At 38.1% G+C, this 288358-nt stretch overlaps 3 protein-coding genes across 48 annotated transcripts in view; all 3 read left to right on the top strand.

Annotated features, from left to right (window-relative positions):
- The window catches only part of SENP7 (SUMO specific peptidase 7), a 42997-nt gene extending 6953 nt beyond the window's left edge, over positions 1 to 36044 (top strand). For 4 of the 10 annotated variants that reach the window (XM_063148149.1, XM_063148153.1, XM_063148152.1 and 1 more), the window contains 20 exons: positions 7458 to 7655; positions 9242 to 9439; positions 12631 to 12746; positions 13508 to 13677; positions 14615 to 14966; positions 15522 to 15673; positions 16585 to 16725; positions 17854 to 17887; positions 18693 to 18860; positions 21082 to 21344; positions 22358 to 22491; positions 23180 to 23296; positions 24756 to 24875; positions 27405 to 27497; positions 28311 to 28498; positions 28921 to 28973; positions 29293 to 29330; positions 29553 to 29621; positions 31634 to 31784; positions 33880 to 36044. In XM_063148149.1, coding sequence (XP_063004219.1) covers positions 7458 to 7655; positions 9242 to 9439; positions 12631 to 12746; positions 13508 to 13677; positions 14615 to 14966; positions 15522 to 15673; positions 16585 to 16725; positions 17854 to 17887; positions 18693 to 18860; positions 21082 to 21344; positions 22358 to 22491; positions 23180 to 23296; positions 24756 to 24875; positions 27405 to 27497; positions 28311 to 28498; positions 28921 to 28973; positions 29293 to 29330; positions 29553 to 29621; positions 31634 to 31784; positions 33880 to 34017 — 2893 coding nt within the window. In that variant the 3' untranslated portion in view covers positions 34018 to 36044. The remainder of the gene's footprint in view (positions 1 to 7457; positions 7656 to 9241; positions 9440 to 12630; positions 12747 to 13507; positions 13678 to 14614; positions 14967 to 15521; positions 15674 to 16584; positions 16726 to 17853; positions 17888 to 18692; positions 18861 to 21081; positions 21345 to 22357; positions 22492 to 23179; positions 23297 to 24755; positions 24876 to 27404; positions 27498 to 28310; positions 28499 to 28920; positions 28974 to 29292; positions 29331 to 29552; positions 29622 to 31633; positions 31785 to 33879) is intronic. The other 6 variants (XM_063148157.1, XM_063148159.1, XM_063148158.1 and 3 more) reach the window with 3 other exon arrangements.
- A 4931-nt stretch (positions 36045 to 40975) lies between these two features.
- Positions 40976 to 94860, top strand: IMPG2 (interphotoreceptor matrix proteoglycan 2). The gene is made up of 20 exons (XM_063179617.1): positions 40976 to 41006; positions 42359 to 42604; positions 53950 to 54116; positions 63273 to 63304; positions 63403 to 63426; positions 72363 to 72409; positions 72867 to 72958; positions 75774 to 75935; positions 76973 to 77031; positions 78326 to 78343; positions 80393 to 80637; positions 81305 to 81387; positions 85041 to 85353; positions 85822 to 87479; positions 88330 to 88549; positions 89763 to 89973; positions 91632 to 91820; positions 92007 to 92205; positions 93112 to 93191; positions 94065 to 94860. The coding sequence occupies exons 1-20, from the start codon at positions 40976 to 40978 to the stop codon at positions 94075 to 94077; spliced, it is 4089 nt and encodes a 1362-aa protein (XP_063035687.1). The 3' UTR covers positions 94078 to 94860.
- Positions 94861 to 150629: 55769 nt separating this feature from the next.
- Positions 150630 to 288142, top strand: ABI3BP (ABI family member 3 binding protein). 37 transcript variants are annotated; one of them, XM_063148141.1, is made up of 58 exons: positions 150630 to 150813; positions 171047 to 171226; positions 180131 to 180199; positions 182234 to 182366; positions 191399 to 191580; positions 194485 to 194546; positions 199394 to 199445; positions 199821 to 199883; positions 200909 to 201004; positions 201328 to 201405; positions 206440 to 206520; positions 207829 to 207903; positions 210455 to 210520; positions 211015 to 211089; positions 212261 to 212329; positions 213775 to 213849; positions 215218 to 215277; positions 215648 to 215713; positions 217290 to 217364; positions 219370 to 219435; positions 219954 to 220028; positions 223909 to 223974; positions 225463 to 225522; positions 225893 to 225958; positions 226893 to 226967; positions 228044 to 228118; positions 229064 to 229138; positions 229975 to 230049; positions 230587 to 230661; positions 230839 to 230904; positions 232142 to 232222; positions 235451 to 235516; positions 238151 to 238198; positions 238674 to 238748; positions 240300 to 240347; positions 240828 to 240902; positions 243096 to 243170; positions 244008 to 244082; positions 245342 to 245416; positions 246041 to 246115; positions 247754 to 247828; positions 248459 to 248533; positions 249016 to 249090; positions 250778 to 250852; positions 251332 to 251406; positions 252511 to 252576; positions 252899 to 252973; positions 258275 to 258370; positions 262419 to 262529; positions 265271 to 265354; positions 266786 to 266854; positions 267508 to 267720; positions 269171 to 269282; positions 278222 to 278301; positions 279716 to 279745; positions 280726 to 280887; positions 284598 to 284711; positions 286795 to 288142. In XM_063148141.1, exons 1-58 carry the CDS (start codon positions 150738 to 150740, stop codon positions 286908 to 286910), a joined length of 4803 nt encoding a protein of 1600 aa, XP_063004211.1. In that variant the 5' UTR covers positions 150630 to 150737; the 3' UTR covers positions 286911 to 288142. The 37 variants fall into 37 exon arrangements, with proteins under 37 accessions (XP_063004211.1, XP_063004175.1, XP_063004176.1 ...); XM_063148105.1 differs by having other exon boundaries at positions 229972 to 230049; XM_063148106.1 differs by having other exon boundaries at positions 191396 to 191580.
- Positions 288143 to 288358: the final 216 nt, after the last annotated feature.

Here is a 288358-nt window from a genome sequence, read left to right as displayed (position 1 = left end):
GCAGGAGCTGGGAAACATAATGACTTTGTGGCAAAATGAGTATGTTTGTCCTAATGAAACAGTTGTTATTCCCCAAACCACTTAATTCTAAATAAATGAATAAGCATTCTCTGCTCTGTTTTCTGACTGCAACTAAACTTGCCCATAAGTGGTTTCTTATCAGGAGAGGCTGTTAAAAACAAAGTGCACAGGTAATGAAAATGCAGGTGATTTTGGCACTGCTGAGTTCTGTAGGTTTGTGGTTTATGAATGATAATTTTTTAGCCTGGTCTGTATATTCAGAATGCTTCAAAGTCTTGCAGGGAAGAGCAGAAATTGTAAAAGATGCTGAGTTTATTTTTCATACCTCCTCAGAGGCATAGCTGTCAGTTTACATGCACTTACCTCAAAAAGCTTCTGTCAGTAACTTTTAACTGAGGGAGCGGCTCACAGGGTCAACCTGACAGAATTTAATTGCAGTTTCCTGAATTTTATTTATGTTTTGTCATGGTTGATTTGTGATATCAAGATATCAATCTCTGAAAATCTCTCAGTAAACTTTGAACTGATCTTTAAACATTGAGAAGTTTGGTTTCTTTAAAGCTATCTTTAGATCTGTTGTGTATTAATTTTCTGTTTATTTCAATATGCAAGAGACTTTCAAATAGCATTTATAGGCGTTCCATAATTTTTACACAAATAGTTAACAGCTTAATATTGAGAAATTATTTAGACTACAAAGAGACAGCAAGTATTTTGATATTAAACTTGTACATTTTTCAGTTCTTTGAAAAAAGATGTGTTTCTAGAGACTAGCTGGAGCCTCTCTGTAAAGTAAATTTACTCTCCTGTCTGCAATGAAGCTTGTATTAAGTGTTCCACTTAGGTACTCAGTTTCTCAGTAAGTCAGAATCAACATGGGAACTTCATTGTGTAATAATTGGAAAGATCACTCAGGTTCTAAAGAGGTGGTGTTTGTTGAGCAAGAGTCTGAGAACTGACAAAACTGTAAAGAGGAAGGAGTGAATTAGTGTGCTGCAAGTCTTTCTGATGCAATAGTTTTTATTCCCAGTGAGGAACTTTTCATTTGCATTAAAAGTAGAAAATAAATCTTTATTACAAACTCCTATTAGCTCCTGGTATTTTAAAAGCAGTCTACTTTATTGATAGGATCTAATATCAGGTGTTTAGGGAGATATGTTGCTTCAGGACTGTTACTGCCACCAAATTTTAGTCATAAAGGACAAAGTAGATATATTAGCACAAACCTACAACTTCACATGGGGCTTTTTTAACTTCTGGATTACAAAATTTGGTAGTCAATTGCTTCTGTCGGCTGTGCTGTGGTGTGAGATCATGGGGGTCTGTGGCAGCAACTGCAGCTGCTCTCACTTGTACAGCTCTGCTCCTGGGCTTGTGAAAGGGGAGTGTCAGGGGCTTTGTCTGGGATCCCAGAGAGGGCTCCTGGGTGGGTTAGTTCCCTAGTTGGGAGGGAGGTGGAAGTTAAGATGTGTGCAGTTCCTTCCGGTCAAATTAAATTTGGCATTTCGTTACATGTTCAGTGAAACACGTGTTACTGCTGAATCAGGTACTGACCCCATAGCAGTCAGGTTTTTGTGGCAATCATTTACATTTACCCTTGCCCTGCAAGAGCATTTGGTTAGTAATAACCTCCTAGTTCAGCAAAGCAAGGAGGTTCATAGGGATGTTTGTGGGTCACTGACTTCTCATCAGTTGGTGAAAGGACAGGACCTTGAAGCTGAAGGAGGACAATCAAAAGGTTTCCTCACAGCAGGGTGTTGTCAGTGAATGCATCAGTCAGAGATTCCTGTTAATGATAGTGTGTCATGTTATTCCTTTGGGCTCAGAAAGGGAGCTCCTGGGCTGTGCATGTGCTGCAGAAGCTCAGATAACTGAATACACATCAGCTCTATCAGTGGCTTTATTCTGTAGACACAGGACAGACCCTCAGCTTGTCTGAGAGCTGAGGGAACAACCCAACAAAACAGTACGTGACATCCCACTGCCAAAATATTTATTTCCCAGAACCTGGGTTTGCTAGTAAAAGAATATAGCCATGAATACAGTGCTGTAGACAATTAATAGTAATTTAGTCCCAAATGAGCCAGTAGTCTCCTTGTCTCATTTTGATCACTTTCTAATACAAATTTGAATGAACTGGAGACAGCAGTTCCAGCACTGGTGTGTGTACACAATATGAACATTGGGTAGGGAGCTATATCAAGCAGCTGTGATTATTGTGTGAAATAAGGTCAAACATTTTTCCCCAAAGAGGTACAAACAATAAGTTTTGTTCCTGTGGTTTATAAGGTAGGATTTTTTTTTTATTGCCTGTGAAAAGCAAAATGAGACTTGTCAGGAGCAGCTAACAGCATTTTTCATAATATATTTTTTGTTTATTCCATCATTACATGCATAGCTATGTTTTCATTACCTTTGCTTTTGTATTTTTTTCAGTTTTTGGGAGGTAGATGGGAGACTATGGTAGGTACTTGTTTTGGAAACTAAAATAATTGTCTTTGGTTTTCCTTCACCAAGATGCCTCCAGTGTTACTGTTATGCAGATTACTTGCTGGGTCTGCTTGTGGGACTTGCTTTTAATGTATGCTTTGCTTTTTTTCTGTTTGACACTTACTTTAATCTTTTGAAATGTCTTTTGCTTGAGTTGTTCGCTGTATTCTGTGGACAGTTTAACAAATAATTTAGGGAGCTGTGTCCCAACCACTGTTTACAGATCTACGGGCTGGCTTAGGTTTAGACTTTCCCTGAATCTATTGTACTCCCAGTCTTGGTGACATGATTTCAAGAAACACTGCCAGAGGCCATACACCTTTTAGAAAGGGAAGCCATTGAAAGCTCTTATGCTCCTTTTCTGCTCTGAAGGTTTGGTCATAACTGGTTCAAAACCTTCAGTCAAAACCTGGTGCCACATACGAAATGATGCCTTGGCCTGGTGCTGACAAGTGTATACCATTGACATCCTTGTTTGTTGAAGGTTTCTCTCCTTGCATGGATTTCTAGTGCAAAGCTTGCTTCATGGTATGTGTATGTGCTTGAAATTATAAGATCATTTTTGCTAAAGTACTTGCCTAAAATCTATAAACCCCATTTCAATCAAGAGAATGGGGAACATTACAAATTCAGCTCCAAGTAACAATCAGTAAACCAAATTATATAGGAACCTGGAGCCTGCTAAGGTCTAGCCTGATGTGTGAGCAAGGGATATCAGACCTGAATTTTCAATGTGGCCAACAAACTATAGGTAGTGAAATTCTGATTCTGGCTCCTTTGCCTCCTGCTGTGGAGTTTTTGTGTCATTATGTTGTTTAAACACTCAATGTTGGATTATTTTCTGGTATCTCTACAAGTCTTGATCGTACATGGTCACAGTGTCTTTATTTTAATTATGGTTTCCTACTGGACTAATTAACTTGCTGTTTGAGCCTAAATTTAGTAAAATTTCATTTTGATATCATGTGTTTGAGAAATAAAAAGAAAAAAAAATTCTGTGAGGTAGAACAATGAAAACTGAAATAATTGAGATCTGGGAAATTGATAGCCTTGGTTTGTTTTTAGACAGGAGAGCTGAAGTGTTCCGTAGAGAATAGCACATTTATGTTGTCTCATGATCCCCTGCATAATTGTTTTAAAACGTGTTTTTTAAGAAGAAGAAATTTTCTGGTTCACATCTTCATATTGCTATGGCTTACTTCTATGACTGTTCTCTATTTGGAGGAAAAACATAATTTAGTTACTTTAAGGTCTTTAATTTTTGAGTCCTTTTGGAGGAGAAAGGGAAATAGCGTAGTTTTTCATTGCATCATCTGTTCTGGCATCCCAAGAGCTGAAGTGACTTCAGTTCTTTAGTCTTCAGTAACTGGCTCTATAAAGTAGTTTGGCTGTTTCTTGTCTTTAGGGGGAAGAATTTGAAAGCACAAGAGTGAATGTCTAGTCTCAGAAGACAACTTGTACAAATTTTCTTCATGAATTCTACCTTGAAACTTTCCTTAACTGCTTCAGTTTCTGTGACTTTTCTTAACAGCCTAATAAGTTCTTGTGTAGCTGAATTTTTTAACTGATTATGTTTGTTAAATATATATATATATTTTTTTTTTTCTCTAATTCCTTAGGTACTGCTTATTTGTTTCTTATTTCTAGTATGCATTACAGTGGACAAACAATAAATTATGTAGAAGTCTAATTGCTATAACCTCTTCTGGGGTATTAAACTGTGGTTCATGTATGAGCTCAACATTGGAGAAGTCCAGAAGAAAGCCAGAAGTTCTGATTTAGTGGGGATTTCTATAGGAAAATAAGTCTCTTGCTTCCTGTGCTGAATGAAGAGGCCTTGCCAGATTGGGATGTGCTCACTAAGCTGTTACAGTTGAACTCCACCATTTAAGACATTAATGTTACTAAACTGACCCCAGGACCTGTGTTCACTTTTTAAGCTTTTCAGTGATTAAAGCATATCTGGAAATGAAACTCCAGTCTCTGGATCCTTAGAGTGTTGAACAAGCCTGTCTGACATCTACAGTATTTGAGGCACGTTCTTGGAACTCTTTTTTGCATTAGGATTCACAGACTGTATGCAGAACTAGATGAAAGAAAAGAAAGGGGAAAGCCTTTTCCAGATTGCATAGAACATTCTGGAGCACTACTGTGCTTTAGGTTGGTATTCAAGTGAGACTGTCTTTGCACATGTGATTTTTTTATGGCCTTCTCAGAGCCAATGGCTCACTTGATAACCCCAGGATTGTTTTTCCAACAGCTAATTAGGACCAATCTGTTGCATAACACTTTGTCCTGTGTCCATGTTCTTGGCATCAGAGTGCCTTAAGTGGGTTTTGGGGTTCTTTTTTGTTGGTGCCTTTTCTTTTCTTTGTTTTTTTAGATAAAGCCTTAGCTCTTTTCCATCAGTTTTTCTTTGGCAAACTTCTATCAGAAGTTCAGAGATAAAAGGAAACTGCCTTCACTTGAGCTTAAGTTCTTTAAGGAACCATTTAGTTTTATTGTGCATTGTCTAGATAGTGGTCTCCAAAGTGTGGTCTGTACAAGACAATTCACTGGGATAAAGGAAGGAAACATTTTTGTACAATTACTAAATGTTTATGTCATCTTGTGTTCCTTTTTGCATTTCTATTTCTGTGTTTCACAATGACAGAATTGAGGTTGGAAAAGACCTTTAAGATCAACCTGTCATGAGTGCCTCTCTGCAGATTTTAATTAAATAAACTTTGTAGAAGGCATGTGCTCAAAATACTTACTGCTGGTCGGGATGTGTGGCCAAAACATTTTGGAGACTGCTGGTTTGGGAAAGGTGTAGCAGAGCTCTGGGAAAAAGCAGCTCATGGCATACACATTATGGCATTCAGGGGTGCAGAGATCTCATCAGGCTGACCACAGCTTCTGGGCAGGTTGTCCAAGCTGTGGGTAGGAACATTTGTCCTTTCAGGTTCAGTGGGGGGTTGTGTGCCTTGTGAATATGGTAAGTAACTAGGGAGAGGAAATCTCAATGTCAAGATTGAAAGAGTAAAATAAAACATAGAACATCTGCCTTCATTTCATTGTATTTTACTAGCATGGCAGTTCCAGACCTTATTTTAGGTGCAAGCATGTCTGTCCTTCAGCAACAAAAGTTTCCATGCCACACCTGTATTTGCCACTGGCTGTAACCAGGCTGCTGAGCTGAAGGCAGCATGTCAGTGGGACCATTACAGCTGCTTGCAGATGTAAACACACTGGGGAATAGCAGCCCTTTGCTTAAGAAATGTTACTGTAGCATGTGTGTAACAGCTATGTGAGTAGTAAGGTTTTTTCCCTAGCTATTAAAAAGAGACTTACTCTACAGTGAGAACATTTATTTTTTGTTACGCAAGACATGCAGTAGGAAAAAAACCCCAATTCTTGTTTCAGTAATCTTTAAAACCCAAAAAATTAGCCTGAACTTCAGTGTCTTCATAGGACCAGCTCTTGGAAAACAAGTCTAGTTCTCAGAGGTTTGAAAATAAAGTAAATCCTGATGAATCATCTATGATCTATAATGCTTATCAGCTTATAAATTCAATAAGCTGGAGTTCAAGTCCTGTCATTAGGTTGCCACCACCTTATGCAGCTCTACAGGCTGGGGAAAGGGGCTGCAAAGATGCTTGGTGGAAAAGGCCTTAGTGGGGCTGGTCAGGAGCCAGAATTTGCCCAGGTGGTCAAGAAGTGGCACCTGGCCTGTGTCAGCAGGACCAGGGCAGTGATTGAAGGCCACACCTTGAGTGCTGTGTCCGATTCTGGGCCCCTCACTAAATGAAAGATGTTGACTTGTTGGAGCAAGTCCACAGAAGGGCAGTGGAGCTGGTGAAGGATCTGGAACATAATTCCTATGAGGAGCAGCTGAGGGAACTGGGCTTGTTCAGTCTGAAGAAAAGAAGGCTGAAGGAAGACCTTCTCACTCTCTAGAACTTCATGAAAAGAGGTTGTGGCAAGGTGGGTGTTGGTTTCTTCTCCAGGACAACCAGTGACAGGACAAAGGGACACGTACTCAAGTTGTGCCAGGGAGGTTCAGGTTGGATATCAGGAAAAATTTATTCACTGAAGGAGTAGTTAAGAACAGGAATAGCCTGCCCAGGGAGGTGATGGAGTCAGTCACCATCCCTAAAAGTGTTTAAAACCAAGTAGACATGGCACTTTGCAGTATGATTTAGTGGGCATGGTGGTATGCAGTTGAAGACTTGTTATCTTGGAGATCTTTTCCAATCCTTATGAGTCTGTAAGAAAACTGTTCAAGTTACTGGCCATAATGCAGATTAATTCTTTATGTGAAGACTTCAGTACCCATCTAGCAGAACTACCAAAGTATACATACTTTTTTAACTTCAGTAGGACATTTTTACTGTCTTTATAATTCATAATTCTAAGTAATTTGTTTAGTGAAATTGAATAGAAATAGTTGGAGCTTCAGAACTGGGAGATTTGTAATTACTTTTTTTTCCCTAGCAAGATCATAATTAATCTGCCATATGGGAACAAATAATATTCATGGCTTTAAAATAAGATGACACAAAATGAGTGTGTATTTTCATATCCTGCAAATGGTCAAGCATACACTTTCAGAATGGCTTGTAAGGCCCTAGTGACACCACTTCCAACATTTTGTGATAACAAGATGTACCAAAATTTCCATTTCAGTGTTTCTGCACTGAAAGTTTACCTCTTCAGGATGACATATGGTTATGTTAGTCATTCATGCTAGAAGGAGAAACCTTGCAAGGCTGCCCTGATCAAAAGATGAGTTTGTGGTTGCTCTTGTCCAAAGAGAACTGCTTTGTAAATTGCCAGGGAAGTGACCTTAATTCTCTAAGGTATGATGCAGAAACAGCAAACTCATAGAATATCTTTGTTGAATTCATTGTGATTTTAAAAATTCTCAGCACCCTATTATTAATGTATTGTTATATGTATGGCAGGCAACCCAAAGTTATGTTGACGAATGTCCTGAGGATGAAAATAGGAAGAAAATACATACAGGCGCAACCTAAAACTGGTGTTAATTTTTCTGATGCTGGCAAGCTGCAGTCAGATCAAGCACCCTCATCATCTGCTGCCAGCGTAAAGATATGGCAGATTTTAAACCCTACTCTCCAAAGTCTTTTTCTGTCTAAAAGGTATGTTGTCTTTGCCTTATGTCACTAAACAAAATAATTTACCTTGCAGTTATTTCTTGATGAGAAATTGTTCTTTATTGTGCCACAGTTTCCTTCTTCATGAACTGTATTTTGTCTCACTTCACTGAATTCACTTGTACCTGGTTCCTTTTGATAATCATTGAGAGAGATGGTGCCAGGCATACTTTAGTGTTTTTTCTGATCAAATGGCTTCTAGAGGGTCCTGTACTGTCAAGACCAATTAATTATGGTTTAGCCATTGGACTCTCAAAATGTTTGGCCTTTTCTTTTATTCTCATGAAAAGAATACACTTGAATTTAACTGCAGTGCTTTTCTAAGAGGAGATACCAAGGTGTATTTTCACTGTTACTGCTTTAGACTACTCACGAAAATAGGAAAATTGGCATAAATGATCACAAGAAAAGCATATCAAGTCTAGTATCTTCTTTGCAGCCCTGCAAGCAATGGTCAATTGTAGATGTTCAGGGAAAAGCATGGTTAGAGTGAATGCTTTATTCTCTGGATTTTCTGTTGAGCTTCTGATAACAGTTTAGGGGCTTCCTTTATTGGAGGTTACATCCAGTCTACATGTTCTTCAGTATTAGGATTTTCATCTTTAAGTTGTATCTCTTAATTGTTTTTCTCCTGTGGGTCTCTGCAATTGTGTCTGGAAGGTAGCCTCCTGATGAAAAGCAAATTTATATCTTGCAAGAGGAGATCTGAGTGCTCTCCAGACATCACAGCATCTGTGCTGGAGTGTGCTCTGTGGATAAGCACAGACAACAGGAGAATTATGCAGTCAATACTCAAAAGGCAGTGTTGTTCAAAACACATTCAAAAGGGCCATAACTTTACAACCTAATCCAAAATAAATTGCAATGGAAGTGGTAGCATTTAAATCCCAGTCTGAGAAAGGAAGTGGATATGGGCTATACAACAAGCTGGCTGCTATGACATTGTTTGAAGTTGAGCTGCTCTTACACATTGTGTGCATGTTCAAGTAGGAATTGCATCTTTATATTTCTGCTTGGCTTGTTTTTGATGCTTGTCTGTTTTAACACCTGCAGGTATTTTTCTGGGTCTTGCAATACTGTAGAGTGCTACCTCATATTTGAGGAGTGGAATAAAATCTAATGCTACCTTTTGTGTGCATGCTAGTTTTCTAGCTGTTCACTAGGTGCTTTAGAAAATATGTTCTGTTTTACTGGAGGCTTCTTGTTCACAGGAAAATCAAGATGGTTTGTTCCAGAGTCATGACAAATATGTACAGATACTGCATGAAAGCTGTTTAGAGAGAAATATTTACCAGTTTTTAAACTGCAGGATATGTTAGAGGCAATGCAGTGTGCATAGTATCTGGCTAAGGTAAAATTATAAAATTACATGGCTAGTTTTCTTACCTTTTGTGTTTACCTGTTTTCCTTGTACTTTAATAGGATTTTGGTTTGTTTTTTGTTTTTGCCTCTAAGGGACTAAAAATATTGATGTTTAATTATCAAGCTTGTAGGATACATGAATTTAACAAGAAGCTTGTTTCTCTAGATTGCAGTGCAGTACTTATGGTTTACTGTTATATGTATGGCAGGCAACCCAAAGTTATCTTGACGAACGTCCTGAGTACGAAAATTGGAAGAAAGTACATAGACAGCCACGTAATAATTGATGCAAATTTACCTGCTGCAGACAAATTGCAATCGGGTCAACTCCCCTCATCAGCTGTTGCCAGCCTACAGACATGTCAAATATTAAGTTCTCCTCATGAAAGTTCTTTTCTTTCTGAAAGGTATGTTACTGCTGATTTTGCCAGTCTTCCTGAAATGACGTAACTTCCCAATGGAAAAGAATTTCCCTGAAACAGCTTTTGTTCTACTCTTTTCTTGAATCAGGAGATCAGTTTCCTGAGTACAAATTAACATGCTTCTCCAATGAGACATTTTAACATTGCATTTGTTCTGGTTTGCTGGACCTGGTATTAAAAGGCTACTTTTCTTTCTTAGAAGCAATTTCTGTTTGCAGTGATTGCACTGCTTTGATGTGGGAAGAAACACAAGTAATTCGAACACATCTAAGTTGGTTTTGTGTCCAGAACCAAAATCTCACTTTCTTGTTGGTGTTGCTGTGTTCTAGCATGATTTCAAATAACTTTTTTTGCAAAATATCTCTAAATTCTGCTCTGTAATTATTAATTTCTTACCACATTAACCCACTGGTGGTGTCAATATTCCTAACAGGGTGGCATTGGTTAAAGGCTATGTGTGTCCTCCTACCACTTAACATCTACTCTTCATCTTTTCCTATATTTAGGTTGACTGAGCATCACAGTAATGTTTGACAAATAAAACTAGCAGAAATCAGGTGTTAGAATTAGATAACACCTATTTTGGTCTAAGGTGGCTGTAGCATTCAAAGCAAGCTGCCTCTGTTTGTCTTTTATGGGTAAAACAGCAAATTTTCCACAGGGAAAAATAGCAGAAAATTCTGAGGAAGACAGTAGACGGATGAAGAAAATAATGATGTGAGGTTTTTTTTTGAAGGCAGGAGTAATTAAAAGTTCCCAGGTTGAAACTGGGATAAGTCAGTCATATTCATCATTCTGATACATCAACATCTTAGGGAACTGAAATTAGTAGCAATTTTTTTTTCCTACAGAATTGCCCATTGCTGCTTACATTAACCTGACAAAACTGCAATTTAAATAAGATTTAGAGAGAACAGTTTATTAGGCTGTCTCATTTTATAGTATCATATTTTTTACTAATAATTATCTGTGACTTAAGGCTGGCTGAAGTGTGGGGTGTTCATTTGGATTGTTGTGCATTTTGGGTTTTGGGTTTTTTTTTTGTTTTGTTTTATTGCAAAATAAGACTAATTTTTAGTATCTGATTTTTTAACTTTGTAAAGTTTGATGATGGGAGGTAGTGGAATTATAGAGAAAAACATGAACTCTTGTATTTAATGCTCTAAATCTGAGGGTACGTCTTGTGTATTTTTTCTGGCTCATATCTAGAGCACAATATTCTATATTAAGCACAATAATGGTTTGAGCTAGTAATTTTTTTAGTAGTTAGGATGACTTTTCACTCTTCCCCAGTGAATAGCACTTTAGTGCAATTTGTAATAGATACAATATGGGAAATGGAGAATTGAGGAGTTATTTCAACAAAGTTATGGCTTGATCCTGGTCACCTGTCTGTAAGTAAAGTCAGTGCATTGCATACACTTGGCACTGTTTCCTTTGGGGTCTCTTCTTTGGAGGAGAATAATAAAAGCTCCCCTCTTGTAAATGTTATGCATATATATGCACATGATCATACATAGAGTCTTTTGTACCATCAGAGTAGCCATAATGCATGCTGAAAATTGTGCTAGTTTTGTACTATGGAAATTTCAGATCAAATTAAAGAATTGTGTGTCATTAGAACAGGATGGTAATAAATTAACTGATCTCTACCAGCTAGAACTTACTGCCAGCTCCCTCTTTCCATTCTTGCTCTTCATATTACAGAATTGGTGGATTTTTGTTGCTTTACTGCAACCCAGTGTGAAATGCACTTATTTAAGTGAGCACTGACCTGTCAGTATAACTAATGAATTAGAGGTAGGTTTTAAATATAAAGAAAGAGGGTTTTAAACTGTTTACAGTATTTGTTTCTCCTGGTTGATAAGGACACTTTACAATATATATTGCCATAGCTTCATAGGTGTTGCATATTAAAGGAGTTAAGGGGGTGCATTTTAAACTGAGTTATCAGCAAAGCTGGCATTGAAAATAAAATGTGCAGAATTTATACATAAAGCAAATATGTTTAGGAAAATCTATTAGCTGAAATAGCCCTATTCAGGTGCTTTCTGCTGTTAAAATCCCTGAATTGTGATGTTGGTGTAAAACAAATGCTGAAAACTACTTGATGGATTTGTGTGGTCTTTTAAGACAGTCAACTCTACACAGCTGTTATGCATACAAATATTTTAGTTGAGAGAGAAGTGTGGGTTCCAAAATCAGGTTTTCTATAGTGGCCTGCCTAGTTTATGTAAGACTGTCTTGTTCAATATACAGGATGAACAATAGCACTTACTGGAAACTACTTCTGTATCTCGTCCAATTAATGATTCTTTATGAATGTAAAGATAATCAGTAATTTTTTCACAGTGCTTATCACTGCAGTATTTGAGCACTCCAGAAATCTTTGTCTGTACAGAGTTCCCAAAGAGCACTGATACTCCAATTTACAGATAGATCACTAAAGAGTAGTCACCTGTTCAAAGTGTTTGACAGTTTTGGTTGCCTGGTTAAAGATGTCAAGAGTCTTTTTTGCCATGGTGGGTGATGATTTTTAGGAGTTGAAGCTTGGCTGTCAGTGATATCAGGCATTGTGATGATCACTTAGCTGTTTGAAAATCTGAGACCACAACCTTGAGTTGAACGCATTATAAAAGGATAAACACAAAATCCATTTGGATTAAGTAGTGTAATTCTTTTCTGTTTCTTTCTTTCGATGTCCCATCCCTCTCCACCACCTTTTAAGTTACTGTTTCAGGCCCTTTTGAGCAGGCATTTCTGTTTCAAATAATTCCATATTTCAGGATCTTACTCAATGGATTTTATCACCAGCTCTGAATCTAAGTTAAAAATATACTACACTCACTGTATTTGTTACAAAGGCAATGTTCGTCAACTGACTGTTCTCTTTTTTTCTTGTGTTCTTGTTGCAATCATTCCTTAAAGCAAAATAATGTTTCAGTGTCTGATCTCAAGTGTGTCAGATTCTAATACTGTGCCTTTTAGAAGCATCTGTTTCATTTATCTGTGTATTGCCACAACTGGACTGAATTAATTTGTGTTTCCTTTGGCAAGGTCCACGTGTTTATGGGAAAGACAGAAGTTTGAAGTCTGATCAACTCTTGTTTCTGTTGGGGTTTTTATTCAGTATTATTTCAAAATTAAAGATAAGTCATAGTTAATATTATTTACAGGTCTGAGCGTTGCCTGAGAAAGACAGATGATGAAGTGTGTAAATTGACCAAGGCTTCCAAGGAACCACAAAAAGTAAATGCTGTCACTTTAAGAAGACGAGAGCTGCAGAAGAAAGGTTTGTAGTTAGCAGTCATCTGGTAGTTAAGTATGAATTTTGGAGATTGTTGGGATATTTTCCTTTTTTAAACTAGTATTGTGAGGAGAGTACAGAAATAAATTGAGGTGTTGCATGCAGTGTATGTATTTCCTCAGAATACTTTTATTTTTTTTACAGATACAGTAAAAATATATCAAACGCCTGGTTTTAAATAGGAAGAAACCTAGGGTGAATCAAATCTGTGGAAGAAAAGTTAGACTGAGTGCAGCCTCACTGCACTGTTATAATCTTGATTTTCCAAAAAAGTCTTATAATAAAGAATGTAATCCATTAAGAATGCTCAAATAGTTTGTGAACCCTGCTAAAATATTCATGCTAGATGATATTTATTTTCACTGCTGAACAATTGTAACCTCTATGCACATCCTCCAGGGATAATGTGCAGTTTTTTTTTATGCTGGCTACTAATATTTGCAGATTAGAACAGGAAATTGAGAATATTGCATTTGGCAAAAGATAAAGAAAGACTGTGGAGTATAAAGTGCTAAATCTTGTTTGGAAAGGATCTATGAATTTGGTTATACCCTTGACTAATTATGCAAAATGGTAATAATTTTGGGGAATATATTTTGGCAGCCATATACAATTAAAAAAGGAAAGAACTTAGTGTGTAGAACTTATTACACCTACTTCCATGCATTTTATATAAGACATAAACAATATGAAGAAATGTAAAGGTTTTTAAGGATAATATATTAAATTACTTTTTTTTGACACAGAAAACAAGCACTGTGGTGAACTGGAGAAGAGGAGCAGACACATGAACAGCACCACTCTTAGTCAGAAGGAATCAGGCTCTTTTGATTCTGAGAAAAGGAAAAGAAGATATAGCGGCCATATTTCTGATGATTGTAATGCACACATTCCTCAAAAGTCACTTGCATTCTCTGTAAGTTGCACTTAATTTTAGCACACATTCACACATACTAACATAGCACTAGTAGCAACATCCCAAATAAAAGGATTATGCCAATAAATAGGATTTATCATACAGGCATATTAGCAGGTATTACCTGTTGAGGTAAATTAGTTCAGTGATGCATCACAAGGAGTGAATCATTGTTCTTCTGTCCACATCATCACATTCTGCTTATTGTAGCAGAAAGGTCGAGAAAGATGAATGACAATGTTTCTTTCAGGCAGGAGCATAGATTCAAACAATTCTGAAAATAAGGCATCCAGCTTCTTAAGTGAAGATTCTTTCACAGATGATCTAGAATTTGACACTAATTAGGGGCATCAACAGCAAAACTGCCAAATACACCTAAGGTTGTTGAAATCTTGCAGATGTCATCTTTTTGCGTCCTCCTTAGTCTATTGTACTTTTCCCTGAAGTTTTGTTCCTACCCATCCTTAGGATTTGAAAAAACCCCAACAAATAAGACTGAGGGAATCAGTCAAGTACAAAGTGGATTTATATTCAAGCATTTGAATATAAACACTAAAGACATCTCTGTAGCCTTCTGATTTAAACCCTACAGAGACAGGCTGTTTTCAAACCTGTAAAACCCAGTTGACCAAGTCACACTTTTGGAAAGTAAGGAAAGCACAGATTATTGGCCTCTCCATGTCTGACACTGACAGAGCTGCTAAAAATCAGAAATAGTTCCTTGTTCAGTTTGAATAGGGGTCACTGTAGCCTTTTAAAAGATTGTAATAATACTCTTTGTAATACGAGAAGTTATCCTGAATCGAGCATTCAATGTCACTGTATTAAGCTATAATTATTTTTTCTAGCACATAGCTAATATCAGTGATCACTGATCTGAACCCTCTAGAAATGTCAAGTAATAAACTTACATCCTGTCTCTGATTCCTGTTTCTAGGAAAAGAGAAGTTTGAGTTCAGCTCAGTCTCCTGACTGCAGAATACCCTGTGAGGATGGACAAGACCACAGATCTAATCCTATTCTGGTGCCAGACTGTCCAGCAGAGAGAGACTCTAAAGACACTTCCACCCACAACCACTTAAGGCCTGCTCACAGCCACACAGAGGACTCTGCCTCAGAGTCTCCTTCCAGAAATGTGTCAAAGAAACAGCTTTCTGCCAGCAGTGGGGATGTGCCTTCCCCACAAGTTAATACCATCAGGAAATTAAAGCTGGACAAAGCAGAGTACCTGAGCAAGCTGCGGAACAGAATCTGCAGGGGTAATCAGCACCTTGTTTCCATTGACCCAAGTATGTACTGTGTCTGTGCTGGTGACAATTCCTGGTGGTACACATAGCTACTAAAACTTGAGCATAACTGGCTAGTCGAGACAGAGGGAACAAAAGACTGAAGACTGCCATCCTGTTTTTAATGCATTGGGCAGGTTAGAGAACAGTGCCTAATGTCAGAACCTTGTGTCTGAGAAACAGGATGGACAGCAAGATTGTTGAATTCCAATCCTCTTTTTCCAGCTGATTTTGTGACTATGGAAGAACCCAGCTTTTACTTTTTAATGATGCTAAAACTGAGAAAAATTACTCTCTTCTTGGAAGCAGCTGTGCTGTGTCCGTTTCATTTAATAGCCAAATAATTTTGAGGACCTGGTATAAAAGGGGTTTTTAAATATACAGAGCACTACTTGTTGCATACAATTCCATGCATGCAGATCTTGACTGGTTTGAGCAGTGTACTTTGATATCATGTACTGCAAGTCAGAACTCTTTACTTGTCTGAAATCCACAAAGAATGAAATATTCAGAAGTCTGTACTTTGTAGCATACGTATACTTCTTTTTTCCATTTTAGTTATCCTTTCCAGTGACGATGAAGATGGACCTTCTGAACCACAATGCACAGAGCTGATGAAGGATAATATCACTGAAAATAAAGAAACACAGTCTGACTTCTGTTTCTCAGCTAAGCAATTAGAAGACAAGACAAAAAATCACACAGAGCAGGTGGTCCAGTTTTTGGCTGATGTATTGTTATGCCAATTTATTTCTGTAATGTTTGTTATAGAAAATGATTGTTTATTATTGTCCCAGCCACAAGCAGAAGCTGCAGAAATTTATTTCACAGATAGAATACTGGACAGTCTTCAGAGAATTTCTCTGGTTCTGAAATTTCTCTGGTTCTCTTGGGTGTTTTTGCTATGCACAATGTATTTCCTATTATGACAATAAGCATTTAGAAATATTTAATTTCAGAAAACAGGAAGATCAAATAGTAACCTGAGGTAGAAACAGACATAAGGATACATCTGTGGAAGAATTTGTTTCCACACACTGTTGTTCTTTGATAATAGTTTTTTTTGTCATCCAATCCCTCTGTAATTCAGGCCTTACAGAAGTTTAGGATCTTTGTTGACAGCAGGCAGAGATAAAGTGAAGTTCCCCTTCCTCTTGGGCTAGCTGTAGAACTTGAATCTAAAAGTAGCCATAAATGTTGTTTGCCCTGTTTTGGACTTGATTATCCTTTGGCTGCTTGCTCTGACCTGGATATGGGTTCTCTGTAATCCTGAAACAAGTCAGAAGAGCCATTGCTGCCTCTTCTCACAGGTGAATCAATTCAATCATAAGCACTGAATTAGATCCTGAAGGTCTGCTGTGAAACAGAGCTGTTGCTCTGTTGTTTGAGTTTTTACTATTTGGAACCAAATGATAGATTGTGTCTTGGTAATGGAGGTGAAACAAGGTACTGTTGGGACCCTTAAGGAAATTGTCAGTAATGAATGTAATAACACTTGGAGCTTTTTAAAATTATTTTTTTATGTGGAAGCTGGCTTTGGGAGTCAATTCTTACAATCATGAATAAAGGTATTCCTGAAGTTACAAGAGGGGCATATCTAACAAATACAATTTTTTTCCAGTTTTTAACGGAGTCAGTTGAAGATAAATATCCTCTCAGCCTACCTTCTAGAAGCACACCTAAAAAGCAGACAAATCTGGATGTTGAATTTGATAGACTACACATTGGGAAATTTAAGTGTCTGTCAACAGGTCCTGCTAGGGTAAGTTGTTCTATTATTTTGTGAATACTTAAAAATTAAAATTCTAGTTGAACAAAGTACCACACTGGTACTTAGCGTGGAAACACAGAATTTTTGTTACTGTTGCATTAAATTCCTTTGGCTCAGCATTGGAGTGTGTGGCCTTGTGCATTTGGATTGCTGTCAGTAGAAAAGCTAACTGTGATTTGCTGTGGCCACAGTTTTCATGTGTAAAGGTTCTGTATAAATGCTGTACTGGAACACAAGTCATACTGAGGAAGTTTTTAATGAATTCTAGCAGAAAACAAGGGCCATATTAATGGCCAATTAATGTCACTTTAAATAAAGACCAATTACTTTACTCAAAAATAGTAGTTGTGTTATAATAAAGTAATTCATAATGATCAGAGTTCAGATATATACTATGCTCTTGCCTTTTAAACAGAAAATTGCTTGCTTTGTGGCTTCAGAGAGCATAACAGCAATACTAAGAGCTTTAGTGTGTAGCCAATATTCTGCTCACAGGGTGTGGAAACATAAGTGAAGGTGTTCTTTAAATGGAACACCAGCTCCAGGAGTTTCAATAGGTCTTTGAACAGGTTCATTCTGTATATTGCCACTGAAAAAGATGTTTGAACGTACATATCTTTTGCCTTCAGTAAAACATTTTGAAAGTAGAATCTTTAAAGGCCTTTAATTCAAAGATTAACATAAGGAAATACCAGCATAAAGTTGAACCACTCCTCTCACATCCTTACTGCAAGCAGTGCATCTGACAGCTTCTCACAGATTGCTTTACCTCCTTCTGTCCCAAGTGATCTTTTCTTTTTAAGGAGCCTATAGACAATTCTGCCACTTTGTGCTTATTTCTCAGTGCCTTGCATCTCTGAAAGTTACTTGCTGCCATTTATGTTCTTCAATGCCTTTAAGAATGTTTTTTAGGTGACAAAGGCAATGTGAAGTCTCAAACTTCACAAAGCATATTTGACTTCAGCTTAGTGGTGTTTTACAAACTGAATGATTCTATTATATTTTTTTCAGTTTATTTCACTGTAAGGAAAGATGTGCAGATGTTTAAAAATCCATTTATTGTTTTAATCAATTTGTAAAATGCAAACTAATTTATATTTTTTAAAAATCTTATTTCAGTTTACAACAAAAAATATTGTGATCCCGTTTCAGGGTAAGAGAATTTTCTTTAGCCTTTTCTTAATTGTATCTTTTATAGTATTGCATTAAAACATGAAGTATGTATTTCTGTTATCAATAATTTATAATCTTTCACAGAGATATTAGATAGTTTTTAATTTTTTATGCTTTTCAGTAAATAAAAGTTTAGGTGTCCATAGTGTAAGCATTAACAACTTAGCAGCTTCTTGTACTTTTAAGGTGAATTTGTACTTTTAATGGCAGGCCTCCCATATTGCTGCATATTTTAGGTGTTGAACTATAGTAGATATGACTTTGCATATTTTTGAGGTGAAACATTGAACTTTTCAAATTAGCATTTTAGATCTTTAGGTTTACAAAAATTTATGATTAGACTAAAGCTAAGAGGAATATAATGCTAGATGTGCATTCTGTTGATTTTCCAAGATGATGTGTTGTAGGAAAAGGTTTATAAGCAGTTTTAAGTGGACTTGAATTAAAGCAAATAGGAATTAATGATTTGCAGTGTTCTTTTTTTCCATAGTTGTAGGTATTAACTGTGGTTATTTTGACCAAAAAACCTCAACTTTTTCCAGGAAGAATCCTGCATGCAGGTGTTTAGATTTTTGTATTACAGTTTGATAGCTTTGTTTTACACAGCTTGATGTAGCTGACTTAAATATTGAATCCTCAGTATATTATGTAATGCAAGGAATAAAATCTATAAATATTGTGTTAATACACTCCAGTCACACCTCTCGGCATGTGATTACTGTGACATGTATTACTCTATCTATGGCTGTTAAGAGCATGGTTTTTTTGAATTGTGTTTTCTACAGTGTCTCTTAAGAACATTCAGCTTACAGTGGACACACTGGATCTGAGAAGATTTGGCTGGTGGAAAATTGGTGGTGGCTGTTCTTCAACAATTATCTTTCTTTGGTTGTCTGTGGATTATGTAGAAAAGATTGAAACCCAGATGGGAAAGTTAGTTACCAGCCAGCCATGTGAGTAATTGCTTTCCTTAAGTGCAATGAAAAGGTCATATCAGTAAAACAGCTGTGTTTTTTGAAGGCAGATGAAAGCCTATAGTGTTTTAAAGATCACACAATCAGAAAATACACTGAGTTGCAAGGATCACTGAGTCCAGCTCCTGGCCCTGCACAGCACCATTCCCAACAATCACACCATGTGCCTGACAGCATTGTCAAAATGCTCCTTGAACTCTGTCAGGCTGGTGCTCAGACCACTTCCTAGGGGAGGCTGTTCCAGTGCCCAGCCACCCTCTGGGTGAAGAGCCTTTGGCTAATATTCAATCTAACCCTCCCCTGACACAACTTCAGGCCATTCCTGTGGGTCCTGTCCCTGGTCACCGCAGAGAAGAGCTCAGTGCCTGCCCCTCCTCTTCCCCCCTTGAGGAAGTTGTAACTGCAATGAGGTCTCTCCTCAGTTTCCCTTTCTGAACAAGCCAAGTGATCTCAGCTGCTTCTTGTACAACTTCCCCTCAAGACCCTTTACCATCTTTGTGGCCCTCCTCTGGATGCTTTCTAATATAATGTAATTTTATATTCTAATGTAATTCTAATGTAATTTTTATATTGTGATGCCCAAAATTGCACACATGTACTCAAGGTGAGGCTGTACCAGTGTAGATAAGTTGGTTACTTCTGCACTTCTAAAATGCTTCCCTGTACTTTTATTTAGAAGAAAAAAACCTAATCTTATATGATTCAAACTTACTGTTGCTTAATAAAAAGACATCAAAGCAATTTAATTGTAGTCTCTGTCAGAAGGCCTTCTGAAACTAGACTTGAGTACAAAGCATCTCTCCCTTTAAAATATATGGATGTGTTAAATATCCTTACTCTTGAATGTTGTCTGTGCTATACAAAAGGCTTGGCAAGTAAAGATTGGCTTGACCTTTGACAAGACTGCAGTGAGCCATTGATTATTATTGAAGAAAATTTCCACAAAAGGCAAAATGGGCTGTTTAATCTTTGGGTATTATGGACTCCTTGTATTTGGTATTCCAGCATGAGGCTCTGTAAAAAAATAGAGTATAACTGTGGCTCACACATTCAGAGTGGCACAATCCTACAAGGTTTTTTTCATAGGTGCAATGATTTTGCTTACATAAAAGATGATGTCAGCATTGTCTGTGTGACATTTAATAATCGCCTCCTGTATGAAAAATTATGAGCAATGGCAGCTTTACTCAAGTAGTTTGGAGCAAAATACTGAATAAAATTTTAGGAGAGCGCTCCCTTTAGTTCATGCAAGTTTATTGAAGCTACTGGTAGCTTCTGTAGACACAGTTCCCAGTGAAACGAGTGGAATGTGAGTATGAAGATGCAAGATATCTTTTAATATTAGGTTTATTTGCATTGGTTACATTCTTGTTGGAGAAACCATCAGGAATTTTTATTAAATTTGTTTGATTGTTTTATACCTTTTTATTTTGCATAGTAATGTGAATGCTTTGAGGTGTTTTCAGAGACTTGTTGAAAAAATCAGTAGTGGTTTTGTGGATTGTGGAAATGGTTACTATGGTTCTGCTCTGCTGCAAATATATTTGGAAAATGTATTGTGGTGGGTCTGACAGCCTGAGAGGGGTCAGAGTGGTTTCTCAGCCAGGAGAGTTAGAAAGGACTTGAAGAAGACAGGATAGGCTGTGCTGGTCTATGTTCATGGTATGGCCAGTCAAGTGCACTGACCAGCCATTTAAATGTGTTAATGCCCTTAAACCTCTCTTTGGCCATACTGCTTCTTCCCTGAATTACCTGAATGTCTCTCTTTGCTGCCTTTAGGTCTTTCCCTAAACAATCCTTTGGGATTCCTGTGCAATCCCAAAATACTCTTCTCCTGCATCCCATCATGTGTGCTGTTCACCTCAGCAGTAGCCCCCTTTCAGTCCAAAAAGTGCTCTGGCATTGACATAATGTGATGGGGTATGGGTCTGGACCCTTGGGCTGAGACTCTCCTGGGACAGCCCTGATTGTGTGTCTCTTGCTCAGTCTGTAATTTGAGTTCCTGCCTGTCATTTTGCTGTGCTCCTCTGGGCTGTGAAAGTGGGACTTCTGTGGGTTGATGGCTCCTGTGATGAACCTGGCAGGGCTTGTTTGGGCTTCCCCTCTTGCCATTGTCTCTCTTAGTTCCTTTGTGGGTGTTCAGACAAGTTTCTATCATTTAATCTAATAGTTAATATTATCCATTTTCTCCCGTTTCCAGCCAAATCCAATGAATTTGTATTTTTGGAAATGTCTCAACCACTCACAGAATGGGAAGAAGAGAGGCTGACTGAACTGATTACAGGTGTCAGCAAGAGGAACAGAGCACCAGATCTTGCTGAGTTTTTGTCTTTGAAAGAAGCATTACTCTTGTTTAAGGATCTTTCTCCTGAAGAAAGCTCTTTTGTGAGTTGCAATAAGGATCTACTAAAGCAATACATGCCAAAAGAGAATACCTCAGATGCTCATGAGCCTATAATTCAGGTGAGTGGATAGCTGTTGCTTTGTTCATCACCACTGCTTGGCATTCACACATTTGAGTAAATTTTAGGTCAGCCTTCTTCCATAATTCATATCAAAAATCCCAGTCAGGATTACTCCAAAATTTGCAGTCAGCTAGATTGTGTCCACAGAGGGATAGTCTGTAGACCTCATCAGTCAGTGGCAAGTACCAGTGCTTTAGATCTATTCATGATTGTGTAAATTTAGAACCACAGGGGTGTTCTGCCCTTGTGGTGTCTCTAGGGCAGCAAGCAGGAAGTTAATCAAATAATGTGTAATGGAACCATTTTTTTTGGTTGAGCTGGAAGTGCAGCAGAACAGGATCTGTGTAGGTGGCCCTCCAGACCTTTAGATGTACTTGTGGGGTCTCCACAGCTTGAAAATGTTGAATTATTCCTCAGACTGCTGGGGAGATGAGTCTGTACAATTAATGGGTTATCTTGGTTTAATCTCTTGAGTAAATATCTAAACCCAGCCCCATGGCATTGTCACACAGAAATTACATATCTTTGTTGGCACCAGTAAAGAGCCAAGAGACAGCAGATTAATCTTCAAGGTCCATGAAATTGGGGACTTTAAAAGGAAGCCAGCCAGCTCAAATATGTATTGTTTTTAGGCAAATTGTTCAAGGACAAGATTTTCAAATCTTCCAAGCATATACAGCTCCTGGTAAGGCAGTCTGACACTTGTCTCATTCTTTTATTTTTCTTCTCCAAAATAATTTCTGGTTCACTTAGCTAAATAATGCTTGAATAGTTTTAGAGAGATTATTATGAACTAAGATCTGTCATTATTTTTAAAAATATTGGTAACTTTTTAGTTGTCTAAACAGTGGCATGTTTGCCCAAATACCAGTTTATACTTTGTATGTCCAGCAAGAATCCTCTTCAGTGATGCAGGGTACTCCTGTGGTTTTTATGCTTAGGTTTTGTGTCTTGTGTTTTATGTCTCAGGCTGTATAATGCTTTTTACAATTGTTTGTGTTTTTCTGGAAGGAATCAAAGCTAAAAGTCATCAGGCCCAGTTATGCTCTTGCAAATAAGCAGAATAGTGGCTGCTATTGTATCTCTTTGTCCTCTGCACTGAATGAAGAATGGAAAGAAGTAAGAGAAATGGGAGCAGTTAAGAAGTAAGTGTATTTCATGTAAATGAGAAAGGGAAAATATAAGAAATTGAATAAATTAATTACTGGAATAAAACCCCTCACTTAGCTGCCATTCTCTAGTTGATTTGAAAGTGTTGTATGAAAGTCAATCTTCAAACCTAAAATATCAGCAAATATTAGTGTTACAAGACAATATGGATGTGTTATAGGATGAAATTTGAGCAAATCTGCTCTATGACTTCAAGGTCATATCATGAGTGCATCAACAGGGAGGGTGGGGATCTCATGGGTTCTGTCAGTATCCATTTAAGTCTCTCTTAGCAAAACTACTAATTTAAGCCAGCTTTTTATAAAATCTAAACAAAGTGTTCCTTTACTGTTCTGTCACACTCAATCTTTTTATAACCGTTTGTCCTCTGGTATTTCTTCACATTTTGTATAGCCATTTTTCAGATACTTTGATCAAAAATAGAGAAACAGGATGAAGGCAGAAAATAGTCTGCTTTCAAAAGTTTTTACCAAAGTTTCAGGGTGCTTCGGGGTGATACTTGTTTTGTAACACCTAAATATTGGAGGAGGAAATGGTAAAGTTTTGAGAACTACTGCTTTTCCCAGGTTTTCTAGAAAATATTCTGCATATAAGGCAGCCATATTCATAACAATGTCATGTAAAACAGTTTGTCACTGTTATATGATATGATTTATTTTCTAGTTTAATTGTTTATCCACCCCCACCTGCAAAAGGAGGACTGGGAGTCACAAGAGAAGACTTAGAGTGTTTAGAATATGGAGAGTTTCTCAATGATGTCATCATTGATTTTTATCTTAAGTAAGTAATCTCAGCCCTTCTTGTATCCTTCACACTCTCTGTGGTCTGATGTGGACTTGAATGTTACTGGAAATGTTTGTCACTAAATAAAGCAATTTCAGAAGTAACAATGTGATGAATTGGATGTTGGACGTTTTTTAAAAGCTTTTTTTTTTTCTGAGCAGTTTCATTTGTTTTAATTTCATTGTTTTTATCCCTCTCAAGGGCTGTGATAAAATCCAGACAGAATAACAGGAGGAAAAAAACTTCTTGGTGCCCTTAACAGAAGAGAAAGTCCCATGTAGGCAGTTGAAAAAAGTAGGGGGTCTGTAGTAGTATTTTATTTATTAAGTTTGCGTGAAATGGAGCATCCCCTGCTATGCTGTGCAAATTCAGGTATTCTGATGCTGATCTGCAGAAAGGAACACAGCTTGAGGAGGTTGTGCTTGGCTTAGCTACTCCAAGCCAGCCTGCTAAAGTTGCTTGTAAAAGCAATTTTTCAAGAACTGGCTTTGTGTCCACCAGTCCCTAAAGCTGTGGTTTATTTTCACTCTGCTGACTTAGACCTAAGAAGAATTCTGGTTCTTTTGAAGCTTGTCAGCAGGAATTGCATTTTACTTGGCATCCAGATGGGTGTAAGAACTGTGAGTAATAGGAAGACTTGTCTAGAGGATAGGAAAAGGAAGTGTGTGACAGTGTTTCAATGGGGTTTTACAGCAAAGCCCTTCCTATTTTGCTCTAAACTAGAACTAAATAATGCATCATGGTCTTCTGAATAGTTGTAGCTTCTCAACAGAAATGGAAGATTTAAATAAAAGGATTTAATGCAATTGTTGTAGAAATCCCTCTGCTTTTATAATTTGTTAAGACTTCCCAGGTTCTGTTTTTATTCCTTTGCAAGCAATGTCATGTATGACTGTGTTGCCCAATTCATCAAGTGAAGCTAGAGGTATCTTGTGTAGGATAACTGCAGTTATGAGGGCTTTGGCCTCCTGGAGTGACAGAATAAACACTGAAGCTGATGTTTATAATAAAATTATCAGCAATGAAGTAATAGTTACTTAGCTTTCACATGCATAACCTACAAAAGTGAAATGGACAATTTAACTGACCTGTTCCATGCTTTTAGAATATGCACAAGTATAGCATTCCGTAGGTTTATACTTGGTTAGGTTTTCAAGTCTCTTTCAATTGTAAGAGCTTGTTACCTAACTTCCAAAATAAAGTCAGAAGTTTGAATACTGGAGAAAAATTCAGGGACAAAAAATAACTGCATTCTTAGTAGATGCTTGGCTGTTACATACTCTGATGATGTGAATAGTTAAAATAGAAAAGTTTGATGTGATTACTGGCTGTGAAGGCAACTGATTCTAAGCATAACCTGAGTGTGACAAGTCATTAGAATAACTGCCCTTTTTTTTTAGCAGTAACAGTGCTTTCTAGAAAAATAATTTAATAATTTTGGTTTCTTCTTTGGTAGGTATCTGTTATTGGAGAAGGCACCAAAACCTGTTGCTGACCGTACGCACATTTTTAGCAGTTTCTTCTACAAGTGCCTGACCAGGACAGAAAAAAACTCTGAGGGGGATGTCAAAGTTTCGTAAGTTCATTTTAGATGCCATTATGACCAGAAGCAATCTATCTGTTGGTGCCACTTTGAAGTTCTGGAGATCATCTAGTAATCAGCACATAAAATAGGTTTTGGTGTTTTCCAGGACATTAGTGATTAAATATTGTAACTCACAATTTAAGCATTCTGGTGTTTTTCCTTAAAATCAATGTGTTTCATACTGCATATGAATGAAAATGTTATCACCTTTCTCCAACTTTTTCTGAATATTTACTTCAGGCAATTATTTACTTGATATTTTTATCATAAATGCACAGTTTTGCAAGACATGCATAATTTAAAGAAATTATGTTACTAATATTTTTTTATATTTACCACGTATTTCATCTTACATATTGGTAGAAAATTATTGACCAAAGTTTTAGTAAGAAAATTTTACTGCACACCAAGCTTACACATTTGTTTTTTAACACATGAGCTCACTGGATTGGAGAGTTTCCCAAAAAGATATCATTAGCAGGTCAGGAACCCTGTATCACATTGTGTTTCATGCTAGCTCTCTAAAGGGTAGAAGAATTCTTAACTAACTTCCAGTTTCTTCTCAACACTGATGTTTGAGAGCAAAGCCACCAACATTCATTCTGTTTTCACAGGGCCACAGAATCTATGAGATTAGAAAAGACCTCTGAGATCATAGAGTCCAACAATTATTACCCAGCACTACCAAGTCCACCACTAAACCATGATCCCAAATGCCTCATCTACACATCTTCTAATACCCCCTGGCCTGGTGACTTCCATGGCCAGCCTCTTCCAGTCCTTAGAAAATGTTTTCGTGAAGAATTTTTCCTAACAGCCATTCTAAACCTTCCCTGGCACAACTTGAGCCTGTTGGCTCTTGTCCTGTTGCTTGTTACCTGGGAGTAGAGAATGACACCCACCTCATTAAACCATCCAGTTTGTTAGAGAGATCAATAAGCATCATCATTCAGTTTATTGAAGGCTTTTTTGTTTCTCTCTGAAGTGATTATTTTTTTTCTTCTGGTATCCATGAAGTCCCCAGATTTTTCATTCTTCTGGCAAACAAGGCCAGCTGCACAGAGAGGTGTGTGTGCCATCTTGTTTAGGGGACTGTCACTGCTGGGTGAAAGCTGTGTTGATGGAAAGAAAAGTGAGACTTCTGTAATATTCTCAAAGATATCTTGAAAATTCATGTAACTGTGTTTGAGAGAACATCTTCCATGATTTTACTGTCTTCTGACTTTGAATTTTCTGAGGTGAGGACAAAATTATCCATGATAAGAATGCTGTTATGCCTTGATCTGATTCCTTTTACAAGACTGGACTGTCCATAATCTACTGGAGTAACAGGAATGGCACTCTTAGTTTATCATATTTCAAGGACTGTGGCTTTTCTGGATTAGGAGATACCTTTGGAAATGCTAGTTTTGTGTTTGGGCTTAAATGCTCACCTGGTGACTGCAGATGGTTTGGGATGTTAGTTTGTTTCAGTGGTTTTTTTTTTTTTTTTTTGATAAATGGCTGGTCAAAATCCTGGCTCTTTACTGTTGTAAATTAAATTAATCCCAACTGATGTAGCTACTTAAAGACCCTTTGCCTCACTTTGGTCACACAGCTCAGGCACTGGATTGAGAAAGTTACTTTTATAGGTGCTTTCCCAGGTTATAAATAGGCCTTCCCTTTGAAGTTCCCAGTGCTTCTAGAGTCATGTAGCAGAGGAAGTTTGCAGCAAGTCTTCACTTAATGCTGGCCCATGCAGAGTCCTACACCAGCCTGGTTTTCCACTCCTTACTCATTTTCTCCAGTTCCTACTACTCTGAAGTTGTGTTTCTTAATCAAAAATGAGGATGGAATCACAATGATAATAGGGATGTGTGCTGAGTAGAGTGAATTTTACTTTCATATTGGAGCAAAGTTCTGTGAAATGTTGGTTTCTATTTCAACTTGTGCAAACTAGGCTGAAAATCCACACTTAAATATCTTCTCTGTTTTTCTTTTTCTCCTCATATTTGTCCTCATGCTTTGTCTGTAGAGCTGGAAATGAAGTGTGGCAGCATTTAAACCTCAGGATTGGAGGGCAGGTGTTTCACCTCTATGTTTGCTGCAGGTGTGCTGCATGACCCTGAGCAAGGCATTTAGCTTTTTCCCTTCAAAAAGAGGTTGTTCAGATAGGCTTTCAAAAGTGGTATTGTGGAGCTTAATTCATGGACATTTTAAATTATAGATCTGTATTTACACTGACTGGAGTTTAGATGTGGTTTTTGCATTTAGCGCATTAAACAATAATTGCAATAAATCCATTTGAATTTATGAATGATTGTGGGTGTTTTTTTCAAGAAGAGCTTAAAATGGTTCAGAAATGACTCATTAGTCACTTGGGCTCAATGGTGTGCTGATTAATTTTTAACCTGTCTAGAAAATTTCTAGAGTAAATGAAAACCCATTGAGGGACTGGGGAGGTGTAGGAGTGCTAATCCCTATGCTTTGCTTTAAGTGAAAGGAACAAAACCAAACTAGAATTGTCATTTGTTTTTTCAGAGCAGCACAGAGAAGACACAGAAGAGTAAGAACATGGACTCGCCATATAAATATCTTCAATAAAGATTATATCTTTGTGCCTGTGAATGAGGAGTAAGTCTATGTTTTCAACACATTTTCTGCTATTTAAAGACTTCAGTTGTGGTGGTAAAATTTTATGGCTGATCATTACCCATGATAGATTATATTTTGAAGAAATAATACAAGTGGAAGGAGTAATTTTTGAAAACTGTTCAAAAGATAAAATGTTTATTCAGCTGTCAATTTTGTACCTTTAGTATTTGTTTTACTGAAAATTACTGTAAGGTATTTTTCAAAATAATTTGTGTGTCATTACGATGATTCCTGTGAACTTCAGTAATATTTCTATAAAGAAATCACAGCAACTCATAGTGTCAATAGATACAAGTAGAACTTCCATAATCTGTGCCTTGGCCTGGTTAAATAACTGACTTGTACATGGAAACTCCTCTAAAATTTAATCATCATTGAAAGGTGCATAATGGAAAACAGCTGTGGAAGGGTGCCACATCTTCAGCTATATTCAAAACTGGGATCACCATCACTGATTATTAGTGTTTTTTTATTTTGGATTTTAATTGAAGTGTGGAATGGGTGCTCAAATTGATAAATTGCTGTGGTGAGCTTCTTGGGGTTTTTAAAGGAATTGATACTTATTTTTGCTGTTATGCCACAGTGCAAAGTAAAAAATGAGGGAGAGGATTAGTATGATGATCTTTTCATGAGATGCCATTAAATGAACATGGCAATGATGGTTGTGTCACAGATGTGTCACAGAACAGTTGTCCATGAGCTCTCAATATTATTAAAGCTTTTCATAACCTTTTCAGAACCAAATATTCAGAATTCTGACATCTTTTCCTTGCTTTCCTCACTGCTGGGCAGGTCTCATTGGTACATGGCAGTTATCTGTTTTCCTTGGTTGGAAGAAGCTGTGTATGAGGAGTGTCCCCAGCAGAATTCATTATCCCACCGACCTCCCCTGGAGCTAGAGAGTGAGAGCACCAGAGCTGGCTCAGTGCTCTGCAGGGAGGAGGAAGAGGGGGATGGTAACAGAAGTTTATTCTCTAAAGGTATGTAATCTAGGAGAAAGTTATGTCAAGCCATGAACCGTACTAGGTGGCTTAGTCCCTGGAGGTGGGAAATTGTGTGAAAGATGATTTCTAAAATTTCCAGATCAATGTAGTATGTTTTTATGTACCCATGTGTAGTAAGGACTGCAAGTTTTCTGCAACTCTGGAAAATACTGGAAGAGACATAGAAAATAAGGGATGATTGGAAATTTTGGTTTCAGTAACAATTTTATCAGGAGGGAAGACCTTTGGTAACTGCTATTTCAGGTTTCAGAAGGGAATGTTAAAAATTGGTTTATAAATTGGTTAGTTACTTTCATATTTGAATGTATTTGAATACTAATAATCATGAACTTGAAAACAAAAATTCTTTGCTTAGGCATTACTTTCTTAATTTTTTTTTATTTGTTCTTTTGTACTAGGGTGCAATGAAATTGCTGCTTCTGCTTCAGTTCTACATTCAGCTATTTCTAAAGTAAGTGCCTTTTTGTATTGACAGAGAAAACATATAACTGAATTTCTGAAGGCTGTGAGACGTGACCAAGGGATTTTGTATCATCTTTTTTGCAGTAGTTATTTATGTTTGCATAGCCTGCAGCATGTGCAAGGCATTTTGAATTAGCATTGTGCTTACCTATTTGATCTGCTTTGATTTCACCTGTTTTTAAAGTTGATTTATCAGTTTCTCCTTTTCTGAAATGACACCTTCTCTAACTTTAAATTTATGAAGATCTTATAGTTTATAACTGATGTTGGTTTTTTAAGATTTATTTTTATTTTTTCTTTTGTCTCAGATCTCCCTAAGTAATTCCAAAAAGCAGATTTGTAAAAGGTATGTTTCTATTTTCTTTCTGATATTATAACATTAAATTATGGAATTCTGTTGTAATTCAGGTATTGTTATAAAACCACAGCTGTAGGTACTTCTCAATTTTTACCACATTGGTTAAAATATTGATATTTTTGGGTAGACTATATGCAAACAAAATACTTCTTTCAGTGGTGTTGGTGATGAAAGACTGCAATGACTTGTTTTTGTTTTTGTTGTGTACAGGCCTTGTATACTCATCTTGGATTCCCTGAAAGCGTGTTCTTTGCAGAAAACTGTTCAGGTTTTGAGAGAGTAAGTAACTACACTTTCTATCTTCTAGTAATAGATGCTGCTGGTCATATTTCTATCTACAAAGTACTTTTGTCTAGAAAGGTGTATAATTCTAATGCTAAATGAAAATCCATGAAGAGTCATGACTAAGGAAACACTAAGTATAGTACAGAGGCTTCCTGAAAAGCTTTTCTATGTTTTGCAACCCTAATATGATGCAAAAACTGTAAAGTGGAGAGTGGAGAAAAAAAGAGAGGTTTTTGCTGGTGTTGTTTTTTGTGGGGGGAGGATTTATCCCATCTAGTCTAGCAACTGAAGGTGTTTTTAAGGGTAGAAAAACACTTAAAATGAATACTTTGAAATCTGAACAACAATGTTCTAGGGGACTGATGTTAATTTTTTGATGATGCTTACAGAATTAGTGTTAAATATATTTCTATGTACAAAAATGCAGAAACTAGACTGAAGCTCTCTAAAAGCTTGATGTGTCAGTAGAGTTATAGTGAGATAGTATTTGTTTTGAAAAGTTTAAAAATATATTCAATTTTGTACATGATAAGTATGGTAAGTATTGGAAGAATGTAATAAAAACTTTCAGTACTTTTACACACTCCTGATGACTTTAATGTCTATCATCAACTTAAAAAAATTGTTAAATACCTGAAGATAAATGCAATTGTTCTTTCTGTTCTCTGTGTTATTCCTTTCAATGAAAGGTGCAAAAATCTGTAAACTAAATAGCACCACCTTCTTGTAAAAGTAATTTTTTCAAAATGCTGTATAAAGTTTAGATGAGATTTTGAAATTTTTGTGAAACCATCTTTTCCCTAAATAGAGAGACATCCCTGCCATGTGTCTTGGGAGGAAGAATTAAATAGCAACTTCTATTTATTTATTTATTGATAAAATCTCTGTGGAATGTATTATTTTAGTGCACGTTGGGCTACTCCTGAGGCTGAAATTCCAGAGTGTGGTTTCTTGGAGTTTAGAGAGATGTCACAAAAAGTCAGAAAATAAGTGGAGACCTATGGAGTGAGATAAGGGGAGATTGGGAAGCAACCTCTTATTCCTTCAATTTCCAGTTACACACTGGAAGCAGAAGTTTAAGGAAATTGATGCAGGGATTCTATGACATTTTCTTTTCTCTGAATTGATTTTTGTTGTGTTTTGGGCAGTTTTCAGGCTCAAACAAATGAATTGGAAAGTCTACAGTTATAGGTTCTTGCAGTTTCTAGGAAGTGTGCTTCACTGAAATGTCTTCATCTTTGAATTGTTGAATATTTGGTGCCTTTTCACAGTTGCCATTTTCTCCAAAAGCTGTTTAAGTGTTCTGTATGTATTTTTATTCTCATGACTGCAAGGACTTGGAGCTTTTAGAAATCGAACACAAGGTCTGACTTAATGCATATATTTATTCTTTTAAGTCAGACCTTATTTTTGCTTTTCAGAAGCCCCTAGACTTCAGAAGTCTAGCTAAAGCCAGGAGAAAAGTATAGGTAACTATTGCCTTTGAAAACCAGACCCTTAAGTTTTCCATCCCATCTCTAAAATCAGCAGCCAACCCTGAATGTGGAGTCAGTGAGTTGCTATGGAAGCATGAGAACAATAGAAAAGCCTGATAACAAATCCTAATCACTGTAGAAAAGCTTTCCTAAGGTTTTAATCAAGTCTTTAAATACCTTGTGCGCTGTTAGCTTGCAAGGATTATATTGGTGCAATTATTACTGAAGTTTTTTGTAAAGTGAGGTTTAAGGGGGTTTTAATTAGAAAATTATTCCTTTAGTTAAGGTATAAAAATGTCCAGGTATCCTAATTGCTTATAGAAACTCTGCACAAATAGCTGATTTTAAATTCTATCATGTATATTTGTTTTGTATATTGCTCATTATGTTTTGTATATTGTCTATTATGTAGAAATGCCTCTGAATGCAATAGAATATTGGATATTTGGAACAATGTTGAGTAGTGTCCCAAAAGGTATTGAACTTGGGAGTTATTTCTCAAGTATTTCCACTGTTTACTTTCCTCTGTAGGTACCTTGAAGTGGAATGGGAAGTGAAACGAAAAACCCATCGGGAATTCAGTAAATCAACAATGATTGACCTATGTCCCAGAGTGCCTAAACAAGATAACAGCAGTGATTGTGGGGTCTATTTGCTGCAGTATGTGGAAAGCTTCTTTCAGGTACAAATGCAAACTACCTTCCCCTTTCCCCCAAATTATCTTAAACCACAAAAACCCATTTTCTGATCAAAATAGCCAGACACAAAAAAGCTGTCAAGTGTCAAAAGTGTAAAAACCATTTGAGAAAAAGGAGATGAAGCCCATTCTTAAGTAATAGCAGGGTCTTTCTGTCTGGTGTCTCATATGTGTCTATCCTCAAATGTTCCTGACCTTGTCGTTTAGTGCTGCTTTTATATTGACACATATGTCAGTATGATGTCAATATGTCACATATTGACTACTTGTGTGTGTTTGAAGCTTATTGGTGTATGCACTGCTGCCCTACAGATGTTACAGAAGTATCTTTGCATCTCTTCTTGCAGTATCTAAAACTTTGTCAGCTTGTGCATTGGTCTTTGAGTGGATCTGCAGGCAGCAATTTCTGTAGAGAGAGGGGAAATTGTTTAAAAGGAATGTGTAGAGCTAAGGGAGTCTCTTTTTCTTTTCCAACAAATACATTTAAATATCTGCAGATCCTGGGATCCAGGCACTATCTTTTAGGGTGTCCCCAAGTCTTCCTCACCCTGATCAGCGCACTGCCCTTTACCCTGTCCTTTTCATGGCTCTGCTTGTTTGATGCATGTGGTTGCATTCTCTGAGATTCTTGTGCATGCAGAGCCTTGTGTGAGGCCTTGGGCAGTGGACTGGCTTTTCTGCTGTAGGAGAACAGATCAGATTGCCATTCCACAGCACCTGTACACAGGTACACCCACTGGGGGAGGGTGGGGAGATTGGAGCTCTGTGTGCAGTTTCAGGCTGTGGTCTTGTCCAGGTCATGGGGATGATGTTGGATGCATCATGTGGGATGTACATCCACAGCAGGAGTGCTATGGATGGATATGGGCTCTTTGGAAAGCACAGGCACAGAGCACAAGGAGGCAGAGTTGTACTTCATGTGGGCAGCTAGAATGCATGGATCTATGCCTAGGGCTGGATGAGGAGCCATCTGAGAGGTTCTGAGAGCAGAGCACCATGGGTGACATAGCAGTGGCCATCTGCTGTCAGCCACCTGATCAAGTACAAGTGCATGAGGCCTCTTTGGATAGGTAAAAGCAGCCTCATATTCACAGACCCTGGACCTTTGTGGTGACTTTAACCTGACAGCTTCCTGGAGAGTCCCTGACCTGAGTGACAGGGGACCCAATGAGGAGAGGTGCTCTGCTGGAAGCCAGGAATGTCTGGTTGGATACAAAACTCCAGAAGTTCCTTCAATGCCCAACCATTCTGTGGTTCTCTAATAGATGGGTTGAGCTCTTGTGTAGGGGGAAAATGGAATTACTTACTTACCAAGGCTTTTGAACTGCCCATTCTGTAACAAGGGGGTCTTGTTCTTCTTGAAGAAGCAAGGTTTGAGACAAGGTTTTTGTAAGTTGACCTAAAGACTCATAGACTGCAAATCATGATGTGTTCTTAAGTTTACTGTTTCAATTTATAATATATTACTTTATTGAAAGGAAGGAGAAGGTAAAATATAAGCATGGCAAAAGACTGAAGAGGGAAAGAAGAAAAGAAATTGATTTTGGCAAATCAGATGTGATATTGTAGTCTTAACTACAAAATCTGCTAGCACCTTTCATCTATTTCATTTTGCCATCCTCTTTTGTTCCAAATTCTCCCCTTCTCATGTCCTGCTAAAACTGTTATCAGTATTCTTGCTTTTTGTTGTCCTGTCAGAAGACCTGCTTACAACAGAAAAACCACGTGCTTGAGACAGCAAAATCTCAGGATTCTGGACCACATGAGATTGATTCTTTGCTATAGTTTGCTATAGTTGCTATATATTTGTCAAAATATGTGAAATCTGCCTTTAATATGAGTTCATACTGATGTATCTTTAAGAGAAGTGATGAAAACCTGTTTGGTGTTTACCTTTTAGCAAGGGCACATATATGTGTGATTATGATGAATGAACTGCAATTTGATTTTAAGGGCTGGCAGTCTTGTATCGAAATTTGTTTGTGCCTCCTCAATCTCAGCAGAGTGGAAGGGTTTGAAATCCTTTCTGAAGCTGGTGTTAGGAAATCCATTCTATAAATATTCCCTTTTCTCTTACCAGAATCCCATAGTTAATTTTGAACAACCACTGCATCTGGAGAATTGGTTCCCTCGTCAGCTGATCAGAAACAAGAGAGAAGAAATTCGGGACCTGATCTTGCAACTGCACTTTCAACAGCAGAGTGGCAGCAGCAGCTAATAAATCTAATAAGGCAGTCCTGGCAAAGGATACTGCTGTATAAAGTAACTGGAACTCTGCTTAGTTTGGTCTTTTCCTGTCTTGCAGAGAAGGAAAAAAAAAGCCACAAGGAGTACTTTTTGCTCAGCATGTATTTATTTAAAGGTTTTTTTTTCACTGGTGTTTTGTGGTCTTAAGATGCTGGAAGGGGGAAAGGAGAAGGTTGTAGATAAGAATGTAAATATGTAAGTTAAAGCTAGTGCATATGAATTGCTAGTTGGTTCTTGGAATATGAAAGCTGCTTACAGGTATGCCTCAAGGATGTAAAAATACTTGTGTCTTTTGGAGCCTGTTCTTTATAATTTGATATAAACGGGGATGGTCATGTAGGAGTCAGGCCTGAAGACAGGATCTGGATCTTGTATTATGTCTCTTGATTTGCAGCTGATACAGATAGAATGAATACTATGTATTTTTTTGCTTTAAGGATTTAATGTTGACTCTCTTTAGAGATGTATTTTTTGTTTTGTTTCTGATTATATACTGAAGTAATCTGCATGTGTCAGAAAATTCTGCCAAGATTTGAGGCTCATGAGTTTTGATGATTTTTAAAAAAAAATTATTTCCCCCCTTCCTAGCATTTTCATAAGTGTGTTTCCACAAGGGGAAGACATTTGTTTGCGAGTGACTGTTGAAATACTTCAAAGTTGGGAGTGTATTTTCTTTTAAGTTTTTTTTTTTTCTTTTCAGATTTTAGAAGCAAACTTGCTCTCAAAGTACATACCAATACAGTATGTGTAGGTAGTAGATTTTTAATGCTGTTCATCTGATTTTGGGGAATAATTCCTACAAATCATAAGGCATCACCTGCATTAGCAAGGCAAGCAGGCTGTGGCCTAACAACCTCAAAAGTCTGAGGCATTTTACTGAAAAATAAGGTCATTAAGATATGGGATTTAGATATAAGACAAACAGGATTTTTATCTTGCTTAGGAGAATTGAGTAATGATGACTGAATATTGAGTGTTTGAACTCAGACTTGATTTGATAAACTAAGACAAGTTCATCATTGTCTTAATTTGTATTTATGTAGCTTTTCCTTGAACAGTGATCACATTTTGCTGTGTGCACTTTTTCTGTACTCACTGCGTGTTAGAAGGTGACTGTTCTAAAAGGATGCTTTCTCCTGTTCCCCACTGTAACTTTACTGAAGTGACATCTTACCCTTCAGAAGGGCTGTGTATCAGATAACCAACAAAACCACTTGTGTCACAAAATAGTCTACAAAACCAGAGCTCTTAAAGCTGGAAACATAACAGAAAGTTAAAATAAATATTGAGGGCAACCCAATGCAAGCATTTTTGTCATTGCAGAATTCTCAGGGCCCCTTCCCTCAAGACAACTCTGAAACCTGGCTTCTGGAAAATCCAGTTATTATTTCAGGTTCTGTACAGTCATCCAACACCCCTCCACTCCCCCTTATTGTTTCTCAAACCAGGAAGCATTCTTTCTGTGGGGGAGAGAATTTTAAAACAATTTGTTGAGCACAGTTACCTTCTGTATAGCTGTGAGCAGCCTTGTGCAATGACTGTATGTTTTTTGTCTTTGTTTCTAGTTTAATTCTGTAGTTTGGCACTACCCCTTCTTTCCCTGCCTCCCAACATCTTTCCCTCCCATCCCAGAGTTGTGTCTTTCAGCACCTAAATCACAACACCAGCATTACTTATGAGAATAATCCATGTATTTATTGTAAAACAAAAGATACAATGCAGAAGTGTGTTCCCTTTCTCTACACCTTTCTTAATTGAATAATGTTTTCAGTGCTCCCTTATGAAAAACAAATTGGGGTTTTCCTTATGGTAAAGTTAGATTTCATCACCAAGCAATTGGTTCTTTTTTAGATTGACTGGTTTATAGATATGTAAAAGCAAAATAATATATGCAATTTTCTAAATTCATTTTATAACACAAAAGGATTGCCTTTTTAGATTTCTTACATATGTGCTATGAGAATGCCAATGCATTTGATATTAAAATTATCTCCAGAAGTTGCTGACTGTGGTTGTCACCATTCTTTTCCCAGCTGCTACAATTAACTCACAAGTTCAGAGTATCACACGCCACCTGACTGCTTTTAAGGTACATATGCAGTATGTGTGTCTTGGGTTCCTTGTTGCTGAAATGGCTCCCGAGGTATTACAGAGTTGTTTTTCCCAGCCCTGCGCTTGAAGAAGTCGTTGGGATTCCTCAGCTCTGGTTTTCAAGGTTGTTTATTTTCTCTTATCTAATACATTCTCTTTTGGACCTGCAGAGGTTTGTCCAGAAGGTCAGGTTGAGGCACTCTGACCGCCCTCAGGGCAGTGTTCTCTTTTTATACTAAAACCTACATGTACTTTATTTACAATAATTTTCCAATACCTATCACCTGTGTTAGACAGTCTGTCTCTAAACCAATCCAGAAGTGCCACCATCACAGCAGAAGGTGGAGGACAAGAAGAAGAAGAAGGACAGGACATGCCCAGATTCCTCCATTTTGCCTCTTGAACCCCCGTTTTAAATCCCCAAAATTCTACATTTTCACCCTCTGATATATCCACTATCATTCAGTTCAAACCTTGTAACTCTTTGCACAAAGCTGGTAATTGTTTCCATAGGTTAAAATCAAAGGCACAGATGTCTTTGACTCCATACCAAGGTCTCTGAGCCCTCTGCCAGGGTCTTGAGTCCTCCAGAGCAATCAGAGGAATGTCCTGGGTTCTGACATGTGTGTTTTAAACCCAAAGGTCTCACCCAGTGATTTATGGGGCCATCAGCTACCACCCACCCCATTTCCAGCCATTTGCATTTACCAGCTATGTGGTAAATGCTAGGAAGTGTCTCTAGTGGAAGAAGCTGCATTCCAGGTACCTTCATGCTTCCTTTTTACTTGCTGGAACTCCCCAAAGTTAACTTTTTAACCAGACTGACTCAGACCTTTTTGCACATCTCTTGTATTTCTATTTCCTATATAAAGCCCTATATATTTTTTTATATAAAAAATATATATTATTTTAACTGAAATTGTGGAGTGACAAGGTATTTCAAAGCAAACCAGTCTCTGTAAGGCTCTTTACCCAAAGCTGTGTGATTTTTGTTTTAAGGCAATCAGTTGTAGCGAAATGCACTCATTTTCTTTAAAAGAAACTGCTGCATTCTGTCTGTGGGACCAGAAAATTGCTTCCATGAAGACATCTCAGTCATGGAGATCTGTTTAAGGTACTGCACAACTCAAGAAATAAGGTAGAAGTGAAGTAACTTGTAGGAAGTAAATCTGCCAGGAAAAATATAAAAATAGACACTTAGTTTTCATTAAGACCTGGAGAAGCCAATCTGCAAGTAGGTATTTTGGGGTTTTTGTTCATTTTTTAACTATGAGGGGACTGTTGGGTTTTAGCAATTGAACTGCAGGCATGGAATAATTGCAGTTCATCTGGGCTTTTGTGGTACTCACCTCCTGGAACTTGATCCTGACCTGGGCTTTCAGTGCTCTGGAAGTACTACACCTTAGAAAATAATAAAAACTTGAGAGCCGCAGTAGCAACACTTTCCTCTTGGTTAGGACAGAGAAGCAGAATGCTGCTTCTGGCACCCATCCCCACCCCACAAAAAAAGAAACTGAAACAAGCAAAAAGAAGACAACTGTTTTCCAGATGGAAAAGCAGGAGTTGCAGCATGAGACTTGAAAAATCTCAGAATTTAAAATGTGTTGAATAAAACCAAGACTAACAGTAATAATTCTGCCCAACCAAACTCAAGTTGGAAATTGAAGTTCAAAGAGAAGCACAGACACTGGGATCATCTGTGACTGTTGAACAAGGTAAGAGATTTCTGGTCAGCAGTTGAGAAAAGGAGGAATGCTGGGAATAGGTTTACATTACATGGACACCATTGATAAGTATGAGATTAATTTGGTTGATCTCACTTCCTAATTCTTTATGGTTCTGTGTGATGGAAGAGGTGGCAGTACAACAGGCTATGGTGGGCTGAATTTCATCAGCTGGAAGTTTAACCAGCCTCAGAATTTGTTTATTCCTGTGAGGAGTTTGCCAGACCACAAGCAAAAAGTGATGATGGTGAATGCTTGGCCACAGCAACCACAGAAACTGCACAAGTGAACAGGTTTTGTCTAACCTAATTGTCTCTGCTAAACTGACTGGGAATTTTGTTGGGGAGTCCTGTCAAACGCCATAAAGCCATCTTTTTTGTACACTCAGGGAGACAATTTAGATTCTGGATAGTAAACCTCATGAGTTTGGAGATAGTGGGTATAGGCCATGGTGTGGCTCTTTATTAGAGGCATTTTCATTAAAGTAATCCTTTATTTGACATTATTTTTTAGTTACAGGTAGATTCAGCTTTTTTAATAAATTGCATTTGAAAAACAGGGACTTTATTTAGAATGGTATGTGTGCTGTAGCAGTATTTCAGTGAGCATTGCTCTGTAGAGAACTGTAATTCAGCTAATCCCATTTGCTATATGAAAATACATGTTTCTTCTCAGAAATGCAAACTGTCAGAAAACTGTCTTTATTTTTGGAGGTACTGGGATGACTTGGTGTGTTGTGTCAGTAGAATTACACGTTCCTTTTTTTCTCATTGAGCAAGAGTGCTTTGCTTGAATACTTTTGAAGAGATGCAACTTGGATGCTGAAAACGAAGAATTTTATATTTTCTGGTACAAAGTGTTACTGTAAAGGCTTTTGTCAAACCAAGGAAGGAGTTAATTTTCCACAATTATTTTGGAAATCTAATACAAGAGTTGTTTTGCTTATTTTAAGAAACTTTAAAAGATTATGCTTTTATATATACCTTTTACTATAATAAATATATGAGATTTTCAGCTGTTGCAAGTCTACATTTCAGGGCTGAAATCACTTGAATATAAAATCAATAGCAAACTAATATTAATAAAACTGAATTTACACTTTTAAAATATTTTATTTCACAGACACTGACATAACCATACCATAGAAAACAAATTTTGACAGAAATTATTTTTATACTCTTCACATTCTGAGTATCTTTGAGTACTTTGGTGATGAAAGAAACAACAATACTGTAAATCTAAAAAACTCTCCAAGAAAACTTTTAACTGGGATTCATATTTTTACTGAGGTATGTGTATTCTGTAAAGGGATTAGTTGTCAAGTGTTCTGGAGGTAAGATAGCTTTTACCTTTGTAAGTGTGTGTAACATTTCTAACCTTGATCCAATTGCATTTGTGCAGGGTAATGCGAGCCAAAGCATTCATGACATTGAAAGCATGAGTTTCTGTAGAGGATTAAGAAATAAAGCTGCTCTGTGGTGGATCCAGGGTCACAGTAAAGATACCCAAGCTGGCCTCAGAAGTTGCTGTCTCTACCCAGACATGCTGAATAGGACTGTGGAACAGTGTCTGGGCACCAGTGCAGTGTTGTCTCTGTGCTGTTCCATGTATAGCTCCAGCATAGTGCTGCCAGCATCATGATGAGCTTGGTAGAGCCAGACTAGGTCCTCAGTGATGGTTTGATGGATCCAAAATGTCTGATTCTAAGAAAACTGGGGGTGTTCAAGCAGCTCAGTGGTTAAACTTTAAGTGTAATTTAATAATTTTGGGGTGGAGAGGGGAGAACCAAAGTATGTTGTTTTGAAAAATATCAGCTAGAGTCTGTTAGGTGTCAGAGACAGAGCATAAAAACAAAGGTAATTTTATTTGACTCCTGTGAGTGTTATATGTGTAATACTGCTGATAATTCCTGATATGTGAATTGCTGGCAGTTCAGTAGAGCAGCTAGAAGAGAGAAGTGAGCATTGTACTGCCTAAGGAGCTCTGTGTAAAAGCTTTGCAGGCAGACACCTGGGAATCCAGCTTTGAAATACTTATACAAAACCACTACCAAAAATAGTCACTATAGCCAAACCTGGAGTTTGTTCAGAGTGATCTGAACACAGTAACCAGGAACTCCTGAGTAACACCATGCAGAAGACAGCCCTGAAGGAGATTTCCTGGGGGTCTGAATGCAGTCTGCCATTGCAGGGCAGCTTCCATACGCGTTTCTACAGTGAGCTGACCCTGGATGGGAACTGAGAGTGCTGCTGCTTTCCTGTGCTCTGTCCTTTCTGTAGTTTCCTTTGCTGATCAGCTATCTGTAATCACTTCTTGCTGCTGCTCATGTCAGGTAATACCTGAACAGAAATGAAAGAGTCATGACTTTCCCTGGCTTTATGTTTGGAGGAAGCCCTGCGTTTGGGGTGCAGGGGATAGTGGTGGAACAGCACAAGACTTTCTCCTTTAGCACAGACTCGACAGCAGCCCTGTAACCAGAGGAAACAGTCCCATAGAGAGGTAGCCTCAGTGTTTACATATACAATGGTTCTTAACCAGTCATGTATTTATATATGTGTCTATATTTGTACAAGCAGAAGACAAAACACATGAGACTTCCTACTGGAGATTAGTGTGCTCCCCATGATGTTTTGTGGCCAGCAGGATTTTTAAAAAGAGCAGAAATGGAAAGGCCAATGAAAAAGCGTGGTTAATTAAATGTGAAAGGTGCTGTCCTTGTTTGGACTGTCTGTTAATGGTATGACAAGCCCTGGTAAAGAGCTTAGCTGGCCAGATTAAAATTAAAAATTGTGTCAGTCCATCTGCTAGCTCCAAGGAGTCTACTTCAATCACCTTTTCTTGTTTCTTCACTAAAGCAGAAAAGTGTCTTTGAAAAGAGCAGAGCCAGGATGTATTGGTTGACTTTTTTTACCTAATGCTTTCTCCAAAGATAACGATATGTGACATCAAGACGTTTTCAAGAAGTGCAATGCTCTTGGTTGGGTCAAGGCTACGGTAAAGACAACAGCTCTTTTGCTAAAAGGAATTGGGATTATTTTGCTTTTATTTTTTTTTTTAATTACACAAATAAGTATGTTTGGCTTCGTGTGGAAAATCTTTCTTTGCCTTCCGGGAATGATTAACACAGATTTTCAAACAGTTGCAGGTAATGCAGACATCTTTCTTATGTTCTTGTTTACAAAATTAGTTATGGCAGTGGATAGAATTAGAAATACTTGTCTGATTTAATTGTAACAAAGTGGGCTAATACAGAGAAATGTTTGGTCAAATCTGTGCTGTGATAGCAGTGTAAATATGGAATACTTAGACTGATTTCCAGGTGGTATAACTGCACATTTGTCTTGCCTTGAGTGTAGAATTAGCTATAGGAGGCAACTTTTTTCAACTTTGAGATGTTAAATGCTGGTAATTTTTTCACTTTTCCTTTATTAATTTTGTGTTAAATCTTAAAAAGTAAGGTTTAATTTTCTACATATGGGCACTGAACACATGTCAGTTTGAGTAAAGATTGGCGGTTTGCCTTAGAGACCTTTTTTGATGTTCTTTCTGCCTCTGCTCTACCATCTGGTGATCTTCTGCAACAGAGGGGATTATTAATACACCATCAAAATAACCATGCCTTTCATCTTTCAGTCATAAAAGTCAAAGGTCTACTGACTATGAAGCTGCAGAATAAACCCATAATCTATTGTATGACAAATGCCATAGAGTTATTACTATTCTTTCTCTAATAAATGATTGGTTGTGATTGTTTTTCAGGCATGTTTTCCAGGAAAAAAATTAAAGAACTTGAGTTAAATAATTTCATATCAATTGACTTTAAAGGATGGAAAATTAGACTGTCAGACTAAATCTCAATATACATGTTCTTACCTCAGCTGTTTCCTCATGTTTCCTCTGGAATGATGTGGAACATCTAATATAAAAGGGAATTAAAAACAAAACACACATGCACACAAAAAAATCCCCCCAAAAACCAAAAAAAAACCACCACCAAAAAAATTCCAACATGAAGTTGATGAGGCCTTTTATTCCTCTTTTTCGCCCCCTTCTGTAGTAGAGTGGAGACCTGTCTCTACTGATGAAGTTCAAGTGTCAATTCAAGCAGCTTTCTTTTTGCAAGGTGTAAAAATCTGTTATGGAAAGAAAGTAGGGAGTAGGATTATTTCTCAATTGTTTCTTTTAATTCTGAAAAGCCCTGAGAGCTTCCAAATACATGTTTGTTCACAAATATAGTTCCATTGCCTTAAGCCTAATGTCAGATGGAAAGTTAAACACAAGGCATTAGAATTCAAAGGGCTAGAGACTTATGCTATTTTACCATTTGATGGGATATTGTAAAGAGCTTAAGGTTGTTTATAACATCACAGTCAGGGACAGGTTCTGTTAACAGAAAAAAGCACAGCAATCTCCTTCAGAGACACAGAAGTGGCATGAAGATAGGGATGGTTGCATCATTATCTCATCTGAGAAATTTGTGTGGTTTTAATTTCACAGCTGCAGGAGGAGGACAGGCTAAAGATGTTTCACCAGCCCCTCAGCTCAGTGACTGGCAGTTGGCAAACCCCTCTCTGCCTCCTGGCTTGGAAAAGCCTCATGGCATCATGGATGCTGAGCAGTTCCACAGGCACGTGCAGCTACGGAGGAAGCGATCCATTCTCTTTCCCAGCGGAGTTAAGATCTGCCCTGATGAATCTGTTGAGCAGGCTATTGCCAACCATCTCAAGTATTTCAGGCTCAGAGGTAAGTACATCTCATGGGTAATTGATAAAGAACATTCGCTTATTAAACAATATCTCAAACTTTTAAACATAATACATACCAGGCCATAAGAAATACATTATTACTGGCGAAACTTACTTTTCTGTGATAATCTTGCTTATGAGAGCTGTTCTGGGCTAAAACCCCACCACTATCTGTCTACACTCAAATATCATAAAAACTCTTGCTCCCTGAAACTGCATTGTTTACTAAAATAATCCTTTCTCAGAACAGTTTAAATGCTAAGAAAAATAAGTGCTACATACAGAGTAGCCAAAATGACAGAGTTTGTTTGGTTTATTTAGTGTTCTTAAAGTGCCAGCAGAAGTCTTTGAGGGGCTAATCTGAAAAGTTGTCTTAGACACTGGCACTTCAGCCATGTGACTTTTGGCTATGGCTGGTTGTACAGAGTGTGCAATCTCTGTGTGTCAGGCTGTACTATAATGGACAAGCAACCTTTCTTTTAAGATATGGAAGTTGGTGTGGCACAGCTTTCTCTGCAGAGCTTGCCATATTCCCGCAAATATCTTCTTTCACTTGATGAAATATTACAGTAACATGATGTGTTTCGAACCCTTCTGTGTGACTGCATTGGAACGGGCCATCACTGTCATGCAGCACTTTCTGCTCTTTGTGTCATAGCATACAAACAATTTGTAGTTATCTTAATGTGTCTGTACAAAACTGGCAAAATGACAAAGCTGCTGTCAGAGTAAAAGGAAGGGTGTTCAGAGAGTCACGTTTGATGAGATTTAATTGCCTATAGAGAAACTCTCAGTGGTGAGAGTTTATTTACTTAGACAAGTGAAGAACACTGACAACCACGAGTTGCTTAGTGAGCGCATAAAAATAAGCATAAGTAATGTATTTGGAGAACAAGGTGGAATTATACGGGGTTTTACAGCCTCATTCTAATACAAATTGTGCCCAGCTTGCAAGGGATGTTGACACTGATGATGCTGATGATTTGACAGGCTTTGCCAGTTTCTTATTTCCGCCCCGGAGGACTCAACCATTCTTTGTTTGTTCCAAGTGATCCATACATACCATGAGCTTTAACTGCAGTCATTCTCAGTTATCTGTGGTAGGGGTACATTAGGGCAATACCAACTAAGCAAAGGTGTGAGTGATAATAAAGAAGAAAGAAATCTGTAAGTTAGGTTGCAAAAGTATATTTAGGTCTTAATAATCCTAGGCTGAACCAAAAATCCACCTAGTCCATCTGTTTCCTTACTGGATTTAACAGCTTTCACAATCCACAAGGTTTTCTTGAGCAGAGAGGCTGTGATTACCATTAGTGCTTTTAAGTTAAAATTTTTGAAAAAGATCTCTGAAAATGATAGAGGTGACTAATTAGCAGCCAGTCACACAAGGTCTGGTTCAAGCAACTTGTCATTTTCATTCTGTCAGCAGCAGCTGCTGCTCCAGGAGTGTTGGGTGGTGTCTAATGATGTCCTGAGAAGGCACCTGAGGTCATGAGAGTTCTTGTGCTGTGTATTGGGTTTGTGTGGAAAAACTTTGGTAGCAGGGGGCTACAAGGGTGGCTTCTCTGAGAAGCTGCCAGAAACTTCTCCTATACCAACAGAACCAAAGACAACCGGCTCTGCTGGTCAAGGCCAATCCCATCAGCAAAAGTGGTTTCACCTCTGGGGTAAAGTATTTGAGAAGGAAAAAGTTGCCCAGCAGCAATTGCAGTTGAAAGAGAAGAGTGAAGATAAGAGAGAAACAGCTTTGCAGACACCAAAGTGAGTGGAGGAGGAGGAGGAGGAGGTGCTGCAGGTGCCAGAGCAGGGGCTCCCCTGCAGCCTGTGGTGCAGATCATGGTGGTCAATGGAACTGCAGAGATCCACCTGCAGCCCATGCAGGACCCCATGCCAGGGCAGGGGGATGCCCATAGGAGGCTGGGACCCCATGGGAAGCCCACACTGGAGCAGGCATTTGGCAGGAGCTGTGGCTCCACAGAGAGAGGAGCTCACACCGAGAGAGGAGCAGGTTTGCTGGCAGGACCTGTGACCCCATGGGAATCTGTTCCTGAAGGACTTGCTCCCCATGGGAGGAACCCACGCTGGAGCAGCCTGTGAAGAACTGCAGCCCATGGAAAAGACTGATATTGGAGAAGTTAGGAAAGAACTGTTTCCCATGGGAGAGGCCTCACACCGGAGCAGAGAGAGTGTGAGGAGTCCTCGCCCTGAGGGAGAAGTAGTGGCAGAGACTGCAGTGATGAACTGACCACAGTCTCACTCCCCCATTCCCCTGCACCACTGTAGGTGAGGAGTTAGAGAAAATCAGGAGTGAAGTTAAGCCTGAGAAGAAGGGAGGAGTGAGGGGAAGGTGTTTCATGATTTGATTTCATTTCTCCATGTCCTGCTCAGATTTGATTGGTAACAAATTCAAGGAATATCCCCAAGTTGAGCCTGTCTTGACAGAATGTGGTGAGTGATCTCTCACTGTCCTTATCTCAACCCATGAGCCTTTTGTTACATTTTCTGTCCTTTGTCCAGCTGAAGAGTGGAGTGATGAAGCAGGTTTGATGATGTCTGAATTCAGTGTTACTGAATTATGTGCAAAGTTTTTAGTAGCCATCCAGATAGCCACAGTCCACTGTCAACAAAATAATTCTAGGAAAAAGTATAGTCACTGTTTAACACTCAGAGACTAGCTACTCTGGGTCACTAGGAAATCAACTGACCCCAGAAGGAAAGAAATATAAACATACAGAGAATGTGCTGATTTTTCAATCTCAGTGTGTATTGCTAGAATTTTTTTTTATTCTGTATATGTTGAAGTAAGAAAAGACTTCAATATCAATACTTTCTCTGGAAAGGATGGTTCTAATCCAGTCTATTCTTCCCTTGGTTTTGCTGTACTGCCAGCAGTACCATGCCACTACATTGGAAGGAAAGGCAGATTGAATTGTGATGTAAGAGCTTGAAAATAAGAAAAGGTTTGCATGTGCTGATTATCCAGATTGTCTGTTCTATCTGTGTCTACCTTAGAAGGAAACAGGTGGGAATATAATTATCTGTCTGTAGCTCCTATAGCTTTACTTACTTTTGCTAGCTGGAAAAAGCCTTTCTAAGTATCAGAGACTGATAGATCAACATTCCTGTCATGAGCTTTAAGGAAGTGCTTCTGTCCTATTGCTGTAGGCTTAACAATGTACAGCTTTTTTGCCCTTTTTTTTTTTTCTGGCTGCAACATCTGGACTTTTTGAGCCTTAAAAAGCTACAAGATGAAGAATATGATAAATACATAATAAACCATTAAAAAATATCAAAGTGCAACAAAATACAGGGATCCGGAGAAAAAGCCAGTATTTTCTAAACCAGCAGTATTGCACTTCAATGTATGAAAGTCTAATTAATGATATGATTATTGGTGGTCATTTTATTACTGTGGTATTCACAAGCAGCAGCTTGGAATGGGGTGGGTTGTATTTATTTTTCTACACTTGCAGTCTACAAGACAAATTTCTATAGTGCTGCTTTATTTCTACAGTCAGAACAGAGTTTTGCAGTAGCAGATGATACTATTTTCACTCTTTTGAGACGAATCCTGGATTATGATTGTCTCTGTACTGCCCTGTCTGTGTATCTCGTGTAGCTATGTAAGGAGGTTGCTGCCATTGGCTCTTTGTATTTCATTTTTTGGAATATGGGAGTGGAAATCAGTCATAAATTTTTTACAGACTGGGTACTGTAGGGTCTTAGAGTGTTTTTGAGTGGTGTCCTTTTAAATGGTGTAACGATGTGGCTGCTGATGGAAGAGTCATGTAAATGTAATGGTGGTTGTTTCATTGCTAGACTGTTGGGACAAACACAAAGTGTGTCCAATGGCAGCTGGAGATTCTGCAAAAAAAATATTGTGGAAATCTAACAGTGTGATTTCAGACAGTGAATGGGCTGTACATGTTAGTGTCTGGTATGATGTTCCTTATTGCTGACAGGGAAATGGTAGCCTGAGCAATAGATAAATAAAATTTATTATGGAAAAAACGGGAACACCCACTCAGACCAAGTCTTTTGTGACCAGTTACCTTACATGCACAATTCAGTGAATTTGTCCATTTTCTGTTGGGTAAGTTGCTGGTAGAGGATTGTAGTAGTTGAAGTAGCATGTAAAACAGAAACAATATAAGGATTACAAGATGGGTAAGCAGGACAAGCCATGCTATCCCATGCCTCTTAATTGGGCTGCTGGATTTTATCACCACGGCTCAGGGTAATATGCTTCTTTGCCACCTCTGAGATGTAATTACTCTGGTGGCTACCTTCCTAAATTCTCTTTACAATTTTACCCTACTGTGAACTTCTGTCTTAAACTGTCAGTGTATGTTGTGAGTACTTTTTATTTTTTTTTTTATTTTCTTTGTGGGCACTGACCTTTTCACATGAGTAGATCAGATAGTCTCTCTGCCAGAGCTGTTCTTGTCATCCAGAGCTTCAGATAAGCCAAATATCTAAGGATAACTTTTAAAGACTATTTCCGTTTAAAGGAAATAGATGATATTGCAGTGAGCTGTAGCTGATGAGACACATGGACATTTTTGAACTTTGGAAAGAATTCTTGTTTCTAGGGAATTAAATTCTATGCATGAATGTGATCCCTAGATTGGGCATAGCACTATGCCTGCTCAGTTCCCCCTTTCTTTGGTCCCTTAAAATCTGTATGCTGAAGTATTAGAAATAATGGTGTTATTTTCTGCACATTAACATAATCAAGAGTAAACTTTCAAATGAACATAGTTAAGAGTAAAGTTTCAATTTGATACTGAAGTCATAATGTTACAAGTTATTCAGATCTTCCTAATGATGATGAAAGCAAAGAGCCAAAAGTCATGAAAAGTACCTGGCAAAAAAACAGGTACTGGTTTAAATAAAGAATCTGTCTGAGTGACCCTTTTTTTTTTTCCTGTTTCTCCTGCATCCCTGGCACATATTACATACTCAGTACCTCATACTCAGCAATGAGTTTCTGAAGTTTATTTGTAAAAGGTCCATCTCCTCTACATTTGAATTTTTAGATACCGGCACATGCTTCTAAGAAGCTTGCCTTTTCCCATCAAGGACACTCCTTAGTTTTTACTGAATTATTGTTGGTGAGAATAATTTGTGTGCTACAGTTTAGTATATGAGTGTTCAAATCTAAAATCTTTGATGTGAATTAACTAATTTGCATTCAAATCTTTTCTCAATTTAAACGTCCCTTGTTTGTTTTGTATATTGTTTAAGGGTTGCAGGCCTTGTGTACCAGGCCATACACAGCAGCATTCCAGCAATAGATGAGTGATTTCTCTGCATGTGTGTATTAATTTGTTTAACAAATACTAACAAAGCCTTTGCAGCAATGACCTCTTAGGAGGTGTCTGTCCCTGTGACTGCATTCTTCATCAAACCCGTCTGCAATTAAATTCAGATCAGCAATTAAATTCTGTTCAGTTGTGCAGAAATTGTTAGAGAGGATGGGGAGTTGGTCTCACGTTGCCTCAAAATAGAATATTTAGCCTGATTCAGTGCTCCTAGCTACCACAGACGATTCAACTCTTAAGAAGCACTAATGAGATTTAATTGGGATTAAGCTCCAGCACTGCCCACTTACACAAATGGCCAGAAAGCCACCCTACCCCCTACAGGGTGCTCAGTGCTGTCATGTGGTGCCCCCTCTGTTAACCTCAGAAATCCCTGAGCACAGACTGAGTGTAATAGGCTAATTCTCTCTCCTTGAGAGATAAATGCATCCCCAGTGGTGCAGCCTGAGCCACAAGGATGCAGTATCCTACCCAGGTGCATGAGGGGTAGCCAGACTGGAGAATTTCAGAGCAAGAGAAAGGTCATCTAATCACATCATAGATCTTAGCTGGAGGTTTTGAAAACAGTGACCATGCCTCTAGGAAAGGAAGCTTCAAATAAACTGTTTTTCACTCATTTCTGTAGATTAGTAGGACTGAGAAGAGCTTGTGTCTGCCTATGAGGAATTTTTTGGTTTGAAACACAATTATCTTAAGGTTTTCAGGATATTTGCTATTAGTTTTGAGTATTACTTGAGCACAGATACTGCATTTGAAGTAGATAAGCTCCCAGGGGCTGGGCTTTTCTGCTTTTGAAGCAGATATGCTGATAGACAGTTCCATTGGAATTGTCTTATGACATGTCTGGCTTTCTAAAGCATCCTTTGAAACCCAGCATGGCCTTTAAAGGTTAAGACATTGCTTACTTCAAGGGCCTGTGACACTTGGCTCAGTAGAACCTTGAACAAGGGCATGGACCAAAATTGTCCATCTTTTAATTTTTTTCCTAGCCCTTCTTTCACATTGAGGATGATTATCTCAGTGATGAGTTAAGTGACTTCTAACTTGTGAGGTTTTTTAGGATTATGTACATGAAAAATGTAGTATATGCATGCAAGATATAATTTGGAGACAAACTGCAACCAAGCTGTGTGATTTGCATTCTTGGTTTGAATTCTGGTTTATTGTGTCAGTCAGTTACATGACTTCAGCACAACTGTTCCTTTTCCTGTAGTCAGCTGGACCTGCTCACAGCCCTTGTAGCAGGGAGCTTCTCTTCTCATAAGCCTTCATTCTTTTTTTAACATTTGAATTCTTTGGAGGAAAATTGCGAGGTAGCTGAGAGGTCAACTGACTTAAAAATACAAGTTATTTATTACTGCAGCCATGGAATGAAGGAAACAATTTTCCAGGGCAGCTTACCTTCCCACTTCACGTGTAGCTTCAAGACTCTTAGCTCACTGCCTTAAAAGATTGATCTCGATGTTATGATGCTTTTAATCAGTATTGTTTGCTGGGGATTAGAGGCCTCACCACAAATCCTGTCTCCTCCAGGGCCTGGTGTGGCTAATGCTGTCCCACATATCTGTGCCCCTGTAGCAGCCCAGTGAAAGTCTGGAGTGAGATCCAGGCATGAAGAGCAGCTCTTCGCACATGGCCCGAGGGCTGAGCTGCCCTTCAGGCCGCAGTGGCAGGGCTGCTGGGTTGTTGGAATTCAGGACATCCCTCTGGCTGTCTGGAGTGACAAGACCCCTGCCAGGGGGCTCAGAGACCCTGGCACAGAGCCCAAGAGCCCTGTGCCTTTGATCTTGACCCATGGAGCAAATTACCAACCTTATATGAGGATCTGCAAGCCACGACAGTTTAAGTAAAATGATAGTGAATTTACCACGAGGTGAAAAATAGATTTTTAGAGTGTTTTGAATGGGGGTTCAGGGAGCAAGATGGAGGAATCTGGGCATGTCCAGCCTTTCTCCTTCTTCTTCTTGGCCTCCATCTTCTGCTGTGATGGTGGCACTTTTGGATTGGTTTAGAGTAGAAGCTCACTGTCTAACATAGGTGATAGGTATTGGGAAGTAATTGTAAATAGTGTACATGTAGTTGGTTTTAGTATAAAAAGATAACACGACCCTGGGGGCAGGCAGAGTGCCTCTGGCTGTCCTGCTGAGCAGGCCTTGACAGGCCAAGAGAAAGAATTTTATAGATAAGAAACAATAAACAACCGAGACTGAGAAATTAAGAGCTCTGACTCCTTCTTCGATCGCTGGGCTGGGAAAAGAGAATGTATCTGGGAGTCACTCTGACCAGCTAGAGACCCTGAGACTGGGTCTGCTCAGCAGTTCTTCCTCATGCTGGCAGGAATGCCTGCTTTGTTGTTTTTTGAGAATTTTGTAGCTAGTCTTTGAAAACTAAATCCTGGAAAGATCACAATGCAAAACCTGCCCGGCAGTTTCAATTGTAACTCTGAATAATTGGGCTCATGGCAATTTATTATAACCTCTCATGCAGCAATTTTTTCCCCCATTCTTTATCTCCTTTAAAATCTTTATATTTAAAACCGAGAGTAGCATTTCTAGTTGAAAAACTCTGTGGTCAACTTTTTGGTCCCTCTGCCTCTCATTTTGTTATATTTTCTGTTTAGGTGAGAAGGAGTTGCTATTTTAAATCTAAGTCAAAAGTTGTTTCATTTATTCTCAGCATATCTAGGTAATGTATTTGACACAGACACTGGCAAGTTTCTGGAAGGGCAGAAAGGAAAGACAATTAATTATTTTAAATAGTAAGTTATAGTTATTACCTGAAGCTTCCAGTCAAGTCCTGTTTTACTTTGGTTTTGTGCCTCCAACTTTTGTCTACAGTCTCAGAATGCTTATAATCTAGTTAATGAAAAGCACATTTTTTCTTTATGGGAGTTCTCCAGAATTTGAGAAACTTCGAAAAACTTCTCTCACCTACAGATAGCTGAAAACCCATCCCAGGGTGGGCTCCACCTTCAAATTAGAAGAAGGTCAATCACACTTTTTAGCCAACTTAAATGCACTGAGAGGGTGGTGTCTTTTCATCTTTTCAGCTCCTTGGGTGGCCATGTCAAGTCAAGATGAGAATTGGCTCCCTTTTTGATATTCCTGAAGGAGAGGTGGAAGATAGCATTGTGCTTGTCTCTTTCTTTACATGAGTGTGATTTGAACCACACTGAATAAATTCTGTTGTTCTCTCTTTGTGTGTGAAATTGCAACTCTCTTCTAACTGTAAAACAATGAAGATATTTATGAGAAAGAGAGAGAACAGTTTTGTTTCAGTCTTTCTTAGCCAGTCCATTAATTTACTCTTGAGCACCCTATAGGTAAGGACATCTGAGGATGGTTCTTGTGTTGAGCCCTGGATTGGTTATCCTGCAAAGCAATCCCCTGCTTTACAAACTGGCCAGCTGGAATAAACCAGACAGGGATAAGATGGACTGTGTGTCCAAGGTGGTGCAGGGGGACTGTGTTGGCAAGCAGCTCACCCAGGCTGAGGGTGGGTTTCCTGGACACAGCTGACAGAAGTGTTCAAATAGCAGTTGTGGTAGATGTTTGATTGGAGGTTTTAATCCCTGCCTGTGTGTCAGAGCTAACACACTCTGACTGTGTGGATGGAAGAGAACACAGAAGGAATTTGCACTGTGTTGTCCAACTTGTTGCTCACCTCCGTGGAAGCAGCTAGATAGGAGGGGCTAGAGAGGACAAAATGTGACTCCTTATCCCCATCTCATTTCCTCCTTTTGCAGAATACATGCCTGTGTTGACAGCTTAGGTCTAATTAATGGGCTTGGAGCCCACAGATGGCACAAAGCCTTTGCTGCTGGAATTCAGTGGGGTGTCTAATTCCAAATGAAAGGACACTCAGAAAATCCTTAATCTATTGGGAGCCGATTGGAACAACTGTTTGTATGGGAGCAGCTTGTAGTCAGGCAAGACACTGTCTCATCACATTTATTTTAAACTTGTTTAAGAGCATTAAGGAAAATTATCTTCAATTACTTGCAACTGAAAAGCCAGTCCTTTGCCTGTTGGTATTTGAAAACTCTAGGATTAGACAGTGTCCCTGCAATGTATTTACAAGCTGTTGCTGTGGCTTCAGTGGTTGCTGAGAGTGTGCTGAGGATTTACCCCAGCCACAGGGAATAATCTCATTGCAGGATTTTTGCTCCACAGTGTGGCACCTGGAGTGAAAGGTATGTAGGATACAAGTGCCACCAAAAGAAACCTGAGCATGTGATATTCCTTAGTGTAGGCTCCTGGATTTGAAATTAGACTTTAGTCTTTTCCTGGATGCCTAGCTCTTACAAGTGGGATGGTACAGAGAATATTACAGATGTTATTCTGCTTCAGGAAGCTTATTAGTACTCCAGCAGGAGCCAGAAATCCCAGAGCAGGATTATGGCTGCATTGCCTGAGGTTTGTGCAGAGGCCAGATGGAAATGTGGTCTCTGCCTCAAAGTGTGTGCAAGTGAAACTCGAGGGGGGAATGTGAGATGGTGCATGGATGTTTGTCAGTTTGGCTATTTGTTTCTGATTAATAGAGATGCATACACTGATTGGAAACATGGACAATACTTAATACTTATCTGTAAAACGCACTTATTTGTAAACTGCCTAGACGCTGAAGGGGTGCTAGAACAGTAATATACTACTGACAGTTAATAATGCAGAGTTTGGGGACTTTATTGTTCTCTGCTCATGCATACCATGTGAGCTACAATGCTAATCTTCATGTCATAAACCTGGGAGCATGGCATGGAAATGAGAAATGTCTTTGTATCTGTAGAGTTCCACAACAGAAAATGGTCTCATCTGCTCTGATAAACTAAAATTCAGGGTGAAGAAAAGGACTTTTTCGGCATGGTTCTATCCAGTGTGCCAGACTCAGCTCAGCTTTAAGGGTGGTGCTGCATAGGAAACAGTTCCTTTAGGTTGTTATTTGTAAAGCCTTTGCATTTAAGAAAAATGTCCATCTCTTGGTTGAATAAAAATGTTTCCATATGTGATCTATGTGTTAAGTTTACATATGCACATTTAAACAACTTTGGTATTTGGAAAACAAAGCATAGAGAAGAAATAACAGCAAGGTACTGGGTTTAGCAGCCCAGAGCTAACTTTAAAACTGATTGAAGAAAATGGCATTCTAAACATAGATTCAGTCTCTGGTAAGGGCTTGATTGTGATATCAGGACTTTCCCAGAATGCAAAGCATTTCTCTGCTGAACTGTATGTGTGAGTAATGAAATCAGATTAAGGCCAAAAAGCAGGTTTGTCTGCTACTCCACCAATATGGCATTTGGTATGAATTATTTTGATTTTGAGCCTTTTAACGTTGTTCTTTTCCAGGACACAAGGAAAATCCTATAAGTCTTTCTCTCTTTGAGTTATCCTGGGTCACAGAATTGTCCTTGCTTGAGCATCATGAGACCAGCTGCTCTGACTGGCAAAAAGAGCCTGTGCAAGGTTGGGAGGTTAAAGTAGGCAGTGTAGTGTGTGATATCAGACCTTAATTCTCAGGCTGACTGCTCAGAGCTGTCCAGATCTTTCTCAGTGAACATGTACTGTACAGTTAGGGCTTGACTTATTTAGTAGCATATTCTTTTGTCATCATCCTGCCTTGTTTTTTGAATTATGAATGCAGTTGTAATTTCTGAAATGTATTTTAATTTCTGTGTAAAGGTGAATCTGAAGGAATTGTTACTGACTGAGCTTACTAGACTTTGATCAGTGGCACCCTCTTTCTTACAACTTAAGATCTATCTCTACTTCCTATGAGGACATTTGCCATAGTATTTTGATTTTCTAGATTTTCTACAAATTCAGTTCATTGATCAAATGGCAGTTTCATTCAGTGGAAATAATGTTGTTCAGGGAGAGAGGTAATATGAGTGTGGAAGATCCACCACATCTTCATTTCTGTCGCTTCAGTCCTTTCCCCAGTCCCGTGCAGATGTCAGGTTGCTGTTTTCTATGTGTTAGTGTACTGTTGTACTAACACCAGACCTTTCTTGTGCCTGTAGTGTGCCAGGAAACAGTCTGGGAGGTCTTCAAGACGTTCTGGGACAGACTGCCGGAGCGGGAAGAATATAACACGTGGATGAGCCTGTGTGAGGAGGGCATGATGAGCATCTTTGAGATGGGCACCAACTTCAGCCAGTCTGAGGAGCACCGGAGCCTGATCATGAAGGTGGGTGCAGCAGCTGCCAGGCACACTAGTCTGTGATAAGAGAGACCCAATGCTGTCACCTCTTTGCTCCACAAAATGTCACAATTCTCCCTGTTCTCATGGGCAAGGGGACCATGTCCCACTGCAATGTGCACCTTTGGCATTTGGCAGTAATGGACAGAGCCCTCAAACAGGCAGGAGTGGGTATTTCAGTTCTGGGATCTGTAGCTCTGAGATCAGTTCCAAAACAAAGTTGTAGGTGATCCAATGCAGAGAAAAGCAGCAATGATGAAGAGATGTCATTAATAGAGGTGTTCCTGACAAGTAGAAGGTGTTCAGACCCACAATGTGGGCCAGGCTGAGGTGCCTTTTCCCCTGGGGTGTGTAGCAGCCTCCCTGCTCTGAGCTGCACCTTGAGGTGTCTTCAGCACAAATTGCACTTGAGAGCAGGAAATTCCAAGCTGTAGTTCTACCAAGCCCTATGGCACAGCTGCCTGTTGGATGTTCTACAGGTCTGTGATGTCTGTGCACTGCTGCCTGACTGAAATGTGTGTAGTTATAAAAAATGTAAAACCTGTGGTGTCCTATGAAGTTAATTGTGGCAATTTGCAGGCAGTCCCAACATGGGAAGAGACGAGAATCTTGACTCCATCTTTCAGAAGGCTGATTTATTATTTTATGATATATATTATATTAAAAGATAATGATATACTAAAACTATACTAAAATAATAGAAGAAAGGATTTCATCAAAAGGCTAGCAAGGAATAGAAAGGAATGATAATAAAATCTTGTGCTTGATCAGAGAGTCTGAGACAGCTGGGCTGTGATTGGCCATTAATTAAAAACAACCACATGAGACCAATCAAAGATGCACCTGTTGCATTCCACAGCAGCAGATAATAATTGTTTACATTTTGTTCCTGAGGCCTCTCGGCTTCTCAGGAGAAAAATCCTGGCAATGAGATTTTTCAGAAAATATCATGGCTACAGGTAATAAATAACATTAGGTAATTTGCAATGGGAAGCTGCAGGTTAAAATCAGTGTACAACAAGGGTAAAATGAGTCAATAAAAATGCACACTATCTCAGTATGTTTTCTGTTGATTCAAGTTTATTTTAGCTTAAAGAAAATAAAAGAAATATTAAGTCAAATTAAAAAAAGCCTCTCTCAAATGAAATACAAAGATGTAATTTCAGGAGTTTGTGAATTTTAAAATAGAGTGCTTAACTTTGTATTCATCTAAGGTACAGTAGATATCTTAATTTCTCTGGATAAAAGGCTTCTTAAAATGTATTTGCCACACTTAAAACCCTTTGCCATATATGTTTAAGATTACTTTTGCAAGCTAATGAATAGTTTTATGAAACTTGTAAGTCTTAAATGTGTAACCCCATAGAAACAGTAAGTTCTGTCAATGTGGATGCGCTGAATTTTTTTTTTCTTTCCTGCTTTTTTATTGGATTTCTATGCTAGGAATGTTCACTAAGGAAGGTGAATATGGAAACTGTTGTGGATAATGGAGAGAAGGTTTATTTTCCTGAGCCTGCATGTTAGTCTTAGCAGATGCTAGCCAAAGTTTGCTTCTGTGAAGTCTGGTGGTGTTGTTGCCCTTAGAAGTCTTTGCAAAAAGATAGAGAGAAATAAAATGAATGTGATTTTTTAATGCACACAGTGCATGTGACTGTTTTGTGTTCACAGTAAGATGATCTATAGTGGGAGTTTAAAAGAAATCAAAATTACTCTTGGAAAGAAGATGATGCATCTAATTTCCCACTGCTGCTCTCCCCTTTTGGATATGGCTCTGCAGCATTTAAGTGGAGTCAGATAAAGTTCTCTGGGTTTGATCTTTTCAGAAAGTTTATATTTATTTAGGTTTCCTTTCTCCTGTAGGTGGATATATTGCCTTCAGCAATACCATGTTCTGGAAAATATTCTGTTCATTCTTCTACTTTCTTTCAGCACAGGTGATAAAGGCTGATGGCTTTTGGGCTGATTTGATAGCAGACTAGTCTGTGATAAGAGGGACCAAATGCTGTCACCTCTTTGCTCCACAAAATGTCACAAATCAGTCAGGTGACTTTTTTGGAATAAGAACCTGAACTCAATTTGACTTTGAACCAAAGGCTGAAGTCAAGAGCACCCTATGCCCCAATCAGTCACTGTCAAAAGATCCAATGGTACTTTTAAATGCATGGGTCAGAGAGTGGATTTAATTTCTAGCTCTAGTACTGACTCACCTTTCTCACAGATGCTTGTGCACAAAATTCTTGTCAGTGTGTGAAACCTTTTTAAAGCAGCTGTGAGCGTGTTAAGTCCAAACAGATGCAGTGGATACATCTCTGCTTTTAAGAACATCCTCCTTCCTGCTAGCTGCTAACCCAGTCCAATGTGGTGGTAAGAGCTGGGGCACAGCCTGTGGGACCAGACACACTTTCTGAAACCCTGTGTCCAACCCCCTTGTTCTTTCCACTCTCACCTGCTAAGAAGACCAAGCTGTATGGTCAAGCCTTTCCATTACTAGTGGGATGTTGTTACCCCTCACATTGCAGACTGTTAATTCATTTGGTCATGATCTGCTATTTTTCCCCCCATTCCTTAGGTTTGATCTCTAAAGCACAGAGCCCTTGTCACCAAGGGGCTGCTGGCATTCACTGCACAGGACTCTCTTGTGGGCAGGTTTGGATGGGCCACACTCTTGCTTAAAAGGAAGATTCTCTTCTGCAGTGGTTTTTTTTTTGTTCGACTATTACACTCCTCATTAAATGCCACTTGTTTCTAATCTTCCTCTGCTCTCCAATGTCTGCAAATCATCTGTGGTTAATTTCAAGAGTTTAGTTGAGAGCCTGCAGCTGATGAAATTCTGCTTTTCTGATGGGAAGGATGAAAGTTTGACAAGAAAGTTTAACAGATATGTATGCTTGGCAGAAAGATTTTTGAATGTAGAACCTGAGAATGAATAGAGAGCAAAGGATAAACCCACGTCAAACAAGAAGATGTTTTTGCCAAGCAGAAAGATTCCACAGGCAAACAAGCCCGCCAATGTTGCAAGTAGAAAAAAGGTCTCAGAATTCTCCACTGCAAGAAAACTGAAACACAACTTCTAGCTTAAACGGTAATGTACTAACTTTAGTGACTGGAGAATAGTAACATGAATATGGTTATTATAGTAGTTATGAGAGGCTATAGGTAAAAGTTAAAGTATAGATTGGCCCTTCTGTATAAAGATGCTCAGCAAAGAAAAGTATATAATGCATTGTAACCAACATCAAAGGGTCTCCAGGCCTGCCTGCAGCTGGAGCTGACAGCTGTGGGCACAGGCTCTGTCACTCATGACCCTGGACTGCTGTAATGTCTTGGATACAATAAACTGCATTTTGGAGAGCAGCCTGGAGTCCTGCATCCCTCATTCTGGCTCTTAAACTTTTCTTTTTGTATACATTGGCTGTTATTTTCACAGCATTACTCTGCTGCCTCTTTTGTATAGGCATATTGGCAAATTCTGGCAATATTATTTCAAAGTCTATTTCTTATTACTTTTTGGCAGATTGCAACATGAAATTCAAGTTTTAGAAATGCAGCATGTGCTGAATTTTTCCCCCTTTCTCTCAAAAGAAGTTCAGGGTATCTGAAAATTTGACAAATTAAATCTGTGGGGTTTGCATTTAATAATCAATAATTCAGAAAAAATTATTGCTTTCGTGATGCTTTTGTTGTAGTGTGGAAGGCCTGTTACCAGCAGTGTAATTAAATGCCATCTTATTAGCCTTCCTCCCTGGTTTTCTTTCTTATCCTTTCCTCTAATCCCCAGTAATCATTGTCACACTCCCACAGATGCTGAAATGTCTGCTCCATCCTAACTTAGTTCATATTGAGAAAAATTCTCTTTCTCTTCCTTTTAACATACTTTCTTGCTGGATATCAGTTGAAGCTTAGACCAGCTTGTCTCAGCTTTCATAATTTTTTTTTGTCTTGGAGACGTGAGGTTTGCCTTTGTGGGTTTCCCTGTAATATCTGTATATACATGGATGCTCTGTATGTGCTTATACAGAATATATTCTGAGTTTCTTTAAGCAGATCACCTGCCAGGTTATCAGAATGAGCAGGTGGACATATTCATGGCAAGCATAAAATAATATTTTAAATATCTTTTTTTCTCCCTTGAATTTTCATTTTAATTTGTGTGATCATGTTAACTGACAGTACCTTGCATGGAAAGAATACTATCCCAATTAATTTCATTGGATATTAAGTAGATTTACAAATTGTGAGATTGTTAACCCATCTTTTTTTTTCAATTCCTGACTGAAATGCAAATGGAGGAGGCAATTCAAATCCATAAGGTGGGGGTTTTCCAGTATAAATCTTCATGTAAACATTCCTATCTATAAATTAACTTGGCTTGTGTTCCTTACTGTGTAGCTGTATTCAGTTCATAGAATGTAACATCCATCCCATTCTACACTTTGAGACATATATGTTTGGAATTCCAGTACTGCCAAATTTGCCCTGACTCTGCCCTGTGATTGTGGCCATGTTCCCACTTGTGCTAGACAATTTTTGGAAAATCCAAGTGAGGAGAAATGCAAGCAAAAGTAAATATTGGTTTCCCAAGAACCATGGATGGCTTGCTATGAGATTGAGACACTGCTGCCAAAGCAGCACAACCTGTGCTGCTCATAGGAGAATTTACAGCTGGCATACAGGACTCCTTCCCAAATCCATAGCAAAAAGCAGCTTAAAGCCTGATCCTGCAGGGCTTTCAGTGTAAAGTTTTGTGTGCAATCTGCATTTCCAACGTGGGCATGCAAATCACATCATAATTTCAATTTCCTCAGATTTCAATCAAATTTCAGAAAATTAAGTTTTGAGGAGCTGCTGTTCCTTACAGGTCTGATAACAACCTACAATGAAAAGAGATGTTGAGAAAAGCTGTTATGAGAAATGAAGCCTTAAAGGAACGCATGCAATTCAATCTGTTGAGCAGATTCTCAATCATACCTGCTGAGGGCTCCTGTACAAGCCCACACCTTTAACAAAGTGTATCTGACAGTGTTGGGCAGATGGGATAACAGGAACTAGGTTATGAATCCTTCCCAAAGGAAGCAGGTCTGTGAGATTTTTTTGGTTGCTGGTGAGAGGGAAATATGTGCTCTGCCCACTCTGGTGGGTCTGAGAGCCAAGAGTTAAGCTGAGATTTAACGTGGAAAGGAGTTTGTAGCATGGCTTTCCCTGAGAATTTGCTAACCTACCAAAAGAGCAATTTGAAAAGTTCCTGGGACAAGACACAAACCCTTCAAGGTGTTGACTCAGCAGTACTTTTGTGTCGTATTGACTTTCCACGAGCAGCTCTAGCTTCTTCACTGTGTTTGTACCATAAAATGCTCAGCGACAGATTAGGGTGAGAAGGGAGAAGGCAACCCTGCCTGAGGATGCCTGAATGGGTGGCATAACAAAACACCTCGTTAGCATGTTGAAATGGGTACTTAGCAATGTAAAATGAGTGATTTTTGCCTCATTTTCTGAATTCTGAGAGCAGTATTCGAAGGTGGGATGGAGCATCCCAAAGATATTAATTATTTATAACCCCTTACTCCCTGTGCTGCTGTTTGAATACTTCACAGAGGCAGATTATTTTGTATTCCTCAGGTTCCTGTGGAAGATCTCTTCTGCTGTCTCTCCTCTTCCCCTGTTGTGTGGCCTTCCTTGCTAACCATTGTTTTCTCAGTTTAATTAAATGTTCTAACCACTCTTTCCAGATCTTTACATTGTTTTCTTTGCATAGAGCACCTCCTTTAGCTTCTTCTAAATCTGGAAAAAAGCAGATCATATCTGCTCTTTCACATCCTCCATCCCCTTCTATGAATGCAAAACAAAATTTCAGTTGCCCTCCTTTCAGCCAGTCTCGGATTTCCTTCACCCCTTTTCTTATCCATGCCCTTACTGTTCTCTTATTGACTTTCATTCTTGGCATTTCAAGTTTTAGCCTCCTCTAGTTTAAAAAGAAAACCCTTTGCCATATATATATAGCATTCATTTTAAGTTGCACATAGTTTAAACAATATCTGTTCCCCTAAGCTGTTCCTGCTATTTCTTCTTTAACTCACTGTAGGCAGTATTTGTACCTAACCTGTCAGGGATGTTCCTCAAAGCACTGCTCCCTATTCTGACCTTTCTCTATAGCTTCAGTTCTGGCCATTGTCCTCCATTTGCTTGAATCATCATCCCCAGTGCTGTGGCCTTGCCTTTGTGACAGCGTGGTGGGGAATCAGGACAGGCAGATAGAGAATCATTTCTTGGCATCACTTTTCTGTTGTAAATGAGATGTGTTGGTAGGTTAAATCAAATATGCTTTGTACAGTACTACACAGATGGAATGAACTAATATGGGATTATTCCAGATCTCCTTGACATTTCCTTTGCCTTTTTCTCCTGCCTGGGACTACCCTCAGGATATTTTGTCTTCTGTGCATAATGATGGTCTCAAAATCAGGCAAGAATGTCCTATATAATTGCTTTCCTGCAAGATCATGACTTGATAGGAGGTCATCTGGTTGGTACATGTGATTTGCTGCAGTGCTGTAGCCTGTATTTGATGTATTTGTATTAATTCATGGTAACTTTCCATTATGTAAAATAACTGTTGAGGAAGGTGAGCACCAGAGCTTCCAGCATCAGGAGAATTGGTATAATAATGTCAGGAAGGTCTCACTTCAAGAGAACTCACTTTGTACAAAGCATCTGCTAGAGAAAGCTTCAGTGAATAAAAGCTTCCCTTAAGCTTTGTTGTGGCTGCTGCTGTTGTGGTGAACTATTCATAGATCACTTCAAGCGTTGAAAGGGTGAAGACATTAAATAATCTTTGCAGTCTGCGTGCAGTAGGTAAATTTCTAACTCCATCTTGATGAAGGAACCGAGTCAGAGAGGTGAGATGTTTTGGCAAATGCTATTCTGTCCTAAATGATTAAACAGGCCAGTATTAGAACTCTAGAGCTCTTGGCTTCTAATTAGGGGGAAAAGGTGATGTTTACCATGGAGTTCAAATGTGTCATCACTTGCCCCCACCCCAGGCTGGAAAGCAAATTGAATGATGAAGAGAGTCACACTACAGACTATTGCAATAGAGGGTGCTAGTTTACTATGAAATTATATGAGAATTAAGTCATTTGATGCCTTATTAAAAATATGGATGTGGAGACTGTGTTGTGTTTCTTATTCTATAATTTGGCCATTAAAATAATAATTTGACATTTCAGGTTTAGTTCTTATAAGTTCTCTTTATAATTTGTTGAATAGGTGACTTGGAAATAATAAGACATTGGTTAAGTCCAGGGACCCAGACTCAGGGAACTTGGGAGCCACCAGCTCCTCAGGCTGCCCTGCAACAGAGTTTTGGCCCAGGCACCCCTCACTGGGGTGTCCCTGTTCCTGTCTCTAGGAAGTCAGGACTGCTCTGAGCTCTGCTCTCAGGGGCCTTTGAGGAGCAGTGAGTAAAGCTGCTGGGTACAGACTAGCTCTAGGCATTGAAAAGATGTGTGAGGCCTCTAATACCTGGGGTTGGCTTTAATAGCACCTACAAATCATCCTGACTGGCCGAGTGTGGAAGAAATCTCCTTTTCTAGTGAAAAAACATTTTTTACAGAGCTACTACTTAGAGATAACTTTCATAAACCTTGCAGAGAGGGAATCTATCTCTATCTTCCTTGTAGATGCAAGTGCACTAGGAGTGAATATATAGGCAGCATAATTAATATATAGATCAGCATAATGAGCCCTTAATTAAAATACCAAAAGTCCAACACAGCTGTGGTGGCCCCAAGTTAGTTTCCATTGTTGACTACCTGTTTTCTTTGTCACTTAAAACTAGTCTTGCTGTGTCTTAGTTTTTCACACTAAAGAATCACCAAATGCTTCATTAAATGGAGTTATATAATAAATGTTGACCAAAGAACATGCTGAAAGGCAAGCTGGCTGAAATTGGTATTTTGGTAAGCCCTGCTGGGGCTGATATCCAGGCTGTCTGCTGTTCTAGCTGTGATCACAATGCCCTCGTGTTCTAGAAAGAAAAGAAGGCTACTCACTGACATGGCTCCAAATCAATAACAGCTGAATTCCTTCACTTTCCTGGAAGCACAGGAAAACACAGGTGAAGAGAGTGAGCAGGCTAACCTGCTCAAAAATACTCTTTTGCCTTTTCAACCTTCCTTCACAAGAAGAACCATCAGGATAGCATAGAGTGACAGTCCTGAGGTCACTGAATACATATGGGTGTTTTTCAGAGAAGTTTGCAAAGTGAAAATAGTATGTTTAAAGCTAATTTTAATTCAATTTTAAAGGAGATAGTTGGGTTGATTCAACTCCTGTTGTTTTTACTGAAAAATATACCTGCATTGATTATACAAAGAAAGCCAGCACAATAAGCAGTCCACCAAACAATCCCTTTTTTACTCCCTAAAGCAGAGAAGCAGGAATTTTGTGGATGGACATTAATTTTCTGTAAGTATTTGATATTCTCTTTACATTGGTACAACAGCAGGATCCAGCATTATATCCCAGGACCTCCTCCACTACTTGTGGTGTTCCTCACATGGAACCTCACATCTCTGTCTTGCCTGTAGAACTAATGGCACTAATACCTTGAGAATTTTGATGAAAAAAATATGAGCTTCTTAGTAGCCCTTCTTAGTTTTTTCATACCAATACATGAAAAAACATCATCCTTGCCACTTGTGTAGCCATAAACAAAAGTCATCAGATTAATCCTGCTGTGGTACTTTAAGCTGTAGCTTTACTTTGAAAAGATGTTTTTAAATCTATAGATAATTAGCAGAACACTGAATTTCTGAAGACTGCTTGCTTAAAAGCTTCTTATTGTTGGCATCCTCTAATGTGGGACAACGTTGTACCTGCAGAGCACTGTAGGAAATGTAGAGCACCTCTGACAAACCTAATGCTCTTTGCACTTTCTGATGTTGAGTTTCAGTTGTATTTTGGAAATGTCAGACATATTTCCTTTTCAGCAGGGACTTTGTTAGTAAATTTTGAACTTAGAAAATGACAGTACAGAGAACAGAATTATTTCAGCATGCAGAAGGACATAAAGTGGTATAAACTGCATTTCAATTTATTTCACTTTATATTACTCAAATATATTTAGGATTTCTTTTTGTTTTCCAGAAACTGGCCTATACAAAAGAAGCAATGGGCAGGTGAGTATCTGTGTTCTCCTTGCGTTTTATTGTCTCTGGAGATAGCAACAGGGCTGAGCTGTGACATTTTGTAATCTTTTCTCTCTTTTTCTTGTCAGTTCCTGTGCTGATTGGTCGTGTGGGTGAGTAATTTTCCCTTTCTAAAGGCTGGTGGTAGTTCCTTTCTCTGGTTCTTGCTGCTGCTGGCATTGATTGGTGTACTGAAGATGGACAGCATTCACCTTTGTGCAAAATACGTATAGAAAAGTGTGGTGGAGCAATCTGGTGGTTCTTGCATGTGAACCTCTGTCCTGGCATGGTTGGCATGGCTCAAAATATCTCAGCCAATCTGAGGCTTGTACTTCTGCTTAAGTGTGTCATCACCTCTGGCTGTCAGGCACAGACCCAGGCTATTTACCTGAAGAGGTTTAGTGGGGGAAATCTATTCTGGGAAGGAGGTGTGTCCATAGTCACTTGTGTTAGTGTTCTGGTTCTCTTGAAAATCTTTCCCAAAGGCTTTCAGGTAGTCCTGGTCATCATTACAGAAACAAAAACAAAATGGAATATTTTGAAATGCTATTTTGAAAGACTTTCAAGAGATGTATTCCATAAACAGGTGCAAGGGAACTGGCTGTTTGGGCTCCTTACACTTTTAACAAGGCAATAAAACTGAAAACTGATTTGTGCCACCTTCGTAGCAAAGCAAACCTGAACTTGACCTGTTATGTCATGTCTCTTATTGAACTGAAAACAAGTTCAAATTATTATTGCTCCATTGCTACTCAGAACTTAATCTGAGCTGTTATTTTTAGGGTAATTCAAACCCAGACTATCTGGTGCTGAACTCCTCTGAAAAACTGGCAGGTTCAATTCTCTGCTTAACAGGACACATAAAGCTATGCTAAATATGAGTAATTAAAATACCATGAGTAATTAAATAATTTATACCATGAGTAATTAAATCATTTATCAATTAATGAGTAATTAAAATAATTTAACAGACTTCTTAGAGAAGCCTCCAACTTCTCAAACTGGGTATCCTCATTGTGATTTCATAACCACAGCATAAGTTAAAATTAATAATGTGAGATGATAATGGAAAATCTGATTCCTAAAATGTGATTCCTTTCTGTCCTGTGGAGCTGAGTGCTCCTTTGTCAAGAGCACTCCCTGAAGCCTCCAGGTCAGCAGGGTAGTGTCCACCTGTTCTGAAGAAGTTTGAGTTTGAAAACCTACTTCATCCCTCTATGTGATCATTCAGGAAATCTAGTAAATGTAGAGATATATGAGAGGAATTGGAGTCAATGCATTTAGAGTCTGGGCTAAGCAAAGGAACAGTGCAAAAAGAACAGCTTTTGATTGAAAGGTGGATCAGAGTGATAAATGTTGTACTTGTCCAAAAGCCATCCTATGAAGTGTTCCATGGCAACATTAATGGGGTTCCCGTAGACAAATGGCAAACTTTGCCAAACTCAGTTCACCGTGGGGCTGTGCTGCATCTGTCTCAAAAATACACTGCTTTTATTTCAGTATGTATTGCTTCAGATTGTTTATAGCTTCAAGGTGGGATCTTTGTTATTGCCAGTTCAAATTTTGAGTTTAATGTATCTTTTCCTCTATAATTTGTTGATGTCTTGTGCTTGGAAATTGTAGTGTTTTATAGCATAAAACGGTGATAGAGGACCAAAGCAGTGACAGAAACAGGTAGACTTGCCCTGGGTAATGGAACATCAGGAGAAATTAGTAGAAATAATTTTTTACATTATAAAATCCAAACTTACTCTAAGACCATTCTGGACATCTTAGAGCATTTATGGTTTAAGATGTGAAGTTTGTAAGCCAGAGTCCTGTACAAAACAAAGCCATGATTTTCTGTCATGGGTAGAAGATATCTAACTCCAGATGTCTTGTCCCATCTCAATACTGCCAACAGCCAATGTTATTCCCTGAAAAATTACCCACACCTCCCAGTAAAGATCAGAATAAATGTTCTTCTAAAAATGTTCTGTAAGAAATTAGCATAAATACCCAACCCAGGACCACCATCAGCCTCTAATATGCAGGACGGTAAATCCAGTGTCAAGTCCTTCTTGCAGAAAGGAAAAGTGAGTGCAGTTCTACCCTCTCCTGGGCACCGCTGTTCTCACCTGCTGACCCAATTGCACAGAGAAAGGCTGGTCTAGTGCAGGGCAATGCTAGGATCTGAGCACTGTCACTCAGCTGTGCCTCTTGTGTCAGAATGGATGACTGTTCTGGTCTTGTCTTGTGAGAAGGCAGATCTGTCCTCAGTATCTAGCTGAGAGGTTCAGGTGAGATTCCCATACTGCCAGGGAAGAGCAGGCTTCTCCAGATGGTGCCTTGAAATTTGGATCTAGCTGAAGTCTCTGTGTCCTGTGGTGAGATCCAGTGTCTCTGATGACTGTGCAGATGCAGCCATTTCACTTTGAAGGCCTGGCACTGGATATATGTCTCTGTGTATTTTCCCACTGATAAGAATAAGAGAAATTTTGCCGTAGGTTCTAGAGCATAGCCTTCACACAAGAAACTATCCCATAAGCTCTTTTCTGTGAAACATTTTTTTTCTTTGAAACTCTTCATTAATTTGGGGTTAATCTGGAATGGAAGACAGGCCCTTGAAATCTGTTAGTCATTTTAACTATACTACCTCTCTAAATCAAATCAAAACTTTGCTGAAAGCTGTAAACAGCTGTAGAATCGAAGCTATGACTTGAGTAGTTTGACACAACTCATATAATCCTACATAGATCTCAATATAGTGTCTCTTTCTAGCTGGAAAAAGCTGACTTCATCTAGCTAAATGCTGGGATAGTTTTAAAGCAGCCTGTGGAAGGGTACCTTGTGCTCTGGTGGTTTAATTCCTGGAATAACTCCCAATCCGGCATTACTGACGGTGGCGTAACAGCGGGACGGAGGTTTGTTCCCGTAAGGTTTAGAGCATGTGTTCACAGAGGTTAAATGCCCAGCTAGCCTGGCCTTTCAGGAACTGAGGGATTAAACTAAGTACCACCAAGGAGAAAGCCTCAAAAGGAAAAGCAATATTTGGGACACAATCCACATGTGTACATAGCAGCACAGTGGACATTGTAGAGTTTTTGCCCCAGTTGGAAATGTCAGAGCACTACATCAGCTAAAGACTTTTGCTGATGCTTTATTCAGTGGGCCACTGGCATTTCACACAATGAAGTTCTGTCTCTTAATATTGGAGTCTGTCTCTTGACAATAGGGCAGTTCTTTTGTCTGATTCCTGGGGGATCAAAAGCCAGATATTGAGAATCAGCTGCAAGCAAAGACCTAGCATAAAATTGTTGCTGCAGAAAACAAGAGCTTTTATGTCATAGCCTTGCTCGAGTGCTGTATGCACAACAGCATACTGAGGAAAAGATAAAGAGCCTAGGATAGTTGAAAAGGAGGGATATAACAAACTACTTTTTCACTTCTTCAGGAGCATTTTTAAATGTAATACGAAAATGAAATATGTAGAAGTATCTGTCCTTTCTGATGGTACTGGCTGATTTTAACCTCACTGAAATTAGTTGCAGTAAATCTTGTCCAGACCTCCTGTGTTCTGTTCATGTTCTCTGCCTTGGCAAATCTGGAATCCCTATTTCATCGGTGGTGGTAGCAATGGATGATGATGTATCAATTTGGCTTTTGTACTATTTATCTAAATGAGTAAGAGTTTGTCTTCTGTGCTGGGATAATTTCATCAGTTCAGCAGTTCTGCCTGCAGTGACATAAAAACCTACCTGAGTTTCTCTACTGTTTGCATGTGGACTTGGCAGTGATATTCCTCATTCAGATGTTTTTTATCATCTGCACAGCTTTCCCACATGTGAAGAGTTCCACACTGTTCCTTTTCAGTTGTATATTTTCTTTTGTGCTCCCTGCTGTCTGGTAGCAAGTACGAAAGGTTTGTCCTATTTTAATTAGAACCAAAAGAAATGAAAAATCAAGAACGACCTAAATGAAAATTAAGATAAATGCATGTAAATTTTAAAGGAAGAGAATCTGAATACAGGGGTTTGTCTTGCATACTGAAATTGCAAAAAAACCCCAACTTAAACTGTGTGCTAGTTAGTTCAAGGCTGTGTGATTGAAATATTTAAAAATGAGAAAATCAGACAATAAGTTTTTCTCTCCTTTGTGCAATATGAGAATTGAAGTAATATTGTTCAAGAAAAAGAAATGCTTGACATAGCTAGTTAGACTTTAGAACATTCAAACTGACCAACAATCTTATAAATAATGGATGAACCGGTGGATGTCCAGAACATGTAGTGCAAATCTGAAGATGTTATTTTATTCAACCACAGAGTTGGGTTTGTCGTAAACCTTGAAGAGAAATGTAGAGATAAATCTAACTAATACCTTCATAGAACTTCACGGGGAGCTGTGAAATGGTATCACTGATGGCCCATTTGACAGGTCCAGAGTGTTGTTTCTCCTTAATAACACAGTATGGCTGCACATAAAGAACCAGTTCAGGCCGATGAGTCAGTGGAACTCTGTCTATGCTTTCGTGGACTGGAACTTGTCATGTATTCTCCTGACATGACTGATGTCACACAGAAGTACGTACTGTGGGCCTTGACAAAAAGAGTAATGTAGGCTGTATTTGTGAGCTGTGACTGCTGCATTAATATGTATAGGCTGTCCATAAGCACTGTTTGCTTCAGATCAGCTTCCTAGGCCTTCATGGATCTTGTCTTACACCTGCCCAGATCCTGGTGTCTAACAGAGCTGTGTGATCTGAAACTGCTTGTTTCTGCAAGGAAACACAAGTGCAGTGTTGTTTGTTCTGGTGCTTAGACATCTGCTTGTCCATATTCCTTCCTGCCTCTCCATACATATGTGTATGTTTTTATATTTTGCTTACTGCTCAGCCAAGATGATCCAGGGAATCATTCATGCAGGTAGGACAATGGAAATTGCATTTCATGTGTCTGTGTCTCAAAGTCACTATAAACTCCTGTTGGAATACAGTCCCTCTACCTGGAGTGCCTTGCTTGTGCAGGTAGAATTAAAAATCAAGTGTGGGTCTTGGATTAATCCTGGGGCAAAACCATAGAAAACCCCATGTATTTTAAGTGGTGCACTTGAGCAGGAATTTGAATCTGTGCTTACCTTGAAAAATGATGTGTTCAGACAATCCAGTATATGCATTGCCATGCGCATTTTGAGTGACTGCATTAGAGGTGCCCAGTACAATTGATGCATTTTTAGGTGATCAATAAAGTAGCCATTTGAAAAATGTTAAGGGGAAGTAGAAGGCAAAAATAAAGCAAACCTCATTGTTCTGGTAATATAATGAAAAACCAATGTTGTGAGTAAAGTGAGCTGGGTTAGAGCATAGGGTGATTAAAACTATATTTTCATCCCCTTGAAAAAATGTGGTAGCTGATCATTTGACCAAATTTGGGGCTTGACTGGTTTGGTTAGGTTTATTAGAGTTTTTAGTAGTTGATGTTTAGGTGCTTGGGTTTTTATTTTCAGCCAGCTGTGCAGTGGAATTCTGTCAGAAAATTTGGTAGCTGCTGAGGGCTTGTATTTAAAAGCTCTCAGTGCCAGTAAGAATAAATTACCTGGCCTTGACAGGGAGTATGGTCTGTTGTTGTTTAAGGTCTGTTGTTTGCTACACAACTTTAACTGTCCCCTTGACACTGGCCTTACTCTCACCTCACCTTCCAGTGCTATCCTGGCTGCCCCAAGGCCTGGCTTGGGCTGTGGTTTTCACCATGTGGCTAAACCAGTGCCCAAGGTGATGCTTGTGACAAGCACTCTGTTGGAGAGCTGCCATTTGTTGGGTCAGTGATAGAGAAAGTCCTCCTGGACTTTTGAAACTTGGAGAACTTCTTTGATGTGTCCATGACCAGTAATGTGACCTAGAAGTAGAAATTGAGAAAGATATTAGGCCTTTCCATTTGTAAACTGCTCCTCCCTCCACTCCTGAAAGTGTGATTAATGCCACAGCATTTTATTTGGCGTTTCTTGTCTGCTTTGAGGATTTTTCCTTTAAAAACTCAAGCAGCTTAGTTCAGGGGGCTCCTGTCTGGGTGGGGCTGGGCTGCCCTGGGGTGGTTCCAGACAGCTTTGATGGGCCCGGCTGAGGCCTGCACTGGGGGCAGTGGCAGCTCAGGGAAAGCCCGTGTGAGAAAGGGCAAAAACATGGCACAGGGAGGGGAAGAGGGAGAAAAATGAATGAGAAACAAATGGTGTGGGGAATGACAAGGCCAAAGGCACCCACACCATGGCAAATCATGTATTCCCTGCAGCTGAGGGAGGACTCAGACTGGAACAAGCAGACCTTTCCTGAAGGAAATGCTGCCCCTGCAGATGTGCACTGGGTAGAAGAGTCCAGAGTGAAGTTGAACCTGGGAAAGGGTGAAGAAGAAGCAGTGTTTTAATGTTAGTCTACTTTTCACTACTCAAATATGCAATAAATTAGTTTTCCCTAAGTTGAGTCTGATTTTTCCCATGGAAGTAATTGGTGAGTGATCTTCTTCGCTTTATTTCAACCAAGAAGCTTTTCATCTTATTTTCTCCCCTGTCTTATGGAGATGGAGGGAGTGAGAGGGTGGCTGGATGGGTGTTTGACCCTTGGCCAAGGCTAACCCACCCTAGAATTGGGTGCTCAGTTGGTCAAATAGTGATTTTGGTCCTTTTGAGATGCCCTGAGCTGCAGCACAAGTGTGCAGAAGGCTGGCAGGGACAATGTGGGATGTGTGGGTGACCTGTGCCTTGTGGGGCATAGTGGAGGTCAGGAGTGCCTCAAGGCCCCTCAAAGGATACTGGGCACCAACCTGTGGCCACCTGGATCAATCCCCACGAGTCTCAGGTTGGGATCAGGGCTTCCCACAGCAAATCATGTATCTTGTTGTCCTCTTCTTTAGAAAAGGGTATGGATACAAGACTCATCTAATGGCTAGATTTAAACAGAACATTAAAAAATCCCCTAGCAGAGTTTTTACTATTCATCACTTTCCTTTTGATGAGTTTCTATTCTGACCCTAGTTATACTGAACAGTTTGTAAGAAATAAAATCGCAAACTGGCTCGCCTCTCCTGAAAAGTAAAGTCATTCTTGCTTCTGAACATTAAACATGATGCACTAAAATGCTCTGATGCTGTAATTTGGTGACATTCTGTTATAAATGTAATATCCTTTCTATTGAAACTGGTAAAAGAGGTATCTTGAAGTTAGGTGAACTTAATTGGAAAATGTTTAATCAGACCAATTGATAATTAAGCAATAGTTTTTATTGCAGTTCTAAGATGACAAATGAGTAAAGAAACTAAATCCCTCCAAAACATAACCAGCATTCTCAAGAAAATATGCTTAATAGAGGCTATCTTGTCTAAATTACACTTTTTAGTAAAATTTTTCAGTTTTGGAAATGATTCGAAGATTTACTGAGTTTGCCAAAGAATTGGCAAAGTCAAAAGCAGTCTTGCACTGTGCTGGCTGAAAACAGGTACCAGAGTCTATGAGATGGAAGCAGGCACAGCTACACTTCAAAGCTTACATGGAGTTCATTCATTTTATATGTGCAAAAAATTACATGAAGGTACTCTTGAAATTCTTGAATAAGTATTCTTATTCTTTCACGTGGAAGTTTTTATTTTTTGTTCATATTTTAGAATTGTTGTGGAGATCTCATCCTGTCAGTGTAACATTCCCTGAACTATGTTTTGGTATAGTTAATTTTTTTGTGGAGGATTGACTGTGCCTTCTGGGAAAGGATGGGTAAAAAGATTCTTGATTCAAATAGAAAGTTCATCAGGTTTGCCTTCAGGTCTGTTTATTGGCACACAAGTCTTATGTGTCTGTGAGGGGACACAGAGAAAGTGTTTCAGACATTAATTCAGTGAATCTATGGTCTCTGATCATGTGCTGGTGCTCTGGTATCTGTAGAATGTAACTGTGAGTCTGGTTGTCTGGCTGGTGCTGGAAGCCTTTTTTTGAGTAATGCAAAGACTGACTATACAGCCTGAAGGGGAGCAAGATAGCAACTTTGAGTGGAGTTTTGCTGGAGGATAGGATGGACCTATCCTGCAAGACCAGTGGTAGAGTATGTGAATCACAAAACAAACCTGGCAAGGCCAGGAAGCATGGCTGACACTGCTTATATTGCTGCATATACTTGCTGCAATGGGTGTTTCATGGCACAAGCATGATCACCAGTAAAAAAGGAGATCCTTTAGAAGTGAGAGAAATATCTCAATACAATGAACTCCAGTAATGTTTATGTCCAGTTTCACCCCAGCAGTTAAACCTCCAGTCTTACCACTTGTTCTGTATATATTAACAATATGGAAAATTCCAAAAATAGTTTTCCCTTCATTCAGGAAAGACTTGTTTCTGTCAGAGCATGTCCCCCACTCTTGGTAACTTGACAGTTTGCTCCAGGCTTACAGAATTGGCTCCAGGCAGCTTGGGTTTACTGTAAGAGTTGTCAAAGCTGTTCATTTTTCTTCAGGCTGACAGTCTTCATGTGATTGCTCCTCTTTTCACATTTGGCCCAGAGTCGCTTTATATGTGTGTGTGAATCCCATAACTGGGTTTGGAAACTGATGGGTTTTGAAGATTTCCAAATAAGCAGAGTAAAATTAATTATGGAAAGAACTCATCTTCTTGCAGCAATTTCAGTGCAGTTATGGTGTTTTAGTGCACTGTGGAAGTATTTTAAAAACTGAGTGGTTTATAGGGTATTACCAGTTATCTTCACAGTTTATCTCTTTGCATTTGCTTTCTTTACAGAGCTAGAAAGCAAAATGCATTTTTGTATGGGACTCCAGGTCATTTGGGATATAAGAGGCTTAACAACCTAGAGATGCACATGATGTGTTGCATGATGCAAGTGACCCAAAATCAAAGTTGCAAAATATAACTGAAATACCATTAAGCCTAATTTTTATGAAGTTATGAGCAAAATGGTACCATGAAAAATTTCTTCTGCACGTGTGCTTCCTGGTGTAGTATCAGAATCACAGAAATATCAAAAACTACAACATTTTTCTTACCACATCCAGCTTCAATTTCTGATTTGTTTTTTTTCTAGTGGGACTCCTACTCCACCTTCGGATGCTGATGTAACCACACTGAGAGGTCAGTTTTTATCTAACTGCTGTTAAGGCTGATTCTGAATTACCAGAAAATTGAGGAATTCATGTGTTTGGATTTCAGAAAGAGCTCTGAATTTTTACACCTGTCTCATGCCATTTGTCATCTGGAGATCATGTTATGTGCTGACATTTTGTTATTTCATGAATCATGAAAATCCTACTCAAGAAATTAGTTCTGTGCCAGTTTTACTGCACCTAAGTTCATGTTCCCAAAAATACATATGCTTAGCAGAATGTCAGCATCTTATAGTGATTAGTATATTTGATACTTTTCCTCAGGCTTTCCACGTGTCTCCTATGTTTTTGCTGTCATGATGATGGGAATAGGAATCAAATTTGACTATTGGTTTATGCTTGCTGAACTGCTTCTGTGGGTGTATAGAAAAAGAAAAACAACAAACAAACCCAAACAAAATAACAGTGCTCTCTTTCAAACTCAGATGCAGCTGCCAATGTTCCTCCCCCTCATGAGGTCTCGGTTGAGAGTCCTGCAGGTGACACCATCCATGAGCATGACAATGTGGACACCACTGTGAGTGAGGCTTTTTTCATTTGGTTCAACATTCTGCTGCCTTCCCTACATGATATTGTCTATGGTCATTTACTTTTTAATAGCAATTAAAGGTGTTGTTAATATGGTAATGTTGTTAATGATGTCAACACAAACTAGGATTTCACAGTGATGCCTTTTTCTTGGTCCTAAAATTAAAGAGCCAGACACAGTTAAGGGATAAAGGGTTTGGTGCAGCAATTGCCAAGGTGGAACACATTCAAATGCACACTCATACACAATCTTACAGACCTTGAAAATTAGTATATCTAACAAGGATGTTTGAATGAGAAGCTTGAATGAATAGTGTGACATCCCCCTATCCCCACGTGTTCTCCTCTACATGGGCCTAATCCTGGTCTACAGGATGTGTTCTAGAGGGGGCCTTGGTTTCTCAAGGTAGTGTAAGGCTTTCTGGCCTCCAGCTGTGAAGCCTTGAGGGTGTTTGGTCTCCTGGCCCAACAGAATACCAGGACTATGCTAAGGTATCAGACTTAAGGAATTATAAGTATGCATGCTAAGGGTACTGAAAACACATAAGAGGTACATTTTTAAAAAGGCAAAAAATCATCACAGCATCAAAAAAATCAGGGTGTGAATTTCTAAAGTTTTGAGACATTTTCCTGGGCAGATATTTTTTTCCATTTGGAGAGGCTTTGAAATACCTCTTTCCCCACAGTGGGAGATAATATATCAGTTGAACAATCAGGCTTGAAGACTCTGATACTCTGCTCTTTTTCCTCTGTTGATGTAGGTGAACTTGTATTTAACATCTTACAAGCTACTCTTTCTGTGATATTTAACCAAAGCTCACAACACAGGGAAGTCTAGACCCCATATTTAAAACATCTCTCTAGAAGCTGACCACTACATAGGTCCCAGGGCAGTATTTGCTTCTAGGAAACAGGTCCTCCAGATGAAATTTTAATTCCACACTCTAGAATCCAATTGCAGTATTCATGGGCCAATGTGACTGAAGAAAATTTTGTAAACCACTGTTATCAATCACGTGGCTTTTTTTTTTTTTTTCCTTATCAAAATGAAGCTCTCAATGGATCACAGAGGAGCTCACAAAGTTTCGTATGCTGATTTATTGTACTGGGATTAACTAGGCCATATTGTTCAAAAACCTAGTGTGGCCCTGAAACAAAGCTGAACCAAACTGTGCATTCTCCTCGAGCTTTCAGTTCTGACTGGAGCTCTGATGTTGGAATAAATACCAAATATGGAACAGACAGCTTCTGACTCAAGTGCAGGGTCTGGCCTCATGTTATGTACCAAGAACACTTGTGGTTTGGTCCCAAGAACAGCATTATTCTTCTTTTGAAACAGAACTGCCTGGAATATTTCTACTGGAGCAGAGAATAGGACCACTCAGTAAATGGGAAAGGAACCATATTTAGATTGCTGCTGCTGCTACAGCATTTTTACTTTGTACAGCTACATCCCACCTCATTGTTCTTAGTAGCCAAAATGCATTGTTGATTACAAGGCCAAGAGTGAGCAAAGATCACCTTCTGCACTTTGTATGCTGACTGTACCAGGTTTTGGGGAGCTGATAAATTATTTAAACTACATTGTGTTGCAAATAGCCAAATCATAGCACTATATATATGGCTGCTAAATGTGGAGCTCTCAAATGCTAACTAACTTTAAGCAATGTACCAGTCCTTATGGTCTTTGGACAGAGTTATCCAGTGAGAAAGGAATGTGAGGGGCCAGAAAGAGAATTTAACTAAAAAATTTAAGAGGGTTCCTAAACAATGTAGAAGTTGCTCACTGATGGCAGATAAACTTTCTGGAGAAAGTTTTTTTTCCATTTCCTACCTGATGCATAACTTAAGACTGTAGCTTCATTGAAAAGATCTGTTTTTCTGGCTCTCTATTTTTACTTTTTAATAAGAAAAAACAAAAAAATAGGTATGTAAATAGCCAAAGACAAAACCTCTAGCAAAAGACATTTGGCTAAAGTTAACAAGCCAGCCTTCTCTTCCCTCCCAGACAAATCTATATTAAAAAAAAAAAAAAAAAAAAAAAAATTCTGGTATCTTTTAGTATACCACAAGGAATAGTATGCTATTTTAAAAATACTAGGGAATTAGGCAGAAAGCATGCTCAGTCATTCAAATTGGATTAAAACTTGGCATTCACTGCCAAGATAGCTCCATGCATCCCTGATGCACTGCACAGCCACTGCTCTGGGGCTTTTTGAAATAAATACAAAAATGAGCAGACATTTTTGTAGAAAGAGCAGTTGAAGCCCACTGCTTTAGCTCAGCAGAGCTCCCATTCCCAGTGCCCCCTGTGTATCTGGGGGGATCCTTCACCTCCTGAGGCTGAGCAACAGAGTGTTATTCCAAATGTAGAACTTGGCAAAGGCAGCTTGTCTTCCAGCTGGAAGAGTGAGTAGGAGCCTTGTGATAAATGAGTAAATTTTGGGTAAATCAGCCTACACTGGCTGGGCTCAAGTGAGATGTTGGAGTAGCCATGGTTGCACTTTAAATTGCTTTGTGAACATCGCACACATCTGTATTTCACTTTGTACCTGAAGTCAATGAGATGGATTTACACTGAAGGTGTCCAAATGGAAAACGGAATTATCTTCAATATGAGAATTCTCAGAAAGTTTTCTTGCTTAGTAGACTTCCTCATTAGTGCTGTCTCTGTCCCTGAGGCTTCAGGAGCACTCCATGTTGGTGCCAGGCAAACAAATGTGCTGATGGCTCCAGCAGTGCACATGCTGTGCTCTGGACTGCAGCATTCACCTGCCACTAAGTGTGTCTTCCTTCCCTTCCAGATCAATAACGAGATAAAGAAGCAGGATGAGAAGATAGTCAGACCTGTAACTGAGCAGATGATTGAGTTCAACATTTTGATTGTTGGTGAACAGTACAGTGAGGAGCTGAAGGACCCATCTGCTGATGAGTATCAACTGCTGTCTGAACGATTCATTTCTCAGGTGATTCCCTTCCCTAACTTCATTTTTCCTTTTGCTGGCTCTGCAAAGCAAGAGCAGAAAAAAGCATCTGTCAGGGCTGCTGATTTTTGTCTACCTATGGTTTCCAATATTTGTTTTTTATTTTGTCTATGACGGTTGTAATTATATTGCCATCATATTTTGGAAGCTGGGTGTGTGTCTGCCTTTTCTCTTTGGAGAGGCATCTAAGTTGTCATATGGCTGCTTATCATGAGGCTTATATTATCTCTAGCCCCATTTAGTTTGGGTTGGTTCTTTGAATCCTTTTTAGTAGGGCTAACCCTGTGCCAGATCCTGTGCCAAATGGGAAAGAAATGTACTCTTCACTGCAGCCAAAAAGCATCACCATGACTTTCACAAGTTGCTAGCATAGGCTAGACATCTTAGTTATCCTAGTTGTGAGTCCCAGTAGCAATGCCATGGTATGTGTGTGTGTAAAAAATGTTGGATGGGACAGAGTCCACCTGGCACATGGATATCCCACTCCTTTGATCCCTTGCCTGGTTTTCTCTGAGTTTGAATAAAGAAGCTCTCAGGAAAAAAAGTCAGCAGCACAGTGATTGTTTAAGTCTCACCAGAGAGAGTTTAAAAATAGGGAGATGGGAACAAGAATTTACAGAGTAAAAAATAACCCTCAACTGGCAAGGATCTTTGGAAGCTAAAAAACTTTCTAAACCAGCATGAACTTTCAGTATTCTCTGTCTTGGTTTTGTCTCCTGTAGCACAGTTGATTATCTTGGCAGTCTTTCCATTTCTCCCCTTGGAATGTTTCTATGCGGTTCTTGGGGAACGCTGGATGTTGTTCTTCATACTTTTTATTTCCCCATTTTCTAATAATGAAACAATGTCACCAAAACTACTCTTCCATAAAGAAAGGAATATTTAGCTGTTTTTCACCTATTAGATATAACAGCTCAGATACATTTTTGGACAATGCTAGAAACACTTCCTAATTTTTCACCACATGAGCAAAAGTGAACAGAATCTGTGTTAATTTTTTTGTTTTTCTGTCAAAATAGATTAAAAGCGTATTTGAAGGACTACCTGGATACAAAAGCGTCCATGTCCTGGATTACAGGTAAAAAGATCCTGATGCATATATGGTGATTGAACATGATCATGTAGGGTGGTGCAATGAGCTGACACGATGCTTAGCAGGATGTCAGGTGTGTGTGGAAGCTCCTGGGATGTATTAACTGACTGCTCTCATATTTGGTACCTGTATATATGCAACTGAAATAGAAATACAGAACTCATTTTTTTTTTCCTTCTGGCATTCTTCACATGAAATGTTTGCTGTGATTTTAAGACAAGGCATTATTGTTCAAGATTCTATCCTAAAATAAAAAGATATATTCATATCTGCTACTTTTAATATATCCAAGTATTAAACAAGGAAGGACACAGAAATCCTTTTGAAAAAAAGTGGTGTATTTAAATTTCTTTTTCAAATTCTTAATGTTATTTTGGGATGGCTCTAAAGGTTAGTGTTTAGGATATGTACATGTCTCTCTCTCTCTTGGATCAAAAAAAAGAGGTGGGGGATAGTTTGATAAATTGATGTTTTAACTCTCTGTATTCTTAGAGATATACTTTTAAAACCACTTGTGCTTCAGAGTGACATTTAAAGCTAATTTGTTAAGTTAATGCATCAAATGTAAAATGTCTGTCTTTTGGAGTACAGGGCTCACAAATTGTGATTTTTCTAGAATGGACTGGATGTAGCTTTTAGAATCCAATGAGTGTTTTCATGAGTTAATTTAAATTGTGTTCTCTTCGAGATTGTAAGCTATATTTCTTAGAATTTATTGTCTGGAATATTTTAATTGCCATACATGTAGGTAACAAAGCAACTGTAGTGAGAGAGGTCTTGTGGATGGAACCCTAGGCTACATCCAGTTTTCAGCCTGGAAGGCAGTAAAACCTTCCATCTTGGTATTTGCAGACCAGGTTTGCAAGCACTAGGTTCATTTGAGAAGACAAATAAAAGGCTGATATTTCTGGCAAAGCCTGCTCTCTGCTGTGCATGACAAAAACCCGTTGGTTGTAAATTAAACCTTTGGGTAGAATAAGTGAGCCTTGATCTTTTTGATACTGACAGCAATTTACCTGCATTATTTACAATAATCTGAGAGGGCTCTGCTCTGATGATTCCTTGGGATCAATAGAAAATATCTCAGTTCACTAAAAGCAGGACAATTTGTTATATAGCTGAGTAACTATGAATAAATATGCAACTCAAAAGGATTTTCCTGTATGTGTTTTCAAATGGTTATGCTCTGTAGAATACCAAAGCAAACATGTTAAATTTTTAAGACTTAAAGGAAGTTAATTTAATGAGTTTTGTTGTTCTGTTTTGTTTTTATGTTCAGACCTTCTGAGGAAGACAGGTAAAGACAACTTTTTTATAGATATTGTCATAATACAGATGGGAAAAACATGTTTAGCTAGAGGACATTGTTTTTTGGGATTTGTATTCTTGTGTTCAGAGCTAGATAGTTATTTAACATAAATATTGTGAAAGAAGGTTCTACCAGGAACTGCAAGTAACTGACCCATTTCAATTAAGGATAAACCTAATTTGCTTATTTGAGTCTTATTAAAAAAAAAACCAAAACAACAGAACCCTCAGGAAAATCATCCTAAAACACAAAAATCATCCTAACACAACTGACCTGTTTCAATTAAGGATAAACCTAATTTGCTTATTTGAGTCTTATTTAAAAAAAAAAAAAAAAACCAACAAAAAACCCCAAAAAACCAGAACCCTCAGGAAAATCATCCTAAAACACAAAAATCACCCTAAACACAAGTCAGCTACTGGAGTAACTTTTGTGAAGAAAACAAGATTGCTGAATAATGACTCAAAGTCTTCATACTTTGCAGCAAGGTCTTGAATAGATATGGGATTATTATTACTGAAATTTAAGTAGATAAGAACCCCACAGTTCTCCAGCAAAGGCTCTTGGCTTTGCTTCAAGGCCAGAGGTGCTGCAGATCTTAGCAGAACTTTAATAGATGTTCTTTAGCAGAACATGAGATTACTCTTGTTTTCCATCATATGCAAGTTAAGAATCCAGAATTTTCCTTCTTTAGTATGTTAAGAATGTCACAAGACAGAAAAAGAACTGCAGCCTTAATTTACTAAATGTATTCATTTGTTCTCTGTGTGTCTCAGCATAGCCAGTTTCCATGAACAAGTTTAAAGAGAATGAGCATTCTAACTTTTAAAAACATTTTAGAAACACAAATCTCTTTGCAAACTATATGCAACTGTTCACAAGGGCTATGTTCCAGGCACCAGATGTTCAGACCTTTCCAGAAAGAGGATGGTGTTTAGTTGTTTGTTAGGCATTATGAATGGCAGCACAGTTGTATTAAACCTAAATGTTATGTTTGAGGAGCACACTCTGTTTCATCTTTCTTGTGCCTTTTCACTACTGCTGTCTTTTTAATCTCCTGTGCTGATAGTCAGTGCCCATGGTGAGCCTATGGTGGGCTCATGTCAACGACAGAGCCAGCAGCACAACCCCAGGCTCCTGGGCTTAGCCAGTGTGTTTGTGAATTTTCTCTGTTGTATCTGGAACTGGGGTTTTAAAGACTTCTCTGAACAGAGCCATTGTTTTAGAAATCCAATCCAGCTCTGTGGAATCGGGAGAACCTGTATACAGAGCACGTTTCTAATGCTTCAGAGGTTACTTAATTTTTCGTGCTGCGTTCTGTCTACAGCCAAAATGTGTTGTATCTTGTAAAGTTCCCTAGTGCTTATGCCCAGTGTATGGTAAATCTGATTGCAGCCTAATCTGTCGTGTAGAAAAGGACATCCAGATGTATTAAGGACAAGAAAATTAAGAAAATGGAGGAGAGTTAATATGAAAAAAACCCTAAAATGTACACAGATATAAAACTGAGTTATAGAATACACGATCAAATGAATCTAGATAAATTCTCCCAATTTGATGAATTAAATGCTATTTTATTGCCATTAAAACCATTCTTTCAAGCAGGTTAACACTGCACAGTGACAAAGATTAGGGCTCTCACTTGCTACTATAGATTGCAATGTGCTTTTCTTGTGTATTTTCATATCTCAGATGTTCCTATTATTAATATGATCTTAAAATCACTACTCTCTCCACTACATGCTGGTGGACCCACTAACAATGCTTGCAGAAAGTCAGTGTTTTGGTCTGCCTGTGGTCTGTCTGCCATTCACTAGTAGAAATGTGGGGCTGGCACCAGATCAGATGTCAGTTTTGGGTATTTCCCTTGGGAACTTTGTGAAAAGAATCAAGTTGTTTTTATTCATCCTTTAAAGCTGTGTATTTTTATATTTAAAAGTGTATTGACGTGGGCCCTTGTGAAAAAAATATAGCGATTGCTTGCTTAGGAAAACCTGGAATTTCTCATCTGTATTCTTTCTCTTTGTACAACTGAAGTGGGGTGGAAGTTCACTATGCTGTCACATTTGATGGAAAAGCCATCAGCAATGCCACCTGGGACCTGATTAACCTTCATTCAAACAAGGTGGAGGACAACTCCTTCATGGGCATAGAGGATAATCCAACAGTTGTGTACACCATCAGTGATTTCCGAGATTATATTGCTGAGATCCTCCAGAAAAACGCTCTGCTTGAAAATGCTTCCATCTCTTTAGACCCAAACTCTCTTCAGCTTACTAATGGTGGGTACTAATTGTGATGCATTGGTGTGCCACACAACTGACTTCTTATAAAATAAATCTCAGATGAGTGAATTAATCAGCAGTCCTCTGAAAAATTAAACAGAAAAAAAATCAACTATGTTATAGCCTGTTTTGCTATGATCTTAACCAGGTCAAGTCATTAACACTCTATTCTTTAACACTCCACTTCATTAACACTCAAGTCAGTAACACTCTATTCTTGATCCATTAGCCTAGCCCCCCATTTTATTTTAGTTTTATTTTGAAACTGAAATTTGTGGTGTACAGTTTCAGTAATACTTTCAAAAATTAATAGGAATAAAAGGGGGAAACGTGGTTCACATGGTGCACATTGCATCAGGGTGACCTTTAACTTAGCTCAGTGTTGGCCTTAGGCAGCACAAAGGGAATACCCAGATTATTGTTGATTATTCAGTGATCTGCTAGAGGTGATGAAAGACCTGACACCCCTTTGTTCTTATCTTTCCCCTTCACTTCCTGTCAGTGATTTGGAGGTATTTCCAGAAACAAAATCTCTCTGGCAAAATTTTTGACAATATTTTACTTACAAATCTGAAACCAGAGAGGGTTTTTCAGTCAGTCTTCCAACACAACTTCCTCACACTGTTATGCAGCCTTTAGATCCCAAGGTTTTCTATTTCCACAGTGAAGGAAATCCTGCACCCCACATCAGAAGACCCATCCTGGATTACTGAGCACCCAGTTGTGCTGGAGCGCCCGGAGTTTGATGTGAGTATGGTTCTGAGCAGTGGCCTTTGGATGCATTTGAACAACTTAGTTCAGCAAGGTAGAATTGTAGCCAACACTCAGAGCTTCTCTATCCTGTTTTTCATTCAGAGTAAGTACTAATGAAGGCACACCTTATATCGGAGTAAAAACTGCTGAAACCTCTTATATGATAATTCTAGTGTCTGCTGCCCAACAGTTTTCTGTGATCATCTTATTTTAATTGTAAACATCTCTAAAGAGGTGATTCTTCCTTCCATGATACTGCCTTTCTCTGGAAAGAAGAAATAGATGTAAATCCTACAGCTGGCTGCTCGAAGAGATAAAATGCTAAGTTTTATAAGCTCCTTTTGTTATTGTATTTATTTCAAACAAAGTTCTCAGTTTGGTTTTAAAATTATATCCATCCTCCTAATACCAGGAGAGGAAAATGACACTTTTTTTTTTTTGTCTCTTGAAATTGTAATTGTCACCTCTGACTCCCTCTGGAATAATCCAAGGCACAGACTTGAGTTCCATATTGGACAGGAGACTTGGTGTCCTGGACCATGTCTGTGCAAAGGGACTTCAAGCAAAGATACTGAGTTAGGTGCCAGCAATGCTGAGATCAAGTCAGTCAGTTCTGCCAACAGAGAGATCAGAGAGATCTTCTGAGTGCTGAATCATTGTCTGGGCAGTTGGTTTCTGCTGTCCACTCTGTTCTGTAACACAGATGTGCTTTCAACAAGAAATGAGCTCAGATCATGCCCTAAAATCCAGATCCACTTGTGCTGGATGTTAGGTTCTTACTCAGTCCATCATGAGATAATGTTATGTGTATGTTATGTACAGACACGTTTAATGTTAGCCAGCTTCTGAAATGCTTATGTAGGCAAAATTTTTTTCACAGAATGCAAATATTGTTAGAATGGATATAGGTATAATGTCCTTAATTTCATGGCAGCTTTCACTGAGTCCTAAAAACTACTCATTGATGTCTAAAATGAAAATTTGTGTGGATTTACCATAATGGATTAAACATGGTGTAGATAAACAGGAATTTAAGTTGGCTTTCAGAAAAGGGCTTTCTCTGCTGGAGACATCTTACTGTAGACATCAAACTATTCTAAAATGTTGTAGATGTTTATTTTAGTAAGACAAAGAATTCTGCCATTCCAACAGATGTGCAGGTATGAAGATATTTTAGAGTAGTGGTAGCTTTGCAATAATAAATTTTAAACTGGGTTTTGGGAATATTATTATGACAAAAAATTGTGGAAGTAATATTTTCTCTAATCATGACTGTGAATAAAGGCTTTTATACCTTCAGTCAAAAACTCTGATTATGTAAAAGGTATCAAGTATATCCCCAAACCAGCTGTGTACAATCTGCAATACACAGGTAATTTGCAAAGTAGCTTCAGATGAATATAAGAAAATCCTAAATATGCTTAAACAGTACACAATTGATCAATTATTTCCACAGATGTCGAACCTCTATGGTTCAAGTAGCTGCTTTCAAGCAGAACTGTTACCTATAGAAAAGAATTTTGCTATAGCTTTCCCCAGGGGATTTGAGAGTAAGCTAGATTTGTATTAGCATACCAATATCATGACATTACATGGGACTGTCATGATTTCACCATCCAATTGCTACTAGATGGTACACCTAATTCTTTTGAGTTTTGCAGCTCTCTTTAAAAGTAAAGCAAAAATCGGCTCTAGTTTTTGAAATCTGTATTTTCTTGTTTATGTTGAGTTGTAAGAGGTAGAATGCTCTAGCTTGAGGATTACAATGCCTTTGTGGCAGCAGAAAATGAAAAATCAGAGAGAAGTGTTCTGTGTTTACAGCCATCTATCATATTTGTAAGCCTTTTACATTGGTGAAAACCAGAAGTAGCCAATATGATATTAAACTTGTTAGTATAATGTATTGCACTGTAACAAGAATCTTTGAATAATGTTAGTTGCCATAGGAGCATTTATCCACATTCAAATAAATGATGAGGTGCAATCCCTGGCAACTAAATGCTTATATTAAATAAATGTATTGAGGAAAAATTGCTGGTAGTCCTAATCCATTCTTTATGGAATTTATATGTGTAATTTATTTCTAATTTTGTACAGTAACTCTTTTTAAAGCTTTATTTATAGTGGCTAGTCTAGCCAAAACTAAAATTGCTGGAGCACATGTCTCTATGGTACATATACTTTTCAACTGATTATCATCATATAAATTAAAAAATTTGATTAGACTGTGGTGGTATCACAACTGGCATTTTTAAATATGATCCTTACATGCAAACAAATAATTTAAGAAAAGAAAGTACCTTAACTGCTCTGTTTCCAAAGCACTCAAATGCAGTTTGAATTACCCTGAAAATTTAATTCACCCACATTTCAACCTGAAGTAAAATCTCAAATTGAAAAGTATTTGGCTTCTTCCTGTTATTTCTGATGATCAAGCAACAGAAAGAGATTTGACAGGGACAGTGAGCTACAGAAATTATTACAGTGGTTTTGAATTGAAATTACAGAAACCTGTGTCCACTGTACTTTACTTGTCACCATTGGCAGTTTGTTAGCCCTTTGCAAATTGCTGCTTCTTGAAATTGCTTGGCAGTGTTTCATAACACCCTACAGGGTTTTTGGTCCATATCCCACTGCTGCACAGCATTTATATGTCGGCAGGTATCCATGTAGAGCACTAATTCCTGAGTTTTAGGCTATCAGCTTGCTTTCATAGCCTTGACCAAATAACTTACTATCTTTATTGCCTTTTTCTAATATCATCAGACACCATAGTAGGAGATTATTATTCAAAGATGAAATATGCTAATTACTTTAACTGTAAACCAACTAATGTCTGGGACAAGGAATAGTAAGTAAACATTGTGGAAACTGGAGATGTAACAACAAATTATTTTTTCACATTTCAAATAATTCACAAATTCATTCTGCATGCACTTTGTTCTTCATCATTACTGCTGATAGATTTTTTTTTTTTTTTTTGTGCAAAGGTATCTTGGCTTTGAGAATAAATTATTCCAAGTTCTAAATGCTCTTCTTTACGTTCTGGTCTCTCTTATTCCCCTGGGTTCTCATACCCACAAACTAAAATATATCAATAAATGATAACTGGGCATGCATCCATTGAAGTTCACTTTCTACATTGTTTCATGTATCATGGTAACTGAAATATTAGAATTACTGTATTGGTTGTGCGGCTGATGAATAACCTGAATAAGCTGTTAGAACCTCATCATGCTTTAGGAAGGCAGAAAACATTTTTCTTTGATTAAGTTGGAGATCGACAGATTGATTTTTTTTTTCAGCATAGGAAAGGAGATGGGGTTGGATATAGATGGTAAATCTCTTAATACCCTAAGGAGTTCTGCACTCCAAGCAATCAGAATGGCTCCTTTCCCTTTTTGGTGGACATGACTGGACATGGCATTTGTCAGAAGGATGTGCATCTTACATGTCTATTGCACAAGATTATCAAGGGTCTATATTTGCCCCTCATCCTGCTGCTGTGCATTGCTCCCTCAGAGGCAGTAGTCTGAGTTCCCTTGGCCACTGCCTGCTGTTAACCCCTTCTGTGTGTCCAGGCCAAGGCAGACAGTCAGTGTTTCCCCTGTAACAGTGGAAATATTAACAGTGGCTTTGTGTTCCAGGACAGCACCTTTTTGGCTGAACGTCCTTCTGCAGATGAGTCCACTGTCAGCAACGCCTTGCCCTTTGATCACGCCAAACCAGACCCCAGCTCAGACAGTGAGCAGGCCAGTGACAATGAAATCCAGCCAAGACCAGAGAACATTGACCATGAGGCTGCTTTGGCACCTGAAGCTCCACTTTCCTCAGAGGTTGATGTCACTTCTTTGCCTGATGGGCAGAATTTAGAGACTAGTCATTTAGTCACTGTACCAGTGTTAGAGCATGATTCTGTGGACTCTCTGGAATGGCTTTCAGCCCCCAGTTCTTTAGATGGTAAGTTAATGCTGTTGACTGAAGCTTAAATTTGGGTACAAGTATTTCCTGATACTCACCAAATTATAGTTCACTGAAATGAGTTTTCAGAAAGGTCTAAAAATTGAGTATCTTTTTCTGCCAGTTTTTACCTTTTGTCTGTGCCTGTATCCAAGAGCAATATACCAAGGTAAAATGCTTGTAATAGGTAATAATACCTGTTTCTCTCTTCTGGAAATTATACATACATGGCACATGTTAAATAGCATAAAAGTAATTTTGTATGTCTTGACTTGGCCCATAGAATATATCTGAAGGGAAAGTGGGAGAAGTTAACAGGGGTCTTTATGACTTTGGCATACAAAGGCCGGAATATATTATGGAAAATGTGAAACACAGATCTGCAGATAATAAAATTAATGAAATTTGACACTTTTTATCACAAACAACATCTAATTGTCAATTTGTTTTTATTTTTAATGTTTGAAGACACTGGACTATCTGAAGAACTTTTGCCTTTAAGTCCTTCTCACCTTGTGCCTGAAGCATCTCCATCTACCGATGACTATGCAGTTCCTTTGCTTTCTGCACCAACAGTGGCCTCTTCATCACTTGTAGAGACTGATATTAAAGAGAAGGAAGAAGTAATCCAAGGTAGTCCTGAGAGCAGTGACAGTGCAAACTCTGTGGAAGAAATTCCTTTTCCCTTAGAAGTGCCCCCTATGGAAGATGAAACTGATGTATTTCTTGGAGATAGAGTTATATATGATGATGGGTCTGGTTCAGCTTTTGATGGTTCAGGAAAAGAAATGGAATCGAGTATCTGGCCTTGGGAAGAAGCAACTCTGGAACCAGTTTTCTACCCTGGTCCTGATAGCTGGCTTGAAGATGACAATGAGTCTTTATTAACCAAAACTGAGGATATTCCTGAAGGCATGATTTTAGACTATATTCTTAACTCTGGTAATAAATTAGATTATGATCTTTCCAAAGATGAGAATGAAGGGATAGTCAATATAAAAGATTTCCTTGATGAGTCTGAAATATTTGTCTTTCCAGAGACTACAACTCCACAAGTACCTCTGTTACAGCCAGAAGAGCCATCGTCTGTGGAACCATCTACACAGACAGAAACACTGGGCATGTATGATTCCTCTCTTGTCATGCCAACTGGAGAGGCCCCTGTCTCACCACCACATACAGATCTGTCTGTGGAAGATAGTCTCCATGCTTCTACAGGGACTGTCAGTATGGAGCAACCTGAGGAGTCCAGTGTAGGCCAGAACATAATCCCTGAAGGAGTTGAACACCAAAGCGAAGACAGGGCAGTGGTAGAAGAACCATTCACAGTGAAGCAGCCGGATGTAATGGAAGCTGCGACAATAGGACACTTGGACACAATCTCTTCAGAAACTATTCTGACTGCAGATCCTTCTGTGGTAAAGCCTGTTGCTTCCACAGAAGAGCAGCAAGCCCTAGATTCATCACTGGCAGACCAAGACACTCATGGATCAGCAGTGAAGGAACGAGCTGATGTTTGGCCTACTGACAGGGCGCTAGAAACCTCCTTAGATCAGACAGTGCAACCAGCAATGCCAGCAATGGTTACTCAAGGTTCAGCTGCAGCTCCTTCTGCAGTAGATCACACCCCTGTACTAGACGGCTTTGGTGGACAGGATGGTACAGACCATGGCACACACATTTCCATGAGTTTCAGCACTGTTGTGGATTATCAAACAGTGAGTGTAACAACAAGCACCATTGAGCTTCCGTCCCACCTCCCTCCTGTGGGATCCACGCCATCATTATCTGTGGCTACCTCAACAAAGCTGGGAGATGAAACAACAAGAGTCCTGGATGTTTCAGTAGACCTGGGTCATGTTAGCACTGCCCAGTTTTCTCCTGAGCAGACTGAGGAAGGAAGGAGAATGACTGAAAGTCACGTCGAGCTAACCACTCGTGTCCAGTCCACAGAGATGGCCAGTGTGGCTTGGGCCACACATGAAACTCACTACAGCAGCACCGTCCCATCCCGAGCTCTAGTTGTGTTCTTCAGCCTTCGGGTCACCAACATGATGTTTTCAGAGGACCTGTTTAATAAAAACTCCCCTGAATACAAAGCCTTGGAGCAGCGATTCTTGGAACTGGTAAGAGTCACTTCTGTGCTAAATGTCCATTACCAGATAGACAAAACATGTTGGTAAATTATATTTAGTCATCCCTCACAGAGAGCAGCTCAAAACTGGTGTTTACATATAAGACTTATGTCCTTCTGTGGGGAAAGTTCTGTCTGGAAATGGGTGGTGGGATGCTGTTCATCTCTTATTCAGATAATAGTCTCTCTCTGCTGGTGTTAATAAATATAGCAGTGTAGCTGAAGTCATTCTTCACTCCCCCTACTTGCTTCCAGAGTGCTCTGTATTTACTGTATAGAGAGGAAGAAGCAAGAAAACCTGGGGCTGTGAGCAAGTAACTTTTCTGCCACACATTCAACCTGTCCTAAGTAAGAGGTAGCTCAGAGAATTAAGCTGTTCCTAACCTGACTGATGACTTGGTAAGCCTCACAGGAGTTACACAGCAACAACTGCCAAATTTTAACTGGGGAATTCTCCTCTTCTGAGTGAAACAAACATTCTCTAGTGAGAGATGAAGGAAGAAAAGCAGAGAGAGGGAAGGGGGACATGCTTGAAGGAAAAACCCTGTGAAATGGCAAGTATTCCAGGTACTTAGATCAAGGGAGAACACAACATGTGTCTTGAGAACTGTATTTCTGAATTGTAGATTTTTAGAAACTCCTTGAAAATTGGTATACTCTTAAGAACTGTCTGAAATACTCAGGCTCCAGCACAGACCTCAGCTGGGTAAAGATTAATGTCCTTGATGTAGGATTTGGATAAAACCATTCAGACTCTAATTGTCCACTGCAGTAAAAGTGCAACTGGCTTGAGTAGAGAGACTCAAAGATTCAGCTTTTCTGTCATATCCCCTGTGTTGCAGCTGGTGCCCTACCTTCAGTCAAATCTGACAGGATTCCAGAATCTGGAAATCCTGAACTTCAGAAATGGCAGCATTGTGGTGAACAGTCGAATGAAGTTTGCCAAACCTGTGCCTCGGAATGTCACCAACGCTGTGTACATGATCCTGGAAGATTTCTGCAACACTGCATATCACACCATGAACCTGGCCATCGATAAATACTCCCTGGATGTTGAATCGGGTAAGGACAGCAGGAAAATGCAGCTTAAATCAAGGGATCCAGAAAAATGTCTGGTTTAAGTGCTAAGGATCCCAACAGCTCAGAGGCTGCCCACTGCTATTCACAGGCTGGGCTTTAGAAAGACAGTCTTTCATAGAGTAAAAACAAACAAATGAAGATCTGCTCTGGGACTAAAGAAATGAAAGTCAAAGTGGGACCGAGACAGAGAAAGCTGTATGGGGTCCATATAGATTTATGGAGAAAAAATAACTCATGGAATACTCTGTATAATGTCCCTGTATTTGACCTGGGGAGTGGAGGAGAAGACAGCTCAGGGAGAACAGTGGTGCCCATCTCTCTTGCGCTTACTTTCATGTGTGGTTTGAACTTACTCCACATGGTTATTCCCACAGGTGGTAGCCAGTTTACCTGCCAGGTGGGCATCTGCACAGGTAACAGTTGCTGCCTTATGCTTGGGGTAAGGTCTTGGTTGCACTAAAAAGTCACAGGCCCTATTGCTTCACTTCTCTGGTACAGGGAGAAGGTTGTTTTGGTTTTTTCCCCTGTCCAAGTTAGCCAGTAATTTACCACATAAGCAACCCAGGAATATCTCCTGTTTTGAGGTTAGAGGAAAAGAAGACTGCTGACCTGTTGGCATATGGTAGCTGTTCTTCCCAGATAGGTCTCCAGTAAGGATGGTCTAATTAGCACGGTAAATGTTCTGATATTGATTGTTTAACTGTATGCCAGCCTCTTAAGCCTGATACAAATGAGATGTCTTGAATGCTACAAGCTCGTACTCCTTGCAGACAAACAGGCAAATCCCCTTACAGCAGATGGTGAGTGCCTGAAATCCCACTGCCCTTCCCCATATCCTACCTAGGTCTTCCATAGCAAGAAATACTGGAGATCACCTGTGATTTACTCATTTGTAAGGGAGAGTTCCAGCAGACAGGGAAAATAGGAGGTACTGTCTGTTCCAGTATGAAAAAGATCACTTTATACTTGCTTTTTTGATTTTTTTGGGTGGTCTTAGCCATGCCACTGGCATGTGCAGACAGAGGAATATTTTCTAGTGCTTGTTCACCTTAGCAGAAACTTTTGTTACTCAGGAAAGATGCACACTGGATTTTTGTGGATTATCAGGACAGCATTAGAGAAGAAGGCAGCCAGCACCTTGTCTCAGTTAAGGCTCTCCCCTTTCATTAATAGCTTTTGCTCTGTATATTGTCAGGTGAGCAAGCAGATCCCTGCAAGTTCCAGGCCTGCAACGAGTTCTCTGAGTGCTTGGTGAATCGCTGGAGTGGGGAAGCTGAGTGTGTCTGCAACCCTGGCTACCTCAGCATCGATGGGCTGCCCTGCAACAGCATCTGTGACCTGCAGCCAAACTTCTGCCTGAACGACGGCAAGTGTGACATCAGCCCTGGGCAAGGGGCCATCTGCAGGTAGGGCACCCTGCTGCTGGAAGTTGTGCTTCCTGGATGAAAACTCCCATTGTCCCCTCTCTGTTGTAGCATTCCATAGGATTTGTCCAAAATTCTGCGCAATATTGTGTAACAAGTGAGTAGATTGTGATACTCATTCATGTTGTGCTGCTCAGTGCAAGTCGCAGCATTAATATTAGTTTTTCTATATATATATCATAAATGAGACAGTAAGAAATTAATAGAACAGAAGCATCAGAAAATAAAACTAACAAGGGATAGAGGTTGTAATGGAACACATTCAGTAGTTCAAATCACTTTTATTGGCCTTTGGGGACAGAATTCACCTCCAGAGGTTTTCTCAAGTAGCAAAGTGTTTGATGGTGTCATGTCACCTATGAGAGTTAATTCCATAACTGAAATTTATATCTGAACATCAAATTGATAGTGCATAAATACATTAAATATACTGCTTTTGGTCTGGAAAAAAGCATAAAAGTAAATCATTGTACATTTGGGAAAAATCATGTGGGTTCATAAAAGGATGAAGGAACAGGCCCCAGATATTTGCTTAAAAAAAAGATACAGGATTGCTATATTGTGCAGGTAATCAAGAAAACTGTGCAAGATGCAGACAAGTTGGTGATGCCCCTGACACAGCACTTTACTTTTTACTTTTCAAACAATGTAATAGTCTATTTTTTAAAAACAGTGTGCCTATCAACAAAAATTAACAAAAACGACCACAAACAATAGTCTTACTTCTAGTAGTTATTTGTTTCTTCATGTGATTTTGTTTTTAAAATTCACCTAGAACTTCTCTAAAGTCAATCTTAGACTGTTAGCAGAAGAAATAAAAATTGTTTTAAAACTTTAAAATTGGATATTATCACAGATGCATCATACATTTAAACATTTGTGTGATAGTCTTAATGAGAAGCAGGTAAATATCTGAAGCCAAGCCTGTTCCAGTTCTACCTTTGCAGTGATGATATATCACATGCAAGGCTCAATTAGGGCAATTTTTCCTCAGTTGAAACACCTTCTCGTTTTAACACCTCACAGGGTACTGTAAATTTCAAAAAGCATAGATGTTTTCCCCCACAAAAGCATTACCCTTTTGCTATTTTTCCTACCTTCATTCAATTCTGTGATTGGGGTAGTTCATCCTGGAGAAGAGGAGGCTCCTGGGAGACCCATTCTGTGGCCTTTCCATACTTAAAGGGGGCTTGAAAGAAAGGTGAGGAGGCCTTTGGCAGGGTCTGTTGTGATAGGGCAAGGCCTAATGATTTTAAACTAAAAAAAGGTTGATTCAGACTAGCTATAAGGAAGACATTTTTTGCAGTGGTGGTGATGAAACACTGGAACTGGTTATCCAGAGAGATGGTAGATGCCCCTGGATTGGATGGGGCTCTGAGCAACCTGATCTAGTTGAAGATGTCCCTGCTCATTGAAGGGGACTAGATGACCATTAAAGGTCTCTTTTAACTCAAACTGTTACATGATTATCTACCAAAAAGTATGTCCATAATAATAACAATAATAAAGAAAATTAGTGATTGGACAATGCAAAGATATTTTTTGGGGTGGTCTAACTGAGGGCACATCATAACAGGAACTTAAATACATTAACCAAAGCTGTTGCTGGTGTGTAATTTCCCTGTGTTTCTTTGTGGCAGGTGCCGTGTGGGAGAGAACTGGTGGTACAGAGGGGAGCACTGTGAGGAATACGTGTCTGAGCCACTGGTTGTGGGTATTGCAATTGCTTCTGTGGCAGGATTCCTTCTTGTGGCATCTGCTGTCATCTTCTTCTTGGCCAGGACCCTTCGAGATCAGTACACAAAGAGTGACACTGGGGACTCGCAGGGGTAGGTGACACCATCTAATATTTTAAACACACCGGCTACGATAAGGATAATTCTGTCCTAAGTCTTATATCACACAGTTTGCAAGCACCAGGACGTACAGGCACCTCCAAATGCCAGGCTTCCTTAGTGTATCTGCTGCCCTGGCAGGCTGCAGAGAAGCTCACAGTGTGTTTATTGCTCCCCCAGGCAGGGTGACAGCCTCTCGTCCATTGAGAATGCAGTTAAATACAACCCCATGTATGAAAGTGACACGACTGGCTACAGCCATTATTACCGGAGATATCCGCAGCTCACGTCCTACAGTTCCACCAGTGCAGAGACATCCACAGACTACAGCAGTGAAGAGATCAGGCACATTTATGAAAACAGTGAGCTTACTAAGGAGGTAAATGACCTTGTTTTCATAGTGGCATGGGAAAGATCATGGAAACAGTAAGCTTATTCCACACTTCTAACCTCAGAGGTGGGCCCGATCTTTCCCCAGTGTCTATGCTCCATCCAGATAAACAGGTTGCAGCTGATACAACTATTTAAAAGAAGGCAGAAAAGCTTGCTTTCCCTGCTTGCTTTCAGAGAAAATTATGGTTTTGTTCTGTAATTCTGTAATGAATTTCACATAATAAAGGATCTCATCACTTAGGTAACTTCATGGGAGCTGGGGAGGTTTGATGTATTACTTGACACAACATTTACCTTTTAAAGCAAACTCTCTTATGTAAGAGTAGTTGCACAGTGAAAAATTGGTACATCCAGGCCTTTTCACAGGATGATTTTGTTTTGGGTGTCTTCTGATTGTTTTTAAAGTTTAAGTCTTTCTATAACCTGCAAATTAGATCCCATCTTATTTCTTCCAGTATACCCAGTATCCAAGGTTTACTCTAGAAGGCTAAAGAGAAGGGATTTACTTCCCAGAACTAACTACAGGTCATTAAGCAACTGTGAGAGGTGTGAATCCAGTATGTAGCTGGTAGGCAAAGTATCTCTGAGTGATAAATGGTTTTGTGAAAGCCTGTTGAAATGCTACACTCTGTCCAAACCCTGGTTTTGAAAAGTGAGGTATTACTGAAATCAAATTAAATGCTTCACTTATTTTTTTTCAATTGGAGAAATTATAATTAAATAAATAAAATAAAGAAGAATTTTAGCATTGGAGCGCCCAATTTCAAGCTCCACTCTTTGAAATAACAATAGCAACACATAGGAGCCTTATTTCCCAAAACACAGAAATTAGTTATTTCTGTAGCATTCTGATTTCTACTATGTACTTACAATTCTGTTTATTGTGTTCCAGGAGATTCAGGACAGAATTCGAATTATAGAGCTCTACGCTAAAGACCGCCAGTTTGCAGAGTTTGTTAGGCAGCATCAAATGTGAGTGGAATGTCTTGTCTGGATAACTAACTCCTTTGATGTTTTGTCCTGTGGCCTTTACATTATTGTGTTATTTTTTAAGGTTTTAGATAGGCTAGGACACTAGAGGCTAAGATTTCAACAATATTTTTGAAGAGGTTCAACCCTTTTACAGTATTTAATAATCCCAGAAGTCCCAGGGGAAAAAAAAAAAAAAGCAGTGAAGAGGAATCCCAGAGTTAAGGGGGGTCAGAGCTCTGACATCATTTTAGGTCCTTGAAAGCACAGATAGAATCTTATTAATTCTTCTGGTGTAATTCCCATTGCTCGGTGCTTTGTTTAAAACCAGAAATTTTAAAAAGCCAAAACAAAAATGCTGATTTGTGTTGAGTTCTCGAGATTTGGCAACTGACCAGCGCCAGACAGATCATTGGTACAGGCCTGTCTGGTATGGTGGGCACCAGCTGTAGCAGAAACTTTACAATTCCAAACAATTAACCAATCTGAGCTGTGTGCTTTGATGAAAGCCGAGCACAAGGAAGGTCCTCAAAGACTGAATTGTTAGCAGGAACTGTATTCCTGCTGTAGGAAGCAGCAAACCACAACTTGCTGGGTCACTTTGAACAATACTGGAGTACAGTTCCTTGGCATCCTAGTAAAAATATATACAGTAGCCAAATGTCATGTTCCCAGATCTTCAGCAATAATTTTTTTTAATTGAAAGGAACAGCAGTTCCCATTTTTCCATGTCAGTCATTCATTTTTCTGTCTTTAAAGGGATCAGCATCTAGATTTCCCACAGCTGGAAAGCAGTAAGGGCTGCCTTGTATAAGCCTTGAATCCAATGTTTGAAAGAGCTGAACTTAACCACTGCTTTTCTGTTTTTCATTTTAGGAAGCTGCTTTAAGAAAAAAAGAAATTGATAGAATACACATGGGAGATAAATGCTACCTTGCTGCCCCAGCAACGGGCTCAGATGTAACTGCAAAGTTACTCATAGACTTAACATTGCATGGATGGATACAGATGTTTTCTACATGAATGGCTAAAATGTACAGATGTCTGTTTGTCTCTGGCTTTTCCATGTAAACTAACACTTTTAAGAGGTAATCAGAAGTGGCAGAGGTTATGAAAGTTCATTTTTCTTTAACTTCAAAATGGACATTGAAAGATTTTGTATACAAAGGCAAAAAAAAAAAAAAAAAATCTTCTTGGATAAGACAAGATACATGCACAACAGAAATAAAATGTGTATTGAAATCCCTGCCTGGCATTTTATCCCCTCACAGGAGCTTTCTGTGGAAATTCTATGGGTATAAAACACTAGCAGAAGGAAATATTTGATTTGCAAAGGAATGAGTTTTAGGGGAGAACTATTGTGCTAGAGTTATGTTAGTATGATTTTAAAGCATTCACAAACAAAACCTCACTGGAAAAGCTTTTCTTCTGTACAGATGCCTGATGTACATTTTGCCAGCTGGCATTAGCAAAGCAGAGGATAGCACTGAGCCTGCAGCCCCCTGAGGGCTCTCCCTGGGATAGAGGGAGCCTTGGCAGGCAGGACAGTGCTTCTGCAGCACACTGCAGTGTTTTTAAAGCCAGGATGGGGTGGTTCTCCAGCTCATTCTGGCAGACACACAAGCTGGGGCACAAGAAGGGCTTCTATTGTACAAATGTTCTGTGAAGCTTAAGTGGCTAACATTGATTTTTACTTTTTTTTTTTTTTTTTTTGTATGTAGACATTTTGTTTTATATTTTGTAAGTCAATTGCATTATTTATCTGTTGTGTGTTTCCTTCCCAGCTTGTTTTCATAAATGGATTTAGTTGTTGAGATAGAAAGATGACTAGTTTTAATAACGAAATACTAAACTGGCATTTGTGCCCATTCTTTTATATCTATATTATATTTAGTGTTTACTCAGTGTTGAATTCAGCCAACTAATATTTGAAATTACTGAACTGGGCAGTAGCCTGCCATGAGCTCCCTTTCAAAATCAGGTACTTGAGTCCATGCACATTTGGTAGATGTCAGCACTTTCCTGTGGGGAAGGGAAAATCTGAAATTATTCTTAGAATCCCTTAAATTGAAGAAGCCTAAAGCATTTTGAAATAGCTGAATTGAGAGGGGGACTTCCAAGTAAAGAAATGGAATTTTATCTTCAAGTGATGAAGAGAGTTCTGACTATATGTTAAGCTGTGTTGGGGCTCTGTTCCGTCCCCCAGGGCCTCTTGTTTAAGTCATTAACACAGGTCTCAGGGTTAGGGCACCAATTACAATCACATTAGCTTGTGCTAGCAAAAAAGGCCAAGTGATTTATTTCTATAACATCTGTAGTTCTCGGCCCCCATGTGCCAACAGCCACCTGATACTTTCCAGAGTTAAGTGACAGTGAGAATTACTTGGTTTTCTTTAGGCAGCTTAGCTAAACAACAGAATATTTCAATGCATTTTTTCTGTGTGTCCTGGAGAACCTCACTGGATCACTTGTGTAGTACCTTCTTGCCTTGAGTGGCAGGGGATGGGTATCAGAGCCACACATCTGTCAAAGAAATGCTTATATAAACCACTGAAAGCCAAATAATGCCAGACAGCAGGAAATATTATGGTGCTGCTGAACACTGTGAGCAGATGTTATGAGACAGAGTTCTGCTGGCAGGCCCAGGGGCTGTCAGAGTCTGAGGCACAGCCCAATCCTCGTGGCCCTGAGCATCCCATAATGCCAGGGCCTGTGATCAGAGCAGAGAATTCCTGGGCTCAGGGTGGGCAGCAGCCTGGGACTTGTTTCTGTGCAGCTCAGCTGCCAGCCTGGGAGATTTGGTGATGCTCTTGCTGGGTGCAGCTGGGGTCACAGAGGTTTTCCAGGTGTTCTGCTGTGCACAAGCTGAGATGAGGCTTGATTACACTGAGTGTGAGGTGGTTCAGTGAATATACAGTGATATTTTCTTTGTGTGTGTGTATATACATATGAACATGATGGTATGTTTTCACTACAATAAAAAATTATTTCCAAAGTATTTTCTCTATAACATTCATGTAGAGACTATGAGTTGATATGGAGAAGGTGTCTTAGCCATGAGCATTTGTGTGTGTGTAAGATCAGAAATTAGAGTTGGCTAAGCTGTTAAACTCCTTTGCTAACAAAAGTGCCAAATAGAGTCCATTAACACTTGCAAGGTTATAGACTGAAAATTCATGCTGGAAAGTACATACCTGGGTGCTTTGATTTCAGTTAAACTCTTTTGAAGGTGTTTCAATCAAAAAGCCAAGAACTTAATGAATGATTGAGTTTCTTTGATACTTTCCCAATCCAAGGCAAAGATAAAGAACTCTAAATATCCTAACAAAGCAAAAAAAAAAAACAAAAAAAAAAAAAACAAAAAAACCCCCAAAACAACAAAAAAGCCAACAACCACCCAACCAGGTCTGTGTACAAGTCTATCAGTCTGTTATCAGTGAGCATGCACTTTTTCACTAGATAAAAGTAATGACTTGAATGAGTTGGCTTAATTTAAGAGCATGGAGAAAAGCAGGTATTGTTTACCAAATGCTGACAGGTCTATCTGCATTTGTGGCTCCCCTCAAGGCTGGAAACATGGGAGAAAATGAGGTCCCCCAGGATGCTGCCAGCTGCCCCGTTAACAGAGGATCTCAAACACACAGAGCCCAGGCTGGATCTCTCAAGGCCTCATTTTTAAACCTCAAGTCACTAATCCACAGTGGCAGAATTCTACCAGGGCCAGAAATTCTAAGAGAAAACAAGTGTTCAGAGCTGCAAGTCTAGCACACAAGCCTGCCAGGAATTGTGTGCTTGTTCTGTATTTGTTTTTTCACATAGCATAGAGCCTTTCCCAGCAAGAAGCTAGAAGATATCAAGTGACTGAGTCTCTATTCCATGAAGCCCCAGACTGTGAGATTCCTGTACTGCTGGATAACAGTTTAGTTCCAGAAATAAAGGCTTTTTCAGGTTCTCAGAGACAGCTGAAGCTACACATTTCTCCTATCTCCTTCAAACCAAGGAAGTGCATGAATAAACTATTTAGGTTTTAAGAACTTACAGCTGAAATGTTAGAATGAAAAAAGCCTTTAATAATCAAGACTTTCATTACCATTTCTGATCAGGCTTGCTGGAAATGGTCCTTATTCTAAAGGGCTGCAGGAGTATGAGAGGACTGTGAGCCCTCTGCCCCATGGATGCTGTGAAGAGGGGCACACAAAGGTGCTAGAGCTCTAACATAGGGAGAGTCATCTCATCCTATAAAACACAAAACAAAAATATTCACCAATCCCAATTCATTTGTCTATCTGTAAGCATCATAGGACAGACACAGACTGACTCTGTACAGCATAGGAAATGGCTCAGGGCATTGTTGCTGTTTTAAATATTAGTAAAAAACTCACAGGGCTTTTGTGGTGTTTGTTTTATTTGAAGAATACACAACACCAGCAGCATTTCTGTCTTATCCTTCTGCTACTTGATCCAGTTTGGGAACAGATGCATCATCTTCTATATTACATCGATCCATTTGCTTTGGTTTTGCAGCTGGAAAAAAATTCCAAAGCTATTCCTGTGCCAGTTTTTTTTTAATTTGTCAGACCAAGAGGGAAAATTCTGGTTTTGCCATATTTACCACTAATTAGCTCTCCTATTTCAGACTATTAATGACCCCCAGGAATTTTTGCTGAGTTCCTGTCCTCTTGGACTCTTGTTTGTGCTGCTACTCATCCTCCTCGCTGGGTCACCCACCACACTGAGCAGTGCAGGCAGCTCTGCCTGTGGGATGGCAGCAGGTTGCAGAACTAAAATTGTCATCTTGCCTGAGGTGCTACAGCTGATCTGAGCCTGTTCTTTTAGTTTTCCTGTGTTTCCAGTTAAACACAAAAGTAGATTTCACCTCTTAGTTGTTTCAGGATGAGAAATACCCTCAATACTAGAATTTTGTGAGACATATGCCAATTTATATTTTTTAAAAATCAATTCTACCATCAGCATATCTAAGGACTTTGTTTCTGTACTAAATATATAAGTTGGAGTGAACTACACTTAAAGCCTGACCTTTATAGAAGGGGACACTGCCCCTTGCTCTCATTTATACAATTAAACCAACAAAATTTGACTATCTGTCTTGAATCATTGGAGGTTTAAATGTTGTTCAAAAATCTATTAAGCACAAATTAGAACTGGTGTTAATTAGGCTTGCAGTTGCATCTCCACAGATGATTACCAGATGGGGAAACCGTGTCTTTCTGGAAAGGCTGACATACCTTGAACAGAAATGAAAATGGGAGCAGTAAAGGATATGTCTGTACATCAAAACTTTATGTGGTAGCACGGGCTTGTGGCTGGATAAAAGAGTAAGTGAAGAGGTAGATTTTTCAGAGGTGAGCTTACAAGCAATCTGAAGTGGGAAATATTTCCATTTTGAGGACATCCACTCAGCCCCACCTAAAGATTACACAGTGATTGGACGGAATCATGTCTCAGAAAGGGAGGGGGATGCAGAGCACTCCCAGCAGCAGCACAGGACTCCTCTCCTGCCATGACCTACAGGTGACTGACTGCACTTTACTCTTTGTACATCCCATCACCTGCTCAGTAAGGCAGTGGCTTTTCTTCCCATCCCAAGTTTCACATGGAAAGATCAGAATGTTTTGATCCAAAAGAATGCTTTATACAGCTCTCCAGTAAACCAGAGACTGATGCACAGCTTTCTCTTTTTCCTTTTTTATCCTTTATTATTTAAAGCTTTGATTAAAAAATTAAACTAAAACAACCAGAAACAACAACAACAATGACAACAAAAGTCAACAAAACCTTCCCACACTTATCTTGAGTGTTTGCTTAACATGTGTGCTATACAAACTCCTTAGTCATGGAGGCAAACCCACAGCCATGATGGGAAGGCAGTGTGGTCTACAGAACTCTTCCACATGGAATTCTCACTTTGCTCTTCTTCCCACCACAGCAACATTTACAAAGTCAGCACATGAATATCTGTTAAGAAAACCCATCAAGTTTCAAAAATGATCCCACACTGGAATGTCCTCCCAGGGCTGGGAGGGAATGTGAATGGGATCCTCATAAACACAGAGACTGACCCTAAAACCTTTACCATTGCACACATAGCTCCTGATGGGACATGCCCAATGCACCACTGAATACACCAAGCTAACAAAAGCAGAAGCAGTGGGTGTGTGACTTGAGAGTAAGGTAGATGGTAAATGCTTTGGGGTTATCTCTAAGAATATTGATGGACATTTTTCAAAGAGCAAAGCACATGAGAGCTTTTCACTTATCTGCCAAGAAAAGAAAGGAAATAAAACTCTTGGTAAGGTGTTCAAAGCAGAGAACCCATCCATAGTTTTCAAGCAGACCAAGCCAGTCTCTAAAAGGGAATCATTTAGCCTGGAAAGATGGACTAAAGTCATGTCAGGAGAAACAAAGTAAACAAAGAGGTTATATTTTAAAGGGTTTTTTTCCTATATAAGGAAGAGGAGAAATATCCCCCAACCATTATGATTTGATAAACCTTCTAGTAAGTCAAGCTGTTATGTAATTATATCCTTAATATTGCTTTGCAAAGGGGAGGGCAGAACTCTGAGAATTTTGCCCAGTCAGGCCCTGTGCAGCCTGCTCTGCACACAGAGATGAGCAGGGAGGATGAAGTATGCTGTGTGCATCTGTCCTTGGAGGTTACATGGAAAATTTTACTTCTGAAATATTAGTGAGGGATGTGCATGACCCAGTAGAGCAGAGGTTCTGCAGCTTCACTGCTCAGCACCTGTTCAAGAACTGCCTTGTATCAGGTACTCTCAGCTGCTTGTGAACTGTGCACTGTTCCTCTGCAGGTGGAGCACTGCAGCACCCCTTGCCATCATATAAAAACCTGATTAGCTGTGATGACCAGTATGTTTCAGAAGCACTTAACAAAACTTCCCACTCTTTAATTACTAGTGTGCAAAAACCAGGCGATTTTATAACAGGAGAAACTTGGTCATTGGGGAAAAACCCCTGCAACCCAGCAAAAATAGGAGAGCTGTTCAGCCCTGTAATATAGAAAACCAAAGATGAGAATTCTCCAACATTCATGTGAACCTCTCATGAACATTCCTTAAACCAGCTCTAGGTAACTAAGCCTTCTGACATACAATGGTTGTGCCTTGTCCCCATTCTGCTCTGGGAAAAGGGAAATCTCAAATTTAGCAAAGATCGGTCATCAGAGGATGCATTCAGGGACCAAATCTGAAAATCAGAAGTATTTATCCAGCTTTAAATGAAAGATCATGCAAAATCCCACAAAAAATTAATGCTGAAAAACAGAACTGATACAGAAAAATGCCATTACTTTGGCTGCACTTTGTAAGACCATCAGCTGTCTCAGGCATCTGGGATTATTTGATCATTTCAGGACATCTGCTTATCTCCAGGGTGCTTGCCTCAAAACCCTGCCACTCTGAGCTTTCTTCCCTCTAGTTAGTATCAAAGAGAAAGGCCTAATCAAAACTTGGTTCAAATTAAAGAAGCAGCCCAGCCCAGTAGCAACAGCAATACTAACTGCTCTACATCCATCTCAATTGGATCCCACTTTGGAGTGCTTTTGAGGCTGGGAGGAAGGAGCAAAAGAAGGGGAGAAAAACAGAGAAAAGACAAAGCTATAGTCTGAGTCATCAACAACAGCTTAGATACAAGTCTATGAGAAACTGTAGAAATGGAAAGAAGTCTCATCCACCTGTGTTTATAGGGTCTTTCCAAGGGCAGGACAAAGAACTGATACCAGCCTACTCTAGTTAAAAGATTTTTGGCTGATTCCAACTGATTACATCTCATTTAGAGTTATTTTCAAAATAAGTTATGGACAAACAGGGTTCTCCTGAGCAACAGCAAGGAGACCAAAGCAGTTACAGCCTACCAAGCAAGTGTCAGCCTACTAAGCAAGTGACATATAAAACATTCAGACCACAAAAAGATATCATACTGAGAGGGAAGATTGCCAGCCTAGCTTGGGTTCAGGGCAGAGGTCTAGAGATAAAGGCCTGTGCAGGGTAGCACAGCCTGAAGTTCAGTGAAGGCCAACTTGCCCTCTTGGGTAAGCTATTCCACATGGACTGTAAGGTTGCTCAGGTTGCTGCCAGACTAGGGGACCTCACAGAACACACAAGTGATGGTTTGATCAGTGCTGATCTGGTGCCTTGATCAGCAGCTGAGCTCTGGAAAAGCAGGTTGGCTGCAGCTGGCAATTGCTGGCCTGGAAAGGCTCATCCCATGGGGCAGCCACATCACCCTGGTCATTTCAGCTGCACTGATGGCAGCTGTCCTCTCAGCAAGAGCCCTATCCACACCTTCCCACGGGTAGGGAGGCCAAGCTCCCTCCCCAGAGATGGCAGAGCAGTTCAGCCTGGCCAAGAAGGGTGCCCTGGCTTTGGTGGGTGCTCACATCTGGCACACACAGCATTGTACTGGTTCTCCAGATGGCACAGGCTGGAAGGATGCTGGACACTGCTCCTGCCAAGGGTGGAAACACTGCAGCTGTCAAACAGACATTTTCCAGGGTCTCCTGAGCAGACAGAACTACAAAGACAAAAGTGTTCTCTGGTTTCAGGATCTGACAGTTCACCTCATAGCTTGTTATGGAGAGTGGTTTCATGACTAACTCCTCTGCAGAAGACATCAACTACTGCCTTCACTTCTTAAAGGAAGAATGAATACATGCAGTGCTATTCCAACTGTCAGCACAAGGTTTGACATTTTACTTGCTTTGAAATTATTTCTTTAAATCATGCTGAAAATCTTACGCTTATCAGTTTTAGAAAGCAACCTGTTAACTCAGATATTGACACATTACTGAGAAATCTGCCACAAGGTGTTTCTAGGGGCACTGTGTTGTAGCCAGGGTGCTTTGTGCAGAAAGTTGGCTGAACATCACCCTGGACACTTAGTAGCCAGAAGAACATCCAGCCATTGAACAAACCCCTGAGAGTTGTCCCAGAATTGATCATGACCCAGTCTTGAAAAATTCTGATCTAGGTAAACTCCTTCAACACTAAATCCTTTCCTCCACAGCTCCCTCCAAAACTGCCATCTACCCACACAATCACCAAGATCCAATCTTATTGTATCTTCAATAAGTTCTGCTTCCAGAACCTCAGAGCAGTCTCATCCCAGTCTAGTAGGTCCTTCCCAGCAGGGACAGTAAGCACCACTGCTCACAGTAAAACATTTTCAGTAGTAATAATTAGCTATTTTCCACCCAAACACGTATCACTTCCCAAGTTATCACACTTATCTGCAGTTTGCCTCTCTGCTGAGCTGCTGGTGACAATCCATAGCCACAGGAGACTGCCATGGAGACCAATTCACATAAACCACCAAAGCACTATCCAAGGAAAATTGATTTTCTAGTTGGCACTGAATCTCATGAGCACTCACACAAAACCCCATGTACTCAAAGTTACACTTCATCTGAATATTACCCACATAAATAAGTATGGATGTTAATAAAAGGGAGATGTCAGCACTAAAAGGTGTTGAAAATTGTTTTAGGAATAATGAATACTTTGGGGATTAACAGTAGCATATGGTACCTTTCACCTCCAATTTACTGGTACAAATCCAGCTAGAGCAGCATGGATAAAAACCTTTACCATCTGGTGACTTATTGCTTTATGGAAAATAAGCAAAATCCACCACCATAACTGGAAGTCTTGTTGGCTTTCTCATCAGACAGATCAAAGAGGTGTAGAACACTCTTCTCCCCCTCCAGTACAACTGGTCTATTGACCTGAGAAATGAGGACAGCTGAATGCCAAATACTACTACCAATTCAATACCAGAAATTAAAATATGACATACTTTATTCCCTTTACTAGGGAACAGGATGATTTATGGTTTTCAACCCAAAACCTCATCCATTTCTTTCGTCCATCACAATCCCCCAAAGCAGTAGGTGTAACAATATTCTCCTTTTCTAAAAGCTTTATCTAGCTTCTTAAATCATTGCTGCTATGGCAGGGCTACTTTACCATGATTCACATTTAGTAGCTCTCATATCACCCATAACAAGGAAGCCTGAAGTAATCAGCTTCCATGCCACTGTGAATTCTTTTGAACATTATGCTTTTTTATTCAAGAGTACCATCCAAGTTTGAGTTACCTGGTTTGTTTCTAAATTTGCTCTCTCATGCTCCAATTTCTCCCTATGAGTTAGAAAGGTTCTTTTCTAAAAGAAATATTATCATTAATATTGTAGGAAACATGCAATCAGTTACTATCTGTTTTAAAATTAATAGCAACAGGTACATAAAAGTCCTCTGAATTTCCTTCTAATTTATCACTTGGAAATCACCTTATATATAGCAGAACTTACTAGCTGTTTAATATATCTGATCTTTCTTAATGGCATATGGGAGCTTCTCTGAATAACTTGAAACTGGGGTAGTCAGAAGATAATTTTCTTGCCTTCTTTAAAGCTTTATTTTTATCCCAGAGCAAGTAGTGTGTTTTTGGCTAAGGCTGAGAGCAGCTACTTTCCCATCATGTAAGGACCAGGAACACAAATCCCATCAGAGAAATCCCTTAAGTTTCCTTGGCAAATCTGCACCTGTTGTTTTGGAGCCTCTTAATAAAAACCCCCAATAAGGGTTCTTATTTCATTACCCCATGTACACTTTAAGCACTACTGATCAAAGGCATGACAGTGCAAACTGGAGATTTTCTGTTCTCTCTCCTTTGCCTGTTTTATCGGGATGATTAACACATGCCAAGTAAGACAAAGCTAGAAATAACTAAAAGGGATTGAGATCTGCCAGAAACACCATCTCACAGATCATATTATGTCTTTTCATACTCCAGCCACACCAGCTCCCTGCTCTGACCACCTGTGTGTGGATACACTGTCTGGCAGGGCTCCCCAGGGAATATTTTCATGCATTTGCTAAGCTTTCCAGGTATCTTTGGGCTTTTATCCTTAATCTAAGAAAAATAATAATAAAATAAAGTGTCAGTAACTACTCAGTCACCAAATATTTGGAGCCAAAAGTAGCCCTGTACAACAGAGAACAGTCTGCATCACTTCAAAGTGACCAAACTCCAGGCTGCAGTTTAAACACAGTGGTCTCTGTAATGACTTCTCCCTTCCAGCTTTAATATGCTATGAATTACACAGCTGCTAAACCACAGTGGAATTCCTGGCTGAAGGAATGTGCAAAGTTTCAAGGGGTGCTCTTCTGAAAATAAAGAGCAACGCATGAGAAGTTACTCAAGAATTTCAAGGGCCAGAAAGTGCACGGGCCCAGATGCCTGCCCATAGCTGCTAGAAAGACAACTCAGTTTAGGATTTGCTTGACACTTTTCCATTTAAGATTTCAATCCACAGCCCTTGTCCTTCAGATTCTTCTATGTATTTGTGGCACAGACAAAAGGAAAGACTGCTTAATTTGAGCCTTGCTTTCAGATAGTCCTGACAAGTTTCCTGTCTCTCATCAATAATGATCTGAATATTTTAGACTTGAGGAGAAACTGAACCTTTCTTTAGTGTTACATCTTCTTTAAACACAATCATAGAGCATGGTTGTATGAATGGCAATATAAGTTTGATAGCATTATATGTTACTGAATGTCTATTAATCAAAGCAAATGGCTTCTTCAAGGCTCTCTGTCAGCTGGTGCACTGCTCTAGCAAGTTTGGCAGGAGAAAAACAACAATAACATAAATACAAAACCAGAATGGAAAAGTAACCTCTTGACACAGGTTTAAATACAATTACAAGCTGGCTGAAACTAGATGGAGTCCTAGAAAAGAGATAAAGGGGCAAAGTTTGCTTTGAAATGGACCACAAAACTTCAACACAAGCTTGTGCTCTTTTAACAAAAGGCAAACCAGAAGGACAGGGGGTACCAGAGACTCACTGCCATCCCCACAAAACCAGCTCAAACCAGAGTTCAGTGGCATTTGCAAGGCAAACCAGGTGTCTTACTGGATGTTGTGTAAAACCAGAGCAAAGATCCCAAGAGGTTTGGTAAGGTGTCCAATTCACAGAGTCTAAGCTAGCAGTGGCTTCCCACAATTTGCAGCTCCTCTGGGACCAAGCTTTTCAAAAGCCAGAGAAATTAATTCATGATTGGTGCCTCTGCACATTGCAAAGACTTCTGCAGTGAACTCTCAGAAGCCTTGGGCTCCATGTTGGAGCACACAGCCATGGATGCAGGAACATTATCCTGGCTGAGCCTAAACTCAGAGTGCACACCTCGGTGCTAGAGTCACTTTTGGATTTACATTTGCAGTAATAAGCAAGGAAAACTGCCTCTAGCTTTGTAATTAGCAAGTTTCCTCACTGACAGGACTCAGCCTGTGGAAACTGCTGAGCCTGCTATGCCTTGTTAACTCTTTTAGCTCAGTCTCCAAGTGAATAAATAAATAAGTAAAATAAAATATCAAATGTGAATTTAAAAAAAATGACATACAACAATTGCAGCAGACTTCAATGGTATTAGAAGTACCAGAAAACGCTCAGAGAAAAAAGGGGTGTGTGCTAAGACTATATTCTCTATTTCTTACTGTTTTCCTCACCCCAGTTTCTCTTTTAGTTTCTGATTTTTTGCTCCTTTAATTTTCTCAACTTCTCCCACTTCTTAACTGCATTTCTTATAGTACCGGTACAATCTAGTATAGTATTTCATTTTCTCCTGTCACAAAGAGGGACTTGAATGTGTGTTGCACACTGAATGGTTGCTGATTTTCTCAGGTGTCTCAACTTTAAACAGTATTTTGTATCCCCTTATATCCAGTTGCTTTTCCTTGATCAGAGTGTTATGCCTCAATATGGTTGTTATCATGGGCTAATAATTGAAAATAAGGAGTAAAATCTTGCTATTCACCTGTAATAAAACAAACTGTCTGAGACTGGAGGACTTTGCATACAAAGACATTTAACAAGATCCTGTGACCTGACAATGAACTTAAAAGAATTGGGCAACAAATGAGAAATACTCAGGCATTTAAACACACAGTGGCTCTGGAGGGGTTGCATGGATTCTGGACTCCCACTTGGAGTCCTCAAACCTAAATACTATTCCCCCCAGCTTTCTAAAGTGGGACAGCTGAGCTTCACTTCCAAGAGGGAAATGTGATGGGCACCCTTGAAGGCATCTGACAGCAATACCTTTGAGCACGAGCATGCATGTGGACTTCATCCTTGTCCTCATTTACACCCCTGACTGAGTTGACCACACCAAACTGACATATTGCTTCAGCCATCACCGTCTCTCCTCATCTGCCTTTGGCAATTCTGCTCCACATTCTGCACGTGGCTGCTGTGATATAGCTGAGCCTCAGGGTACAGAAACACTTACATGAGACTGGGTTTACTTAGCATAAAAATCAGCATATCTGCGTAGTACCCATAAAAAACCATGTACACACCCAGAGCTAACCCAGCCAGCAAGTTTGCACTGTCCTGTTCTCTGTAACAAAGATGGAAACTAGTGCCAAAGGGAACAAAGCTCTGGAAAGTTAATGCATGCACATTCTGCTAGAAGTTTTCTCACATTCTCATGACTCACATTCTTAACTCTGTTAGATCCTAAGGGGGCTTCTTCCCTCAAAAATTGTGAATTTCACAAACTGTTCACAAAGAAAAAAAATTTTGATCCATCTTTTGTCAGCTCCTGGATCCTGACAAAAGTTTCACTTTTTATTTTTTCCAGACATTCTGTAATGGTTTTAATACAACGTGGTCAAAAACAAAATTGGATTCTTCCTCTGTAAAGATATCACACTTGTGACACTGACCACAGCATTTTTCATGTGTGTCTCATCTCCAGCCTGTGCCTGCTATTTCTTTCTTTGTAATACCTATAGAATCTGATCCCTCTCATCAGCTTGATATTTTTTCTTTCAGCTCCATCACCACTGGCCTTTCTACACTCATCACGTTTCCTCACAGCTATTCAGTGTAGCACTGTTTATATAGTTACCCTAAGCAGGAGCTTCAATTACATTTTCTTCATTGATCAGTCATCCTCATACGCCTGGGAGCTGTACCAGGACTCATCCTCTGCCTCCAGGAACGTACCTTGTCTTACCCTGTACTGCTTTACTGTGCTGCCATCCATCCCATTTAGTGCCACCACCCTTTGTTGTCCCACTCTCTGTACCACCTCCAACAGAAAACTCTTGTCCACATCTCTCTGTGGAGATTTCCCTGTCTTCCTTTTTGGAACACTTTTAATGATTGGGGTGACTGGGCTGGTTTCCCAACCCCACAGACATGGTTTCCCAGAAGGAAATCTACCCAACAGATGTATCAAATGAGCACAGCTAACTTAAAAAAATCCTACCAATCCCAACTTACAAAAGTAAGAAAAGAAAATTTAACTTCCTTTTAATAACACAGAGAAGAGGATCCCATTTCAAGTTTTTTTATATAGTTATAAACACACCATTCTTATATTCTGAAATTATGTCTGGCCTTGTACATTTAGTTTACAGAATCACATTCAGTTTCCTCTGCTCTGGGCCACATTCCTAGCTGTCACAGGGTTTCTGTGTTGTTCTGGGCGAGCTGCTAAGTTACTAAATATCGGGAAATCTGGAGCACTTACTTCCCCTTCCATAGAACCAAGAGAAGTACTCAGCTTTCTCAGGTTAATGGTAGGCCAAATTATATTTATCTGTATGCCTGTTCCTCAGTTCTCCCCTAATAATTAGACAGAGATTATATTAGTGCCTCATTTGGGTGCTGAAGAGGCCCCTTAATCATTTGAGGAAAGTTCACATAGAAGCTGTACAAATTAATTTTGGTAAAAGAGCAAAACTAAAACCCAACAAAAGCCATTAAATCTGGCCAAAACTAAACAGAAAAGCAAAACAGTGAAACACCTCAATCCCTAATAGTGCAGGACAAGTAAAGATTTATGAAAGATTGTATAACCTGTTAAACATATATTACTTCTCCTCCAGATCACATGTAGAAAATTCTTTGCATTTACATGGTTCTCTTCATGTCTCACTAACCACAGTGTCAGGGTCTTTGCAAGCTGTCAGCTGACATAAGGAGTAACAGTTGTCTTAAATTAAGATTGCATGCTGAACTAGCAGCACGAGGGCTCATTAGAAAGAATGAAGGAGAAAACCTGGCCAAACTTCTCTTCAATTTTCATTTATCCTTTAAGGACAATCAGGAGAGCAGATGGTGTATCATTCCTGCACAGCTTCTGAGTAAAGAAAGCTGATCCATTTATTTAATAGTCTTACCTCCTGTCAGTCCTGTCTTTGGCAAATGGCATAGTGCAAGCTTTCCCCTTACTACAAGACTTCTTTCCTGACAGGCATGGAAAAATTTAAGCTTTCCTGTCAGTCAGATGAGTCCCTTTATCCCATTTGGCAACAAACCAGCAAGTCTGTAAAAATAGACTGCCATCTGACTAAGCAACTGTGAGGCTGTAGGACATGCTGGAATGCCAACCTGAATGCAGTTAATCAGCTGGTGCCTTTCCAGCAACACCTTCTGGCTGCTCATAAAGCACAGGAAACCTCTTTCAATGGTGCACTTAAAAGAACATATTTAAAATGGGTATTTGCTTTGCTTTCTTTGGTGTGAGGATGTGTGTGTGTGTTTTTGTGGCTGTAATTGTGCTCTGATTTTAAAGATTTGTTAACTTGAGCCTTTCTCATGAGATCTCTCTAGAAAGTCTTGTGTTATTTCTTTTCACCTTTTGTGCTTTGGGACAAATGGGAAAGATAAGAGACTCAAAACCAGACATAGTTCAGAAGGCTTTAGTTCAGAAGACTTCTACATAAAGGCTGTTTGATATAGTGCATACTGGTTTGGCAGACAGGAATGACCATTATTGGCTATTAGGAAGGCAGCAGACAAACATGGATCAATTTTGTGAAAGTGAAGTATTATTGTAAAATCAGGACCCCTGATGAAGGAAGTGATTGGCATCTGACTCCATGGAATGGTGAATTCTCAATTTAATAAAAGTATATTATATTACATTATACTATAACTATACTACATCATACTTATGTCTAACTAACTACTGAAAAACTCGTGACTGTCAGCCGACAGTCCTGACACCCACACGTGGATCCAACTGGTCAGTGAATCAAAACCCCCTCACCAGAATCCAATCAAGTGATCACCTTGGGTAAACAATCTTCCAACATATTCCACATGTTGAAAAACACAGCAGCAAATGAAATAAGAATTGTTTTGACCATTCTTTTCTCTGCTTCTCTCTGTTCAGAGGGCATGTGAATACCACAAAGTAGTTCATGGTATCTGACAGTATCAAGAGTATTTTGGTATTATTGACAGAAAATGTTTCCATTTAAAATAAATTAAGCTCCCTCCATTCAGATCAATCACCAAGACAAGCTAGAAAGAGTCAATAAAGTAACTGGAGTGAAAGACACTCCTCCTTCCTCTCAATATCTGCTTCACCAGTTTAGTCTCCTAAACAGGGTAACCTTGAATAAAGAAGTAAAATGTAAATGGCTTGCTGACATCAATCTATTCTATTATTTCAGGCTGAATAATAAAATGTGATGGCTTCAAATAAATAAAGTAATTCTACAGCTACGAAATGTAACAATTTATAAAAACACCTGAGAAATTTTTGAGGTATGTATACAGGCTCTACTTCGCTATCTGAAATTCACATTTTGGATCACAGGGAAACACTCACCTGCCTTTCCAACACTGCTTCTATTCCCTCACTCTCAAATGCATTTAAGCAGATAACCTACAGCACACTCTGCTGGAATTTCTAGGCTGGTACTTAACTAATAATTTTTTCACTCATGCTTTTCCAAGTAATTTACTTTTATACCTATACAAATGATAATTACAATTAAAAGTATAATATTATTACATTGTGCCCTAGAGATGCATTACAAAAGGTACCTGCACTTCAAATAATGAGCACACAATTTTAATTAGAAGTAAGCACCAGTGTGGGACAACAGGGAAGAAAATTTCAGGGAAGAAGTCAATACCTACTGTCTTAAGGACAGGGCACAGACTAGACTGTTACATCTAGACTGCTGTCCCAAATTACTACAGAAGACTTCACTTCAATGATAACTTTCAAGAAAAATGGAAAAAAATGCTATGTCAAATATGAGAGGAAAAGCCAACTTGCAAGAGAAAAGTGGGGATGCAGTATTCATTTAATTATTTTTTATCATGATTATCTGCACTGAAGGGAAGAGTGGAAAGGAGAAAGTTCCTAAATTTTGCTGTTGCCCACCCCATTATTTTATTATTATTATTATTGTCTCAAAGACATACCATGGCACTCTACAAGACTAGGTGAGCAATTAAATCAATACATCTCCAGAAAATAACCACGCATTTAGAGTTACACAGAAAAAATTGTTAATTATAGAGTAAAATATGTGTATCTCAGTCCTCTACTGAAGTCTTTGAGGAGAGAAACATATCTCCAAGATATAACTAAAATTAGGTTAGGAAAATTTGCCACTTTCTACTAAACTCCACAACAGAGAAATTCTGACTGGAAATTGTGCATTGCTGTGAATATTGTGAGAAGGCAGAGAAAGCTGTTCACCATTTTGCAACTGGGCACAACCCATTTGTCATGTAGGAGTTTTGTTTGCTTGGTTTCTTTTTAAAAACTAAAAATAACATTCTTTTGAAAACAGATGGTAGCAACTAGTTTGACACAAACATTAAATGTAAAATTTCCCTGTTTTGGCTACACCCTGTGTAATTTTATTGGGGCAAATGTTCCAGATCTTGCCAAGGCTATGTCCATAGATCCCAGAGCAGAGAGGCAAAGTCCAAATTAACTTCCTTTTAAACATGGTGATTAGTTCTTGGTCTCAACTTTTTTTAAATTGGGATACCAAAAAAGATACCAAGAATCAAATTTTGCTACCTAGAACTGGAAAGCCTGTGAAGAGCAAGTGTATACACTAAAAAAGAAGAGATGTCTAAATCACAGCAAGAACGTGAGCTCCTCATTTCTCCAGATGATACTCTAATCTGTTAGAAGGAAGGTCAGTTTAGGATTATTGTGGTATGTACTTTCCTTTAGCTGGGGGCCTCCTGCTCCCCCAAATGCTGTTTTTCCTTTTAAGTGCAGGAAGGAATGTTCATTCCAGTTGTAGAGCATGCAGTCAGTCTAATTTATTGCATTTGGGCTGAAAAGGATCAAATTAACATTTAAGGTCAAAAACCCTGTAGCTGTTAAGCTAATTATAGCAGGGGTGAGTGTGTGGGAGGAGAGATGAGAGTTGCTGGACTTGAACAGGAGATGTAGCAAACCTGCACAAGTGGAAATGACAAGGGTTGGCTGCAATGCAAATGCTGGCATGGAAGCTTGAGCTGGACCTGTCTCCTAGACCAAAAAGACAGGAAATGTGAGCTGCTGGAACATCTTCCCATCTTCCAGCAGCATGAGCAAAAAGAGCACATCCTATTGCCAATTTTTCTTCCTTTTTCTCTGAGCACTTGTTTTTGAGGCATGTGCTTTCCAGTACGTATTTTTTGGGGGAAGTGTGCTTTCCATCATCTATGAAAGCATTCATCAGTGTGCTTTGAGAGACAGCTCCCCAGTCCTTCCTCTTATTGAATTTCCTGCCCTAAATAACTAAGCATTCTTACCGCTCACCAATATCTCAATCTTTATAATCTTCAATTTCCATCTTCATGTCGTGTGGAAAATCACACTATGAAAAGCCACTGCTCACAAAAGAGACACCAAAGTCCTGCACCTTTGCTCAAATAAAGGGAGAGAGGCCACTGGGGACTCATGGGGTTTCTCTCTCAAGGTTTCGGAGGCTGCAGCCTCCTTTTACCCTAAACTCCCCGTGCATATTGCCCCATTGGCTGAGGTACTGCGAAGGTACAGCCTTCCCAAACAGCCTAGCATGTATTTATAGTATTTGCAGGAGCCCCCAGTGAGGGGAGAGAATGATGCATCTGACTCCAACTGATCAGAAGGCTAATTAATTATCATATTATATTATATTACATCTAAACTGAATCTGCTAAGCACTCAACTCTGCACTCCACTGCACAGAATCTCGTGACTGTCAGCCGACAGTCCCAACACACACACGCTTGGCCGTGATAGGCCAAGGAGGCAAAACACAATCACTTTGGGTAAACAATCTCCATACTGCATTCTACTTTTGCACAAACACAGGCACAGCTAATGATAAGAAATGTTTTTCCTTTCTCTGAGGTTCAGAGGATGCGAAACCCAGAAATATTCTTGGGAAGAATTGTGCCTTGCTTTTCTCTGTGAAGAGAAATGTGGCAACACCTATTCCCCCCACAAACCTCTCCATTTCCTCCAAAGTTTCTAAGCCCAGGTTATCTGGGTTCTGCAATAGACTCTGTGGGGGCACATTTGTCCAATTACCCTAAAGTTCACGAGCTCCAACACAGCTTCCCTTGCCCCAAGCAGCAGCGCCTGGGCAGTGGCCCTGCCCCGCTACAGTCCCGAGGCCTCTGCGGGGTCCCTGGCTGAGGTGATGGCTGTATTCTCTTCTGAATGGCTGATGCTGTCCCATGGTTTGTGGTGGGGTTTGCTCCAATGCTCTGAGGCCTTTTTGGCCTCTCAGAGTGTATGTGTATGGGGGGGAGTTGTGTGTTGATTTGGGTTTGCCAGCACGTAGGATTGACACTGGGATGCCCGAGATGTAAGGCTCATTTGGTTGTTCGCTCATTTATTGATGCATGGCTGAGTGAATTTTGGGGTTTTGTGGCAACTGCTGTCCATTGTGCTTTGATTTCTGTGTGTGTAGCTGAAATTGCATCTGTGGGTGTGAAGTGCCCTCTTGTTTCAGTCTTAGTGATTGCAAGATCTGGTATGGGTTTAGAATTTTCATCGCAGGCTCCAGACAGAGAGTTCACCTCTAGACTGTATTTTTCAAGGCTGGAAGAGGTTTGAAGGGGAGCATTTAACAACTGATGTTGTCTTGTGCTAGCCTTGTGTACACTGCATGTGCTCTCTATGCACTGTGTGTGTGCTGTGTGTCTGAGTGGAAGAGGAAAAAAGAGAAGGAAGAATAAGAATAGAAATAGAAAATGGACTTTTAACAGACACTGGGGCTACTTATTTAGTGTTAAATACCAACTGGAAAATTAAGCCAAGAAACAGTAAATGTTAGTGGAGCAACTGGTAAATTGGAAAAACAAATATTCTTTAACCCAATTAACTTTGAATTTGGCAAACAGTGGATAATACACCAGTTTTTATATATGCCTGAGTGTCTGGTTCTTCTATTAGGAAGAGACCTGAATATTTGTGGAGGCATAGAATGTAAGAAAATAAAGATAGTGCAGAAGGTAGTCTCACATCTGAGGAGCTGCAGCTGTGCTAATCACCAAAGATTAGGAACAGGCTGCCCTTAACAGGCCACAGCTGTGTCCAATGAGGAGTGCTACAAAAGAGTGGGTTAGCTGGGTGAGGAGGGAGTTGGAGTTTGTTGGCTGTGCTGTGAAGAAGAAGGAGTCAGTGCTGTGAGGAGCTGCCTACGAGTAATCACTGAGAAGGTATGGGAACTTTGCAATTAGATGATAATGTATATTGGAGGCTCAGATTGAATTTAAAGATGGAAAAATACAGTTATTGGTACCCAGGACTAAAGCCATTGAGGCAAGGAATTTTATGTTACAGGGAACGCTGAAACCAGACAATTGTGGAAGAATACCAGAAACCACAGAAAATGCAGTAGCACCCTTGTTTTGGGCTGGCAGAGGTCCAGGTTGTTCTGCTGAGCTCAGTCTGTGAACATTACCCTAAATCTACTCTGCAAGGCACACCAATGTGGGGATTCCCAAATTCACATAGGAAGTAGACTTGCACAGAAAGCTGTGAGAGAGGTTGTACAACAGGGCATCTTAGCATTGTTTGATAATTGCTGCCCTGAGATGCGTAGGATGTCTCTGAAGAACGAGTCTGGACTCTTTGCTTTTCGGTCTTGAGGATGTTTATTAATTCTTATCTATAAAATTTTCTTTCTGCCCGGCAGAGATCCGCTCTGCAGGGCAGCCACGAGTGCTCTGACCGGCCCCGAGGCGGTGCTGTCCTTTTATACTACAAACTACGTATATCCTATTTACACTTAATTCCCAATACCTATCACCTATGTTGGACAGTGCACTTCTACTCTAGACCAATCCCAAAGTGCCAACATCCCAGCAGAAAATGGAGAACAAGAAGAAAAAGGAGGAAGGTCAGACATGCCCAGATTCCTCCATCTTGTCCCCATAACCCCTGTACCAAAAATCCTAAAATCTACATTTTCACCCTGTGATCATTTTGTTATTACACTATTTAAACCTCTGTGACTTTAAGGTCCTCATACCAAGTTGGCAACTTGCTCCAAGGGTCAAAATCAAATCCCCAGGTGTTCTGGGCAGCATGCCAAGGTCTCCAGGGTCCTTGGCAACTCTGGACACCCAGAGGGATGTACTGGGTTCTGACAAGCATTAATGCATAAGAAAGTTCTTTCATTCCAGCAGTTAACCCTGGATACAGTCAAGCTGTTTCAAAATTAACTACTTAGCTCAAAGCCCAGAATAAAAAGGGTGGGTAGTTGGTGACTCCCATTACAACTGGTGTTGCAAATTGTGAAAGAGAAACATCAGCAAACCCACTGGGGAACCGCTGCTATGGTGATTGGTCTGTGGATTCAGATACTTGATGTACATGACAAAAATTGTCAGGTCTGTTATAGAAAAATGCCTGATATGTCTTAAAAATAATACTTTGAATTCAAAAAGGCTGCCCCCAGGAATTACTAAGACAAGAAACGCTCCTGGGGGTTACTGGCAAGTTAATTTTTCTGAGCTACCATGCCAAGGATACAAGTATTTCCTGGTATCAGTAGATAGTTTTTCCAGGTGTCCAGAAGCTTTCCCCTGCTGCACCAACAAAGTTATGGAAGTCACCAAGGTACTCCTCAAAGAGATCATACCCAGGCCTGGACGTGACCTGATAGGGCACCTGTGATGGTGTTCACAGGGGTTTTCAGGTGGGGGAAGAGACGAGAACGTTGACTCCATGTTCAGAAGGCTTGATTTATTATTTTAGGATATATATTACATTAAAACTATAGTAAAAAGAATAGAAGTTTCATCTCAGAAGGCTAGCTAAGCTAAGAATAGAATAGAAAAGAATGCTAACAAAGGCAGCTGCCTCAGATTCTCTGTCTGAGTCAGCTCTGTTTGGCCATTAATTACAAACAACCACATGAGACCAATCACAGGTGCACCTGTTGCATTCCAGGGCAGCAGATAACTATTGTTTACATTTTGTTCCTGAAGCCCCTCAGCTTCTCAGGAAGAAAAAATCTTAAGGAAAGATTTTTAATGAAAAGATGTCTGCGACAGGCATCCCATTTTATATCTGAAGTGTTACATCAGCTTAGTAAGCATTGGGTATTAGTTGGAATTTGCATAGTCCATGGAGACCACAATCTAATGGAATGGTTCCACAAATGAATCAAACCTTGAAAGGGAACATTAGCAAAATGTGTCAGGAAACTTTCTTGAAATGATTTTTCCACTGGCCTAGTTATAAATTTGAGTACTGGCCTGAACTACCCTGAAGGTGAGCCCTTATCAGTTTATGTTTGGGAGACTATTGCAACCTTCCCTGGGTCTGAGGAACAAATTGGGAATCAGGAAATAGAATATTTAATTTAATTAGGGAAATCCTTGAATTAACATGGAAGGTTTATCATTCTCTCAGAATGATAAATCTCTCTTACCCTACACACTCCAGTTCATTGATTTCAGCCAGGGATCACATATATATCATGACCTGGAAATGTGAGCCACTTCAGGAGCACTGGGAAAGAACTTTTCTGGTTTTGTTGACTAGAAGAATTGCCATGAAAGGAATTAACTCCTGGATATATTGCACCCAAATTAAGAGGGCTCTCAACCCAGAATAGACAATGGAAAACACCACACCTTGGTAGCTGAAAATTTCAAGAACAACTGTAAATGAGCAGCAAAACGTATAGATTAATGTTTATGGGAATAATTTTATCTTTAGGTGATTGTGGTGTTGAAGAAAATTTAATATTGACTTTAATCCAGGGATTTGGCAAAACGTGCAATCTGTTCAGCATTACAGCCTGCTTCCCTATCCCCAATTCAGAAGGGGAACACATTCCTTGGGGAATTATCACCATAGATCTGTCAATGATTCAATATGATAACCTGACTAATGTAATGGCAAAGAAACTTGGTAAGTAAAGAAACTATCCAAAGTCACAGAAAAGGGATTCCAGGTTTTAAACAGATACTAAAATAGTATTACAAACCAGAATGGCCTTGGATCTATTATTGGCCAAAGAACAAGGGGTTTGTAGATAGAGATCACTGTTGTATGCACATCCCAAATGTAAAAGAAGATCTCCAAAGACAACAAAATAGAGCAAGTTGCTGACAGCAATGCTATCCAAACAGCCTCTGAAACTAAATGACTCAATAAAATTTTCCAAGAAATAAGAGAATGGTCTCCGAAAGGATGGCTGGCTAAGGTACAGGAAACCACTGTATAATGGTGATTATAATTGTAATAATTATCAGTATTGCAATTGGTTGTGTTCACAAAAGGATTGAGCTTAAACTTGCAGGAATATATGTACTTGGATAAAACCTGAGTTGAGACTTATCAAATAGCCTTAAGGAATTTGAGACGTTTCAAATGGGGGAATTGATTTCAAAGGATTAATCTAAGAACAAGGAGTTCTACTGCATCTATGCTCTCTTAGCAAAGCAACAGGGTGCAGAGGATGTGCTCGCTGAGCAAGGACAGAAGGGAGACAAAGGAACCTTGGAGGGGAGTGTGTCAGGCTTGGAATGCAGCCACAGCCAAAGACCACGAAAGGGGCTGAACCAGGGGAGGGTTTTATGGTAATGAACAATTATAATATGTATGGATTTCTGGGAATTGTGATGGCTTGCAGAGATGGAGCTGTGCCCCGTGGGTACGGCTGACAATGTTCACTCCCTGCTTGATGCTGCACTGCTGCTCAGGAGTTCTGTTTACCCGGCTTTCCTCGTTTTCAGTGGCAGAACTGCCAGAACACCGTCTTTAATAATACTTCTGACAACACCATAAGAGATTAATGTGGTTTATAATCATTCTAACATGCATATAAAACTGAATAATTGATGCAGTGTGGTTTGCAGGGAGGTTCTGTAGGGGCAGCAATACAGTATTGTCAGTGCTGTCTGGGGCACTTCCCACATTCGGCTCTCTGCTGGGAGTCAGAGCCAACGGCAGTGATTCAACTAGTGGAAACCTTTGAAAAAATGATCATGATTCTACTTCTGTCATCTTGATTTATTAACAAGAAGTAATGCAGAAACAATTGTGCAAATGCAGATGTTGCTACAATTAAGATGATGTAGCATGTTTTCCTCAAGAGTATGGTAGAGTGACAGAGCACAGCAAGGGCTCTCCTGACTATGTTGAGTTCATTTTCTATGTTTGCAGCATGTTTACAGGATCTTTAAAGGATAAATAATGCCTGCAAGAGTCACTTCCACAGAAATCCAGCATAATGGCATACCTATGACATGATGAGTTTTTGATGTGGGTGTGTCCATTATAACAGGAGGATCAGATTCTGTTGTTCTAGAGATTAGAGTTGAGATCTACATTTTACTTTGTAAGCCCTGTCAAAATGGTAGAACTACCTTTGTGAGTTGCTGAGATAACAAATATCTTGCCCAGTTACCTTGTTAGTTGGGGTTTTTTATAATTTTTTAAAAGCTGTGAGAGTTAATAGCAGGAAAAGTTAGGAACACCTAAGGGCCCTGCTTGCTTCCATGCTGTTCTAAAAACTCCTTCAGCTTATCTGTTGACAAATAATGTAACATTAATTAATATCATGTTTTTGGCATGTTCCAGTTGTCAATAGGGAAGATAGTAAAAGAGCCAAGTCGTCTTAAGATTCTTCTTAATGCTTTTTCTCATCTTTGTGTTGTTTCTGAAAATAATGTGCACATTGGCATCCTCATGTTTTTAATACACGAGCTGAGCCAGCTATCTTTAAAGAGAGATTTGAACATCAAAAACTTTAAAAGCATTGTTACATATGACACTCTCACCTAAAAATAGCATATGATGTTTGTGACAAAATATAATCTGGTGAGAAAGGACTTGAATGTTCTCCGTTTTTTCCTTATTTAATCATCGTTGGTTAAATTTACTCCATATGTAAGCAACGCCTACATTTGGATTCCCTTTTAACCAAACAACAAATGCTTAAAAGCAGTATATTGCTGTCACCTGAGTAAGATGCTGACAAAGCTGCAAGTAAAGAAAGCTCATTTTTAAAATAATTCTCTCCAGGGTTTAGAAGTACAAAAGTAATGAAGGGGTAAAGGTGGCAGGGGCAGAAATAGCTTTTGCTCTCTCTGTTAAGAATCGGTGCCTTTTTCTGTATTAAAGTGGTAAAGTTTAATTAATAGAAAAGCTGTTCTTTTACTGAGTCCACATGTTCTTTTGAGGGTGAATTTTAGAATGCTTTACTTCACCTCAAGAAGCCCTTAACATTGAACCATGGCTGTCCTTTAATATTTTTGGCTGTAATATGAGTAATAGAATTGGGACCATACTATGGCAAAGAAAATTATGGATGTTAATGCTAAAAAAATCCCACATGAGAATGATAACATTTTTCATGCCTTGCAGATTGAAGTTCTTATGCTGCTCCAAAAGGAGTAAGAGGTGACGTATTTTTCTATTTCCTGACTTGCTTTCAAATAATTTCAAGAGATTTATGCTTTTAAGTAATAGCTCAGTTTTCAGGGAAATTATGGTGTGGTGATGTACAGTGATTTGGAAATACTGAGATAGGAGAAAGAATTGGTGACAGAGGGATTTATGCACGTAGCTAAATTTTACTTTTGTTACCATAATAACTTCCTTTGAAAACTGATTGAATTAATGAAGGTGGTATTCTTTCTATGTTTTTCTCTTTAAATTTTAAGATATGCTCTTTGAGATTTGTTTTCAAGTTGCAAAACCATTTGTTTATAAAAGCAATCCTAAAATAACATAGAGGTCTTGTTTCTTTTGGGAAGGGCTCAAGGTTCCAAGGCTTGATGGCTGGTTCTTACTGCTCTAAACTTTGTTCTCCTGACATGCTGGACTGATAGAAAAAAGCCCCTAAGGAATAAGGCCCACAAGAAAGACGAGAGATCAGCCCAAAGTGGAATGTCTGAGCGCTGACTCCTTGGCTCACCATTTAATGGCAAAGTTTTCCTCTGCTTCCCTCGTGTGTTGTTCCCTTCTAAGCTGTCTGTATGGCACTGGTTTACTTCCCAGATAGGACTGCCCTGGTTAATTCCTCTGACACAGTCTAATAGGGTGCCAGCCATGGTCAAAACTTTTTGAATCTTTAAGACCTCAAAGACTTTTAATCTTTGAGAGTCAACCTTTGCAGTTTTACGCAGGCTAAGCTATGCAGTAATCTTCTTTGTTTTTCCCTTTGGCATGCAGAAGTTGGATTGTGTATTGTGCTTGTGTGGACTGTGTTTTGAGACAATGTTCAGAGAACTTAATCAGCAGCTGGTTCCTACATTGCCAATTACATCTATTTTAATGACAGAAAATGAGATGTTATGAATAGATATGGAGAGTATATTAATTGGAGAATATGGAAGTATATGCATAGAATTAACATCTGTAAGTTAAAGACTGGACTAATTCAATATCCTCAATTACTGATTTATATCTGGTGAACTTTCATAATCTATTAACAATTGCTTTGCTGCTGCTAGGAGTGTTGAAATCCCATTCAGCCACTGACATCCATGAAACCCTGTGCAAATACAAATTTATGTCTAAAACAGTCTCCCAATGCTTGTTTCGCAGTCTGTTGTGTCTTGTTTGCATCAATTCCTCTCCCAGCAGGCAGCTCTCTAAACTGCACAAGTAACTACTGTTTATGGTCTTGATATCTTTGTTGGCAGCTTTTGCTAAATAAACAGCTGAATTGGTTGGGCATTAAACTTGGCATTAAACAGGTAGAGCAGTCACCAGACATTCTGGAAGAGGCCATACTAAACACTGAACGTGTTCTGTCTGTATCAGCTTCTCTGCTGTATCTTCTCACCTGTCATGTGCAGCTCCATGCACATGTATTTTCTTCCAAGTGTCATATTCAGCAAAACATATTAATGGAAAAAGACACTAATCCATGTACTCTGACAGATTCCACCAGTAATCTGAGAGTCCTGCATCACTGAAACTCAACAGACCTTTTAAACTTAACATGTGGCCAAGCATTGAAACACGGCTGTGCTTGATCTAGGTGTTTATCTAATATTTACCTAGTAGTTTAGCTATTTAAGTATACTGTATATTGTTTTATATCTGGCACCAAGTGGATCAAATCCTACACTTTTTTGTATTGTGCAAATTATTCTAATCTTGACTTGGGAAAGCTTTAGAAATTGTGGTTCTTCTAATGGGAAATTGTGAAAAAAAATCCTTTGAAAAGTCTCTGGTTTGGCACAGTAGCATATTTTTGGGTTTGGTTTATTGTGTTTTTCTGAGGTTTGTAATTTTTTTAATTTGGCTTGGTTAACTAAGTCTGGACTGCTGACCAAAAATTTAATGTTTAAATGCTTTCGTTCTGTCTATTTTCCTTCAGGGAAATATGAGTCAAATGAAGTACTTAATCTCTCTCACTCTATGCTAAATTAAATCTTTAATATAAAACTATGAAGTATTTGACTTTTTCTACAGACTTAGTTAATTACATGCAGTAAAAAATGCAGCTAGCATTTTTAAGTTCCTCTATAGGAAGTGAAATAATCAATTTGTGTAATAAGTAAGTTAACATTTAGAAATGAACTGCATTATTAGCATTGAGAGATTGTAGTGACAGGTGCCACACTTTATTTCACCTCTTTGCTCTTTATGTTGTTTATTTTTGTACTGACCAGGATGGCTTATGTGGTCACAGTGCTGCTGAACAAATGAACCTCAGTCACGAGTTGAGTAGACTGTGAATTGTTTTCCCTTTGCACCACCCCAGATTTTGAGGAGGGTGCCAGCAAGCGGTTACAGATGTTGATGTGTAGAGCAATTGTTTTTACTACTTAGACCAGAACAGAGATATACTTATAATGTCAGTTGATAAAAGTGGCCTATAAAGGTTTTGTAAAATATTATCTGAAATAATGTATTTAATTTGCCATCTTAGTTTTAGTCTTTCTTGCAGATCATGTCATTCAAAATTCACATAATTATGAGAACAGCAACACATTTGCAATTCTAGCCTAGGTTAAACTGGTTGTTGTTTGTGTCTAGTTTTGCCAGTCACTGTGTTGATGCACAGTGGACTTGAAAGGAGAAGTCTAATTAAATTTTTCCTAGGCAATTTCTGCTGAGTTGATTTCCTGTATGACTAAGTTCTAATCTTAATTTGTAAAAGAAAGATGGATGTATATGATCTCTTTAATTGGGTCAAACAACAGATGATAATTATGTTGATATGATGCTGAGTTTCATATTTTCATTGCTTATCAGTCTAAAACTTTGGTGATTCCCATTTTTATCAGTATCTGGTTTTGTTGAGACTAACCTGTTTTTTATTTAAGATTAATTTTTGCTCTGTTTTTCTATTATTTCATGTGTCAGTTCTAACTTTTGATTTTTTTGGACAGTGCTGTCCACTGTAGTACAGCCATATGTTATGTCTATAAACACTTTGTTAATGATATAAAGGGCTTTGTATTACATGTTTTTTTGTATTAAGCTTAAGTGTTCTGAAATGAAACCTGGTATTGATTCATATGCTTAGATTGATTATATTTTGATACATCTGTAAGTATAAAAAAGACAATGGCTATTTGTAGTACCAGTAAAAATGTTTTGCAATTTGAGTGTTATATATATTTTGGTTCACTTCTATTCTCTAGGTCTTCAATAATTAATATCCTTTAAAATGTTGTGAATGTAAACCACAGCTATTTTGATTCTTTGTGACATAGTTTACTGTATTTTACAACTTTGGTGTCCCCCAAGAACTTTTCTTTCTTTGTCCCTGGAGTGAGGTTGAAACAGTCTCCAGACCTCTCAGAAGAGTGTTTCAATAAAATAGATGTCTCTCAGAATTAAATGACTTGCACTGGTTTCTTGTCCTCAGTCATCTCTGAGCCTAGCACCTCTTTTCCAATTGTTCAAAAAGAATAAGGAGCTGCAGGTTATGTTTTGCTGTGGGTATCAACTGCATTTATATCAGGAGCAATATGGCCTTGGGGTTACTAGGATTACATACTGGGAAGATGGAATACAAAAATATCACCCTCTACCTACCACTGTTCTGGAGGTATCTCCTTCCCTTTGTCACAGCCTCCTAGGAGTAGACCTTTACTGTTCCCTTTGTCATGACATAGTATGTTGCCTCTCAGAAATTCACTGCTAAAACTTCTTGAGCACAGAGTGGAGAACTTTGCCAGTAATCTGAAAGTTATGTTTCTTCTTGTGTAGCTTCTTCCAGTTGCTCTCACAGTAAACAGTACCAGCTCCTGCTACCATGGCCCTTCACAGGGCTGATTTAGTCTAAAGAGGTGTGGAAATGCACATGTCTCAAATGAGTATATGTGTCAGGAAATGACAAATATCAGTCATCTTGGCATTTATGATGCTTAGTATGAAAGAATGCTCATAATATGGAAGAAAATTCAAAATGTAAAGGATAAATGGTATATCATATTTCATAATAATTTGCATATAGAATTGATTTGTCCTTGGTAGTTTGATCAACTAACATTGTGCATGTGATCCCCAGTTGTTAGTAGCTCTGTAGTAGCTGACTATGCATTCCTCAGAATCAGTTTTCCTTTATACAATCAAGAGGCCATTTATATAAAGTTAGGTTCAGGGGTCAGTGTGTAAGATGGTGCTATGCATCTTTGAGTTTTTATTCCACTTCTGTTTATTTGATTGTTGCATAGGTGAGTAGTTTTGAAATGCTAACTTCATGATTCATGAATGAGTCTTAGGCTAATTCAAAATTACTTCCATTTGGGATTCACTTTTGGCAAGTGTTCTTATAGCTAGCCCCAAGTAACATTTTCTATATAAATAATAAACTGTGGTGTCTAGTGGAAATTTTCTGCCATTTATAACAAGCGTGTTGTACCATAAGCAATACTGTGTACAGTGTGATCTTTCATAACTGGTACAAGTTGTTACTCTGATTATGCTTTTTCACTTTGGCATCAAAGAATTGGCTCCACTGGTGTTTCCCTCCCCTAAAGAATTTCATGTGTAGGAAGCAGTAGGCAACTGTAGGCTCTGTATTTTAACTTCTGTCACTGCTTTTCTGTGGATCTTCCATAGAAAGAACTGCATTTATTAAAGCTACTTTCTACTATCCTTTCTTTGATGTGAAGTGCTCTTGCCTTTTGTGCAGACTTTTTCAGGAATATTAGATAATTTCCTTTTTCTATTAAGAATGTGCATTTATCAAAACCGGAATTACTTTTGGAGAAGGATGACATATATGAATTCATTAACTTCAAGAGAAAAAGAAATCATTCAAACTCATGGATATTTATATTCCATAAATAGCTGTTGGGCTTTTTAGTTTTAGTTTTTTAGTTTTTCAGCACAATGAAAAATTATGCTGGAATTACCAGTATTACTATTTCTTAAAATGGTTGGGTTTATTTTTTTTCTAGTTTTGGTATATGATACACTTTAAGACTTTCCTTATAGCTTTCTTTGGATTGGATCCCACTACCCACAAAAGATGAAAGTAAAAATCCACTTTGTGTACTTTTTCAGAGTATGAAAACAATCCTCCTGATTTTGTTCACGTTCCCTAAACTGACAAGTTTGGGTCTCACAATTGTACTTTTTTCTATTTCTTGTCTGTATTTTTTTATCTTTTAATCTTTCTTACCCATTTAGAACCCATTAAAAGTGTGAACATAGAACACCTATGAGATTTGTGCAAAAAGAGATTTCTTCCAATCTACTCATCTTCCCCCCCACACACTGTAAATTTTTTAATTTAGTATATTAATATATAATGATAATAGTGCATTTAAGACTATTACCATCCACAGTACACTTGAATTCAAACCAGATGAAATGTGGAAGAGCAGCACATGGAATAAAACTATTTTGAAGCACTTGGTTTACCAGAACTGTCTGAGGACCAATGTACCATTTTTGGTCTGATTTTCTAAGAAAATGAAGCTGTTATGAGCATATATTTTGCTTACATTGTTGTCCTTTATGCTACAGCAATATTAACATTCTGTAAACATCCAGGGAGAAAGTAGCAGAGAGAAATTGTTAAATGCATGCTGTTTTGAATCCCATACTATTTTTAAAGTAAGTACTTTAGGAGAAAAAAAGAAACAAGTGGCATGTTTCATTTCTGCCCTTGAAAGTTTAGTTCAATTCTTTCTGGCCTCATGATTAGGGAGAAAGGAAAAAATTGCTTCCCTTTCACCTTTAAGATTCCACTACTGATTCACACATCTTTAGGGTAGGAGCCTTCAGCTGCTGTTTCCCCTGTTGAAAAGTTTTGGGTGGGGTTTTTTTGGTTGCCTTATTTACTCATTTATTTTGAAATAAATTTATTCTTCTTGTGGATTCTACTTCTGAACTTTGCCCACTGTTGCTTTTTTTCTTCATCTTTTCAGTTCTGCCATCTCCATTTTATTGAGTTTGGGGCATGGGGCAGAGACAGCTGCATCACTTGTACCTTCTGTGCTTTACACAGGTTTTAGGCACAGTGATATTCTTTGTTGCCTCTTTCTTCATGATTTATATTAATTCAACTGTCTTTTATTGCTGATTTGTGTAGCTAGATCAACAGCATATTTTGTTGCATTACAGTTTCTCTTTTTTTCTTAAACTTGTATTTTGAGGAACACAGGTTTGAAGGACACTTACAGATAGTATTCTCTAAGTAGATGAAAGTAGATATCAATGTATTAAATCTTTCCATTTGGTATTTATGGTGTTCAGTTTTACCATGTGTATTTAAATTTGTAATCAAGTCAGTGTAATTCCTGTTTGTAATGTTTCTTTCATTCTGGTTTAATTCAGTATTTTTTTCAGTCATTACGAATAGGCAAGACAAAAAACCTTAGTAATGGATGTGCTCTTTTTAAAAACACAGTTTACAAGTTCATGTGGGTGTTGGCTTTTCTGGAATTGTTTTGGCATGCTCTGAGGGGAAGTGGTGCTTGAGGAAGCTGTGAGCCTTTGAACGCAGTGTACTCAGTCAGGGGTGGGGTTTGGGAGGCACACATTGCACGTGCCTCTGGGAATTTGTGGGTTTTCCAGGGGTAGTAATGGCTTTTTGTTAAATTGCACCTCCCCCCAGCTGTGAACCACGGGGGCGCTGGCTGATGAGTAAGGATGGAGAGCCAGTGCAGGGCTTGGCCAGGAGAGATGATTGGGATCTCATCTGCCACTTGCTTTGTGTGACCTGATTTAAGGAAAAATTGTGAATGGCATTGTAATATATGTTATAAAATAGTTAGTGCTAAAGGAAATTAAAAACCACAGCATTTTGTGTACTAAAGCCAGTGTCAGACAGCAAGCAGTTACAGGCTAAGTGATAAGGATGGAGATTGAAACACCAGGAGGACACTGTCTCCAGAGATTAATATTTCAAGGGATTTTTTCATCTGACAAGACCCCAGCAGGAGGCAATTTGATAGGCATCATCAATAAGATATTAGACACCAGAGGTTTATCCTAGATGATTTTCACCTGACAGGATTTCAGCAATTATTCACCAGTTCCAAAAACATGGCAACAAGAAAAAAACCCCTACAATAATATGCTAAAGAAGGGCCCCTTCCAGAGCCCAAAAGCCTGCACAAAATGAACCCCCTAGAAATGACATTTGGAGACCCACGGGGACTTTGGTGTGATAGAGGCCAAGTCCTGGGTTTCCCAACTCTGATCGCCGGTTCAGAGTTGAATTGGCTTGTGGCTTTTTCCAAATTTATACTTTGATTATTTAATAAATTTCCTTATTATTAAATTGGAGTATTCATTTATAACAGCATTTTCCAAAATATGTTTGAATTTATTTTAGAAGGGCTGGCTCACTGTGTTGAGGTCTGGAAAAGCAAAGAAGCCCAAGTTAGTACCAAGATTTTGATACTGTGTGTCCAACCCACCATTCTGTTAGGTAATATGTTATCTCCTTGCCCTTCTAGACAGATATACTTTAGATCACCTTTCTGATTTTTTTATGAAAAAAAAACTTTTCAGTGTGTGTTTGCAGACAGGGCATAATAGCAAGGAAATGATGTTATGGCTTGAATAAGTAAATAATTTGAAATTTGTAGTTTCTTCATCACCACCACGTTGTTTTGCACAATAAAAGAGCAGGAAGAGGGTATTCAAAATCACTCTTGAGGAGGACAGCATGTTTAGGAATATAAATTCTGTGTTGTCATTACAGGCCTTCTACTACACTTTCATTAACTGGCCATTTCTGCCACTGATCTGGTTAACTTTGTCTGGTTTAGTAATTCCAAACTGACTTACTTCAAGACAATTTCAGCAGCTCTGAACAGCAGAGCTTTTCATTCCCAAGCCTATTCTTTCACTATCAGTAAATTGTGGTATAATTTCAGTTTACTCCTTTGGTTTCTAGAATTGCAGTTTCTTCTTGCAATAGCCTGAATGTTCTAGATGCTGAAGGATGCCAGTTTGATATTTTGCCTGTATGCTCCTCTTATCCTAATAAATAGATTAATTAATTCATATCAATACTCAGATCTGACAGATGATATTGTTTATCTATGTTTCTTGTCTCAAGATTGCACCAGTTCCACTTCACTGCTCTGTGGCTGGATGATTTGACTTTAATTAAAAGACAGATTTTTGTCTACCAAAAATTTACAGCTTGCACAGCTCATAGTTGTTTTTCCTTCTTCTAAACCCCTCAAACATTTTACCAGCTTAGAAAGAGAAGGTATATAAATGAAGTGAATACCCAGAAGATGTGAGTGGAAGGATCTAGTGGCTTAGAGAGTCTTTTCTGCATTGCAGAGACCAGCTCAAATCCTGATCATCCTCCCTTTTTGGCCCTTTGTCAAGAAAGGGACACCCTTAAATGAAACTCTTTGTTTCATTTGGTTGGTTATGTGTTTTTTCTTTAATGTACCTATCCAAATTCTAGGCAGTGCCAAGTCAGAAAAAAGTGCAAACTATTTACATGGATTCAAGATGTTGTCAGCACTCACTAACATTTTATCTAAAGTAAAAAATCTATCATCATCATTGCACCTGTGTTTAATCTTGAAAAATATAATTGAAGAAGATGGGGGAAGCATCTTGTTGGGTTTGCAATTTGGCAATGCACATCCATGTAAAATATCAGGAGTGGAATTAAAAGGTTTCAGGAGAGAAAAGTGAAATGTTTCTGATGTGGAAATACTTATTTTATGGCAGAAAATCATTACTGTATGCCCGCCCAAATAAAAGGATTCTAACACAAAGCTTGAAAGCCGGAATGGAGATACAGGCTTACTCTGTTAAACAAGTACACACTCTGTCCAGCCATCTCTTTAGGAAGTGACTTTAGATGGTGTAAATTTTACCCTGGATCTGGGCCTGACTTGGGATTTGTTTTTTGTTGCTGAGGAGCATATTTATTTAAAGGACACTTGGGTTAGGAAAATTGTTGGACAGCTGAAACCTTGTAGAAATGGAAAAAGTATAAATAATTGAAAAACTGCTCAGCCTAATTCAGCAAACTGTGACATTAACTAGTATTCTTTTGCCAGTAAAAGCTATGTCCACATTAGGATATTTTGGAACTATAGCTAGGCCAAATATTGTGCATCTGAGTCTTTGCCACAGCAGAAAGAACAACTTTCATATTTTCTCCTCTAGTTGCAGTGCTGAAGGAAAACAGTGCAAAAGATTATCTAAATATAAAAACCTCAAAAAATCAACTGAAGTAACTGTCAATTGTTCTTTGCATAGAAAATAAACTGTGGTATCACAAATGGATCTGGATGAGCTTTCAAGCACCTCCTGCTTGCCTCAGTCTGATCAAACCTCCAGGCATTTGTCCAAGCATAGCAGGCTTGGTAACTCTGCCTGGAGTTAAAAGGCAAGGAGTAAACAATGACATTTTTGCTCTGGAAAGTGCCTGGTCTCTGCCAAAAGGCTCTTTCCTTCCCCATGTGGAAGTTGTATAGCAATGGAATTACGTTGTCAGGGCTTTAATCTCTGAACTGAGAGATTATTCCAGCAATTGACCCTTCTCAGTTTAGAACTGAAGCTGTGGTTCTGTCAGGAAATATTAGTGGGTGGAGATTTGCAGCTTTCTGCAAACAGCACTGGTGTGAAAAGCTTTCTGCACACTCCACTGTGGTTTGTAGGACATGCCAGCAGCTGCAGTGGTGATCAGGAAAATGATCTGGAATCCTGCTACCTGTAATTAAAGAGAGAACAACCATGTGCAATTAGATACAATTAACATTAATAATTCAAATTAAGTAAGTGAAAGAATTCAAACAATACCCTTATCATCAAATGGTTGTTATATAGATGTGGTTTATGTCTCACCTGGCTACTGAAGACAAAAATGTTGAAAGTTGAGGCAAGCTAAAAGGAGGGAAGCCCTATTGATGCAAGCCTAAAGCTGCAGGGAAGTAATTTTTCCCTGGGAAAGTGGTTATTGGTGTACCTATGTACATGTATAATTATGTATGGATAAATAGTTGTATTTATTTGGGATTTTAAAATGTGCATCATCGTTCTTGCACATAGTATCTTTCCAGACTAATGTTATGTTCTGAATAAGCATGTAAATGGTGCGCATTAAAGCAGAGGACAATTTTTTTTTAGCAGATTTGATTGCTTCATGGTTTAACTTCTGCCTAAACATTTCGACTTTGAGAGAGTACTGGGGACCAAAGAGTTTCCCAACAAATTTTAGTTATTTAGGTTGTTCCTACAGACACATTTATGTGAACACTTTCTCAGGGTCAGTTTGGATATGTAGCTCCTTCCCCCCAAACAAGGTGAATCCAGGACTCTCTAGGATGAGAATTAGGCACTGATTTACAGAACTGCTACTGCCTCTACAATGAGCAGAACAGAAGATGTAGTGTTTTGAATTAAGGATGTACACGGCTCCCGTGCTGTAGATTTTTAATGCAATATTTCTAATATCACGCCCTCCCCGTCACATGTGAAAAACAAAAAGTTTCCCAAAGCAAAATATATGTTCCCTCATACAAGAAGCATGTAAATAGCTAGGAATAATTGTGAATTTGTTAGAAGCTGCTTTGCTTCTGTCATAGGTATTATTTTAAAAATATAAAAGAAGAGGAAGTTCTGGGATTTACAGCTTAACAATCATCATAAAAGACAAGCCAACAAAACCTTCAAGTAGGTGGACAAAAGGAGACAAAAAATGTCTTCTGTGAATCTGCTCTACTCTGATATCAGATAAACTTACTCAATTTAAAATTATTCTATTGAAACACAGGCTTTCCAAATTTGCCATGCATGGTCATTAAAACAAAGTAAATGAACATATTTTCTGTATTGTTTAAAGGCTTTTGTTCCATATCTTGCCATTTTTAAAGAGTCTGTAGTTAGCAAGCCTGAAAATAAACTTTGAAAGAAGCAAATCTCTTGCATGTTTTACTCAAAAGGAGCCCAAGCTTCCAAGACAGAAACACTAGCCTCAGTAGGTGCTTTTATTTAAGGTCTTCATCTCATTTTGCAGTTTTTAGAGTTCTCTGTGTAAATCTTTGCATGGGCTAAGGCCTTGTTGCTCATCAGAATTGCAGTCCCCAAATGCAGTCGGAATGTGAGGCCTTATCAATGACCAGCTCGTTTTTAATATTGTTTTTTAAGGATTGCAGCTTCCTGTAGACTTGACCAAGCCAAAATTTGCTTTAATATGCAGGAAGCTATTTGAATACTATTCAGATGTGAGTTTTTGTGATGTTAACCTTCTCCATTTCACTGTACCTTTTCTCTCTGACTTTTATATCTGAAAGTGAATATTATTTTTAGATTCCATCTGAGTCAGATGCTTGAGTAGGAGTTTTTATTCACTGGCAAGAAGAGCAGTTTCATGTTAGACTAAACAAGATATGGTGACAAAGCAGCCAGATAAGCATTCAGCAATGTCATCAGAACAAAGTGAATTTTCTTTTTTCGTCCTCTGCTTTGCAGTCAAACTTCAGCAGTATTGTTTAATCTGTGTAATGAGGATTGAAAAGTGTATCAGTGGAGTGTCTGCTCCTTTCAGGTTAATCAGCAGGGCCAGACTGTTCAATCACACCAATTTTTTTTTGATTCTTTTAGGGTTCATCAAGAACAATGTTACACAGTGTTCTTCCCTTGCTCTTCATCTGGCTTGGCTTACTTGCACAATGAGGGAGTGTCAGATGCATCTGCTAGGGAAAAAAAATAAATCTATTTGAGCACAATATACAGGAGCTTTTTCCAATTCTCAGCTTTTAGACAGTGAAGTTGTTAGTCCTTCCTGAGTCAAGAAGATAAACAAATGAATTCCCTTGCTTTTGACAACTCTTGCCAATTAAGGATGGTGATTCTAAATACTACAGGCACTATGCACAAGTAAGCCATGGGTTACAGGATTGTGCAAGCAGATAAGTCTGATGTTTAGCCCTAAGTATGTTCAGAAAAAATGGAATTTCTGGAATAATTTTCAGTAAGCTAAAATTTCCTGACTTTTACAGTCGCAATGCCAAATTAATTCAGCCTAAGATGAGAAAAATGAGAGCACATGAGAGCACCTAAAAAAATCCTTGTGGCTTAATCGTCACTGATCAGAACTAAGACAATGGCATTTACTTGTAGGCTGACAAAATAATTCTCTTGTGGTAATTGAGCCCACACTGGAAATTTAGGGAAACATAAATTTTATTTTAAAACAGAATTTGTATAACACAATACTGAGTAAATGCTCACGAGCTTGGGCAGGCATCACTTTGTGACTGTGTAACAATAAGTTTTTGTTGGTGATGCTGCTTATTGAAGCTGTTTTTATTCTGATTGCTATTCTTGTATTCTGTGAGAAGAGGAGAGGATCTTTCTGTAGTTCCAACCTAGGAAAACACTTCCCTTCTCTGTATGTGGCATGTTTAAAACTGGTTAGAATACGGATGTCTCATTTGAAATACATGTATTTAATGTACATGAAAGGAGTAGGAAGCGATCAAGCTGGAAAGGACAATTGTGTGGTTCACAGAAAATATCGGTAAAGATTTTAAATAGAACTTATTTATTGTTTGGCTGCCTGTGGGGAAAGGCTTAAAATGGTAAGAGCCATCTAGTCTGTCTTTTTGGCATTCTGCCCGCCAGAGGAACAGAGAGTGGGAGTGTTGTTATAGGACTGGTGACAGTTTCTAATGCAAAATGTACCAGAAAATCAGTCAGAGAACTCTTAACAGAGCATCAATGCCTTGCCTCAGAGAAATGGCATCATGCTAGCATGGTTAGAAGTGTTTGAACCAGATGGATTCTCCCACTGGCAAATGAGAGAGTCAAGTTGTGATTGTTCAACAGAGATTCTGATAAAAATATCAGAGTGTGAGTGTGGAAAGTCTGCACGTGTCCTGAACCACCTAGGGAGTTATGAGCAAGCAGCATCTTCCTCTTGAACTTGATTGTAAATACACTGATTGTTTTGTTTGCTTGGGGCAGGGTACTGACAAGAAGTTCCTTTTGACTCATCTCTAGTTCTTTAGCCAAAAATATAGTAAGTATTCTTCAGTCTCAAAGTCATATCCACTGTGTCTTCTATTCATAAAATCATGTTTTTAAGATGATGAATGAACTTGTTTGAAAAGCCTCACCATGAGTATTTTCTTAGACTAAGCAGAAAAAGCATGAAAGAACACGTAGCTGAGAGATTTCTTTCTCTGTATGCACAGGCTGTTGCTGTCTGCGAGAGAAGGCAACTGGTTCAGGGAGCAGATTTCAGAGTGTGAATGTGTTATAGCTTCCCTGCATTTTTCAAACCCACTGTATTCAAATATTTCATCAAAATTTACATCAAGATCAGCTGGTGTATACCACCATACAAAAAAATAATTATTTTCTGAGCTCTTTTTGAGTTATTTTCTTGGTTTTTCTGTGCTTTTACATTCCCATCTTGGTTTTTTCAGTGTTCATTAGCATATGTTTTATTTTCCTGCTGTTCCATCTCTGTTTGCCCCTTCAGAGAGCAGAGTGACTGAGGAACAGCAGAATCCTATCATGACTATCATATACTTTAAATAAAATAAGGGGGCAGAGGACTCGTGCTGCTTCAACTAATTTATTATGTTTGCAAACTAATACCAATTAATTCAGCTTTTATGTAATAAAGTCCCTACCTAGTTCATTTAAATAAGTATTCTCTTATTGTAACTGTGTACGTAGGCAACTACACTGTACAAGGATACATTATTTTGTTGCCATGCAGAAATACTTCAGTTATCCTGTATTGTCAATCCTCTTTCACATTTAAATTGCATTTGCTCAGAAGGCTGTGCTAGAATGTTACAATACTCCAACATTTCTTATTGAGAAACATGCATTTCATTTAAAGCCACAGATGAGAGGGGATTTTATAATTACCTTATTTTGTTATGACTGTATGGCCTCAGGGTGATTAACACTGTTAGTCAAAAATCCTATCCAGGCATGTATTTAATGATGTGTAATAAATAAATGATGTGTTCTCACAGAGGGAAGTTTGTAGTTTTTGTAAACATAGGGTAATAGACTACCAAATATGAAAATTGGACAGTTATATTTGAAAATAATAATTTGAAAATCGGTATTTGACACTGGGGTATCTACCACATTATATAAATGATGCTGCATGGTGTAGCTATTTTGGAAGTCTTGTAAAATGCAGTGGGGCAACTTAAACATGAGCCATACACTAATTTTTTTGGTTGATTTTGCTCAAGAAGCACTTTGTGGTTTTTTGGTCCCTCATTTCCTTGCTAATTAGTTTAAACAAGTATTGGGTATGGGGCTTTATTGCCAGCTGAATAAGGTTAGAAAAGCTATAAAAGCTGAGTTGAGTTCATCCCTGGGGACGTACAAGCCTTTTGCGGCCCTCAGTTTTGCTTCTGCTTGTCACAAGTGTGACTCCTAAAGACAAGATTCAGGGATGATGAACATTGGGATGTTTTGCCTGAAGAAGTAACCACAGCACCAAAGTCTCACTAGAAAAGATTGAAGTGGAAAGTGTAAACTGCTTGGAGCTGTAAGTATCAAATTAATTTGTATTTATGAAATCAAAAGTGCTACTTTGCTTTGTCTTTTTTGGTTTTTTTAAATCTGTACAATTTTCTTCAAGAGATGTTACTTTTGTATCTTTACCTGTAATAGTACCACACATTCTTGTGCACTTGATGATTTTCTTGCATTCTGTGATTTAAAGTCTTGTTTGTGGCTTTTAAATTTTTATGTGCCACTGGCAGAGTATTCCTAAGGTTCAGATGAAACCTGTCTCTTATATGGGATCTTTGCACTACAGAAAAATTCTTGCTTTTTGGAATGAATCTCAAACCTTGTTCCCAACATTGTCGGTTCAGCCAGATGCTAAATTTCTGTGTTCTGTTAATTTTGCCATTCTGTCATAGTAAAAGCTGTATGAGGTCTCTCAAATCACATTGCTTTACATCTGTGTCATCATACTCTGGTGGAGGCATTAAAAGGATTTCCTCACACCAGGGTATGGGAACTGCCATAAGTGATCATACCCATGCTTAGCATACCTTATCTTCAGAGAAGAATATAGTTAAAAGCCTCAAACTCGGAAGCATTTTCATAGGAATGCTCTCTCCTAATTCCTTTTTGGCTTGGCACATTTATTGTAAATTAGTATCTTCAGTGTTAATGTTAATGGTTATCTTCAGTGTTAATGTTTATGGTATGGTAAACTCTAACTGAGAATTAAGGGAGTTCTGAAATGGTGTTGGAATTGGAGTTCATATATGGTCAATATTTACTAAGCAGGTCTTTGAAATACATTTTTTTCCCAGCAATTTCATGTTGACAATTACCAGGCCCAAAAGAGACAAAGTACTATATCTCTGCATCCTTTAGAACTTATTTTTGCTAATGATATATTTGCATCATCCGAGATCTTGACACTGGCATTTTGATTTAAGTGTTCCTTGTTTTAGCAACATGCTACTAGCTTCTGACATGAGATTCTGTTAGTCTTATTTCTGGAAGAGCTTAACATGGGTGTCTTTCTGGTTTCAGAACCCTCAGAATTCTTTAGAGTCCTTTAAGTCACAACCTGAGGGACTGAATTTATGGAGATGTTTGCTATTCATTAATTTTTTTCCCTCCTTAGAACAGCTGACAGCCTTTCTCTGCAGTACCAAGGTTCTGGCAGCAGAAGCAGGTATTGAAGTTTAAAATGCCGGAATTATAAAATTGTGGATTGTTGAGCAGTAGCCTGCTTAAGGTTCCACACTATTATTCCTCATGATTTACTACTCATGGCTTTCTCATGCACAGATTTAGAGCTATTGAGCACCAGTTTTGAAATTAGGAAGCCTTTATAAACCTTGGAACCATCTCAGTCAAGGACAAACCCACTTTTCTCATTAACAGTGACTTGCAGTGCAACAGCTGATGTAATGATGGGTGTGTATAAACAAATTGCTCATTTCCTAGCAAATATTCTGATACCACTGCCTTGCCTTCATTGCTATCAGATTTCCTCGGGATGGTTACAGCTTTTACTTTTTCCTTTTCAAAATTCTCCTTGATTCCCATAAGGAGCTTGCATAAGAGTCATGTGTATGTATAATCTCATACAAGTATTTCTGGTATCTGTCTAGCTTAGCCACAACATACACTGGATTTCAGGACTGCTGTGCAGAATATTTATGAACAAAATCAAAGTTATTATGGGCAGTCATGTGGTCTCTAAGGCAACAAGAGACTATTACATCATTTGGTCTTACTGCCTGTGTATAACAAATCGTTTTCCGTAAAAGCAGAAATTGCCTTTAATGAAAGTTTTTTGAGTGGGGAGGTCCTGTCCAGTTATTGTTTGAGTCCCAATTGGTGGTCTTTACTTCTTAATTTTTTTCTTCCTTTGCATTGAAGAGCAGAGCATAGCTGTAAGTTGATCTGAACACCAAGGAGAGATCTGCTGCTTTGACTTTCCTCCATGTGGTACCTGTTCAAGGTGTTTGATCCACAAGTTCTCAGTGCTGCAATGTTTCCCTGACACTGTGGATTTTGTCTGTGTGTGTGTAAGCCCTGCACCGTGGAATCAGCAGGTTCTGGAAATACACAGAGGCCAGCAGACCCATCCACACTGTCCTCTTTGCTCACCTGAACCTGCATGTGGGGACAGCCTGCACATTAGTTTGGGACTGGTCCTGTTCCTGACCACTACTTTCTCCTCAGTATCCCCCTTTGGTAGGAGAAGGGTTATTGATCATCTATAAATCTTGTTCAGCATGCGTAGTAAGTCATGAGGGAGAATAATGTGGAACCTTAAGCAGGTTACTGCTCAACAATCCATAATTTTACCATGCCAGCATTTTAAACTTCAACATCTGCTTCTACAGCCAGAAACTTGGTACTGCAGAGAAAGTCAGCTGTTCTAAGAAAGGGGGAAAAAAATGAATAGCAAACGTCTCAGCAAATTCAGTCCCTCAGGCTTGGACTTACCTGAGGGAAAGGAATCCCAGGAAACAGTGTCAAAAGCCTTACGAAAGTTGAGTTGAGCATCTGCCACTCTTCCCTCATCTAAGGGAAGATTATCACCAAGATAATCACCATTGAAGAAGATTTGTAGGCTTATTAAGCATGATTTCCCCTTCATAAATCCATGTTTACTACTCCCAGTGGCATTAATGTATCTGGAAATTGTTTCCAAGATTAATTCCTCCTCGCCTTTTTGTGAACTGGCTTCCTGTTGCCTAAATCCTCCTTCTCGCCTTTCTTGAAGACTGTGACACTTACTTCTTCTGATCATGGGGAATCTCTCCTGATCACCACAACATTTCAAAGATACTCAAGTGTGGTCTTGCAAATTCATCAGTCAGCTTTCTCAGCATCCATGGATTCCTTCTGTCAGGCTCCATGGACTTACATACACTCAGGTATTTTGCTGAGGTGAAGCTTTCCTTGCATCTAGGCATGATTAGATCATCAGTTCCATTGTGTTTCTGGCAAATATGTAATTCAGCACTACTCCCTCCTCTCTATGTAGAAATACACATATATATAAAATCATGAGACTCCAGCAACCTCTTCTAGACTTTTCTGTTCTATCAAAGATCTTCCTTAAGAGATAACTTGAATTTTATTTTCAGGAGTATTCAATAGTATTCATGTTATTAAAATGTTATTAGAAGTATTTACACAGAAAAGCTCCAGATACAGAAAAATATTACTGTACTTGAGACTATAATGATCATGTTTTGGTCAAATCCTTATTGGCATTCTCTTTAGACTTTTAAAAAAGGTCCCAACAGAATATTGAGACAGCAATAGTTGTCCTGTGTATTTTTGATTAGCCCTTAAAATTCAACTAGAAAGAGAAAAAATCAGCAGAAATCTCACAAATACCTTGGTAGGATGAACATCAGACAAGGTTAACAAGGATCAAGAAATAGGGAACAGGATTGACACCAGAGATCAATACAATCTGTTTTCAGTAATTCAGCTGCTACTTCTAACTCCTTTTTGCCTGTCAAAGGATGCTGCAGACACTACTTAAAACACAGGATGGTCTGGGATTCCTTCTGTGTCCTGTGAAATCCTAATTGACCAACTGGCAAATTATGGCTTAGATAAGTGGATAGTGAGGTAGATTGAAAACTTGCTGAATGCATGTGAATTTTTCAGCATTTGAACTTGAGTGTCCTAAATAATGTGTCTGCCCTATTTTTTTGAGAGACAGGAGTGAAGTGGAGCATGGTCAGAGGAGAAGAGTTCCTTTGCAAAAGCCTTTGCTGTTTCAAGCCAGAATTGTGAGTGTTTTGACAGTTATTCATTGGATGAAGGCAGAGGGAATTAAATGTTATGTTTTAAATCCAGGACATCTTTGTTGCAGTTTGCTAGGATTATTTTGACTTTTGGCAATCCTCAAGGTGAATGTTCAAAATTGTTTTGTTTAATGATTTTAAGTATTACTTAACAGAAATCTGCCTACTATAGTAAAATTCTTCATCACAGTTAAAAGGATGGTATGAAAAATTTCACAATGCAACAGAAGGGCTATTGCCTTTGTATCAATAAAGCAGAGCAAGCATAAAATGAATGCTGTAACACGAGCATGTAAGGGACATGCTGGTGACTAAGAAGAATTTTTTCTTTTTAGAAAAGGATAAAGTAAGATGAATGAAAAATAAAGGCTAACTTAGGCTCACATAACCAGGTGAATACATTTGTAATACTCATTTTGAATATGGAGATCTCAAGGCAGTTGTTTCATGCACATTTTTGTGTACGGATTTTAGTATTCATCCAGCCATGCACTGCTCTGAAGGGGACAATCTTGATCTAAGCCTGGAGTTGTTACTTTTGACTTCATTCTTTTGGTCAGTGCTGGAGAAGATAAAAGCTCTCTCTTTCTCAGTCTCCCCCAACCCCTTCCCTCCATTAACTTGATAATGCATTGAGTAACAGTTGGCAGCTTTGTGAGTTGTTTTGAAAGCTAAAACCCCCATTTTGTACCTTAGAGACTAAATGCTGCTTGTGAAATAAGTGATGCTGTATGCTTTGTCAGTTTATTGGCCGCTTTCTCACATGCTCTTTTGGAAAATCCCTGTAGTCCTCATGCACTTCTTCCCACCATTCCCTTCCCCTACTTGCACACTACAGAAGATACCTCCAGTTTTTCTATTGTCATGTTGCTTGAAAAGCTTTTGTCTTTTAGCATCCAAATGCTGTTCCCAGGGGACCTTCTAGAAATTGTTCACCCTGACTCATGTGAAACTGAGCTAAATCTCTTCCGATCAAAAGAGCTTAAAACTGTTTTTCTGAGAAAATGATGTCTGACACTGTAATTTCCATTTGAAAACAGCTAACATCTGTGGAAAGTGCATAACCAATGCCTGAGGAATTTCTGCGAATTAAGTCCATGTCATGTTTGACTTTTTTCAGTTCTCCTATAGAAGAAAAGCGTGGGTGGGTGGAACAGGGGGAAGAAGCCTCTGACCCAAGACTGAGCTAATTTTGATTTCAGCATACCCTGGAGCATGAAGAGGTCATTTTTCTTTCTGCTGTTTTTCTCCTTTTTTTAGGACTGCTCTACACTTGCAGCACTTGTTCCCTTGTCCCTGGTTCACTGAGGGTGAGCCAACATCTTATACAGATTGAAGAATTGATTCAGTAGATTAACTCCATGTTTGTACTGCTCACACGATACCACTGATGCTGTGGGCTTTTCCCCTTAACTACTTTTACTCATCATTGCCCACAAATTTTTAGGGATGTGGCAGATGACAGAATATTTTGCTGTTAAAGGAAAGGCTTGTTACAAAAGGTATGCCTGTATGCCCATGTGTAGTTAATAAAAAGGTTTATCTCCATCTACTAAATGATTCCAGTAGCCAAGACTGGGTTGTAATTTGGTGCAGTAGCAAAAATGATGTGCATTATGTTATTCTGTAACATTTTTATACCATTCCAGGAGTTCTGTTTGAAGACAGAGCTTTTGATGCCCTTTTATGTTCCAAATTTTCTAAACCAAATCTCTGGGTATTATCAGAGTTGTTATAAATTATACAGGGGAATGCAAGCTATTTAGCTGTTGTGATACTATCCAAAGGCCAAACACATCCCACTAGTAATTTGAAGTTTTGAGTACTTTCCTGAGTTGGCTAGGGAAGTTTTCATCCACAGGGAAGCATGCACACTGCTTTAATTGAAAAGTGATTTCATCATGTAATGAGAGTGGAATCCATTCTGTTTGGACAAACTATGACTTCTTTGAACACCAATTATTTTGCACATCTGTCTCTTCATTTTCTCATCAAATTAAACTAAGAAATGGTGGTACTGTAATTCTTTTCTGCCTTTACAGTCTGAAGAGTTTACTTACCAAGTGGTATTCTTTTCTTTGTACGTTTTGATGGTTTATCTTATGCCACACTCAAACTAGGAAATCTCTGTTTGACAATTCTTTTTTAAAGCTCATCTGTGCAAAAGCATGTTCAGCATCTGCTTATAAAAATAAAAATGGCATATGCAAGATCAGAATATATTTCCAATTTCATAGGTATGTGAAAGGAGATTTAGATCCATTTTGATCTATACTGATTCTGATCTGGAATGCACAGATTTGTGGCTAAGATTCAGAGATTCAGTTTCTCACTGTATGTCAGTAAGAAGCTTTTAACTAAAATAAAAAGGGAGATTTTTTTTTCCCCCCTGTGCACTGGAGAGGTTATAGCAAGATATTTGCAATGTGAAAAGGAAGGAAAAGATTGAATGAATCAAATCCACAAATTATCTTCATATTCTCTCTTAATTGCAAGATTAAAATTGAAAATCTATTCAATGGTGAGCAGGCATGTGTTAATGTTTCTCCATATGTATTTAACTAGTATTTCTCATCATTGAATCCTTCACTTTTTCATTGGTGTAGCAGTAACAGAGCTTATTTAAAAACTTCTAGTTTTTCTATTAATTGATGCAAATTTGAACTTATTTGGAACAAATGTAATTTGCTATCCATTAAGTGTCCCAAAATTCTTATTTTTTTGTTATGCCAGGGCATAGTCATGTACGTGGTTATGTGGCTTCTTGTGCCTTGCCAGTGAGGGTTTTATACTGTCATGTAATAGTCACCCAGAAGATTTGGTTTTGTGGTGTTTCATGCGTTTGCCATAATTTGAGAGCAGGTCAGGGTCCTCTGCAAACATCTCTGTGGTGAGCTGGTAGTGACTGCAGGCAGGTGCCAGGGCTGTAAAATGAACACAATGCTCAGAGTTCTCTGCAGTGACACCAAAGATGAACAGCTTCAGAGAGGAAGTCTCCTTGTTTGGAGAATATCCTTGCATTTGATGCCTGATGCAAACTGGCAGAATACAGTTACTGACCTAGTAAAGTATTTGTGCAGTGATTAAACAGGAATTCATAGTTAAGGGTCATCTGGCACTCTGTGCTCCATTCAGGAATCCTTCAGAATTGTCCTACTCTGTACTGTCAACCTTTCTCTGAAAATAGAGAAACAATAAATTTGTGGGAAAAGGTTTTGAAATGAGCTCTAAGTTTGCGTGCATGTTTCTGTTTGTTCACTCATGTTTGCTGTAACATAAACACAGATGCTGGTATTATTTGATAAATATTAGTATCAACTGTTACAAAAATACCTCACTGTTGCACAAGAAGAGATTTCCAAAATGTGCTATTACAACTGGGTATACTCCAGAGAGTGTCCATGTCTCTGTAGCAGTTCCCAGCTCTTACAGACTGTCTGAGCTCTCAAAGACTTGCATTTTGGACACTATATCTATGCTTCTTGAAAGCTTTTCAAGATCCTGAGGTACAACAGGTTCAAGAGGTTCTACATATTTTCACAAAACCAACTTTATATGAAAGTCTTGCAGGATTTTAAACTAGCAAAGAACTCAGAATTCAGTTTCTCAGCTCTTCAAATTATGAGACAGTTCCCAAACTCTAGGTTTCCCAAATACTAGGGATTTTTTTAAGACAAATTATGTTAAAATGGGGTTTGTTCTGGACATGCGATGTTATAACTCTTCTGTGTTGCAGTTCCCTTTCATTTGGTGCACTGCTGGATTTCTTTAGCTGTCAATAGTATTTTAAATTTAGAAATTTACAGAATTCTAAATTTTTAAATTTACAGCAAAGACTGTATTCTCCAATATTTACTTTACATGCTAGGAAGTATTCTGGTTCAATTTTTACATACATATATATATGAATGCCTGGAAAGATACTCTCCTACTCATCCCCACTTAATTTTGTTGATGTGATGGGAATGTTTTGGACAGCATAGCTGGACTATTTTAAAATGGAACTGAATTAGAAAGTAAGATCCATCTTATAGGATGTAACCCTCTATAGCCACTTGGGTTTCATGACTTGGTTTTTGGTAGCAGGGATGGCCACAGAGGTGGCTTCTATGAGAAGCTGCTAGAAGCTTCCACTGTGTCCAACAGAGTCAATTCCTGGCAATTCCAAAGACAGATATTCTGCTGGGCTAATTGGAGATGGTGGTAAGGCCTCTTTGATAATAGATACAAAAAGAAATCATAACAAAGGCGATGGCACAGTTTAAATGACAGTCATAGGAGCGGAAACGAGAATACGTGAGAAAAACTCTGCAGACCCTGAGTCAGTGGACAGGGAAGGACAGGAGGTGCTCCTGGCACTGAGATTCCTCTGCAGGCCATGGTGATGACCATGGTGTGAAGCAGGTTGTCCCTATGGACGTCTACCAGGGATGCAGAGATCCACCCACAGCCTGTGGAGAAGGCGCTCACACTGGAGCAGGTGGATGCCTGGAGGAGGCTGTGACCCTCTGGGGGACCCCTGGAGAGAGAAGCCCTGGCTCCCAGGCTGGAGCAGCCTGTCCTTGAGGGACTGCCCCCCATGGAAGAGTGACCCACCCCACAGCAGTTTTGGGAGGAATGCTGCCCATGGGAAGGACTCTGGTTGCAGCAGTTTTGGGAGGGCTGTTGCTTGTGAGATTGAGCCACATCAGAGAAGTTCATGGAGAAGTGTCTCCCATAGGAGGGATCCCCTGAACCAGCAGAGGAACAACTCCTCTCTCTGAGCAGCAGGAGAAGCCTCAGGTGATGAACTGACCATAACCCCCATTCCCTGTCTCCTGGTGCCACTGGGGTAGGTGGCAGAGCTGGGAAGGAGGGAAGGGTGAGGGAAAGGTGATTTTTAAGGGCTTATTTTACTTCTCATTATCCTGTTTTGATTTTGTTAGTAATAAATTCACTTTGCATCTCTAAGCTGAGCCTGAATTGCCTGTGATGGTATTTAATGAGTGATCTCTCCCAGTCCTTATCCCGACACATGGACCTTTTTAAATTTTCTCCCCTCTGTCCAGCTGCAGAGGGGAGTGAGTGAGTGGTTTTTTGAGTATCTGGCGTCTGGTTTGGGTCTGCCCATGACACCACCACTGGCCATCTGGGCCACAGAACCAGGTTGAGACCAGTAATTAAGTAATTTGTTCTGCCTTGAACCTAAAGCAAGGATGTCGGGTCTGATGCACTGCTTGACCATACAAAGCCATTTCTTTTGGGCTGCTCTTTTTGCTAAATCTACACAGAGTCCTTGGCATAAAAGAAATCTTCTAACACACATTTGAGAGGTACCGTTGGAAATGTGCAGTTGCTGTTCATTTTTGAAGTGAAACATAACCCCTTTCCTCCACAGATAATGTGCTTTGACAATAATGTTTCCGAGTTGTTTTGATTAGATTTACAGTCGCTAAATACTTGCTTCAAGAGTGCCGTGCAAATAATTTTGTTCTAAAGACAGCATTTAGAGTTTATTTAATCCTGGGTTTAATTTGCTTCAAATAAATTGTGCATGCACTGTTTACATTAATCTTCATATAATATAACTTCCTATTTTTTTATCCCTGGGTACAGAAGACAATTATGACAAGTAAACACATGAATTTCATATTAATGTGTACAAGTCCTTTATTATAAATGTGCTGTGTACTTTACAATAATGTGTTTCTGTCACTCATTGGCTGCCTTTTTCAGCTTAAAGTGAAGTGTATAGTTCATAGTGTTTTTTATGTTTAAATCCTATGCACAGTAGTGACAAGCAATGACACTTGAATGTTATTCACAGTATTCTGACCTAGATAAGCCTGCTGATGTCGAGTGCAAACTAATGTAGCCAAATTCAGCCAAAAAGTTTCTGTAAGATGTGTTTTAGGCCAAAATGACTCATAAGGAGAGAGGAAAAAACATGAATTATTTCCCTCCTGTCTTTGCATGCATTCATCAAATCTGTGCATCCTAGCCAAAGAACTAATTTTCTTATGCCAAGAAAATATCTTTTATTAAAACTAAGAATCTGGTCCTCTTCCTTCATATAACTTGGAGAAAACTTTTATGAAAAGTGGAGAAGTCGACAGTGTTTTGTTTTTATTATTTGCTCTAGTTTTTGCAGGGCTTCCCCTGGCTTTTTGTCAGAATATTTGAGAGACTGGTGTAGAGAAAGGGAGGAGGGAAGAGGGAAATAAGCACAGTTTAAGGCTGCACCTGCTGTCTCTGGAGTGGGCCAGATTCAGCGCTGAGCTGCATTCAGTTCAGTATCCCCATTGTAGTGAGGCAGAACTTAAACCTTTTCTTTTTTTTTTTTCTGTGATGAATTGAGCCAGCAGCCATGGGGAAGAATAAATTTTTCTATTTTAAGTAAAAGAGCAACAGCCTTGTAGGCTTTTATGCACTGCCTCGATACAAGAGCAGTTTGGCGTCTCCCTCCGTTCTCTCCTTGGAGCTTATGCTGGGAGGCGCCACGAAATAAACAGGGAAAAGCCCAACAGGCCACGGGCAGAGCCAGCAGGGCTTGGTGGCCGCCACTGTCCGTGTGTGGCTACAAGAGGAGCAGTTTGAGCAGCAGCAATCCTCCCGGCCCCTCCTGTCTCCAGAGACACGGACTGCGCTGTGTAGGGGCACACCTCGCTTCCTGCCGGGGCCCAGCGGGATCGCCGAGCCCTTCCTTGAGGGCTCTGCGGAGCGCGCCGCGGCCCGCCTGGGCAGCCGGACGCGGGCCCGTGCTCTCCCCGCTGTCCCAGGTGTCCCCCTTGTCCCTGTCCCGCTGTCCCAGGTGTCCCCGCTGTCCCCGTCCCCCTTGTCACCGTCCCGCTGTCCCGAGGCCGCGCCCTGGCGGCCGGCGGCGGCAGCGCCCGGGGCGGGATCCCCGGAGCTGGAACGCTGGGAAGGCCGCTGAGGAGCGAGCCCAGGTAAAGGCGCAGGGCACAGAAAAATGGTAGATGTATTGAGAAGTAAGGAAGCGTATTAAATCTCTTTGAGATGGAAGCCAGAAGTGCTTGATAGAATGTGGCTGAGCAATGAGAAGCGGTAGCATAAGGGCATAGTAGTTTGTCCTGTGGCAATAATCCAAAATAAACAGAATCTGTGTCAGATATGTGATATGACATGGGGCATGTGGTATTTACTCCTGTACAAACCCACTATAATATAACTTGGCAAGCATCAGAGAAGTCAATCATTAGCACTTCATTGTTATGTTCTGAGGTGAGTGCTTCTGCAGATCTGTGGTACAGACAGATCTCTCTTCTTCAAAACAGAATTGCCAATGGCATCAACATTCATGTTCTAAATGTATAAACAGATTTTGTATCCTATCCTAGTGTGTAGTAATAGACTCCAGACTTCGCATCTGAGTTCACTAATCTGGACTGTGATCTTACATTATCTGCACAAGTCAGAACATATTGTGGAAAGAGACTGAAAGAGACCAGGACGTGCTGACTTCTGCAAAGGAAGATTGTAACAGAGTACTGAAAGACCAAGACTCAGTATAGCATGGATTATGAAGCCCACCTTCCAAAGCAATCTGAGACAGGACTGTGCTTAAAGTCTTTGCTCATATTTTAAGCATGTGTAGAATAATTGAATTATAATTGAGAATAATTTAGGCTATCCAAAATTCATTCTAATCATAGGAAAATCAATATATGCTAAGATTTATTTGATTCATGCAATTACTCTGCTAAAGGCTCATTACTGTCACATACCTTTTTGCTTCTTTATTTCAAGTTAATCAGATTGTGTTTAGAGATATGATGGTGGGAAAGGCTGAGGCAAAAGATGTTTGGAAGGCATGTTCAGGGGAAATACAATAATAGAGAGGCTGTAATTGTGTTAATTACCTCAAGTGGCACAAAGGTATTGATAGAAGAGGAGAATAAAGTTGTTTTCTTCACAGACAGAAGCAATGTCTTCAGAACTTAGTAATTACATAGTGCTTGAAAGGCCAGGCTTTGGTTTTGCTCTAGAGACTTGATGAGGTGGGCAGATTTATTTCTGTTAAGATGTATCAATGAAAGGGAAGCTTTCAGGTGAGGAACCCATTTGATGTGTTGAGTGTTTTCTTAAAGAAGCTAGGTTTCTAGATAGTGTTCTAAAATATAAATTGTAGCACACGTCATGTGTTTGATGGAGTGCACCTGTACCAAAGTGGCTCACATAGACTGTGATCAACTATCTGGCCAAGTAAGTGGTTGGATGCTTGGGCTCAGGGAGCAGTAGTTAATGCATCATACACTACCTAGATGGGGGTAACAAGTGGAGCACCATAGCTGGTTATCTTAGGATAAACCTATTGGTTTAGCATCTTTGACACAAATTTGGATGATCACTTGATACTCTTTAAGGCAGGGATGCTTCCACCACACTGGAGGAATGGGCTGACAGGAACATAATGAAATTCAACAAGCACAACTGCAAAGTGCTGTATCTGTTTGGGATTAACCCCTGCAGTGACACAGGCTGGGGACTGCTGGTTGGAGCAGCCCTGGCGAAAAGCAGGGGGGTCTTGGTGGGCAGGAGGCTGCAGAGGAGCCAGCAGTGGGTCCTGGCAGCAAGGCAGGTCAGCAGTGCCCAGGGCTGTATGAACAGGAGCATGGCCAGGAGAGTAAGGGAAGTAATTTCCCCCACTACTCGTCACTTGGTGAATTACACAGCTAGGCAGCATCCAGTGTTGGTCTCTCATCACACCCCCAAATTCAGAGTAGACAACAATAAACTGGAGCAAGTCTAGAGAAGGGCAAGCAAGATGGTCAGGGACTTGCTCAGATGGGATAAGGGAACCTAACAGCAGCCCTTACAGGGTTTCCCAAGAGGTGTCCAAGAACTTGGAGGCAGGCTCCTCACATTGGTGTGTGATGGGAGCATGAGAAAAAACAGGCATGAGCTAAAACAAGGGGGGTTTAGACTGGTTATAAGGGAAAAATGTTTTTCCCCTGTGTGGATGGTACCAGGAGCCTAGTGACACTCTGCAGAGTCCTTCCTTGGAGTCAGTCAAAACCTGATAGTAAAAAAATAATTTTAAAAGGCAAAATAAGCCCCAAATAAAATAATACAAAGCCTTGGTAATGGGGAGGAGTGGCACTGTGGAAAACCTGGAATTGTGTTGGTTCTTCATGTGGCAGGTCATGATAATGTTATCAAAACTGCAGAACTGAGTGTAGCAGGTTATTTGCATTACAAAGGGAGCAATAAGTCAATACTTAATAGAGACAATAAATACTTAATAGAGAAATTAAATAAATGGGATTTTGTTATTTCACTCCATGTTGTACAGAATTTTGGTGAAATACACTGCCTGTTAGAAAAGACGAGTCACTGTCTGAAATGATGAGTGTCACGAGTGAGTGCTGAAAGAGTTTGAACTATGTAAAACATGTCACAAGAACCAGTTAGTCTGTCCAGGCCTTTTCACTGAAATTCTTCTTTTCACTTTGTCTCAAATCCCATTAATTTGGAAATCTGGAAATCAGTTTGGGATAAGGACACTAGAATGCCCTGTGTTTGTCTTTTATGCTATGAAATGAGTTTACTTACATTTGACTAATAGACTAATGTGTGAACCCTGTATTTTTGATAGCGTGAGAGCTCAAATATTTGCTTACCAAAATGAGAATGGAATATTGGAAAAAAGTAATTACAGACTTCTAGAAAGTAGAGTTACAATTTTCTTTTTTCTTCTTTTTCTTCTATAAACAGCACATCTGAAAGAATGTTCCTTGGCATCTCTTTTTCCTCAAGGTCTTTAGAGGAGATCCCATGATATTTGCAAGAGAGAGTCCAATAATTGAGTCACCCATAAGAGAATGGAAATTATAATTAACATTTATATAGCATATTTTATGAAAAACACACTTCACAAATAATTGAAAAACATTGCTGAAATGTACAGTATCAACCAGAAATTTTCTGAGAAAAAGCAGATCAAGTGTACTGTGAGTAAGTCTTTACCCTTGGAGAGCTCCACATGGCATTATTGTGCTTTTCGAAGTGAAGACAGGATTTTGTTTGTTAATGTTATTCTTTGCACATTCTTCCTGCTTTAAATTAGAGCAGCAAGGAGTTGAGGCACCTTGGCTTTTGCTTGTCAAAATAATCAGGAATGATAGGTGAATTGGGACTGAGCCCAATCTCAACAAAAGCATATTTGTATTTGGAAATAAAATGTAAAATCTTGTCTCTTGCTCTTCTTCCTCCCATGCCCTTGATTTTTCTTTTTTTTCCCCATACTTTTGTTTTAATTGCACTTGCTGGTCTGGGATCTATTAAAAGAGGACTAGAAAATCTCTGCTTTGCCCCCAGATGTGCTGTGATACTATCTTGTTGGAATCTCCATTTTTGAGATCTAACCCACAGAGAACCAGTTGAGGTAATCAAGTAAACTTTTGAGTGCTTGAATTTGTTACTTAAACATTAGTTTGGTGCTGAAAAGGAGGAGTCACTAGAGGATCAGAGGTTTTGTCTTTTCCTGTTTGATCTGCTTGAGACTTCTCATTCCTGCACTTAGCTCAGTATTCTTGCCTTTTATGTTAAAAGTGCAACACAAAACTGTCATTAACTGAATCTTCTTGGTTTAATGTTTTCCTTCTGAGGAGTTAAGGGATGGGTAATGTACTTCTAGGTCTGTGTGAATGAGAGAAACCTGAGGAATGTGCTCGGTTTGATAACTTTGTGAATGGAAATCAGATTCTCTCTCTTTCAATGGAGGAGAGAGTTGGATACCTGAGGAGGTAAATTGGAGGAGAAATTGGATACCTGAACAGCATTTATGGAAGTGCAGGGTAGTGTTTGAAGTCCCAGGAACTCCCTTATGTTCCCTTGTTTAGTTTTGCACTGTCAACATCCATTGAAATGGCAGGAGGATTTAGGAGAAAGGAAAGCAGAAGCTTTCCTTTAGGAGAAAGAAAATAAAGATTTTTTTTCTTTTTTCATGTAGAAGAGGTTTCCTAGGAAAGGTTAGTCCTGCAAGAAAAGAAGTGGACAAAATCAGCGATATTCTATTTGTCATCTATGGATGGTGCAGATGAGGGGACCATATTAGAAAATGGTAAGATGATATTATATAACTGATTCTTGTACTCCTGATGTATATTAAATGGAAAGTTACACTTGCATCTGCTTATACCAAAATTGTTCCTGACAAAGCTTGATAAGACAGAAGAAAATGCATCTTGGCATGGGTTTTTGAACTCTGGGCTGGGAAGAGCTGTGTTCTACAGGGATCAGAGGGAAAGGGACCTGCACAGTCTGCCCCAGGGTCTCAAGGGGAAGGTTAAATATCTGTATGGAACACCTAAGCAGAGAAGACATGGTTGGATAATGCACCAAGAAGGAAGAAGTAAGATGTAAGTGGCAGCAGAGAAGCAAGTGTTTGTGAAAACAGGGATGGGACCATATTTATCTATGAGAGGGCTTGTGAGCTAGGCAAGTAATTAATATGTTTGTTTCACTAAGATTTCTCTGAGTAGAAGTTGGCCTCTGTGCATTTTTTTTTGGAAGGTGTTGTGTAATCTTGTGAAGGAAAGTGAGTTTGCCCTAAGACAAATAGGAGAGTCCAGTTTTCACTAATACAAAGACAGCTCTGTGTAACCATGGAGCAATTTTTCCCATTATTCCTCCCAAGAGACAGTTACATCAAATTACTGATTTCTTATTTTTAAATTTTGAGGCGAAAAAATAGAATATGGTTTCTGGAACATTTTTGAAAATAGTACTTCAACTTAAAAAACAATAAGAATGACATGTTTTCTAGCTGTATCCATCTTTCTGCCATTTAACACTCTTTTGGTGTGTTGTTTTGGGAGACCCCTGTCTAACTGTATGGCCTTTCAAATGTCTTTTCATCTCCTTCTAATTGTACCTGTCTCATTTACGTGTTCAGAGTGTTCATATTTAAGATCTGAATCCTCCCAAAGATCCTTCAGGTAATAGTGCTTGGGGATTTTTTGGGGTCTGTCTCAAATATTGACTTTCAAGTTGCTCTTCCCAGACTTGGTTAGTGAGTAATAAAAAACGTTTCCTTATGTCCAAATGCAGATAGTATGATGAGTCTGGAACACATTCCCATAGTCCAGCTGGTTTTGTTATAGCTGTGTGCTGTCCATATTGATTAGAAGAGCTTGAAATTCCTCAGGTTTGTCTCTAAGACAATGACTGCTGGTTTCTTTAGTGAAGTTCTTCTTGAATTATGGCAAACACGGGGTCTTTTTAAGTACCTGATTGATCTGATCTTTAAGAAATGTTCTCATATGTTTCAAGATATTATTTTTTATTTTAAACTACTAGTTTCCAACCCAGGTACGAGCTCTGTGATTTTCCCTGCTTATAAACACTATGGAAGCAGAACAATGTCAGGTCCAGTCAAGCAGGGAGTGGGAGCAGACTAAGCCTACTGAAGAACTTCACATATTGTAAGCAAGAGATATATTTAAGTTTGGTTGTTGATAATTCTTTTGGTTAGATTTTTTTGTGTTATTTTTTTCCCCTTGGGGACAGCTTTGGGTTTTCTTTGTTTGTTGGGTTGTTCCTTGATTGGTTTTGGGGTTTTTATTTTGAGGCAGAGACAGAGAGAGCTATCACTACTTAGTTGAATAGATTTAATCTCTTTGGAAACTTTTCCAGATACTGAGACTAAATTCTTCCTTTTCTTCTGCTTTACCCTTTCCTTCCCACCTTCTCACTTGTGAGTGGGACCAAATGCTGTGCTTACTTGGCTCATTGTAAACCTGGAATACAACAGCTTTTAATGGAAAAATGGAACAACTTTTCTATCTAAAGTTATGAAACTGGTGAGAAGATCACCCTGGAATGAGAAGTGTTGCTTTATTCCTTTCAATGTGCGTTGTACCCATTAACTCACCAGACACTTATGAAAGGGAAAATTATAAAGTATTTTTAAATTGCCAGCACTAGATACAAGTGAAAAAATGACATTTAGATTTTTCAAGTCCAGTTCTTTTGCTGAATAAATATTTACAATGCCTGTTTATAATGTCATGTCAAATTAAACTAGTATTTATTTTGCCTGGATGAAAGCCACAAGTAGCCTGAATTAACCTTAAGAAAAATGTTGAGATTGCAAAAATACTGAGGTCAATATAGCAAACAGTTCTCTGAGTACTGCAAATGCTGTTTTTGCAGTTTAAGTCCAGCTCTCTTGGATAAAACACTGAAAATGTCTCTCAGATCAGTTTTCCATTAACAGCAAGTTTGATATTCATGACTTTATTTTCATGAAATATAAGTAATAAAATGGTAATGTGTTACACTTAGTGATGGAAAAGATCTTGTAACAAACTCCAGAAAATTATCGCAGGGGGAGGCTGATAATATTTTTTTATGCTGATTCTGGTTTTGCAGTGGGAGTGAATGATGTCATCCTGTCTCCTCCCACTGTGTAAACTCAGCTCGTGTCAAAGTGTTGCTGCCTCTTGTCACAGAGAGAACGGTTCCCTTAAATGCAGCTGCAGTCCTTCTGTGTGGTACCTGTCAGAGCCATTCCCAGTGCGAGGTTGGGTTTGTGACCATCATGTCAAGATTTGTCTGTCTGCTTTTCTGTGGATATATTGCACTAAACCTGGGAAATACTCAGAAATTGCCAAGAGGCAAGTAGCTATGAACGACTTTCTGGGGGTTTGTTTGTTTTTCTGTTGTGGGACTTGGGGGGAGTTTTTAAAGAATGTGTTTTGTTATGGAAATCTGCTTTAAACGTGTTAGAAATGATTAAAGGTGATAGACAAGATGAAAGGAGGTCAGGGAAAAGGGCAAATCCCGGTATGACAGCAACCTTAAAGCTCTTGTATAAAATAAGCTCAAAAGTTTTCATGGTATCTTGTGACTGTAATGAGAATTATCATGACAAAGTTACTGTATTTAATGATTTTATAGTGATTTGGACAGCAGTGTGCAGGTCTGTGGTTTAATATCTTAAAGACAATGTGACTTGGAGGCACCCTGTGCTGCTGGTGGAAGATTTCAGTTCCGTCTTTGAAAGAACTTGTATACTCTCCCTTTATCTCTATCCTAACAATTCAGTAGGAATTGACTAGTGTTGGGCAGGTGGCATGCATTTTGAGGGAGAGAAATATGACTGATTAAAATTTATACAAGTAGAAAAAACCCTCCAAACTTGTGTGAATATTTGTTTAACCATTCCTTTCTCCCAGAGTCTGGAAGTACAGTAGATTTGCAAAGCTGGCAGTGATCTCTTCTTCTCCATGGTTATATGACACATGTAACATTGGCATTTTAATAGTATTTTATTGCTTACTGCATGAAGAGCAGTAAGAGCATAAAATTAAAAGAATATTTCTCTATCTGGATGGTAAAACACTTTGTAGTGCCTTGGCATTAAGGCAGCAATTTCACAACTGTTTCTGTGCTGCACGTATTGCTCTCACTTTGTGGCAGTGCTTGCCTGAGTCCACTGTGCTTTGTAATGCATTTCACATCTGCATTCTCCTGCAGCCACCGACTGCAGAAGAACCTGTGATTCAGTTATGAGAGTGTTTATTGACAAATAAGCACTTTGAGGGCTTCCTAGGAGATTCTCTTTCATAGAAGGGAAATCTAAAGGTATTTTGGGGAGTTGAGGTGATTTTTGATCCCCACCCCTCTTTAAGATACTTTCTTTTTCCAGAATTTCATTATTTTTCTTTCTTTCCTATGATGATGTTCTTTTGAAATTATCTTCCTTTTAACCTCGTGTTCTGGAGCCAGTGTGGAGATTTTTTTGCATACTGGTAATAGTAGAACAGTGTGTAGTCTGCAAGTAATAGATATGCAGTTCAAGTCAAGCTAACTCTAAGAATGTAGTTTTGTCAAAAAAGGACTTAAGAGAGGATTATGTTGACCAGACAGGAATCTTGTATGTGTTGCCTAGACTGAGGAAAGGAACTTTTCCAGTGCTTGTCTTTTTAAATGATTTCACTGGACTTTCTGCTCACTACTGTAGAATAGTGGCTCTAAGTTTATGCTAACTGTGAAATTCAGACAAAGCTTCTAATCCACTGCAAGATTAACTCTGGCATGCATTTTTTCTGTCCTAAAATAACATTGCAGAAGTGAAGTTCTGTTTGCCAAGTGCATAAAACTGCAGGTGGAAACTTCATTTCTTTTCAGTGAAATAACGTTTTTAAGATCCTCCCATTGCAGTCTAATTCTTTTGTTTGTAGCTGCCTCTCCAGTTACTATTTTCAAATAATGCATTGAAAAAGCAAGTGTATTAGTACTTAGCTGCTATCTGGAAATGTTGAAAGGATTGTCTTCTACAGCACTGTCTTGTTTGATAGGGATTACAGACTATTTTTGTAAGCAAAGAGAATGTGTGGATCTTAAAGTGTTTTAAAAATGAAAATATGTACTAGTAATATTCTGTTTTAAGAGGGCTTCTCTGCCTTGCTCTGCAAGCTTAAATTCCAGTGAACTCCTATGCTCTTTAAGTCCCAAAGCATGTAACTGAGGTTTCAGAGTCACTCTTGCTCTCTGGGGAGCAATGGAATCAAGTTGATAACTTGAAGGAGAGCAATCTGGCAAATTCACTTTCTGGTGGTGCAGGTACTTGTGGGAACAGGTTATCAGAGTAAATATTGCCCTTCTTACCAGCACTTTGCAATTCTGGTGCTCAAATCTTCTCTCCCAGAGGTGAAACACATTGACCCCATGTCTCATGGACTGGGATTTCCTTGCACTGGTACAAGGTGGAAGGAACATCTTGCCTCCTGCAGCTGCAAAGGAACAGAGCCAGCACAGTGACTTCCAGAGCTGTTTGAGAGACATGTGCAAATGTGCTGGTCAGAGGGCTGGAACACAAATTGCTCCCTTTTCCCACGTGTTTTTGTACTTTCACCTCCATACGTGTGTGTTTTACTAGGATAAAAAATGAAATATTATTGCTGCTCTCAAAAGTGGTTTTTTATTAATAAATTCTTTCATTGTTTTGACATGAAAGATTAAGGTATTGTTGGAGGAATAATAATGATAAGTGAAGACAATATAATTGGGGAAGGAAGGCTGATGGGTAGTGTGTTCTAATAAGAAGGCAGTAGTTTTTTTGCACTTATGTTTGTGTTTCATTTGAGGGATCAACTGCTAAGAAAATTCTGCAGTGCCTTTGGATGCTGAGTGAGGGATCACAGAACATCAGAGTGAGGGATGGTGGTACCATTACAGATGACATTTCATCCAGTATTTCAGCAGCTGTCTGTTTAACTTTGTCTAGCCTCTAAAGTTTTCTTCTAATTAGAATTTTTCTACTTATTTTTCTCATTATGCCATTATGCCAGTGCCACCCAACGTACATGATTCTAAAGTTCAACACTGCTGTGCTTTATTGATGGATGGGAACATGCTCTAATTTTTATGGTTCTGCATAACAGTAAAGTTCCATTCTTAAAGAGCTCAGTGTTGTCTCTCTAGACAGGAATTAAGTACAGACAAAAAGACTTCTCTTTAGAGAATGAGTTGGTGAGCAGATCATCCCAGATCTGAGACAGATGAGAAAACAAAGCCACAGAATCCAGAACAAACAAGTTACAGGACGTAATCCCCAAGATTGTACTGCCCTATAAACCGTGTTTCATTGTCATCTTTCCAGTTGGAGCTGATACAATTGTTGAAGGAACAACTGAAGAATAAGTTTTTAGTGTTTGGTAAAACAGGATTTCATATTTTTGATTTTGTCACTTGACTTTCCAGTTACAGCACAGAGGCACATGGAAATGTGGTTTTTCACTAGAATCTTTGTTTGTGATAGCTTTGTCTATCTTCAGGTTCTGTTTTACTTTGTTAGAGCTGAAAGGAATTTGGGGTTGATCCCTTCTTATCAAATTTCAGTTTTAGGAAGTTATTTACAAAAAGAGTCTCAATGTTTTCTCTGGGTTTTTTTCAGGGGATTTTTTGACATATTTCTGACCACTGTGGTTTTCCTACTATTTGAATTAGTCATCAGGTACAGTGGAATTCAGGTCCATCCTGGTTCTACTTTCCAGGACTCAGACCTATCCTACTCTGCTGTCCAGGAAGGGCTCAGGAAAGCCTAATTTGGCTTTCTCCTGGTTGCTGTCTTCTTAGGGAAAGAGAATATGGAGTTGGCATGTCTTAGGGGACCATGTGAAAAAACCTGATTTACAAACTCGTGTAGGGAAACCCAGATCCAAAACTTCCTTGTATCTACAGTTGTCAGCAGTGGGGTTAAGTGGGAAAAATAATTGTTTTGCACTGAGGATTTGTTTCTTTGTTTGGAAGTCCTGAATATGTTTGGTCTGATATTGTAGATAGCTACTAGCCCATATTTGTACTTAAGGTAATTATAACTGACATCCCTTTTAGAGTGAATGCTGTATTTACAGTAGACTCCCAAACTTTGACATTTGAGAAAAGGAGGAGACTAATTTTATTCCTAGCTAAGTTTTCTGGCTGTGCTGTTACGTAATGCATCTTACTAAGCTGAGCATGTGTTTTCATTTACTAGTGTCAAACAGTTAAAACAATGTGGAGTTATTGCAATGTATCACAGTTATTATATTGCAACAGCCAAACTTTAAACTTTTGTGCTGCCCTCTCCCTTCCTGCCTTTGGTAGCAGTAGGGTGGCAGGGCAAAAACTGTAAGACAGGGAAAAGTCTCCTGGAAGTTGTGGGTTTTGAGCATGCAATGAAGCTGGCATATCAAAATATCACAAAAGGATTGAAATGACGTGTGGTTTATAGGTTACTGTCCCCATGGTTTATAAAACATCTTTCTGGGAACTGTTTTTCAAAATGCACAATGCATTAACCTTTAAAAAAACGTTCTTGAGAAGAAGAGCCAGTTTGAACCAAATTATTTAACTTCATTTTTTGTTGTGTCTGGAAAAAGAAGTGCAAAATTAATTTGGGCTTTTTGTGAAATATTTTTCTTATGTTTAATGACACATAAGTGACAAGTCCAACAGGAAATTTAAAAGGTATCCTTTATCTGGTGTCATAGAGTGACAAGGGTTTTCAGTCACTAGGTATGTCATGGCAAATTTGGCTGATTCTTGCTGAGAGTGAAAACAGCCCATAAGAACGTAACAATTATAGCAGTTCATTTAATCAAAGTTATCTTATCACGCAGACAGTTGTGTCTTAGGCTTGCACATAAACATATCAAAACCCAGTACTGAGTGTCAGGCTTCTGAGTTCAAAGATAATCTGTAGTACCAGAATTCCATTTTTGTATTGGCACATGCAGTGGTGCAACATTGTGATGATACATATGGGTGGATTCTGCCAGAATTAAATTCCACTGCATGTGAATGCCTCCAAAATGATCTCACTGCTGGGTAATCTATATAACCTTCCACCTCTTCATTTTAATTTTCGTGTTCCCAAGTATCTCTTTTCAAACCTTATTTTTCAGCTCTCCTTCATATAATCTTTGGTTTTGCTGTTCCAGAAGGACAAGCTACATAATTCACTTGTGGGGAGAGCTTTAGGCTAAATCCTGCTGCTGCTGTGGGGCCAGACCTACTGTTTATGGATGGTACAGTCTGTGTATCTGTTGACTGATAATACAGTGAATGGACAATGGGTTTGAGCCTTCTTGGACCTTTTGGGCTCACCAGGTGTGCACTGCATGTGGAAACAAAAACCTCTGCCTGCTCCAGGGGGAAAAGATGGCTAGCAGTGACCTGCCATAGTCAGAACTGTTCATGCAGCTCCTAGAGGATTTATTTTCCTTGGGGGAATTCAAGTGCAGACTTGAAATTGTTTGTGAGCAAGACAGATTTGTTGCTGTGGAACATTCTTGATTGCTGCCTTTTACAGAAGACAGTTGGAGTCCTCCTCACTGGCATGGTGGATAATGGTGAGAACAGAAGCAGGTATTTGTGCTCTGGACAGCCTGCAGCCTAAAATAGGTGCCATTAGCATAACAGCCCAGTCTGCAATGTCTTCCCAAGTGAAAAGGGCAGCTGGAAACAGGCCAAATCCTATTCAGACTTGCTTGGCAGGCCTTAGTTCAAATGGTCTTAGTTAAAATTGCTTTTTCTACAATACAGGATAACATGTATGTAATGCTAGTTTGCATTGTGAGATACATGTTTGCCTTATTGGGCTGTGAGAGTGGTGCTTGTGAAGATGACTACTGGCAGCATCATGAATGAAACCAGTGCGTGGGCAGGGCCTGGGCCAACTTTTCCTGTACTGCCATCCCTCAAAACAAAACAATGATGTGCCATTTTACTCTGGCTACATCAACTCTAAACCTCCTCATTTGAGCAAACTAGAGTGTGTCATATCAAGGGGAAGAAAAACAGATCAAGTTTTGAACCCATAAATGAATTTCTACTATTCATGAAGTCGTGATTGTAGTTATGGTCACCAGAACCGAATGCTTTTGCACTCACTGCTTCACCAAAGTGATGTGATCAGAGTGTGCAGGTATCCAGGCAAGGTTGTGGAAGGATGGTTGCATTAAGAATATCAACACAGTCTTCACCCATTCAGAGCTGCTGAATAAAATGCTGGTGAAGAGTTGAGGCTCTAGCTATGAAGATTCTAGACCTAAGGGCAGGGAGTAGGGAATGCTCTTCTATGAGAGGAAAACTACTTTCTTCCCAGTCTGGAGAGGAGTTTTACTGCACTTCTTCAGAGGTTGGTAGACAAAATATAACCTGTGTTCTCTAAAATGCTTTGGAGTTGTTGCTGAGGTCCATCACTTTGCAAGAATTTAGTATTATTTACAGCATCTTCTGGAAGAAAAATAAATGAGGCAAGTGAATCCATAAATTATTTTTAGACTAATTGTAGCCATGGCACTTATATTAATACTGTTTACCTTGAACAAACATGTCATTAGGGCTCCATGTGAATAAATCCACTTTGATAAAACCCAACTTATGACATGCATAAACCTCTGCATGTGATTTGATTTTTATTTATTTTGTGTGTGTATGGGGTATGCTAACACTAGGGTGTCACTGCATGTACTTAAAAAGAAATTGTAATTCTATACTCTTTCTCAAGCTGAAGAGTTGATGGCAAAATAGAATCTCAAAGTATGAGGGAATTATTTTTTAGGGCTATTCCAGAATTTAATATGGTTCTAAGGTCTTGCATTATTCTTAAAAATCTGCTCAGGAATAGCATGATTAAATAGAGTGGGAAAAGATTCTTTCCAATCACCTGCAGTTGTGGCATTAGTTTATGAATCTATAAATGGCCACAGAATGCTTGATATGAGTTTACATAATTAATACTTTGGGAACCTGGCCAATTTTAAAGGACTGAGAGTGTATGTGGGATAACATTATTTTTAAACTCACATATGGAAAAGACTTTTCTTCTTTTGTCAGCTGCTTGCAATATCTGCCTTATATTAATTATTCACTTTCATTTTTCTTTCTGTGATGGAAATGTCTGGAGTAATTTTAGAACACATAAAATTGTGGTTGGTTCAAAAATACACATATGTGTACTTGAAATGTCCCAGAAGATAGTTTTCTGACTCCGAAGTTAAAACATTTTCTGGCAATTTAGATTACCTCATTAGCACAGTTCAAGCCTATACATGAACAACAAAAATGCACACTGAGAAAATGACAAGACTTTCAGACTTTATCGCTTGTCACTGTTCTTTTGAAAGCTCAGTGTCAGTACAACATGAACAAACACACTGAAAACAAAGGCAGGGGTGCAATAGTCTGAAAGTTGATAAGAAATTGAGCTTTGGGATAGAAATAATAGAAATAAAACTGCTGTGTGACCTGAACGTTTTGGCAGAGTTCCATTCTGTGGCTCATACAAACCCTGAAGTAGTTGGATTAAATGGCAGGGCAGAGTTTTTATTTATAGCACAGTGTGCAGCTTGCTTCACAGTCAGGGAAGTGGCTGCAGTCAGGCTTAAGAGCCATTAATTCCCTTGGTTTGATGGAGAGCTGACTCAGGTAAAAGTGGTGAGGTTTCATATTCATCTGGAATCAACAGGTCTCCTTCTTCTGTCATAAAGCTAATTAAGAGACATTTACTGTGTGAACATGTCTGTGAAATTGCTCCACAGTGACAGCTCTTCATTTGCTACCGTACAGATGAGCACTAGCTTTTAGCTATGATCTGACAAGCACCAATAGTCCATCTCTTCAGCAATCCTTCCTTCTCTTGGTTGAGTAACAAGGAGCACAAGAACTGGCAATTCTAATAGAAATGTCTTCTTGCTTGTGTTGGTTATGTAACTCAGTTGCTGTTATGGAGTAGGAGGTAATTTATGTTCTTTGTGAATCAAGCCTGTATAAACATAAGATTTTTTTTTCCCCAGAAGATTAAAATGCTAATTATGCAATTAATTTTAGCTGAAGAACTTCTTTTGAATTGTTGGCAGATTTGGGGATTTTTACTCCTAACAGAAAATCTGTACTCACCTTGCACACAAGTAACCAAGTCATGAGTGTGATTTCACACAGACTCTCTGGTACGCTAAGGCATACACGTGCACACACAAATGCAGTGTGAGATCTTGCTCATTTGATTTTGGTAAATGCATTACATAAAAAATTGCCTTTTTAAATGTTTCACACTTTGATCAATCCCCTGTACTCTCACAATTTTGGTAACCTGATCAAATGGCAGTTGATAAAAGCATTAGTATGTTGTTAATGTACAGCCATGAATTCTTAGAAAGCAGCTTCTCAGTAATGTAGCAGATGTTTGTGTTCCCTTTCCACTCAGAAATACTTACAGCAATTAGCAAGGGAGATCACATGCTATTATTATACTTATTTGAAGGCAATGTGAGATTGCTCATAGTATTAAGGATAAGAAAAGTTGCATATAGGGAATAGATAATATAGGGAATAGATAATCTCATTTATGCCCTGTTGAAACTTTGGGCATTGTGAATAATTTTTTCTGTGACGTGGCCCTTCTAAATTTTTTTCAATAATTTGTTTTTGCAGTATTAAAACACTTGTCAAAAAAACTGGCACAGGGAATACATCTCATGTGAAGATTCTGAAGTTGTGAAGCATTATTTATGTGCTTAATACACTCTTAAGTGAGAGAGCATTCCTTGGGAATTAATGTAATCTACTGCACACTGGGTTACAAGATCAGTAATGAGAGAGACATAGCTTCCTACATACCATAAATTCTCCATGAGCATTTGGATAAATGCCTGAGAGAAGTACAAGTAAAAGTGCAAAGTCAGGCCTACAAGGATTGCTTAGCTGATGGTGTGCATAGATGTACATGCCCCTATCCCACCCCAAAGTTTTCAAAAGCCTGCCTTTTGTGTAGCTGATAGTATTCTGCATTGGCATTTTTCTTTCAATGAAACACCAGCTGGAGAATTTATTTTAAAAAATAATATAGGCATAGGAAGATAGGTTGGGAAGAGAGATTACTTCCTGCAGCTTTCTTTGATCTCTGTAGAAAAAAGGCAATATGGTGAAAATAGAGCAGGTGATGTAACAGATAAAGAATTTGGAAATATAGTCAGAGAGCATGAACTTTATGCCATGTCCTGGGTAGGAAGGGAAATATGTGGGAGAAAAGATGAAACACCTTCATTATAAAAAAAAAAAAAAATATTTGTCTTATCTTAGTACTCCATTAATCATAGACATAGCTTTTATTTTACGTCTGGTACATTTACTAGGATTGGTGTCCATTATTGTCTATTTGATTTAGTGGATAGCAGATTTAGTGGAACAATTTACTTCATATTTTAGTTTTCTTAAGATGAGTTAACAATGCCTCTGCTTCACAGTGTGTTCATAAAGCTGAAAAAGAATTTCTGTCAAATTTAGGAATTCTAAACATATGACGTATTTATTAGTACTTTTTAAATTAAAGATGTAATTCGTTGCTTCTTTTCTCCAGATGTGTTTGAACTGTAGGATCTTTCCTTTGATCTCTGCAAACTCAAAATGTGGAAGACTATAGAAGAAGATTAAAAGGATCACCTCTGATTTTTCCTAATCTGTTGGGGTTTTTGTTGGGTTTATTTTAAAGTAGTAGTAAAAAGCCAGGTCATCAGTCCTGAGATCTGTCTCATCTAATGGTGCAAGATGAGATACATTTTCCAGCTGGGAAAACTATGTGCAGTTGGAATCAATCCTTATAGGACTGGCTGCATCCAGCAAGTGTCACAGACATGTGTGAGAACGTTCAGTTTGGAGACCAGGAACATGAGTGAAACCACTTTATTTTGACTACTCTTTTGGAAACATAGGGCAATTTTTTAAATTTACATTTTGTTTGTTTGTTTGTGTCTACAGCTTTCTAAACCAAAGGAAAGTAACTGGCTAAAAGCTTTTTTGACTCCATTGACTAGCCCAAATCACAGTTGTCCAAGCTCAATAGAATATAATATTTCAGTACTGCTTTTGTTACTGACAGAGTTTTCTTACTCTTTCCGAGTTTAGCATTTGATATACAACACTGCCCAGGAATTCTTATGTGTGCTTCAGATATTTAATTGCTTTATCATCTGTCTGCTTCTTAAAAGTGGGGAAATTATTCCAAAGTTAACACAGAGTATTGCAAACACCTTTGCCAAGTGCCATTCGGAGCTGTTAATCCTCGCTCTATTTGAAGTCCTGGGTGTTGGGTGTTATTTGGAGCAGAGAACACAGGTATTTTGGGTGATCATGTGTGGGTTGCAATGCTGGAAGTGGAAAACAATTGTGACTTCAGAAAAAGGATAATCCCATTTTTGCATATTATTTTAAAGATTTTTTCTTCAGTTATACCCAGCATAGTGGGGGGACTTATAAACAGAATATCACCTATTTCTGAATGGGCGTCAGCATCTAATTTTCCCTCAATTCCTAAGCAGGTCATTATGGACAACTCATCTGCTTCTATTCTTTTCCACAACCCAAGTTCTTTCCCCTGTGTACACAAAGCACAAAACATTCTCCCTCACTGAAGTGAGAATAGGAATTACACTGGATGTTTCTCAAGAACCAGAAAGAGCTTCTTAAGCAATATCAAAGAGGTATCAAAAGGGACTTTGGACTTTTAAGCACTGACTGCAATTCTTTGAGCCCAGTTTTCCATCTCCCCTGTAATGTAGGCATCCAGTCTGCATTTGTCCAGTCTGACAGGAAGGATACCTGTGGAAATTGTGCCAAAGTTGAAGTAAATGATGTTCACCCCTTTCCCATTGTATGCAAAGCCAGGAATAACATTACAGAAGGCAGCAAGCTCTGCCAGACAGCCTGGCCTTGGTAAATTTGCTCTGGCTGTTCCAAATCACCTTCTTGTTTATCATGTGCATAGGTGGGACTGTTCCTGGTGACTGAGCCTAGGGACAACAGCTTGCAGTTTCCTGGATGCTCTTTCTTGCCTTTACTCAATCGATTGCACAGAGATATTCTTTTCTTCTCCATGATAAATAAATCTTACTTCTCCCTGGCAATTCTCTTATGCCTATCTATCTAATGAAGAGACCATGCCTTATTGGATTTTCATTTTCTATGTCTTAGAGACAGGAAGTAGGATACTGGGATTCGTGCAGGGCACTGAGGAGGGCAGCCCTCCTTGAAGCTTTATGGTATATACTTAGATGTGCAGAACAAAAGCAGTAACTATTGGAAAAATAGCATTTTTTGCAAGGAAACTTAGGGCTGAAATGGACTTCCTGAACTTATTTTGACCACTTCGTTCTTATTCTCAAGACCATTTGTTCCAGAGTGTATCTCCCTGTATCAGTTTTCCAGGTATATTCCTTGCTGCAGTTTGTCTCTTCTCTTCACCAATATGGAGCAGAAGTAATTTATGCTGCTTTTCCTCAGGGCTTTGTTTGCCGTGTATATTTGGATACTGTTTTCATATCTGTCTATGTACTTTTCCTCCAAGCTCAATGACTTCTATTTTCTCAGGCTTCTTTCCTGGGTAATATACTCTGTACATCTAGTCATTGAATTTGATTTTTTTCCTGAATTTATCAAGATGATCTGTTTTGCATTGCTTATCTAGTGGATGACAAACTATGTATTTATCCATGAGTGATGAGACCTTTTTAGAAGTAAGAACTAACATAAAAGGACTGGGATCCATTTCTTCAGATTTAAAATAGAGAAGGCAACAATTTTGAAACATACCTAGACATGTTGGGGATTCTGAGACTCATGGATTAATTTACAACTGAAGGGTTGGAAGTACGTCTTGGTTTCAAATTTATTCTGTCGCTACAGCTTGTAAATTCTCCTAGTTGTCTAAATACTACTATCTTTAAGCAGGTTTGTCCCTAAAAAATAACCATGTGCTTAATCAGAGAAGGAGGTAAAACAAAGTTAGCTTTAAAATCATCTAACCCAATGTTACCGAATACTCAGCTAAAGACTTGCTCCTTCATTTGCTTGGATTCTGGCAAATAAGGTAATACTTATCACAGAAGAGGATTTCCGTGTACGACTACCTAACTTGTTCTATTAATGCAGATAAACCTACACATTTCAATTTATTACTGCTTGAAGTTTTTTAACTGTTGATTTGGAGCTGCCTTATTGTAACACAGTAGAATTTATACTTTCTTGCTGTTGGTTATTTTGATAGTCTTCTTTTGAATGATTCCTCCCAAAGTGTTTCAAAAGATCCCCAGATGAATAGTCACAGAGTGGAAAAAAAATTAAGTATTATGATGTAATAAATGGTGATGACATGTAAGGAATAGACTCCAAATTGGCTGTTGGAAATGAGTCCCTCACTACAACCTGGGTACACAGTAACTCATAAAGTAGATTATCTGTGCACTCAGTGATAAACACTACATCCTGGATTGTCAGGTGTAGTGTCCTCACCCTTCTCACAGAACCAAAGATGGCTGCAGTTCCAGACTGTTTTTATTATGCCTTCAATTTTCGACTCTTTACAAATCTTTGTAAATTGGAGGTGCTGAAGGAAGTGGAGGTGCCAAACAGTGCCTGGCATTGAGCAGGTAATGACAGTGATAATGCACTGCCTGCCCATGAGCACAGTCATGGGAGAATTCCTGCATTCAGGTCTGTGGTCTTTAATACCAATTGGTTCAATACATTTGAAGTTTATGGCCAGAGCCAGTCCAACAGCATCAGAATTCTTCACCTGCTCAAGTTCTTAGTATTTTGTTGAACTTTTTGTATTGAGGAGAGGCTGTTAAAGAAAGTCCCTGATTTTATTCAACTGATCAACTCTAAAGTATGACCGCCTGCTATGAGGCCAGGTCCAAAGACCACATTTCTCTTTTGGTGTTTCCATCGGCTTTTTAAAGGCTTAAAAAAGGGATTTAGACCTAGAAAATTTGTGAGACTCTCCATGCTCTGCACAGTCTTCTGCTTGCCTTTACTGAATATATTTCAGCAGAATCTGTCAGGTTCTTTGGCCAGGACACAGTTTTCTCCATAGCCCAGCCTGGGTGGAGTTGCCTTGGACTTGTTTCCTTGGACAGGAGAAGGAGCCAGGATTGGAAAGACAGCTCTTCTGGGCAAGATGCAGTCACTGTCTCATCAGCTCTGTCCAGGTGAAATTACATCCTGAAAAATACATACCAGGCCAGTCTGGAAAAAGCAACAACAAATAATGAGCTTTGAGAGAAAAGCCAGGGGAACAAGGCCCTGGATAACCTAAAGACATCAGATCAAAATTAAGATTTATCCTAATACAAATAAGTGATCCATAATCTAAATTGAAATAAGAATTTCAAGTTTCTTTATTAACAAGTAGTTTTTGTCTTGTCCTTTTAAATTTGTGCACTGTTTTTTTTTTAGAAGTTATCTATCAAAAATTATTCAGCTTGAAGGAGTTTCAAAGGGCATTATGCATTGAAAATAATGAATAGGCTTGATTTTGTCCCTATCTTTCAAAATGTTGAAATGTTCAATGTTGAATTTTATAAATTTTTACCATCAAACACCAAACTAAGTTTACTAACTGGACACATAAAGGAGCTGAATTTTCTGAGGTTCAAAATAAAAATGAAACGGAATCCCACAAGAGGAGCCAGGTTCTTTTAAATCATACCAAAGAAGCTTTCAGAGGTCTAACTCCTCTTCCCTTTTCTAGAGCTGCAGGCTTGGTTATTTTCAAACAACAGTTTTCTTCCTTGTTCTCAGTTTTGTTTTGTATTTTAATAAGTGATGGAAAATCACTTATTAAGTGATTCCACCTGCAGAATGGAAGGTGGAATTGGGGGTTGGACCACTGAAATGGGATCCCAAGGTTAAATCCAGACTGTTTTCAGCTTTTCATCCTGAAAATAGGGACAATTACTTTACTAAGTCAACTAAGAAGTAATTTTAAACCAGCATGTTTAAGGAGCCTTGTGAAGGAGATAAAGGTGGAAGTGGAACTTCAGTGAAGTTCTTGAATGACCTGAAAACTGGTGAAACAGATGGCAACATTTGAGCAACGAATTTCCTATGTACAATTGTTTCTGTACCTGGAATAGAAGCTGGAATTGCTAATACATCTTTACCTCTGCATTGACCTAACTTGTCCTAAAATACTAATGAATACAGCTTATTCACACAGTTCTGAACTGTAATAACCACTGGAGAGGGAGTGGCAAAATAAGTTTTAAAACCTTGTAATTTTGTAATATAAATGCTCTAACAATTCTCCTTCAGAAGTGTATGTTTAGTTTATAACATTAAAGAGCAGCATATTTTTGATTAGCATTAATAAATCTAAATATGCATAGCAACTGGGGGGAAAGGTGAGTAACCTTGAAATAGAGCTGTGAGAAAGGATGCAGGAAGGAATGGGGCTATGAGGACCGTGGGCCCTCACAGGGCATCTCTTCCTTTTGGGTCACTACCTTCAGCTGAACACCAATATTGAGGAGTTTCCCTACTGCATATTTCAGCTACTCCTGAAATTCCTATTCATTTATTAGTGAATTTCTTTCACTACTAAACAAATGAAATTTGTTTAGTAGTGAATTTCTCCATAATTTAAATTACTAAAATGCCCCCAGATATGAAAGAAATATGGAAGGAATTACAGTTTATGCTATTTTATTTACCGTGTGCATTCTGTTAAGAATGTTGATACATCTAAGAAAAGTTGCCCTCTTTGAAATGAAAGTAGTTCACTTCAGGTGGAAGTTGAGAGCTCAAGGGTTAGGTTTTTGTAGATAGACATGTTTGTTTTTGTTTTATACTGCTGCATGTTGACAGCTGATTCTTCTGAAGCAATGTTAGACTTGTGTAGGCATAATAATACTTTGAAAAAAATGGGGAACTTCATTTGCAAATGACAAAACTACATGCAAGGCTGTTAGCTCACCCTCCCCTAAAAAGGTATTCTTGGTTGCCCTCTTCATATGGTACCTACTTTAATCATTCAGAGTATTTGTGAATGTGAATTTCATGCTAGGAACCTTAGTGTTTGATGTAATCTCTTATGAGAAAGGATCCTCAGCTATCTTATTGGAGAGTACAAAGATTTTCTGCAGAAGTGCAGGGTAATTTGGCAAGAGGCGCTGGGCACAAACTGGAATACGGGAAATTCCAGTTAGATATTAGGACTTTTCTTTTAAACAGAAGTATGCTAAGCGCTGAAACAGGTTACCCCAGAGATGTTAAGGAATCTGTGTCCTCAGAGGTGTTCAAGACTCAGCTGGATGTGGCCCTGAGCAGCTTGAGGCTTTGAGCAGGGAGTTGAACTAGATGACTTAGAGAAGTTCCTTCCACCCAAAGTTATTCCATTATTCTGTGCTTGTGGCTGCTTTAGAAGTGTGTCTTGTTTATTGTAGTACATAGAAACAGAACTATTTTTAAATGTTTCCCATTTTAAGATATATTTGGGTTGCAGCCAAACAACCGATATTTCTCCATGTTTGGCAGCCAAAATAAATACAAAAATATAAAAGAGCAGAAAAGAAAAGTTTCATAGTTTTAGATTATCATTGAAAACTTGCCTGGTGGTACTATGACACCAGATTTGGAAAAATCAAAGCACTGCTGTGAATGATTTGGATAAATGAGGTAGTGCTCGCAAATAGATGGTGCTAATATATTTTCATAAGGCACACTTCATTTGTCTAGCACTCTGGGAGGCAGTGCTGGGTCTTGCCTTCATGCCCCTTAAAATCTTTGAAATAGTGGAAAATAAACACTTCCAATGTAAGGCAAAAGGAATTCTGGCAACAAAGCCAAATTTGGTGTAATACACTACAGCTGTATTCACCCTCTAGTTCTGTAGGGCAGAGTTCAAGGATCCTCACTCTATGGAGAAAAACAAAAAATAGGACTGTATTTGGTCACAAGAGACCATGCACACCTAAAGCACACAGCAGAATCCTGATGTGAGTGAGAGGAACATCTAAACTTTTAAAAGTTTCAATATATTCTTGCCTTTGTTTCCTGTTGCCTATGCATTCCAACTAGCCAAACTATGGTGCTCCCAGCTGGATTCTTTGAGCCATTGGTAGCTATTTTCTTCTTTCTGAAGAGCTGGTGGTGGCTGGTCCTCTGATGATGCAGCTGATTCATTATTAAGCTGTTTTACATTCCTTCCTAGTACAGGCAGACTCCTTTTCTCAGAGTGAATCCAACACTCCAAGTGCTCTGATGCACTTAATGTTGTGCTTTTACTTCAGATGTGCTTTGCACAGTTTCTCCTGCTGATCTTGGCCATCAGCTGACTTTTGTTGAAGAGAATACTTGCAGATCAGTGTGGAATTTCTGTTGGCAAGCATGGGGGGAAAGATTGTGTTTCAGAGGCAGCCATAGATCTCAGAATCTTCCATTTGGAAACGGGCTCAATGTAAAAGAATTGCATTACAAATGCAAATTCTTAAGACCAGGATTTCACTAATAAATGCCAAAACCTGACACAAATTAATGAAATTAGACGGCATCTAGTTTATCATTTGAGTCTTTTAGCAGGGAAAAAAGGTCTCCTGGATTCCTAAGACAAAAAAAAAATTCTCAAAATCAAATAGATTCTTATCATAGTATCATAAGAATTAAGTTCCCATGATTTCCCTTGTCTATTCAATCATATTTAATGAATCTTTATCTGAGTGATGATTAAAAGAGACATATTACTCAGAATGGGAATGCTTTCCTGGTTAATTGTTCAAAACACTCTGAGATCAGCACAAGTGAAATCTATATTGCTAATACGCTGCCTGGGGCAGTCCCCATTTACCAAGATAATTTATAAATAATTTATATCTGCCTTGTTCCAGGCTGGCCCTCTCTTGATTAGACTGGCAGTGTCTGTGCAGCAAGTAGGATTGAGCTCTCTTTGTCCTTGGTTGCTCCACTCTGTACACTTCCAGAAACTGTCATTTATTGTTTTACCAGTTAATATTCATCCCTCACTCTCCCTTATTCTGGAATGCACACAGCCCACGAATAGGAATGTGGTTTAGTCATATGAAGTGTGGCATCTGTGTTGTTGCTTTAGCAGTTATTTTCCCTGAAAAACATGTGGCCAACTTAAAGTGAAGAAGGAGATTTGTCTGCTTGCTCTTCACTGCTCTTTGGGTCCGGTTTTAGGAGAGACAGGTCCTGCTTGCTTAACCTGATCTCCTCTTATGACACACTTACCGGATGAGAAAAAGGTTGTGGATATTGTGGATACCTTCACCAGGCCAAATGCTGCACCTGTCTCATGACAACCCAAAGCTGCCTGGTCAGAAAGGACTTGGGTGTGCTGGTCACCAGCAGCTGAGCACGAGCCAGGGGGTACCCAGGTGGCCAAGAGCCCAGTGGAAGCCCATTTATCAGCAACAGTTTGCCAAGCAGAACCAGGGAAGTGGTAACCCCCTGCACTTGGCACTGGTAGGGCTGCACTCTAAATTCTATATTGAATTTAGAGTCCCTCTCTACAAGAAAGCTGTTGAGGAGCTGAAGCAGGTCCACAGAAGGGTCACAAAGCTGCTGAAGGGACTGGAGCAAAAGTCTTATGAGGAGGCATTGAGGGAGCTGGAGAAAAGGAGGTTTGGGGGGAACTCATCTCTCTCTACAAATCCCTGAAAGGAGGGTGTGGGGACCAGGTGGGAGTCAGCCTCTTCTCCCAAGTAACAAGTGACAGGACAAGGGCAAACGGCCTCAAGTTGTGCCAGGGGAGCTTTAAGTTGGGTACTAGGAAAAATATCTTCACCAAAACATGAAACATTGGCACAGACTGATGATGTTTGAGGCACGATCCTGGGAGGTATTTGAAGGTTGTGTAGATGTGGCGCTTGGGGACATGGTTTAGTGGTGGACTTGACAGTGCTGGGTTTATGGTTGAACTTGATGATCGTGATGGTCTTTTCCAACCTAAATAATTTTGTCTTTTTTTTTGTTTTTTCTAAAGTCTGCAATACTTTTTGCCATCGCTGTACTTAAAAGTAAATTAGCAGAAAATGACCTACCCTATCAAGACAGGGTGGTGAGGACAAGGATTTATTTTTTAAATTTCAAGTGCATCTCCTTCTTTCCTGCCTTATTATCCTTTTTTAAAATATATATATATATATTATTCCTGTTTATTTTCTTCTAGAACTGTCTTTGATTTTAAAAGCTCTCATGGTGGTTTTGATATGCTAGCTATAAAAAAGAGGTCTAAAAGGTATTATCTCAAAGCTAGTACTGTTATAGGATCCCATTTGAACTTTCTAATTGCAGAAACCTCACTGAGTTTTAAGGCTTTAACAAAACCAAGACTCTTTGTCACTCTAATTGACTGCTTATGAATAAACAACGGTATCCATCTATCTGAAGTCAGACCCAGTTGAATAAAATCTTGATACAGAATTAAGTCTTCAAATTGATGTAAAGTACAACAGAGATACATAGATACAATTGTGGGGAGAAATGGTTTAAATTATTGTAAATTTAAAATTAAATAGATGTTCTCTAATTTTTTTAATAAATTCAGGTCTAAGACTGATTAAGAAATTTATTATGGAACTCAAATTACCATATTTGAATTAAATTCTGTAAGTCTTCTTTTATCCTTAGGCATGAACACTCAATAGTGACCAGGAGACCATCATTTCAATGATGCTTAATGGGTTTTGAAGAATCCATAATTTAAACAGATGTAACTCACTGTCAGTCAGAGATAAAAATCCTAAACTTTGTTACCAGTTTTTACTAAGTGTCTTTATGAAGCCTGTTTGGGGTCCTTGAAGTGTGTTGTGTTTTCTTCCTGGTTTGTGCTGTCTGGAGCCCTGTCAATATTCAGAGTTGCCCATCCTCAGCAGTCTTGTGTACTGAAAATAAATGAGCTAGGATGTCACAGAGATTAGAAGCCACTGCCACCCTTTTCCCTGTGAAGGTATTGCTCTGCTGAAAATGCCAGAGAACTGAATTTTCTAGAAGCCTTGCAGTCTTTTGGAACCTGGCAGAGTTGCCTTTGGAAAACTGTGACAGTTTCCTGGCTGAATGATTTTTCTTGATCAGTCTTTAGATAAAGGAAGGGAGGCAGATGTTTTCCATCAATTTTACTTGTACGCTTCTTTCTGTAAAGGGAAGAGGCATAAAGTGTTGGCTTTTGGCTTTACATTCTGTGTGCAGACAACTGCAGATGCTCAAATCATCTACTAAAACAAAGTGAGGGTTTTGGTCTCTTGGCAACTCTAGTCATTAGAATTTCTCTAAAAAAAGCAGGGTATGTTGGGGTGATACCAGAGAATCAATATGTGCTTGTCTAGAGTAAGTTGAATATCAGTCTGCAATTACAATTATTGAGAAATAAGAGAAAGAGAGAGAAAGGGAAAGAAAGAAAAAGTTTAGTATCGTTCTATCCTATTATTCAATGATATATGATTTATCATTTATCTGAATATGTCATTCAATGATATATTATTTAACATTTATCTTATAGGTGTTCTTCAGGATTTAGTTCCCAAAGCAAAATGTTTATCTACGAAATTCTGTTTTTTCCTGATAAGTTCATTTCAACCCTCATGTTTGAACAGATGCCTGAAAATCTACTGGGGATAAAAATTTATATTTTGAGAATGAGAAGAGAAATAACAACAGAAAATGTACTAGCCCAGTACTGGTGTTGTAAGTTTGAGGGAAAGCCAGCAATTCAACAGTTCTGAAAATATGATAGGCCTAACAGTAACAAGGGAGTACTAAAATTGTACATACCAAGGAAGGAAAAGGGAAAAGCCAATCCTCCCTTACCCCAGCAAGAGGAAGCCAAAACACCAACTTGTAGCCTAAAAAGTTACTTATTCTGTTGTGAAGTCATTCTCTGTTGCTACAAGTTAAATTTTTACAGATGGATATACAAGATGTTTCTTACTTCATGTGCTGTTCCCCTGGAAAGCATAAAAATGAATGTTTAAAAAGAGTTTCTTCGTAGTTTTGAGTAAAGTATTTATGTTAGTTAGGTGTCCTGGTATAATTCCAAATAAAAAATTACATTTCCAGCCCAACATAGCAGGAAAAATTTAGAAGATTTATTTGGATCTAGTTGCTGTTTATCCTCTAACATAATTTTTGAGTGTGATTAACTGATTAACTTAGTTTTAAAACTTCATCTTTTCTACTAATAAGCAAAAAAAAAATCAAACAAAAAACTTGGACATTTCACTCCTGTGGGTCTTACATATGGCTAATACTGCTATAACTCTTGCATTTAAAGGAAAAAATACTTGCATTTTTTCCACTTACTTCATGCATGGTTTTACTACTGCAATTGTAGATGTTAAAGCAAATGATAATGCTGAGCTAGTGGAAAAACAGTCATGTTGGCAACCACACTTAAAGGTGACTGTTAGTTCACCTTTATAAATACATTGTGTTTCTAGGAGACATCACCTATAAGAAATTTTTCAGTTGCATGCTATTAGCAAATTAAATTGTTATATTGTCATGTTCCATTGCTGAATGATGGCAAGGCAATGCATTCTGATCTCCTCTTTTTCCCTCTTTCCCCAGTGAAAAGGCAGAGCCTGAAGGTTCAGATCAATGCCACAGATGACACTGTTTGCATGAGGTATCTTCGACCAAGTCAAAGCACCAAACTAGAAGGTTTTGTCCTGGGTTATGGAAGCAACTTCTTTTCTAATCAGTACATCCCTTTGCCTTCAGAAGGAAAAAACTATGTAACAGAGCTTGGTAAGACATATTTGCTTTGCATGCTGTTGTTGTAATGAATTATGGGAAGAGACTGAGGAGAATATGAATCTTTTGTTCACCTAATTTTTTGTTTTATTGGGTTGTTGCTCACGGTTTCTTTGTCTTTATTTAAGGTTACTGTCAAGAATTTCAGTGGAAAGTGGAATTAGCAGATCCTTCAAGGAGAACAACTAGTTCTTGTTGTCTGGAAATTTTGCTTACTGGTATTTGTTTTGGGGATTTTTGCTTTAGTGAGAGCCTGCACTATACTTGAACAAATCACACGTCAGATGGGATGGTTTGCCCAAGAATGCAGATATAAAGGAGACTACAAGGAAAATGTACATGCTTTTAACAAACAATAGAAAAAGCAGTGAAAGAGTCTGGAGAATTGTGTGGTTGATAGCTTTTGACAGAAACATTCATATCAACGTGATGCCTCTTCTTGTAGGGATCTACTCCAGGATTGCATGTTATAGATTAACCTCTAGCTTCCATGTCAGAAGGTACCGAAGGAATTCCATGGGCTGTTTTATGGAAGAGATTAAACCATGTCATGAATGCTATATCCTGTTATCTGGAATAGAGAGAAGGAAGACTGAATTATTTAAACATTGATTTATCAGGATTTGACCTTTTGAGAAATCTGTACAATCCCTAAGGATTTTCCTATTGATTTCTTTATGTTTTTCTAGCCTGAAATGAATCAATTTATCCTCGTCATTGTAATGCTTGTGATCTTGGTGTGAAGCAAGCTGGAGGAAAGGATGCATGAGCAGAGAAGTAATAATTGCCATGTTTTTGATGTGTTCAGTTAAGGCCATTGTGGGTGTCTGCTCCAGGCTGAAACCTGCAGAATAAAAACTAAAAAAATAAGATGTTAGACACAGGATAATTAATAAATTGGAGACTGATAGGATCACTGTGGCAAGAGTTAACTTTCCTTTTTGTGAGTTGGTACTCCTGGGATCTCTCTGTAATTCTATCACCTATCTGGCATACCTGATTCATCCTATGTGTAACTTCTGAATCAGTTTACTAAGAATGATGTAGAGGATTTTCTGTAGTATACTGTGCATTAGGCGTAACAATGCCTGCTGTAGGAGTAGTGAGGATTAATTTTTGAGGATTAATTTTTTGGGTACTCTGAGATCTTAAGGAAGAGCAAAAAAAGGACTGAATGTAATATTGTGTAAGATCATTTTAACTCTCTATGTAATAGAAAATTTTATATCTAATGTTTTGCAAAACTGAAAGTTCAAGGTCACCTGGAATTTCAGGTATATTGATATTTTGTAGCTTTAACCTTAACAGTTAATGGCTGGACTCTAGGCGCCTTTCTTTAGTTCCACAGCACATCAGAGCACTGACCATATGCATATCCATTTGCTGTAGGGTGTCTGGAGAGGGAAAAGCACAAATGTTGAGGAATACTCTTCCTTTATGGTTATTTCAAAGGAGAATAATGCCAAAATTTTATCTCCCTCATGCTAATAGAAATTGTTAGTTTCCTTGTGACAATAAATCTATGTTTGTGACTTCTGAATGTCCAGTAACTAAACATGCAAAATGCAACATAATATAGATAGCAAGACAAGCATTTCTAACCTTCAGAAAAATGCCACCTTTGAAAAGACAGGAGTAAAAGAAGTTATCAGCAATATGTACTTCAGGTGGCAAACATTTATTTGAGGCAATTACCTGTATGTTTATTGGAGCTGTTGCTTTTAGTTGAGAGATTTAGGGTTTGATTGAATGCCTTGGGGACTTGTTGATTGGAAGCAGAGAGTGCATAATCATTCCATTTCACAAATATTAAACACAACATTAAACTTCATCTTTGACTGCGCCTTCCAAATATGTATGGAACACGAGCTAAAGCAATAAACATCAGTTGTGCTTTGGCTCTACTTTAGAGTGACTTGTGTGGCAGAAATGAAGACAGAGATGATTGCTAGCACACTCCCTCCTCCCCATCATATTTAGGGATTAGTTGCTGGCAGAAACTGGAAGAACTGCAGAATGGGTTGCAATTCTAGGAACAATGAGTAAGTTTTATTGTGGCAGCCAGAGACCTCAGCTCTAGCATACACTTTATATTGATTTTAGAAAAAGCAAGGTGTTGGAGAGGGACAATAAAAATACTCTCAAGGAATATGCCAAAGATTTAAACCCTCTAGACTCTATTGCTGAAAAATTTCAGATTATCTTTGTACTCCTAGTACAATGTGATGAAGTTGGCCTAGTATGTTGTCTTCATATTAAAACAATGTACTTTTAAATTTCACACGCAAGGTTGTCAATCCCATGTTCTAGATATTCGGTGATCCAAGTGCCACTGCACACTCTGAAAATAGTCTTCAGTGTGTTCCACACATTTTTCTACAGTCAAAACTTCTAGGTTTAGACAAAAAAAATTAATTTTTGCCCTGAGAACTCCTTTTTGGTTCTCTCATGCTTTGACCTATCCGAATTTTACAGAAAGCAGGTGAGTTTATAGGCTTCCCTGAACAGTGATGGGTGTAGCTTTTATTGAGCAGACTGTGGAAGAAGTGGTTCCTTCCTTGTGATTTAAGGATCACAGCCTTAAATCAGTGAAAGGTAAAGATGAGAAATGGACGTTTAAGGGCATTTGTTACTCTCTGAAAGGTTTGTGTATTTTTCTAATGCATTAAGGAGCAATGCTGTGGAATATAATCCCCTGGGAGAGAGATTACATCCAGGAAAATGGAAGATCCATGAAAGTGGATCTTGTGCTGGTAATATTAAAATTGTTTATTCTGTGAAAATTTTAAAGGAAAAATCATACAGATATGCAATCAGCTGTAGACACTACTAAAAGATAAAGGCAGTGTTAGGGTAATGTTAAAAAACACACAGACCTCACATATAAGTCATTATTGCCTTCTTAAAATGCGATAGCCCTTTAAAATATAATTTCTCCTTTCTAACAAAGAGCATAGGTCTACAAGTATAATGAAGTGCCTTACAGACATTTCCACATTTCTTTGATTTAGTTCGGCATCCCTGGTCTTGTTAATGGAGCAGCATAACCGGTATTTTGTGTGGGATAATTGTCCCCAGTTGGAACTGGAATATGGAAGATGACAATATACACAACAATATATATTTGTAAGGCCCACAAATTCCTTATTTCCAACACACCCATTGTAGATTAACATGAAATTTATTGTCAGTTTTTCTGCTGGGTCACACACCTTTTATGATCCTGTTAACAGGAAGCATGAAGTCAGCAAGGATTTTCAGAAAAGATATATAATTTTGTACATGTGACATTCACCTGCATTTCATGCATCAAAATATTCAGCACCTCATTGTAATTCTTATCTTAAAATATCTGTTTTCCCTTTGTTATGCAAATTATACAGTAACTGAGGCAGTAATTGGGTAACCTTATCAATAAATTGGGATCTGTCTGCAGAGGGCATGGGCAAAGGATCCTATTGGATTTCCTGAACTTGTAATGAGTTGCTGCTGGCAGCAAAGTCTTGAGCAGCTTCATGCTCTAGCAGATACATCTGAATATACTGAAATGACAATGACAAGGCAGCAGCAAAGTTTGTTCCCAAGAATGCCTCTGTTTCCGGACAGCAGATGTGTTTTATCCTGAGTGTACTTTATGTGCTCACGTGACAGTAAACAACATTGGTTTTGGTCCTGAAAGATATTCAGTGTCAAAAGATATCAAGATGTTAGTTCTGCTAGACTAATAGAAAGGTGAATGGACCCATCCAAAAGCTCTGGGCTTGACTTAAAAATTTCTCTTCATTTTCTCAGTCTTCCAGACTTGTAAAGAAAGTACTTGCTTAAGAGATTTGTGTTAGTCTTTTCTAACTTGGCTGGGAAGATTGCAAGGCATCCTCCTAGAAATTGTTGATACTGTTGGAGAAACCCAAAAAGTTGGGTAGAGACAGGAAATTTTTGCAGGAATGAACAGCAATTATTTAACAGAATGAGCAAAATTATTTTCCCTTTCAGTTTCTAAAACCAACTCAAAGTTGGGCAATGCTTTTACTTTTCCTTTTCTTGTCCAAGATTGTACAGTGTAAGAGGAGAATGTATTGGTAACAGTGCCAGTATTGTTGTGTGAATTTCGTGTTTATGTATGCATATGAGAGGGTTCTAGTACCACCCTGAGCACATTTTAGAAAGTGTAATTCAGGGATCTGTGCTGGGGCAGTGCTTAGCTAAAAGATCTTGCTCTGCAGTTTCTTATCAGTTACCAGAAACTGGCAGTTGTGTTAGCTGCATGCTTTTCAAGCTGCCAAATAACATGAATGTTAATTCAGCATTATGTTGCCTCCTGTAACTTACCAGAAAGCAGGTTCTCGTTGCTAATGCTAGCAGAACCTAGTGGAAGGGAGAAGCTGGAGGTGTCCAGCAGATGCCCCTTCTTCTAGTGCATTGATCAGCATCAGTTTCATTCATACCACCCTCTTTGTCGCATCTCTCTGTCTTCTCCTATGCTTGTTACACGACAATACTTTCCATCCACCCTTCCTCCAACTTTGCCCTTAACAACATCCCATGATGCCTTGGTTTGCAAAGAAAGGAGTCCGCTAAGGAAGGCAGGAGCCTCCCCTGAAATGGAGAATGTAAACTCTCCCCACCCCTCTCATTTGCTGTAAATTTTAAATTAAGGGGCTTTCAGGCAAAAAATATGGGAGCAGGAAATAACCGTTCTTTAAGAGGGAAGAAAAATAAAAGGATGAAATAAACAATGCAGTACACTAGAACAACACTGACAGAGTCAGAACCCAACCTGACACCCTGTGGGTCAGGGTGTTGGTAGCAGTCCAAATGGAATTGTGGCTGCAGTGCTCCTGGTGTGATTCTGTTGGAGCGGGGGGGGAGGGGGGGTCCTGTAGAGAAGGATGTATTCTTCTGAAGATCCAGTGGAAGAAGAGGCAGCTGCTGTTCCTCTGGGGAATCCAGTGGGGAAAGCTGCGCTGGTGTCTCAAAAACCTCCAGATTATATCTGGGTAGGAATGCTTGGCTCCTTCCTCTGGGTGGAGCATCTCACAATGGGATGTTATATTTTTTATCAGTCATGCAGTGGCATTCAATAGCCTGTTATCAGGCTGTCATGTCCCCTCCTGAGGGAGCAGTGGTTGTAATCACTCAAAGAGAGAGAAAGAGCAAACTGCCCACTTGACAAAAGACAACTGCCATACAGATGGTAATAGAATATGCCTTGCCTGGCAATCTGGAACAATGGTAAATTTTTAGCAATCCCTAAATACAGATTAAGGACTTGCAGCCTGAAGCAAAAAAAGACTTTGTTTTGATTTCTGAATCCAATGGTCCATGAATTCTAATGATGCAGTTGTAACATCTTCAACATTTGTAACATCATTCTTGTATTTTAAGATTTATTCTAAGTTCATCAGTCAGTTCATACTTATATTGTTTTACTTGCAAGTGCATACTGGCTGGGCCCTGAATAGTGTGCTTGAACAGAAGCAGAATTTCCTAGCATTTTGTGGTGCCTGTTGGTTGCCTGCTGCCACTGATTTGATAGCCTAGCTCAAGGCATGTGAAAATGCTCTCCTTTGTTAATCTGATATGTCAGTGGCATGTATTTTTGTTACATTCTGGTTGTCTTCATAAGCTGTTAAGGTGGGTAATAGAAGTTTTATTCTTTTAATAATTTAATTTATTGATATAATAGCCTATGTTTGGGGGATTACACCACTAATAATGAGGCATGGATTTATGGAGGAGCACTTCTCTGGTACACGTGGGTGTTTTCCTAGAGTATTTTGTGGTTAAAGGATTGAAGGTGGTCACTCTTTGGACTTTATTTCTGATCTGAAAGGAGTTCTTAGCCAAGATATTTGTTGTTCTAGCCTTAATGAAGGGGGTTAGACAGTAATGGATTCAGCAAGTGGTCATAGAGTAGCAGCCCTCCAAGAACAGGTTAGGCATCAAGGAGCTGCAAAGATTTTCATAGCAAATTATTTCAAACTTAACTTGTTAAAGCTTGCATTGTTTTTTAGGGATCCTTCATTTATGAGATTTTGGATCCTCACTGATGAGAGACAGACATATCTATGTTTTGCATCTTTATCATATATGTCTCTGTTATATACTGATTAATGGTGAAATGATTTTGGAGGCAGATGCTGGATTCATGCATCTGTGTCCAGACATTTCAACATTGATCTTAATTACATAACTATCCTTTTCTTACTAAATACAATTCAGAAAAAATAAGAAATATTCAGTTGCAAACAGAATTGTCTGTTTTCTGTGGTGTAGTTTGCTTTTATTTGAGGCTATAATTTTATTTTTCAAACAAGCTTCACTTCTTGAATATATTTTCATGCAAATAGCTGTTCTATTCTGTGAATCATAATTACATCCTGTGAAACATCCATATTTTTTTGACTGTCACATTTTCCTACCTACCTCCTATTTCAGCAATTTATCTCTTAAGCATTACATGAATTAGTGCAAATTATGGTTTTATTTGAGTTCTGGTATTCTGCAGAATTTTCATTTTCTTCTGCTGTGTTACCTCTCCCCAAGATTCCTGCTTCTTATAGAGACAGATCTGTCTATAAGAATCCATGGAATGGATTATGACTATATAGGCATCATAAATAGCACAGATTACCATGAAATATTTCCTGTAACTTGACAGAATTTAATACATGGGTGAGGCCATGTTTGAACGCCCTGAAAATGAATTGAGTCATAGTGGCATCAGATGATTTCAGCATTGTGATGATGACTGATAGTCATATTTCTCAGCAAGGCTGAATCAGTGCAGAAACTCAGTAGTCTTCTGAACTTACTGAAAGAAATGTTGATTTGCAGTGGAAGACTAAGAAGAAACTCCCAGTTCTAATGAGTCAGGGCTCATTATGCGATATTGAAAAAGCTCTCTGCGTTTTTTAATTTCATTTGTCTTGGATATAGAATGTATATCTGCCCAAAATAAAAGCATTTCAATGCATGTGTCCTCCTGTCTGTGCACAATGCTTTGGTACTGGGCATCAAACCAATGAATTTAACTTAAATTACAGTTGCTCTGATCTTAACATCTATATAGTAGCATGGGTGGTTGTGCTCAGGAATCATGGAATCATATTTCTAAATAAAGATATAGCTTAAACACAGTACAGAAACTTATAGTTGTATCCCATGTATTGAGTGGATTTGTTTAACAAATTCATTTTCTGATTTCAGTTATAATAATCATAATATTGTCCTAAGTTCAGTGGTTCTAAAGAAGTGGTACTTTTTAAGCCTGCCTCTTCTCTAACAGCCCTCTGTCAACATCTAATCTCAGCCTGTTTTCCTAAATGCTTCCTTTTGTAGGTTGTATTACAGTCAGAAGAGCTATGAATTCTCTGGAAAATGGGAATATGTTGTATTCTTTATTAAGGCAACATTTGTTAAATTCACCAAAATAAAGCTTAATGAACAGCATAAAACACAAAATATTTCCACAGAGAACACTTTGTTACAGAACAAAAACATCTGGTAGAACTAATGAATCCTGAAAACTGCCAGGTTTTGTAGATGAGATGTCCAGTGAGGCATTAACAGTCTTTGTGTATTGCCATATTTTGTATAGCAGTTAATCTCTTTCTATACTGCTACACAAGTAATTTCAGATTTCAGCCAGAATTAATTTTTCCATTTATGGAGCAGGGAAAAACTGTTTCAAAGTATTTAAATAATTTTCTTTCAAAATTCTTGGACATTTTACTGGTAAACCCATACATTTTTAGTTTTGAAGACTGGCTTTGTAATTCTTGAACTTTCAAGGTCATGTTTTAAAATAATCCTGTTGAATACTTCATGAGAGTTATAACATCTCACAAGTGGGCATAAATGCAGAGCAGAAAACTGGGTTTATAATACAGGGAAACCAAATTATTTTAAAGTGATGCTTATTTCTGTTTTTCAGTCTCAATACAAAAAAATATCCAAGTGGTTACACAGCTCCCATGCTTGTGTACCCCTCTCAATAACAAAAAACATTTTTTGTAAGTGAAGATGTATTTGCACTTTTGGGTTCCTTTTTTTAATGAATTCTTTTTCCACGCTGCTTTGAACAGCTATTTTCAGTGCTTATCTTGGGTATTTGGTGCAGATGAAACACATTTAAAAAGACTAATTAAACAATTAAGGTACATCCACAGTATGGGTTTCCAGTGCTTTAGGTGCACAGAAACAGAGAAGTTAAGTTAGAGTGGTTTTCCCCACACTGACAGAACCTTTTCAGTAGTACAGCAAGCTTTTGGGTTTTCTGGTACTGCTTTTCCTTTCTCTCTCTTTACAGAAAGAGTGTAAGAGAAAAATGAATGATTTCTTAGCAGTTCTGTTTAGCTGGTAGAATTTAAGGGACCTCTTACACTGAAATACTCAGGAAATTTAGTCTCTTATTTATACCATACATTTAGATAAATGTATCTAAACTAGAATAAGAATTCTGTGTAGAGTAATCCTGTTTTTTAAAAGCTATAGTAAAAATAATTTTGGTCAGCAGAGAGTGAGACAAATTCTGCTTGTGGATATCTTGCTGGAGTCTCCTAAGACAACTTCTCTCATGTTGCGTTAAGAGGGAGTAGAGCTTGGTTTTAAATAATTAAGAAAGCCAGAAATCTCTGACATCTGGCTTTAAGTGTAAGGGAAAATCTTATATCTGAAGAGGAGTTCCCCAAACTAAAATAAATATCTCAACCTTGTTTTAATTGCATCATTTATAATTTTGGACTCAATGAATTTTAAAGAAAACAGCCTGATGATCATGAAGATTGGACAACGTGTCAAAAATTCACTATTTGACTTTTTCTTAAAAATTTCAGATTAATCTCTTTTTCAAATAAATAGCACATCTGTACTAATTCCTTTTTCCTTCATTTGCAGATGCAGAGCCGCGGTATTTGGTTTCAGTAAGACCAGCACGTGTTTCAAATAACAAGAAATCTTGTTCAGGTATTTTAATATTGCTGCATCTCTTTCTGAAAATATTTGAAAGAAAACACGCCCTTCTGCTGGGTTTCTCTGAAAAGATGTTTCTACCTGTAGGCATCTCACTGGGATGCACAAATTCCATACGTGGACAGGTAAAATGTAGGACAGTGTTTCCTAGTCAGCAGCCACACACATGGTGCTCAAAACATGAAGATGTACCTAAAGATTTTTTTGCATAAAGTTCTTACAAATGAGAATTTAAATTTAGAATACTAATTTCTGAAGTTTAAAGACATAATTCTTTCCAAACTACAAGTAAAGATTCCTTCATCCATAGACATGTTAATGTTTTCTTAGTTTCTCATTGGATAATGGTAGTGTGTGTCTGTCTCTATATCAATCTACTACTAAGTTTACTATTGCAAGAAGTCACAGAAAGAGATGTTTCCAGCTGAATCTATACACAACAGAGAAAAAATCTGAACTTTGTTCTCATTGTTCAAAGATGATGAACTTTGTTCTCATCTTTCAAAGACTTTCTATATGACCTTAATCATGTCATTGATATTGTCAGTTCTGAATTCCTTACTTTAATATGGAGACTTAATTCTGTGCTTTAATGTGGAGAATTCTTGCAGGAAGTATTTTCCTGCAGGCAAAATTTTTTGCAACTGGACTGTTACAAAAAATAAACTCATGACCTATCCATGGGAGCACTCAAGGTCAGGTTGGACAGATCACATCTGAGAAACCTGATCCAATTGAAGATGTCCCTGCTCACGGCAGGGGACTTGGGCTAGAAGGTCCTTAAAAGTCCCTTACAACCCAAATTATTCTATGATCTTTGGATGATTTTTTTTCTCCTAACTCCTGGTAATGATCAGGATAAATATTTTTCTTGTTCTTTGCCAGGTATAACACAATGTCTGGAAAGATTTTGGAAAGTGATTTACCCTTCAGATGCAGCATATATATATGTTGTTTTTAACATAGGATTTGTAGCAACATATTAATAATCAACATAAAGATAAAACCAGCATGGTTAACGTTTCTAAATGTACACACATGTATTGATTGAAAATACAAAACAGGCTGTAACTGGGACTGGTTAAGTGAAGAGGCAATAGGGTTGAAAATGTGTCAGTAGAAAGTTAATCAAATCTGGTTCACAACAGTGAGAAAAAACCCTTTAGATAAGTGGCTTATAAATTTTCAGGAAATGTTGGTCACCTGTATTTTTTGAGGAGGTACAGATCCTTTAGATTTTTGAAGTATGTAATGTGATGTAAATATATTTATTTCCTATAGTCAATCATCTTGCAAACACCAGAGATTCTGCTTGAGCCGGTATTAGTCCATAAACTACAGATTCAAAATAGAGTCTCTACATAATTTGTTCATTTCCATCTGTTAGCTTTTAAACTTTCTTTAAAATAAGTTATTTCTTCCCACAAGAACTGTACTCCTTTATACAGAGCAAAGCAGAAGTTCAGTATCATGCAAAACCTGATTTCAATATAGTCGGTAATTAAAGGAGAAAATTCCTGCAGATAAAGACACTGATTCAGATCCGCCTGCAGTTAAAAGCAAAAGAACTTTTGTAGGTTTTATTTTGCTCCTAAGAATGCCCTAGAAAATATTTATTATGTGTAGATACATTTGCAGTGTTACTGAGAAACCTGCCAAGAAGTTACTATTTTTATCACATCCATGGAGACTTTCTAATGTCCTGGACTCTGTCATGTCTTGATATAGTCCAATAGCCAGAGTTTTTAATTTAATCTACCTGTAGCTTATTCTTATACTAAGTGTACTTAAACCACTAAATGACCATTTTCAAAAACTAGTTTTAACTGGAATGTTAGGTTGAAAAAGTGACCATGGACACTGCCACTTTTGTAAATCATATGTTAGAAACAGTGACCATGAAAATTAGGGAACTGCTGTACCTTTCCCTTCAAGCTTAGAAGAGATCTTAATTTACTTAATTATCCATCTGCAAAAACTTTCCATAATGCAGGAGAGAGAAGTTAACTTTATATGTTCCTTGTGTAGGTCGGAACAAGACACAGAAGCCCCTGCAGCTGGTGGTTGGCACTCTCACCCCAACCTCTGTGTTCCTCTCCTGGGGCATCCTGGTCAACCCTCAACATGACTGGACAGCAACAAGTAACTGTGCTAGTGACAGGTAACAACAGAAATGGATGGGCTTTATTGCTACCATGAGTTCACTCAGGACAGCTCCCTGCTGTGATTAATATAATTTTTACAGTAAAAATTTAAATGTTGTAAACAATAGTTCCGAATGTGAAGTCAGTTTTTTCATTTGCTCACGCTAGTGCTTTGCAAATCTTTACTTGACAGCAACTTTAGTGAGACATCTACATGCTGAATTACAAATCTTGCTATTTCACACTGGATCCTTTGTTCTAAAATTAATGGCCTTGGATCTACCTTCATTTGTATCTCAACCAATTGAAACTTTGTTAAATTACAGGAAATATTTTACTTTAGAGTTGACTGAAAAAGTGTAAAAGAAGCCTTTTGTTGTGCTGATCTGGGGGAATGATGCCTTAACACTGTTTGATTTTTTTTTTTTTAATTTTATCTTATCACTAAAACTGATGCAGAACAGCTTTCATTAATTTTCTGTTGCAAGTAAAAAAGGATCTCTTCTATCTTAATATTTTTGGCATGTACTGGATGGCACAGTAGGTGGGAAACTCAGGAGGTCTTGCCAAGTAGCAGTTTCAAGACAAGTCATAGTGCAGAAGAACTTCTCAATTAAGTGCACTATTATGGTTTAGTCAGCCCTCTGTAGATGAATAAAATTATTTAAATTGCTAATGCAGATGTTTTCCCTACTTGTGTTTCTCCTTATATTCTTCCTTGAATATTTTTACTTTCATTTATATTGTGTGAAGCTCTTTTCTACTCCATGGGATGCATCTACATCTATTTTGCAACTGTTATCTTTTGGGTTTAAATATTCTCTTTTTTTTTATGATTCAGAACATTTCTTTTACCTGTTTAATATTTGTCAAATTTGTGGCTGTCTAATTTAGACTTGACTTTTCTTACTCGGGTGTTCATAAGAAAACTCTAGCTGGCATGATTAAACTGGATGTCAAACATAGGCTGTGTTAAAAAAGACATCCCATTTAGCCAGGATTATTTTTTTCATACCTTTACAAAAGTTTCATACCTCACAACAGGACTGATCCTTTTCAAGCATCAGAAACGTCTCATGAAAAAATTTTGGATCTTCATCACCAATCAGAATTTCAAACACTATTGAAAAAAATGTTAACGTTTGTTAGGAAACAGTTATGGAATGTTAGTAAATGTCCACGAATCAAATCTGATCAGATTTTTCTTCAATAGAAATAAAAGTTGGTTAAGGCTCAGATTTTGCTCTTTCCGTAAAGGAAGAAGCAAATATTTTCCTACTGTGTGAAACTGAAGAAATGAGCTGATCTTGGATGAGCCTGTAAAGTGTTCGAATGTAGTGGTTTTATCTTTGTGATGTGTCAGCAAGGAATTAATCTTTATGTGATGTGTCAGCACCAATGTTGCAGCAGCTATTGTGCAGTGGGAATGAAGAACACATCAGGAGAAGCCTATATCCTGTCTTAATCCCCCTGGAAATCCAAGGCAAATGGTATCCACCACCACGCCTTCATCAATTCTGTGTTTTCTCCTCAGTAGCTGAATTTTCTTTTTGGGCATTCATTGACTCAAAGTGGGAACAAAGTTTTTAACAAAGTTTTTCAGTCAGGGCAGTGTGCTACTAGTGTCTTGCTGTGTTTAGAATATATTCTGAGGAATTCCTCCTCTCAGGAATTAAAGTGCACATTTTATTGAAATATTGTCAGGAATAGCTAGTTTAAAAACATTTATATCAGTTACAAATGATCTTATCAAAGATAGGTATATACCTATAACCAGATTTCTGTTTTGCAATCAAGCATAACAAGAAAGTTAATGAAGAAAAGAAAAGTCACTTAAGTGGTGCTCTTATTAATTTTACCCTTACTGGACCAAAGTGCTTGTGATTTGTATAAATTATGAGAATAGTTGTCCAAGTGACCATGGTGTGTATATCTAGAATTCTAAGAAAGATTAGATCCACATATATTTCTAGTCAGTGTGTAGAAGAAAAACTATTAATTTATTATATTGATTTGAATGACAGTTGATAATGTACAATAAGAAAAAAATAGGAAGCAGCCCATTCTTAGCAAGTTAGTTTTGTGATAAAAGTACAAGTCTTAAAAAGCCAGTAACAGATTCACCGAAATTTCAGTCTATTTTAGGGGCAATCTACCTGGCTTGATGTTTTTTCATCTGGCATATTCTCCTTACTGTGACTGTTAATCATCCCCAAGATTGCTGTTAGTGGGTAACCTCTAACCTTTGGCATTGGCAGTACATAGCAGTCCTCAGGACCTCTTAACTCAGTTCCGTCAGTCAATGTCCCACCAAGGTTTAAATTTGTAACTCCCTGTGACCTGAAATGGAGTCACTGTTCTTAGCCTCAGATTTTACTATCTCCATGTGGATGTTAGGCTTTTGTACAAGTGTTGCATAATAAAAGTTATTTCAATGTGTTACTGAGTCAGAAGATAGAAACCACATGGAATTAGTACAGTTCTTCTGGCCAAGGTTTTCTCCAGTGCAAGTTTGACCTCAGTGGGATATTCCTTGGAAGATCTGGTTTTGTGAGCAAATGAGCTTGGAGTAAGAGGTTCCATATTCTCTAACAGCCTTGATATCTTTTACTGCTTCAGTGACATTACTGTTTCCTTCTTCAGGGAACATAGTGGTCTTCTGTATCTATGAGATTTTTAAGAAACTCCGATGAAAAAAATTTACTGTGACATTTTTCAACAAACCATTCTTTTGGCTTAACTCCCCAGAGATTAAGAGCATAAGCCAATAGAGTGCTACATATTTCCCTCAAGATAACCCCAAATGCTAATCCCCTGTTGAAACAAAAGTATTCACTGCCATTTTTGTGGACCAGAAATGGAAGGTGAAATTTTGAAGCATTCTTGAAGTGACTGTTATCTCTCATCAGACCCTTAGTACTGGAATTTAAAATAAACCAAAAATATCTAAATCAAAAAACTCAAGTACAGTTTGTGGAACCTTTCTCAGCATGCTCTGCTTTCTGACACCAGTGGAAGACGGTTGATGAGGGAATATGGCAAAATCACAATATCCTGCTGCACTGCCATGTTCAGTTCCTCTTTTTATTATCTCCAAGACAGTAAGAGGTTTTTTCCCTCTCTGCCTAGCTGTGTTCAAACAAATATTAGTGGACAGATCTGTCAAAATAAAAGTACTGGGGCTTCATTTACTCTCCATCCAGGTCTGAAAAAGAGAGAATACTCTGTAGAATTTTCTTTCTTTGTATTTGCTTTGATTAGAACACCTCTGTAGCTGGGGATCAAAAAAGGTGGACTTCAACTTTCATTTCTTTAGGAAGAGAAGTCAGGGGCTAGAACAAAACCCATTATTTTCTGTGTTAGATTAAAGCAGCGTTTATGGATAATATAAAAATATAATATTCCATTGAGTGGATTGTGTAGAAAAGCAAACACACTATAGATACATGCAAAAATAGGAATTTAAAACATGAAGATATGTCTATTTTAAGTTAAATGCTGTGGCATTTTCACATTGGCATTGTTTTAATTTCTTTACCTGTAATTTAAATGTCCTAATGTCGTACTTGCAAGTAGCAGAAATTTTGTGGTTTATTTTGTTTTTATCTGATGCTTTAAAAAGAAAATGTAAGAAAAACAGTAAGGGAAAACCAGGGAAGAGTCCATGCTTAGTCTTTTTGTTGCATAGTACATAGAAGTAGGATTTTTAAAATCTGAAATTCAGAAACAAATGTACCTATCTTCTCCTGTGCTTATTTACAAACTTCCATCATTATGCAGCTGCCAGCTAAGTCATACTTTGTCTTGCAAGTATCATACAAAATGTATTTGAAACATAGCAGACTTTCTTAAAGGAAAACATACAGCAGCAAATACACTCCTTGGATTTCAGATGCTTTTGAGTTGCTGCTATGGGAGTACATGCTAAAAGCTTGTTTAAATTGGAATGATTTGTTCAGTCTCTCCTTTTTCAGACGCTCACTCTTCATTACAGTCATTCTACTGAAAGTTTTAAGTGGAAGAAGTGAATTTTAGTGATCATGTAAGAGTCAAAACTAAATTAGAAAGTGCTTTGCAAACCTAACTGGTAACCATCACTGGTGTAATTATTTCAATTTTTTATATATGTCAGTGTCTGTTACTTTAAAGTAAACTTAGTGGTAAAAAAGGAAACAATATAATCAACTTCATGGGTCAATTTGTGCAACACTCAGTGTATGAAAAATCATAGTTCAAACCATTTCTTTTATTGCTTTCTAGCATTAAATGGATGCTGCACTTCTAATGAAGTCTAACTGTAAATAAATGAATACCTGTTATGCTGATAGTCTCTTTTAAAAAATTCTAATTACATTTCTGTGAGCAAAAAAGAAATGAGCTTTCTAATCTATTGTCTCTGGCAACACAAAAGCACAGAACTGGAATGTTCTTACATCTCCAAGGCTTAATTGTTTGTTTAGTGTTATGTGGGACTAAAATAGTCATGATTAAGTTGTTTGGAGTTTTGGTTGGGACCTGGTTCCAAATAAATCCATGGTATTTATACAAACTGACCTAGTCTTGAAATCTCACAAAACCATCTACCTTATAAGATTTCCAGTATCTAATTGTTTGTGTCTGAATATTTGACTGTGGAAGCATGTTCTGGGAACCTGGCTGAAATGAGATTTGGTTTAAAAATGGAAAAATGGCACTGGAATTCTTGGCAAAACAGTATCATTCACACTGATAGATGAAAACTTAATGTCTTGCCTATCCATCCTAGGATTCTACTTCTTTTAACAATGAATAAGATTTGCTTCATCTCAAAAGAAAAAACTCTCTGTGCTCTTTTCTTAAAATTCTCATTTTATTTTGGTTTCTAGTGCAATGAAAAGGCTGTCTCTAAACTGAGCACTGCCTTGCATTGTAGAGCTTTAAAAAACAAACTTTGTGAGCTGAACATAGAAGAGAAACAGCCTTTTGTGTCAGGCTGACAGTCTTTTACATTGACTCTGCAGCCACAGGAATCACTACAGTGGTTGGCCTGTGAGTAGTCTTGTGCTCTTGTGGCTTCCTTTGAATTATGAACTTGGCCTCACTTATTTAATTTCTGCCATCACACTTTGTGTAGGTCTTATGTGGAGGGAAGCAAAGTAAAAATATCATCAAAGATACATAGTTTCAGGAATGTAGACACTAAGGATTCCATTATTTTGCACAAATGTTTATGGAGAGAGGCTCTCTTGATGAATGGAGGCTCTTTATTCCTCTGCTGTGGCAAATTATGCCTTTTTTTCCCCTCATTATTACAGAGATTATTTCTGAGAGCAACAAAACCTCTCACCTGCTCATGCCACCTTTTGTTTTAAATTATTGGAGTTTTAGCTGTCCAGTAAAAAGGAAGGAGGTGAAATTTTTCTACAGTTCCTAGGGTGGCCTCGTTGGTGGTATCTTCAAATGAGTGAAGCATTGCCTGTTAGTGGAGAGAGGGAGGCACTAACTTTTATGAAGTTTGACAAAAGAGCTCTAATGTTTTATAGAGTGCTAGCTGGCAAAGAAACAGAGTAACCCCTGCAATCATTTGATTAATATTTGTTGTAAATATAAATACAAGAGTATTCAATAAACATTTTTCTGGTAAAATGTCCCCCACCAAAGCACATAACAAATCAATTAATCGAAATGAATTGTTAAGTTAAATATTGTTAGGTCTTTATGGCTGCTGGGAGTCTAGATTGAAATAATTTATCACCAAGCATAGCTGGGTGTGCCATCTCCTTGCTGAAACATCAAACCAGTACTCACAGGTGGGAATAGCATTCCTAGGAGCATTCCACAGTGTATTACCTGTTAGGACCCCGTGGTGAGCAATCAGTTTTTCCTTTTCTTGCTTCACAGAGATAATGGGAAATATTTTATTTGAGAAACATGTAGTGTAGCTTTCCCTTCTGTGTTAGTATGACAGCACTCTATTTCAGCCTGCCTTATGTTGTTCTGGAGAGGACCTATGCAGATGTTGTGCTGAATGTTTCCAGTTCAGCCAGCTGCACTCATTTTGTGCCTGTATGTCACTGCCACGAGGGGATTGATAGATGTGAGTGGTGACTGGATCTTGCTGCTTACTCATGTCTTCAATTACATGTGTTGACTGTTTGATATTGTATTTTTGATGAAAGAAAGGTTCGAAAAAGGGAGAAATTAAAATTACAACAATATTCAATCAGTACAGTGTTCTCAGGCAGACACTGAAATTGCATTTTATTTGGCAGTTTTTTGGTCTGGTTTAACAATGAGTTGTTGTTCTTTGATGACCAAACTTGGCATTTCTGAATTTTCACTCTATAAACAAATGATTGCATTTTCCCAAAAGCACATGTAGATATTTAGATATTTTCAATAGTCAAATGATTGTGACCTGCAAATTCTTAAATGGAACTTCATTTTTATTGCTTTTTATTGAAATGGTTGAGGAAATTCTGTCATCACAGTCAGTGTTTTTAGTACTCACTATGGCAAGTTTCCACTGAAATAATTATACCCTTGGTGAAGTTTTTATAGGCTTGGAAATCTTGGAGTTGAGAGCACATTTCTTCTGTGCTGTATGTTTCTCTTTCTTTCTACTGGCATAGTTTGGCACAATTATGAAAATCTTCTTTTCAGATTTTATAATGGTCTTGAATTTAAGTGAAAGATGGGGCCTTTTTTTTTAATTGTGCATATGTTCTTAGTATTTTAATTTATATTAGAGTGAAGAAATTTCCAGGTGTGGAGACAGCATTAGAAAGTACAACATTTTGTCCACTAGAAGCAAGTGGGGACAGTCACTTAAAAGCCTATTCATTATCAACAAGTTTTTAGTGGTTTTTTTTCTCCTTGTTTCTGGCGCAGCTGTTCTTTTAGATTGTTCAATAACTGAACTGAAGCAGTATACTCTCTTTTTTCCATCACATGCAAACACTTTATTTCTATCCCATTGGATTAAAATAGGTAGGAAAATGTGAGGATGAAGATGAAAACCAATGAAAATTCCTCTTTCAGGCAAGGGGAGAAGGTGACTATTCCCAGTTGAATTCACATCTGATGTCTGTCTTTACTTATTCCAAACCCCTCTCCAAAAAAACTGTATGGGGTCCAGTAAGAGGCATTTGTGTTGAAGATTGAATTTGTTTATTAAAGTTGCATCCTTTGCAAGACAGTGACAGGGAGTTCAAATAAGCTTTTCCTGTTAGTTAATGTCTCTGTGGCTACATACAAATAGATTAAGAGGACAAAGGAGAAGAATTTTTCCTTCTTTTAGTGTTGCCAGTAATGGATTGTTTAAAATGCTCTTTGTCAGTTTAACTGACAATTAGGTCTGTTATTTGACATTTGATTAGATCACAGCCCACAGAAGTAAGGAGGCAGATTATTACTTGGTAGTCCTGGAACTGAGAAAGGATATTCACTACTTGTCTTTTTTTTTTCCCTTACTGTTTTTTTTCTTTGGTTTTCAAGTTTTAAGATAGACTATATCTTGTTTTGAACACAAAGTGGTACAGTTAATGAAGTTATGTGAGCCAACTAAATATTGATCTTGGAACCTGGTGAAGTACCTGAATGAGCTGAATTGTAGCTCCTGGTTTACCAGGAGAATGTATGTTTTTTGGTGCCAAGAAAAAAAATTTGACAGTTATGAGATAAAGTATGTAAGCAAAGTGGACCATTATGTATGGAAATATTTTCCATGAGTGATGCTTGCCTTGTCTTAGGTTGTGTTTTAATAGTGAAGTAGGAATTTACTCAACAGTCACATTTCATGTAAGCTGTACTCTGAAAGTGCTGTTCTGTAACTTCAGCAGAAGCAGCTTTATGAATTGGCTGTATTAGGTTCGGTCCACTAAGTAATTTTAGTCTGGACTTTTGAAAATTTTTCCGTTGATTAAGAATCTTTTTTGGTTGGTTTGGGGTTTTTTAAGGAAGTGATTCCTTTGTCTCTATATAATTGTCTGTATAATGCCTGTAGTAGATCTCACAACCTTGATTTGCATGCATTAAGTTTTTCTGTTTAAGTGTGGCAAAATTCAATTGGACTGAATTTGTCCCTTTTCAGATGATGTAAGTGTGAGGTAGTATGAATGATGGATATGAGTTATTTATGTTATGTGTAAAAATTTTCAGTAATACTTGGATTAAAAAGTTGCCAGATCTTTCTGAGATTTGCTTTTCCAAGAAAAGAAACCTCCACTCCATTCTGGTAGTGATTCAGTAAGTATATTGAAAATGAGATTATGTCAGCCAGGGGAGTTCTTGTGCTGAAGCTCTCACCATTTCCACTACTTTGATTTTGATTGGTTAGCATTGCAGTCATGCTTTTTCAGGGTGGTGCTCCTTGACAGAATTGGGCAATTTCTGGAGAAATGTTTCCTAATTTCACGATCTATTAGCATTCATCATGTTATTAAACTGCTGGAAGTAATGTCTTGGTTTATTTTTTTTGTTTGAAGTGGGGGCAATACATAATGGGATCTCTGAATGAGGAATGTATTATGCAAACAACAGACATTACTGGTTTTCCCTGGATAATGTTTTTGGACTAATTTTGACAGGAACACCTTTCACTGGATGAATATAGATGATTTTGAGAAATCGGTAGAGGCTTCTCAGCAGGCTCATGCTTCAATTGATTGGTTCTGGCATATGTCAGAATTACAGCAACTGCTTGGACAATGAGCTTTGTGGTTAAAACCTTGCATAGAATGGGTGTTTGTGAATAAGGAGACTGTCCTTTTGCTCTTTGTACAATATTCCTAATGTCAGGGTCTATAATATGTGGAATAAATCTGGCTTTTCTGATATTTGGTGACCGCAAAGACCCAGAAAGAAGAACAAGAACAATAGAACATTATTATTTACTATAATTATTATCATTATTATCATTATAATTATATCATTATTATAATTGTTATTATAATTATTATTATAATTATTATGACATATTTATTATTATTATCATTAACATTATTATTTTCTCACAAAAATTGTTGTAGTGAATCCTTTGTGTAGATTTATTTTTTTTTTTCCCCAGCAGGTTCTATACAGTTCGCTACAGAGAAAAAGGTAAAGACAAGAAATGGGTTTTTCAGCTCTGCCCAGCTACAGAGACAGTGATTGACAATCTGAAGCCAAACACACCTTATGAATTTGGAGTTAAAGACAATGCAGAGGATAGTGTTTGGAGCAAGACTTTGAATCATAAGACAGTTCTCTCTGGTAAGTATTTGACAATAGTTAATCAAATAGCTGCTGATTTTGACAGTATTTTCCCCTCTATTATGGAATTAGAATAAGCTACTGATAAAGTTTTTATTGTTTAAATGTCATGCATTACGCCCCTAAAAATTCTCATATGAATTGCTGAAACTAGAAATATTTTAGTTTTGAAAAACTGCCACCTAGTCTTCTGAAAGGTGTCCTCTTGTCATTGCAAATACAGGATCTGCTGCAGGTTATTAGAATTCTAATGGTGTTTAGTACAGATACACATTAAGTGTTGAGTATGAATACTTATACTCCTGACTGGATTCTAAGCTTTTTCCTTAGGCCATGAATAATGAGATGATCAAGTAATGAGCTAATCCATCAACCATCACCCAACTAATCTATTGAATTTCTTTTTCATCATGAGTGATGGAAATCATTAGCGTTATTTGAATCTTCTTTTAACCTGCATTTACATTGAAGCTGCTCTTCAAGCTAGAGCCTGTCCTGCCTCAATGGGCCCTTTATGACTTCACTCAAAAGATGAATTTGAAGCTAATTTACAATTAAAGTATTATATGGATCCTGTCTGAAGCATGCAGTGTCATGTATGCTTTTGTTTTAGTTTTCATGGAGCAGTGTATAACACCTATGGCTGGCTGTCAGTCATATTTTAAGGTTCTCCTCTGAAATCCCAAGATAATGCAGGAAAAGTGATGTCAAACTAACCCTTGTAAAAGCATGTATTGCTGAAAGAATCAATCATACCAGTAGAGGAAACAGGCATCAGTACAGTTTTCCTCGTAATGAGAAGAAGAGAGGACTTAACAGATTATCCAATTTGGTTTATTTTCCTCAAGTATTTGCATAAAGGTATTTTGAAGCATGATATTGCTCAGAAGATGGTGGAAACTCCTATGCTTAGTATTTTTAGCTTCACTCAAAATATAAAGGATGGGAATTCTCATTAGAGAGCCTTATTCATATGAGATTTCCAGCTGAAATTTAATTTGGACTTCACTTTTAACTTGTAGGTGAGTTACAGAGCTCAATATACTTGAGGATAAGGGAGGGGAGCAGCATGGTGACTTGTAAAACCTTCATACTCCCTATTAAACAGCTTTGTTGGCCTTAATAATAAACTAGAAAGCTCTAACTTTGAAGCACGTGCCCAGTGTCCTTGGAGCTGTTTTAGCAGTCCAGAATAATGCCATGGTTATAGCACACCTTAAAGAAGATATTGGTGGTAGTCTTTATCTATTCCTCACAAAAAGTTCTGCTTTGCAGCCTTACAGATATCCTACCAAGTGGTTTTTTTCTGTGTTTTTCTACATTTCAAACGTCTTAAAGTCATCTGTAGAGCAAGTGATGAAATATATTTCAGCACTTAGAATAAGAGGGGGTGATGAGTGCAAATATTCATAGTTTATTACTTGTTCAAGACTGGTGAAAACATCACCAAATTTTATCTTTCTTTATAATGTATTTCTAACTTCTTTTTCTTACAGACATTTTACATTTTTAATAGGTCAGGAGAATCATTCTTGTAAATTTATGGAGTCCCACTGAATTTGGTTGAAAGATGATTTCTTCTAAGAGTTCATATTCTATTTACATAAGATTTCTTTTGTCTGCAGTGTAGACTTGTGTATTCAGTGGATGCTTCTGCAGCAGCTAAATCCCAGGAGTTTTTAATTACCCTGCATGTCTATATTCTGGTCTAATGTTAAAGAATCTTATAATGGGAAAATTGTCAGCACTTTCAAATTCAAACCTTTCATACTTTTTGTGATACAGAAAATGTGGGCAGTAAACAGAAAGTGTGTATTTATAATAAATGTACAACCAGATCCCTGTAAAGTTTATCAATCAACACAAACAGACACTTCTTTTCTGTGCTAATTTCTTCTTTTGTGTCAAGTTCTTCTCATATAGGAGAAGCATCTCAACCTAAACCAAACATCCTTCACTGTACATGTTCTTTTTCCCACTGAAGAATATATCAATTATAAAAAATGAAAGTTCTTGTGCATGTTCCTAGATTTGTTGAATCCACAGGCAGAATTTTTGGTATACACTAAACACGTTGGGAGGGGCTGGGAGGAGAATCTGCTTTTAATTCATTATTTGAAAACACATTAAAGGCATGGCGAAAGTTCAACATTTATTTAACTGATTTTTTTCAGAAGAGATGAAAGTAGCTTATTTCAGACTGCCTTGCCATGATTTTCTCATGAAGTCAGTGAGAAACTTGTGTCACTTTTCTCTTGAATTTAGGCCAATAGTAAGTCCTGTTATTTAGAAGTATCAAGCGCTTTGAAAGACTTGTTTCCAACAGAAATGTATCTCAATTGACATTTCTTTAGAGTTGAATTTTTTTTCTACTTCTCATCTGTTTAGGATGGAATTTGTAAAAAATATGGTAACATATAGCTTGACTCTTGTTTGCACATCCATTGTTGGAAGGGCAGCAGAAAACTGTGAAGGTGGAAGATGCAGAGAGAGTTTCAAGCAGCAAGCTAGAATAGAGTAGGTGCTGAACAGGACTGTTTCTTGACTTACTCAACAGCTGCATCATAAGAAACTTCTAATACTTAGGAACTAAGAGGAAAACTTAAGAGAAAAACTTCAGAGTTTAAGTCTGGGGGTTTGTTGATACACTGAGATAAACAAAACCATAAACAAAACAAGAAGAATACATGTCATTTCCTTGCTGTCAAAATGTGAAGAGAGGGAATTGCAGATATATTAATGGATCTGGAGACACAGGACAAAACAATTTTTCCGTGGTGTGTTTTTATACAAGCTTTTAATTAAGCCTTCTAACTTTCCAAAGGTGAATAAACTTGGTTTGCTTTGCTTTGGACAAAACAAAAAATTAATTCTGTGAATTTATTTTTCTTTCTGTCAAAATAGGTAAAAAAGTAAATGGACAACTCCAGAATATGTATAAGTTGGTACCCAATTCCCAAACACAGGTATGCAAAACAGTCTTTTTTTAAAGCTGATTTGTATTTTATATGATCACATTTTTTATTCTCTGTTAGAGTTCAGTGAGAAAGAAATTATCAAGGCCGCAAACTGCCAGTATAGAAAACAATCTGTTAAATGCATTGTGTGGAAAATGTTTAAATGTGTTGATGGACAAAATAACTGAGAACTGTAACTGAGATGATTACCTACACTTTTTCCAACCTATCTAAGATAAATCTGATTATTTCCAGCTGTAGATTCAAAACCTAGACATTGCTTATTGCTTTGTAGAAGTCAGGTTTGTTAAACTGTGATATTTGTTGTGATCAGTTAAGTTAGGGAAAACATGGTGATGTGATTTTATAGAGTTATTTTGTATATACTCAAGTTTTCTAAATTAGTCATCCCACTGAATTGACTGATAGTTCCCATATGTGAGGCAAGTGTTTGCAGAACCAGAGGAAGTGGGAAAGGGCAATTTAATCAAGTTTGCTGGGCTGTCCATTAAATCCTTTTATGTGGCATGGTAAAATTTTTACCATTTCATTTAAAAAAAATTGATTTTTATAAATAAAGATTTTTTTCCCCTCACTTGACTTTTTCCATAAACATTCTCAAACAAGCATGGATGGATTTCATTTGTTTATGGGTTCGTGTACCCAGATTTTTTTTTCTTCCAAGAGCTGAAGCATAAATGAAGGATCTCTAGACCAAACCAGCTAGTGGGTTTTAATACAGTGAAAAAGAGACATTTAAGTCATTACTTTTGAGCATTACCAGTTCTACTATGAGATTAAATTGGTTTATTTATATTTCCTTTCCTTTTTGTTTTAATCAGAGTACAATTTTCAGCATCTAATCTTCTGGAGGACTTTTTTTTTCTGCTTCTTTTTAAGTTACTATCCCTGAGGCAGACTATGGGATAACTTCCCAAGAAAAGTTGTAGAAATCTGTCTTTAAAGATTTTAGATGGTTAACTCATGAGTGTTAATTATTACAAAAGACTAACCCATTCTTCACAATTCTCTTCTGAGATTTTCCAAATGTTTTCATGGTAGGAAATGGTAATGCATGCTTTCTCATTGTTTGTTTTTCATAGTTCAGAATATTGTAAATGGTCTGTAATTATCGGACCTGGAATTCCTTCAGGACTCAAATCATAATTCATTAAAGACATTTCCTTCTAGGAATGCTCAGAATCATAGAATCAATGAGGTTAGAAAAGATCTTTAAGTTCCTGAAGTCCAACTGCTAACCCAGCACCACCACCATGTTTACCATTAAACCATGTCCTCTTGCTGTATCAATGTATTCATGTATTTGAACACTTCCAGGCATGATTTCCCTACTGTTTCCCTGGGCAGCCATTTCCAATGCTTGACATCCCTTTCTGTGAAAATGAATTTTCCTAATATCTGATCTAAACCTCCCCAGTGCAACTTGAGGCCATGTCCATTCACTTAGGGCAGTAATACTCCAATAATTGCATTACATACAGAGTAGGATCAGTGGAATGCTTACATTATTGGAAATATGTCTTGAGTTCAGGAGAAAAGGTTTTTATTTGTGAGTAATATAAATCCAGTTGGTTAGATATTCAGGAGGGTGCTCATCTCATTATGTTGATGAAGTCAACTTTACTGTTCTTCCCCTTGGTCCCACGAGTGTCTTTAAAAAGTTGCACAGCCTGAGATCAGGGAATTTACTCTGGGCCATGGAGTGCAAGCTGAGTTCCTTTGCTCCTCTTAGCAAACCCTGTGTGCCAGAACCCTGACTGTTATGCTGCTTCTGTGCAAGTAGGGATTCTATTTATGCAGGAGAAGTCCTGAGAAAATGAGCTAAACCTGTTCTCCAAATATTTGCACAGCTCAAGTATGAAAGGAGGACTAGAGCCAACATCTAGTCTTTTCTGTGATCTTCACAGGGCTCAGCTCCAGAGCAGCACTGCTTTATCACCCTCCACAGAAATATCATTAAAACATACCATAGATTATTCTAATTGTTCTCTTATCATTCTTGTTTTAGTGGTGCAAAAAGCCAAAAAGCAGATAGTTTGCGTTGTTCCTTCGGTTTCCACAGCACTAGGTGGGGAATGGTTCAGTGGTGTGATCAGATCATTGATGCAAAGCCAGAATGAGTGTGATTTAGGCCAAGTTTGTTTGTGCTTTATTTTGCTCCAAAGACACAACTGACTCATATCAACATGGTCCTAACTCTTCTCTGTAAGGACATTTTTAAAGGCTGTTTATTAAAACAACGTTACCAACCCATCTAGTCATTCTGCCCTTTCAACATCAGTCACATATCATCTTGTGTTTCTTTTGGCAGTTTCATCCTTTAAGTTTGTCTAAGCTCCCAGGGCTGTTTGAGCAGCAACTCAGGAGAGAGTGGAAGAAAAGGAGTGTTCTAGAAATGGTCATTCTTCTTCTTTTCACAAACAATGGGTAGTGGTAGGGCAGAAAAAATGCAGTAGAAATTTATTGCCTCTTCTTTCTGGTTAAGTTCCTCTAGTTTCATGTTCGCCTGGAAGGTGGGATCCTTCCCAATTTTCCAGCCAAAAAGGACTCAGCTTCTACCATTTGTTAAACTATAGAAGGAAATATTCCTGCTCTTCCAAACCTTATTCAGTCCAGACTATGATCCTTCCTTGAGGAGTCTCTTATGTGCATGCCAGCTAGTTTTGGTTTTTTGAAGTATCAGAATACAAGACAGAAAGAAAGAACAAGTCTCTTAAAGTAATGTTACCATATGCTGTTTCACAGAACATTTGAGATTTGCAGTCCTGTAAGAATATGCTGTATGTATATGGCAAGAAGTGAGATGCGTGACCTATGGTATAATTTACATCTCTCATTTTCCTCTGAAAATAAGGAATATATTATTTACCATCTTCTTTCATGATGGCAGCAGCTGTATGAATAACTGATGTTCCTAATCCTGTATGCTTTATGTTCCCTATCTGAAACTTATAGTTGATAGTGCCATTCCTACACTTGATGGGCTGACATTTCCAAAATACTTTGTACAAGTAGTAAATATTACTAGGAATATCTAAATTAGTCACTTTGTGGAAACTGAGAAGAAGGCTTTGACAGCATGGGTAGATTTCAAGTTAGTGGTTACAGATTTATGCGGGTGAGCAGTCTAATTATAGCAGCTGGGGAATGTGGATTTCATGTAATTATTCATTCCTGAGTGAAAAACTACATTTTTAATATATTTAAATGTATTTTGAGTTTTTATATTGCTATCATTGTAGCCATCCATTATTAGTCAGCAAAGAAAGAATGCTTTTGTCCATACAAGAAGTTTTTAGTAGTAAAAAGGCTGATAGTAATTATGATTAGAAGTTCTACAGTAGAGGTTACACAAGCACTCACTACAACTTAAGAGCTGTTTGATTGTAAGGCTTCTGAGGAGAAATAAAATAAAATGGACACCTTCTTCTAACAAATGCATTCCATCCCATCTGTTAGTCACATGAATAGGAGGGCTACTTCAAAAGCAGATGATCTGCAACACAATTTTTTCACCAGGAAAGAAAATGGAAATGTAAAAAAGGAAAAATAAAGAAGGAAGATTATTTCTATCCTTATATAATGACAATGATTGAGCCATGTTCTCACCAATGCAAAATTGTTATTAGGTAGCAGACAGTGATCATAGAGTAAGTTGCCTCCATCCATTTCCCCAAGGAAAGGTCCTTCTTACTTGTGGAGATTGGCCTTCTTCCAGCTTCTTAAACTTTGGTATGTGTTTAATGTGTACCCAACCATTGTTTTTAAAGCTTTTCACAAGTATTTAGAATGGAACAAAAATAGCTATCCTTAGGTAGATGATTAGCACTTTGTCATCAAGTGCTGACTTCTCATGCAAGTGTTCTTTCACATGAAGTAGGCCAGATGTCATCAAGAACAAAATTAACATTGTCTGGTTCTGATTTCAGCGGAATGTATTTAGCATGGAAGGAGTTATTTTCTTTCTTGTAACTTAAATATAACTAAAACAATTCCCTTTTAATGTATGTAGCTTTTTTATGTCATTAGCATTACAGTCTACCTTCTCTCATCAGTTGAGTGTATTATTAAGCTTTCAGAATTTGTTCATAATTCTTATCTCTGTTATCAGCTGTTTTCTTTTAATAGCTGTGGGGTCCATTCAGGTATTCCTTTTTTTTTTTTATGGTATCAATATAATTTCACATTCACATTTAGGCAAGATGTAATCTGGGTCAAAGAGATATGAACAGCATAAGAGTCCAAGTATTTAGCATAAAAATTTAAGAATGATGTGGGTGGCTGGCCGCTTGTGCTTTGGAAACAATTCCACTACATAAGATTTTTCTGAGCTAATCTACTTTAATCAGGCTATGCACCCAAGAGTGCTGATGGTTTACAAATGTTTACCTGGTTCTGGAATAGTCTATGTTCTAAATATAGTATTCCTGAGAAATTATTTGTGTCCTGTGACCAAATTGTAATTGCATATGTTTCACATGTTTTCCTGTAGTTAAATTTCATCTTTTCTTCAGCATTCTGGACTACTCCCCAGTGAGTGCTATAGAGATCCTTAAGAGAAGAAAGAATTGGGATTTCCTAAGCTTTAAAATACTGTGGTTTTATTAAGCAAAACATCTCAAGCAGATAGAAGGAGATCAAAATGTGATATTACCACATTAGCCCGTGGGAACTGAAGCACAACCATCAGGGACCAGGGCCAGAGCCATATCCACTGTTAACTTGGGACAGGCATGGTATTGGATTAGAATCCTCTATTTTTATTACTCAGTTCAATTACTATTATGGCAGTTCTCCCAAGGCACTACTTTTATCCATTTTTTCTCTTTTTTCAGATTATACTGAGTGATAATAAGAAATTGGTCCCTGTCACAATAATCAAACAAAGTAAGTTTGTGCATTGTTTAAAATGTGTTCTTATACTCTGCAAGAGTAACTTGAGACTAAAATGAGTGTCAGGGGAATGGGATGTCCTGCAGCTGGCCCTATAATAACATAAGCACAGAATTTCAGTTTCACCAAAATTAATGTGCCAGGGGAAAGAGATGCACAGTTAGGAGACGATGTAGAGAAAACAGAGTTTGCAGTCTCTTAAACTGAATGTAAATGCAGGAAGGATTAGGATGGTGTCCTAATCTGCAAATTGAGGAAAGGTTTTTAGAATGCTGGGGTTTGTTTCAGGGGTGTTTTTTTCTTATTTCAGTTTTGTTGTTGTTATTGTTGTTTTAATTATCTTTTAATATCCCTGTGTTGTCTCCACAGTTATTCAAAATCGGACGCAGTCAAAAGCACCAGATAGTTCCTCTCTCCCAGGAGCAATATTAGGTGACTAGAAGATATTTTTATTGTTTCTCTTAACCCCTGGTTGAAACGTAGAATTGCGCAAATGCTTGTAATTTTCTTGATCTTAATTGTTTTTCCTTGCATATCAAAGGGTATTTTGCAGCTGGTGCAGACAATATTTGTTGCATTTTATGGCGGTACAGATGGTTCAAGAATGTTGTTACTTAATTGAAGTAGAATCATTTAATTGTTATTGTATTTAAAAGAAGAAACTGTGATTGTTTAAGTCAAGGAGTTATTTCATACTTCAAATGAAGTTCTATGGCAAAGATCTTGTTGAGATGAGGGATTGTTCTTACTGGGCTTTTCAGGTAGCACAGTAACTTCACATCTCCAGTCACAAACCTGATATATTAAACTACAGAAGTCTTGCAATTAGAAATTGATGTTAGATCTCAGGGCATTACTGTTTCCCTCCAAGCCATTCAGTTTCATGCTTTTTGTTCTTGTTTCACCTATAAGAATATGCAATATTGGCTTAGAACATTAAACCAAGGGAATGTCTGTCATACAGTGTGATGAACTACTGGTCTGCCTGAAATTTCCATGAAAGGCTCACTGCACCATGTACCTTGCGACCAATTTATTCCTGGATTTATTGTTTATCCCTTTACATATTTTCTATGACTGCTTAACTTTGGCTGAAGCTTTCTTTGTGTGAGTTTCAGTGTATTGATGTGAGTCAAACACATACAAACAAACCCAGTCTGGTGTTGAGCCCACTTGGCCCACCAGACAGAATCTGCCCCAGTATCTGTGATGCTGAGTTGTGTGTTCCAGAGTCAAATGCTTTCCAACTCTGATAAATCATGAGATCGTGGTGATAGAAGAAGTGGTATAAAGGGCAAATAGCACAAAATGGGATAGATAATTACAGGATAGAACAAATTCATTTTCCAAATATTCAGCCTGAGCTCCCAATGCTTCAGTAGTAGTTACTCATCTCAGAGAGCAGACTGTGTGCTTTCATGTCTTCTGGAATTAATGGCATACATCTTTCTCTGTAGTGCACCTAATTGTTCCAGGTCTCAATGAAAGTCAGCAGAAACTTCCTCCTCTCCTGACAATAGATGACATACCTCAAGCATCCAGGAAAAAACTAGGTAAGCAGAAATGCTAAACAAATGAGAAATGCTGAAAACCATTTTGCACTGTGAAAATAATGATTCATAAGTCATTAAATCCTCACTGTAAATTTTTATTTTTAAAATATCTTTTAATGAACAAAACAAAACCAAAACCACATGTGTTTAACATAGCTTGCAGTGATTGTGCAGTGGAAATTCATTGGGTCCTAAAGGTATTCAGCTGTCCACATTAATCCATGTTGGCTTACTTAGTCAAACTAAAGTGAGACAGAAATAAATCTGTGGTAAAAGAGAGCAGATACATCTTTGTAATTACTCTCTAATGCCTGTTCTTTTAGCTAAGAATGAAACTGGAGTATGGCCTGCTGAATCCAAAACACCAGAAGTTCAAGAAATCTCCCCACAGTCCCTTCCAGGTAATGAAAATTCTGTTTTTAGAAACTCTGTGGAATATCTTTGCCAAATACATAAACTAAAATGAAACCCATCTTTGTGCTCTACAGTTAAAATAGTAGTTGGAAAACAGGAGGATAGTGGCTGAATTAGCAAGGAGTGGTAATGTGGATAAAAAATCTGAATCCAACTCTGGACAAAAGTTTCAGGTGAAATAATTATTAAGTTTCTAAAACTACTTGGAATTAGAATTATACTTTGTGGCATGATGGGTGCCTTGAAATTTGAAAAATGGCAAAGTGAGTTTTTTTGTAGACACAGACTACTTTATGAATTTGTATGACAAGTATAGTCATATGTTTGAACATTTCAGTCTGGGGGTGAGGGAGGAAAGGATTGGAAAGAGCTGAATTGTTCAGAGTCAAATGATGAAGATCACTTATCACCCACTTTATTGACCCACATTTCAGAATTGCTTAAGAAGGCATATGCCTATCTTCATTTTCTATAGTCTGGCCCTAATCCTATAACTGATTTGGAAGTTTTGGTTCTGCTGTCACAAGAGACAAGAGCTGCCTTCTGCCAACTGCTTTGCTGAAAGGAAGAAGGGATGCTTGAGCAGTGGCAAGAATTTAAAACTAAAAAGGAATTTGAGGAAACAATGACCAAAGTTTGCTTTGGTTTGGTTTAGACATATTATGTGACCTTGCTGGAGTTATTCTCTTCTGTCTGTCAAGTCTTTCCTGGCTGGATGGAGTAGTGTAGCATGTGGTTTCTTTGACATCTCACAACTCAGACAGATACTGCCCTTAAATATGGTTGTGTTTATTTTATTCCTTAAGTATATAAAAAAATGCTATGCTTAACTTCATCATAGCACCTTAGTCTTAAAAAAACCAAAGCAGAATTAAAAACCCTTCAAAAAATAAATAGGGAATTAAAAAAGGTGTAAAGAAATGCAGCAATATCCTGTGATCATTGATAACAATCTTTCAGACTAACTGCTCCATCTTTTTTTCTTCTGTGAAAATGTTAGAACCTAATTTTCTACTCAATAGATAAACACATTTTCCAAATTCTGCTTTAAATTATTCCTTCCTGTCTGCAAAACCTTCACAGGGATAGCTCTTTTCTATTCATCCTAAATATTAAGAGGGGAAAAAATCTATGCCTCTTCACAAGAATTTATTATCAAAGGATGCATTGAAAATGTGTGGATCCTTTTCAGAAAGCTGTAAGGAGTTTTTAGGTTGTTTGATTGGTTTGTTTTCTCTTACAGTTCAAGGTCTCTTGTGGAATTATTTTTTTTTATTATGTTACTAGATTATTTAGCTTGTTTAAGTAATGGCTGTTTAAGAACTGGCAATCTGGAAGTGTATTTGCCATTTTTTGTGAAAGTGAGAACTGAATACATTTGTATGGTTGGTTCTCCATCAGAATCCATGTCCTCAAATCTCAGCCCTCAAGCTTGCATTCCTCTAATCAAAATGTGTCGTTCTTTGTTGATGGAATGTATTGGTCAGTGAGCTAAAGAGTGAAAGGTGGCAGATGAGGAGGGGAGTGTTCTGTAATTATATTTATGTACCAACATGTAGAATTTCTGACCATAAACAATGCCATGTCTAGACATGGCACAGAACTGTATGTTTATGAAGTTGGAGAAATTTTCATTGCTCTGATAATAATTGGCAAGTACTCTCTTTTCTTGTAACAATTTGTTACAACTAAACACATTCTTATTGCTCTCACACCAATAGTTACTTATGGAAATATTTAGAATTTTCATCTTCCATTTCAATCTTCCTTTGTGGTTTTGCTTCCATGACTTTTTTCCCTGTGGTGACCATTCCTTTCAGATATTATTTGTTGATCTCAGCACCAGTGCCTCGTGTTAAAGTAAGAGTATGTCACACTCCATTGTGGTTACAGTATTTCAGTTAAAGAGAAAAAAAAAAAAGAAGTCAGGAAACAGGGAAGTGCAAATTAATCCTTTAAAAGAAAAATGCTCTTCAGGTCTTGCCATGGAACATGGAAAAAGAACTTGTCTGGCTAAAATGCTGAAGTATTCTTTTATGAGTGGCTTAGGTGAGAGATCTGAGCACCAACCTTCCAACCCTTTTCAAGGGATGCATTTAAACAGTTTAGTATATAGACATAATTAATTGAGTTTAGTATATAGACATAATTAATTGAGTTTAGCAATGGAATCTACTTCATTATATTTAATTCTGAACATTGCTATTTGAAAAATCATCCTGGATTCTTTGAGTAAGGCATAATAATTATTTGCTGTGGAGGGTTTAAGGACTGGTGCCAGACTGGCAAGAGCACAGTGCTTTAGCAGGAGCTCTGTGCTGTAGCAGCTGTTGTGTCATCAGCCATGCTAGAAGGGAAAAAGGGAGCTCCAAGTATTTCAGCAAGCAGTCCATCTGAAAGGCTCTGTGAGCTGGGCTGCACTTGTCTTCCACTGGCTCTTCATCAAAGGGTGTGTTCTGTGATGTCACACAGTTTAGTAACTTTTTTTCATGTATTTGTCTACCAGGAATCCCATCATTTTCCTAATTTCAATCCTCCCCTCCCTTGGCATGCATTTCCATGGAACGACTAGTTAGTAAGCTCTTTCATTCTTTGTCTTTGCCAGGCTTGTTACAATATTTTCCACTCAGAACTCATTTATTCTTAACGCAGCAGCTCAAATCTCTTGTGTTTTCCTCAATCTTTGAATTGTTGTCTAATATACCTCAAACTGCTGCTACAACTTTTTTTCTTCCTCTGCCAAATGTGTCTTTCTATTAACTTCACAGGGAAATTGGAGCTCACCAACCCTTAGAAATATGAGCACATTAGTCTGAGAGATGAAAGAACTAGTTTCTCCTTTTTTTTTAAAATTTTTTTTAAACGAACAAAAAAAAAAAAAAAAAAAAAGAAAGCTAGTTATTTATGTGAGGCATTATGCTACAAATTTAGTGAATTAGGTTTGTGAAATATGGAATAGGCTTGAAATGAGAAGTGCCACCTGTGAATCCATCAACCAGGGTTAATGTTCAGTTTAAATAACTCCTTTGTTGCCATGTCTCCCAAGTTCTGTTCCTCCTGTCCTCATTCTGCCCCCTGAAGAGTTCCCCTTGTGCTCACAGGGTATATCAGGAGTGAGATTAATGTTTTCATCATAATGTCTTTCATCATCATGAAGATGAAAAGAGAATCAAGAGAAATCAGAGGAAAGAGCTTAAGAAGCATTGTCTAGGTGCATTCTTGCTGTGTTCCATGCTGTGATGATAAAGTAACTTGGCTGTGTTAATGCTTTACTTTGCAGAACCACTATAATAGGCCTAACTTGTCTGCTGCCCTGGAATAATCAGAGGAATTTCTTTTCTCTAATTTTGCTTTCAGAGCCTAAATTTTCTTCTTCCTGTATCTTCTTTTTAACAAAAATATCCGTCTTATTTTCATGTCATACCTGCAATGTTTTGTGCAAAACTAAGAGCTTGGTTTCTTTTGTTCTAATTCTAAGCATGTTTTATCTTGTTCAGCTTGCTCAGCAAAGATACATTTCATTTTAGTGTAAACTCTCTGACCTCAAAAAAAGAAAAAATTAAGAACATCATGAGTTCTGTATTTGCTTGTGTTTTGAGAGTTTTTTTCCTTATTGCACCTCACCAACAAGAAATTTTAGATTTTGAACTGCTCCTGAGGTGTACAGGTAGTTAGTTATTCCTTCAGTATTTCTTATGAGTGAATTCTCTCCCACAAGTTGCACAGAGGGAAATTTTTCTGCCTTCTCTGGACAATGAATTCCTCCTTGCACTGATGGCAGTGACTGCACTGTGACTGACTTAGAAGATGAGTTGAGCCATGACAAAGCAGCATCTGTAAAGGCTCCAGACTGTTTGACACATTCTCCAAACTAGAAAACAGTGTAATTGTAACTGTGATAGCATCTGAATCCCACTCTTTAGAATGTGGGAAACAGCACTTTTTTTTTTCACTAAATGAAGTAAGAAGCTTATAAACTTCCATGACCAGCTCTGGCTTGAAGTGTGTTAAATAGATTGTGGAAAAACCAAAATTTCTTCTAATGTATCTCAAAAAGAAAACGATCTTTTATTAAATTAATACTAAAACTTAGTGCAATATTAATGCCAACCATCAATATTAAAGATCTCTTCCAAGTAGCTACATGCACTAAATGCTGTGCAATTTGCTCTGTGGAGGGCATTAATGTGCTTGTGGCATTCAAGGCTGAGCCCTTACCATTCTGTGTTCTATATTCATGTCATTTTACAGTCTTAGATGACCAATTCTGGGTACTGCATGACTCATTAAACACCTCTGGGATCTCCAGCAAGATGCAGAGGAAAGAATTGACCTTGACTGAATTACTATTGGCATTAATTGTTATGTGAAACAGCTTGCAGAGTGTAGTTGTGCAGTAGTACATTAAAATATGGCCAGCAATTCAGTTTAAGTATATTTAATTGCTGTTTAATAAACTGCCTATGTATTATTCTAAAAATGTGCAATTAGAAGAATGAATGGAAATCAAAACCTATTCTATAACAAATTCTATCATTACTAGAAAATTAGTAATTTTCTGAGATTAGTAATAATTCTGAGATATTACAGGTGAGTATTTATTACATTCCTGAAAATTTTTATATTGAAAGGATTAAAAACCATTCTGAATAACAGGGAATATATTTGTAAATATTTTGTGTAAATTGCGTTATGATATAATGGATCTTGTTTACAATCTATTGTAATGAATTTAAGAGGCTGTAACAAAAGTACAGTGTGAGTTTTTGACCTTAACTTTGCTGTTCATGACTTTTATTTTCTTTTGTTAATATAAAACTGCAGCAAAATAAATCCAAAGCATCATATAGATTTCACATCTGGAAACAAAAGTAAATATAAATCATGATGGAGTTGAGCTGCTGTAGAAATCATTCTAATGATGTGACATGAAATGGTGATAAGAAAAACATCAGGCTTTGGGTAGTAAATCAAGAGAAGTTCAAGGGGATTTTAAATTACATTAAGGTTCTTTCTTCTAGCTCAGCCTGAGAAAACACATGGACCTGAAGACTTTAGGTCGACGCCTAAACCCAAATTGGTGCAAACTCAAAAGATCCCGGGTAACTAATTTTTCTTCTTTTTACATTCTTTCTGCATTAAATACTTTTTTATTTTCAGCAGAATTTTTCTACTTCTTGCTACATCCTCTTTGTTTTGGCTCCAAAGGAAGTCCTGATTAAAATATTCTGGTTTCTTTTGTGGTTTCAGTGACTAATAGTGGAATGAATTGTAAAGCAGGATGCACCTAGCTCTGGCTGCACTGTGGCTTTCACGGATTTCACTGCGTGATTCAATTTGATTTTCAAAATTACTGCTTTCTGTCTATGTGATCTGCATGTTTGACATAACATAAAATGTCCATCTGTAGAATTGACCTCAGTGATAGAATTTAAATAATTACCTCCTTGATTTTCTTCTGATTACAGATTCTTTAAGTAACACCAACAGAATGAGTAAGAACAATTTTATATAGCACGTGATGGGATATAACTGTATTTGTCTTGAAGGAAGGAGAAGCTCTACTGATTTTTAAATTTTTTAATCTCAATGTTGTATGGTTAGTTTTGTGATTTGGTGTAACACTTATTAAGTTCAGTTATTCAGAATTCTGAATTCTCTAATGATGATTTTATTCCTTGTATTTTCTTCCCTGAGCCATGCAAAATTACGAGGACAAATCTGAACTTGAGGTTGTGTTTAATTCTATTTTTTAAAAAAACTTCACTTAGATTTTCCTAAAGCACAGCTAACCTCCATTCAGGAGGCTGTATGCTAAAGGAAATGACCAGGAATGCTTGCAGGACCGAAATGCAGATCTTCCCATGAAGAGGACTGCTAATGCTTCTCAATAAATGCATTTTACACAATCCTATGGATTCACATTAGTGTCTTACTTGCACTTTTTTCTTTTTTCATTTAAATTTGACAGCAGATTTCCAGAATTTACTGAAGCAAAACCAACAGTCAATCTAATTTCATTTTAATTTCCAATTGCCCTTTTTTAACCATACTCAACTTTCCTTGGTTATGCTATGTTTCAAAGATTAAAATATGAAAACTAATCAAGATGGGTCATTGATTAATTTTAAACTAGGTGCTTGTAGTTACTTACAGATGTTCATTGTCAAATTCCCATGACTGATAGATATTTGTTTAACAAGTAGGGAAGAAAGGGCTTCCTTCATATTCCACATACCTTTTTAAGTGGCAATTTATGTGGTTTTTTTCTAGGTTGGAACCACTTTTTCTTTTCTTTATTAATTATCATTTTTTTCAGGAGTGAGTGGTCCAGAAGACAAACATAAATCCGTGTTGTGCCTTGTATTATTCTTAATCAAGAGACCTTTTGGTTATTTTTCTTATCGTAGCTTCTAACGAAATACAGCTACCTCCTTCCGGATCCAGAATCCCTGATGCTCCAAAAAGTCCATTGACAGAACTTGGTAATTACTTTCTTTGTAAATATGAGTAAACTTTTCTGAAAAAATATCTTCACAAAGCTTGCTCCAATAAGAGAAGTAATGTAATTAGAACAGTAACGCACAAGTGACTTATATTGTGCTCTTTTTTGCGTGCTATGTGCACCCCTTTGTTACGTAATTGGACCCTAAACCCAGAGCTTTGATGCTTGTGTTGGTGATGAGTGGGGATATTTCAGCAAGTTATGAGCATCTGGAGTCCTGTGCTGGGAAGAACATGATGTTTGTGTGGATGCTTTGTTCCTCTTCCCTTCTTCCTTACTTTCTTCTGCTGGGAGATCTCTCAGATGTGAGCTCACCGCAAAGGGGACCATTTGTGCATGGTTGGTATTATTTCTTGTCCTTGTTGTTACCCTGAACTAATTTTTGTCCAGTTCCAAGCGTGCAGTTTTTATAACTGATGTTGTTGAGCTGTTTGTGGCAGGGGGTGTCCAGTGCCAACCTCAGTCCCACCTCTCACCATCTCCTGCCTCCACTCCTCTACATTGTACCCTGTGTCTCCCTTGCTCAAGACCTCTGATTTCATAACAGGCCCGTATTTTCTCTGTGTTTGTGTTAAATTAGCTCCTTCTACCAAAACTATTGCTTGTTGCTGCTTTCAGTGTTAACAGTTATTATACTTGTTACCTGGAGGGCCCTTGAATCAGATTCATTTCTATGTCATTAAGCATTAGTCAAGAAGTTATTATAGAATAGTGCTGGCTTATTAGGATGGCATAATCTAGTCAGCAAAATTTTAAAATAATTTCCAGGAATGCCTCTTAGTTCTTGAAATGCATATTTGAAGTAGATTCTCAAGAACATGAAAATTATCTTCATAATCTGTTCTTAATTGGTTAGATTCTTTTGACAACTCTTTTCCAGATATCTTTGAGGGGATGGGGAGAGACATTTGGTTAAATCCAATTAGAAACAGCACTGGAAAAAGAGAAACACAGTGATTTAAGAACCTATTTGCTATAAATGTAGTTGGAAAACTGAAAATTATTAGGGATGTAAAATATTTTTTCTTTCTATAAAAAAAAGAACAATCTAATCCTATGTTTGTCTCAGTGGAAAAGGTGGAATAATAGCAACATTTGAGGAAAAAAGAAGTGTTTCATTCAAGTATTTATTATGATTTTGTTCTCGTGTCCTCCATTCCCTTTGAATAGTTCCACTTGGCAAAAGTGGGATTTCATTATGAGAGGTTAGGCCAAGCCAGTGGGTCGAAGGGAGCATCTGTGCTCTCCATGAAATCACTGCTGAAGTGAAAGATGTTCTGTGAGAGTCAGGGCATGGTTATACAGAGGAGATTTCTCTGCACTGTGCCTCTGCATGCTTTGATCACCTGCTGTCATAAAACCAACAAAGCAAGCAAAATTTAGTTTATGAAGTTCAACTGTGTGTGACCTGTATTCTGCCCTAGCTCCCCTGAAGAATTTTTTGTTTATTTTTCTATCTGGATTGTGCTAGAGGGAGATCTCTCCTTTGTTTTGTAAACTTCCTGTGTGGTCAGTATCTTTTTGGATTCAAATGTTTTTGAAAAGATAGCTTTGTGAACATGCCTTCAATGTTCTGATGCCTTTGGAAGATCTCTTATAGCTCTTGCTGGGTGTTCATGGATCAATGGAAGCTTTTGCCAAAAGCTGTGAATCATATGGCTTTTGTTGGCAGTGTTTTCTTCTCTAGGCATATAGAATAGAATGGTTTCATTTGAAAGGGACCTGCAGTGATCATCCAGTTGAACTGCTGAGTTCAGCTATATCAGGATAGTAACCCAGGATCCAAATTGTTAATGTGATAAGGTAGATTGAAGGTAAATGGGAAAGCAGATCCAATGTGTGGAAAAAAAAGCAGCTGTTCACTTTTTGGCATGGATATTCATATTTCCCATACTGGAAATGAACACTGCACCTAATTATTTGAATGGGGGTTTTAACAGAAAGAAAAGTACTTACTGACCAGTTCACACAGTTAAGTAGGATCAGTAGCAGCACAGCAGTGCAAAACCTGCACATGGTGGAAGCTTGTTCAGGATGGCTTTAGAGTAAGAGTGCCCAATTCCATCTTGACTCCATTTTCATTAAAGCACACTTCAGGTTATCCGCACTTCAAAGTGAAGAAACCAGATCTTTGTAATAATCCTCATCACAGATAACAGCTAGTAGGTGTTGTTACTAACTTCAACAATTATTTCACTGATTTGATTGTACTACTCTTCTCTTATCTTTTGCCATTACAACTTCTTTAAAAATAGTTATACATGATGCAGTAGTGACTAGAGACCTGCAAGTGGTGTGAATATCAAATGTTGTGTTGTAGCTGCCTTGCTGTGAGTAAAATCCTCTCATGTAATAAGGATTCAGTTTGATTAGGTAGGGTATGCTAAATATGAATGGGGTAGAAATTAATGTAGCAAAGAGACATTCAAATGGAAAAACCCTTGTTAGCTACAGTTGAAATTAGATTTTGTATCACTTGCCAAAAGAGTCTGTCTTGGAATGATAAAATTTTGTTTCATGTTTGCTCTTAGCTACTCAGAGTCCAGACTTGAAATCCATATCTCTACCTTCTACAGGAAAAAAAGAGATGGAAATGGGTAATTAGCAGATTAGTTCTGTGATTTTTTTCCATTATCGTGGCATCATATAGATCTGCAAATTTTAATCTTGGCTACCAACATTCACAGAGAGCTGCTTATTCACCGTTCTTGTGTCTGTGTAACCACCTGAAGAATGTATCTGTTGTCAGCTTAAAAACTGCCCAAACACAGTGTGGTCATATCTCATCATCATCTTATTCTTTCGGTATAGCTGCAGCCCTTACCCAGAAAATTTAATAAGAGAGAATTCCTTGCTGGTAAGACTTCTTTCAAGCATGTGGCACTTGCATTCCAAGGCCAGAAGCCTGTATTTTCCAGCCATCCCCTCCCCTTGTCGCAGCCATTGTCTCACATCTCACTTGAGGCCATCTGCTGTCTTGCTCAGCTTAGCGTTGGCACCATCTGGAAATGCACAGCCTTTGCTCAGTGTTTGATGCTAATCCATCAAATCACAGCTCTCTCAGCATTTTAAGCTTAGATTCTTTTTTCAGCTTTTGAGGAAAAAGAGACTGTTTCTTCAGGATCCAAGCCATCCAGTACCATGGAAGTGCAACCAACTCGACCCGGTAATGGTTCTCATGAGGTTAATCCTCCTGACAGTTGGGAATTTTTGGAGGAGACGGTGGCCCTCATGGAATAGTTTGTTCAGTTTAACATAAATGAAGAATAACTGTGGGTATGAAAGCACTACATCAAGTATTAGGTCTCTTTATGACATTCTATGTGAAATACTAAGCTAGTAGTTCAGGGGCTTTTCCATGTTTGGCAACAGCATGCAATTCTTAGTTTTAAATGTAAATTGGACTTACTGTAAATATAAAATTTAAATAGGACTGTCCACACCTGAGTTTCATAAATAGAATATCCTGATTTGCTGAAGGATTCTGAGTTCTAAGAGATTAATGAGAACTGAAGAAGTTCCAACATATTTTGAAACGATCACTCTTCTCTTAGCCTTTCTGTATAAACAGAGATATAATTCTGCCCAGATTTCTAAAGTGGCACTATAAAAACATATCACTGAAGATTCAGATGCTTTCTAGTTGGCCCTTATGAAATTTCTGTTATGTGTTTCTATTATTTTATAGATGTTATTTGCCTGGGGCAATTGACAGTTTTCCAAAATAATGAAAAAGAATAATAAGATGAGAGCCAGTTGGAAAGATTTCATTTCATTAGCATGCCAATAGTATAATGCCTGTTGCATATGTTTTTGGAAGAAATTAACATTGAAGAAAATCCCTTACTGAGGGGGAGATTGGTTACAATAGTTAGCTGTTCACATGTCTGACAAAAGGCAGTTTCTATGTTTCATTTGGTCCAGCTCCTGTTTTGTCATCCTTTTTCCTTCTCCAGTTTTAGCACCAGGATATTGTTCTTCCTGATCCTAGAAAAAAATTCCATGCAGTCACAATTTGCTACTTTTTATTAATAATATGTTCTCCTATTTTGAATAGCCTTGTATTTTCACTTTTTAAGTCTGTATGTCATCTTTTTATGTGAGTCTGATAAAAATTTGGTCCAAAAATGCATTATGCATTAATGCGTGTTTTTGGAAATAATTTCCAAGTCAAAAACTTAATCAGTTATTGTACATTTCAGACTCTGTCTTTCTGTGCAACATAACATGTTAAGTATTACCCAGAAGTTTTGTCAGCTTATGAAGGAATATGATGTTGCAGAAGGTTTTTAATCACTTCAAAACAATACAGCATTATTTTTGCTTTTATTTTCCAGCTTCACATGACTTTCTTCATGTTATTTCTACTCCCCAGACTTTTACAGCTTCAGAAATGCCAGACACTGGTAAATTATAATGATATTCTTTCAAAAGCCTTTTATACCCTTTTGATTGGTTGGTGATGAAAAGTTCTTTGCTGCTTCCATGTTGGTGATTTCAGACAGACATTGCATACCCCTTGCCGTGGGTGTAGCCCTACATCTTATTTTTTCCACTCCTGTGTCACCATTCTCATTCCTGTGATCAGGCAGAGCACAAGTTTAAAGGAAGTCTGCAAGTAGCTTGTAGAATGATACAGTATTGATCAAAGAGCTGTGTCAGGAAAGGATTTAAATTTTGCAAGGCTTAAGCCTGTTCCAGTCAGGTACAATACCGTGCTTTTTTGTGATATTTTCATTTCTTTTATCCTGTCAATTTTTTGCAAACAGTTTGCTGTGATTTTTTTCCTATGTATTGTCTTAAAATAAGTAAATCAACATAACTAAGGCCAGACCTTTCCAACTAAGCTATACTTTGAGTTATAGCTTTGGGAGTAGATTATTTTTCCTGTAGCCTTAGGGAGGTGAGGATGCCCAAGTTAACATCTTCAGCTAAGTAATTAGTGATGGTATTTGAAATGGAAAAGGAGGTTAATTTTTAAATAAATAAGCAAAAAAATAATAAATGCTTTGCAGAGTAGTGGAAAGTAAAGTTTCTCTCCACCAGATGTTCCTTTTTAATTTACTTATATTAAATTATTTCTCAGGTTGTTTTATTGTGGTTTTTTTTTTTTTTTTTTTTAACAGCAGCTAGCGATATTACTGATTTGGAAATACCCATGCCTGTAATTACTACAGAGGTTCAGCCGTTAGAATGGCATGGGGTAAAATTCAAAAGTTTACTTCAATATAGTTTCAAAATTTTGTTTTCTTTTTTCTTTTATCCTTGCTACTATTTTTGGAAGTTTTGCATTGCTTTAGTTGTCACCATCACAGTAATTCATACATTTATTGCTGTTGTAACTAGATTCTCATCTGTACTTACTATTCATCTTTGTGGATGAAGGATTAGAGGCAGAGATGAGAGTTCCCTTTAGTTGGTTGTGTTTGGTTTTTCCATTGTTAAGATTCCCAGATGCAGACCTGCCTTAGTTTTGGGGTTTTTTTCCTGTGCTGAGAGAACTTAGTTTGAGAGGGAATAAAAAGCTTACACGTATTTCTGTGTACTGTTTCCATTAAAAGGCAAACCCCCTAGCTACTTTCTGGATCCAAAGGTGTTTTATTACCATCTACCATGTATTATATGCCAAGATTATTAGGTAATAAGAATTCTCATCAGTATGAATAACATGGTTTCCACATTGACTTCCACACCAGCCTAGCCGTCCATGAGACAGAGTAATGCCCAATTGACTTGCCAGCAATCATCCCTGTGCTTCCATTTTAACAAAGCCACACCTGTTGGCCAAGTCCTGAGTTATTCAGGTAGCTCTGAGGCAATTAAACCTTTTAACACAAGATTATCTTTCCAGATTTAGGTGAAAGGGAACCTCTTTCTTCAGGAGTCACAACATCTGGCACGCCAGAAATGCCACCAATCTCAGCTGGTAATGATATCTGTCTTCTCTGTAGTTCTCCTCACATCTAGGCAGCCTCTCAAAAGACACAGCAATGCTTTGCTAAATGAAGGGTTTATTCTAACTCGCTCTGTATAAAGCAGTAAGACAGAAACTATTTGCATCTGCTGCAAGGTTTGAGACATTTGGAAGGAAATATTGCAATGATAAGATGAATTTTTTTTTTAATGTTGGTAAACAATTAGCTTGTCCGGATTTTCTTGTGAAGGATTGTTTGTATAGATAGATATATTTATATATGTGTGGAGGCCCCATCACTGTTAGGAATGATTAAATAAATGTTAACATGTCCAATTTGCTCCTTTTGCACATTGGAAAAGCTCCTCCACAGGCAGAAAAAAGATTTATCTACAATTCTTAAGCAGGTGCAAACACTTCTGTTAGTGAGTCATTTTGTTTTGCTGGGAAAGGATCGAGAACTGAACAGAAGGATTTCCATTTCCAAAGACTGGGAATATCAACATATCCCAGAGGAATCATTCAGACTATTTCCTTATTGCTGCCAGCCCCATCCAAGGGCATGTTTGTAAACTGTCACAAGTCTTGCCTGCCTTAAACCTGAAACCAAGCCCAAAGCAATGGGCAAATATGCATAGTAGTAGTGAGTACACATAGTCCAGATTTGGCACTACTTTATGTGTTAGGTTGTGCATTCTCCCTGTGCAAAATTAGGATAACAGGGTATGAAGAGATGACTTGAGTAGAGGGACTTGTCCTTCAGTGTACAAAGAGATGTTGAGTTGTACAAGTGTAAGTTGTGAGATGTGCTAGAATTCTATGGAAAATATTCCTTTTTTCACTTGCTGTCAAGCATTTATACACAGAGAGATAAATGCTCTACGCTGTATTTTATTAGTGCCAGGGAAAATAATTTCTGACCCACAAGCATTTATATATAGAGAGATAAATTCTCTACACTGTGTTTTATTAGTGCTGGGAAAATAATTTCTGACCCATAGAATGAAGGATTTCGTTGATTGTAGGGAAACCTGAAATCAGATCTTGAACTCTAAATACATAGGTGTGATTCTTGCCATGTTACCTCTGCAAGAACTGTTAGAATCTGTAGAGGAAATGTCAAGAGTGGTTTGCTGAAATGGATATTTGGCATTTTTCTGCTGATGTAGAACCATTTAGCCACTGAGGCTCAGGGAGTATTGTGTTGGTTGCAACCACAGCAAGACACTTGATTGTGGGTTTGAGTCACAGGGTGCTGCCAGGAAAGGGCAGGTGTGGCCCTAAATACAGACATTTAGGGTGTTGTACTGCTGGGGCTGCTTGTACTGCTGGGACAAGGCTGGGTGCACATCTCAAGATCATTTCTGTGTCTGACCATAGCAACCAAGAGACCAGACCTGGAATGGACCCCGTCTGCTCCACGGGAAACCACAAGGAAGGGTAAATAGCCAGCAATTCCCTCCTCCACTGCTTCCTTTGGCCATGCTCTTCTCTGCAGTGATGAGCCTGTGCAGATGTGCTGCTGTCCCAAGGAGTGGGGCAGTGATGTGGCTGGACCTTTATGGCTCCTTACTAAAAATCCTTCTACCTGCAGATGTTCTGGGGAGCCATTTCTAGGTTTGCTCTCATGCCTTGGCTGCCAGTGCCAGTGAAAGGCAGCATTGTGCCACCACCGTGGGCAGTGAAGCTGTGACATGGCAGCCTGGCCCAAACAGGGCCACATCCCCTTCTTTGTAGCTCTGTCTTGATGTGAGCTGTGCGACAGCAGCCTGTGAGAGGAGCTGAAGGCAGTTTCTGTGTTTGATCTTAGCTGCTCGAAGACCGAGGCCGAAGTCCACCACTCCTTCCTCCCTGACAACTCAACAAACTGTGATGGGTAACTAGCAACAGCCTCCTTTCCCATTGTCTGCCATCTCTTTCCCTGCCCGTCACACCTCCCACCCCAAACCACCTGGCATCCTTTGTCATCTGCCATGGACAGGATGGAGTCTCGTTGGTGCAGCTTGGCTTGCCGAAGCACTGGCCACAGCGGTTCTGCAGTTCTCTTGTTTGATCCCACGCTTTTTCCATGGCCCACGCGCATTTTCTGCAGGAAGCATGTGACATTCTGCAGAGAGACCACATGGCTGCAGCTGGCCCTCAGCTCCATCCCTGCTTCTTTGTGTTTGGGTGGTGGGTCTTGCTTTCTCTGATGCATTCAAACACAGTGCACAGGAACACAGCAGCTCAGCCACCCTCCAGGCCTTCCTTGGGCAAGGCTGCGCCTCTTGTTTCCCTCACCACTGACACTCAAGGCTGCTGGTTTTCTTCTGCCCATGCCTTTCTGTTGCCATCACCTGGAACTGGGGATGCTCTGCCCTGCTGCTGCTTTTGAGGCTGTGTTATTTTTTTTTTTACTTGATCCCTCATTTCAGCTTTTGGTGAATATTCTTATGTTTCTCCATGGCTTAAGACACTGACAGCCTCTGGTACTAACAATATTTCTTCCAGATCTGACAACCATTCAAGGCAGCAGTGTCCCAAGAGATATTTTTGTGCTTTTAGCCAACCTGTGACTTCTCTTGTGCCTACATTGGGATAAACCTTCAGTGTAGATGTAAATGGGGCCATACATGCAAACCCTATTTAGTTCAGGCATTGCCTGTGGCACTTACCAGCAGTGGGGGAGCTGCTTGTGGCAGCAGCTTCTTTCACACTGCAGGTGTGCAAGACCAGTCCTGGGTCCTTGCAGTATTTTTGGCCCATGGGGTAACAAAGAATTACATGAACAGCCTGGTGTGCCTAAAATCTGAAGCTGAGTGTGAGTTAAAAATGTAATGAACAGTAAAAAGTGACTTGGCACTTTTTTCTGGAGCAGTCTTGCTTTCATATCAACTGAGATATTTCATGCACTTCAGGATCTTTTCCAGGGAATTTACATTCCCTACTTTGCATTACTTGAAGTTATTTTCTGATCTGTCTTGGTTTTACAGTGGAGAAATCAGATACTTGTAATTATAACAAGGCATATGAATTTGGCTGGGCTAAGGATATTCATTTCTCTTTCCCCGCCTGGTGATGTTGTCTGAATCACTTTTTATGTTCTCTTATTTTTGCCAAAATTTTAAATTGGATTTTTTCCAGTATCTTCATCTCATAAATTCACTTTCTCCTTGACTCCTCTTGGCCGGTGTTCTTGTACTTATTCAGTCTTGCATTCCTTCTGACCACATGGGAATTTTTTCCATATTCCTTGTGTCATTCTGTTTAATTTTTTGCATTATATTTTTTGTGGGTTTACACATCTTTGCATATTAACATATTTCTTTTTAATGTTCTGCTAGTTTTGCAAAATATATCTCTTTTCTGTTCTTTATTGTTTGAACTCTAAGCCATTGAGTCCATGGTTGCAGGTGATGCCATGGTGTGATGGTTCATGTATTTTTTAAATAATAAGCCACCATTTTTTCCAGCCTCACATGACTTTCTTCATGTTACTTCCACTCCCCAAACTTCTACATCTGGAAAAATGTCAGAGCGAGAGACTGGTAAATGGCATTTATTTTATGCCCTATCCTTGATTTTTCTTGATATTCGAGTGGTACGATTTTGATGTCTCTTATATATCCTCTATTTTTAATGTTATCTCCAGTGATCTTTCCTTTGTTCATTATGGCTTCGTGTTATTTGTAGTAATCACCAGTGTATAATTAGTAGTTCTAGCCTCAAGTAAGTGATCTTGATGCCACCTGCCACTTTCAGACTAATATTGTATTTCTGAAGGGTTCTGATGTGGTCAGTGGGACAGAATTTAGCACTTAAGAGGAAACTCTCAGGCTTTGATGAATTTTGGGATATCAGCATAACAGTTATCCTTTGTAGTGGGAAAGTTTTTCTTTACCTGCTGGACACATTTAAAGAGATTCATTGGTTGGTCTTTGGTTTCCTGTTCACAACTTTTTGAAGTAGTCTCTGATATTTAAAAGGCTGCTCCAGTACACAATTTTGGTACTAAAAGCTATTTCTACAGGTATTTCTGCTAATAATTTATTATTTCCCTCCATTTATTCATGAAGAATAAAGATTTTTAGTCACAATTTATGCATTTGTATTTGAGCATGAGATTTTCCTGGCATATAGTAATAAAAAATAGTAGAATGTTGCTGGGAGGTTCTCATCCTTGCTCCTGTTCCTTCTAGCATGATTTAACAAGTGACATTTATTACATCAGTGTATCAAACATCACTCTCTTTCTGGGGACCAATCAAATGGAATTGGGTAATTGAGCATTGACGTAGTTCATCGTCTGAAGATTAGCTAATCACAAAATGCATACACTATTTGTGTTTTCTCTGGTCTTATTCGGCTACAGTTTGATCAGTGTTCTTTTAGCTTCCCTTCACAGATAAATTTAGAAAAGCTTTTATCTGTTGCAGAATTCACACTGAACGCAAACATGATGCAGCTGTACTAATACTCAGTGGGTGGTGCTGACAGTTATCTTGCCTCTGCATGAACACAAGACCTTTGTTTTCTTTTGAAGCTGAGAACTCTATCTATCCAAGGTCATTTCTATCTTCAGTAGACAGAAAACTTTTAGCAGTTTATGAGGCATGACTTTGCTGTTGCCTTCAGTATTGTTCTCACCAAGTTACCACCACCTTCTCTCTTAATTTAAAGAACTGGGCTACGTACTTATTACTTGGCCTTACACTCTAGTAAATCATGAGTGTTCTTCACACTAAGAGTACCCACTCTTCATTTTTTCATATAATACCACTCATAGAAATATTTCTTTCATGCTCTAGGCTCCATAATTTCTCTAACGGAAATGGTGGTCTTAGGGGCTGATAGAATCTGGGTTTGTTGGGGTTTTTTGGGGTTTTTTTGGTGTTTTTATTAGTTTGTTTGTTTTGTTGTTATTGTTTGTTTTGTTTGGTGGTTGTTGTTGTTGTTGGGTTTTAGTTTTTGTTCTTTTTTTAATTTTGGGTTTTATTAATACATTGTCAGAAAAGCCTAAAAATATTTTTAAGCCATTATCTGGTGAAGATGGCCTGTCTCAAAAATCCTGCTTCTATCAAAGCAGGATTTGTAGCTTTGTGGCAGTTTCAGTGAAAATCTGATTCTTGGTCAAAATATGAATTTGTGAGAAAATGTCTTGATACCACCTGTGTGAAAATTTTGTGCATGCTGTATCAAAATCACATTGGGAATTTGCAACTCCTTAGTTAAAAGATTTTTCTGGCTTATCCAAACTAAAATGTAGAGGAGAAGGGGTTTACTGTCAGCTGTTGCTATTGGATAGAATTTTAAAATCAGATGCAGACAGTTGGCCTCGTAGCTAATGCCTAAAATTAGATGTTATGTATCCAAAAAAGAAATTACCCCATGAGACAAAAATGTAGTAGGCTACCACAAATATCAATTAGAAGTGTGCACACAAGAATCATAAAATAAATATATGTCCCTTGGACCTGCTAAGGGCTGAAGATCACCTTATCTAAAGGCTGATTTCACTTACTGTTTCAAGATTATTTTCATATTTGATCTTAGCTACGCAGGGATCAGGCCTGGAGATCACTTCTCATCCCTCCATGGAAACCAGAGGGAGTGTGATGGGTAAATAGCTTATAATTCCATTAGCTTTTCCATTGCTTGCCATCCCTTCCAGCAGCTGTGGAGAGTGCCAAGCTTCATTCAGACACGTTGCTCCAAAGACTGCTTGATGCTGGGCTTTCTCCCCACACCCCACCCCTGCTCCACTCAGCCACTTCTGTGCAGTCTGAGCTGGAAAATAATTCCCCACAGTGACTGAGCAGCAATCCACAAATAGACCTCTGCTAGCTTATGTTGCCTCTAGGTTTCTTCTGGCAGTTGCAGTTTTCTTTCAAAGAATAAGTGCTTTAAAAAAGAGGCCAGTGAGAAGAAGATTGCCTCACATGAGCTACTGGAATTGACTCTCCTTCATTTCACACCAGCTTCAGTGTTCATGTAACACCTCATTTCTCAGTTGATCTTTACAGCTGCTGTCACCTTGCTTGATCTCACATCAATGTTGTCTTGAGCTGCCCAACAGCTGATGGCCAAATCTGTGGATCTGAAGCCAGTTCTAATTTTAACTCCAGATTTTCTTTCAGCTTTTGATGAAAATCAGCACATTTCTTCAAGACCTGAAACGTCAGGCATCCAAGAAATACCATCAGCTATACCTGGTAATACTTGACAAATGTGATTTTAAATAGAAATTGCCCCAGAGATTTTAATTAAAAAAATTGTATATTGTTAGTTAAGTTTAATATTACTCAAAATAGCTTCATAACTGTTGTAATTAGGTTGCTCTCTCAAATACCAGACTAATTTAGGAAATTTTGCATGAAATAGTAAATATTTTTGTCTGATTTTGGCTTATATTCCTGTTATATTTACAAGTCTGTATTGCTGTGTTTGGTGTTAATAGGCATGTCTTGTTACATAGAGTTTTCTTACTAAGTTGCAATGCTGCAGAGGAGTACAGTGAAAGGTAATATTTTGTATAAATCCCTGGATGAAACCATTCTAAGTTGGAACTGTTGAGTAAGCCCTTAGAAATGGCAGGAACAATAGCAATGAACATAGAGAGTTCAAAATGGTGGAGAATAGACTCTAAAATGCTTTAATTTGAATATATTTAAAGCAGTGATTAAGTTAGACATTTGGCTGCAGGAAAGGGAGACTGCATAGGCACGAGACTAATAGAAACAAAAATGTGCAATGTCGAGGGTGTTGCTGTATTGCTTGAGTACAACTTTGCAAATAAAAGGCACAACAGTGTAATTAAAGAAAACATTTACAACAAATTGCTCTTGACCACACACTTCCATGGTAAATCTGATGCTTCCAAACACCCTTGAAACTTGTTATACCAGATCCCAGTAAAATTGAACTGGTAGATTAATAGTATTTTATTGACACTTAAATTAATTACACCTAATAATATGTAATAATCTATATAGTTTTCCTCTTCTTCCTTATCAGCATTTATCCTTCAGGCTCCTTCTACTTCCTCAATTCATAAAATAAGCTAATTTATCAATACCTTACTTTACGAAATGGAGCACTGAACAAATGCAGTTTTATCAGTGCTCAAGATTCTGTTTCATTTAGAGTCCCTGCAAGAAGAAATATTTAATTTCCATTCAATAATGACATTTTCCTTCAAAGTCAATTTCAAGTTGTTACCAAAACCCCCTTGCAGCAAAAAGTAGTTAGGTTTAATTTTCATCTCATTGCCAGTTGCTGCCTTTTTTCTGCTGTGAACACATTTTCTTCTAAGTCCAAATGGCCAGCCTGTTAAAGGACAGTTTTGTATCTTCACTTCTTGATCAGCAGCTAGAAAGCATTTTTTGGTACAAGGTGCAAAACGACTGATCTTTTTCACCCACTTGTATGAATTTCTTCCTTGTGTTGGTGTAATTTAAACTCCAGAAAGTGTTGAAGAAAATTCTTAGGTGTTCTGTCAAGTGTCAGATACTGGATCTTCTTGTCACCATATTGGGACACATCTTTCTCCTAATTCACATGACACTGAAAGGACTTTGAAGTGTCCAGTATCTTGCTTGTGCTTGCAGTGACATCATCCTGAGCAACACAGCTTGTGTGTTTGCTATCCCAGCAACAGTCAGATTCCTGAGCACTTTAAATCCAGATTTTCTGTGCAGCTCTTAATGAAACACAGACAGTTTCTCAATTCCCATCTAAAGCATCTGGAGTCACGGAAATACCATCAGCTCAGTCTGGTATTGACATTTCTTGCAAACTGACTGTTCTTGAAGGGTTCCCAGGGTGCTTTTGGTGAAATGTTGATTTCCTTTCCTTTAGGGATTAGAACAACTGCAAGATAAAAATTCTGGATCGGATGCTATTTTTGTTTAAGGCAATATCTATGATGTTTAAAATACTGGATTATCATCTTCTTTCCAAATTGAGTTCACTTTTGCAGTACTAATTGGTAGTGTTAGCCATGATTGCTACTGACCAGTTATGTATTATTTAATGTCATAAAACTTTACCATGTGATACTATAGGGCTTGTGACCAAACTTTAATTTCTCTACTATATGCAGTGTATCTTGATGCAGATAGCTATGGTATTGCTTCAAGTCATACTCTTTTTTATTTTCTAATTACTTTGTTATTACCAAAGTCTATTTCCATGATTATTGGTATTTAAGACATTGTCCTGATCAATTACAATGCTGGGGGCAGAGAGTGACATGTGCAGGAAATTTTTTTTGTGGATTTATCTTCTGTAAATACTGTTCGTGTTCAGTTGTGGTTTTAAAACAACTTAATGGTTGTTCAAGTTGTAAATCCTGAAGTTACACAGAATATTCAAGTATATTTTTCATTAAGGAGGACTCTCCAGCTACGACAAAAATCCTTTTAGGGAGATTAAAGGTAGCACAGTGAGCATTGCAAACCCAAGTTCAGGGTTAGGGGCTTTTTTAAACAGCTTGAGACTTGATAGTCTAGCTACATCTTTGGGGAGAAAAACCCCTTTACTTGGGGAGATAAAGGTTTGTCAGATTTCTGCATGTGTCCTAAGTGATCCAGTCAATTTCTTTAATATTTTCTTCCTCTATAGGACAAATTTAATGCTGAACACAGGAACTCTCCTTTTTTTTCTCCTGGTATTCTCTGAACCTTGTCTTCTCCTGCAGATCTCTATAGATAATTGTAAATATTCTGTAGTATCCCCCTGTATATTAACAAGTAGGTACTTCCTTTTATATTTGCCATCATAACAGTTATGTTAAACAGTTCTTTAAACCACTGATAGGCAAGGAGAAGATATTCAGAAAATGTATTTGTGAAACTCTTATTATTTCCATTTTTCATCAACAAAATTAAGATGGAGAGGACAATAAGGAGCCCTGTGCCCCAGAGAAGTATGTAGTCAGATGAAAACAGATAATTTTCTGAAACTCTTTCAATCCATTCCCCTGTCAATTTACCCTACAAACTTTTGATGCATTTTTGAAAGATTTTATTTGCTAAGACTGGAGGAGTCTAACAGAATTTTCAGAACAAGAGCTCCTTGTTTGAAATGTTCTCTTTGTTGGTCCATCAGATTTGTGCTCTTCTACTTTTTCTGTACTGTTTTCTTGCAAGTGTCGTGATAGTGTTCAAACTTTGATTCCATTTTCTGAGATAAACTGTTTGATTATCATCTGTTTGTGTTAGGAATTTGTTGTATACTTGTATGAGAAACTTTTTTCCCTTTCAATAATACATTCTTAAACAAGAGAACGGATTTTTTATTGTGATCTTTGCATTCACTGTTGTCATTTCCATATCTGTTCACTAATTACTGTGTGGTAAATGTGACTCTTCTTGTAACTTATCCTTGTCTTCCAGTGTCTATATGAAATTCTGTCTGTTTGAAGTACTTCATAGTACTTCATACCTGTTCAGAATGAAAACTTGTAAATTAATCAAGCTGTTCTACTAGAGATTCTTACGGATTTTTGGTTAAGAAGGCACAAGTTGGTTTTCTTCTATGAGGTTGCCCAACTCACGATGGAAATCCTTATTAAGTTCACCTTTATGCATTTTTCAGTGGAGAAGCTATTGTTTCTCTATTTTTTTTTACAGGAATATATTAGTTTAGACCAAAGTTTACTTTTAAGTGTGGTGAAGTTGTGATAATAATCGGAGCTAGTTAAGTTTTTCAGATTAAATATAAGGTGGGCAGTATCTTTGATGCAAAAAAAAAGTTCTGGCTGTATATTGATTGACTAGTTTGCAATTTATAGTTGGAAAATATTTGATACCTGAAAAAGGATTTTGGAATGTGTCATTTACTGCAGTTAAAAGCAGCTCTGGAGCGTCATGACTGCCACTATTGTGCAATAGGATCAGTGTTTAGCTAGTGCTGGGGATTTGTGGTAATATCAAAGGACTATGAACTGATGTAGGATTTATTGGTAGAAAGGGCACACGTGAGAAACCACAACTTAAATATTGACTTATTTGAGTGTGATTGAAGTAATGCTTTCATATGCATTGATAGACTGCGATAACATCTCAAGACAGTTTCCATCTCTAACCTTAGCTCTCCCGAGACCACTTCTGGAGCCCACATCTTTTCCTTTCCTGAAAACCACGAGGACAGTGATGGGTAAACAGTGATTCCATCCTAATTTTTATCATTTCACAATACTTAAATAAGAAAAGCTGTACTTTAAAATTTAGTCCAAACATTTCAGTTCTTTTGCTGATAGTGGCAATGCCAAACATTTCAGCAAGGTCATCAATCATTTATGTAAATGATGAGATACTTTATTATTAGGTTTCTCAATTGCTCTTCCTCATTTTCATCTCTATAGGCTTAGTTCACTAAAAGAGTAACTGTCTGTATACAACACTAACTCAACTAAGCCCTCCAGATTTTGAAGTGGAATAACCTTATAATGAATGCAAATAGTTATGTAAAAAAGCTGAACGTAATATGGACTTAATCACACAGTCCTATACTGACTCATCTTTAAAAAAAGAAATTAGTCACTATTTCTAAAAGTTTTCTGATTTAATCTTAGTTACTAAGAGACCAAAGCTGAAATCTTCTTCTCCTTACCTTGCAAGCCAAGGAACAGTGGAGGGTAAAAATATATTTTAATTTTTTCTTTTTTCTTGATGTCATTTGACATAATTTTCACTTGCTTTGAGCAATATCTGTGGTTGTTAATGCGCTTTAGAACACTTGCCATACTAATGACATGGTTATGATGTTTGAACATGTTTTTTTCCATCACTTGAAAAGTCAGTTTTGAAGGCACCAGTGACAAAATAAATTTGTCACAGAATTCCTGTGTGACTCCATACGCAGTTGTTATTTTGAAAAGTCTTTTTAGAATGAAATATTCCAATATGGCAGAAACATAATTTTGTGTCTTCTTACTAACGTGGATTTGTTAGCATATAGAACTTTTTTTATCTTTTTGAATGAGGACTAAATTCAAGCTTGATGAATAGGCATGTTAATCAATGGCTTATAGAGTAACTGTAAAGAAGAAGGGGAATTATATTTCACAGGGAATTGCAACGCCTTTCATGTGAATGATCAGAGCTTATATATGCCGTTATATGTAAAAAACATTAATAGTGAAAACAGTAAGAAAATACTTCCATAAATTACTGAACTTTTAAGAAAGGTTGGAGTTATGACTAAATATTGATAACACAATGTGCAGTTTATTTCTCATGCTTGAAAAATTAGTAATGAGCATTTGCAGCTGCTTGCATTGGAGACTTACCCAGCACTTGTCATCCTGAATTTTGAATTTAAAGATGAGTCTTGGCTCATGCTCTGTCTGCATTTCCTGCTGATTTTGCATCTTCCAAGGATGCATAAGGAGTGGGTTGGTGAATTGAATATTTTGGCATTTTTCTGCTGATGTAGAACCATTTAGCTACTGAGGCTCAGTATTTTGTTACTTGCAACCACAGCAAGACACTTGATTGCGGGTTTGAGTCACAGGGTGCTGCCAGGAAAGGGCAGGTGTGGCCTTAAATACAGACATTTAGAGTGTTGTACTGCTGGTGCTGCTTGTACTGCTGGGACAAGGCTGGGTGCACATCTCAAGATCATTTCTGTGTCTGACCATAGCAACCAAGAGACCAGACCTGGAAAGGACCCCGTCTGCTCCACGGGAAACCACAAGGAAGGGTAAATAGCCAGCAATTCCCTCCTCCACTGCTTCCTTTGGCCATGCTCTTCTCTGCAGTGATGAGCCTGTGCAGATGTGCTGCTGTCCCAAGGAGTGGGGCAGTGATGTGGCTGGACCTTTATGGCTCCTTACTAAAAATCCTTCTACCTGCAGATGTTCTGGGGAGCCATTTCTAGGTTTGCTCTCATGCCTTGGCTGCCAGTGCCAGTGAAAGGCAGCATTGTGCCACCACCGTGGGCAGTGGAGCTGTGACATGGTAGCCTGGCCCAAACAGGGCCACATCCCCTTCTTTGTAGCTCTGTCTTGATGTGAGCTGTGCGACAGCAGCCTGTGAGAGGAGCTGAAGGCAGTTTCTGTGTTTGATCTTAGCTGCTCGAAGACCGAGGCCGAAGTCCACCACTCCTTCCTCCCTGACAACTCAACAAACTGTGATGGGTAACTAGCAACAGCCTCCTTTCCCATTGTCTGCCATCTCTTTCCCTGCCCATCACACCTCCCACCCCAAACCACCTGGCATCCTTTGTCATCTGCCATGGACAGGATGGAGTCTCGTTGGTGCAGCTTGGCTTGCCGAAGCACTGGCCACAGCGGTTCTGCAGTTCTCTTGTTTGATCCCACGCTTTTTCCATGGCCCACGAGCATTTTCTGCAGGAAGCATGTGACATTCTGCAGAGAGACCACATGGCTGCAGCTGGCCCTCAGCTCCATCCCTGCTTCTTTGTGTTTGGGTGGTGGGTCTTGCTTTCTCTGATGCATTCAAACACGACTGCGTTCCTAAGAGACAAACCCAGCTTGGCTGGCACAAGAGGACCCACCTTTCCATTGCCATCACTTGGAACTGGGAATGCTCTGCTCTGCTGCTGCTTTTGAGGCCATGTTAGGGTTTTAAGACCAAAACCTCATTTCAGCATTTAGTGAATAATAGGATGTTTCTTCACGGTTAGAGACGCCAGCTGTCTGTGGCAGTAATATTTATTGCAGCTCTGGTAGCGATGAGAGAAGTGAATTATCCCAAGAGATATTGTTGTTCTTTTAGCCAAGCTGCTCTTTCTCTTGGGCCTAGATTTGGGTAAAGCTTAGTGTGCAGATAAAAGGGGCCATACGTGCAAAACCACATTTCATTCCAGCTTTGGCTATGGCAATTCCACTTCTCTTGTAATGTGGTCTCTTCATTTTTCTTCTAGCAGCTTCTTCATAATTTTCATCATCAGTGCATTTTCACACATTTACATTAGGAAATCCATGGCATGTTCATTTGAGATGTTTTCCTTTCCCAAATCCCTAGTTTCTTAGTCATGTCTTGAAACCTGTTCAGTGTATATGTTTAGATGATGCCAAAAAATGTTTTGTTTTGGTTTTCTTTTTCCAGCTTCACTGGACTCTAATCATATTAGTTTCCTGTCCCAAACTTCTGCATCTGCAGAAATACCAAAAACAGAGACTGGTAAATTGTATTTATCATTCTTCCATTGCTCAGTGTTTGGTTTTGCATCAAGGATATTACAGTTACAGGCTGTTTGCTCTGATTGCTTGGTGTCTGAAACAGAATTTTGGTTGCAGTGTCTGATAGGCTCTATAATTACATGATGATATTTTGTGGTACAGGATCAGATACAAATGAAACCACAGGAACTAATATTTTTGGTATGGTTTTAAGCTGTTGAATAGATTAGGACCAATAAATCAAATAGCTAGATAGGTTCATTATCAGTTATAAAGATAAGTTCTTGATCGGGACATTTCACCATGGGGGATTTTCTTTTAGCCATATCATACACATTATTTTCCTGTTTTCTCTATTCATAAGACTTTTTTTCAGGTTATGTTTCTATTGCACCTTGAAACTTTTATTGCTGGGGTTATAGGTATTCAAGAACATATTTCTATTCATTACAAAGGTCGGAATGTGCAAGAGATAAGAAGGAAAATTATCCTAAACCTGGCAGTCAATATTTCAACAGTTTTGTGTTAGATTTTCTGCCTCAGTCTGTCTCTTCTATCTATTCCAGAAGTTTTGTTAATCTGTATTATGTCAATAAGGTAAAATACCACAAATGACAAATTACATGATGTGTAGTACATTAAAACCCATTAGTCAAAATACTGACTTTTGTTTTATTGAAACAAGTAAATCTTTGACAATAGAAATATCTGGTTCTACAAATTCATATTTGCATGCATTTAAAGTACATAGGTCTCTTTCTGTGGGTGCAGGTGAAGTCAAAAATACAGGTTTTTTCATGTTATGTGGGTACAGATCAATTGACTCCTGTTGATAAATCTGCTTTTAGGGGGACTGCAGTTCCTGTCAGGATGTGTCTATTAGGTGCATGTGACATCTTCAAAACTTAGAAGTTTTGTTACTTTCTTTTGAAGTTGGAAATATATGAAACTCTGTTATAGTGGTGTATCATCTTACAAAGCAATGTAAAGCAATCTTTATTTTTTCTGATTTTTGCCCTCCTTGCTGTGTCTGCATCAATGTGCACCTGTCTCAGGGATATTTACATTTTTCCACAGTTACAAGTTCAGCTGACCTGGAAAAACCTATGCCTCCATTTTCCAGAACACCTCATGTGCTAACAACAACTGCGGGTAATAGTAATGCATCAGCTTTTCAGTTAAACCTCTTTTGGTGTTTGGACAGCCATTTCTGAAATGTTATTAATCCTAGCCATTTTCATCATCTTCCATTCTGTCTTCTGTGTGAGTCATGATCATTGAAAACATCCTTTTTTCATGACAGCTTGCATTTTCTGCTGAGAAACTCACCTGGTGTGTTTCTGATCTCACATGCATTTCTGCAAAATCTTCTAGGGCTATTGTGAAATATCCTTACACGAAGTAAGCCTGGTTTAATACTACTAAACTAGGTTTAATACTGCTACTGACTAAATCTTAATAAGAATTCTTAAATTACTTGTTGTTGTCTTACAAGTCTAATTGTTATATGCTCAGTTAGAACACATTTTTTTATACCAAATATTGTTTTGCCAGCATAGGAAGCTCCTTTCTTATTATTATTGTTTTGCTGTTTAGCAATTTTTTTAACTTTATCTTTTTTTTCATATGTGTATCACAGATTATATGATATTAAAATTCACTAAAAAGTATTGACACAAAACAAAGTACTGAAGAGAACTAAGGCAGGTGCTTTTCTTCATGGAAATAAACTTGCAGTGCTTTTTAGCTTTTATGGGTTTTGGCGTGGAGGGGGGGATTGAGTACTTTATAATTGTGGTATTAGAAGTTTTTATCTTTGTATTTTCTGGTTCATTTTAAGCTGTGTGGACCATGTGATGCAAAGCAATGTTAGCTTTGGTTGGCTGACAATTTAGTTTTAATTCTCACTTCAAGCACTACCTTCAACTCACACTCTAATCCAATACTGCTCCATTCCTGAGGTAAGGTGTGCTTATGGTGAAGTGCAAATTAGGTGTGCCATAACATATCACAATTTTTGGTTGTTTTTCTATGATCAAAAAAAGCCGTGTTTAGAATTAATTATCACAGCTAACATGACGTGGGTTTTTTTTATAGTTTTCAGTGATATTCAGCCTCTTCTTTCAAGTCCTGTGGCACCTAGTAAGCCTGAAATAGCAGAAGCTGGACCAGGTACAATAATCTCTACCTAGTTCTTAATCCAGCAGCTCAAACCATGCTCTAAAACTCAAGTAAAATTAATACACTGCTGTTATTTTCAGTGGACATTTGGATTAGCCCCTAAGAGCTGATTTCAAATTTGTGTTGCTGCTAATGGTTGAACTTGGTGTTTTCTCACAGTAATAATGCATATGGCAACTCACAGTCACATGATTCAGTATGTTAAAAAATGTGCCACATAGAAAATTGAGAAAACAATTTGTAGAGCAGTTCTGATGAAAACATTGTGATGTGAACTGTGGGTTGCATTTTATTGTTGTAGCATCAGTGAAAGCATTAACATTAGTGCATCCTTAACAGCGTGAAATTGGTTAACAGTTACAGACATTCAGTGGTTTTGGACTGAAACCACAGCTGGATCTGTTGTCAGGTTTCTGTTCCAAATTTTATATGTTTTAATGTGTGACTAATTGATTGTTCAACATGTCCTCTTCATTAGATATCTACATTGTACACTGTACCAGCTCCCTTAAGTATTGGACCAAAACTCAAAACGTTCAAGAGCTCTACTTAAAATCTTACTTGGCAGTGGTTGAAATCCAGACCAGTTGCAATGAAAGGAAATAAATATCCAGAATTTTTGTGCATCACAGATGTGCTGATTTATAGTCACTGAAGCTCTGTGCAGTTCTGAATTTGTCCCTAATGCATACTAAAGTGATAAATGTCCAAACATCAGTGAAATATTTGTTGTTCTTGTTAAAAAAAAAATTATTTTTGTTCATGAAGGAAGAGTTTCTTCCATTAGCTCTTTGCTTTCCTATGACTGTCATCATTTCTTCCAGCAGCGACAAGTGAATCCATTCTGGAATCTTTCACACCTAAAACTTCCCGTCCTTTTCAATGGCCAAGGGTAACATTAGGTAATGTTGTTTTCTCCTGGTGAAAAACTCTGTGTTTGTTTTGAGCACTCCATCCCATGTGAATGCATTCCTTCCACGTATCATTTCACATGCATAACCATTCTTCTTCCTGGTGAGAGAGTCTTGTTCTTCCATCATTGTTATATTGACTGCTCTTGACATACCTGTGTATGAGAACAAGCTGGGTGGATTTACTGTCTCAGAGAAATAAAACTTGTCTCTTGCATGATAAAACACCATCATCATTTTATTAGTGTTCTGTCTCTTTCCCAATGCACACGCATGTGCTGATTGTCTCTGATATGTAAAGCTTTCAAAATGGAAATTTTCTCTCTTTTGGGCTCACAGAATCTTATTTCTCATCAACATACAGCATTTCAGTATCATCTCCATTCCACTCTTCGAAATCTGATTTCATCAGCTGGCTTTGACATTCCATACTAAGTTGTCTTCAATATAAACATGTGACATGTGCTGTTTGTTGTGGGAAATGCTTGTTAAACAATTTTTCATTGCAAACTGAGCTCTTTCTTTCAGCTCCAAAAGAAAAACCACTTATTCCTTCTAAACCGAAACCATCTGCTACCCCAGAAGTACAACATGTGAAACCTGGTAATTGTGCACATCATTTTCATAAGTTGGTTTGCAGGGAGATATGCTCTCTAAAAATATCTAAGGAAAACTTCCTAAAAAGGACAGGAGCTATGCGATACACGGACATCCTGACTAACTCATCCATCTCAACTTGGTCATTATTGGTTTGATTACACTTGAATTTTTCTTTTCTAGCCCCTAAACCACCACTTTTGGAGCCTAAAACTTCTGAGACTGTTAAACGACCAAAAGCAACCCTAGGTAATAAATGTTTCTGTAGCTGTTAGTCACTCTTTGCAGTCCAAGCCACAGTTTGTACTCTGTTACTTTAGCTCATAGCTTTCATTGTATTTAATCCATTTCTCTGAAAGAAGAAAGTTTGGAGATAAGCATTCAGAAGTGTTTTTCTAAACGTAGGAGAAAAAGAAACCCTTTTTTTCCCGCAGTTTTGCGAGTTCTATGGTACAGTAAAAATTTTTGTCTTCCATTTTGCTGAGAGCTTGTCTAAGCCAACATTCTTTATTCAGAAAACTCATTGGAAATACAATTGAACTGCCAAGTGTAAAGGTATTATTGTGGATGTTAATCCCAGAACTCTCAGTGAAGGATTCCTGTGGTACCAGGTTAACTTGTTATTTCCACTGCTTTATGAATCCTCCTGAATGTCATTTTGACTTGAAGAACACCTCTCAGTCACTTCATGGCTCACTCCTCTCTGCTCTTTTTGTAGATATCAAACATTTTTCACTGCATCAATTGCTATGAAACATTTTATTGGAAAGCAATCTCATTGCACTGCTTTTTAAAAATGTACAAAGTTACTTACCTCTGCCTGAAACTGAGTTTACACTTTGTCTGGAGTCAGACTAACAGGCAGATTAACTAATTACAGTTTCAACCCATGCATGTTTGGTGGGAAAAGGGTTTCTAGGACTCATTGTTCTTAATTTTTACCATTTACATGATGCTGCTATTCTACTTATATTACTCAACTTATATTAGCTACTTCTATTCCATTAGCAGAATTCAATGACTGCAGCTATGAAACAGTTCAATTTTTTTAATTGATTCCATGTTCTTTCAGCTGTTTGCCAGTAATTTCTTTACCATGCCAAAAAATGAGGACATTTCTATATATTTTGTCTATATATGTTTCTTATGGCTTCAAATTGACCTGGAATTCAAAATTATAAAAAGCATTATTATTTTATCTCTTAGGTATCTTGCAAAAATTAATTTGCTAATTTAATAAGAGGAACATTCAGATGTGATTGCATGTTTCAACGGCATATTTAAATGCAATTACTCGCTTTTACAATGAAAGACAAACAGGGATCTTGCTGGACTAATGAATTCTGAGGAAGATTTTTTGAGAAGCCTTCTTGGCCTATCTGATTCTACCACTTGCTTTTTTTCCCAGTAGCCATTCATTGCCTCATTTAATTTTTTTGTAATACAGTGGAAAGCATAAAATTATAATCCAGTATATTTCTTTCAGCTCCTAAAGAAGCAAAGCTCACTACTTCTGCATCTAAACCTAGACCATCTGCCAGACCCAAAAAGCCACGAACTAAACCTGGTAACTAATTTCCATAGCAAACATTTGTTATAGTGTATCACTTAAATAGTGCATTTTAGCTTGAATTTCTTCTGTGCGAATGTGAAGTTCAGCACTTAATCATCAGAAAGGTGAGGAATTCCTCTTTGAGGAATAATATTTTTGTAGTGGATCCCCCAAAAAATAGAAGCAAAGCAAAAAACCTTTTAACGTTAATATCCCAAGTCACCAACTCACGCAGCCAGATATCAAAGCAAATTGTTTCCCTGCTTTTCATTTTGGAATAATAAGTTTTCCAACTTAGTTCAGCATAGGGTCCAGAAAACACAAATTCTACTGTTTTGCTGATGGTTGTAGCATCTTACATAGAACCATAGGATTTGATTGATTCAGTGATCATTAGAGCATATGTAGACTTACATGAAACTGTGAAAGTAAGAATGGAATTTTATTCTGGAATTCAGTAAAGACATATTTTATGATCCCAAATGAAATAGCACCTTCACAAGTTAAATTTCATCTATGATGTATGGCAGAGAGTAAAACACACCTGGCATTTTCTGGACCTGAAGAATAAATAAATAGAGTTGTAAAAATATTTCTAGTGTTACATGGTTTATAATGAAATTATAAAGCGTGAAATTGCATAATTGTTTATTGTAAGAATATATTACTCAATACTGGAAGAGATCAGATGATTTTATTAAATTCTTTCCAGATTCCCTGCAAATTATTTTTTGCCCATAACCAGAAATTAACTCTCTTCAGACCAAATTATTCCCTGTGAAGCTTGTTCAAGGAATGGCACTTATGAATTGGAATTGTCTCAGAATACTGAGCATAATTAGTATTTTATGCTTATTACAGCTCCTGCATAATTTTAAGTGTAGGAAATCCAGTATTGTATTACAAGAATCATTACTTTTGTCTCTGCTGTAGATTTCTATGTCTGAGTATCAATCTGAGTCCTGCCTGTTGTTTTTTGAACAACTTGCAGGACTCAGATTTATATTCAGCAACTCATGCACAATTCATGCATGAGTTGCTTTTTTTCTTTGGCTGAGGAAAAAAAGCAACTCATTTGGAAACTGCTGCATAGATTTGTTTTACACCCTGGGACTGCCAAGATCAAGATTTTATCCTGGTGTTTCCACACTGAGGGGTTCTATAGCAAGTTTCTATATGCCTAAGAAGAAAAGTGATATTTTTAAATATTTGTACACGCGCCTCTGGTTTTTTCTTTCCCAGTAGTGGTTTCACAAATCAATCAGGTAGAATGCTGAAACACTTTTTAATCTAGATGAAGCTTGTCATGATTCTCTTGTAAGTAGGTAGTGAAACTGGCGTGTGTTCTAATGTGACAAATGATATTCTTGTTTAGAAAATACGATTTGAGCCATAAAATATGCTGTGCATGGGGATAAGATGGCTTTTGAGTAGGTGGCAAAATGGTGAAAGAGCAGGAGCCCATCTGTGTTCCAGCTTCACCTGGAAGTTCAGCTTAAATTAGAGACTTGTGTCATAATAGTGGTTGTCACCTTTCCCTAAGAGTAAATCAAAATAATGAACAATAAATGCCAAATTCATATTTAATCAATTACTTACTGCCCTTACTGCCAAATAACTGCCTTTGGGTGAAGCAATTAATTTTGGCTCTCATTATTGATATTATTTTTGTGCTGTTTCTGGTAAAGTATTTGTCTTTTTTGGCAGTGGAGAAAAAATTTTCATTTAAAAAACCCCAAACATTTAAATGATTTTCAGATTCTCCAGCTAACAAACTGTACATTCTAGTGTAAGTTCACAGTTTCATTCTCTTTCTTGGAATTTGGGCAACTGAATCTGTTGCCCATATGAAAAAAATAAGTTTTCTTGCCAATGTGATCATGTCCAGCCATTGTCCTCACTTTTCTTATTGTTAGCATGAGTACCTCTCTCCATTTTTCAGAAAAGGAAATTATAATGAATTTTCTATTGTGCACACAAATACATTGCCACACTTTCTTTACAGAAAAGTTTTAAAATATCTCCAGGGATCAAGACTCCACAACTTCTCTGGGTATTTACTGAAATGCACAAATTATTTGTCCTGAAGACATTTTGGAGTATTTTGTTTTCTTAAAATAGTGGCAATATTATAAAATATAATAGGTGTCTAAGCTATAAAAAATGCCAATAAAGAAAAGAGAGAAAATTTAGAAATCTGAAATAAATCAGTCTTTTAAATTTAAACACCCTCCACCCAGGTAAACCATCATAAACCTTCATGTGGGGAAATAGAGACTTTTGAATTAAGAATATGATTTTCTATCTAAACTGACAGAATTTTGGAACTGTTAGGTCTCAGATTTTACTGTATTTCAAAATTTTAAGGTAACTTCCTTTAAATAAGTTTTCTTGTGAGACTTAAAATGTTTGTGAATTACAGCATGACAAATTGTTAGCATGTCCAAAAATATAGACTGAGGCCCATCATACAGTATTTATCAATCACTTTTTCTTTCCCAATTAAAATCTGTTGGGAGGAACAGAGGCTAAGAGTCAAAACAGAGAAACAAAGCAAAATTTAAAGGGGAACCACAAAGATTGCTCAATGATTGTGGATGTGTTTAGGAAGGAAAATGGATTCTGTTTGTAAAGTCACACTACTATCAAACCATTCTACCAATTTTGACTTCAAAGTTCTTTATATTTTTCAGGGTGTTTGGGGTTTGTTCCTTTCAAACCCAATTGAGTACTCTAGATAGAGATGGGAAGCTTGTTAACTTATTGATCTAATGTGCAGTGGCGCTAGATAATCTGCTGGGATCTCCAGCCTTGCTTTCTGGGACTTTACTGTTATTTACACCTGAAGCCTTCATATCTATCCTTTGTATCACTATGGGAGAAACACAGGAAAATTTATAGAAAGATTTACCAAAGGAAATGTTCTCTGGAGCTGTTTCTTTCCAGTGGTCTACAGCCATAAAGACATAAAAAAAATTCAGTAAAATAGCAAGGTGAAGCTTTAGAGAGCTCCTCTCCCAGTGTGATCCTGTAGCATAAATGCACTTTTTATTTTCCAAAAGCAGCAAAAGCAACACAGGGTAATTTCAGTAAATTTATCATTCATTCAGTGTTTTCATTTGAAGAGTTTTGAAGGGGTGGATTTTAGTTGGGAAGCAAGAGCAGCTGAGCTGTACCAGCACTTAGAAAACAGATACCGATGCACCTGTATTTCTCTTAAGAAAATTCTCTTTATTCCAACAGCAACCATTCCAGTGTCAGGCACTTCTAGGAGTCCCTACACATATGAACGTCCAAAGACTGCAGAGGGTAATGATTATGAGTCATCCTTAGTCATTCTGCTTTTCACTGGTCTCATATTATGTGCAGTTGAAAACAGCATTTCCTGGAGGCTTCTTGCTTATTCATGTGTGGTCCAAACCCAGCAAATGGAAGAATGATCTTGATGCTTTATTGTTTCTCCATGTTTCTAACATGGAGATAGCTTCTAAAAGACAGGATATCACTTAAAAAGTATTTACCTGAAAGTTACAATTAGAAGAAGAAAGAATAAGAATTATTGCAGTAATCAAGATTTTATGGAGTATATAAATAATATAATCTAAAATTACATTTAAAACTACACACTGGTTAACAATTCCTGCAGAAGGAGTTTCGTGGCATATTGCTTGATATTTTCTCAAATGTATGGAAAATACTGCATTTTTTCAGTTAATACATCCAAACTTGTGCTCAACTTAAAGGAAAAAAAAAAAAAAGTGATTTTATTTTTAATGAGGAGCACAGTTTAGATAAAATAATACATGGCCTTTTTTTAGTATGGGAATATATGTTAAGTGATGTGTTTAATATATACATTTTTTATGCAGACAAAGAACAAGGGTCTCTCCTTTGCAGTGAGCCCTGAAATGCTTTATCTAATTTAAAGGAAAATTTGAATCCCTGTCTGCATTTGCGGTGCAAGTTGTGTTCTGGGAAGGGCTTCAAGGTGTTTTCAGCAGTCTAGCTTTGGTCGTTGAAACCTGGATGAAGCTGAGTACATGTATGATACTTCACAGGACAAGGACATCTTTAATCCATACTTAAATTATTTGATAGAACAAGTCACTTAAAGTCATAGTTTTCAACTGCAACAATTTATACACCATGAAATTCTCTCAAAACTCCTCTACTGACATTGACTTCTCAAGGTCAGTGTTGCATAACAACCTTTTCTTAGCATTGCTTGTTAAGTCTTTTCGTTGGCTTTTGACTAAACTATGAGTAGTTAATTTTGCTGCTCAAGAACATCCAGCTCTTTGATTATCCATCAAATGGATAATCATTGCTTCTTTTGTTCATATCCAACAATATTTCATGCATTAAACACATAGTACAATTCCTTTTTCTGTGGTTATTCATTGATAGGGACAGAGGCTCATTTCCTAGGCTTCATTTCTTTGTTGCTGAACCTGAATGTGATTTACTATGGGACCATTTACTTTCAGCTTAAATGCAGGTTTCCACAAAACAAACGTTTCCCGGTATCCAAAATACACATTCCTCACATTTGAATCCCAAATGATCTGCTAAGATCAAAACACCTCAAGCTAAGTCTCATGAGGCACTTCTTTTGAAATGATGTACTTTGAGACTTGCTATTAGTGCAGAAAGTAAAGAAGAGAACAACTTTTTTTTTTTTTTCCTCTAGGTGGGGAGAAGCGAGATTCAATTTTTTTGGATAATACTTGTACAAAAGGAAACCATATTGCTCCAGAAAACAGTTTGCAGAACTAAGAAATAATATAAATATATTTCTATTATTGAAAGCTGTTTTTCCCTTTGTAAGAAGTGACTGATTTTTCAAAAGCAACCTGAAAATAGAAATCAGTGTTTTCTAGGAAAATATTTTGAATTTTAATTCCAAAAGTAACTGATGAGCTTGAATAATGGCAAAGTCTTTGCAAACCAGGCATATGTAGCGAGAACATTTGAAAAATTAGTGGCTGGTCTGACATTTCTATGGAGTATCTGGCCACTGTCAGTAGAAGTTAATACTGGTTGGTTTGGGTTTTTTTCTTCATTTGCAGCAATATTAATACTACAGAATGTTGTACTGTGCATGTTAATAGGCATGTAATAAATACTTTAGTATTAGCCTCCTCATTTGCAATCAAAGTTTTATATTGTTATTGACTCTGGAGCCCATTTTCAAAATGGGTAGATGCATAAGAGAGTTTGGGAGATAAGTGTATGTGAGTTGTAGAACAGATTCTATCTTTAGGTGTGTATATCTGTGTGTTATACCCTACTTGACTTGTTACTGCCTTAGATGAAAGAGTTAATGCATTAAAATAGGTTTTCTTTATTGCCAAGAAATTTTTATTGGTTCTGCCATCTCATAAGTTTTTGTCTCATTTGGTTCAGTTTGTCACCAGGAAAAGGGCATTATATATTGGTTTTGTGATTCAAATTTTAAGTGGATATGAGAAAAAATTAACAGGCTTTATCAAACTAATTTTTTTCAGATGACTGATAAATACAGCTCTACCAATAATAGCCTTTTAGTCCTCTGCTTAATTACTCACTTTAGAGGAAAAATTCAACTATTTTTTCACAGTCAGCACACTACTTTGAAATAACAGAGTTCAGTCTGACATTCTGTACATCAAGAGTCCCTTGCTGTCTCTAAGTTAAACTCTGCAATCTCTTCTCTTGCTTGTTCTTGGATTTACTGATTTATATCCACATATTTTTGCTTCTATTGCCGTCAAGTTTGTCCAATTATTTATTTCTTATTTTACCTGTATTATTAAGAATTGTAATTGCCCATGATTTAAAAGTCAGCTTGAAGATCCATAGTACTGGTTGTTGTGTTAGTGCCTGCTTTTCTACTTACCACTGGAGTATTGAAATTTTTTGAGTGTGTTCCTTACTCACTTTGTCACACTGTTTCTGTTGCAGTCTTGGAACCTATTACACTTAGAACTGAACCACCAAGGTCACCCATAGGTAATAATATTTCCTTGGCAAGCTGTTGTGTTTGCTTTATTTACATCACAGCAAGCATCGCTGAAGTTAGTCACCTCCTGCCTCAGGATTGTTTCATTTAACCTCATTTTTCTTCTAGGTAATTATCTTGCTTGGCATTCAGAACAGTTGGGTGCACTGCTTTCTTCACAGCTGGAATGTCTCCTTTAGGAAAAAAGAAATTATGCTGGCAGCTCTCAATCACCTTTCTCATAATTATGCTTATTTGTGCTTGTTCTAGTTTTTATTTTAAAAACACAAACAAAAACTGAGCTTCAAAAATGACTAAAATTCCACTTTCTTGCTTAGATTGTTGCAAACACATGGAGAGTATTACCTGATTTGCCTATTTCTTCTCAGTTGCAGGTGTGAGGTTTCTGTGCTTGTGTGTTCAGCTGGTATCACATGTAATTGCTGTGCAATTTAACCGACTCACTGCCCACATTTTCTCTTCCAGCTCCAAGGGTGACTCCACGTGTTCCTTCTAAACCTAAAACTTCACCCAAACCTCACGTTCCACAAGCCAAAGATGGTAAACTACTTTGTGATTTTTTTTCTAGTACAGTTTATTTTGGATTGAAATGTGTTTATAAGCAGCTGTTTAGTTACCTGAGCCAGTTAAAACAGAATAAAGTTATGTTCTGTACTATTCAGCAACTTAATTGCAGCTTTCATGAGTAGTGACATTTGCTAGGTATTTTTCACTGAGCAAAAGAATAAACCTCTGCTACTTCAAGGCAGCAGGATGAGAATAGTGTTGTTACACTCAGATTAACCCTGCTAACTAAAGCAAATACAAGGCAAATAAAGTGTGTACGGAGGCTACTTGGGAGGTAAAATTCTTTCCAACGCCGCTTTGCATTGTTAAAATGAATCTGTTTCCCTTCTAAGCCACACTCAATTAATTTCATGTCATTATTATTTTCTGCATGAGGGACTAAATTGCCCAGTTATACATGCATACTTAGTATTTGCTTATAAACATTTATTGGCATTAATGATCCTTTCCATTGTATTCCAAAATACTGGATTTTTATGTCATTAAATGTGAGACCAGTGGAATTTAGTGGTAGGCAGAAAAAATTACTTTCTGTCCCATGGTTTCCAGTTTGTAATAGCAACAGAAAATTGCAAGGGTCTCAAATATCAATATCTGTTACCCTTTGGTAAATGTAAAAAATTTAAGGATAAATACTTTTTGAAGATCTTTAAATTGTAGATGTAGGCCAATATTTTTGAAATTTGATGTTATCTATTAAGTGTGATTTCCTCATGTAGGAAACAGTCAAAATCCTTGTCTTCTCATAACTTTTTAACCATGGCATCTGATTATAAAACATTGTTTCCAAGTTACACCTTAAGATGCAACTTCTCATAGACTCAGTTTTTACCTTTGTGGCCATTTTTCATTGTTATGGTAGCCTGGCTTTCTCAGAAATGGTTTATGGTTTTGTCACACAAAAGTTATGAGCTTGTGTTGATCTGTGTTTAAAACAAATTAAGAAGCAAACAAAAGCAAAAGCCCCTACAACTTAGTGTTTCTTCGAGAATCTGTAATATACAGAACATTTTCTACAGCATCATCCACTTATCTTAAATTGTCTTACAATATCCAAAGATATTTATTCTTTTTGTTACATTGTAATCCGTACAGAAGAATTGACACATTAATTTCACATCCTTATGACTCTAAACCATTAGTCTCTAGATCCACTCCAGTCTAGAGCTGAATTACACGACTGTGCAATGCAATGCACCATGTAATGCTCTTTAATGACAGTGTTCAGTACACAAGTACTTTCTGATTCCAGTTGTGTATATAGAGTGCATTTGAAGCACATCACCAAGGAAAGAGATTTGTGTCCCTAAAAAGCCATTTTCTGAATAACAGAATGATAATATTTGAATATTTCATTGAAGCCTATGGGAGAACAAAGTTGAAGATTTCACTGCTTTCTCAGATATTTCTTTTAATACAACTGTTTCTGTATGAGGCAGTATACAAAGTATATTATTCAAAAAGTAGTGCTAATTGTAAATTTTCAACTTTCAAAACATATTTTCCATTTTGTTTCTGATACAGTCCTGGAATCTATAACACTTAGAACTGATCAACTAAAACCAACAATAGGTAACAGTTTTACCTACAGGGTAAATCACCTGGGGACCATCACATCTAGCTTTTTTCTCACTGACCATCACAAGCACTGCTTCATTGCACTCCACTCATAATTTTTTACCATTAAAGTTCATCCTGTTACGTGGGGTTTGGTGATTTTTCACTAACGATTCATAATAATCTTTTTGTCTTTTTTTCCTCACACAAATGTGTTCTGCAAAGGGGATGGAAGCACCACAACCTACTTTGACTGCTTGTCTCTATACTCCATTTCTATCATGTCCTGCTTCACCTTTCATACTGTGCAACAATATTGGCCTTGTTTTATATTGTCCTCTTACAGAGGTTTTCCATCAGCACAAGTGTTCATATTTCTCCATTGCTCAAGCTTTTGTGATTCCAAAGGGTCCCAAAGGCATGTGTTCTTCTTTAATGTTATTCTTTCTGTCAGTATCAGTTCCCAAAAAATTCTAATATTTGCTATTTTTTTAGTTCCTAGAGGACCACAGTATTTTCCTTCCAAACCTAGAACATCACCGAGCCCAGAGGTGCCACGAACAAGACCTGGTAGGTTCATTATTTTTTTTCCTTTTCGTACTGACACGTGTCTTATGGATTCTACTGTGATCACTGGAGCTTCAGATTTGTGTGTATTCCTTGGGCATATATTTCAGAATATTCCTTGAGGGGTAAAATCCAGTGACATGTAGAATTTATAAACAACCTGGTAAGTTGAAAATATCTTCGGTTATTTATTACATTGTAAGTCAGTGCAGAAATGGATGTTTTCTGTACAATTCTCAGTGAAAATAAGTCTTTGTTGTATAACTTGTGTTCTGGTAAAGTGAAGATGAAAACGAGGGGTGTCATTGCAAAGAGGAAGGATTCTGCTCTGTATTTCTTAAATTGTTCCTGGTTTTTGGGGGTTTTTATAGGCAAAAGGTTTTATTCATACTTCTGGTTCACTTTTCCAGAGCCCTTGTGTTGTTCAGAGATTGAAGAATGTATAATACTTCCTATAATTGTGTCTGCATGGTTTGTTATACCCATTTACGACCTTAGGAGAATTAAGGAGGGAGAAAGTAAATTATGCAACTCGCATTTGCGTGTGTGAGGTCCCATAGTGGGTTGACCCTGCCAGAAGCTAAGCACACGCTAACCTCCTGCTCATTCTACCCCACAGTGGTCTGGGGGAGAGAATCAGATAAGAAGTTAAAAAAAAAAAAAAGAGAGGAGAAAAAAATCATAGTTCAAGATAAAGGCAGTTTAATAAGGGAGGATAAAAAGAGATGGAAGAAAGCAAGTGCACAAAACAACCTCACACCACATCCCACAGGCAGAGTGGTGCTGGTCTAGGAACAATGGGTGCTTTGGAAAGTTTTGCTGCTAAAATGGCTTTATGTGAGGTGGAATATCCCTTTGGCCAGGGTGGTTCTGCTGTCCTGGCTGTGTCCTCTCCAAGCACCCTGCCCACCCCTAGCCCAGCCCTCTTGCCTGGGGGCAGAGTGAAAAACAAAGTATTCCTGGATGCTGTGACAAGGCGTATTCAGCAACAGCTAAAACGTTGGTATTTTATCAACACTTCCTTGGTCATGAATCCAAAACACAGTACAGAAGGGCTGCTATGAAGAAAATAACCCCCATTCCAGCCAGACCCAGTATGGGCATCCAAGGTACATGGAGTATTAGATGGTGCTGGTGAAGAGGTGGCCAGAGAGCCACCAACTCAGGTTCCTTTTCTTCCCAGTAAGTCTGCACCTATTGTTTGAACAAAACCCTTGAAATAAGTCAGGAAAGTGTACAAAGCTGAAGGTAAAAAAATAACCACCCACAGTCTCTTTGTGGCTTTTACAAAAACTTCAGATATTTGGGATCTGTTCTGTATTAGAGCTGTTACCTTGAACTGGAGGAAACTCTGTGGAACATAATACTTGGATGTTGAGTTTCAGGGAGGAGTGACTATCTGTCATCAGCCCTAGCAGGGATGGTATGAGTATTGTGGAGACAGTGATTGTTCTTGGTAGTACTTTGGTTTTGTTGTTTTATTATGCTAGTGCAGTTCTGGAAACAATTAGATTCAGAACTGAGAAACCAAAGGCAACAATAGGTAATGATGCTTTCTTGTTTCAATGGTCACATCGTCTTTCTTCTTCAGCACAAATTGTTAAAAGCAAACCTGAAAAAAACTGTCATCTTTCTTTGCATGTTCCTTAATAATTTAACTGTCAAGGTTCTTGGTGTCTTCTTATTTTCTGTAAAACAAATGAGGAGAATCCTTGGTTTTTTCAAGTTGTTATGCACGTAAGATAGGAAAATTTCCTTCAATATTTAATGGTAAGAAGCAGAGGGCAGATCAGAACAGGATCCTTATTATATGTTTTAGTCATCCTGTGGAGATAGCACCATTGGCAGTGCAGAGCACCATGGGTGGGTAGAGCTGCATCCTGAAAGCTTTCTTTCTCTTCCTCTTTCTTTTTCTTCCCTTCCCCTCCAGTTTTATGAATTGAAATTCAATCCTTCATAGCAGACTGGAAAATAATTCTGTTCCATTCAAACCTCAATTTCACTGTCAGAGCACAATCACTTCATTAATCCTGGGTCATATGATTGCTTGAGGCAGATCCATTTGACTAAGGCATTTTTGTCACTTGAATTTGATATTGTGAATCATTCCAGGACTACACCCATTACAGAGCAGTTTATTTATATTTGAAGCTACTTACTACTTTAATAATGTTTAACCCAGTTTCTTTCTTTCAGCTTCTAAAGATATATATCACAGGCCTTCCAAACCTAAAACATCACCCAGTCCACGTGTTCCTCCAACCAGAGCAAGTAAGCTTATCAATATTTTGTCCTTTAGTGCATGAAAGTTTTGTCACTTTGATAATGCTCAAAATGGATGAGTTCTGTGAAGATACAGAGATACTTATTGTCTAGGCTGTGCTTCACTGCCATAATAAAATTTTGCTATACAGCTGTCATTGAACATAATCAGCTGGATATTTGTACATGTCAATGACACACAGTGGAGATATGTGTGTTAGCACTCGTCCTTAGCCCTTGCACACAGGAAAATCTGCATTTTGATTTCCTTAATATCTGTATTTTTTAGTTGCTTCTTTAAAAGTGTAAAATTACAGTACTTTTTTGTTCCCAAAACTTTGGATATAGCTCTGTCAATTTGAAAATTAGAGGTAAATTTCCATGTTTCTTCTGCTTTGACTTGTTTGCTGAGGATTTTTTTTTTTTTTTAATGCAAAGTTGATTTAAATGAGCAGCAGGTTTTTGGAATATGAAACACTTGTGAAGCACAACTATGAAGTGTTAGAACTACAGCAGTTTAGTCTGTAAAAATCTGTGTTTGTTATTGCTGTTAGGAGTGGGGAGTTGATCTGACCCTGCACTGTAAAAGTCACTTTTTCTTTAGTCTCTGCACTGGCATTTTATTGATTGCACTAATAGGAGATCTCTTTGGGATTATTTTAAACTGACAGAAATAATCCCTAAAAAATTTCTTATCAGAAAACAAATCTTCTGATTCAGCAGAAAAGTTGAAAGACATATGTTAAATCATCATCCTCAACAACGTGTTCAAAACTTTGCACATCTTCATAAGTCTAAGAATCATCATCTTCAAAAATAAATTCAAAACTTTGCTCATTTCCACAGGTCCCAAAGAAAGTTGGCGTGTCCCTTCCAAGCCCAGGGCATCACCAAGTCCGGATGTCCCATACACAAAACCTGGTACACATTGTTCTTTTGTTGTGATTGAATATCCAGGGTTCTTTTGGGTTGTCTTTCCTCAGCAAACCAAGGGCGGATTAACATTTCTTCACATTGCAAATATGTTCTCTGATGATTATTAAATATGTGGTTCCAGGAAAACAGAGCTGATTTCTGTTTTTAATGTCTGAGTTTTAGTAGTAGCCTCTGCTTTTCAGCCACAAGACATCTATCACAGCTGAATAATCTGTACAGCAGGGTAGACAACACAGAAACATCATGAGAAGTTGGAAGAAGTTGCATCTCTTTTGTGCCTGTCAAAAGGTGCTTGGAGAAAAACCTATTTGAGGGCCTTAATGTATGACTCCAAATATCTCTAACTGAAACACTCATAGGTTTGTGTGACCTTGTAATGGAATGTCACCCTCAAAAATAAACTTAAAGGGATTTACATACTAATGAATGACCAAACCTCTGTAACTTCTAACAGTTCTGAGAGTATCTCTTGAACATTATTTTGAGTGAGTGTATATTCACTAATTTTACAAAGAAAAGCAAAAAAAAAAAGAATGTGGTCCAAATTGAAAACAAGCCAGTCACGCCAAAGGGAGTATTTTTACCACTAACTTATACTCACCACTAACTCTGTGCATCTTGTTGTTTTTATGGAGTTTTGGCAGTACATTTACAGTTGAACAAAAAAAGACGGCAGCAGGTGAATTTGTTACCTTGAGCTGGTCATTATTATTTTTTCAGTACTCCTTGGGCCAATGTTTATATATCACTAGTCTGTTTTTCATATAATGTGTTTGTGGTTTTGAATTGTTCTCTTTTCTACTAATTGAACTACATTCTACTCTGTTGCAGGTATTGAAAGATTCCTAGCTGGTTTTTTGTCTTCACATAAAATTTCTTTTTCTGTCACACATGATATAATTCCTTTGAATTCCTCCTTGTAGGAGACAAGCACACCATGGGTATTGCAGTTCTGAAATACAGAACTACCTTCCCTGTAGCTGTCTGTGCTCTTTCTGGCTTTGTTGCTTGACTCCAGATTTTGCTTACCTGATTAATTTTCTGTTCATGTTTTCATTCAGGATTTTGTTTTCTCTTGAATTCCTGACATGTATCTGACCTGTTCTTGATGTGTATCTGACACTCAGTTTTTCAGGCTGTCATGCAGGGATTGTTTTTCTTTGCAAGCATGAGACATGCAGTGCCTGTGCAACAAACCTAATTTTGTCAAAGTATAAACCCTTAAAACAGTTCTTTTCTTTCAGCTGTTAAAGAACCACATCATATTCCTTTTAAACCTAGAACAACTCCCATCCCGGATGCTCCATACAGGAGGCCTGGTAAATTATCTGGTCTTTTTGAAGCTTCAGTGGATAATTGAACAATTGCTTTTGGGGTGGCAATGGGGGGAATAATCATTAGTGCATCAGCTGTCGCCTGGTTATTATTCTAGGTTAAGAAATCTTTGCAGGGATGTAATTAAATATGACAGAAACTTCAACAGTTCAAGAGTTTTTGTATTTTATGCAGATATTAACAGAAGAAATAGTATCAACCTATATGTTTTAATCAAGGATAAAAAGTTATTTGTAGCTTCTATCTGAGCAACACATTTTAATAGTGTGCACCATGTTTTGGAAGCTTTTATGAGAAAAACCTCCTAACACTGTTGCAATGCTTTTTCTTTATACATGCATTTTTACCCAGATTAGAGTGAGGATTCCCTTCAATTATATTTTGCTTAGGTGACTCCCCATCATAAATCCAACTGATCTATGTAATATAATCAGTGATTTCACTGAGGGTTTGTTGCTGCTGTTTCCTAACCATAAATTTCTGAGGGTAAATGCTATAACATCCCTTTCCTGTTGTATACAGTATAGCGCTGAAAGGATTTTTGAGAAAAAGAGGGAAGGGAGATTGCTTTCGTTATTCAGATAATTTATTGACATTTTTTCCAACAGAGATTCTTCCAACCTTTGATGAACGAGATACAACTATGATTCCTCATATTCCTGAAAGAACAAGGGCAATATTTGGTAACTGTTATTTCATAAATAATTATTCTATTTTACACTTTTTTTAGAGAATATCATCTTAGAGAGAGCTTATTATATTTTATTAAAAGCTAATAATGAAATTTTGCTCTTCTTGTAGATACTTACTTGATCTTTGGTCTTGATAAGGGTAATGATGCATGAGCTCATTTACTTTCAAAGGTCCTTTTCCTCCTCTTCTAGCCTTTCCAGTCAGGATGATGCAATTCCTCCAGATGTTATCTATTTTCTAGTAAAAGGGAACTTTGTGAAGCATCACTATCTGCTCTTTAAATAGAGTCACAGTATATTCTGGGCTGGAAGGGACCCACAAGGATCATCAAGTCCAACTCTGAAGTAAACTGGCTCATCACAACCCTTGCATTATCACCATGCTCTAACCAACTGAGTTAATGCCCTGTTCTTCATGTGAATTATGGTTGTTTTCATTCTAAAATACTCTTCTTCTTCAGCCCTCATGGTTTAATTTTAGAGAAAAATTTTAATATATCAACAATGACATAGTCTCCAGAGCAGCTATCTAAATAGCTCCAGAGCAGACCATCTAAATCCCACTCTACTACTTGAAACCATCCTCTCTGCTTTCTTCAGTTATCCATGTTGGGAAGACTTGCTTAAATACATGAAACCTTAGCTGAGTGTTCGTCTTGTTAGATTGTCACTTGTGGACCAAGTAAGGGTCACTGAACCCAGCACTATCTGGGAGCAGGACCATTGCTTGAGCAATCGTTGTTCAACCAGTTTTCTGTCCCCAGCTTCAGAGACAGACCTTGACTGTGATTTTCTGAGAATGAAATAGTATATATTTTCTGAGAATGAAATATTAATAGGCATTTTATAATCTTCAAACTATGTTTCTTTTCTTTTTGAGGAAGAGGAAATTAAAACTGCTTTTAAACATGTTTCTATTTCAATTTATATTCCCTGTATGCAGTGATACTTAGGTTAGTATTCTTTCAGTATCTGTTCATCAATGAACAGATAGGCATTTATGAAGTAGGTGCTCTGTTGTAAACACCTGAGCTACCTGAGCAAGAGTCAGATGCAGAAAATGTTTCTTCAGAGCAAGAGGGATGAAAACTGCACAGGCTAAGGCAGATAATTTTGGACCTCTCACATTGATGTAGACCACAGACTAAAAAGTGCTAAGATAACCTTTTGCAGTAAATGATTCCTAATTTTAGTTACCCAATTTTTTTATCTGTATAGTGTGAAGATAACAATATTAAATCATTCCAACATAAGAACAAAATAATTTAAGTTAAAAATCAGTTTGACACAAATGTTCCAGTAAAAAAGAAATCCTGCCCTCATCTACTCATATGTGGCAGATGAGGAAGACACAGGTTACCACTGTCTATTTTTGTCCTATTACCATATGATGATGTATATGCCAGACTGCTTGATGCAAAGCTACAAATTTGTATATATTTTTTAGAAGTCTTTTGGCATAAGTGGCCATTTAACTTGTTTTCCTTTCTTTGCAGGAATTCCAGCTTTCAGTTTATTCTTACATAATTTGCCTTATTCTAGATCAGATCATAGTTATGTTCCCCGTGTGCTGTGAAAAGCAGTGTTTTTTTTCATTATTGTTTTGGGTGCTTTCTGTTTTTATTCCAGCTCCAACTGAAAAACCATTCATTCATACCAAACGAAAAACAACTGAAAGACCAAGAGTGCCATACACCAGACCTGGTAATGGCGGCATTATTTTAATTTGGTGTTCAATCATTCTTTCCCCAAGTATCAGGTTTTGTGCTTCTTAATGGGATTATCCCTAGCCAGTTTTGTGGTGAAACAAATGCATTACACTTCAGATGATCAATCCAAAATAAGCCAAAATTGCACTACAAATAATAGTAATATATGTATAATATATATCATGGTATTCCTCTGTCTATTACACATAGCAAATGATGACTGGAATGTAGTAGTGTGGGTATTGACAATTTTCAGTGCCTAGGCAGACTGAGTTCTCTGTGATTACTGGTAATCTTGGGTACTCTGTGAACATTTTTTGTTAATCTTTTCTTGAAATGCAGCAGAACTCCTTTACAATGTGCTTGTGCAGTTAGCTACAGACATTGTCTGCTGTACTGAAATGAAAATAGCTTTAAAAATAGTTCTGGAGGGCTGTGTGCTTTCCCATTCTTGATATAAATATATAGCAGAAGTTAATAGAGAGATAATTATGTCTGTCAGCAGCTGGTTTTCAAAATATTCTGCTACTCCTTAGTTTGGGACATTTTACAGGTTTTAGCAAATGCTGCTTTGTTTGGATTACAGATAAATATTCTAAGATTTTTCACATTTTCTCCTTAACAGCAATATATCCGACAACTCCGCAACCAATTTTTACAAAATCTTCTACCACCACTGGTCGGTCAAGGGCAACGATGGGTAAATAAGTTTCCTTAACATTAAGATGCAGGTATTTCTAATTTTTCAGTGGAGAAATTTCTAGAGAACAGGCTCCAATGTGGTATTTATATAACACCATTCCACTATCCGTCATTCTGCTGCCACGTGCATGTGTCTTAGGATACAGAGGATTCTCATTTCTATTTGTCAAGTAAAGCAAAAATAGCATACAACTTATGTCTGATCAGAAGTCTGTATTTGTCAGATCTCCAACCAGAAGTCAGTGGCCTCATTTTTCTTTTAGAGCAAGAATTTTAGCCCCTAACTCAACTTATCCTACAGCACACTGCTGGGACTTTTCTGTGTTTTGGCTAGTGGTTTTGTTTCAGGTTCCAGAAAGCCATGGAATTGTTATTGTCTTTTTTTCAGGCATTTGAGGCATGCATTTTCTGTGGGCTAAGTATGGCATTGGATCATGACTCCTGAAGACTACAATAATAATCTTTTTCCTTTTCTTTCAGCTCCAAAAGAAACACTGCTCATTCCTTCCAAATCCAAAACATCTGTTGGGCCAGAAGTACCACAAACTAAACCTGGTAATTTACAGTTTGTAACTTTAGAAGTGTTACTGTGGCACTGCCTTAGTTATATTTCTGCTGTCACTGAGTTTTGTGGTCATGGGGTATGCATAATAAGTAGACAGAATTTTGTGTCATTGTTCAGCTGAGAACTTGTTCATAAATTATATCAAAGTGAATGCCCAAGAATTGGATCAGTTTCCATGGAAAGAAGTTGAATGGGCTTAGTAGCCATCAAAAAATGTGAGAAATTTAATTAATTTTAATAAAAATATATTTCTGTGCTTACATTAAAAAAAATTCTTTTGTTTTGGGGAATTTTGTTTATCTAAAAACATGTGATTCAATTTCTCAAGTACTTTTGAAAATCGGTATACAGAGTTTCAATCCAAGATATTTGACATGCTAAGAGTAGAAGTGCCTTCAATACCAGTGATTTTTGCAGTAACCATGGCACATTCAGGGATGCACATCTATAGTGAAGGGTGATGATATCTGAGCTTTAGCACGAGGTGATCTATTTCAATAGAAATTGCTAAGGAGGAAAGGAACAGCAGAAAAATACAGTTAGGTGAGGAGAGACTACATGTCTATAAGAGCAGCTCCTGAACTTTCCTTCTCTCTGATCTAACCTCTGAATTGATAAAATTTTATTCTCAGACAAATAGCTTAATCAGTTGTTTAGTAATTTCCTCCCAACTTCTTTCTCCTTGCCCATTTTTTATGGTGAAAGAGATTCCACTATTCATTCAAGAACTATATTCTATCTATACATACACCATATGTACATATATATTACTGTGTACATCAGACTGAACAGTCCAGGAAAAAGATTTCTTTTCTAAATGCCTTGTTTTGACAGGCTGTTCAATAACAAAGTTAGATTTTTAGTCTCCGTTGAATAAGAGCTATTTGCAATCATGTCATAGTTAACAAGTGCCATCTTTTGGTACCACTACAAATTTCGTTTTAGGGAAAGAATTTCAGAGAACAGAATTTAGAGGCTTATTTTTTGCCTTTTAAAAAAATATAAAATTTATATATAAAGTCTAAATCATTATAAAGGTGCATATGCAAAAGAAGCTACTGGTAGGAAAAACTGTAAACAAACTTTTTTTTTGTGAATATACGTATTTCACAGTATATTTTACTGTGAAATATAAATGGCACCTTTCAGCAACTGCTCCTTATGCCTGTAAGGAGGTTATTTTCCAGCTTCCATATTCTTACCTTATTTCTTATTTATTTTACCTTATTTTCTTATTTATTGAAAGACAAAAGTCATGTAGTGTGTGCCTCTGCCTGCCAGTCTGTCCTTTTCATCCGATAACTTAGAGACCTTTTAATTAATTCATTCAAATTTGAGTGAGGTCTGAAAAATAAATACATTACTCATAGCTTCTAGAATTTTCTTTTGAGAAATGTAAATTAATCAACAAGTATGAGAAAGACCAAAGACTGTCAGAACTCCAGGTTTAGGGCAAGTGTTCTGAAATTAGTGGGGGCCCAGCAGAATGCTTGTACTGTCTGGTTGTCAGCATGAAAATACATCCAGACTAATCAAAATGTGCCTGTCTCATGTCTGTTCAAATTGCCCTAGCAGATGTGCAGATAGGATTTTAGGAAACAATGGAGAGAGAGATCCTTCATGAAATCCAACTTCTTTAATTTGCCTTCTCACAGAACAATGGTTTATTTTTTATAGCTCCAAGGGCAACACACCTGGGATCAATTAACCTTGTAACAGTTCATGTTGTTGATGGGTCCAAAATAACTTTGGGTAATGAGAATATTGCATCAGTTTATTTTTCATCAATCTTTACTTTCTCTGCTTTTGCTATATGGCTAAACCTACAGTTTAATCAAAAGAAAAACTTTCATGTATCTTTGTCATGTTCATTTGTTAGTTACAGTCCAGTGCATGTAAAAAATGTTGCTGGTTTTAATTTTCCAGTCATTTTTCTTATTCATGTGATTCTTTGTAGAAATAAGTACTACATGTACAAGGCTGAGGAGTCACATATAAAGGCATTGCCTTATCATCTTTTCTGGTTTTGTCTGACTTACTAATGATACATATCTTACCAGACTTGAAAAGTCTTTTACATGTATAAAAGCATGATTTTCAGCCAGATTTCTAGCACTGACTCTTTTGTTTATGATTTGCACAGACAGTTTGAATTTCCTTTCCATCTGTGATGTCTTATGTTTAAAAGGAAATCATTTGCATTTGCTAAGCAGTAATATGTCCATTTTCAGTTCCCAATGAAACATACCACATTTCACCCAGGCCCAAAATTGGTCAAGCAACTGAAATTCCTTGGTTTGATACAGGTAATTTTTTAAGACTTTCTTAAGTTGTGGTGTTGAGAGTCTGTAGATCTTAAGTAAAATCAGTACAGTTTAATAGTCTGTTCATTATTACCTTTAAAACTGCTTCAAATACGCAATATGAAAATTTATTTTTCCCCTTATCAAATATTTTAGTTTATTGCTCTGAAAATGGGATTTGCACAGTATTGCCTCAAATCTTGAAGATTATGTGAAGTTTTTAAACCATATTAGAGCTGTGTATCGGATGCTCATTTATATAGTGTTGCAAACATTGATGCCGAGTTTCAACTTTTTTTTACAAAATCTAAATCTGTAAAACATCCCCAATCTAAATGTTAAAAATGAGTAATATGTTCTGGCCTGTATTTTCTCCGATGCTTTGGAGAGGCTGGATTAAGTGTTATGGGTCGAACATTTATTTGTCTTGACTATCAAATAGCCAGCTCTACTTAAAAAACCTGATTTACCGACGTTGCTAATTGGGCACATGGTAACAGTGACTATTGCTTATGCTTTCAGCTTCCACAGATCCCATAACATCTAGGGTGTCAAAATTATTTTGCAAGTGAAAGGCAACAATAAAAAAAGGTTGAGGGCTTCTGATTTCAGCCTTGCTGATGACACTGTTCTTCAGCTGCCCTGCACAGTGTCTGCATTGAATGCTCCCAGTTGTTTTCTCAGCAATATTTTAATGTCTCATAGTTTTATCTGAGTCTTTGGTTTGGGGGGTTTCAGTTCGGTGTTTTATTTTGAGGTTTTTTGTTTGTTTGTTTTTTACAGAACCTAATTAAATGTCTTAAGGCCATGGATACCTTGCAGAGCTAACTCTGTATCCATATACAGTTGGGTAACTGGCTGTAAATATTTTACATCTTTTTCCTAAACCTACATATGAATGTAACTGGTCAGACTGCATGATGGAGCCATCTGGCCACTAAAGAAACTAGCATTTTCCACATGCATTTTGGATTAGATCTCATAGAACTCTCATGTGTCCATTTTGCTGTATCACATTGGTGCATGGACCTTTTTGTCTGGCAAATTGCACTGCACTGTCCCTGTTCTGTTACACACAGCATTGAAACAGGACCTTATTTCTTTTAGCACCTCATAAAACTCATCTCACTTCTGCAAGACCGCAGCCTACGGATAAACCACAGACCAGACCTGGTAATAATTGTTTATTCAGTCTGGGATGGGGAGGAGATTAAATAGTTAATTAATTTTATCTATTCTTAGTGGAATTTTAAGTATTGCTGGGAGGGGAAAAAGGGGATAATTTTCAATCAATTAATAAGTCTAGTGGTAAACCCTTTCCAAATCAGAAAAAAAAAAAATTAAACCAAAAATACGTGTGTCATCACAGCAGGTTTTATTTCTTCTCTAGTGTGGAATTCTTGGCATCACATAGAAGTCTGTTTGGTACTCTTCTCATGGAACTTCTTTCTTTTTTTCTTCTTTTTCCTTTTCTTCTTTTTAAACTCTCTTACAGCTTTTAGGAGAACCACACTACCGCCACTAAGAACAAGAGCACCTGGACTGCCAAAGTGGATTATGCCAACAACAGGTAGAGTTCTGGGTTTGGGGTGGTTTTTTTTAATTTATCAATAAAAGACTAGAATGTGACTTGCCCAAGTAATCTTGAGCCCTGCAAAATATCTCACTGTGTTTTATTCTAGAATTTCATTCCTCAGAGTGGAATGTGTAATTGCTTCTACTGATCTTGTCATACAATTCCTGAGGGTGATTATGAAATTATATTGGCACTCAGTCTGTGTAAATTTACAGGTTTATTACTGTGTGGCTACTCTTCACTAATGCTTTCTAGATGTCAGATCCACAATAAGTTCTGGAAAGTGCTCCATTGAAAAAGATCACACATTTGTTTGAGCCCAAGTCAGGAGACTTGGTAGGGAAGCCTTAAAGCCATGGATCTCTCTAGTTACTGCCTGTGCCCGTGGTGTGTTCACATCAGACCTGCTGACACTCAGACCACGCAGTGTTTGGACTGTGCAGTATTCAGGCTTGGATACTTCAGCATCACAAAATTCCATGTTGGTGGATGGCAGACAACAGTGAGAGCTTCAATTTACATATCCTTAACCAACAGATAACAAATGTCCCTAACCACAAAGATTTATTAAAAGTACATGTCTTCTTGGGGGAAAAATAATTTATGCTTTTTCAGTTGGTCTTGATTTTTCCATCCAATCAACATAATATTTTCAGTGATAATTCATAATGAATCCATTTTTTTCTTTCCTAGAGCATTGATTTATTACATCAATACAAATAGCATTGGAGATTATTTTTTATACAGCCATTGATAATATTAAATATTAAATATTAAATATTAAATTAAATCTTGTACCAACAGTACAAGTTTAAAATAATAAATAATATAAATAAATAAATAATGTATATATTCAAGGCAAACGTTTAGCTGACCACCCACTAATAGTTCTATTGTCCCGTATTATTGCTGGTTCCTATTACTATTTCTGTGCTAGCTAGATTAGGATAGCCTGAGGGATATTCCATCTATTCTAAACATTTTTGCCTGTGTAATGTTTCTTTCTGCTATATTTGGCAATTTAATACCTGTTGCTGATCATAGAATGCCTTGAGCAACTCATTCCTGTACATTTTCACAAGCCCACCATGTTGTTAGAAATGGTAACATTTCTAACATTCTAAAAATTCAGCAGGGATTGGTGTATATTTAAATTTAAATAAATTTAACCTATTTAGAGTATGGCATACATTTCTGTATTACATATGGAGTGAATGCCTTCACTAGAGGTACAAGTTCTTTGACCTTTCATAGTCCTTCTGGTAAATTAAATAAGGCCATCAAATTCCAGACATCAGAGCCAGTTAAAGCATTAATTGCCTGATTTCAGTAGTTGTGGCTCAAAAGGTTTTGTTGCTAACTTGCACTGGAAATCACCTTATACAAGTGAGCTTTCTTATGTTTGATTACTGGAATAGGAGAATGCCCAAGGTCTCCAGGAGTTATCATATTATTAAATTATGCACTAACACACAATTACATTACACAGCATATTTAGCTTTCTCCCCTCTGGTCATAACTTCAGCAGAAGTATTTGGTAGGTTATTAAAAACACCTGCAAAAAATTAATACATGCTTAGTAAATCAGTAGTATAAGCACAATAGTAGTAAAACCTACATGGAGTTTTGTGTTAATGCTGGTTTAAGTTGCTAAGGTACTGTTTTAAGCAATCATATTGTAAGTGGCCCTCTTGGTGTGCCCATCATTTGTTATTATTTCCATGGCTTTGTAGTAGTGCTTGTTGCCAGGAAGAACTAGAGTTTCATTGTCGTAGATTGTGTCAGAAGTCACCACAAAACTACTAATTACTGGGCATGCTATGTGTACTCACTGGTAAATAAGTACCTTCTTTTAGAATTCTTCTGAAAAATGATACTTCCAGTAGTGGTTTCCACTGCCAAGTTAAATAAGTATATTTTTTTCTCTAAGTTAAAGAATCATGCTGTAGATGTCTTTTAGCTAAATTTTGTGTGCTGCCAAGTAAGCCCTTTAAGTCAAAGTATCCAAAATACCAAAGGCCTTTGTTATCTCCTGCCCACTTCTTTGTACCTGCAACCCCACTGCCACAACAGCTCATTGACATGTTTCTGTGAGTCTGCAACTTTCTTCTGAGAAGTGTAAGAGAAATCACCAATGAATTCATACGTTTATGTCATCTTGAGAGGGGACTGCAGCTTGTCACAACTTTTCAGTCTGTGCTTTTCTTGATGATCAGTAAGTGAAATCCCAAATCTTCTGTAAGGCAAGTACATCACAGCATTGAGCCAGTGTCTGAGACACAGGGCTGACTGTGCCCACAAAAATAAACTTGCACAAAAAGGAATTCAGGTAACCAATTCAAGAAATCTTCTCTATCTCTCCCAAGCAATGTGCAGTTAATTATCTATTGCAAAAGAATTCCTATGTCTGCAAAAGACACTAGGGAAAGAACTCTATAACCTGGAACCCCAAATCCTACCAGCTGAGCAAAGACAGAAAAGGTTCCTTTTTCACTCTTTTCTGTGGTTGGTTTATCAAAATCCTGAACTTTTGACCTAAGATGATCAGAATTTTTAAGTGGGCTGTTAGGAATATCCTCTATATGTGTAACAATATGTTTTCAGACTTACCTTTAGACATTACATCACTTATTCTTGGATATTCCGTTATTTGGACACCAGTCACCAGTTTGGATCTTTTCATTCCTTGCTGGACTGGCACTGCTGTTGATTTACTCCATTTCTTGCTCCTGGCTGGGCTTGTTAGCCTCAGTGCAAAGATGTTTCACCCCATGCAGGGAGGGTTGGCAGCTGCAGGTGATAAGCAGTGGAATTTGTTTTTTCCAGCACCAGCACATGGGGTTGTGGCTGGTTTCCTGGCAGGCTTCTCAGCCTCGAGGCCAGCTCTAGTGCCAGGTGGTAAACTGCACTGTGGAAAGGAGGCAGGGATTGCTTCCTCATGGCTAGCATTCCTTTTAGGTTTTTGTCATGTTTTAGCCATTTTCTCTAGAATGCCATTTTATTCAGATGGCTTTTCATGTTGGTGTATGTAATTTACCTTACTGGGTTGTTTTTTAATTTAATCCTAACCATGTAAATGCTGCTCCTGATCTACTGAGCTTTCTGACAAATGTCAGCAAACAAACTTTGAACAACATTTTTATTTCCCTTGTGAAATGGAGACATACATGGTTTTCATTAAAATGACCATTAACTTTTTGTTCTGTTTTCTTTTTATTTTTTAAACTGTGTGTGTATAGCCAAGTTCCAGAGGAACTCAAGTATAAAGGTATTACAGTTTATTTTATCAAGAGGACTTTTTTCAATATTTCCCTTTAAATGATCCACCCTCCTAATAGTATTCCTACAATTAAAGACATCAGAACCAGGAGAGGTTGGTTTAACATGTTCCAGACCCCATGAGTCTTTCCAGGAAAAAATATAGAATTAAAAGAAGACTCAAAGACATATGCAAGTAATAGATCTATTCTAAATTCTGGCTAAAAGTTTGGATGAACATGATAAGTGCTTTTAATAAGCAAGTTACATTAGGTAGAGTAAGGCAAATGCTATGACAAATTCAGCAAACTTTGGTTGTGCAGGTACCTTGTGTGAAAACATAAACTTTCATGTGACTTGAAGTACTCAAAATAGGAGATTTTGTCAACATGAAGGTATTGTGGTTTGAAACTTTGATTTATTTTTCATTACTACTTTACTGATGTCCGAACAGCAGTGCATGTTTCTGAAAAGAAAACAAAATTACTTCTTCCAGCTAGAACATGTGCAATATTTTGTTCATTCTCAGCTGACATAACTCAGAAAATATTATTAATCTAAATTTGATTCTAAGAAGCAGAATAGAGATTAATTTTCTGTAGAGACTGTAGCATGCACAAATAATTTAGGCTTGCTATACACACTTGAGTGATTTAATGTGAATTAGTCAATGTGCGACCACATTTTGTTGATATGTTCACTTAAAAGTGAGCTGAGAAACCGAACTTGCTCTAACTATACCTCATGATGTACAAGATTATTTTTTATTTTTTTTAAGGCTGGTGCTGGTCTTCTCATGCCTTTTCTTCCTTGAACATCATTCACATGAAACATTGATTATCACTCTGGTGCTTTGTATAGCTGAAGATCTAATTAATCTTTTTAATTATCTGAAGACAAATTGCAGTTATATAAAACCATAGGTATGATGTGTTCAGATATTTTATACGCAGGGACCAGGTCACCTGTGTCCATTTCCCAGCTTCCTGCAAGTCTTACTCCCAGTTTACTTTAATCTTCAGTAAAATATTTCTCATGTATGGACTGTGGATTTATAATGAACATGCAACAAAAAATGGTCAAATAGAAAGTAATTGAAAAATTATCTTCTTCACTCCATTAAAATATTAGTGAAATATCAAATCAAATTTAGATCCAGATTATAAATCTATGAAATCTTTAGCTGAAGTGATTAGGTTGTGTTGGAACAGGGTTGGAATTTGATAATTATAATAATATTGAGATTTTTTTTTAATATAATACATTTTAGGGGTTTTTGTCTAACATCCTGAGCAAGGGTGCAGGGGGGTTTTCCCACAAACATGATGAAGCTGCAATGCATCTTCTTGCTTTACTGGATAAAGTAAATATACTTACTTTATGTAGAGACAGGATATTAGTTTAACATTCTGGCTGTCCTATAAATACCAGCATGTGAAACAGTTGTTCTGCACCAGGAGTTGTGTTGATCTTTTAATGCCACTTACTTTTTTAAAAATGTGTTTATATAACTTTTAAGTAGGATTTTCTCTTATATGCAGACTGGATATTGTGTATACTTTGTCTACTGTACTCCAAACATGGTGAATAATTTGGTCCAGAATTGCTCTAACCATTAAATATGGAGGATGACCAGAGATCATATAATGGGGAGAAGAACTTTGTCCTTTGCAAAAATCAATGGACATTTTACTCTTTACACTAAAAAACTAGAATGTTCTCTCAACTCATTTTTCCACAAATAATCTTGGTTTAACTCATCTGTTACCTCTTCATCTTATTAATTTTCTCTTTCCAAATATACTTTACTTGAGGAATGTTTGAACTTAAACTGCAAACTTTGTAGAACCAGATCACTTTCCACTTACCTGAATAAGAAGATAATGGATATGACCAAGTTATCAGTAAAAACATGGATGAGACACTTGTTGGTTTTGCACATGATATCACCTGGAGTTTGAACATATTCAATATACAAATATACCATGACTTGGTGTCACACTGTAGATACTTATTTCATTTTTTTTTTTTTCACAGATGGCTTTTATACACCTGAGGCTACTCCCAGACCAATTGACATGGATGTCAAAAGACCTCCAGAATATGTTGACACCTGGCAAAGGCCAATTCCTGGTAAGGTTAATAAAACTAAATAACAGAGGAATTTTTAACAGTTGTTATTAAAAATAAAAACACTGCCTTTTCTGCACACAAAGCACCTCCACTGAGAAGAAAAAATAATTCATAATCATCCTCATCAATACACATTCTTGTGGCTTCAGGATTCTACTAAAAGAGATAATAATAATTTATAGTCACAACATAGTCACTTACATATGCTTAGTCACTACATATGGTAGAAATTTTCACCACCAGAGCTGTATCCTTATGGTCTAACAGCTACAATACGTAAGCACTGATTTTTTTAATGCTAATATTTTCCATATAGCAAAGGAGAATCAGGTAAAAGCATAACCAACTTGTACCCCCATGTATGAGGAAGTTTCATTGAATATTTGGATTGTTGGGAAAATTAGAACATTAGGCTTGAAGGAAAATAACAGCGTGGAGTAAATCAGGTTACAGGGGTTTTTTACATGTATAATACAAGACTTGTAAGGTTTACTCTTCTAGCAAATCTTGCAATCATGTGTTCAAATCTAAATATTTTAACTGAAACATACATACCACAGGTAAGTACCCTGATGTATAAATAATTTCTCTGTTTCATAAGCATAATCAAGCACAAAATTTGCTTTAGTTGTGGTTTTTTCTGACATAGAAACTGACTGAAAATGAAATCTTTTGTTTTACTCTTGGATTTACTACTCAGCTGCAGATGTTCTTTTTAGGTGGCTTCTTTTTGAGAACATGTTACTGGATTTTAAAACACTAATTTATAAACTGCTGTGTGTTCCTAATCCCTGTTGGATTTCCTTTGCACCTAATTTACCTCTACAAAGATAAGAGCCTATCTTGATGGCCAGGTTCTGATGTTTTATCATTTTTTAGTTTATTCAGTCTGACTACTGTACTTTGCAAAGATTAAATCTAGTCTGATGTACTCTTAGCAGCAGCTGAAGGCCAAATGCAAAATCAAAATAAGGATGATACTCTGCACTTTTTGTTACTGAATGTCAGGCAGTGGTGTTTCCTTAAGTAAATCCAACTTGTGATTTCCAGAGACTTGAAGGTTTTTTATGCACATAGATTTGGGGGGACATTAAGACCAACTTTTACTTGTTTTATGACATTTGATGTCTAAAGTTAAGCTTTTAGAGCTTTGAGGTCAGTCAATACCTTGAACTGCAGTCATAAAAGGCAGTTGGGTATGGTTGTGAAATTAGCTACTACTGTTTCATAATTTTCTTGTATTACTGGAGTCTCATCTCTCTTCATGTGGCTTTAACATGTATATCAAAATTCATGGAATTGTAGAATGATTTGGGTAAGAACGAAAGTTTAAAGATCAAAGAGCTCCACTCACCTGCCTTGGGAGGGACACCTTCCGCCAAACCAGGTTGCTTCAAGCCCCATCCAACGGTGCCAGGGATGGGACAGCCACAGTTTCTCTGGGCAACCTACTCCAGTGCCTCGCCACCCTCACAGTAAAGAATTTCTTCCTAAAATCTAATCCAAACCAACTCTCTTCCAGTGTATATTATTATCTAATATAAATCTACCCTTTAAACAGTTTAAAACTCTCTCTCCTTGTCTCCTACCATTGTTAGAAACCCTTTCTCCATTTCTCTCACAAGCCCTCTGTAAGTACTGCACGTTGCACTAAGGTCTCTCTGGAGCCTTCTCCTCATTAAACAACCCCAACTCTCTGAGGTTCTTCATAGCAGAAGGGCTCCAGCCCTCTGATGGATTTTGTGGCCCTTCCATGGACTTGTTCTAACAGGTCTGTGTTGTTGTTTTTCTGGAGACCGCCACAGCTGGATGCAGCACTCCAGCAGAGGGGTAGAATCACCTCCCCTGCCCTGCTGGCCACGCTCCTTCTGGTGCAGCCCGGGATAAAAATGGCTTTCTGGGCTGTGAGCCCACATTGCTGGTTTGTCTCTAGTTTTTCATTCACCAGTATCCTCAAGTCCATACCTGCAGAGCAGGGCTGTTTATATCTTTAATCTAGCCAGCGCTGAGACTGGTCATTGCACCCAATCCAGGAGCTAGATTTTGTGCTTGGCTGTAATGGACTTTATGAGGTTTGCTTTGGCCACTGCTCAACCTGCTAGAGTTGTCTGGATGGGATCCTTCCCTCCAATGTCCACTGCACAGCCAGCTTGGTATCATCCACAGAATTGCTGAGGGTGCCCCCATTCCCATTCTGTATGTCACCAATAAAGATGTCTGCCCTAAAAGACTGTTCATCCTTCTCTTTCATCAAGAGAGTCTGAGTTAAGGACTCCCAATCCATAAAGAAGCCTAGAGATTAATTAAATAAGAACATTTCACCATGTTGTTGTCCTTACAAGAATCTACACTCATGAAATCCCTAAATTCTGTTGTGCATCCTAGCTTACAAGTTCAGTCTCCACACACTGATAATTAGATTTTGTAGCGTCATCGACTAGCACCCAAATCATTGTTGGAAGTAGCAGAAGGGAAAAGAAGGAATTCTTGTTTTTCCAGAGTACACTTCAGTAGATTCTATTGTGACCCAGTACTCTGAATGTTTTGTTTTAGTTATGTGCAACTGTTGTAGTTATGCTGCTCAGAAAATATTATAGAAACCACTGGGAAGTCAATACTTGCACATTTTTACTTCATAAATACCTTGGACAACCCCCCTCTCTAATTATGAGCAGGGGGAAAAGTAATGATGAATACTACCATATAGTAATATATAGGATATGATGACATATACACAAAAATGTATTATATTTTTTCTGGCCTTAAGCATATTTTTTTCATCTCCATCTGGAAATTAAGAATTACTATGAAACCTACAAATGCTATTTTCAAAACCACTACATCCTCCTAAATTAGATAGAGCATTATTTTCTGTCTTGATCTGAGTGATTTAAAAAAAAATAAATCCACTGTTTTATAAGTGACTACAAGAGTCCAAAAAGGAAAAGAGAAGAGAGAGAGAGAGATGGAGATATTCCTGGTTGCATATTGTAATTATTTCCAAAAAAGCTCTCCTAAATCATCTTTGGATTTGCTCCCTTCTCGCCCACAGTCTCTCTATTTATAGGGTGAGCCAAGGACTGATACACAGGACCTGAGGTACCTTATGGTGCCAGTAATTCAGTATCAGGCAACTTGCAGAGTTGTTGACATTGGCAGTCTTATGATAATTATACTACTCTTGAGGATTTTCTCCTTTTAGGTACAAAAAGGCTTTTGTTACATAAATGTGTTGCACATGTCTCCTGGATTTTCTTAAGGAAAGAAGGGCAAAGGTGAATAGTGGAACAAAAATCTTTGCCTTTCCTTTGCATAATAAAATCCTTCATAATTGTCTGGAAAGTACAGTAAAAGGATTTGTAAGTATGAATTAAGGGGCTTATGTTTTCCTTTTATACCTCACTGTCAAAAGAAATTATCAGATAAATGTGGTGGGTACTGGCTGGAGCTGCACATTGAAATAACCAAGTTGAGTGCTTCAGAAATTTCAACAATGGTAATTGTCTTTAGCTGTGTCAGTGTATGAGGTGACAGAAACTTTTTTCAGTTTTGAATGACCTAGAATAAAGTGTTCCTAATGATAATTTCATTTTCTTACACATTTTGCTTCAAGCTGAGGGTGGCCAGTTGTATTAGTCAGAAAGTACAAGAGGTCAGAAATTTTGTGAGTAGGATACTGAAGATGTTTCCTAGCACATTGAGATGGTGTTTGTTGTGTGAAGATGTATCCATTTGAATGCCAAAAATTACTGTCAACAAAAATGAGTAACTACACAGAAAGTGAGTCACCGAAACACCTGTGCAAAATCTCAAAGGAACTACATTTTTTCAGTGTAAACTTTTTGTAAAACTTCATGGCACACAGTTCTCAGAGATTTAAGGCTGAAAATGTAGCTCAGATCATCTCCTAATCTCACCTCTCCACTTTTGATATTAAATCAGATATGAAACATTGCTTGAGAAGTCAGAATACAACTTCTAGTGTGTTTCTGCTTTGATGGAATTTGATGTTAAATAATTAATAATGCTGTCTTGTAATGTCATTCAGTGACTCTACCACCTGGCCCTCAGCACCCTCCTATTCCTCCTGCCAGACCTACACCAATGAGAAGAAAACCTCTGCCTCCTAACACCGTCACTGGTAAACCAGGGAGCCCAGGTATTTCAGCCTTTTCAGCATAATCATTTTATTGTGTGTGAGATAAAACTGGCTAGCAGGGTATAGGAGACTTCTATAGCATAGATTTCTTTGATCTGTGATATCTGTAGAAACTAGTCTTTTGGAACATACAGGCCTTGTGGTTTTTTGTCTTCTTACAAAAACTTTGTTTCTTTTTTTTCCCCCTAACCTAGTTATATCAAAATCACACCTAGTAAAGAAGCTGAAAGCAAAATAGCACACTCCAAGTCATCCTTTAAGATCAACCTTAAGAATATTTCTTGTCTACTAATATGATTTTTTGTTATTTAATGTGCATGTTGGATGGGAGATGTTGACTATCATGCTTCAGTGCCTAGCTATTTTATATATATATATATGTGGTACATCCATTAACCACTGCAAAAATGAGCTAATAGTCACCCAGACAACTGACTGCACTGGGAGTCTATTATATATACTGGGAAGTAGAGCAAGCTGAGTTGTTCCATGTGAAGAGTTTAGCTTGATTATTGTGCTATTGATTGTTGTACTCTGGCTTCTCAGTATTGGTTTAAGAGGACACAGAAAATGTCACCTTTCCTATTTTATTTTAAGTTAATCCTGAAGCAGGTATTCAGTATCCACATGGATGTTCTGGCAGTGGATTCTATATAAGAATCCTTAGGCTAACATTACTCCACATAGTCAGAAACTATCATTTCCTTAAGCTTAACATCATGACAGCTTTTTTCCTCTTCATATTGATCTCTGTAGTTCCTTGGAGGTACAAAGGTGTTTATACATTAGAATATACAGCTATATATGAATATACAGCTCTACTGGATTTCCTATCGTGGTTTTTTGTTGTTGTTTGTTTATTTTATTTGGGACTTTATCTGCTATTAAAGTGCTAAAGACCTAAATAATACTTAAGTATTTTGTGTGTCAGATGAGTAGCAAGAATCTCCAGGATGGATGAGACAATCTATATATTTATTCATCAGCAGAGCCAAGATTGAAATACTGTGTCTGTACTTGTTGTTGTTGGGTGGTGTTTCCTTAGCAATAGTTCCCAGAAAACAGAAGACCTCCTCAGTCTTAAACCTGATATATTTTCTTTAGCTTGTATTGGGATCTATACTAATTTGCTCCAGTAAGTGTCTAATTAATTTACCAGTGTTTTGAAATTTCAACAAAATTTTCAATTTTTCCTGACAGTGGAGGCCAGGTTATGTGGTAGTCAGTATTTACCATACCTTCCTAGGCTTTCAAGATGGAATAAATTGCTTAAATGATCTGGTTCTTCCTTGTGGGGACAGTAGATTTTCCTTCTTCTGTGTTTCCTGGTGTTTTATCCAGCTTAGTTTTAAACATTGTAATTTTGTTTCTTCTGGTTCCCTGGAAAGAGATACAGTTCCACTGTACCAACAGGAAAAATTTGCCTCAATGTTCTTGGATTTTTCCCGTCAGAATTCTGTCCTATTTCTCATTAACACTGTGATTAATTCCTTACTTGCATCTTTCTAACTCATCCAGTGGATATTATGGAAAGGTTTCTATGCAGACATTAAGTCTCCTGAATGGATAAAAAGAAATGGAAATGAGAGTTCCAGAAACTTTGTGAAACTGAACTCTAGCGAGAATATTTCAGATTTCCACTTCATTAAGAAAATTAGTGGAAAGTAGGGATTTTTGTTGCCTTAAACTTGGCTCTCCAGAGTTCTGCCTTCAGTTACCACATTCTGTGTCATATATGATGGGGAGGTAACTCCATTATGTAGTTCTTGACTCTTCAGAGTTCAGATTTCGCTGTCATATCATGGTTATCTGGGAGTATCTGCATGTTTTATGAATTTAATTCTTGTCTTTTACAGCCATTATGCAAGAAATCAAGACCTTTACCATGGATTGTTTGCCTCTTAGAAACCTGTTTTCTTTATTAGGTGGTAACAGCTGAAGAATAACAGCAATGTCACATAATCTGAAATACTTTTTTTAAATAGTTGTCTAACTATAGGTGATAATATTGCCTCTATCAGTTAGTTTCTGTCCAGACTTATGGAACCTACTACAGAAATTATTTCAGCAAGAAAATTTTTCTTCTTGAATGATATAGTGCTATAAATGTTGAAAATGCTGGACTTGGCTGCCTTTTCTTTGCTTTCATTTGAGGTTTTTCTTAATTTCATTTAGTGTAAGCTCCAGCACTGTTCTGTGGTTAAACTCTTAATGCAGACCACAGTTAAGGACTCAGTGTTTATCACTAGAAATGTTCAGCACCACTAATGTCTGTGCTATATTGAGAGCAGAAATTAATTAATATTACCTATATTTGAGGGAAGAATCTCCAAGTTTCAGTTGCTGACTTCAGCTATTGTGCCTTGCAACTCAGGAAGAAATGTGCTCTTTATTCAAGGAACAGCAATGTCAGAGCTGGTCATTTTGCATCCTTTTACCAGTCTGTGTAGGATGGTTCTGTGCATTAAACCAGGTTATATTCTAGACAACTAAAGTCCTCCAAACAACCTCAAAGTAGCACAGAAATTTCTTACTGGGTTTCAGGATTAGGTTACGTTTGCAACTAGCACAGTTCAGAACTTTCCTGAATCCAGCTGAGGGATTACTAGGATTTGAATGTAAATATTTGTTTCATGAAGCAGTTGTCACAAACTGAGTTCTCTTAGAAAATGAGAAAGCTGTTTGACTCCTTCAAATGCTGAATGTCTTGTTGCTACAAGTCCCTCCATCTGTCACTGTAGCTAAGCCTGCTGGACCAACACCACCTGTGAGGACAGGAACATTATATAAGACACCAACAGCTTTTGCAACTCCAGAGTACTATGGTAAGCATGTTAAAAACAGTTCTGGTTTCTTCTTTTTCTTCCTTTTAATTTTTTTTTTTTTTTTTTTTTTTTTTTTTTTTTTTTTTGTGATTTACATTAAGGTTTCCATTTTTCTTTTGCTTCCCTTCCCTGAACTTTATTGATGCGCTGTATATTCAACATAAGAAATTATTGTGTCTGGAGTGATTCTGATTTCTTTTATGCCTTTACTTTTCTGATTTGACTGACTGAGATCTAGCTCGCTTCTTGTCTTGGTAATTGAGAACATGACAAGGCTTCCATTTTCCTAGAAATCCATACATGCTTAGCAGGCTTTCAATACTGCTCTGTGGCCATTTAAAGCTGTGCAAAGATTGGACAAGGCACTTCTTTACCTGGATGTTTCAATTTTCCCAGGACATAAACTCAACATGTTATTTGCCAGTGGCTGACAGTGCTCATCCTTTATTTGATCAAACTGCCACCATTTAAACTGAAAAAAATTGTAGTAGTGCAATCATAGTGGTCAGAGGGTAATTTGCCCTTTATAAAACTGGGAGCTGATTACAAATTCAGAGCTAAGTCTTTCCAAGGTGGCACACAGTAATAGGTTTGGAGGAGGATTTGCTTAGAATTTTTGGGCCCAAATGTGCAGTTCTTGGTATATTGCCATAAATGATGCTGCTTCTAATTTTCCTGGATTTATAGTGATTCTTAAATTCTTGTCTCCTTACAATGCTCATGAACTCACTGTGACCCACAGTGCCCAGAAAAGCATGCTGGATGCTAGATTTATTTATAAATGCTTCTTGGGAAGGTATTGTGTTTTATCTGTTGAGGTCCATTTTAATATTTGCATCATGTTCAGTGCAGTGGCTGATTAATACAACATTGTATCATGAATCCTGACTGCTTTAGCACATTTTTCTTCACCACTATATTTGCTTTCAATTCCCTTCAAATTTTGTTGTAGTTGTACACTCTGAAGACAGAATTTTTTTTTCCTTATTGTTATTTTTAGAGAAGTTACTGTGCCAATGTAATAGTTCTATATATCCCAGGAATATCAAAAAAGCTCCAAGCTAAACATCCAGCACAGTGCAAAAACCTCCTTTTTCCATGGCTGACCTACTTCTTCCTTACCAAAAAATTAAGCTAAAGCAAATGCAAGACAATGGTCTAAAAAGTATTTTATATATATTACATTAATTGAATCAAGCTGCAGTCATTAAATCTGTCATTTTGATTATGGCTGGCTGTACTAGCAGGTAAGTACAGGGTTTACACAGCATCACAGAAAAAACACCTAAAATGAAGAGCCAGATCTGCCAGCAAATGTCTACCATTTATCTATTCTTATAATTATTTAAAATGCCAAAGGAACTGTGAAATGATTCAGTTCTAACACTGAAATTTTGTATTTATTGCAAATTATAACTGTGTTTTCTACAGTTGATGCAACAGTCTTCAGCTCAAGTCCTACATCAGAAACAGATTCTTCAGGAAAACCAAGGTACCAAGGTAGGATGTTCATAGCTGTGGTATTTTTATTTCAGGGAGCATGTGAAGTCTGAGCTATTTTGCATCAAATTATCTTATTTGAGTATTCAAAGGCCAACATTTTATTTGATTCTATGTCACTTCAGTGGCAGATGTAAGAGCTGCAGTACAAACCAGCATTTTCTGGACTGAAGTTGTTGCTCCTTGTGGTGAAACAAAAGTGTATGTCTTTGTATTAGCATACCCGTCAAAAGCTGCAAGTAGAATTATAGTCTCATTTTACTATAGAAGAAATAAAGTTGATTTTTTAAATTTTGTGACAGATTTTAATTCTTTCAAACAGTGTGTATCACCTGCTAATATCTTCAGAGTGCCATTTCATCAGTGGTGGCAGGGAGTGAAGCAGTGCAGATTCCAGGTCGAACAATAATAAGAAAAATTTTAAAACAAGGAAAAAACCAAAAACAAAAACATAAAATCCAAAACAAATAGATAAAAATGAGAACAAGCAGCTTCATATTGAATATATGGGGTTTATTCTGGAAGCTTTGTGTTTCACTTGTGCAGACTTTTACTTGGTGTCCTGAGATGGATGTTGTGCACCAGGTGAAATGGCACTGCCATTTTTTAAATACACTCTATAGAATAACAGCTCTTTCCTATATTGTTCTTAGCCCCCCATGTCAAGTACATGAAGAAGGATGATGATGTGCCTTGCTCCATCACAAGCTCTCTTGAACATTTTCCCCAAGAAGAAGTTGGCAGCAAGGAAGAACCCACTCGTCCTCCCCAGAATCCTCCAACCAACCTCACAGTGGTGACTGTAGAGGGCTGTCCATCCTTTGTCATATTGGATTGGGAAAAACCAGATAATGACACTGTTACTGGTTGGTTTAATTTCTTTCCTCCGTTGTCTGATAATACAGCATTTCCAGCTTAATTTACTTTCACAGTAGTTTTTTGTCATTTAAAAGTACTTTAATCTCCAGGGATTAAAGGAGCCCAGTGGTTTGGGGTATTCTTGTGCTACTCCAGTGTGGATAAGAAAATGCTACTAGATAATAACAAGATTTGTACAACAAGGATCATTGGTGTCAGTGATGACATGAAAAAACATTTAAGAAATATGACTCTCTATCTCCTCCAATTTTCTGGCTCCTCTCTGTACAGGATCTGGTAAGATCTAGTCAAGAAGTTCCAACAATACAGCAGCATATCTAGATGCACACACATAATGTAGGCATCTTTCTTGACCTGAGGCTGTTGTTTCACAGTGGGCCAGGCACAATCAAAGCTTACACCCATCTAGTATGTCAGTAGAACTTTGCCAGCATAATACTTGCAGTATTATGACCCACTGCAAGAGGGTCCACAAGCCCACTCTGTTAAAAGAGTCTGTTTTTTCTTTCATTTCTCAAGGAAGGGGTTTATATTAGGAATAAATGCCTGTGAGTGATTCAGGGCTCAGCACACAGACAGGTAAACATGCAAGATGGCCATTCTTAATTCTTCCATCTTCTGTATTTCAACATTGGCTGACAAAAATTGAACATTGAAATTAACTGACAACTCAGTTAATGACTCATCACAATCAATTCTGAATTCAAGAGAAGGCATTGAATCCTGTTTTCTGAAAACAGTGATTGCTTCATATTGGCACCAGTACAACATTACTTGTTTAGACAGACTTAAACCAGTTTTGCTGCCATCCCTTTCTATTTTTGTAGTTTATGCATGTTTTTCCAATCATCTTATTTAGGCATCGCATCTCTTTTTTAAAAATAAATGTGCTGTTTCAGATAGAAATGTGGAAACAGAAAACATAATTTGTTGCATCATTTTGCCTTTTGAATGCTTACTTTGCTTGACTTTAACTGTGTACAAGGGCTTTCATTGGGTACGCCCAAAACCAAAGCATAATGGAAAGGTCTAACAAATAACAACCAAAGCAGTGATCACACTCACCTCCTTGTTTTCATAAAAACTGCAAGTGTCAGGAACCAAGACCATTCTGCTCATGCTTTGCTGTTTGTGTTGCCACAGAAAGGAAGGGCAGTTTGTTGCCTTGTGCACTGAGTAGCAAGCAGGCACTGGATGGACTTGGTAGTTCTTGGTTTGTGCATGCACATATTTGTATGCTCATTCATTTCCTGCATTTTCTCTTCCAACTTGAATGAATTAAAATGTCCACATCACATATTGACTTCAGGCTGGCAAAAGGCAGAAAGGTTGAATTCCTGTAAAATTGCATACTCATTCACTGTCTGGTTGTATTTAAGAAGCTTGAGTAAGAGACTCAATTACTTGATCTAATTTTTCTTTACTGTAATTTTCCAGAGTATGAGGTTGTGTCAACTGAAAATGGAGGAAGTGATGGTGAAAAGGAGAAATCAATTATCACTACAAATCAAACCCATTCTACTGTGGAAAACCTAAAACCTGACACAAGGTAGCTAAATAATATAATTTTTTAAGTTAATCCAACTAATTTAGACTGCCAGCTGTCTGCCACTTCAAATGGAAATACCTATGGAAATAAGACCTAATCGGTTTTACTCCAGTTTTGATAGAAAAAAAAAAATGTATAGTTTGGTTTAGTTTTTTTGTAAGTTAACAGATAAAATATATTTGAGGAATCTTTAGGAAATTTACAAGAATGTTTGTGGTCTGGACAAGGTGCAGAAGTGACCTATTGTATCAGAAAGACTACTTGTCAAAAGCAAGAAAATTACCATGGGAGGAAAAATGCATTTGTCCAGAATATATAATTTTCTTTCAGTGTCTCAAAAGAACTGGCAAACTAAAAATGAGTAAGTGAATTCCAGTTCATGTGTGCCTCTCGTGCAACTAGTTCAAATAAGCATGATCAGTCTTTAAATAACAAATCTTATTAAAAAGTGTTCTTTTTATGGTAAAATTCAGAGCAGAGAAGAGAACCGTTTGTCTTTTGTTACGTTGTTTACTAATTGCATCAGAAAGGTAATGAGTGACACTTGGGTTTTTCCTGCAAGACCATCCATTTGGCTTTGGTGAATGGATGTTTCTGTTTTAGATAAAATAAGATATAAAGGCATGGCTATTCCTGAGAAGGGAGAAGCTACCATTCACCAACCCCAGCCTCAAAAAGGAAAGACAGGGAAAGCCTTTCTGGATACAGAGGCCACTGGCCAAATATATATAAATTTGATATAAATTGCTTTGCTATAAATTGCAATGGTGCCTGTCCCCCAAGTCTCACCAGATTTAAGGATGTAAAGTCCTCAGAGTGGCTCAGTTCAATAAAACTCCCATTTCAAGCAAAATGTGTGTTTCCTAACAGTGAGGACACCTTGAGAGCTTTGGCAGAAGCACAAGTTACTGTTACCCCTCAAATCCAGGCACACTAAATTCAGGTAAAACAAGAAAGTGGTTAAGACAGGTGTCATCATGTAGACAGTATCTGTTCTGCCAAGAAACATCACATGTCCATCATAAAAGTCTTCTGTCTATCAGGAGCTGCTCATTAGATGAAGGAAATGTGCTTGTGAATAAAACTGACTAAATGGGAGGAAGAGCAAAATTTAAACACAGCTCAGTATTCATTAACAAAGTCCCTGATATGTGTAAAAATTCATCAAGGAATATATTAGACTGGGAAGGAAATGTTTCCATAACTGTCCTCAAAGGGAAGAGCTGTAGAAGAGGTAGAGCTGGAAAAGAAACTTGGCAGAGAAATAGAAATCCCTCCCACAAATGTTCAGCATTTGCAAAAGTACCAGCAATGTATGGAAAGAGAGATGCTCAGCAGCAGAAGGGGGATTAACTGGGAAGAACCTCTTGGCCTGGGAACACTTTGGAGAAACTGACAGGCTGAATTAGAGACCCTGTTTTTTCCAGCTTTCCTGAAGCCCTCAGTGAGGCTTGTGTGAACCCCCTTTGCTGCTCTGAAGGTCCAGTGCATTCAGAGCTAAAGGCAGGTCAAGGCAGATCTAAAGCAGACAGACCTAAACAAAGACTTCCCAAAAAGGCATAAAAAATGTGAATTTGTTATCTGAGCCTTCATGGGTAAGTCTAAACCAGAAAGCCCCTGTAGCAGCAAGCAGTTCAGGGCTGTAGCTGTGCAGATGTGGGCTCTTGAGGAGCTGTACCTGGCAGAGACAGTCTGCTGTCATGTTGGCCAAGGTCAGGCATTCTATTGAGGTACTTCAGGTAGGATATGGTAGTGCCTGGCCCAGAAGCTAAAGAGTTAATTGCAACAACCAACAGGAGGGAAGCAAGACAATTTTTTGGTGTGAAGGGGGAGGCCAAGCAGCAGGGAAAACCTGGGTGCCAGATCATGCTGTTTGTTTGCTTCACTCTTTTACATTCTTCAAATAGGTGATACTGTTGCACCTCTGGGAAGCTCTGCAGCAAGGCAGACACCCTTCTCCCTTTGAGCTGGCCTTTACACAAGGCAGCTTGTAAAGATTAGGAGCTGATGGCCAGACTTGAAATATTTCAGGAATTTGGACAGTGTTAGGGAGGCAACAAAGAGACTTTTACTGTCGCTCATCAAAAATTGCATCTGCGACTGCAGCTGTCAGTAAGTACAAACACAGAAGTTAAATGGATGAGGATTATGGTGTAGTATTCTGTGTGTCCATTTAGCTGTCTGAAAAGTGACTAGATCCAGAAAAAATGCACTGGCTGAAAAAAGAGTTTTGACTTTGAGTACAGTTATCAAGTACATGGTTTTAGCAGTCTCATACCATGACAATATGGAGATGGAAATGAAAATGGACTTTCATAGATGTCCCATAACTTGTGAAGGTGAATTTTAAACAAATCAAGTTGTATATATTATGGAAGTTTGTTGCCTTTCTGTATTATATATGCTAGCTTTATGGGTTCCTGGTGACTTGACTGCAAGTCTGATACTCTGAGATGAAAGTAAAATAGAGATTTGAAAGGACATAGACCTTTTAAATAAATGTGGGGCACAGTCAGCTGCCTTCTAATGCAATGGGTTTTTTTGGTTTTTTTTCTTTAAAAAATGTTTTAGAGATGCCTGTACAATGTGATTTCATTGGAAATCCATCTGGTTTTTGCCCAAGGAAAGACATATCCGTGACATTTTCCACAGTAAGGCACACCTCACAGTTGACAACCACATATTAATTTAAAAGATTTTTCTCCTTTTTACCTAGAGATTTATCAAATGTGGTGATTGCAGGATTTCAAGTTTCAGAAGATTCCTGATAGTTTAAATAACCCAGAAAGTTCAAATCTTGATATCCATTATTTGGTTGGTCAGAGTTCTTGACACTGGTACTCTTGCTGTCACTAAGCTACTGATTGGCTTCAGTCTAGAATTCTGTTTAATTTCATCAGATTTGCTTCTGGCTGTAACCTTTACCTGAAATATCTCAAAGCATGTGGTGGTGTTATGCTATGTGAGCTAGGTAACAATATACATCTTCCTTGTACAGATAGTTAATTGCATATAAATGATGCCTGAAGAAAACTTCCTTTTATTTTATTAATGTCTTCTACTTAAACATTTCTCTTATAGATGTGCTTTTATGATCTAGTATTCACATGTACACAGTGTTGATTATGACTTTGTACTGTAGTTAGCTTTTATTAGCCTTTGTATGATTTCCAAGGAGTTTAGAGTAGGTTCAGATCACATTTCACTCAGCCTCCTGTTCATTATCACACTGAAGCACACACCAAAATTTCTGCAGTATCTTTATTCTTTTAATGAAAAGACTTATTTTTTTTCTGCTGGTTAGTCTGAACAGAGTAGTGAGCTACTCAGTCTTTACTCTGCTGTTTAAACAGTGAGTGTCTGCCACTATGAACCCTGAGCTCAAAGCAGCTGAAAAGGGGCCTGGACCAGGTCACCTTCATAGGTATCTTACAGCACAGATTATTTATTGTAAAATTGGACCTTAGGGGCAGTTTCTGGTCTTGTAGATCTCAGTTTCCTCCAGTTTTTTTAATGCAGGCAGAGGTGGCTTAGTGTGTTAATGCAAATGTCATTTCTATCTTAGCCAAAAAAAAAAAAAATGAGAGAAACAAATGCACTAGTATGAGCTAACAATTTTTCATCCTCCACATGGAAATTCTGTGATACTTATGGTGAGAAATGCAGTGTTTATTCCACTTGGAAAAGAGTCAAACTGCAAGACTGATCGTTTTGGTCAAAGTAGTTACAGTCTAATTTCCAAGGAGCCATTTGAGGAATGAGACCTGCAATATTCCATCTCAGTTGTCATACAGGTCTCCTGTTCCTGAATTTCCCTAAAAGGCTGCTACATTGGAACTCCCAGTGGGAGTACCACTGGCATGCCCAGGACTCTGCTCTTTCTTTGTTTTACATTAAAATTTCATAAGAAAGCATTGCAGCAATTTCTCCTATGTTAATAGTCAAGCAAGATCTTTCATATGCGAGTCAAGATAAGGTTATTATCCAAAATTTTCAGTATTTTCCTCCTTGAGCTGCTTGTTTGTAACAAACATTGAGAGGCCTGAGAGAGAAATGGGCTTACTGTGGTTTTTGTTGTCTTAATTCCATCTCTTCTGTAGTAATAATGGTGTTCCTCTGCATATTCTCCTTGGAAAAAATATTGGATTCACTGGTCTGGGGTTTTTTCATGGACTTTCCTAGCCTAAAATATTAAATGCAGATGTTGTTTGGGTTTTTTTTTCCAATGAGATTTTTTGTTATTTCTGCTGGTTTCTCTGCCAAAATATGTAGTTCTTATTTCTGTATCCCTGCCCTATCTTGAAGCCCGTTTTTTTTGGGTCAGTGTACATTTTCTCTTTCATGCTGGTGGTTTGTTTAAGGGCAGTGTAGCCCATAGCACAGACCATAGTGTCCAGGAAGTTCTACAGCCCAAATTTCTATACAATCCTTCAAAAAAGAGCCTGAAGACTGCTGAAAACTGCTCTCATGCATGTTGGTGATGGGAGTAATTGGAAGGTAGTAAAGAAAAATATTAAGACTTGTCACAAATAGCTCTAGGGAAGTTTGAGTAGCCATTGGAGGACATGTCCCATCAGCCTACTGCTGTAGAAAAAGAGTATTAATAAGAAAAAAAAAAACTTGTGATACTTGCATTCCACAGTTTTGTATAGCTTCCCATTAGGTGCTGATCTGCTTCCCCATTAATAATTTTGATTTCAAATATACTCTTCTCCTTTTTAAGTGTTTTGAGTGGTTTCTGCTGGATTTTTGGGGTTGATTGTGTCCTAAGGCTGTTATCACCTTTATCTAATATTGGTTTTTATTGTAGTTAGTACCCAAATGTTCTAATCACATACAAGGAAAAACCCAAGAAAACCTCTATCAATGCTTTTGTTTGAGAGTTTAGCTTTTGTTAACAGCAAGGGTCAAGAGATAGAAACTATAAAGGAAAATGCAGCAAAATTCAGAAAGTGACAGAAAAGTGCTGGAGGTTTCTATTTGTTTTATTAAAAAACTAACAGATATTGTACTAAACTGCTGTTGATATCGGTGTCCATGGATAAGCATTTCCCATTTTTCTTAGTCCTTCTTCCAACTTTGTTATGAGAAAAATTCTTCAAACAAGCATACCAGTTCATTCTCTGTCTTTTTCTCTCTCTCTCTCTTTCTCTCTCTCTCTTTCTCTCTCTCTATTTCTCTCTGTCTTTTCCTTTCCTCCTTTCTTTCCTGGTCATTCTGCCATCCAAGCACACTCTGCAGACTCAGAGGAGCTCTGTGTACAGAGCCCTGCACAATTGCCATCCAACACCAGCATCTCCCCAGAAATAGCCCCAAAGTCCCAGCACTGTACTCAGCTGCTCAGGTTCTCCTATTATGGTGAAAATCTTTCTTCACATATTTTCAGTTCTGCAATCTTCAATCTTCTCCTTCTGCATGATTTGAAAAATGCAGGAGCAGCTGCATTTGCCAGAGTTCCATGTGCTATAGCGATTTCCTGTGGTGGAAAAATACACTCCAAGTAGTAATTACTGCAAGTCAAGTCCATTTCATCTGCACAAGGACTTTCACTGTCTCACTTAGTTTGGGAGGATTTGGAAGGCCTGGTCTCCAAAAGTTTCTAGGATAGCAATCTTATAGATGTTAAGGGTCTGAGGCATGAGATTGCTGCTTACATAGGACAGCAGAGTTTTGGAATATTAGGCAGGCAGATATAATGATGGAATATAGACTCCAGTTTCTTGTTTGTAGCTATGATATTTTCTGAAAATCCTTTTCTTTAAGATTTTTCCTCCTGAGAAGCTGAGAGGCCTCAGGAACAAAATGTAAACAATGGTTATCTGCTGCTGTGGAATGCAACAGGTGGATCTGTGATTGGTCTCATAGAGTTGTTTCTAATTAATGACCAATCACAGTCAGCTGGCTCAGACTCTGTCCGAGCCACAAGCCTTTGTTATTCATTCCTTCCTTTTCTATTCTTAGCTAGCTTTCTGATGAAATCCTTTCTTCTATTCTTTTAGAATAGTTTTAATATATTATATATCATAAAATAATAAATCAGCCTTCTGAAGCATGGAGTCAGATCCTCGTCTCTTCCCTCATCCTCTGACCCCTGTGAACACTGTCACACTCGTTAGGTAAATTTAATTAAGCAGCAGACATGGATTCTATTAATTTTGATGTACATTCTTCTCGAAACTCTGAGCACTTTTCCCCTTCTTTGTGGTTTCTATAGCAGTGCATAACAGACCAGATGGTACACTTTTTTACCATTTTAATTATATTTTTTCAGATCTTTCACCTTACACAAAAAAGGTGTGTGGATTGTCTTCTATTAATACAGCCACAGAATAGCTTTAAAAATACAGTAAACTATGTCATATTGTGATCCCAGTCTGCCATTTCCTTCCTCTCCTTTTCAATGTTCTGTCAACTAACTAATTCTCTTCATCCCCAAAAGTGGCTGTTTATTATTTTTGTACTGTGGAAGCCACTGGTATTGTTTTAGGATTGAAATTGGCAGAGGAAAGGAACCTGTGATGCTTGTAAAAACACACACCACAGAACTGTAGAACTGCATGTATTTTAGCTTCTAAAATTTCCTTTTAACATTATTAATAAGAGGCTTCCCTAATTGACTGAGCTAAACTTTGGACATTTCTTTATTATTTTTCTTTTCTCCGATTTTCTTTATATGTTTACATAGGCTGAAATCTCTATCTGTAGATTTCAGTTCTTTATTTAAATTTTGCCCTTATTTTCCAAGCTGTGGTTTGGTCTTTTGCAGAGAACCTAGTGATCTCTAAACCACAATTTGAAAAACAGGGCTTGGAAAATAACCTTGTTTTTGTCTCTTTGGAATTAGAGAATTGATGAGTCCAAGTTCATAGACTAAAGATTTTTGGGAACAAGACTGATTCCTATGAAGAACGTTGCCCAATGCAGCACAAAGTAGAGCATATCAACTATTGAGAACAATGTATTTGCTCAAAAATCAGCAAAAATGCATACAAAGGGACAAAACCAGTTTATTATCACCCATGAGATCAAATCATAAGCTGCCCATAAAGCAATAGAACATTCCATCTTGATGATCACTATTACAATAATAGCTTTAGGTCAAGTGTTCCTTCTGTGAAGGAAGCAGGAAAACTTTGCAGTCTTCCATCTCTAGGTGTGGATTAATTTTCTACATGTTAAAAACTGTATCATCTAGCTATTACTTTATCCCCCAACATATTAGGAAATCTTTGTTTGTGCTTCAGTTATTCTTCAGAAAGAATCTCTGACTCCTTTGCTACTGTTATCTACATTATGATATTTCCTACCAGATAGGAACACTTATTGACCAAAAAAGTTACTGTACCATGTGGCCAATGTGAATACTAACTACTTAAGTTCTATTTTTAAAAGCATGTTTTTGTTTAAGCAATTTGAAGTTGAGAATGAAGATTTATAAATTTCTTAAATGGATTGTTTAGTTAATGTCTCCCTCCTACTGTGGGGTAGTATGGGTAGTTCCAAATTCTCTTTCAGCATGTTTAAATAAATGTAAAGATTTCTCCAAATAGACTTTTTCAACTCAAAACAGGCCCATGTTTCTCTTAGCAATATCCATGAATTTCCACAATGCATCTGTTCAGCATACCAGTCTATATAAGTATTTCTCTCAAAAAGAAAAGAAAACCCTAGAAATAAAGGCAATTGCTTAAGCAAGCAATTTTAAAGTTAAATATTGTCTTAGAAGTACAGTGGATGGAAAACAGTTGCTGGGTTCTGCATGAATACTCCACTGAGGTTAATTAGCTCAGGTTTTGCGGGAGCCAAGGAGGAATGAAAGGTAATCCAAAGTTTGGATTGAGTTATTCTTCTGGGGAACTGCAAATGGAGTTTACAAATTTCCAACTGTGCAGAGTGTGGTATGGGGGTTTTCTTTCTTTAGAAAGTTGCTGTTTGGAAATGGTTCCAGCAATACATTGCAATGCTATGTTACAGTCACAAGCTACCAAAATTACCATGGGTAAATAATCCCTCTCAAGTCAAGAGCTGAAGGTTTAGTTGCCCACTTCTGGGGCTCCCATTTTTTATGTGTTTACAGCAAAATGCCTCTAATTTGGGGCCTGTTTTCCAGGCCTACAGTCCCTTTGACTCGTGTCCTGTCACTGAAGAAGGGACCCTCTCTGTTAGGAGAGATTCACCATGAATCAGAGTATGGGAGATGTCCCTCTGCACATGGCACTTCCATTGGTAATCAAGCACTCAGAGCTGGGGGAGGCTTAAGAAGAGGAGGCTGGTTTGGATTTTTTTCCTCAGTCATGTTGTTTTCACAGCGCTGTGTTTGGTTCCCAACACAGTGATGAAAAAGGATCGTGAGATCACCACAGCACAGGCCAGTGTTGTGCCACATCAGTAAAAACACATGCAAAAGAAACTCTGCACAGTGTCTTGTCATTGCTTCATATACTTATTATTAACATACATTCAAGCAATTGGATCTTTGCCTTGGCTGAGCTCCTGTCCTGGAAGACTTGCCCTGTGTTTTGCTACTGGTCCTGTCTGTCACTGTGGGTGGGCCTGACAGACATTGAATTGGAGGTTTGTGCTCTTAAAAAAGCAAAAAGTACAAATAAATAGCAATGCCCTTTACTCAGTCTCTACTTATCAGGTTGCCTCAGACCTCATCTGAACTTGGTCCCTTTGCCAGAATTGAAACTGTTGTGTGAGAGGAGACAGACAAGTCAGTGTTGAATTAAATCAAATATTAATAGTATGTGTGCATAGAATTATCAAAAGGACTGGTTAATATAGGACAAAAATGTCTCAGTGGTTTTGTGGCAAGAAATTGATTTTTTGTTCTCCAGAAGGGGAGTAGCCCCAATATACATGTTAGTTGCTTGCTCCAGACTATTCAAGAATGCTTAGTTTTGCAAAATTTTCATGTCTTCTATTTTATTCCCCAGTTATGAATTCCACGTGAAACCCAGGAACCCCCTTGGTGAAGGTCCAAGTAGCAATGTTGTGTCATTCAGTACTGAATCAGGTAAGAACTTCCAAAGATCAGACCACCATTTACAGCACTTTTAGTACCCATGTTTGTGGGATGCATGAAAGGCTCTCTCACTTCATTTTGTGCATTCAGTCCTGCTCTTTGCTGTCTCCTGATTGGCTTTTTACCACCATGCCTGAAAAGTCAGCCTGGGATCAGAACTGTGTTGTGTGGGGATGTAAGATGGACAGACTGCAAGAGAGAAAAACAGAGGAACATTGTCTGGTATTCATTGCAAAGAAAATTACTTCATCCTTAGAGAGGACTCAGTCAGTTAAGATTTATATTCCTGACCTTTTTGCATCTATCCAACTCATTAACAGCTTCTGGATGGGAACATTAGGGTTTTTTTGGGCTGGTGTGTTCATAGGTGTTTTTGTACCTGTTCAGTAAGGCTGCTGTAAACAGTGATGCTGTTTGGCTGAAATAGGGATTGAGAAAGAGCTGTTGTGAAAAGTCAGTGTCCCAGTAGGTCCCCTTCCATCCTGTTTACTCCCCAGTGAAACTCTTTAAGAGGTATATACAAGCCTGTTTTGGCCACTGGTTGGTTCCCAGGTGAAGTTCTCTCTGACTCACAGGTGAGAATCAGAGAACTTTTGCTTTGCCTGTTCTTGCTGACTTGTTGACTTTAGGCAAGCAAGATACCATCTTTTGTGCAGAAGTGTTTATTGCTTGGTGGTACTGAAAGACCACATAAAACACAAAATGGATTTAGCCTTTTTAAAGGGACTTTCTCAATCTGTGTTTTGAGCCAGGTGTAATAATTTAATAGTCCTCAACTAGTGCTGTCACTGATGGATGAGAATTTTGGCTGAGCAAAGGAGGAGGAGTGCAGACTATGCCACACATATTTAAAACCTCTGAATACACTCTTTGTAATTCTAGATTGTTAAAAGTGAAAAAAACATTTGCACCAAGTGCAATTTTCATGAATGACAAGGCTTATGTTCTGTCTCCTATTTAGTTTGGACAAATAAAGCATGCAGTTTTGTTTTTTCTTAATAGCACACATCCATTTCTCACCTTTGGGCTTTCAAAGCCAAGTTTTTTGTGGCAAGTATTACAGATGTGCCCTTTTTATTATTTAGGTTTTGAAATTGAAATTTTAATAAGACACAGTACAGCTGGTTACAGGTTTAAAGTCTTGTTTTTACTAGAGCTCTGCTTGGCTGGTGTTGTCCCATAAGTAAAATTATTAAAAGTCCATTGATACTGGAGTTTCACACAAGAAATATATTTCTTCTAATTTAATTTAATACAAAATTTAACTTCACTTCCAAAACTCTTTCTGTTTCACAAATTACAGCTTACGTCAGCTGTAAAAAATCACTTACCAATGCTTTTCCATAGAATTATTGGAAACGCTCATTTTACAGTGTCTGATTGAATGTTTGTTTTCTTCCCCCAGCGGACCCAAGAGTGAGTGAGCCAATTTCAAGTAAGTGTTTTATACATAAATCTGATCAGCAGTTTTTTCAGAAATGAGATAGCAGAATTTTACAAGGAGGGTGGCTCTGCTGCACCAGCTGGATGAGCTACAGAATCAAACAGCATTCACACACAATTTCACTCCTTCCACCCATGCTCCTGCCAAGGAATTCGTGCAGGGCTGTTTGTTTACCTGAGCATAAGGCAATCAACGTGATGTGGAGCTCCCATGGCAGCTGGGATGGCTTCAAACCAACGTACACAAATGAGCCAAAGACAGCCTCACATTTTCTCAACCTTGTCATTAAAGCAAAGAAAGCTCTGCAAAATGAATAAGCTATTCCACACTTTTTAAGTGAGTTAACAGAGCACAACTTGGAGGATTCTATTTATCTTTGTGTTTTAGGAAAATTTTCTGCTTCAGAAGGTTTGATCTAGCTCTGCCTTAGGCCACTTAACAAGACTCTTCCTGTCCTTGATGGAAGGTGGACTGAGCTTTTGAAGAAGACCCGGGATCATTGGAGCAAACTGGGCTGCTTTTTGTATTTGCAATAGTCATCACTTTCACTTTGACAAATACTGTGGCATCATTTTTCTCCATATAATTAATGGCCCTTCATTTTTGTATGTATTTTTGTTAGATCACAGTTTGCTGCAAGTTGATTGTCTTGGCTTGAATGCACTGAAGAATGGTGACTGAATCGCACACTTCGTAAATGAGAGTATTTCCCATACAAACATTTTCCCCCTAACAGGGTCCTAGAATGAACCTATTCCAAACCTGCACCAGAGGACAGCAGGAGGAGTTCACAGCACCAATTGTATCTGCATACTTTGGTGCTCCCCTGAAATATTTCTCATGTTCAAAATGCAGGTGTCATGGTACATTCTGCTTCACCAAGGTTTCTAATTCTAGTTATTCAAATGCATTTGTTGTGTGTAATTTTGTATGCAGCATCATACTTCAGCCTCTTTTTTCCTCTCCTGCAGTGGGGAAAGATGCAATCTGGACTGAAATCCCATTCAATTCAGACTCATACTCAGAATGCAAAGGCAAACAATATGTAAAGAGGACTTGGTATAAGAAGTTTGTGGGTGTGCAGCTGTGCAATTCTTTGAGATACAAGATATACCTCAGTGATTCACTTACAGGTAAGAAACATTCAAATCAATGCTGTCCATATTATGCATTCCTGAAAGATGTTATGGTTTCTGAAATAAAAGGTTTAACAAGATGAGCTCTGCTGAAGCGTGATCAGATTTGTTTGATTTAGTCCACAGATTAACCATAAACAGTAATCTGCTTGTGCTCAGTAACGACTGATATGTTTGATACTGAGTTTTCAGACACCAGAGGAATCTCTCTGTGGTGATAATCTGATTTTAAGTACCTGTTTATATGCTGGGGATCATACAGAAAACAAATAAAATCAGAGTGAATAGCATATATTGTAAAACAGCCAAACTGGTGTTTAATTATTAATTAGAGAATAATTATTAATTAGAATTATTAATTAGCGGATCAGGACCTCATTTTATACCAGGATTACACCTATCATTTTCACTCCTTTCGGTAAATATCTGGTTACTTCATTACTGGGAGGCTTATAAATACATGACTATAACTCTAGTCAACAGGTTTTACCCACCTGCTTTGAAATTTTTGTGTTGTTTTCATATTCCCAATTTTTGCTTATGATCTTTTCTTCTCACCTTTTTGTTTTCCTCATATTATATTTCATTACTAAGGGAAACTTCTGGCCTTACATTCTCAAGTTTTGTTCGGTGTTTTAAGGCCAGTTGAGTGTGATGTGTTTAAGACCTGAATCAGGTGACACATGCTGGGGAAACAGCCTTTGAGAAATGTTTTTCAGTTAGTGGATAGGAGATCTTTGTGTCTCGTGCAGCTTGTCCAAGCTGTATCTGCTACATTGAAAAATACGTTAACTTCTTATAATGCATCCCAAGCTCCTGGCTCTCTTCTGTATGAAGTCTCTTACCACAGACAGCTCTGTGACAATGGCATTAGCATGGCATCTGAGCACAAAGACATGTGGGAAATGCCTTTTGAGTGCAAGTCAGGCAAGTGTGTTCAACACATCCCATTGAATTAGCTGGGGCGAGACTGTGGCTGGAAGAATCCACTTTCATACCCTAAAGTTGCCCTCACAGGAGCAGGGCATGGAAAGAATATGGAAGGAAAAGAGCAAGGGAGTGTAGGGCAGCCCATGTTGCCATAATTTTAAGCTTCCCTGCCTTGCATCCAGCACCGTTCTCTGATGAGCAGAAAAGGAAGGAAGGCCTTGTCATTAATAGTCAGTACAATATTCCAAATGTAAATAATATCTTAGATATTTTGTGAATAAAAGAGGATGTTTTGAACAGATGTATCATTCATTCAACTGTTGCTGTACTAACCAGCTGTGATCAAATGACAAGCCCTGGCAATGATGTGTCCCAAAACCAGCCAGCAGAGGAAATAGCAGTGCTAATCTAGCAGGACTGGACTTCAGCCCTAAATCAAGTGAATTAACACTGCAGTGAAAGCAACTCCAATCTGAAAAGTTTAATATCAGGAGCCCATTTTCCTATTTTCATTAGATTGTTTTTGTTCTTGCTGGAAGGGTGTTGGTTTAACCTTGTTGGAAGAAGATGAGATAGACACACTGTTTTCATTATACTTCTAAGCCTGGTTCTTGCACTTGAATTGTTACAACCAATGCTGACCAGTTGTCACAATATTTAAAAGAAGTGAAATATTTATGTAGAAGGAAAGCTGCTTCTGCCTTGTTTGCTAAGTGAGGCCTGTGTGTGTGAGTGAGAAGTTTCCCTGTTTGAAACCAAGCTCTGCTCTGATGTGTCTCATGGCCACCTCACCTGGCCATGTCCCTAAGGCCAGGAAGTGTCCCTGCAAGCACCAGCCAGCTGCACCAGGTGTGCACTGAGCTCTGAATTCCACTGGACACTGAAAAACCTTCCAAAGCTTTGCTGTTGAAGCCGGGTAATTGCCTGGAAGCTTGGGGACTCTGTACATGCCATTGTATAAGGCAGGCAGCAACCGTATCTTTGCATGCTGTTTTTTAGCATGGATTTATTCTTCTAGTGCTGTGGAATTTATAATGTATAAAACAAGGTTTGTATGTAAGATTGTAAGGCCGCCCACAAGGGAACACTGGCGAAAAATACCTGACTTTTTTTCTAGAAACCAGTTATTTGTTAGCTGAATGGTTTTAAGTGTGTTCTTTTATTACAGAAATAATTGGGCAGTAAGAATGTAATAGTCACTGAGAATGCTGCTAATTTATGAAGCCCAATTGTTTGAGTTATGCATAGGTTAATCTGTGGGCCAGAGGAATATGTGTGTATCTGCAAGTTACTGTGCTGGTGTTAGCCATTAAAATATCTGGCTTATTCTCTCTCTTATGGAGAAAAACTGATCTCCTTTACACATGCCAGGACTGTTCCGTAAACCAGCATCTACTGCTGACCTCATTTAACAGTCCTCCAGAGCAGTCACTGTAGGCATTCCAGAAAAGCAAGCCACCTAAAAATAAGTATTTATTGAGGGAAGGAAAAAAAGAAATTCTATGTGTGACCTTCAACAGCTGTGGAAAAAAAAAAAAGGCTTTCTTGGGCAGCCTGAATGTTCTTAATTTCAGAGCAAAAAATTTGCTGAGAGGAACTCCCTCTGACCAGTTCTCCTACGGAAAAAACATGTTTGCAGCCAAAGCTAGATAGCAATAAATAATTTTGTAAAGCTAGAGAAGAACCACATGCACAGAGGCCATCAAATGGAGGTGAGAAATTTTGGCAAAGTATTGCTCAGATCACAAAAACATTTGAGTTTATTGGTGGGCTGCTTTTTTTATTAATTGCTCTTTGATAGCAGTATTATAACCCACCCCACCACCTCTCAAATGCCCAGACTGGCATGGATTCAAGGCTCCAGGACATCCAGTATCTACTGAGCAACTGGACTTTCTACCTAGCTTATACCTCCATCCTGAGCCTTTTTCTAAATTCTCTCACCTTTCCTTTCAACATCTCAACCAAAGGTTGAACATATTGAGAACTAAATGCTGTGAAAGAAGATTTGAAAGAATGGTAAGTTTATCTACAAAGGGGTCCGTCCCAGGTTTGGGAAGAGAATGTAGCATGCTCTCCTCCATCTTCTGAACTGAGTTTTACTAATGTCTTGCAAATCAAATCAGCAAGTAAAAACATCTGTCAAAGCTCCTTCACTGTGCCTGTTAACAGGATAAGCACAGTCTGTAAGGTCAGCACATGCTACATGGGACACTTGAGACCTTGATTTCTACTCAGTTGCAGTCAAGTGTCCTGTTAAGCAATCCTGCAAGCAAATACATGGGCACACTCCATGCTCTGGATAAGGACTTAGTGTCTGAGGTCATCTATATGTTAAGGGCTATCACTTGCACATACATGTTGTAAAAATATGATGATTTATAAAACAGGCCTTGGCTGTGTTAGGAGGTGGTCTGTAAAAACATCTCTGAAGGTACTGGGGGCTTCCTGACAGGGAACCAGGCCTGCCCTCCATTCAAATCACTACCAAAACTTGCGTTTTGATGATGTTCTTGGTAGTAACAGAATTTCTCTTACTGTATGAAATGTAAGGAGCGGGAAAAATTATGTCCAGGCATAGATTTTGGCCAGGAGTGGGGCCTTAGCCTTGAGCACTTGGAGCCTGCATGTCATGTTCAAATTACAGCTGCAGGTCCTGAGAGGAAAAGAATCATAGCATTCACCTTGGCTTCTCCACAGAGGAAAGAGCACAGCCAATTGCCTCTGGTGGTTTTTGGAAATAGCCTTCACTAACTCTGCTGCTTCTTTGCTTTCAGGAAAATTTTATAATATAGGAGACCAGAGGGGCCATGGAGAAGATCATTGCCAATTTGTAGACTCATTCTTAGATGGAAGGACAGGACAGCAAGAAGATCTGCCAGTCAAAGATGGTAATTCCCAACACCTGTACCTGTAGCAAACCTGGGCAATTCCTTTCTTTGTTTCTATTTCCTGCCAGTGGATTCCATGCCCACTGCTGGTGGGCCATGAAAGGAGCTGCCAGCTATGCAGGCAGAAGAGGGCCAAGAAGTTCTTTGACAGTGAATGATAACTTATTAAGACAGTTATGTATGGGTTCTGTTAGGTAGCAAACAGCCTCTCTCCTGTTTAAAACAGCCCTACAAATTATTCACAGTTGGTATTACATATTTAAACCCAACCACAAATTTGAGTTTGCAGAGAGGCATTAAGTGGTGTGTTCAAACTAGCAAGGTTGATTTAAAGCACAGTATGTTATTAGCTGGGCATTAAATACCTTGTTTGGTACTAATGAGAAACTGAAAATTTATGGCCGGAAAATATAATTCATGCTGCAGTAATTCTGTGTGTACTGATTGCAAAAGGGTGCCCAAAATTCCACTCTGGTCTAAGTGGACATGACACTGGATGTGCTAAACACAGCTGTGATCTGCTTGGCTATTTTGTATCCATTGCTGAGATAGAAGAAATTTGTACTTCTGTCAGCTGCAGTCCTGCCTTGCTGCTGGCAGCAGTGCCAGGGTGAGGTGCTCTGTTCCTTGTGGGGTAAGAGCTCAGGCTGTGCTGGGACGTGCACGCGTGCTGAGCGTGTCATGGAACATTTCACTGAGGAAAACAGCAAAACAGCTTTCAGTACAATATCAGCATGATGACCAAACCTTCCTTACAAAACACCCCACATGAGTCCAGGTACGCGTCAAGGTAGGTGTGGGAGATGAATGTGAAGTTCCTAAGTCTTTCACAAGTTTTTCCAAAAACAAAGTTATTGAACAGTCTGAAGGGTGCTTGTTTATGTGTTTTGTGTGTTTCTTCTAAAGAGGTTTTTGCTTTTTCCTTCCCAGTCAGTGCTGCCCATCCAAAATGATATTTTGCGTAAGAGATGGTCAGAATCCAATTTGCATTGCCAGGACAGCAAACTTCTCAGTTGTACCAGATTCACAGGATTAAAAATATTTGAATATTTTAAAAAAATTTTACCTAACAGTTTAAAATACACATATAAACAATTTAATTTCAGCAACTGGATTTGAGAGAATTCATGAACTATGATCATTTTTAGGCCAAAATAAACAACAACAGAAGAAAACAAAAGACTTCACCTTTTCAGCAGCTTGTATTTCCAGCAAATGAACTGAACAAACCAACAGACCAATTGTTCTTAACTTGCAGCAGATTGATTTCTGAAATAACTTCACATATTTGACCTGAAGTGCTGTGAGAGAATCAGAGTGAAAAAAAAAACAGGATAGGGACATGTTGTAGGATAATGTGTAGGAAAGCTGGCTCCCTGTTCTTGAGGTATGGTTTATAGGGTGTTTTAAAAGATACATTGTGTATATTTGACCCGAAGTGCTGTGAGAGAATCCCGGCTGATGCCATCTCAGAATTTTTTGTGTGTGGCTCCAGCCACACATACATTCCTTATGGTCAGGTTGGATGGAGCCCCAGTTCCTCATTTTAATTTCTTACCTAATGTTAATTGTTTGAATGGGAAGCAAATGTGTTGTCAAAAGCACCAGAGTGAAAACAGGAGGATGATTTGGATGGGGAGATGCTGTGAACTTTCCCCAGTGGCCGGGTTTTATTGAGGCTCACTGCAGTGTCAAGCTGCACAGTGGGGACTATTTGTCACTGTCACTTTGCAGTGCAGAGCTGCCTCCTGTTCCGAGAGCCCAGCACAGCCAGAGGAAGGACAGAGGGGCACAGGCTGTGCCCAGCCAGCCCCACCCACAGCAGGGTGCTGGGATCTCCAGGGAGGCAGGCTTCAGCTCTGTGCTGCCATCCCAAGCACTTTTGCTTTGAGCTGGGTGGGCAAACTGCAGAGTGCTGGTGGATGTAGGGGCAGCGAACAGCTCTGCTTGTGGCAGGTGGGTTTAAAGGCTTGGTGACTATTTCAGCCACACACTGAATTGTTAGTTACAGACTTCTCAGGGAACCAAAGCACGGTCCTGTCCTGAGAGCTTTGTGCCAACAAAACTCTCTTCTCTGTTGCAGGGTTTTTCAGGGCAGTTCGTCAGGAACCCGTCAAATTTGGGAAGATAGGCGGGGAGACTCAGATTAACTACGTGCGCTGGTACGAGTGTGGCACATCGATACCTGGCAAGTGGTGATGCCACACACAGAGGGTGCCAAGGCCCCGCTGCCCAGCGCCGGCTGCAGGAAGGCAACGCTCACAGGGCTGGCCGATGTGCAAGGCTTGCACCAGTCTAATGCCAATACTGCGTTAATTGTGTAATAGTGTAGGCTGCTTACTGTAGTTATCCAGTGTTACAAATTTGTTTTTAGAATTTAAAAAGAAAAAACAACACAGGCTAGGGACATGTTGTAGGATAATGCATAGGGAAGCTGGCTCCCTATTCTTGAGGTATGGTTTATATGGTATTTTAAAAGATACAGTGTGTATATTATTTATCACGGTGTTGTAATAAATGTTTAAGGCACAGATATGCCAGAGTTGGTCATGGAATGCAATGTGCGTTAGTTTTAAATATTCACTGGTCCTGTAATGCAAGTGCCATAAGCTACCCATCCTAATCCATCTGTAACATCTCCCAGTCATAAATTATAGAAAAGATCCTATAATTTTTAATATCCTGCAGCCAGTAAACTTGAAGCACTTTCTCCTTACATGTTCAAACAGTTTATGCTCCTGCCAAAATGCCAGGTAGGTTGCTGTATGTGCAGCTTTAAATGATAAAGTTCAGTGGAGTTTTCTTCCATGTCTGTTTTCAAATGTTTCAGCCCCAGCCAAAGCCATGTTCAGCCTGTCACTATGGAGGCAGAGCCTGGCAGTGGCTGGCAGGGAGGGCTGGTGTTTTCTAACTGAAGTGGACAGGTACATATGTACATGGAAAGAAAAAACAAAGCTGGCCTCTACAGCTGGGGCTTTTCAGGAAAATGTCATTTTCAGAGTCTGACACTTACTGGTTCAAAAGCCAAATGTATGTACCATGCAAGGGGACTTGGAAAGACAAATGAAAGAGGAAGAAGAATAAACTAATTATAAGAGCATGATCAGGTTTATTTTATTTAAAAAGAAAAATTCTGGTTTAAAACAGTTTTCATTGGGGACAAAGGGGAAATACTGATAACTGAACTTTAGAACTGCTTTACAGTTATTTTAATTAAAACCTCTTCCAAAGCTACTTGTTGTACTGCTTGAACATTTATGAACTAAATAAAGAGATGTAGGTTTTTTTTAAGGTGTTATTCATTACCTTACTAATGTATTGAAGAAATATGAACAGGAACTACCAGATCTATATAGTAGTCATTTATAGAAAATGCCTTATAAAGTACATTGCAGGTACACTGTACTCCTAATAAAATATTTTTTAATCAAGTGGTTTTTTTCAAGTGTTTTACATGAAAACAAGGCTTAGTTTCTGTGGTAAATGCTGTTATTCAGAACAAACTGCTTGCTGGAACCAAGCCCCTGTTAAATGGCCTAATGAACATGGGGTGTGTTCAGTCCAAGAGCAGAAATGGGAGGAGATACAGCCACAGCTTACTGAGTAATTGGGCACAGCACTGTTTAAGGATGCTGAAGGTAGGAATA

Source organism: Melospiza melodia, chromosome 2 (genome assembly GCF_035770615.1).
Source record: "Melospiza melodia melodia isolate bMelMel2 chromosome 2, bMelMel2.pri, whole genome shotgun sequence".
In the NCBI taxonomy this organism is placed as follows: domain Eukaryota; kingdom Metazoa; phylum Chordata; class Aves; order Passeriformes; family Passerellidae; genus Melospiza; species Melospiza melodia.
The sequence above is the reverse complement of the archived record's forward strand: the minus strand, read 5'-3'. Positions and strand labels throughout refer to the sequence as shown.

What these genes read in the sequence shown, in the direction of transcription:
- ABI3BP (XM_063148104.1), top strand. Translation starts at nt 150,738, where the DNA reads ATGTCAAGATTTGTCTGTCTGCTTTTCTGTGGATATATTGCACTAAAC. An exon ending in AGTAACTGTGCTAGTGACAG is followed by an intron (nt 182,367 to 191,395) that starts GTAACAACAGAA and finishes TTTTTTCCCCAG; the next exon opens with CAGGTTCTATACAGTTCGCT. An exon ending in ACGGGAAACCACAAGGAAGG is followed by an intron (nt 225,523 to 225,892) that starts GTAAATAGCCAG and finishes GTTTGATCTTAG; the next exon opens with CTGCTCGAAGACCGAGGCCG.
- IMPG2 (XM_063179617.1), top strand. Translation starts at nt 40,976, where the DNA reads ATGATTAACACAGATTTTCAAACAGTTGCAG. An exon ending in ACCGGAGCCTGATCATGAAG is followed by an intron (nt 54,117 to 63,272) that starts GTGGGTGCAGCA and finishes TTTGTTTTCCAG; the next exon opens with AAACTGGCCTATACAAAAGA. An exon ending in CTCTCTTCAGCTTACTAATG is followed by an intron (nt 80,638 to 81,304) that starts GTGGGTACTAAT and finishes CTATTTCCACAG; the next exon opens with TGAAGGAAATCCTGCACCCC.